The 275555-nt window shown below is 38.2% G+C and overlaps 7 protein-coding genes across 12 annotated transcripts; 3 read left to right on the top strand and 4 right to left on the bottom strand.

Annotated features, from left to right (window-relative positions):
- Positions 1 to 4284: 4284 nt before the first annotated feature.
- Positions 4285 to 5193, bottom strand: LOC149088606 (uncharacterized). Its single transcript, XM_089253053.1, has one exon. The coding sequence runs from the start codon at positions 5044 to 5046 to the stop codon at positions 4285 to 4287; it is 762 nt and encodes a 253-aa protein (XP_089109179.1). The 5' UTR covers positions 5047 to 5193.
- Positions 5194 to 11710: 6517 nt separating this feature from the next.
- Positions 11711 to 16494, bottom strand: Chsy (Chondroitin sulfate synthase). Its single transcript, XM_089248168.1, has 2 exons — positions 15555 to 16494; positions 11711 to 13438 (listed from the first exon to the last, which is right to left on the bottom strand). The coding sequence occupies exons 1-2, from the start codon at positions 16371 to 16373 to the stop codon at positions 11954 to 11956; spliced, it is 2304 nt and encodes a 767-aa protein (XP_089104294.1). The 5' UTR covers positions 16374 to 16494; the 3' UTR covers positions 11711 to 11953.
- A 1793-nt stretch (positions 16495 to 18287) lies between these two features.
- Gmppb (GDP-mannose pyrophosphorylase B) lies at positions 18288 to 31907 on the top strand. Of its 2 annotated transcripts, none has more exons than XM_089248131.1 (8): positions 18288 to 18436; positions 19963 to 20096; positions 20961 to 21041; positions 22298 to 22486; positions 24874 to 25029; positions 27504 to 27710; positions 30539 to 30721; positions 31014 to 31907. In XM_089248131.1, exons 2-8 carry the CDS (start codon positions 19968 to 19970, stop codon positions 31143 to 31145), a joined length of 1077 nt encoding a protein of 358 aa, XP_089104257.1. In that variant the 5' UTR covers positions 18288 to 18436; positions 19963 to 19967; the 3' UTR covers positions 31146 to 31907. The 2 variants fall into 2 exon arrangements, with proteins under 2 accessions (XP_089104257.1, XP_089104263.1); XM_089248137.1 differs by having other exon boundaries at positions 18346 to 18424; positions 31014 to 31287.
- Positions 31908 to 41678: 9771 nt separating this feature from the next.
- On the top strand, positions 41679 to 52944 carry LOC149088603 (uncharacterized). The gene is made up of 5 exons (XM_089248119.1): positions 41679 to 42193; positions 45246 to 45399; positions 48674 to 48976; positions 50305 to 50506; positions 52541 to 52944. Exons 1-5 carry the CDS (start codon positions 41988 to 41990, stop codon positions 52645 to 52647), a joined length of 972 nt encoding a protein of 323 aa, XP_089104245.1. The 5' UTR covers positions 41679 to 41987; the 3' UTR covers positions 52648 to 52944.
- Positions 52945 to 62164: 9220 nt separating this feature from the next.
- Positions 62165 to 68314, bottom strand: LOC149088602 (uncharacterized). The gene is made up of 2 exons (XM_089252125.1): positions 67978 to 68314; positions 62165 to 62778 (listed from the first exon to the last, which is right to left on the bottom strand). The coding sequence occupies exons 1-2, from the start codon at positions 68312 to 68314 to the stop codon at positions 62165 to 62167; spliced, it is 951 nt and encodes a 316-aa protein (XP_089108251.1).
- A 7268-nt stretch (positions 68315 to 75582) lies between these two features.
- Positions 75583 to 157832, top strand: LOC149088601 (cGMP-dependent protein kinase, isozyme 2 forms cD4/T1/T3A/T3B-like). 4 transcript variants are annotated; one of them, XM_089248108.1, is made up of 18 exons: positions 75583 to 76355; positions 133302 to 133468; positions 138680 to 138793; positions 138926 to 139031; positions 139180 to 139243; positions 139779 to 139856; positions 141361 to 141452; positions 143001 to 143072; positions 143203 to 143280; positions 144695 to 144782; positions 145162 to 145301; positions 145473 to 145562; positions 146581 to 146722; positions 147044 to 147207; positions 148455 to 148577; positions 149490 to 149552; positions 153750 to 153816; positions 155535 to 157832. In XM_089248108.1, exons 1-18 carry the CDS (start codon positions 76063 to 76065, stop codon positions 155631 to 155633), a joined length of 2040 nt encoding a protein of 679 aa, XP_089104234.1. In that variant the 5' UTR covers positions 75583 to 76062; the 3' UTR covers positions 155634 to 157832. The 4 variants fall into 4 exon arrangements, with proteins under 4 accessions (XP_089104234.1, XP_089104232.1, XP_089104229.1 ...); XM_089248106.1 differs by having other exon boundaries at positions 75602 to 76355; positions 141361 to 141455; XM_089248103.1 differs by lacking the exon at positions 75583 to 76355 and adding an exon at positions 131877 to 132484.
- A 4270-nt stretch (positions 157833 to 162102) lies between these two features.
- On the bottom strand, positions 162103 to 274379 carry LOC149088600 (NACHT domain- and WD repeat-containing protein 1-like). 2 transcript variants are annotated; one of them, XM_089248085.1, is made up of 26 exons: positions 274002 to 274379; positions 232930 to 233172; positions 220534 to 220736; positions 214181 to 214374; positions 212239 to 212405; positions 205093 to 205176; positions 189467 to 189617; positions 184125 to 184296; positions 183814 to 184017; positions 179384 to 180054; positions 178418 to 178587; positions 176544 to 176716; positions 176315 to 176408; positions 175077 to 175192; positions 174710 to 174827; positions 174352 to 174612; positions 174132 to 174255; positions 173560 to 173747; positions 173114 to 173457; positions 172832 to 173012; positions 172490 to 172680; positions 172173 to 172366; positions 169384 to 169546; positions 169088 to 169286; positions 168738 to 168974; positions 162103 to 167306 (listed from the first exon to the last, which is right to left on the bottom strand). In XM_089248085.1, the coding sequence occupies exons 2-26, from the start codon at positions 233048 to 233050 to the stop codon at positions 166777 to 166779; spliced, it is 5250 nt and encodes a 1749-aa protein (XP_089104211.1). In that variant the 5' UTR covers positions 233051 to 233172; positions 274002 to 274379; the 3' UTR covers positions 162103 to 166776. The 2 variants fall into 2 exon arrangements, with proteins under 2 accessions (XP_089104211.1, XP_089104212.1); XM_089248086.1 differs by lacking the exon at positions 274002 to 274379 and adding an exon at positions 271530 to 271550.
- Between the last annotated feature and the right edge of the window lie 1176 nt (positions 274380 to 275555).

The following is a 275555-nucleotide window of genomic DNA, read 5'->3' as shown; positions in this document are numbered from 1 at the left end:
CTGTTTTTTTCCCCTCTCTCCTCATCCTCGCGAAGATTTATTGAGGTTGGGTGAGGCTGAAAAGAGAAATCTAACTTCGTGCCTTATACATTCTTATCAACGTATCTATTGTACTGTTTTACTCTTTCGTTTTAATTTTCCCTTCCTTTCTCTTCTACTCTTTTTTTTTCCTTTTTCTTTCTTCTGCGGTTAGGTTAGTACAAGGTTACCTTTTTTTTTTTTTGCCGATTCGTCAAATGAAGAGCGTCTCAATTTCTTGTCAATCGATTGTAATCGAAGAGGTTGCGGCATTATTTCTGCATTTCCTATGAGAAATATTTTTTTTCTTGCATCCCATAATCTATTGAAGGACTTATACAAAGTCAAGATAAAAAAAAAGGAGGATCTTATTGTTCAGAACATCTTTATATTCGGCCTAGTGCATGGACGGAGATACGGGGGGGGGGGGCATGGGGGGCACTGCAAAAATTCAGAATTTTTGGTGCAGTAGTTTTCTTTAAATCTTACGATGAGCTCAAAAACTGCAATCTGAGAAAATCACGTTCAAAATGTTTTTTCTACTATAAGTTTACACTGTAATCCTGTATTTCTTTCTTTAATTATAAAAGAACAAACTAACCGATTGACACGAAATTTTTAGTGTCTCATTTGCAATCAAATAAAATATTTTTTGAAGTCATTTTTGAAAATTTGACTTTTTCAAGTCCAAAGAGTAATGAGACCCCCCCCCCTTAAATTTTTTTTTGGTTCAATTCAATTTTGTTTACGTACCATATTTAAAACAATCTATAAGCTTAGATTGATACGTATTTTTTGCTCTTCGAGAGCCTTCACGATTTCATATATACTATAGCAAGAGCTACTAATATTTTGGGTGCTATCTTCTCAGTTTGCTCCAGAAATGATGCTTCAAAAAAAAGTGAAATAAAAAATGCTGAACGCATGCTGTAAGTAAAATTACAGCATGCGTTCAGCATTTTTTATTTCACCTTTTTTCTAATTCCTCTGGAGCATTTTCGTCACCTGAGTCGACCATATATTCACCAATAATTTCGGTATCAGTCCAGGTGCTGCAAGTTTGCAGCGAACTTTGTCTATGCAATGATGACGTCACTCTCGGCTACCATACGAAGGTTTTTAACAACTTGCCTGTTGCGAAGATGAATTTATGGTAGTTCGTCGGAGTCGGAAAAGAACTCAAGTCAGCCTTTTTTTTATATATCTACTATAACCTTTTTTTTTAATTTAACATAATATCAGAACAATTACATGTTTTTAGTAGAGCGACGGAAGAGTGTCCTATCAGTACAGTGTGGTCTAGCCAAAAGTGCCAACTCCTCCTGTTGCCAGATTCATCTCTCCTTTTGTCTCTTCCTGGCACTACTGAATCTACTATTTGTTGTTTCTAGGCCGCGCTAGATATACACCACACTACTCCCCCCCAAGTACCAACGGTACGATCTCTGATTACACACACGAGTTGCTGTACTTAGGGTTGAAACGTACGCGCCTACCCGAGCGTGTTGTTGTGGTTTGAGTCGGACTTGGTACCGTCGATGTGTGTAGAGTAGGATCTGCCTTCGTATCTGTTGCTTCGGTTGTCGATGAACAGTTCTCCTCCAATAATGTGAAGGCAGGTTTTAGCCTGTCTACACTGATTGTGGTTTCTCTAGTTCCTCGGTTGATGGTGAAATGCTTCTCGGAACGTCTGAGCACTTTGAACGGTCCATCGATGATCGTTGTGGCATCGAAGCGACTGCTTCAATGATCGGTGGAACCGTTCCACTAGTCCATTGCTGGCAGGATGGTATGGGGTCGTGCGAATTTGTTTAACGCCCAATAATTTCGACAAGCAAGAGAAGAGGGAGGACTGAAACTGGCGTCCTTGGTCGGTAGTGATAGCGGATGGGGTCCCAAATCGAGCAATCCATTGCCCAACAAAAGTTCGAGCGACTGTTTCAGCCGAGATGTCTTCTATCGGAATCGCCTCGGGCCATCTGGTGAAACGGTCCACACAGGTGAGTAAATAAGTGAACCCGTTAGATGGAGGCAACGGACCTACCAAGTCCAGATGAATGTGGTCGAACCTGCTCGAAGGCATTGGGTATTGCTGGAGCGGGCTCCTAGTGTGTCTAGTGATTTTTGATCGCTGGCAGTCCATGCAGGCACGCGTCCATGAAACGACATCTTTGCATATAGACGGCCATATGTATTTCTCACAGAGGAGCTTTTTCGTGGCCCGAATCCCAGGGTGGGACAAGCCGTGCAATGTCTTAAATAGAACAGTTCGGTAGTTCTCGGGAACGAATGGTCGTATTTTTTGTCCGGTACAATCACATACCAATTCCACACCAGGAGAGAGTTCTAGTTTTTGAAGTTGAAGGGAACACGTTGGATCACTGAGCAACTTTTGAAGTTCTTTGTCGCTCTGTTGTGCAGCAGCGATGGCGGTGAAGTCAATGGTCTGGGCATTGATGTTCTGTATGCGTGATAATGTATCCGCGACCACATTGTTAGAGCCGGATACATGTCGAATGTCGGTGCTAAACTGAGCAATGTAGGATAAATGTCTGAGTTGCCTAGGGGAGGCAGAGTCTGAAATTTTTGTGAACGCAAATGTGAGAGGACGGTGATCGGTAAAAATAATAAAATTCTGGCCCTCGAGACTATGGCGGAAGTATTTGATAGCAGCGTAAATTGAGAGGAGCTCCCTATCATAAGTGCTGTACTTGCGCTCCGTGGGACATAGCTTTCTTGAGAAAAATGCTAAAGGCTTAGGACCATCCTTTTCGTGGGTGTGAAGAACTGCTCCTATGGCAATGTCGGAGGCATCGACCATTACAGAGAGTTGTTGCCCAGGGGCCTGGAATGCAAGAGTCGCCGCTTGGGATAAGTCGGCTTTGCATTTCTCAAAGTTAGCGAGGGACTCTGGGGTCCATGGAATAAGGCGTTTATCGTTTTTCTTTGAATCCTTCAGGAATTCATTCAGAGGAGCTTGTGTAGTCGCAGAATTCGGAAGGAAACGTCGATAAAAATTTATCATTGCTAAAAAAAGTCTGAGTTCAGCGATGGTTTTTGGGGTCGGAAAGTCTGTGATGTTTTGTACTTTCTCTGGCAGTGGTTTCACACCTTGTGGGGTAACGAGGCAACCTAAAAACTTGACTGCACTCTTACCAAGAACACACTTGGCTGGATTCAATTTGAGGCCATGTTGTTTCAAACGGTCAAAGACCTGATGGAGATGGTGTGTATGTTCTTCAGCTTTGGTGGAAGCGATAAGAATATCATCGAAGTATGGAACACAGAAGTCCAACCCTGTTAAAACTTGGTGGATGTATCTTTGGAAAGTCTGACCAGAATTGCGGAGGCCAAACGGCATAGTGACGAACTCAAACAATCCAAAAGGAGTTGTAACAGCTGTTTTTGGGATATCATCTGGGTGCACTGGAATTTGGTGGTATGCCCGTGTGAGGTCCAAGGTTGAGAAGATGGTTTTTTCGTGGAACAGTTGAGTGCAGTCCTGGATGTGAGGGACTGGGTAGCGGTCTGGTACCGTGATAGCATTCAATCGACGGAAATCTCCACATGGTCTCCATTCGCCATTGGACTTTCGAACCATATGAAGGGGACTAGCCCAAGGACTTCTAGAGGGTCTAATGATACCTTGTGCCATCATGAATTCAAACTCTTGTCGTGCTACTGACATTAATTCGGCAGATAAGCGTCTCGGCTTAGAAAATACTGGGGGCCCTTTTGTTTCAATATGGTGGAATACTGTGGTATTCTCCGCCTTGTCAGATAAAAGAGAGGGGCTTGTGATTTCTGGATATTTCAGAAGTATTTGGTTGAAGTCGGAAGCTTCAAAAAGAATAGTGACGCTGGAGCTAGATGAGCTGACGTCAGCGGTTTTACCATAGGAAGAGATATTGGTCTCTTTATCGATGAGGCAACTGTTTTTGGCATCGACAAGCAAATTAAAATGCTTGAGGAAATCAATGCCTATGATAGGATGTTCGACATCGGCTACTACAAATGACCAGGTAAATGCACGACGTAAATTTAGGTTGAGAGTAAGCAGTTTAGTGCCATATGTAGAGATTTTGGTGCCATTTGCAGCACGAAGGACTAGACCATCATCAGTTTTTTCTTGTGGGCGGTGGATTTTTGGGAGTACCGAAATGTCGGCGCCCATATCGATGAGAAACTTTACTCTATTCTTACGGTCGGCCAAGATGATTCGGCTGATACGGCAATCGCGGTCATGGCCGTCTAGCGATCGCCCGCTTAGTTTCCCGAGTATGCACAAGGGGATGCACACTTTTTAGCCTTTTCGCCGAAATTAGTGTGGTAGAAACACAAGTTATTTGCGGCGGGTTTGTATTGACGATTGCGGGAACGACTACGCGGCCGCCGATACGAGAAACGTCTATGTGAGCGGGACGCATGGACAGTAGCTGAAAGTTCGCTCACCTGCCTGGTCAGCTGCTCAATTTGCTTTTCTAAGTGCGTCGTGGGGGATTCCACTCTAGCGGCATCGACGTGGGGTGAAAAGGTAAGATCATTGATCTTGTCGGCAACGGCGGCGAGTTGGGTTAGGTCTTCGTTTAAGGCAGCCAGAATGCTTTGCGTGTTTTTTGGGAGTCGGGACAACCATAGCGACTTCAGAAGTGGCTCACCAACGGAACCCCCGGCAAGCGATCGCATCCGAGTGAGAAGTTGTGATGGACGCTGGTCACCAAGCTCGAGGCCTTGAAGGAGGGTTCGTATTTTGGAAGCCTCGCTTTCTGAATGCAGTTCTATGAGACGCTTCTTTAAGGCGTCGTACTTGCCACCTTCAGGAGGGTTGATAATGATGTCGCTTGCCGAATTGAGGACATCGGATTCCATAGCCGATACCACGTGATGAAATTTTGTGGCATCTACGGTGATTTTGGCCAAGGAGAATTGGGCCTCTATCTGCATAAACCATAATGTGGGATTTGTCTTCCAAAATGGGGGAAGCTTAATGGCAATGCGGTTGATTTGCGGCTCGGAATTGTCATCCATGACGTTTTTATGCGTTGCGAAGAATGAAATAATTTAGATGCGAACAATTAAAAATGCGGTAAATACCGGGAAAAATAACATAGGTATATACATGGGTTGAGAGGGAAATTCGCTCAGCGTGACATATCGACATGCACCGATTCTATTTTCAAGCATCGTGGTAGAAATTAAAAAATAATTTCACGGATACATTAAATATATATAATATGCCACATTACCTGTTGTATATCGCTCGCATCTCGTGCAGATGTTCGGATGTTGATGGATCACTCCACGAGGTTGTGTTTTTTTTTTTTTGGATCAGAAGGTTCATATCACGTTTTGGTCACCATTTTATGGGAGTTCGTCGGAGTCGGAAAAGAACTCAAGTCAGCCTTTTTTTTATATATCTACTATAACCTTTTTTTTTAATTTAACATAATATCAGAACAATTACATGTTTTTAGTAGAGCGACGGAAGAGTGTCCTATCAGTACAGTGTGGTCTAGCCAAAAGTGCCAACTCCTCCTGTTGCCAGATTCATCTCTCCTTTTGTCTCTTCCTGGCACTACTGAATCTACTATTTGTTGTTTCTAGGCCGCGCTAGATATACACCACAAATTTTTGGAAAGAAAGAAAATTCAACTGACTTTGCGAGGAATCGAACCCACGTCCTTTCACTTTCCGGGTGAAAGCCTTAGACCACTAGACTACAAAGGCAACGAATCTCTTAATCTTTCCTTGGAGCTTTATGAAAGCTGTTGTCTGAAACGTGATTATAACCCCCTTTAGACCTGGTAGAAGGACTTTTAAGTCTCTTGGGGTCACAAAATGTTTATATTTATGCGTTTTTATGTTTGTGTTTGTACTTAAGTGTATGCTTGTATTTGTATACATGTCTGTGTTTTGTGATTTGTTTATTAAAAAAAAAAGCTCGTGTACACTGAAAGGGACCGTACATGGACGGCCGGAGCTGACTCAGGCCAAGCTCACAACTGCTGACCCTGCCACCAGATGGCGACTTATGCATTGATGGCGTCACTCTCCGCTACCATATGAAGGTTTTTAACAACTGGCTGTTGCGAAGATGAATTTCCTTTGCTGGAAATCGAACCCACGTCCTTTCATTTTCTGGGAGAGATTTCTGGGGCTCCGTCACCTATAGGATGGGAAAAAAACAATTAAATTATTGTTTGTACATAACTATATACTGGATATTTATGGGTGGTCTTCGTTTATTATTCACGATGTTATATCGTGACCAGAGCTGTAACTAGAGTTTTTGTATCATCGTACAGCCCTGGGCAAACATGATTTTGCCACCACCCCTCCTCAATTCGAAATCTGATAATTTTAAAACGGTATTCTCTGCGTGTCAATTTGCCACTCCCTAAATTTAGCTACCCGGGGCAGTTGCCCCCCCCCCTTGATCATCGTGACTTTTTATCTACTCCAGCAAGACAGCTCTATCTGACCTTTCTTTTCTCTCTCACACAACGGTATTCTATGTATTTACCTAAAATTTACCACCCTCTAAATTTAGCTAGCGAGAGAGAGAGATCACCTAGAAACGGTCCCAGATGATTCACCTGTACAGGTACACCTGAATGGTGCGGATGCACTGAACTGTTCAAGTGAACCTACGCGGGCGTGTGTATGGGTCCTTTAGGTAACTCTCCCCCCCCCCCCCATCTCCGACAATGGGAACTAAATCTAACTGGGATCAATATCAACCTGTTGAAGTAACATTTCCAACATTTTAACCCTTCCGTTTTCAGGGCAATCTGTCGAAAAATTCGGTTAGATTTCACCTTTTTCTGACATACTTGAAAACTGTAATACCATTGAGTATAAACCCTGTGCTAAAATTTCTCTCAGGTTTTCCCCACACCGACTTCTTAACTGTTGTTCCCTCTACAAAAAACAACTTCGTTGTAGAGGAAATCCTGCAGTTAAAAATATTTTTGGGAATTTCTTATATAGTGGGAATAATAGACCACTACATCTTATATGCAGCATTTTGCCGAAAGAAACCTACCTTCAAAAAGCATTCGAATTAACAGGATAGATTAAAATATCAGGCATTTTCGTTCTTTTAATTGTTTTGACTGAGTACGCCTCTGATTATAGGCGTAAATTATAAAACACTGTCTCAAAAGTATCCAGGTATGGTAAAAAAATAAATTTGTAAAAACGACATGAAACAAAACTACAAAATACAAGAGTCACGACTCATTTTGAAAAATTTCAAGTATATTTAATATATGTTCTTTCTTTTTATCAATTTTTTTTTCTTCTGTAGTTTAATAATGCATACCATAACAAAAATGGTCATTTCATACTATAAATAAATAATAATTGAATTAAAATAATGTTTCACAGCTCATTTTGTAAGAATAATTTTCATTTCATCAATATTCATTTGTTATAGTAAAGAGACAATGAAACAAATAATTTTTGCATTAGAACATGGAAAATATAACTGATAGGACTAGATGAAGTAAGCAATGATTTATGGCACAAAAAAAAAAAGATACACAGATAGATAAACTAGCACTAAATATGTAAAAAGTAGCTCATTTATTCTTTATTACCAGACAATAGTCAACTTATTTTGAATATAGCATTACTCTTTTGACAACTGCAAATGTCGTAACAATGGTATAGTTCAGAGTATGACATATGTCATACTATAAACTATAGAAAGGGATAGGATCCATAACATATATAATATATAGGTTATGAATCCCATCCAAATTCTGGTGTCTGTGCAAAATGGCCAGCAACTGATTAGTCGCTTTGCAAAGTGGCCAGTGTCTGAAGTCTGAGCAATTTGTGAACTGGCCTCAACTTCACAAAGATGCTACACCTTGGACTTGAAGAGCCTACAGACTACTCTGACATGACATGTGACCATGTTGTAATGCAAGTTTAGGTGACATTTAATTTCTAGAGCAGTGGTTTGCAACCTTTGGAAGCCCACGAACCGGTTGAATTATTTTTCTATGAGTGAAAGGCCTGGTCATACACATAAGTAATTGGAAATAAATGGGGATAAATGAAACCATGAATCACTCAGGGCCTAGTACCAGGCTGTGGCCCAGAGGTTGAGAAACACTGATCTAGAGCCACTGATTAATACATGGAACTAAAAACACAAACAACAAAAAAATTGATTCCTGGAACATTTTGTACAATTTATGGAAAGAATTACACAACAGTCTGTGCTCTCTGCATCTCTTTCTCAATTCTTTGACAGAACATATATTTACAGAGATTGTCCAGGCTGGACCAAGGCATTTTTTGGGGATGTCTACAATAACATGTTTGTTTACTAAGGCACAAAACTCATAATTCTGAAGTGAGATATTTGTAGATTGTTCATGAAAATGTTAAGCTAATGCTTGATGGTTCATTTCAAATCAATTTTGTAAGTTTATTTTTTTCAGCCCAGCGTGGCCTCATCATTTGCATCTGCACAATTCTAGCATGATGCATATACAGGGCCGAAACTAGGGGGGGGGGGGGAGTAGATAGTTCTGGCCAGAGAGAGGAGCAAATTTCACCCTTCTACCTCTCCTTCAACATAACAAGGGGGGCACCAAAATGTGTGCTTGCCACAGCTGACCATGTATCTAGTTGCAACCCTGCACATAAAATCTGTAAAAAAAGATTATTTCATAGCACCATTACTAGCGATCAAAAGATCAATGAGACAACCAACTGCAACTTATTAGAGTTGATTTTTCAGGATAGATGAAGGCATATACTATAAACTATAGCCCCAATCATGTGGCAGAATTAAACAGTCATAAAAAACAAGAATGCACTTGTGTCAGTTGGTAGAAATCAATGTAGGAAATCAAACATGCATCTAAATTCATGAGGAGAAAGCATATACTGTCCCTGCAGAATAGCTTTACTTGGCCTGTACATTCATACTTGGGGAGCTGAAAAATTTGATCAAATATGAATGACCCCATCATGGTTTTGTGGGATGCAATTCAATTACATCATAAATGGCTTTAGTTGGGAATGTTGTGCAGGATGCTTTAGCATAAACAGGGTAAGAGGTTGATATACCGTGCATTAATCCTATAGTCACCAAATGACTTTCATTTGTTCAGACCCTTTAAAAAAACACCACAGGAAGCCCAAACTGAATCAGTTATTCTTAGTGGCTTTATGCAGCTTCCTTAATACGTTATCTTAGTCGACCAGCAAAAATCCTTCTTCGTGAAAAGTATCAGCTTCAAGAAGATGGATGCATGTCTAAGTGTATTCAGTGACTTTCTTTAATGAACACAAGTGCTTTTTGGCTTCCTTATAGATTGCTTTTTCTGAATTCTGCCATACAATAGGATACCTTTTAACCATCTTGATAAAATCCACTTGAACAAGCAACGCTAATATTCAGGCCATTCAAATCTGCAACTGCTGAATTTGGAGAAACTAGATCCACATAGCAATAAAACGATTCAAGGTGATGGAAAAGATATTTGTTAAACCAACCCAAACTCAACATCTCATCTAATAAATCTTAATATATATATCATGCAATTCTTCAATAAAAAAAATCAGATATAGGCCTTAGTAAATTGTAAAGATCTACATAAACGAGAAAATTCATATATGCTTTATTCTTAGTAAGTTTTGGAGATACAAAAATATATATGGGTAATTCTCACAAAATTTGCCTAAATTGTGTCCCTAACAGTTTACATTTAATATATTTGGCGAAATATTACTTTTCGTCACGTCCTATTCATATTCCTGTTTCTGACAAAAGTTGCCACTCTGTTTATAATTCTTTCATCAATAAGTTTTTTTTAATTTGCTTGAACAAATTTTCATTTCTTAGGAAAAAATTTCCTCTCCTTTAAAATTTTAAAACAATAACTAGATCCTGTGGTTATCCTTTCTATCTTAAAATAAAAATCTATTTTTTTTCCAATAATATATACTTTTATGATGGGCATACTTTTTCATATTTGAATTTCATCTTTTCAATTCACAATCAATTCACAATCAATTCACAAATTAGATTCATTCAGGATAGATTCAAGAGGCAAAACGTATTAAAAAACCTAGATTAAACAAAACCTGCCTAACATGGGAATGGGAAAAAAAATTGTACCCTTCAACAGAAAATTTCACACACGCGCTCCAACCATAGGATCATACAAAATGTTAAAATGCTCTACCAAAATTTTTGTGCAATCTCTGCTTGCCAATGCAAGTTCTACATTATCTGCCCATAGATTAGCGAAACCCATTTCCATACTTGATGCTGTGGTTTTTATAAGGTGGCATAGGTAGTGAAGCAGTTGCTTTCTGAAACTAACGAAATTTTTTAAAGCAAGCTTTCCTACAGGAGAAATCAGTGTAAGGGTTGGATTTCCAAATGATACACAAGACTTGCAAAATTGTTTGCAAGCTGCTTCCATGATCACAGTGCTGAGCAGGGCCGGAATTATAGGAAAGAAAAAGGCCCGGGCAGCAAAATTTAGGTGGGAACAAAAACACTATTTCCAATTAATTTATTTTATTTCAATATCATACGAGATTGTTACATAATTTTACACATTACAGTAGAACCTCTTTATCCGAACACATTGAGACAGAAAGATTTTCAGAAAAGTGAAAAGTTTGGAAAATTGATTTCGAAACTAATTCGATAATGCAAAGGAATAAATTGAATCTAAGATGAATTTGTCAGATGAAAAAGAAAGGTGACAGCTAAATCTGCTCCTATTCACATGTTTTTCCGCTTGTCAATAGTTTATAACTACATACACTATACCCAGATCTGCCCTAACTACATATATACCTCACAGGTATGGTATGTACAATTATTTGGAAGTGAATTATTGTACAATAGAACAAAGCTATCAAGTTGGGAGATAAGAGGATTAAAGTTCCAAGAAATTTCCAACTGTTGAGCATCATTGATTATAGAAAACTGAAAGAGTTAAGTTGAAAAGGTGTTCGGTTGACAGAGTTGTTCGGAAAATTGATATTGGGATAAGCTAAAGTTCTACTGTATGTCAATTGAACCTTTATTAAGTGGAAACTTGCGTTCAACGGGAAAAAAATCTTGGTCCCTTGAGATTCTGTTGACGACAGCTTTTACTGTATATAGAACATGTTGGAAGTGTCAAGCATAAATACCAAGTTATGCTGCAATAAAAAAATCTGATGGGAAACTTTGCCCATCTCTTAGCATGGTTAAATTTGAATGCATTTTTTTCACCATTAATTTTGAACAAACTTCGCTGTTGGCTATATTTTACTTATCAGCAGGTAGAGGTGTCCTTAAGATTTGTTTAGATTTTTCGGTTGACATTTATTTTTTTGGCCAATTTTGTGAGAATGACCCTAATAACTTATGTCATGCAGTTTTTCAATAAAAAAAATCAGATCACAAGATATAAGTAAATTATAAAGATTTACGCAAACGAGAAAATTTGTAAACGTTCCATTCTTGATAAGTTTTTGAGATACAAAAATATATATACGTGATACACTATTGCACGTTAAAACAGTTGACTTTCGATCTATCAGGGCCTTAGAAAACCTTAATAAGATGCCTAAAATGACGATCGATGAAAATTATCTTTGTTCCTATAGCAGCATTTCCAACATCGGTTGGGGTAAGCCCCCAATGGCACCTTCTTCATCTCTATGTCAGGCCGCTACACTTTTGATATTACCACGAATAAAGACCGATTTTTGTTTCTATTCGTGCATTCAAAATGATTTCGCACAATTTCAAAATCCTCAATGGAAATAAAACAAAAAAATGAAAACACATTGAAATAGGAACAGAAATGTTTTTTGGCAAACTAAAATAAATGGCCGCGATGAAGAAGAAAAAGGCAAAAAATGATTGAGATCTGCATATGAAAGAAAACATCAAATGTCATTATCATCTTCGCTTATTTAAATATCTCTCTTTGTTGCTCAAAACTATGTCGCCGAGCCGTTTCTGCGAAGCCAAACTGGACAGTTTACTGCCCCAGCACATTTCATACTGGAATGTCTCGAGCTGGGAGCTGCATATTATCGGATGGAACTTGTGTATCATACCAGGATCTGCAGTACGGAATACAGTCAAGTTGCTTCTAACAACTTTAGCGAAGAGATCAACATCTTCCTTACCCCAACCTTTGATTGATGTGTCCAAGCCACCAACATCTCGCAGATCGCTGTGATAAATGCTGACAATGCCATACCCGAACTGCCTCCAGTAGCCTCTCTCTTCACTCAAAGGAGGCGTATCTGGACGTATATCGGCAAAGCTTGGATCATATTCACTGAAAACAACAGGAAAGTATGCTTGTTTCCCTTTGACTGTATTCAATCTGACTCGCTCCATTACGCCAAAACTAAGTATGATATCTACATCGAGAAATAAAAGAAGAGAATCCATTGAAAATGACTTGCTGCCAGTTTCCAATGCCACTGCCCTTGAAAATGCACCACTTTCTTCCAGAAATAATAGATCATAAGAAGGGTATCGATTCTTAAGATCTTCCAAAATGAGTTTAGCTTCATTAAGCATGTCTCTATCATTAGAAGATTCACCAACAAAATAAACTATCGTCAAGCGTATCTTCTCATCATTCTGTAAGCAAACTTCCTCGATATTGCTCAAAAAACGCTTGAAGTTTTCTGTTCTTCCAGACAGCGGCAAAACTATGTTTACATACTCACTACGGGCATCATTTTTAACATCTTGATGGTTTTCACTGAAAACTTGTCGAAACTCCGGCTGTGAAAAAGCCTTCTGGAGGTAGGCGTGGCGTCTCACGGGCACAGTCATCTTTTTGCCTTTGTACTTACGGTACGTAAGCAGTATGTCGAGAATGTACTCAACACCATACAATGGATTCTCTCTAACATAACCATACAAGATCTCTTTGAAATCGATAACTCTTCCTCGTTGCTTTGAATACTTATTTATCATTTCCATCACCTCCATAACTACATCATTCAATGCAATTTGCTGGAAAGACTCCAAACGATGCTTCGGGTTGATAGCGTCTGCTGAAAACACACTCTTGCATATGAAGTCCCATACCAGCACCTCATCTTTGCTGTTAGGATGGAACTTGTTCAGTAGAGGCTTCTTACCAAAAATTGAAGCATTTACATGTAACGTTTGTTCCACATCACTCAACAGTTTTGCATCTCCCAGAAGGTTCTTCATATCAAGTATCTCCCTGTACAGATGTATGTTTCGGTACCTGAGATTTTGAGTCTCCAGACCGTAAAAGTAACTGTGCAATCTGTACATGTAAGGCACATGTTTTATCGGATGAAGGGTAATAGCGCGGTGGACTTCTTTCTTTTTCAATCGGCCAGTGAAAACCTCTTCGCCGCTGAAGCTGTGGTAAAATATACTTTGCATCTACAAAGAGGGAAAAAAGAAAGACATCATCATGTTGCCTCTGAAGTGACGTTTCAGAAATTTTAATAATTAAAACTAATTAATTAAAACCCAAGTGATAATTTTAATAATTAAAATCAATCCAACATTTTAATGAATAATTTTATATTATTAAAGTGCAGACTCAAGAAGAATTGAACTAGGGGAGAGACAGCTAGTGGTATGCCAAAGAGGTGCAGTGAATGGCCACTATCAACAGTGCCATAACTAGGCAGGTGCACCCACACAGAGTCAGAGTCCACTAGGAAGGGAGCCCCAGAATGGGACATTTTGGGCCCAAGAATAAGCCAGAAGGGGCCTAAACTCAAATTCTTGCACAGGAATAGACAGTTATGTTACTGGCCCATCAATATGGACATGATATAAGCCAGGGGTGGCCCGCGAGATGATTTTGCGGAGTCCACGACTCGGTAAAATTACTGAGCATTAAATTGATTTTTTTACAGTAGACCTAATTAACATACTACAGTCGACGCTTGATATAACGACTCCCTTCGTACTTTCGAAAATTGACATTATATTGGGAGGGTCGTTATATCAAAAGTAAAACATATATGATAGTCGTTCTATGAAAACCTTTGGGACTAATTTTATCAGTAGTTTTAATATTAATGGAACGGTCAATATGACGTGGACTCATTATACTGAGCATCGACTGTGTTTGCACTCGTTATTTCTAGTGAAGGTATTGATGTTCTAATCACCTTACCTTTTTGCACACAAGTGTATAGCTTTTAAATGTTCGTAATAAGCGTTTTTAACCACATTTCTTCCCGCCACCATGGTGGGCAAGTTGGCTTTTTTGCCTCTGTATTTGTAGCCGAGGGTGACCACATGGTTCATACTCTTTGAAAGTTTAAAAATTTTAAGGACAATTCAAACACTTTCCCAGACAAAATTTTAAAATTCAAAGACATTCATATCGCGATAGATAAAGATCGTGATTTTTTTTTTAAAAAATGAAATTACTTAATTTTTTTTAATTTATGTTCAACATTTACTCATTTGTAATTTTGGGTTTGAATGTGTGTTAATGTTGTTTGAAGTGTTAATTTATTTTAAAGAGATATAATTTTTTTTTCCTTTGGTAATGAAGTTTTTTTCTTTTTTAACTTCCGCATGGAGAAAATTGTGGGCTGATTGCACTATTGAACGTGACTTCAGAGCTAGCTCATGAACAAGGACTATCATTTCTGAAAAGACTGCCGTTGAGGAAGATTGGGACTGGAGGTGCATGCTCCCGATGTTCAACAACTAGTGAAGGAACATGGTCATATCCACAGACGAACTGATAGATCAACATTGTGCACAATAGCAAAAGCTTATACACTGGATCTCCTCTAAGGAAGACGAAGAGTCCGTCACTTCAAATGAGATTAGGAAATGAGTAGAATGTGGGAATCTGTGCACCCCACTGAAACTTTGTACAAGAGAACTACTCCTAATAGGTAGCAGTATGAGCAATAAATCTGTCCAACGATACTGCAATTTCATATTTTCCAAAAAAAACTAAAAAAGGCAAAAGCAAGTGTCATAGATAAGGTTACTTTTTAAAATCACATAAAAAGAATAAGTTTACAGTGCGTGAGTGAGTATTGTATGTTTTTTTTTATGGCAATATTGTTTTTTAAATATTTTATTGTATTATTCACTATATTATTATTGCATTTTCATGTGAATGAATAATTGTGGAACGAATTATTCGAGTTTCTATTATTTCCTATGAGGAAGTTTGATTTGAATAACGAGCATGTTGGTGGAATGAATTAAGCTCGCTAACTGAAGTTACACATGTATTGGGAATTAACTGATAAATATACAGTCAAACCTCGTTTATGAGTCACTCTTGGGAGAGCAAAAATATGACTTAGTAAACGGAGTGACTCGTTATATGGAGTAAGCCATAGCTGTGCCAATTTCTGGCTGAGGACAATTGGGACTTCCAAAAAGTGACCTGGTAAGCAGAGTGACGTGTTAACCGGATGACGCACTAACAAGGTTTGACTGTATTACACCGCATATTAATAAATCCATAAGCTACATTTATAAACACGCAACAAATCTCTCTCCGGGCTACCTCATAAGACCATGTGCAGGGTATTCCCACAAACTTCCTCACGCATCTCCCAACTTCAACATCCTCGTGAGTCGAATACAAGTTTTTCAAACAGTATCTGATGTGCGGTATCACGAGCCGCAATGTGTCCCGGCTCATTATCATGCCAGGCCCACCCATGCAGAAGTTTTCGTCAGGCTGCAAGCTCAATTGCCCGAACTCATCCTTGTTCCCGACGCCGGCTTGACCAATGAACTGGGGCTTGCTGCTGTTGACGGACCTCAAGAACCTCTCCAATCTTTCGGTGCGGATATACACGTCATCATCGGCTCTCATGAACCATTCGAACTCATGCAGGAAATTGTCGTGCATGTACTTCAGCATCAAGAATGACTTCTTTTGAGGCGGATAGGAATCGTCCACACTCGGTAGAGGCAACAACGGTATGGTCAGGTTCGTCCTCGAGGAAGCGCTACTGAAGAAAACCAGCTTCCCGGGTACATTCTGTCCCCACGTGTTGTGAATAGCCTTGGCCCTGGTGTCCAAATACTTCTGGGCCGTCATCACACCGATGAAGATCAACTTGCGGTCGTCCGTCAAGCCGGATATATTGGCCGCTATCTTCCTCGCAAACGCGGCTCGCTCGGAACTTGCCAAGCTTTCCTCCTCGGACACGACGAACTTGTTACGGATGGAAGACAGCGAGCACTTGATTTGTTGCTGTAGGACCACATATCGCAGCTGCGAGGCGGCTAAAAAGCCGAGGATGATACCCAATAACAGCGAGTACGTGGACCCAAACTTCCTGTTGTATAACACACAGCAAGAGTTGTGGGCCATTTTCCTCTCAGGTTCGTAATTTTCGGGTCCCTATACGACCCTAAATAAGACCATTTCAAAACGGGCCAGCGCCTCACGCCATCAATGTTTACAAGTTTGTCCGTACGGCTTTGATATTCACACAAAGTAAACAATACTAAGTCAAAACTTGCAGCAGAAATATTCTGAATAGAAAGATTGTGTAGGGGATAGTCATAGTAGCCTAAAAGCCCTGTATAATTATTATTGTAGAAAGATTGGATATTATATTTGGATAATTATTGGCCTTGATTCGATTGATCAACTTTGGAAATGGTTTGTGTATTTATCCTCACATGTATGACATTTCTCCTCACATTGTTAAGATCAACTTTTCAGTAGTTTTATTTTTATTACAAACACTCATCAGCATTGTTACTACGAATTTGAAAAACTATTTCGTCATTATTGCATGAGCTGTCTTCAATTCCTAGGTTAGATGGCAGAACCAACAGCTTCGGCCAAATATGTAATGGAAATTTCGAATTTCACTTGTCCAAAAGTCATCCAAACTAAATTCATGTTTATTTAAGCAGCGGTGAAATAACTGAACCCAGTTCAGTTTGTAAGCTACTTATAGGGAACTGAAATGAATGAAAACTTCTGGATTATAGTGACCGCATGAGTGATTCGCATTTTCCCAATAGATGTCAGCACCAGTAGCATGAGTTGGACAACAGAAACTTCCCTTTAAATTGTCTTCTGCTTTATCCAAGGTAATTTGTTTTGAACGATAGTTTATTGCCCGATAAAATTACAGAACTTTCCAACCTGTTCTGGGTGTACGCTTTGCTTACAGGAGAACTGAATATAAATTGCTACTTTTCCGAGATGAACCTCATCATCACTGCATGAGTTGTCTCTTATTTTGAGACTAGATGACAGCACTAACACTACAGATCAAAAAGGGGAAACTCATTATTTACTTCTCGTCTGCTTCTTTGTTTTGGATATCTCCTTAATGCCGAAAAAAGAACTGACCTGCTCATCTAGTTTAGTTCATGGAACTTAGAATATTAGTATTCTTCCTTGCCGCTGTGGTGGTCGCGTGGTCATAGTGACGGACTCGCGTTACGAGGTCCTGGGTTCCCACCCCACCGTCGCCACAGTGATAAACGGCTGAAGTTGGTTTTTTGTGGTTCCCAACTTCAAGGCGCGAATGCGAGCCGATCTCCCCTTTAAAAAGAGAGCAACAGAACTACAAACAGTACAAATGTACTTCAATCATAACACATCACTCACTTCACTTCTGAAATATAGATGGCGGCGCTGAAAAATCAAACACAACACTACATTCGCACTCAGACTGTTAGGTGCACATACAGTTACACTACCAGTGCAACTTACTAGGTAGTAAATCTCCCACATAGATGGTGATAGACCTGAGTTGTGCTCTGTTTGAAAGAATTCAAACTTCTCCATTAATTTAGTACAGTTGAATCCCGTTATAGCGAAAATCTCGTTTTAACGAACACTTTTCTAATCCTATAAATAAGTTTACATAGGAACTATGCTAGGTAACCTGGAATTCCTTTATAACGAAATTTCGTTTTAACGAAGTGATTCCTCCGGTCTCTTGTTCTTTCGTTATAACGGGATTCGACTGTATGTGGTAGAGGAGTTTGAACCTATCTTCTTCCTCCATTAGTTCAATATGTGGTCTTTGCTTGTAGAGGAAAAAGATCGAATGAAAACACTTCTACTGCCTTGAAACAGAAATCCTCATCACTTTATCAGTAGTTCATCTGATTATCGTTAGATGACAGCACCAACACAATTCTGAGATACAAAACTATGGAAATGTCCCGTTTAATGTGGATCTTATGGTCTGTATGTAGTTCATCTGAATCTGGAGGAGAATTTACAAAAATATACGTAAATTTCAGGGAAAAAATCGTAAGTTTGGGTTTGTGTTTAACACGTCACGTCATTGACCGGCTGATGTGTTTTGTTTGTGTTGACGTGTCACAAAACCGGCTATTTTGAATTCAGATGCTATCTTTCTTCCACTTTGCGAAGATTAGCTGTTTAAAGTTCCGTATTGGGTAAAATTAGAAACATTCATTGTTTTACAACTCTCATTTACATATATTAATAAATTACTAATTTAAAATCCGTGTAACATGTATATCTATAAAGATGATAAATTTCCACTCAAATTTCATTCAATATACGTGTTATCATAGTTGTCATATTAATGTGCAAAAGTTTGTTCATAACCTTTTATATTTAGCTCGTGGGTTCTGAACCAAAGTTCCACGAACTCCTCTGGGGCATGGGTGGAGATACGGGGGGGCGTGCCCCCCCCCCCCCCCCAGCGTCACAGGTGGAGTCGACTGATCTAATGTATATATGAGCTGACATCATCGTGCCCCCCCCCCCAGACTTCCAAGTCAATCTTCGCCTATGCTCTGGGGGTCCTTAAAAAATTTCTCAACAGATCTATGAGTTTGGATAACAAAATAGTTCATTTTCATATTATCTCGTGCTGAATGTTAATCAGTAAAGAGTCCCATGAACAAAAAAAAGATCTTTTAATTAGCTAAAGCTGTGTTTCCCTAGGAGTAAAATTTCAGCGCCAGGTACAGAGTGAAAACGCTGATTGGTTAAAAACCTGAAATTCAGGTTTTGATCAATCAGCATTTTCACACTGCACGCACTGTATAAAACTTGCTCCTAGGAAAACCCAGCTTAAGTAAATGAAAGGCGCATTTAAGAACCAGTAACTGTGTTTACGTTGAATGAATACATGATATGTAAAGGATTAGCATTCAATCAGTTGTTCTCAACCCAGGACTTAATGTCCCCCTTGCTGCCCTGGGTCGCAGATGAAAATCAAGTGAAAGGGGAGCTATTACCATTATTGTTTTAATACCTGAGCACAGTCGCTGACTTAAAGAGGGGCCTCATGAAAATGAGATGTGGTTGGCAGGTAAATGTATATTAGGCAAGCATTTTTAGCTGGGTAGGAACCTCCAAAAAATTGCTTTACCCAGGGTTCCATGGTGCACTTTTCTATCATTTATTTATACATATTTCTGTACAGCTCTGAAAAGATGGGAAAAACAATAGTCTCTCTCCCCACAAAATAAAGTGTTCCAGACTCTGCCACGAAGCTGGGCTGGAAGAGATTTCGGCAACGGAATAAGTCCAGTGGCAAAGTTCTGGCATTCATTTATTCAGTCTCTCTCCTCAGTTATCTTTGAACAAAAAGTGACTACGCCCTCTGGCAGTTGATTTGCATGTGGGGGCTGGACATTTTAGCAGGCAATGCTTTGTGCGAAGAGCTAGCTAGGCTCAGGATTGCTGAAATTATAGAATTTTAACTCAATCAACTACTATTACTAAACCACATATGCACCTTGTCCATATTCCTCTTTGGAATTTCTAATGAACTGGTACATGTTGGAATTTTTATGCATTTGCTTTGATTTTTAATGCATTTACAAACTCATAATCTGTGTAATTTTCAGATGACTCTCAATTTGTTGTACACATGTTGCTTGTTAAACATTTTACTTGTTTATTAATTTGAACCCTTATACGTGTATTTTCTTATGCCAACTTCTAGGAGAGATGAAGGCTCTTATTCTCGTAGGTGGCTATGGGACAAGATTGAGGCCGCTAACTCTTAGCAGGCCGAAACCTTTAGTTGAATTCTGTAATAAGCCCATGATGATGCATCAAATAGAAGCCTTGGTTAAAGTATGTAACTCCTCCACACATTACTATTAGTTATAAACCATAAACATTTGTAATAAAATGCCGAAAAGTGTTGCTTGCATATGTGTGTGTGTTTGTGTGTGTGTCTGACTCATTTATGAGTTTCAGAGGTTATGTGTGTTTGAAGGCGCAGCATATGGTATCAATTGGCAACACTCTCCATTATTTTAAATCCTTAAGGCTGAATCTAATTGGGTGAGTTCACTAAAGCTGGCACTAAACTCGCTCTGTGTAACAATGTTGTGTGGCAGACTCGTTGTTCTCTCTGCTAGGGCGAGTAAAGTTGAATGGCACGCTTTTTTCTCAGTACCGTTTTGTCTCACAAGAAAAGAGAAAATTGCTAAAAAAAGTATGGGGCAAGAAATCAGATGCTCACACATCTTGTTAGTGGTTGTACTATCTGTTGAGAATTAAAACTTTCTGGGCTAGATAAAACCAGCTTGCTCGCAAACTACTTTACTCGCCATTGAATAGCTAGTAAACTCAATCAATGTAATTAAACTTTTAGAGAGATAATGATGTATGCCAGCAGATATACCATCATATATACCAATGTGTATCACCAATAGAGAACCCAACTCACTTGCTAAGTCATAGTTGTCTCCTCTCTGTTGCATTCTTTATTTACAAAATCGGCCTGAAGCTTGCCATAGTAGTGAAATCGGCTGTTCTCCCTACAATGCGGTTTTGGAACATCCGAAGCCAATCAGTAATGACAGTCTTTTTATGAGTATTTTTCTCCATATACAGCAACCATTTTTTTTTGGTAATCTTCACTCGCTCACATCGGCAGCAAATTATTGTTGAATGAATAAATATATCATAAATATTATTTCTCTCTTACAGGCAGGAGTAGATCATGTTATTTTGGCTGTGAGTTATCGAGCGGAAATGTTGGAACAAGAGATAAAAAGGGAGGAAGAAACGGTAAATTTTCACCAAAAAAACTGTTACTCATTCATATATCAAAACAACAATTTGGATGGTTTTTGAGCTTTTATGATTTGTCGTATTTTTCTATGCATTAGTGTTATATTTTCTGCATTTTTGAGCTATTGGTCACATTTGAGAAATTTTCTAGCAATAGATGATTTTTTTTTTGGTCATTTATCACAGAAATGTTTAATATTCACAGAGATATATAGTTATGCACTTTCAAGAAATTCCTAGTAGCAGTAGCCCTTTCTTTGTTCTCAAAGGATCCTCTTGCTATGTTTCTGTAGGGAAACTCTGAAGCAGGGCCATCTTAAGAGCATCATGGGGCCCCGGCCAAGTGATTTTTCTGAGGCCCTACCAGGCGAATTCTCGAAAATTTCAACCGGTTTTCATTTTTGTGAGGTGCCCGGGTGGGCCTATGCATTAAAGCGACATTGCTCTGAAGGCATCATGAGAGATTTGTCTTGGGATCGAATCTCATGTGCAGGCCCATGGCCAGAAATTTTTTTCGGAGGGGTAACCACTTTCATTTTGGGGGGAGGGGCGGACTAAAGTGATAGAACAATAAATTTGGCTGTCTTTTTCCCTGTTTTTGGCCATTTTCTCACATTTCAGTCCCCAAGTCCATTCGTCCCTTGCTATGACCCTGCCCACATGTGATGTAATGGGGTTGACCGAAGTTCACTTTCTATCGTTTTCCAGCTTTAGACGCAAATGTGAATCAATCTTCCTGTAAGATTTTAAAATGTAATTTTTTAAAAATAACCTTTGCAAAGTAGTTTCTTCAAATATTTCTCAGCAGAAGCTAAACATTAGCAGTTTTTTTAAACACTTGAAACTGCATCTCATAATATTCGATGTAATTTGAGAACTTAATAGAGAACAACTATTCTTACATGCATGAGGTAGGCATGGTTTTCTTATGGAATTAGTGAGAGAACTTCTTAATGAAATGGATTTAATTGAAAGTTTTTGGTTCATTTTATAACTTAATAAGATAAGAAGCAATAAATGAAAAACAAGTGATAAAATAATGGGAAAATTATGAGGTCATATTTTCATGTTTTTTTAGGTCGAATGCATAAATGAATATAAGGGCTTGGATTTTTATGACAAATATTTCCAATATTTTATGTCTTAAAAATCCAAGCCCCTAGTGGTGAGTTGTTTATGAATGAATTAAAACAAATTAACTATGAATTGTTTAGATCGAAAATCATAATTCCAGTACTTTGTTATCCTCTCAGTTAGGTATAAGAATCAGCATTTCCCAAGAAAGCGAACCTCTGGGCACCGCTGGACCTTTGGCTTTGGCAAAAGACATCCTCCAGGGAGATGAACCGTTCTTCGTGCTGAACAGTGATATAGTTTGTGATTTCCCGTTTCGAGACATGATCGCCTTCCACAATCATCATGGTAAAGAAGGTACCATTGTGGTTAGTATGCAAAATTGTAGTTAGTGTCAAAGCATTTTTTAGCCAGGGACAGTTCTCTTAAATTTGGGGTCCTGGGTAAATGCGATTTTTTTGGCTAAAACTTAGCCATTCTTCACTGAATTGTTACAGAGTATTTTATGTATCAATTACATGTAAATACTTCCAAATTGGTTTTTGAAATATTTTATGTGTGTGTGACATTTTCTTATTTTTCTATTTGCTACTGTATACAATTTTGCAAACATAGGTCAAGACGTAAGAGGTAATAAAATTCAAAACCTGTGGGTTATTTCTGGCACAAGCATAACGCAATGTCTCAATGCCAACCATTGTACAATCATAGCCTAGGATGAGTCGCAACATCTGGCCAATTGGCAGAATGCTGTTCACTCACACTCTCTTGCATTTCTATTTCATTTCAATAGTGATAAGTAGAACACGGATTATATGCTTTATAAAATGCGACGAAAAATGTGGCAAAATATGCACTAAAAATCATCACCAAAAAGTTACAAATAATGAACCATATTAATCCATTAACACTGGTCTAAAGTGGTTGGTAAGAAAATTTGCCATTCTAAATTTTAAGTTTTTTCTTTGCTAATAAATGGTGGAAGTGGTTCCCTCACATTTTTTGTTTTTAAATAAATCAAAGTTGTCATTACTGGGTTGACAGAAAATATGCTGCATTAAATAGCCCGCAAAAAGCAAAATTGATTTTTAAATTCTTATCTACTACTACTTAATGCATTTTCAATTGCAAAAAAAATTCTCATGTAAATTTTTTTTTTGTGTGTGTGGGGGCATTTCTTGTCAGTGGGCCAGTTGCTGCACACAATTACATAAATAACAAACATTTTGCTAGGAATAAAAATGATGTCCATACAGCAGTGACAAAACAAAAATAGTAGCTAAAAGTGGCAAATTTTTTATCCGAGATAAAAATAAATATTTTTATTAGATATTATAAAAATATTTTACGAGAAAAAAGGGACAAACAAATTACCCAGCCTTTAGCTTTAGACCAGTGTTTTCGAAAGTGGGCAATAGCACCCTCTGGGGGAAATGGGAAGGTCCAAGGAGTCGATAGAAGCTTTGGATTTAGTATAGGATCCTATGGGTTAGCTTGAGTTCGGTGGGGTGATGAGAAAGAAATGTTTTTGAAGAAAGGGGGGGTAATTTAACACACACACACACAAAAAGTTTGGGAAACTATGCTTTAGGCCAGTGATTCCCAACGTGGACATTAACACCCCCTTGGGGGCAATGGAAAGTTCCGGGGGGGGGGTGGAAGCTACGGGTATAACATAGGATCCTATGGGTTAGATTGCGTTCGGGGGGCGGTGGGAGAAAAAAATTTCTGAAGAATGGGGTGATGGAACAAAAAAGGTTTTGAAATTATGCTTTAGGCCATCTAAATAGTTTTAACTTGTAATTATATTTTTAATTTTGATGGCATTAGTACTATGCTGGTGCTAAAATTCACTAAAATGGAAGATTTCCTGAGAAATAAGAGTGAGTTGATCACCCTGGTCTATATTGAGTGCACTAAAATATAGACCTATGAAAAATTTTAACTCTAACAAGGAGGAAATAAGACAGTTCTAAATCTGACCTCTAGGCTGCCAGCTTGAGTAACAGATACCAGTAAAGACTGTATTTATATGCAAACATCTTTGGTAATTTGCTTAATACGCCTCTCTCTAAATTTTGCTTATTTATCATTGTTCTTGCTGAAAAAAACAGTGTTATACATATATAAGCATTATTCATTTGAAAAATTATGCACTTATTCTTCCATTTTGTGCCTTTATATACAATAATACTGAAAGAAAACCTAATATGCAAATGCATATGTGTGTATGGATTTGCATGATGTAGGTCACTCGTGTAGAAGAACCATCAAAATATAGTGTAGTAATCTATGATGAAAGAGGTAGGATAGAAAGGTTTGTTGAAAAACCCCAGGAATACGTCTCGAACAAGATAAACTCTGGCTTATATATCCAGGCTATAGTGATACAGTCGATGCTCATTATAACAACCTCCCCTCTATCGTTCTGTCAAAAACAGGCATTATATGAGGTGGTCATTGTATCAAAAGGAAAACATGTATGATAGTCATTATATGAAAATATTTTAGACTTATCCTATCAGTCTTTGCAATGGAATCGTCGCAATAACTTGGGGTGTTGTTATAATGATTGTTCACTGTAATTTTGAAAGAGAGTGAAAATCATTTCTATTTCATGATGAAAGCAAAATGATCAGTTTTGCAAAGGATCAACTGATGGTGAGGAAAAAATATTTTAAAAAAATTAGAGAGATGTATCATCATATGCAAATTTTGCATATTTCACCTCTTTTTTTTTTTATTCATGATGTAGGTCACTCGTGTAGAAGAACCATCAAAATATGGTGTAGTAATCTATGATGAAAGAGGTAGGATAGAGAGGTTTGTTGAAAAACCCCAGGAATACGTCTCGAACAAGATAAACTCTGGCTTATATATTTTCAACCCATCAATATTGGATCGAATACAGGTTGGTGGATATTTTGCTGCATGATATATTTTTTGTAAATTTTTTATGAATTTTATAAAGGGGCCGTTCAAGTATTACGTCGCCATCGATGGGGGGGAGGGGGGTTCCGATTTGCTAACTTTTGATGACAAGTGGGGAGTTTGGATAATGCTTATGCCATCAACCACCCTTTATGAAAATATGAAATATTTTTAATGGCATCTTACTCGGTGCGCCAATGAGAAAAAACCTTTCGATAGTTTGTGGGCACTTGAAGTAACCCCCCCCCCCCCCACCCACCATTGATAAGTGCCCTACAGAGCCACTTTAGTGATCTCTAAATGTTTAGTGGATCCAAGTGCTCTGGAAATGTGTTCCAGCCGCTTAAGTGCTCTGGAAATGTGTTCCAGCCGCTGCTCTGGACACATGTCCAGGCTGCTTAAGTGCTCTGGAACTGTACCACTTAAATAATCTGAGAATGTGCCACGGGTAACTTGAGTGGTGTAGAACTGCACTGGGGCCACTGAAAAACTACCTCACCACTTTGAAAACTATGTCACATGTCACTCAAGGGATCACGGATCGCTTAAGTGTTCTGGAACTGTATCCCGGGTCATTTAAGTGGTCTGAAAATGTGCCACGAGTCACTTAAATGTTCTGGAATTGCACCACGGGACACTTAAGCAATCTGTAAATGTGCCGCTTAGTTCATTTTTACAAAGATAGGTTTGAAGAGGGCAGGCCACATCAGATAACCTCTAGGGCCATATTTGGTCTGCGGGCCAAGGACCTTTATGTGGTTTATCATTATATGGCTTAGAGGGTGGGTCGCAATGAATTTATTAAAGATAAATTTTTTTGAGTTCATAGCCTTCAAATGGTGTTGAAATTAACAGAAATTGATTGCAATATCATATAAACGTATTTTCTTCTGAAATTTAAGTTACAAAAAATTATTTTTTTGCATTAAAAAAATAAATGTTTGATCATGGGAGGGGGGCACGAGCCCCCTTATGCCCCTGCCCCTTGTGTACGTCTCTGATCCCACCAATATGCGTTAGGATTCAGAGGGGCAGAGCTGATGACAAAATTTTACTGACAAGGGGGAGGGGGAGTCAAAAATGGCTAAAAATTTGCTTATGTAATACTTGAATGGCCCCATATACTCTGCCATATCTTTTAACATCATAAATCATTTCTTCGGTGGAATGCATCATTGCCTGCTTGGATTATTTGTGGCATGCACCACTATACTGATTCTGAACTACCATTTATGCATTTGATGCATGGTGATGCAAAGTTAAGGAGCAGTCAGCAGATGATGCACTCACATGTCTGGATTTTCAAAATTTGGTTCAGATGCATGACAAGTTTGTTTTTTCATTTTGCTTCGTTGTACATCTAATACACATCCACTTTGTTGTATGACTTTTCACTAATTTCCGAAAGTTTTTTTCACTTAAATTTTGCACGGAAGAAATGAAAGGAACCGGAACACCTGTCACATATAATTTTTTCATCATCACACTGAATGTTTTCACTGCACGCTAAGCACAAAGATAAATCATTTGTAGAATTCATGTTGAATAGAGTTGAAGTCAGCACCATGTTTAGAATTAAACCAAGTTTTTTAAAACAATAGTAATATTTTAGTTAAAATGGTCATAATGTAGTAAATAGATGAAAATCTGCACTCAAGAGCTAACTCGTGTTGCTGCAACCTCCACCACCGTTGCCACAAAACTTGAACCTGTGTTGATTATTCTTTGATTTTTTTAATAACATGTTTTTTTTTATATGGCTTGAATTTTAGTCAAGTTAACAGTAGATCTTTACTCAAAAACAATCAATTCACTAAACTGCATCTAAATATTCTTATTTTATTTTCTCAGTGGTTGGTTAAATTGGATTATTGAAACAGTCTTATGTAGCTACTTTTTAATAATTCATGGAACAAGTTTTTAAGTTTCAGTTTTGACCATTTCAAGTGGTTGAAATTGGTTAAAACCAATCTTGACCAGGGCAGTTAAAACCTGTTTTAATCACAGTTAAACCCCACCCCCCTTTCTTGGTGAAAACTGATACAAATCTGCTTCAAAGTCTGGCCAAAATCTTCTGAATAACTGCATCTCGGAGACGATTAGAAGAACCAATCTCAATTTTTGTTAATTTTCACACTTGTATATAACAGTAAAATCCCTCTAAAAGGACACCCCTCAGATACAGTCACCCCTCTTTTACGGGCAAATAATAATTTCTCCTTGTATAATAAAAGTATGGCTTTCAAACCTGTTATTAACGGTCACCCCTCTTATACGGATGATTTTTTTGTCCTGCCGGTGTCCACAAAAGGGAGGTTTTACTGTATTATGAATTCTTATCAGAGGGAATGAAGAAATCAGTGAAGAAAGTTTGAGTCTAAAAAAATTAAGTCCCGCTGGTCTCAAGTTCAATGCTTACGTTATGAATTCGTCTGGTTTCTTTTATCTCTGCAGCTGAAACCAACTTCAATAGAGAAGGAGATTTTCCCACAGATGGCTGCTGCTGGACAGCTTTATGCAATGGAACTACAAGGGTTTTGGATGGATGTTGGTCAGCCGAGAGATTTTCTCACAGGAATGGGCATGTACCTGAACTTCTTGAAGCATAAAGAGCCTGGAAGATTATATCAAGGAGAAAATATTGTGGGAAACGTTTTACTTGTGAGTTTGTTTTTTCTAGTTTTTATGAAGAGGTGGAATTTTTTCGGCCTGAAATATACTAAGAAATTGAATTTTCTGGATGTTAATGCCAAATCTGATATTTGGAAAGAAAAGTGATTTGCCTCCTCCAGGAATCGAACCTGGGTCCCCTTGCATACTGGGCAAGTGCACTAACCAATACACCAGAGATACCCTTTTCAATTCCTTTTAACACGTATTAGTAGCATGAAGCACTGAGTGGAGTCATAGCAGCCTTTGACTTGAAATGTGTATCTCTGGTGTATTGGTTAGTGCACTTGAACGGTATGCAAGGGGACCCAGGTTCGATTCCTGGAGGAGGCATATCAGTTTTGGCATTAACATCCTGAAAATTCAATTTCTCAGTAAAGTTGTTTTTAGTTGGATATGCAAACGCTGTAATTAACTATGCATAATCCAGGGTTTGTACATTCCTTGAAAATCTTTGGGAAAAAGTTCTTTTTCAAGTCTTTAAAAATCCCAAAAAATTGTTGCAAAAAAAAGTACCTTGAAAACATTTATAATGATTTTCAAGTGCTTAGAATTTTGTGTGTGTGTATTTCTTCGATCAGCTTTTGTCTCTCTCTTCCCCCACCCCACCACAAACCATGTTCCACTGTGACAAAAACGAAAAGAGCAACAGCGATGATTTATGAGGCAATGTTCAAAACAAGACGTAACGCATACCTGAGTTTATTTCTATACTACCTAAAAGGTGTTGCCTGAAATTTGGCAGCAAAACACTGCACTTAATACATTGCTTCAAAATATTTAAAATTATTAAGTTAATGAATGTCAGGACCATTCTAAAAACCAATGTTCTAATACTTAAAACTGTGGGATGTGTGTGTGTGTGCAGTTTTTTTTTTTGTAATTTTTCTCATCCTAAAGCCCTAGGGTAGTGCAAAGGACGCAAAACAAGTGAAGTCAGTCTCATATGTGACTATCTGCTTTCTGATGTTTTCATCAACCATGAATTTCAATGCTGTTTCAAATATTGATTGATTTATGCATAGATGTCCTTTGTATGCTAAACTACAATGGCTTTTTTTTTTTAAAAGCTAGTGCTTTAGAACTTGATATTGTCTACAATTTTTAAACTATAAATATAACTGTTTTAAAAACTAAATAACTTTATTAAATTATAATTTCAAACTCGTAATTATAAATGATTAAATTTTGAATATACTGTATATTCTTAGGTATAAGCAAAGTTTTTTGTTCAGAAAATCTTTCACACATTGGCAGGGTCGGTTTATCCACTGGCCAGTTTTAAGGAAAAAATTCAGTCAGAGTAATCTTATGTATAATCCCTGTGCAGATTTGGCAATAAATTGTAGGTCCCGGTCTAATTAGCCCTCGTGTGCAGAAAATGACAGTGGTGCAACAAAAATGATCAAATGACCAAAAAGTGTATCAATATTAGAACTTTTGCTGCCATCTAGTGAGCATAATTTAAACCAAAATTGCAGCTACTGTAGAGCATCGATTATCCGAAACTATTGCAGACTGGAGGCATTCAAATAACTGATTTTTCCGATAACTGATCATTCATGGAAAAAATTCCACCAGTGTCATAGGAGCAATATGAATCAATCAGTGATATTAAACACAAAACTGCATGTGTTCTGTATCATGTGCCTTACAAATAACACAGAGAACTGACTACCCTAGCTTGACAAGTTTGAAACGACCATTAAAGTAGGCCTATAGTTTCGGAAAAGGAGCGCTAAGGCTCACAAACATTTTAAAGACAGAAATTGGACAGCATCACATTCTTCTTGTTGTTCTAGCCACTTCATAGCAGTCTCAAGGCAATGAAAAGCAACCTCACCAGATGATCCTTTTTCAGCACAGTCATCGTCACTAGGCTCTTTGGCACACAAATTTTAATGTGCCAACTGGAACGTTTTAAGTTGATCAGTATTCTGATAATTGATATTCTACTGTATTTGTGTCTGTACAGGGTTTTAGTCAAATAGAACAAATTATGTGGCCAGTGAGCAGCAATTCAAAAGACATTATTTGAATAGACTTTTTGCTGAGAAATTTTTATTTGGCTATAAAACGGGGAGCGGGGGTCATTAAGGGGTGTTTTACTGTAAAATCTGTTATAAATTTTCACTTGTTACCCATAATGAGGGCTACTCTCTGGCTGAAGCTCATTTCAGCAATATCATTGAGAAAAATTAGACCAAAAATTCCCATAATTTTCCTTACAGTAGTTTTGTTTGTGAAAAATCACCACTACCTAGTCTACCAGCCAGCATATTAGTGCCACCTGTAGTAAACAGAGACAAGCAACTTCATTATAGACCACACACCTGTGCAGATACATGAGATACTCAAATCTGTTTGTGATTGACCTCATACTGTGATTTCAATCTCGTACCTGGTGTTCAATGGTTTTCGAATTCTGCCAACCCCTATTTTCGATAAGTCAAGCCACAGCTTACCATTTTTGTACTTATTTAAAATCGATATTTTAAGATGTAAAATTTATACTTGATGTGTACGTTAGTACGATAAATTTTTTCTTCTATCCCTTTCTCTTCCCTTTCACACACACTCACACTATCACCACTAACAAAACTATCTCTAGCTTCTTCGCACGGAGCTGCCAAAGCAGGGATGATAAGAAGCTCAAAGCATCTTTACTCCCTGATATATTGTCTTTATTTTTGGTCAGTCATAAAAGTTTTGATGAAAATCTTTGTTTTCAGCAGCAAATTGCACTATCAGTATGAGCCTGTCTAGTTTTGCTGATTATGGAAACATAGGACTGTGATACTTTAATTTCTCTTTATCAGGATCCCTCCGCTAGGATTGGACGAAATTGTCGCATTGGACCGAATGTCACCATTGGACCTAACGTAGTCATAGAAGATGGTGTATGTATTAAGCGATGCACAATCCTCAAAGACGCTCACATCAAATCGCACTGTTGGCTCGATTCCTGTATAATCGGCTGGAAGTCAGTAGTCGGTCAGTGGGTGAGTTATAAGAGTATTTTGACATGGATTTTTGATATTGATGAGAATTTTTATTGTTTTGGTTGCTTTAAATCATCAGAAACGTTCAATAGAAAAAGCAAGTATGTAATAATCTCTGCTCGTCTTTGTACTTTTGTATTTCAAAACGTTCAAGCAATTTGAATGTGATTGAGCATCGTGCGATCTCTTGCAATAAATTTCAATTATGGTTGAAATATTATTCCAGGTTATTAAAATTCACATGAATGTGTCGCCATTGTAAATGCATTCATGTTTGTTCTCTTTCATTCAGGTTCGAATGGAGAATACGTCTGTTCTCGGAGAAGATGTCATAGTGAAAGATGAATTGTACATAAACGGTGGAAAAGTGCTTCCTCACAAAGCCATTTCGGAATCTGTTACAGAGCCGCAGATCATAATGTGAATTTTCTAGTGATTTATTTGTTAACTTTGCACAGGTTTTATCGGTGCCTTGTATATAAATTGACTTTAATAGTACAGTGCTTTATGTAATATGTGTATGAGCGTCGAATGAAATATTTCTCTGCCCTTTCTGTTCTCTCTCTGTGTATTTGTCTTGCCAATATGAAGAATATTTTCACTCTTGTTGAAGAATAGGGTTACCAGATCTAAATATCTCTATGTATCTGCTCAGGTGTGTGGTCTATAATGAAGTTGCTTGTCTCTGTTTACCACAGATGGCACCACTATGCTGGTAAAGACTAGGTGGTGGTGGTTTTTAAAAAACAGAACTGCTGTATGGAAAATTATGGGGTTTCTTGGTCTTTTTTGCATTTATGGCACCTTTGGGGATAAGATTAAACTTCTTCAAACACAAACAACACAAGTGCCATGGCTCGATGATTGAAAATCTTACAGCCCTATTTTTATGCTTAATATAATGTTATCTCTTAAATATCTTGCAGAAATCACTATGGAAACCCTAGTGTGTAAATAACCCTAGTGTGTTGCTAACCACTGATCTATTGCTTTTACCTCTGATGAACGATTCGGCCCCATCAAAATTACATAGTTCCATATTTTGTCGAAATCTGCAGGCAGAAATTATATTATTTCAATGAAAACTGGTCAGTGTGCAAATTTTTGTGAATAGGGAGGACCTTATAGACTAGTAATTTCCGCATCTACAACAGGTTTTCAAGAGGATCTGCAAAATGTGTTTCTGGGAAGAATGAAAATATAGCAAGTGTCTATGATATAAACATGGCAGACACAGCTCCCAATGCCAAATCGGACATGGCATTGAACAGTGGATACTTGTTTCTCCCTCCCCATCAATTTTAGTCGAAGTTTCTTCGTGTAAGTGCTGATTGAAAAACACACAGAAATATGTTTTTCATGTTGCAACTTTTTTTCTCTAAAAAAAAATGTGTCTGGAAACTTGAAAATGCAGACAAAATGGGAAAAAACTTTAGACACTTGAAATGACTTTCCAAAAAAATGCAGTCCACTGGTGACCCTAATATTGAACAACTTCCATTTTTTTATCTTTAAAACTGTATTGGTTTTTCATTTCATATTCAACTTTATGTTGTGTGTCATTAAGATTATTGTACTTAATAGCTATGAATGTAATGTGTCTTATCGTGAACACTCATGGCATTTATCCTTGGCTCCCTACATCCTGGCGCTAGCTCACAGGCTGGTATCTTTGATGGGATCCATACACAAGCAAAGATTTTTACCATGCTTTGAGGAAGGATAACATCAGTGCTCTTGTTACATATTGGCCAGCGACCCTCTCTGCTTGATGTGGGTGCCATGCATTTGTCATGCAATTTACATTAAGTGGTGTGGTCCCCCCACCCCCATTCTGTTTGCCTGGTGTAATTTTCTCTCATTTACAGTTATAAATGTATTTATGGTTCATTTTGCACCAAGTTTTATTTTAGTTGACGTATTTTTGTCGAATTTGCACATTGTGCCATAGAGTTTATGGTACAGAAATGTTAATGTATGTTATTTTGTTACTTTATGTTGCAATTTCATTTCCATCAAGTTTTAATGTAATCATACCAACATACATAACTTCAGAATTGACATTATTTCATATAATATCAACCTTTATTCATTCTTATTGCAAGCTGTGATTAGGCTTTTCTGAGTCAATAGAATTGTTATAATAGGTTATTGCAAAAGGCATTATGGTATGTTATGATATGATTATTGTTAATGACAGTTTACATTACATTAGCAAATACTATGTGAAAACAGTGGTGGGATTCAAATAATTTAACGACTGGTTCTTTATACACATTAGGCATAAACCCCAAAGCAGAATGTTTAGCTCTGTTCTGCGGTGAGCCCTCGGCTGACTGGAAATGTTCTGCGGTAGAAATCCCCATACATGTAATAGTGTTTTTTGCACTTTTTCTTAAAATTCTTCCGAATTGTTCTGCAGTAGCGCTAATTGTTCTGCGACGTACGTCACAGATTTTGGCACATTCTGTTTTGGGGGGGGGGCATGAACCCACCTTTAGAATAACCATGATTATAGTCAGGGGCCTATCCTGAAGGAGATGGGAAGGCACTTGCCCCCTTGAAAATTTTGTCATTTAATTCTTCAAATGGATTTGATACCAACATGATGCCATTAAATTTCTTTTTTTCAAATGAATTTGATAAATTAAAAAAATATATTTTTGAAAGCACTGATTTAAAAAAAATTGTCCCGGTCAATGTTCAGCACCACTTTTCATGTATTCTGCTTTCCATTTTGGACGCTTCCCATTCCGCGAGCCGATATGAGACGCCCAAGTAGTTAGAAACACAAAAGAAGGGAGAAAGGGGATGGTTAGCACAGGTTATTATGCTCATTTCGCTCCGGATGTTGATGCTGTCATCTATCTTTTAAATCTGTTGTATCTTTTTAATTGAATTATATTTGAATACAAAAATATATTATATTTTTATCTTTATCATTAGACTATAATACACCTTTTAAATTAGAATGTAGTATTGAAAGAGAAGAATATGATTTTCACACAGTTTGCAAAAAATCATTGCCAATGGCAACTGCTAAGCATTAATGATAATTTTCAACATTGTTAAGATACCAATTGGCTCACTGCGCAAATTATTTACGTTAACGTTGTGTTGATATAACATTATTATTTTTGCACTGCATACATGTACAGATAATGTAAAAAATAATTTGGTGTGAACAAAAATAAGTCATCAAATGCAGTGCAATACTTTACTAATTGCAATTTCTTGACTACATATTTTCATATACCGATAGATGGCAGCATATTTTTCAAAATCTGTGCCCCATCCCCAGAATATTTGATCAGAGCCGCCACTGATATTACCTATACTCAATGGGTCATTTCTAACAACTGGTTCGCCAAACTTGGAAATTTGATGGCTTACCAAACCAATGAAATCGGCTGAATCCCATGACCGTGTGAAAATGTTTCGTAGTTATCATAAATATTATAATAAAAATAAATTTGACTCCACTATCTTCATTATGAAAAGTAGAATTTAAATTTATTAGATACATTTTTGAATGAATTCTCTGTAATCTTGAATATTGAAATGGTAATACAGTGGAACCTCCCATAAATAACTTTGTTACCCAACAACCTCCTGTTAATGAACACTGTCCTTTGGAATGTGTCTGTAATTTGTTTCATTCCTGATTTTGATGGAAACATTTTTGATCTTGTTAATGTCCTTTATTGGTTCTATTGTATGTTTGAAAGAAAAGAAAACTCATTTTTTTCTGGATTTGGGATAGCCATTATATGAATATATAGAAAAAATTAAGAGAATTATTGGTAAAAAATTAAAGTATCATTGATCAAAATAATTCCAAGTTTGTACAGATTCATCATGTTTGTGTTTTTGCTTTATAGTAGCACTGCATAATAAACACCTCATTGTAGCGAAGCTGTTCATATATAGGGTGTAACTAAACTGATAATCAGAACTGTAAGGGGTGATAAAACCTGTGAAAATGAACAACTTTTAACATTCAATGGGGTCAAAAAGCAAGCAGCGAGCCATCAGAGGGCAGCTACGTGGTGAAAATAAAGAACACGGTAAAGACAAATAATAAAAGTCTTTATTATCAACTTTACAACAAATGCTCAAATGAGTGACCACCAGCTGCAATACTGGCACACATCAACAATGGAATGAATTGCACGCACACACATTGGAAGATTCCTGGCCAAGTTCTGAACGTCTTCAGCTACGATGTTAATTCAGGCGACAAGGTTCCCTGGTGACTCAATGGGTGTCTCATAAATTATGCTTTTTAGATGTCCCCAGAAAAGAAAATATAGGGATGACAAATTGGGAGATCTAGGTGGCCGAACAACAGACACATTGTGTTCAATCCGAAGGCAATGTCCAGGTAGTTCTACACAATCCAAATGTGCTGGTGCTGTATCATACTGGAACCACATAATCGTTTGAAGATTTTTTGTAGTGTGAAAATAGCAGCTGAATGACAAGTTCTGTGAAAGGTGACATTTCATCCACTCCAGAGAAAATGCCCTTTCGTTGCTTGCTTTCCAACCCCACATTGTATTGTGAAAGTTGTTTGTATTGGCAAGTTCTATCACCCTTACAGTTCTTACCATCAGTTTAGTTACACCATGCATATATGGTTTCAATAGGCAGATTAAAATAAATCTTACCACAGCAAGTAACAGACCCCTGCAGCATTCTCAGTGTTTAGAAAAATAATCATTCACCACCAGCAGGAGAGTTGATAGCCAGTGCCGTCTTAACGGATGGGCCTACCCGGGCCATTCAGTGCTGTCTTAATGTATGACCCCACCCGGGCATGGCCCGGGGCCTCAGGAGAAGAGGGGCCTCACAAAAATGAGATCCGTTGAAATTTTTCTAGAATTTACAAGGTAGGGCCTCAGAAAAACCATTTGGCCCGGAGCCCATGAAACTCTTAAGACGGCCCTGTTGATAGCATCTGAACTGATAACAGGCAGGCTAAATTTCGAAAAAAGGGGGGGGGGGTCAACATATTCGCCGTTCAGTTGCCTCCATAGCATTTCAACAAGACTTGTTCAGTCAGTAAACTAAAACTAGAATGGGTGTGAGAAATAAGTTATGGTGTAAAATTTGTGTCCCTTAGTCATGAAGCAGCTCGAAACCAATGTGCTTTTTTGATTAGGGTATACTTTTATTATCATTTGACGGGTTCAAATTCTTGTACTGCGTTACATTTTTCTAATCTATTTTAAGAACGACTATGTTTTATATCTTTTCAATCAATTTCGTAACCCCCAGTGTATAGAATGTCTATATTTATATATATATATATATATATTTTTTTTTTTTTTTTTTTCTGTAGAAATTTCAGTTTTAAACCAGATAGCATCAAATGGAATTTTATTTTTAATAAAGTGTGTGATCTTTTGTACAACCATTTCTGATATTGTTTGTTGGATATTTTTTTATACATATATTATGAAAAGTTGCGTATTCATATTTTATTTAAAATGTGATCGAAATGTGTTTTGTGCATTAATTTCTTTCTCGTGGAACTTCATTGTTTTTTTCTATTTATGTATGCTTCATATTTATGAAACTTCATAAAAATTTTGCTACATAAATATTGATATTTTTATAAAATTTGTTTCTGTGTTAATTTTTTATGCTACGATGAATCTTTCAGAAGCCATTATAGTGAGCAAATCATTTTTTTTTATGGACAACCCTACAGAAAAATTTTGTCTGTGAAAGAAAGCAGTGTCTATAAGGAACTCAAATATACTGTTAGAATATTTTTAATTATCTGTTCATCTATATTCTTTAAAACAATAGGCAGTGGCCTATTTATAGGTTGTCTTAGCAGACTATTGCCTAGGGCAGTAAGTTTGGAAGGGTGGCAAATTTTAGGACTGAACGTCTAATAAAATTAGTACATAATGGAAGAAGGGTGGCAAAATTTTGTGACGATGAATCATCCTCTATCCAGAGAGTGACAGACTAGGTCAGTGAAAAAAAAACCCTAGAGAATTTTCAAACATGTTAGCAAATAAAAGAGTGGCTTAGAGTGTGCACAAGCATGTGAATGACAAAAAGAGTGAAATAACTAATGTAAAGCATGTAAATGACTTAAAAAAAAGACACAAAGTAAGGACATGTGAATGGCCAAAAGAGTGATGACTCATGTGAAGGACTGAAGAAGTGACCTAGAGCATGTGCAAGCATGAGTGTGACCAAAGGAAGTACTTTGAGACAGGAATATTTACAGGTGGGTGGTAAATCCTTCTCTGGTAATAGGGGCTGATACGTGGCGCTTGTATTTTAATTTTGAATAATTATCTTGTTTAAATTGGTGAAAAAAAATTCAAAATATCATTAAATTGAATTTCTAATATTTTTCAGTTAGTCATGGAGCCGCTGTGCGGTCGTGTGGGCATAGTGCTGGACTGTCGTCCAGAGGATCCAGGTTCGAATCCCATTAACGGTACAGTGGTGGTCAGCTGAAGCTGGTTTTCTGCAGTTTCCCAGCTTTAAGGTGCTGATGCAAGCCAGTCCCCCCCATTTGAAAAAGCTTCTTCGCAGAGAGCAGGCAGACCTACAATACGATACTGACATAACATGAAAATTCAAACATTTCCAGTTTTACTTCAGTAAATGGTAGATAGGTGGCAGCATGAACACGAAGCAGCCGCAACTCAACAGCATAAATACGTTAGGGTAGTGTTACCAGATCCGAAGGCCGAAAGGAAGACGTCTGCGCACGCAGCCTTAGTGGCGTCACTTATCCCAATTTTCCCAATAGATAGTGCCACTATTCCGACCAATAAAACCGTCCCCAACAATAGTTTTTCGTCAACTCTACAACAGAACCGCTAAAAAAAAAGCAGAAACAGAAAAAATTCTTGGAATTTCGACGACTATTGGTGAATGCGTGTGGGAAAAAACACTCATATCAATAAAGAAATATATGTTTCAAAGTGCTGTGTAAAAAATTTCCGGAAACCTGAAAAGGAAGCCAAATGCGTATTTTCGGAAACGTAGGAGGAAGTGTGTCATCCTAATTTTAATTTTTCACTTTGGAAGACATACGGCCATGCACTACATTTTTTTTTTTTTTTTTGAGAAATGTGATGCTTTGTTTAGAAATAAACCTAATATTGTAAGTTCTTCAAACTACCGTATATACTCGTGCATAAGCCTCCGCCTAACCAAATTTCAGTTAATGTCGTGTGGAAGAGACGATCATTTGTATACACCCCTTTAAGACAACTGTTGGCTTTCACATATTAAATTTATTCCGATTAACATAGAAATATTAATTTATATATACACACAAACTAGGGAGAGAGCATAATTACGTGCGTTTTTCTTGAGCTCTCTCTCTAGGAACTCTTCATTTCTGTCGGTCTGGTCTTGGCAACCTTCATGTTATTGGCGACCGCCACAATATCATGGCCGACCACTGTCTCAATGAAGAGATTTTAGCAAGTGGTAGAAAAAGACTTGGGCAATACTGGAAAATGTGCATGTATGTGTTGTGTATGATGCTTGTTATGTGTAGGACCGCCATCTCTTTCTAACTTAGTGTAGTGTAATGGTTGAATAATTGTATCGTTGTAGGCTTGTTGCTCCCTGTGGCGCGACTTTTTAATGGGGCGATCAGCCCACATTTGCTCAAAGTTGGGAAACACAGAAAACCAACTTCAGCCGACCACCACTGTGGCAACGGTAGGGTTCGAACCCGGGCCCACGCGATGCGAGTCCCTACATTGGCTTAAGTACCAGTGGATTCACAAAGCGTAAACTTCTTTTTCCACCGAAATTATCAAAACTTTCGAAAAGTTTTGAAATCGGTAGAGCGCGATGGACGGAACTGAAAGCGACATTTTCTTTGAAAGTGGATGATAGCACAGTTGAAAATGGAAACGGGGACACCACATCGTAAAATGGCTTGGCTTTCGATTTAGAACTTGGAGAAGCAGAAGAAGGAATGGATTAAAAGTTTTAATAATTTTTCATTGTAACTTTCGTTGCATGGAAATATATATACGGTACTCCCTTCCCCGAAGACTTCTAGTTTTCGACATCCTAGTAATATCTAGGAGGCTTTTCCCGATTGGTCTTTGCATAAAAACGTCCCAGGAGAGAAAATGTTGAGTAACTTGCCAAAACTTACACAACTTTCCCCAGAAATCAATTTAGTCACTGAGAAAAAGGTCATTTTCTTAAGAAAATGAGCCGAAAGGGGGAGGGGAGAGTTCTGACTTCCTGAAAAACTACTGCTTTGTATGCTAATGCAACCCGTGTTTCTTTTTTATCAAAGATACCCGGGTCAATCCGGCCGAGAAGAGCCGGACCCTGAAAGTTCCCGCCAAATAGTGTGTGACACTCCTAGAATATACGAACACTTTGATAGATCCGACTTTCTTATTGGTCAATAGGGATCATGTAATACTTCTGGAATTGCATCCAAACCTTAAACAATACAGAAGAGAGTGTGTTTATAATTTTCCGGCTGTCGCCAACTGAAAATTTAACACGTTGGTATATATAATAAGAAAAGCAGGGCTCAGAGCCAAATGAGAGCAAAGAAAAAAGAATTGTTCAATTCCATGATTCATTATAAGAAATGTAGGAAAGTGTCTCGCGACTAATGCCGTCTTAACGCATGGGCATACCCGGGCACGACCCGAGGGACTCAAGAGAAGAGGACATTACGAAAATTAGATCTGGTTGAAATTTTCGAGAGTAAGCACATAAACTTGCTTCGTCGGGCTTTGGAAAAATCACTTGGCCCGGGACCCCATGATGCTCTTAAGACGACCCGACTCACTACACAGCAGAGCTTAATTTCCCGCCAATGGCGCTATTTCAGTGATGTTAGCAATAAGAACATTTTTAACAGCTGGTTGATGCGAAGATGAATTTAAGAAACACAGAAAATTCAATTGTCATTGCGGCGAATCGAACCCATGTCTTCTCACTTGCCGGTTAAAAGCCATTGACCACCAGAATACAAAGGCAACGAACATTAGTCTGGCAAGGACAGTTGAATTTTGTTCCTTTCCTAAATTCATCTTCGCATCAACCAGCTGTTAAAAACCTTCGTATGGAACGCGGAGAGTGACACCATCCTTAGATGTCAGTACCTTTGCTCATTTTTAGCATCATTTCTGGCGATGTTCCATATTTGGAATCAACATTTTCCGTATATTCCTCGAGGAAATATGGCCAGTCCATGTATGGCGAGTGAACGTCAAATTACAGTTCGTGTGTTGCTTTTTAGATAGCAGCACAAGTTCAGATATTTCGTATTTGGCACTTATAGCTCACTTACTTTACTAATAGCTCAGTCATGGAGGAAAGAATAACAGGAGGTGACATCAGGAACGAAAATTGAAGCCGTTGTGGCAACCCTATGGGCTGAAGAGTAAGCCCAAACAAACCGCTCTTTTCCCTATACTTAACATGTGTTTTGCCGGATCGAATTCTCTTAAAATATTAATATCTAAATAAATTTAAGCACCATGACCATTTAATGCGTCTTCAGGTAATCTACATGATCTAATAAAGGGGGAAAATAAAATCTTATCCTTATATAAGTGGTTGTTATATTTTTAATTTATTTTTGAAAAAGGGGAAGATCACTTTTCACTCTCGACTCGTCATAAGTTTTTACTTCAGTGCTTCAATTTATTTTAAAAATTTGATGCATCACATTAATGTCTATGGGAATATGATTAATTAAAATAATATGAAGCTGCAATAAAATGCAATTTCATAATTTTTTTCTTTTAACTGTTTATGTTGCCTTTTTGTTTCGTTCATCATTATGATAGATCCGGGACATTAAGAAAGTGTTTCAGGCCCGTGGGCGCTCGTCTTAAGCTTTACATAAGGAATTTTGATTTCTGAATCAGTTCTGAGGTGCTCGAGCACCTTCTGACAGGGCCGTAGCTAGGATTTTTGCCACCCGGGGCAAACATGATTCAGCCGTCCGGGGCATACAGCATTTTGCCGCCCCCGTGCCTCAAAGTACTGGAAGTGCTCGAAAGTCGTCCGCCACAGTGTATTTATGGTTTTTCTGCCTGTAGGCTGTACAAATTTCGCCACCCTTCTTCCGTTCCACTCTCATATTCTTGAATACGTATCACTTTAAATATATGCCGCCCATCCGAACTTTCCGCTATGTAGATGTATTGAGAAAAAAATATTAAAGAACAAAAAACTTTTTTTACGAACCGCGATAAGTCATCTCTATCTGGCTTATAGTATTTAGAAAAATAATCTGGGCTTTTTTTTTTCTTCATTTTGTACCAATTACTTTGCTTTTAAAGTGGTATGTGTACGAAAATTTGACAAAAAAGTTTCGAATTGAATTTGAAATCTAAAATTGTGTCTGTGTTCGAGTTTTTGCCTGGAATGGAGAAATATTTCTACAATATTTTAATATAAACAGTTATATATGCTAATTTTGCATATATATAATGTTTCTCGCAAAAAAGTCAGATTTTTTCAAACACCGCTTGTTCAAGTGTCTTTAAACATTGTATTTCTCTCAGCACTGAGGTGTTACATACTTTGGCATAATTCTTTTTAAATTAAAATGCCGAGAAGAAATTTTGTGGCACAAGATATGGGTAAATTTTTTTTTTTTTGCAAAAGGTTCCATGTTGTTGAAGTTAATATTCGAAAGCAAATAACAACTAAAATTGTAAAAGCTCTCGTTCAATTGTATAAATATATCCACAGAATTTAAGGAAAAAAATCGAGTTCCTAAAGTGAATAGTAAATTTTTAAATGATTTTTAAAAACGGGGATGTTTCTCATAGGAAAGCATGGGAAGCCACGGTTTGTTTGGACTTACTTGGTCCCTTTAATAGAGCCATCACTGGCTTCATCTGGCAACCCAGATTCCCGTGCTTTCTCAACGGAGGCGGTGGTCGCATCACCTCCTGTTATTCTTTCCTCCATGTAGCTCAGTGGTGTTTGGCTAAATCTGAATGATTTTAGCAGGAAATGTTTCTGGGATCTGGCATCTCTGTAAGTGCGTAGAATATCAGCATTGGCGGAGTATTTGGCGAAGTTCAAGACGGGGAATTGTTTGTTTACAAAATATATGATTTTTTTTTCCTTTTATTGTTTACCCTCGTGGACGTAGTTGCTAGAATTTTATTTCGCAGTTTTATACTATCTTAAAGTTCATCTTTAAACTCGCGCCGATTTGTGAGATTCAGGGCCGAATATAATTTCTGTTCCAGAACAAAATTTCCTCCTTCATTTAATGCGGCCGTCGCCGTTCTTCCACATGATGCTTCCGTCGTCTTTCATCAACAAAATCATCGAGAGGAACGACAACAGCTTCGTAATTAGAAGCAACATCAAAAACATCGACGACTGCAACAGATGGGCCAAAGATTTCGGTCGAATAAACAACACGAAATGGAACACGAGGTCGTCCAAGCCGTCTGGTCAGAGGATAGTCTGTTCGTAAGCATGTTTTAGAGCAATTTGCATTGTTGTGTATTCGTGGATAAAATCACACGGTTTTCATTGTTGTGAATTAAATAAAAATTGCACGATTTCCTTATTTTTTCATTTCACAAATACAAACATATGGGAGATAGGCATACATGCCAGTGCCCGAGTAGCGTGGTGGTAAGATGCTGGTCTACCACAGTAAAGGTTGCTGGGCATGGGTGGAGGCCCCCCCCCCCCAAAAGTGGAGTGGGCAGATCTAATGTATGTGTGTGTATATAAGTTATCATTGTGCCCCCTCCCCTAGACTTCCAAGTCTATATCTTCCTATGTTGCTGGGTTCAAACCCGATGGAGGATATAGATCAGGGTTTAAGCTACGGTCGCATTTTTCGTAAAATGTGAAAGAAAATCGTAGAATGCGAAAGGAGTAGTAGTAGTAGCCACTTTCGCAAAAATGTGTACAGGAGTTTCGGTTCGAAACGAATAGACAGACATCCAACCATCAATCATTAGCATTGCAGCATTTTGCTAAAGCTTTTCCCCCCATTTTCACTTTTTTGCTAAAGGAATTTTTTCTCTAGCTTAAACCCTGATATAGATAAGATACTTTCCCTTACGAACTTGAGGTGACCACTGATATAGTCCTCCTACCACGAGATGAGATTTGGCTACAGCATGTCATGTCACGTCAAACGATTCTATTTTATCCTAGGAGGACATGCCAATTGTGAAAGGTCAGTCACTGATGAACTTTTCTCGATGTGCAATCGTTTTACCAAAAAAAATTAAATAAAATCATCCGACGTGACGTGACATGACGCAGCGAAAATTCATCTCGTGGTCGGCGGACTATGGAGGCGCCTTCATGTCCAACCTATCTCATTAATGTCAGTAAATTGTAATATAGTGGTATGGCCAGTTGGTGTTTGGTGAAGAAGGTTCAAATCCAGAGGAGGGTAGGCCTATAGGTAAGATATTTTCCCTTAGGAGCTTGAGGCGACCACCAATAGATGTCGCCTTCATTCCCAACCAAACTCGTTAATGGCAGTAAATTGCAATAAAGTGATAGGACCAGAGTTGATGTTTGGTGAAGTAGGCATACGTGCCAAACTTAGACTAAAGCCTCTCCTCTCCTGATGGAGGGCAGGTATCAGATCTAGAGTGACGTGTTGAGTGGGCTGTTTTATCGTTTAGGTTCATTGAATCATCCCATATTTTACGCATGTGCAGGACAGATAAATTTCTCCATTTTTGTCTCTTAAGAGGGGCAATTGCCTCTATGAGTTCCCTTCCGGATCTGTGCATGAACCGAGGCAGATATCTTAAGCTGCAAATAAAGCCTAGGCAGATATTTTCAGTTATGAATGGAGCCAAGGCAGAGACCATCAGCGGCAAATAAAGCTAAAGCAATATCTCCAGCTACAAATTGGGGAAAGGCAGACATTTAGCCTACAGTGGCAAATAAAGCTGAGGCAAACAGTCACAGCTACAAATAAAGCCAAGGTAGATGCTATCAGCATCAAATAGAGGGAGGCAGACGCAATTAGGTTCGTTGCACCACGTCATATTTTATGAGGCAGATAAATTTTCCCTAATTTCTTGGCTCTTGGGAGGGGCGATTATTCCCCCACCCAGATACACTCATGGTGGAGGGTGGGACTTCATCCCCGAAAAAGAATCAAATTGTTTTATTTTTTTAAATTATAGTTTATTATTAATTTGTTTAAAAGGGAGCAGTTCCTCCCACCAAAAAAATCATTTTCCCCCATGACTTTTTTTTAAAATGTAAATCAATTTCGTTCAACTTTTAGGAAAAAATGGTGAGAATCTGGCATTCTATATCAAACCAGCAGTAATACCCGACACTGTCCAGGTTTTCTTCATATAATGGGAGCATTAAAAAAGTGACAAACCGTTGTTTGAGGACCTAAGTACTTACATTCTAACAATCATTGTTGCGGGCCAGTTTTTTTTTTGGACCCTATCTGGCCATTTGTCTCAACTGTGACAAATTTTTAAAGTTGCCTATCTGTTAAGTTGGGGGCCTGTTTGGTACAAATACAGTGTGTGAAGTGTGTCTCGCAAACTGTTCATGATGCAGAAGGAGGTTCAAATAATATTATTAAACTTCTTCCTACATCTTTTGCACCGACAAGTACCTAAGTGTGAAGGTCTCCAATAGCTGGCTGATGTGAGCATGAATTTAGCAGAGAAAGAAAAAATTCAATTGTTCTTGCAGGGAAAGGAAACCCACACCCTCTCACTTGCTAGGTGAGCGCCCTAGACTACAGAGGCAACGAATACCTCAGTCTTTTCTTGGAGCTCATGTGCGCTGAATGGGACTGTACATGGACTAGTATTACTACTAAACCAGACATGCTCCTCGTCCATATTCCTCTGCAGAACTTCTAACGAATTGGTACATGTTGGAATGTGTGTGTATGTATAGTGAACCTTCCGTGAAGTTTGTTTCTGTGTAATGCTTGTTATGTGTAGTGCTGCCATCTGCAATCAGTTTTTTAACTATGAGTTTTTTCTCAACTCGTAGTGAGTGAAGTGTAATGAATGAATAATCGTAACATTGTAGGCCTGTTGCTCCCTGTGGCGAGATTTTGTAACGAGAAGATTGGCTCGCATTCATGCTTCGAAGTTGGGAACCGCAGAAAACCAACTTCAGCCGATCACCACTGTGGCAATGGTGGGCATTGTCACCAGATGGGGTTCAGTGCACACAAGCTCTAAGGAACGATTGATAGGCCCATTCATTACTTTTATAGTCTAGTGGTATAGGGCACTGACCCTGCAAGTGAGTGAATGTGTGTTCAGTTTTCTACAAGGACAGTTGTTAATCTTAAATCCATCTTCACATCAGCTAGCTATTGAAAACCTTCATATTTTGGTATGGATAGCGAAGAGTGACATCATCCTTGGATAAGTGTCAAAATCTTCGTAGATATAGTGGTTTTTGTAACTTCTAGTAACCCAATTGAAATTTATACTAGTCATTCTGCAGTTTAGTGATTATTGCCATGCAATATATATATGTTTTTTGTCATTTCCAGGAAAAAGTTCGTTTGCCAACATAGTTCCTTCATGAAGGTGCCAGTTGAAAACAACACGAGAAGCGTTTCAAAAAACTGCAGCTGTCCAGCAACAATCAGTATGACTATCAAATTAGACACCAAGCGTCTCAGGCGTTTTGACAGTTTTGTGAAGGTTATTTTAAATAATTTATTCCGGTATCTTTAACTCTGAAAGAAATCCATCGATGTAATTTCTATTCATTTAATTCTACATGTATGCTCTCATTCAACACTTTTATACAAGATCTCTGATATTGTTAACATGTCTTGCACTCGTGCTGATTCAAGTCTATTGCCATCAAATTAAATCAGTGAGACAACTAATGTGTTCATCTTATTTTTATTAGTCATTTGTTTTGGTGCATTTTGACCTTATTGATCCTTGTGCAAATAAACCCAAAATCCCATCCAACAACCAATGCGACTACTCAGCTTCTCTTGTCAAATTACATTCTCCCCGATGTAAAGATGCCTCTCGTGATATCAATTCTAGAACAAGAAATATCTCACCATAGGCAAATACGGAAGTAGGGGGCGGCGACGATTGCTCTCTCATTCTGAAAAAAAATTGTATTGTTAGCATAAGCTTAAAAATGAGAATGTTTCTCAGTGTGACTGGAAATGTTCTGCGCTAAAAATTCCCACAATAATGTTTTCGCATTTTCTCTTAAATTCTTTCTGAGATTATTCTGCAACATGTGTTACAGTATTTAGCATTTTCTGTTTAGAGGGACATAGGCAAGAAGGCCAAGGCAGACACTATCACTTTTCCCTACCCCAAAAACCCTTGGTGAAACCTCCCTTTACTCCCATTTAATGACCCTGTATCCACTTGTGCTCTTGATAAGCTGGAAAAAAAATCATAACTACACGCTGAAATCATTGGTCTGTCAGTTGTTTCAAAGTCTGATTTCTGCCTAAAAACAAATCTTCAAATTTAGTATTCAGTTTTGCATTTTAGACAACTGATAATGCTAAGCGCTGGTGTTGATGGGCAAATGTTACGAAAAATGAACTTGTACCATCGACTGTCTGTTGCTCCAAATATTTCTCCCATTAACAACAGCGATACAAGTAATGTCTTGGGATATCACCATCACATTTGTGTTTTATCAAAGTGAGCCAGCTGCTTATTTTTAACAATTTTTTATTTATAGTTCCACCTCCTGTGAAGTGAGAATAAAATGTAAAAGAACTTTTATTGTACACAAAATGTAGAAATAATCCTGTGCCACTTTTCTAGGCACAGTAGAGTTTCGAAAATCCAAGCCCTCCGAAAGTTCACGTTTCCGGATAATCTGAGGCATTGAAAGTTTTTGAATTTCCTCTTCGTGAGACCCTCTTTCTCTCTCTCTCTTCATTTTCCTCCAAGAACTCACCATATTTATTTTTTATTCAGGAATACTGCATATTGTACAGTAATTTTTCAATTTGAAAGGGACTGAGCATCCTCCAGCCCTATAATAAGTATGAGATGAATGTCGCTCTCCACTTGTTAATACAAGATATACAGAAGACTGGATGTTGTGAAGATATTTATTATTTGAGATGTTAATTTTTTAAGGAAGGAAAAAACTCATCTCTGCCTCTACCGGGAGTCGAACCCGGGTCCCTCGATTGCCTCGTATACACTCTAGCGAAGGAAAATCTCTATCTCCTCTGTAGCTTAGTGGTCAGAGCACTCGTCCGGCAATCGAGGGACCCGGGTTCGACTCCCGGTAGAGGCAGAGATGAGTTTTTTCCTTCCTTAAAAAATTAACATCTCAAATAATAAATATCTTCACAACATCCAGTCTTCTGTATATCTTGTACTATAGTAAGTAAATGGTTTTTATAAAACATTAGAGACTCCCTTTAACCCTTTCCTGCACACTACCCTTTAAAGTTGGGATTTCAAAAAAAAAATTGTTGTAGGCTGTCTACTTAGGCCTAAAGGAGTACGCAGGTATAATTTTGTAAAGATTGCCCTTACCGTTTTGATTCTGTGGGTGTTCCATAAGCTAGAACACTGTTCCACTAGAGCTCTGAAAAGTGTCTAAGTGAGCATTGCAGTGAAGCACACAAATGAGTAGAAGCTTTTGCATATGAATGGAAAAACACTGTATTATACCTGTGTAGCAGATTTAACATGCCCCAGGGTGCACCACAGGGAGGCCTGCTACTTTACACCCCATCCCCCCCCCAAAGAAATTCTTGGATGTATGATTTTTATGAAATGAGATAAATATTTACAGCTCCTATATAGATACAAGTCCTATGTGCAAAAATATTTACAATCAGTCTATTTTTTGGCTTCATGAAATTTTTCGAAGCACATTAGACCCTTGTGAAAGCACAAACTATTCGCTACCCAAAGGCAGTCCCTCAAGCAATTTCAGTGCTTCTGGAAGACTTAGCAGACCTCTCCGCGTGTCATTTACAGAATGATTAATAATTAATAAAAAAAATTAACTACAATTATATTTACAATAAAGAAAAAATAAGCCATGTGTATATATATACAAAAAATAATATACACGATTATATAAAATTTACAACAGCGAGAGCAAAATAATTCATGCAGCTCTAAGTAAAGATAGCTCGAGCTGCTGATAAAATCATCCCTGTCTGAAACCTCCCCACGAAATTCCAGAGAATCATATCTCCTACAAATGGAATATATATTTCTTGACAACCAAACCTCCCTCACACCTCACAGCATCTGACACACACACAGCTTGACTTCATTCCCCCCAAACAGAGAAAAACAGAAAACCTAAACACAGATATTTCCTCTCGTCGCCCTGTTCGGTTGTGTAATATGATACAAGCGATAAGGCAGTGTTCCATTATTTTATTCAACGATCCTTCGTATATTTCGTGCATAAAAAATTAAAAATAATATAAGATAAATAGTTTAGAGTACATCCAATGATGTAACGTAGAAATTTTTTTCAAGCAATCTTTTGGTATCACAAAAAAATATACAAAATTTCTTGTAAATACAATAATTTTAAATAATGCATCACAGCCGAAGATCATGGTTTGCCTTGTGTAGTGGTGCAATCTATGATTGAAAAGGAAAGTTCAAAGTACATGGTAAACCTATTTTTATTGATTTATAATTGAATTTAACGGTTTGAGAAGCTAGTCAAGTTGGGTGTTCCATGCATGCAGTGGAACACTGAACAAGAAAAGGTTAATAGACATAGACCATTTTAAGTTTCTGGGGAGTTTGCTGAGAAGACAAGCAAGTTTGACCATTTTCTTCATAATGTGAAGAATGACATTTGTCCCCTAAGTGCTAACATAAAATAATTGGAAAGGCAGTTGAAAGCTATCAGTTTTTATCAAAAAAAGTTATTGAGCAATGCTATGTATTCTATTATGAAATACAGTAATGAGTTATTTTTTTATTTGATTATCAGGAAGGATTGTATGGTGTCATCAAACTGAATAATGATCACAGTCACAAGGTGTGCGGGACTGCAGAAGCTCAGAGTTTTCCAGCTGCTGACTGCAAAAATAAATTTATGGAGTACTTTAATGATGGAATGGACGTAGCAGAAGCTTTCAGATATCACGAAGAACTCAAGAAACTAAATGAAAATTTTGATGATATAGACTTGGATAACAGCCTTAGAAATCCAACTGAGTGTACTGTTCAGTATTGGTTCACTGAATGGAAAAATATCAACCTTGATACCAGAACTGGCATCAGAATAAAAGAAGTAAGTTGAACGAATAAGAAAACTTTGAAATGGTAGCATAAGACAGAGAAAAAGGTACTGGCCGGTTATCAGGACAGTCCCCAATCGGCTGTGAGAAAACCAGTCAAACTTAGTGTGGGAGTATTTTGGTATTTAAAACAAGTTGCTGCTTAAACTTTGAGCATGAATGCCTTTTATCTTACTAGAATTTGAAAGAAGTGTGCTGATTGGGCTTGTTGCAGAACAATGCAAAGCATTCTGCTTTGGGAACTGGGGGAAGGGGGTGTATATTGGGGGTGATAGTCTAACTTTCCCTCCCCACTCTGGAATTTGACTATCCCCCTTCCTGTAAATATGCTTCTATCTGGGTTCCTTATGACTACCAGGTGTACAAGTATGAAATGTGGATTTTTTTTCAAAAACAACACGTTAAATTCGGAAGAATGATAAAAAGTGCTTTATTCAAAGTATGCCCCATTGCTTATACATTTCCCCCATCTTTCCTGAAATTTGTGAATACCACGGCTGTAAAAATCTTCCCCTTTTGCTGCGAACCATTCATCGAGCTATTTTTTCACATCTTCGTATGAACCAAAGCGTTGCTCAGAAAGTGCGTGACCCATCAATGCAAACAAGTGGTAATCGGAAGGAGCCAAGTCTGGTGAGTAAGCAGCATAGGGTAGAACTTCCAGCTGAGTGCTTCCAACGTGCCGCGAACCGCTTTTGTTGTATGTGATGGAGCATTGCACATTGACCATTGTCAAGGAGCATTTCACGTTGTCATGGGGCATTGTGATTGAAAACAGCTTGTTGACTAACGCCCAATTGCTCTGCGAGTTGTTTTTGTGTCTGTGTAGTATCATCTTCGTCCTACAATGCTTCCAATTCCACATCATCTTTATTTTTTGGTGGTTTTCCATGTTCCTTGTCTGCAACATCGAAGTCGCCACTTTTGAAACACCGAAACCATGATTCACACGTAACTTGCGATGGAGCATGTTCACCATAAGCTTCTCAAAGTAATCGGTATGATTCAGCAGCAGTTTTCTTCAAATGAAAACAAAAAAATTAATGCTGTCTGTGAATGCTCTTTGTTCAGTATAACTTTCGACATATTGAACACAACAATACAACACTACGCACACACTTTTCCAATTTATCACTTGTTGATGACACAACAAAATGACACAGTGTCAAATCTTTATAGCACAAACTGCATTGGTGCACCATCTGTTTTCTCAAATCTGCATTTCATAATTGTACACCTGGTATATATAGATTCAAATATTCATAGTTTTTTTGTTGACCTGCATTAATTAATTTGTTTTGTACTGATTGTAATTCTCAAGGAACCTGTCGAAGAGTACTCCATAGACTTGCAATATTTTCATGATGAAATCGAAAATAGTGTTTCAATGGAAAATACTGAAATATTACTACCAATAGACATGGACGACATCACCATCAAACAGGAGGTGAGAGAGGATGTTCGTGGTGAGCTAATACAGAAATTTGGAGAAATCTTAAATGCATTTGATCCTTCAGTGCCAGGTAATTTGTTCATTTGAGTAAATTTAATTTTGAGTAATTTTAATTTAATAAATTAGAGATAATGGAATGGTGGGATCTTTTGTTCTTTATTTCTTAAACAAAAAAATCAGTTATGAAATGCCCTGTGTGTTCAGAATTTTCAGAATTATTCCATATTTCAATGGAACATTCTAATGTTCTGATTTTTTAATTTTTGTTTGCAATGTTCGTTTGTCCTACATTTTAGTTTTAAGAGAAAGAAGAAATTTATAATCATCATTAACAACTTAAAAGTTTTGAAACCTTTTGTGTAATTAAACAACACCACCTGTGGGACAAAATTTTATCTGCTAATAGAGTGTGAAATACAGTAGACTTTCGATAATCCAGCATTTTATCACCAGTTCGTTTGCAGGAACTTTTTTACAGGAAAAACCTATGCGTATAAACTTGTTCCCTACAAATACGCAGATAAGATAAAAACACAAAGACAAACAAAGAGGAAGATTTTTTTAAAAACATACGCTGTGCATGTGTGTGCTCAAGTACAACGTATACTGTTGCATTCCCAGGTTAAGTTTTGGATATCCAAAAATTTGAGCACACAACAAAATGAATTGAGAAAGATTCTTTTCACAATGAACCATTTATTCAAAGTTATACAATTTCAACAATTAACATTTTGCAGTTATCAATTTCCATTTGATTTTCCATCAAATCCAAAGAAGTTCCAACCTGAACTATTAACAGTTGATTTTGTAGGGATATCGTTACAAAATTAAAAGCTCAGATCTCACCAAACTTCAGCATTGTTGATTAACTTTACATCTCAAATGATTTCCTGACCACTTCAAGAAATACTTCTTGACTACTGGAATCAGGTACTAGAAATTTCTCATGAGTCATTGAAATCAAACATTTCAGTCCAGGAAGCATTCAAGACAAATGCGTCAACACTTCTTCATTTCCACGAGGTGCTCACACAGATTTTTAGGCAGGAAATCCACTTGAAGGTCAACTAGAACATTTCATATATAATCTTGATGAGAGAACACCTGCTCAGCCTTGGTGAGATTAAACTCCTAATATCCAGGATTTATATGATTCCTCGTCGCAAACAGTTTTGCAACAAAATTATTTTGAAATGATGACAAGAATATTAGTGTTTTCATAATGTAACATTATGAAAACACTGTCAACAACTGTATGAATGTCGGGCGGAGGTCTGCGGCCAACCACTCAGAGTACAAGGGAACATAATTATTTAATTCAATAATTATTACAAAACAATGAACAAAATGAGATGACAGCCCAACCTCTGGCCCCCATCTTGCCCATCAACTGGAAGACCCACCCTCAAACTACTGGACTTACTGAATTTAACTGGCCCAAGCCAGAATGCCAGGAAGTACCTCGGATGTGAACGTATCCATCACGAAAAGTTCACTGTCCTGAAATTTTTATTCCACTGGGAAAAAAAGAGAAATAGTCTGCATTCTGGGAAGAGTGGTGAAAGTTTAGGTTTGTTTTTCTTGTTGCTCCATCTGTTGAAATCGGAGACAAGCAAATTTTATCAAATTTTCTGACTACTGCAAGTCACATGCTTGGTGCTACCATCTGTATTTAAAATTAACACCTCTTAGAGGAATGTATGTCTCGCATTTCAGTTTGCAAAATCTGGAATCCTCGTAAATAATAGCTAAAAATACTTTCCAAATTAAATAATTTAGTTTTAGTTTTTGGACAATATTTTTTCAGCATTGTAAGTGCAATAAAAACCCCTCAGATACAATCACCCCTCTTTTACAGCCAAATAATTTCCCTTGTAATTAAAAGTAGGCATTTCAAACCCCTGTTTAATGGTCAACCATCAGCTCTTTTACAGACAAATTTTTTTGTCCCCTCCAGTGTCGTCAAAAGAAGTGTTTTACTGTATTTACCACACACACAATGAAAGACTTGTTGCTGTTTTTAATTTTTGTACAATGCAATATTGTTTGCTTGTGTATTTAATGAAATATGAAGTTTCTCATCTGTATATTTTTTGTTCAATAGCTATGGAAAAAGCACTTGCCTATTTGAATGAAGTAACGTCAGCGGAAAAGTGTGAAACCATGCTGCATACTTTGGGAAGAAACATTCCACTGAGCAATAATGGTTGATCTGCCATCACATTCTCACCAATTTCAAAAATAACTGTGACAGCAACTGTAAGTTGATAGTATGTGGCTTCTGGTCATCTAAAAATGCGCTAGTCAGCGAACAGTAAAAAAAGAGGCTATACTTCAGCAATAAGTATTGAGCTAAATAAGCCAAATCATTGAAAAAAAGCACTAAGAAAGTATCAGAATTCCTTAGAGTGGAAAGAAGAAGCAGAGGAAAGTAGACAGCTTGCGTATTACCTGAAGCTTTTTTCCTCCCGAGAGGTTGAAATAAAGATAAATATTTTAAAAAATTAATTGGTGAAGGATGGTTTTTTGAAGCTATATGGAAAAGAAGAGATGGTAGATGCCGATAGAGAAAAATTGGCATTTTTTGTGTGAAAAAAATGCGGGCAACAATTCCTTTCATTCATCAATATTCCATTATTGGGAAAGGCTGTGATGTACAGTGAAACGTCGGTATAATGATACTCTGCAGACCAAAAAAAAAAAAATATCATAGAGGGATCATTGTTATATCAAGAGGAAGCAGTCTAACATTAGACTGCAGGCATTTCCAAACAAGACTTAAAAATATTATTTTAGAGGGATTTATTGTTAAATTGAGTATCATTGGAGTGAGGTTCACTGTAATATGCAATTTGTTTGCATTCAATTATTGTTCCTTTATTAATCTTTAGGTTAATGCAGAACAGAGTTACTACATACCTGATGAAAAGTTCAACACATGCAAATTTTGCAGTATTCCACAAACTTTTTCCTCATCTGAGGGTTTTAATGTAGTAAATTTGGACAACATCCTTATCTGCACCTAGGACTTTTACGACCTAAAAACGGACAGAATAGCTCCATAAAAAATTCTTTTATGTCCTAAAAAAACTAAAAATGTGTCTTTATAAATGGGTTGATCATGTTTCCCCCAAAAAAATACAGAAAATCACCAATCATTGGAAAAAGTGATGCCAAAGATAATTAAAAGGATCTATTATTATTTATTTCACTGAAAAATCGTCAAAAGCTAGGGAAAAGAAAGCATAAGGGGAAGATCCCGCTTCATCGCTCTGCTGAAATATGCAAAATAATGCTCTAATACAGTGGTTCTCAACCGGGGGCCATATGGCCCAGGGGGGCCCTAGGATATTCCAGGGGGGCCACGGATGAAAATCTTGCAAAAGGGGAGCCACGGCTACTGATACGGGGGGCCACGAAGAAATTTGTGACATTACATTTTTTTAGTCACTCTGACTAAAAAAATTTAATTTCAAACAAAATGCATAGAATATATTTTTCGTAATTTTTCCCCATTCAAGTAACATTAACATGAGGAAGAAGGATATAAAAAAAAGTGGTTCATGTAATCTTGGTGGTTTTACGACTTTGGGGTGATAGTAGGCCCTGACACAAACTATAGAAGAGGTTTAAGCAAAATGGAATAACTGTAAAGACAGAAAATTGTGTGTGTTCAGACTTTTCATTCAAAGAGGGCTGCCATAAAGAAAACAAACAAAGATTTGTTGACCATTCATTGACATTCTTTTGAGTGCTGGTAGTAAATGTAATCCAAGAAGCAGATGGGTAAAAAATAAAAGCTTGAAAAAAACCCATCGTTTTCATGCAATTACAGACGGATAACCAGCACTGAGTGGTCTGATGGGGAATATATTTATAAAAATCGAATTGAGAATGATTGCTCTGTGGTATTTTTTTTATGAATTTTGAAAGGGGGTGCCAATCCATTGCCTCTGCTGAAAAGAAATAAAGTCGAATTCAGTTATAACGAACTCCAAGAGACCAAATCATACATGGAGAAAAATACCCGCGAAATTTAAAATTTTTTAAAACTGCATTGCTGTGATAATGTATTGGGACAGGGACGGCTTAAGCGAGAGTGCAAGGGGTGCGGCACACCCGGGTGGCAGCGTAGACTTTACTTAAGACAACAAAATTTAACACAGTAAAAATTCCCGACATCACGCTTTTGATTCCTACTATACCTCGACAACGGAAACGTTGAGAAAATAGACAAGGCCTCTGATCGTAATACCAGAAACAAGAATGTAAGCTATCTGGGCAGCTCCAGACAAAATCTGTACCCGTGTGGGACTTATTTTTGCACCTCCTACCTATTACTCCCTCCATAGCCCCTACCTCCTGCGTCAGGGAATCTTTCGTAGGGCCCATGCCCGATTTTCCACGGGGCCCCTTCTACAGTTAATTTATAGAGGGAAAAACGAAAAGTTATAGGGATTTAGTCCCGGGCCTCAAGCTGGAGCCCTGTCAGCCCTACCCTTAGAAGGTCATGCCCCTCCCTCACAATTTATCCAAACAATTCCTAAAAAACCATTTTTTCGGCCCTTCATTTCCGATTTTGCGCCCCTCCAGAGCCGACAGTTTGGTTTTTTTTGGCAAATTGAATTTTTTTACCCATTTACCTCGGATTTAGCAAGCGGTGCCCCGTGTGTGGCCGCAATGGGTCGCGTGGCCAAGGTGCCACCCTTGTATTCTATAACAAGGGCCATTTTGGTTCCCTCACCCATGGCCCCCCACAACAGCGCAGGATAATTCTCATAATTTTGTGGCTTTTTCAGGCTATAAATTAACTATAGAAGGGGCCGTGAGAAATCTGACTGGAGGGGGGGGGGGGGGCTGCGAAAGATCCCAGCCTGGAGGCCCATACCCTCACTCAGAATTTGATCTACAATAGTCAAATGAAGGCAAAGGAAAATTTTTGTTTTTCACTTTTCCGTCCCCTGGAATACCAGAAACACCTTTGAAAAAATTTTCTTAATAAAAATTCCCCTGTTAAATATCATCTTCACAGGATAAGTGATGATAGCTCACAAAAATAAGTGCTCTTTCAAGGATTAAGTTATCTGGCGTTTATTAAGAATGGTAAAATAATTCTAGAACACAAAAAATTTTCTACTTCGAAAGCGGGATGTATGGTCACGCACATTTTGCACGGTAATCAATTATGTGCGGCTTTCTTCTGAAAAAAAGTCAGGTTTATCTCCAGGTGCCATTCACCGAATCCCTATCAGCCTCCTGGCAAATAATTGAAATTGTGCTTCGTATAAATGAAATATTTTAATATTGAAAGCTATATATATAGAGATTAATCTCGTGCCCATAGTCATACGTCTCATAAATGTGAAATTTTGTCATAAAACTGAGAGTGAGGCACGAATCCCCTTGCGCACAAGTGGAATTTCGAGGCATTTACGCACAACCGAGCCCGTCTTGGCCATTTTTATTTTTCTTCCCACCCTTTCTTCCTTTTGTTTCCTTCCTAAATTTATAAAAGCAAAAAGGACATGATCATTATAAAAAGGACTGTTTTCAGATCAAATTGCCGAAGTTCAATTACTTTACTGCAAAAATGTCAGATTTTTTTTGGGGAAAATACAGTCAAACCCAAAGCGTATTAAAGACCCTTTACAAATACGCTTTGGTCAAACCCCATTATGATGAACTCCAAGATACCGGAGAAATCACTTCGTAATAACGAAATTTCGTTACTAAAGAATTCCAAATTTTTATATTGTTCCCATGTAAACTTACCGTTTACTTAAAGTTTTCGTTAAAACGATATTTTTTCCCGTTATAACGGTATTCGTTAAAACGAGAGTCGACTTTATTTCATCCCAAACTATTTTTTTACGTGTATATGCAGGCTGCATGGGTGACACGGCGTATGACACTTTACTGGCGGCTGGTTAGTCTTAGAGACATACCCAAGTAGAAAAAGTATCCAAATCACGTGTCCAACTCAGATATGTCATTCATTTTGTAAGGGGTTGTATAGCTATAAAATAAAAAAACAACTTTTTATACCGTCCCCGTGTGCCAAAGAACCCAATTAAGAAGTTGTTGCTCTGTCTTTTCCGATGGCAACTAAAATAATTTCACGTTTCTAAGTGCAATATTCACCGAGATATGCAAATTCGAAAAATTGAGGAAATTTGGGAAAAATCAGCAACGGATAAAATGATTTCCCCGTACTTAATGCTGTTTTTTTTTCCAACTTTCTTCGAATACCTCAGTGAATATTGCACTTGGAAACGTTGAATTTTTTTGTTGGAGACCGGGAAACAACTTTCACATAGGGTTTTGGGGCACAGGATGTCCGCATAAAGAGTTAACATTTTTATTTTAATAACTATGTAACCCCTGGCAACATGAATCAAATATCTGAGTACTACACATTATTTGGGTACTTTTTCCAACTGGAAGTATGCCTCTAGGACAAATGGTTCGCCAGTAAAATGTCATATGCCCCGTTACCTATGCGCCCTGTATATTAAACATAGTACAGACTGTTATGTAAAATATTGTGTTGTGTTTAAGCCAACTCGCACGTTGCTTCATTCGCCTGTGAGAGAGCGGTCACATTATGAACCAAAAAGCCACTTGAAGGTAGCTTGTCACACATTCAATGAAATATCAGATTTTCACCGTATCGAAAATGAAGTCAACAAACTGATAATTTTCGTATTTGAAAATCTGATTATTTACATTTTCCGATGGGCTTGAAATCCTGATAATGAATCATTATTATGTTCACACGAACAGTTTTGTCACTGCGTACATGATTTCTCTGGAATGAATGGTTCAAACAAACATTTAAAAAACTTTTCACACGCATTTTAGTTTTTTTTTAAATTCATAGTAGGGCTACAACATGAACCTATATCTTTGATACATGTATTATTGTTGAAAACGATGTGGAAGGTTGAACTTTTCAATTGTGATTCATTTGTGTGGCTACTCCCTCATTACTACTTTTATCGAAGAGAATAAAATTAACAAAACTGCTTTCTACCACTTTTTGCGATTTTTATCATTATACGAATGCATATTTTAGAAGCTACAACTGACATTTCTCAATGAAACCATAACCATTTACACACAAAAAAAAACTAATTTGGAAATAATAAAAATTTCATCCAGTACAGTAACTTGATGACATTGTGCCGTCTTCAAGCGTTTACATTGATTATAAAAAAATATATATATTTTTTAATTGGACTGACGCAACACATAAAACATACAAATCAAACTGAGAAAAACACAAAACACAATAAACTTCACAAAAAGTAACATTACGATGATACAGACCCTTTGTGACTCCCAAGGAATTTATTCTATTTTTACTGTATTCTGTTATGTTTATTTTGCTTTTTCGTTATTTTCATAAATTAAAAATTAATCAAATTAAATTCAAAAATATTTATACTTCAGACAATTTTTGAATAAATATCTTCTAATGAGAAAACGGGGGGGGGGGGAGGAGAGAGAAAGGAAGGGGGGAGTAGAAAATTATTCAAGTTCGCAAGGGGGCCACAGGAATGAGAAATGGTTGAAAGGGGGCCACGAACAAAAAAAGGTTGAGAACCACTGCTCTAATATATAAAAATGTTTCTTGAAATTACTGAAAATAATGAAAAATTCCCTAAAATTACTGACAACCATGAAAAATGCTCTATCATGTATAAATAGTAAAATATTTGAAATCATAGAAGTCCTAGCCCTACTAATTACCTAACTCCTGACACTTGAAGAATGCGGATATACCACTCATGAATTTTTACAGGGCTGTCACTCAAATTGGCAGGTATAATTTGTGTATTAGTGATCTTCCATCAATCTCTTTGCTTAGCCAGGGCTGCAACTATGATTTTTGTGGGCAAGGAACATGATTTTGCTATGCCACAACCACTGCTACTGCTTAACCGTACATGCACTTCATTAAAATGTCAAATGCAGCCTATGCTGTGTCAAAGCTTAAACGTGTCTGCTGTATATGATGATTGCACAACTGAGAAAAAGTTGTGATGTTGAAGAAATGAAAAATCTTCTAATGACTTAAATAAAATGGGAGTGAACTAATAGCTTTCTATATCACAAGATAAAGTATTCTGTTCAGTTTGCAGCAGTTGGTAGTCAGGGCGGGACAAATCAGAGGCACCAGGTCGCCATGGTGACTAAAAAATTGGTATTGGCGCCGATGAAATTGTTCTGACCCCTAGTTTTTTTGTGATTTGTCCAGCCCTGTCGATAATACGTGGTAAATAGTGTTGAACTGCTTTAACATGCTGAAAATATATTTTTTTTGTCAAGATTCAAGAGGTTCAGCATCTCTCATAACTTATTTTGAATTACTTTCCCAAACACTTTACTTTTCTTGGAGGTGGGTCATGTGTCATCTGCCCTTATAAAGAACTGATCATGTCAGTAATTGCAAAAGGGCAATCAAGTGTAAGATTCGTCAAAAAGAATTTTTGTTTTGTACAGGGGCCAATATTTCTGTATGGCCATGGGAGAAATAGGAAATAAGGAACTGAGGAATACAACATTCAAAGATGTTTACTAGCCAGTAGATGCACATTTGAATTTTGTGTTCCAAAGATTATGGGGCACTGGGCAAATGCTCCACTTTTTTATTCACATGTCTGGTCCCCTAGGCTGTACTGTTTCCTGCAAGGGCACCCCCTCATCCTAGATATTAATTTTTCAACATGTAAATGACTAACTTATTCCCCTGGGGGACGGGGGGTAAGCCAGTCAATTGGTTAACAGGCTTGGAATGAATTAATTTAAGATATTTTATTCATAAATACAGTTAACTTTTTAAAATTTTTGCTGAAAAAAAATTCCTGAAAATCACAACCATTTAAGCAGCATTGACGAGATATCTCGTCTTCATCAAAGATCCTTATTTTATCAGACAAGCCCAGATATTTTATAAAGGACAAGCACGCTACTGTGTACACCACTAAAAAAAGAGACGACTCTGCCTTCCTTATTTCAAGCACTGTGACGTGAGGCGCTTAAAGGCATTAGTAGCCTCTAGTAGGAAGAGTTTTGTTGTCCTGGGTGTGTATTTCCCAATCATTGCAAAAACGAAGTCCAGAATGCAACTGTAGAGTGTATTGGAAAAGAGATTTTGTTGAATTTGAGACGACCTTACGTTTCAAGCTTAGTTTATATACAGTTATCTTCTGTTGTTGTCGTAAATGAATTGTATGTCTGCGGTCACAATATAGTTCGTTAGTTCTTGTTGGTTGCGTCTCTTATTCCTGTATACATACCCACGTACGGTTTGAACACCCTATACCACACCTTACCCTTTGTTGCTTTCCGTCTTGTTTTAGAAAATCTGAATTAACTGAGTAGTCTGAGCTGCTCCATTGGAAAACGGATTTATATTTGGGCTGAACTACGATTCCCTTGCTATAATTTCGGCTTGGTCGATCGATATCAACGCTCAGGGCCGTTTTGAGAACATAAGTTTTCCCCAGGCAAAATTTTTTAATCTCCTATCTGGCTTGAAATTCATGCTTACCGGTTTGCATGATTTACTCTCGAAAATTTTAATCGAAATTTCATTTTGACTCACTCTGTACTTATGGTGCTCAAGTGGGCCCTCTGAGCATTAAAACGGCACTGTCGATTCTTCTAGCGCATACATAGTAGATAATTCATTCTGTGTAGGGCAGAGATGAGGGTATAGGCCTACACATGTCCAGAATATTGACCGACATTTCGCCACCGAGATATCGAGTGGGTGAGCGAGCGAATGACTGAGCAAGTCATCCACTTTGTCGTTCGTTCAATTGCTCACTCATTCTACCTTTTGCATGTTCGCTCAGTTTCGCACTTTTCCGACTGATTTGGTCACTCATCCTTTCACACTTAGCCAATATGGTCACTCAGTCGATCTTTCAGTGGTGAGCAGTTTTCGGGGAATTTGCCATGAATCACGCATGTCCGGGGTATTCAGGGCCGAACTTGAGCAGGTGCGAAGAGTGCGGCAGCACCGGGCTGCTAAAACGGGACAAAAAAAAAAACTTGTTACATTTTGATATATTTTTTTTAATTCGAAATTACACGTGGGGGGGGGGGGGGGAGGATAATGCATAGTTCCTCGGCTGAAAGAGTATCTAGTTGGCCCTTGGTAAAAGCCCCCAAACCTTGTGCCCGGGGCTAACAATTTTTTCAAGAGGCGACAGACATCGTCCAAATTTATTGCCGAATGGTCATTCTCGGATGTCAACTTTTACCTGATTGTACACCAGGATGTTCATGGACACTGGGGCAGTAGCGTATGCCATATTTTCGGGGAGGGTCGCATTTTTTCCTTTTCCCAGGATAGGGTTACTTTTTACTGCAAAAAACGCCATAATCTCGGGGGGGGGGGGAAATGCAGTGCCGTCTTAAAGCATGGGTCCACCCGCGCACAGCCCGGGTGCTTCAATGGGGCCATAGAAAAAGGAAGGCCTCTCTCTCTCACAAAAATGGGAACCGGTTGAAATTTTCCAGCTATTTTTTTTTTTGCAACACTCAGAAATCGTCGTTCATGTGTTTACAAAATTTGAGTTGTGCATGTTTAGGATGGCTCGCTAATGACATTACTGTCATCACTAGAGCCGTGGCAGCTCCCAAGAGAGAAACAGCCACCTCGGATTGGATTACCCTTTGGCCACAATGTGCGCTAAAGGACACAACCATTTCTGCAGAGTCAACTGAAGAGACTAAAGACATCGTCACGTTAGCGAAACGGGGGTTCAATGGTATGAATATAGCAAGAGAAGTCGGTCAGCTAATTAATAGCAATTCAGAGGTATTGACCGACGAGGAATTAATGCAGTTGACTATTAATTCAGACCAGTCGTGACCCAGGCTCTGTCCCAAGAGGGATATAAGCCTTTTACCCCGAGGAGTTGGACCACACAGTCGACTGCTCCTGAAACGGTACCAGCATGGCCCCCACATCCTGTAGTGGGGGCCCTTCTGCAGTTAATTTATAGCGTGAAAAAGCAAAAAAATGATAGCCGTCCCGGGCTAGAGCCCTGTCAGCCCCCTATGTGGGGGCCATGGGTACCAGATGAAGAAGATCAAGATAAAGAAGTAGAAGACAAGTTTCCCCCCCCCCCCCATGAGTAACATAGCGGAAGGGCTTCGCACGTTCAAATCAGCCGTACCCTACATGTGAAGAGCGTACCCTCTATGGTACGCTCTTCACATGTAGAAAAATCGGTAGAGGAAGCCTTGTCATCATACTTTATGATAGAACAGAAATCACAATGTTTTTTCAGAAAACATTGCCAATAATTGCTGCACCCTCTTTTACATTCCCTTATACCTCTGCGTTACCCTGCTCTTCTCATGCTGTTCAATAAATGAGATGTACAAGAAAAAAACTATGGTTTCGGTTATTCGCGGATTTCCCGTATTCGCGGTCACCACCGGAACGTAACCCCCGCGAATACGGGGGGGGGGGGGCGTCTGTATAGCCTCAAGAAAAATCGCTTGGCCTGGGGGGGGGGGCATAATGCTCTTAAGACGGCCCTAGGGCGGCGGGCTTCATTCCCATTACCCCCGTATGAAATGCACTGGGGGATTGGGAACCCCGATTTTGAGCCCCTCGAGTATTTTTAGATCGCATCAACACTAGGTGGAAATCAACACATTTATTTACAAACATTTATTTCTGGCATGGTAGTAGAATAGAACTTTATGTTGACCAGTCACTCGAAGACATTATAGATAATGCCGCAGCTGTAGACGTAGATGGTCTATTTAGTATATTTATTTCCATCTCTGAGACTATCTGAAATATTTTAGCTTTAGCTATCGCTCTGTCCTTCAATGGAAACGATCGTACGGTAGTAGCAATACCCGCAAGGAATTGTCCGATGTCGTCTGATGCATTCTTATTTTCTAAAATATATTTCATTAATATTGCAGAAGTAGTTTCTTCGCAACATTGCTTGTCATGTATGATCCTCTTTTGGCATATTTGACGGGATGCTGATGAAGGTGGTGTTGCTGAACCTGTTGGGGATATGGGTGGCTTGTGATCGATGGAAAGCAGACAGTCTACATTTAATTGATCCATTGACATTTCATTTTCTGACTTGACTATCTCGTCGTCTGTGGCAAGACTTGCTACAGCAGCAACTGTACATAGTGTGGGTTTTTCTTTCATGTGCGGTATAAGAAAAGACATCTCTTCTTCATACTTCCACCTTTTTCTGGGAACACTTGCCGGTTCACTTTCTCTCCTCTTCTTTACAGCGCGCCGGAAACCATCTCGCAATAGACACCATGCTTTTTTACACTCATTTCCTGTACAAAAAGAAAGAAAGATAATAAATATGCTTTGTTTTGTTCACGGGTTTTTGGCTCCAAGAGATTTTTTCGTTTTCTCTCTCTCTCATGTAGTGTCTCAATTATTATGAGATACTGCATGTACTTAGTCTTAGTGCCTAGTCTATTCCAAATAGACTAGGCACTAAGACTAAGTACTGTACACACCATTGTAACAAAATGTCTGCAATTGTAATAGAAGAAATTATGCTTGTCCCTACGAAAGGCTTGGAACAACAGACAAATTTTGGAACTTTCGGAATAATATAAGAGCTATCGATGGTAGAGACACAAATAAAACAATAATTGGTTTTTTTTTTCATTTTAAATTTGACATTTAAGTAAAGAAAGAAAGAAAAATTGTTACAAAAAACAATAACATGATGCTTACGTGCAATGTTTGAAGCTGATTGATGCAAATTAGGCCGTCAATAATATTTCTTTTTTCCTTTCAAACTGAGCACAACTCAGGTTTATCGCCTTTGATAATTCAGTACCTAGTGCAGTGGTTCTCAAAACTTTTTCCACCCAAGGCGACCCTCTAACCAATGCTTTTCCCAGAGCATTTTAACAAAGAAGCTTTTCAAAAATCCTTGTCGGGCCGTCACTCCGCGGAGCCCCTGACACAGGTTGGCGGCCCGCAGTTTGAGAACCCCTGACATAGTGAGCTGTGCCGGAAGTGTAAGTGCGTATCTAGTGTTGTGTCTGATTTTTCAGTGCTGCCATCTATATTTAAGAAGTGAAGTGTAATGATTGAATATTTGTACCACTTGTAGGCCCGTTGCTTTCTCTTCTGTGGCGAGACTTTTTAACGGGGAGATCTGCTCGTTTAAAAATGATTATTTATTTTTAAGCGTCTTTTTTAGTTACTAACGACCTCTAAAGGTGACGTCACCTTCAAACGATATCCAACTTCAAAAAAGGAAATGGTAGTCCAGAAGTCGAAGGAATCATAATAATTAGATCCCGGATTACATGCACTAAAAAAAAAATGACGTAATACGCCCAGGGCCACCCTTACCAGACGCGGGGTCCAGTGCGGAAATAATAGCGGAGCAAGAGGCGTCTTGACAATTTCAGGGCCCCTTAGCCCCGAATGTTATACCCTATGGGCAATCGAAAATTCGGAATGAATGCAAGAAATAATCCCCCCCCCCCCCCAGCGTCCATAAAAATTCAGAATAAATGCAAGAAATGCTTTTAGAATTTCAGAAAATTCCGAAAAATCGAAAGAAATAATTGCAGAAATTTGTGAAACTTCAGAATTATTTCTTTCTAGATGAAAAAATGCAGAATTTATGAAAGGAACTATTATTACTGTAAGTGCGGGGCCTCCCAAACGCTGGGACCGGTGCGACCGCACCTGTAGCACACCCATAAAGGCGGCTCTGAATACGTCCAGGGAATATTTAATATGTACTTAAAAATCTCCAGAAAGTCATTAAAAATTCTAAAATATGTGCTTACTTATACACTTAATAAGAAAAAAAATTTTGCTCTAAGAGAAATGAAGATCCATGCACACAACACACACACATAAACAGAAATAACTAATAGCATCGGAGCCGGGGGTGCTCGAGTACAAGCACCCAAAGAATTGATTCAAAAATCAAAATTTCTTACACGATGCTCAAGATGAGTCCCCGCAGGTTCGAAACCAGGGCCGGGTTAAGACGGTTGAAGGCCCTGAGCACTTTAGTAATTTTGGTGCGCGCACCCCCCCCCCCCCCCCCCATCATTTCATGCCATTGTGCAGCGATTTTTTTTACGTTTAAAGGCTATAACTTTTACATTCAGACTTCCATATTTAGCACTTTTTTGTTTTAGCGAGAATTGACAATATCGGAGATATCAACGATTCTACTCAAGGTGGCCGTACGCTCCGTATTTAACATCTATCTATCCATTGAATGAATTGATTGTGGGGGGGGGGGGGGGTGGAAGAGAACATAAGAAACGTTAAGAATGGAATTTTGTATTTCAGAAGTAGACAAAATATGATGCGATTATGTGTCATTCGAAAGGTCTCCCGCTTTTTCCAGTTTAGCAGTCTTTGACATCTTCAAAACCAACGCTAATGCTTAATGAGCCTCTCTATTGGTTTGATGACGAAGAGATGAAGCCTCTGTATCGGTCTGAAAATTTTTGTTTCAGTGCTGGACATAATACATTTTATTCAGAACCAGAATCAGAAGTTTAACGTTCGTGACTGGCTCTATTTCGAGCCTTAAGGTACGGGGTCCCTTGGGGTTCCCCTATGATTGAAACTTTTTATCGTCATTTTTAAGGAAATTATCTCGAAAGTACAAATTACAGTTAACAATTACCAAAAATTGTGGAAACAGTTTCGTAATTGATGATAAAATTTTAATAATTGATAATTACTATCCTATGGGAATATCGATGCTCTTAAGTGGCAATTTGCAGTCATTTTACGAATCCTTGGATAGATTGATTGGATAAGCAAAAAGCATGATGCGCCCCGATCCTGAGCTTATGCTGAAGATTGATTGGAATAATTCGAACTTTTTTTTAGTGACTTTGGACTTCGATTAAACCCTTACAGCGGAAATCCCGAGGTATCTCGGGTGCTTAAAACCACCGCCAGACGGCAATTCCAAAATATATCGCCTATATATTGTCCGAATGTATCCAATGCATCGCAGTTTTCAGAGAATTTTTAAGAATCCGATATTTGTGTATGTTATGCTCACAGCAAGGGGCCGTAGCGAGGTGGTAGGACTCGGGGATCTGTTTCTCCCGAAATGTGAGAAAACAACCGCGTGAAAAAAAGGGGAAAAGATAGCCAAATCTATTGATCTATTACTTTGGTTCTTCTCCCCCCCCCGAACGAAATTTCTGGTTACGGGCCTCGCTCACAGCGTAAATAACAAAAACGATAATTCCTCCCCTCCCGTGTTTATTATTATTACTATTATTTTCGTTTATTTTTTTGGGGGGGAGGGGTGGGAAACATTATTTTATCATTGCGGGAGATCGGGGAAAAAATATATTCTAGAGAACGAGGAGCCAAGTCAATCAGCGACCGAAAGAGTGATCGCGTGCAAGCATGCGAGCAATGAAGAAAGTGCAAGCACGTAGATGACCAAGAGACTAAGGAACCGATCTCAGTAAGCTACCAAAAGTGTGAAATAGAAAGTGTGTAAGCATAGGTGTGACCAAAAGAGTGTGCGAGCATAGAAGTGACCAAAAAGAACGACGTAGAGAGTGAGGGATGAAGTCAGTGAACGACCAGAAAAGCGACCAAGAAAGTGTGCACACATGTGAGTGACCGAAACACTGTGACGCGTGTGTGACTGAAACTGTGCGGGCAATCAAAAGAATCTTAGAGCATGGGAGTGACCCACAGCATTAACAGAGAAGGACTTGAAAGTCTGGGGGGGGGGGGGTGTGCACGATGATGATGATGATATCAATTTATATGCGTCAATTTATGTATACGCATATACATTAGATTGGTCGTCTTCATCTTCGACACTGTGGACAGGACGTCGTCTATATTCCTCTGCGGAACTTCTAACGAATTGGTACATGTTGTGAACCTAACGTGAAGCTTTTTTTGTGCAATGCATGTTACAGTGCTGCCATCTACCACGCATTTTTCAAAATATGAGTGAAGTATAATGTTTGAAGATTTTACCGTTGTAGGCCTGTTGCTCTATGCGGCGAGACTTTTTAATGGGGAGATCGGCCATTTCTCAAGAAATTCAACTACTCATTTCTTTTTTATGAGGTCTCTCTTCTCTTGAGGCCTCTGGGCCGTGCCCAGGTGGGCCCATGCGTTAAGACGGCACTGACTGGGGAAATTGCCCCTCAGTATCTCCGCGCGTGACCCGGAGGCAAAGGCGTATTTACACGAGCAGTGGCTGAACTGGCAAATTTAGCCTAGTACGGCTAATTTGAAGAATGAATGGTCAAGAAAATTGAACTAGAATAGGAGAAGGGAGGCAAAGTTTGTGTAGCCCACAGGAAAAAGCGGATTCAAGTCGGTTGAGGACCTCGGACGCACAAGAAAATACTGAGGCTCCCTTAAATTAGAAAAAAGTGTAAAGATTGTATTTTGCGGTGGCCCTTCCGAGTCGGAGCCCCCGGGAGTAGATACGGGGGGGGGGGGCACAGCGTCGATGGTGGAGCCGAATGATGTAATTTATATGTATATATATACCGTATATACTCGTGTATAAGCCGACCCCCCCCCCTACTTCAGGACCACCAAAATCGCAGTAAATTGAAAACCCGTGTATAAGCCGACCCCAAAAAATCCATACATTTCAGAGAAAAAAAAATTCTTATATTTTCATGAAAAATTAATAGTTTACGGAAATTTACAATAAAAAATTATTAAAACCTTTTAATCCGTTTCTTCTGAGTCTCCAAGCTCATCGTAATCCATCAGATCATCATTGGGGGTCCGTCATCTTCGTTTTTATCTTCATCTGGGCTGTCATCGCCATTGTCATTTTCAAAGAGGATATCATCTGCAGTTCCGTCCATCGCATTGCTGTTGCAACACGTTTTGAACGATCGGATGATAATTTCGGTGGAAACAGAATTTCACGCCTCATGCGCCCATTGGCACACTAGGCCAATGTCAGGTTTCTTCAAGGCAACCACTTTTTTTTGTAGTTTCTTTATCATCGGAACTCATCCATTCGATCCACAAATTCCTCAAATAATCTTTGAAAGACTTGTCGATGCGCACATAAGGCTTTCCAGTCGACATTAGCCCACCTGGTATCCAAGCCAATGATGTTTTCGATTTCTTTGCCTCGGCTTTGACATCGGTTCCGTGGGGTTTGAACATATCCCCTACCAATAATGCCGGTTTCTCGAACACTGGTATAAAAATGACTACTGATTGTGGGGTCAAAATTTTCTCATCAAAAACTGACTTGAGTATAAGCCGACCCCCCCCCCCCCCCCACTTAAGGAACGAATTTTTCTACAAAAAAACTCGGCTTATACACGAGTATATATATATGAAATGACATCATAATCGTAATGCGCCCCCCCCCCTTAAGGCTTTCGCGTCTATCCTCCGCCTATGTTCTGGGCGCGTGCGCTTCCACCGTTAAATCCGCCTCTGGCCATCGCCACGGACCCGGACCAAAGGCTGAGAAACGCTTTTCTACACAAAACTGAATATAAAACACATACCATTCATTTTGAGTTTGTTTCCAATTTCGTTCCATGCTTTGTCCTTCTTCTGGTTGTCACTGTACTTCTTGTCGTTCAAATCATAAAGAAATTTATAATCCCTCACTAGCTCAATTAATCTATCATTATCCATGGTTCGTACGGAATCGAATTGTCTAAAAGTGCGTGATTCAGAACAAAACAAAGACCTCTCTCGTGAACACGAAACACGCACAGACATGCCCAGCGCTAACAGACAGAATATTCTCCTTCCCCGAGATGTCGTTCTGACACGGTACGTGTCTTTCAGCGCCTGCGCGTTGCGATAATGATATGAATGCTTCTTTTTCGTCAACATGTCTGCCGTGGTGAATGTCTGTGGCGGCGATCGTAATTGAAATGATGGGAAATTTTCATATATTCGGGAAATATTCGGCAAAAGAATTCATGCCGAAAAAATTTCAAGAGAGTTTTTTGGAAAATTTTGAAAGTTTTATCTAGTAAAATAATTATTTAAAAAAACATTATGAATGAGACCAAATGTTTTTCAAGATAACAGTATTTTTAAAAAATATATTTGAGTATATATGTTTTACAAACAGATGGCAGCACATTCGATTCAAATAGGGTGAAATTTGCTCCAGCGAAATTTTTGAATCCACTTTATATGGTATAAACGTCACGGCGGCTGTTGTTTTGATATGAAGGAGATAAAATGGAAGGATGTGGGTTTTTTTTTTTAACTACATGAGAAGCGTTAAAAACAAAAATGATTTCTCCAAACGCCACTTATCGTTGTTTTTTTTTCGATGCAGTTCGTAGAATTAGAGAATTACCAAGAAATACAATAAAATTTCCTAGATTGGGAGATGCATTTTGTCTGATCGAATAGAGTCATTATACTGATAACTGATTGCTAGAGGCACACTTTGTCAGGGTTTTTCCGCCTGTAGGCTACACGGATTTCACCGCTCTTTTCCCCCCATTCTAGTTTTCTTGATTACTCTTTCCTCCAATTCGCCACCCATGTGCTTAGGGCCGTCTTAAGAGCATCATGGAGCCTAGCGGGCCAAGCAGTGCCGTCTTAAGGTTAAGGCAAAGGGCCCACCCGGGCACGGCCCGAGGGACTCACAAAAATGAGATCTGGTTGAAATTTTCAAGAATTTGCCTGGTAGGGTCTCAGAAAAATTACTTGGCCCGGGGGCCCATGATGCTCTTAAGACGGCCCTGGAGCCAAGTGATTTGTCTGAGACCCTAACTGTCCAATTCTCGAAAAATTCAATTACTTCTAGTTTTTCCGAGGCCCCCGGGCCGTGCTCGGGTGGGCCCATGCGTTAAGACGGCACAGGCTGTGCTATAACCCTCCCTCCACTCCTGCAAGTTCACCTGTGTTTCTAAGGGCCGTATTCACCGACGTGGTATAAAACTAGTCACAAGTTTTAGATAAGAGATCAACATAGATTGGTTGAAAACCTGAATTTAACCAATCCGCGTGGATCTCTTATCAAAATATTGCGACTATACAGTTGAGTCCCGTTTTAACGAATACCGTTATAGCAAAAATCTCGTTTTAACGAATACCGTTATAGCAAAAATCTCGTTTTAACGAACACTTTTCTAACCCCCCAGATTTTTCGACAAATTTCGAGATTTTAACGAAATTTCGTTATAACGAAGTGAGATTTCTCCGGTTTCTTGGAGTTCGTTATAACGGGATTCGACTGTAGTTTAAACCATGTCGGTGAGTACCACCCTTAGTCACTCCCATGCTCACACACTCTCCAAGACACTCTTTTGTCATTCACGTGCTTGCACACTGTTTTGGACGCTCATATCCTCGCACACTGTTTTGTCACTCGGATGCTTGCGCACTGCTCTGGCCACTGATATGCTCGCACACTGTTTTGGTCACTCACATGCTTGCACACTGTTTTGGTCACTCACATGCTTGCACACTGTTTTGGTCACTCACATGCTTGCACACTGTTTTGGTCACTCACATGCTTGCACACTGTTTTGGTCACTCACATACTTGCACACGCTCTAGAGGTCACTTTCTTCGCTCAATGACATGGTTGCTTGCTTTATAGCTCTCTCTTTTGGCCATTCACTTGCTTGCAACGCTTTAGGTCACTCACTCATCTGGTCCCTCGGTCTGTAGGTCACTCTTTTGTTCATTAACATGCTTGCTTAGGCTCCAAGTAACTCTTTTGGCCACTCACTGACCTGGTTCCCTACTGTCTCGGCAGCAGGGCCGTTCCAAGAGCAGTAGGGGGCCCTTGGGCAAAGTGATACTTTGACAGGCCCTGTAACTAGGCTGGATAACCGGGGCACTCGCCCAGGGCCCCGAGACAAATGACTCCCCACAAAAAATTTACACTTATTTTGCATAAAAACAACCTTGGGGGGCTCCAAGAAAAAGTGTCCCCCGGAGCATCGAGAAGGCATGCTACGAACCTGTATTTTGATGCCCTACCCGGCTAGAAATGATAATAGTCCATACCAATTTACAGGCTTACTCTCGAAAAATGAGTCCCCCCACCCCGGGCCGTGCCCGGGTAAACTCGTGTTAAAACGGCACTGCTCGGCAGAGGCGGATTTATTTAGGATAAACAAATTTTGCCGCGCTTCTCACCTTCTAATAATTTTCTCGGCCACTCATTCCACAAATTTTCCATCCCTCTGAACTTGCTGCCCTGTGCTATAGCACGTTAAAAGCCTCCCCCCTCCCGTAAATACGCCACTCTGTGTAGACATGCTCATTTAAATTCCTCATTAAAAGATTGACTTCAGGGCCATCTCCTTCTGGGATGTTTACGTGGTCCGCTGATTTGAGTTTAAACTCATGTCAGAGTAGCCATAATGATGCTGTTCCTCTGATGACAAGTCCCGATAGTATTCACCAATCAAAATAGGTTGATGACGCTTATGGCAGTAAAAACTTCATGGACAATGCATGGATATGATCGTGGTCTGTCAGCAATGGGGGCTAGGAGAGGGAGGTGCTTGGAATTTCAATCGATAATGAACGGCTAATCACCCAACACAAAATAGCGTCAGACCTTAGAAATAGTCTAAAAATGGCGCTATTTATCGCCCATTCAAGGATATTTTTAGACAGGCAATAACTATCATATTTGACGACTTTATCGGGACCTATAATCACAACGTGTAAATATATTGAAGCCTATTATTATCTTCAAACTGATAATCAAAGGAATTTAAAACATGTAAACATGCTTTCGGAAGCTTTCCACTGAATAATGATAATTTGTTACAAATTGATAGTTTATGAAAAAATTTTTTGTTACATTTTAATTTTTAATTGTTATTTATGATTATTTTTCGATCAAAATTTGAATCCAATTAAATTACCGATGAGATTGAAAAAACATGCATGTCAAAAATTACATATTTAAATAATCATATTTTTCCTTTCTGCAGTGATAAAAAGGTGAATCTGAAATGAATGGATCTTCAAAATATTGGAATTATATTAGCGGAAGGAATGGAATTTCTGAAATAGAAGGAATAGAATTTTAAAAGTAGAAGAAATAGAAGATAGAATTTTAGGAAGAACGTTTCAAAGTTAGAAGGAATGTAATTTTAAAAGGGGAAGGAATATAATTTTAGAAAAAAAATACAATTTTAAAAAATGAAATTGATATTTTAAAGGGAAAAAAAGAATATAAGTATAGACGTGGAAGGAATGGAATTTTATAGCGAATAAAATCGTAAAATAGAATGGAATTTCAGAAAGTATAGAATTCTGAATTGGATAGAATAAGTTCAAAACCAGAACGGTTAGAATTTTAAAAGTGGAAAGAATAGGATTTTAAAAGTGAAAAGAATAGAAGTTTAGGAATGGAGGAATGGAATTTCAAAAATATTACATATTAAAAGCGGGAAGAAGTGGAAAATTGAAAGTGGAAGTAACGGAATTTTATAAATCGAGAGAACGCAATTCTAGAGGTAGAAGAAATGGAACCATAGAAAGAACAGGAGTAAAGAAAGTAGTTCTAAAGTAATGAAATAGAATTTCAAAAGTGGGGGGGAAAGAATGGAATTTTAGACAAAAAATTGAACTTTAGAAATTGAGAGGACTGTTTTGTAAAAGGGCAAAGAATTCCGAAGTGGAATGATTTTAATTTTAGAAAGAATAAAATTGTGAAAGTGGAGAGAATAGAAAACTAGAAGTCGAAAAAATGGAATTTAAGAAAGAATCGGATTTTAAATTGGAAAGAATAGTAGTTTAAAGTGGAAACAACAGAAGATTAAAAGTAGAAAGTTAGAATTTCAAGCATGATAAGAATATAATTTTATAATCGGAAAGAATAGAAGTTTAGAAACCGAAGGAATGGAGTTTCACAAACAGTAAAATTTTAAATTGAAAAAAAAGAGAGTAGTTTAGAAGGGGAATAAATGGAATTTACGAAATTGGAGAAAAGTTAGAAAGAGTACAAGTTTAAAAGATGAAAGAATAGAGTTTCAGACTGCATTTTTTTGAAGTGGAAAGAATATAATTTCGGAACTGGAGGGAATAAATTTTATAATTTATAAATGACTAGCCATAATACACAGCAATGCTCGAGTTTTCTTCAATTACTGGGAAGATTGAAAAAGTGACAAACCAATGTAAAGGCATGTGCATGTCTGAAACACATTGTTAGAGAGCCACGGTAACCAAAGTAAACATTCCGAAAATGACTGTTGGGGCCCCAGAAAGCATTTTTTCCCAACGGTTTTTCGACCATTTCGGGCACTTGCCCAGCTCTGATGAGCTTTTAAAGTAGCTTATCGTTCAAGTCGGGTCCCATTTGGTATATATGCAAAATTTGGCGACGATCGGTCTAAAATTGCGGATTTGTATAAAGAACAGACATACATACAAACGTACTTTCACATTTATGTATAAGACTAGCTGATACCCGGCGACGTTGCCCGCCCGTAAAAAATTAATATATGTATAGCTTATTAATTACTTCTTAATCAAAAAAATTTCTGCATCAAGTAAGAGAAAATTACTTTTATATTTAAATATTTTAATTAAAATCTTCAGGCAATCGCTTGTGAATACACAATATTTTTTCTTTTTCCATCTGGTGTGTAGATGTACAAATTTTTGATATTACCAACACGCGAACAGGTGACGAAAAGGTGTGAAAAACAGGGCTCAAGTAAGTTGATACCTGCCACTGCTAACGATTGGCCTTGCGCTTTGTTGATTGTCATGGCAAAAGCTAAACGAATCGGGAACTGTAATCGCTTGAAAGTGAATGGCATTTCTTCAGTGATAATTGGGATGCGTGGAATGAAGACGCCTTCTCCTTTGGCACATAATTTCTTGAAAGTATTATAGGTGCTCCGACTTTGAGGGTCAAGTTGTGAGGTGGCACACCCGGAATATCCTTCAAGAGTTCAGAAATTCTGTAGGATACAGAACTGTCATGTGACAGTGTCAACCGATTTGTAAGATGTGGAGTCTCCCGGAATAATTTTTAGGATTTTTCCGTTGATCTTGTTCACACTCATTTTTCGGTGCCAGAATCGCACTCTCACAAAGCCACTCATGGTTTCGGTGATTTTGTTGAATGTTTGGGAAGACTTTGTCTGCAAGTTCTTGAACTGAGTTTATATATATAATAACTGGCAAAATCTATTAGGGAACGTAATCAGTCCAGTGCTTGGGTCTACGGGAATTCTTCCATTGCCAAGTTTGATCAACTGATGTGAAAATGATAGCAGTGCGAGTCATTTTGCAGTTGAACTCGCATGTTGGTGGATAATGATAACTTTTTAGCTTCGTGCCAGAGTGTTGATGTCCTAACAAACTCGAGGCGACCACCGATAGACAGAACCTTCACTTCCAACCCATCTCACTAATGGCAGTAAATTGCAATGTAGCGATATGGCCAGAGTTGGTGTTTGGTGAAGTAGAGTGCTGATGATTTGAGGCAAGCATTGAGTTCATCAGCTGGCGTAGAACATTTTTATTCCCTGTTTTATCGTCGTAGTTGTTGTTCTCTGTTGTTAGTGACGTCAGATGTCCAGCTTCTGCAGCGAATATTATTCAAACTCCTTTTAAGCACTTTTTAAATTGAAACTATACCTCAACGATGGGTGGTTGATGAGATAAAGGCCACATTAGCATTTACAGGACACCCTGTATACATGCAAGCAAAAATATCTGGCGCTTCCAGGGTTTTCTTCAATTACTGGGAGTATTGGAAAAGAGCCAAACCATTATAAAGGAATAAACTGTAATGATGGCAGCGTTAAAGATGTGACAAACCATTGTAAAGATATATACACGTCTGAAATACATTGTTGGGAACCACGGTAACCAAAGTAAACGTTCCGAAAGTAATTGTTGAGGCCCCAAAACCATTGTTTCCCGGCAGTTTTTCGCCCATTTCGGGCATTTGCCCAGCTCTGACGAACTTTTAAAGTAGCCTACGGCTCAATCCCGGTCCTGTTTGGTATATATGCAAAATCTGGCGACGATCGGTCTAAAACTGTAGATTTGTATAAAGAGCATACATACATACATACATACATACTTTCACATTTATATATAAGATTATACTTATTTTAAATGAATTTTAGAATGGTGAAAAATTATCATGACATTTTCCAAAAAAGAAATGATAAAATAATATCAAACATTCACAAAAAAATTCTACAAGTGGAAATGGAGTTTTTTAAAAGAATTACTTAAAATTTTTTTGCCTGGGAAAATTGTAACAAAACATATTTAGAAGAGTAGAACAAAGTAAAACACGACTTGGAAGAAAAGAATGAAATTCTCTGGGAGGTTATAAATTTTAGAATTTTATATCAAAAGTTTCCGGAAACTCTATCGGAGAAGTCACGCAGAGGCTATTATTATGACTAGAACTGGAATTATATGCAAATGCATTTGCATATTTTGGCTTTCTTTTAGCATCGATAGATATAAATGAATAAAATCAAAGAACTTTTATAACACGTGCCTATTTTTGAATGTTCATTTAAGCTCAATCACTTCTTTTTTTAAATTTAAAATTTAAAGTATTTTTTTAAAATATAATTTTTTTTGTTACTGAGCAGTTACAACATACCACAAATTCAAAATGCCCAAATGAAAAATATGTAGAAGTTATTTGCATACGCACATATGTGTATATATACTTATACATATGTGGGGGATATTTTTTTTTGTCAAGGAATATGCATAAAAGAAACAGCAAATATGCATTTTAAAAACATTTTTTTTTTGAATGGTGATTTTTCAATGCTGGTTTTTTTTTCTCGTCTTTGGTAGCCTACATATTTCGGAACTTTAAAAATTTTCAGTGTATAATTTGAGTTTTTAGTGCATATTTTGAGTTTTCTTAATGCGTATTTCCGATTTCTTTAATGCATATTTTGGTATTTTTAAGTGCATATTTACATATTTTGGGAGCATATTTCACAACTTTTTTAGTGCGTATGATCTGGGCTATAATTATGACGTCACACAAACGCCAAGTTACGGCGAATAAATTCTCGAAGAAGATAAACAGCCAAAAACCAGACCACCTTTGGCGCAAAATGTAAAAGCCTCGCCAAGATCATTACTGATACGGGTTGCAGTAGCGAAGAAAGAAAAACGCGTCGACTTCTCAATGTAAACACAGAAGTCAGTTCCGATCGGTCGCGTGTCTGTCGCTGAGCAGACATATTTTTTTTCCCCCCTATATTTAATTTTAGCTCATTCCTGAGCTTAGAAGTTTTCTTATCTCCACCTGATTCAACGCAGTCAAGTTGGTGTGGATATCACAAGGATCCATGGTTCTCCGAACCCCTCTCCAGGGACCATCATCAATGTGAATCCTCAATGAAAAACAGTGTCACGTGCATAGCCTCCAACCAACCCCACGGGTCTCGATTTGCATAACTCCAGAGGTTCTTTAGGTTGTGGTTCTTGAACTCCCATCTGCCATAAATAAATGCCTCATCATATTCAAGGTGCGAACACTTGCTAGATGACACCCGATGCCTTCCACCATCTGACTCCTTACCGAGGCAGCGAGATACGTCCTGAGAACTGTATTGCTGCTGTGGATATCTTTCTACCGAACAGTTATGCCCATGTCGCCCATTCAAATGGATACTGAGGAGGACGTTAACGACCTGATATTCAGGCAACAGAGGAAGATCGAGAAGCTCAAGGAACAGTTGCAGGAGAAGGAGGACGAGATTGTGCGGTTGAGATGTTTGTTGGACAAGTACCAGTCCGTGTTCTTTCCCAATCAGAATTCCTCTGCGCGGTCCAGGCGGAAACAGAGGGGCCTCGGGATATCCGCCGAGCCCCTGTCCCTGAAGACTATACAGGAATTGATACAGACTAAGTTCCCGGAATACCCTAAATCAGAGAAGTAAGTCAGTTTTGTTACCAATTATCAGATATTTGAATCTCTAGGACGCATATTGCCCCACCCCCCCGTAATGTTAAAGTAAAATGGGGTGAAATTTGCGCCCCCCTCTGGTCCGGGACCCCAGACCCGCCTGCTCCGCCCTACTTGCGGCGCTGGTTGCAGACTACACGGTTTGATTATTTTTTAGTATATTTTAAGCAGATGCAAAATTGGTCCAGACCTGCATCAAACACACGGGCGTCGGAAATGTTTCGAACCTGTGGGTGCTCGTCTTGAGCGTTATATTGAAAATTACGATTTCTCAATCAATTCTGGGGGTGCTCAGACCCGTGCCACAAATTACCGTGGGTGCTCGAGAACCCACAGCACCCCCGGCTCCGACGCCACTGATCAAACAGCTGGAACTCGAACCCGAGTGCTAAGAAAAATATTTTCTTAAAAATTGAGAGGGTTGCGCGTTTCTGAATTAAACCTGGAGTTGCTCAGTCCCGTGCTCCAATATACTGCACCAATATAGTGCACCCTTGACGTCACTGTATCGCGTGTTCTTTCGAATGAGCCGGAACTAAGCATTGTAACACCGTCTGCGGCTCGCGGTGGGTGTTACAGTATTAATGATTTCCGATATGATTATTTACAAATTCTGTTTGGGTGTGGGTGGTTCCAGGGTTGCAACTGGGGGCTTTAACCTCTTGTTAAAAACTACGGAGGGGGGGGGGGAACACGTGCTTGCCCCGTGCAAACAAACATTTAGTTGTGGCCCTGGGTAGTTCTATTAAATTACAAGTTGTTGAATTTTCCCAGTTTTGCCGATAATGACAGTTAAAAAAAAAAGTGTGTTCGCCCCTTCCACGTGTTGCTCGCGAGCACCGTGGTGCTCACTGAAAAATCCGTGTGCTCTGTTTTTCACTCTCAAGGACATTAATTCTTGACACATCAATCAAGTAGCATTCAAGGATTAGCATGCTAATGAGTGTTTGAGCGCACATGTGTTAAATTTGCTAAGTGAGTTGTTTCTTCTGATGATAATCATAGACGGTATTCACTTCACCAAGACTCCTTGTGTGATTGAGCCTTATTGCAACAAAAAGAATCATTAGTGGGCCTTGGTAAACTGGGAGAGGAAAAATGAAACACTAGGTACTAGCCAAATTCCTTAACACGCCAAGCATATTCTCCCCCACACCCCGATAAAAACGGTGTAATTTTTTTTTCTTTACTTTTCCGAGACTTAGCCACTCTATATTGGTAGTAAACACAGTGAAATGAATTCCGAAACTCTCCTGTTTTCCTCAGACTCCAATTTCGTATTAACACAGAAAACTTCAGGAACCAATACAAATTTATTTGTCGTCATTGGTGACATGGCGCCAGAGATTTCTCAAGTCCCGGTCTATGGCAACAAGAAATTGATATAAGTACTGAATCCCCCCTCCAGCCTAGGGGGCTAATGCCAATTGGTTTGACATAGCCAATTACCACCAAAAGTATTGTCGAACGCAAATGCAATTAAAGTTGCCAATTACAGCTAAAAAAATTGTCAAAGGCAAGTAAAGTTAATTGTATGTATATTTAAATACATAGTTGATAATGACTTCTTAAAAGATATTTTCTATGCATGGGTTTGCTCAAATAAAATTACGAAATATGTGTCTGGGGAGGAGCATATTGTGAAAACATAACGCAATTTAGACAATCGTTACAATAAATTAAGAAAATTAATAAATGCTCCAATAGATAAAAAAAAAAAAATATGGTGCCACATATTGGCACTGAGGCAGTACTAACTGCATGTACACAGGATTTTTAAATTCATCATTAGAAATGAAAAATGGTTAGTAAAAAATATGAAATAGAACCTCGAATAGGAATAGAAATATTTATCGAGTGCCTAAAAGTAATAAAACACTATTTCAAAAAACATTTTTGTTTTACATCGCTCCAAAAATAATGAACTTCATCTACACTAATAATCACATAAATATAGTAATAGAAATACAGAATATCATACCTTTAATATGATCAAAAACACATATAAATGCAGTGACTTGAAATCAGTTATTGCCCAATGCATGTTAAAAATACAGGGTGATTATAAAAAAACTATCCCGACATATAGGCCCCTAACTATCATACCATTCACAGAAACTGAATGAGATTTTGGCATAAGGTATTTTGAGGTATGCGCTCAAGAATGATATGGGAAACAACAGTGTCACTCTAACAGTTACGGTTACAGTGAGAAAATTTCGAAAATATCAAATGGCGACACCAAGTTTTTTGTATTGGAATGTGATCTCCATTGTGAAAAACCCTAAATAGCGTTCGAACGGCAACTGTAGCACGACCTTGTGGAGGACTAATCAGGCTGGGATCTCAGCCGAAGAAACGGTGTGACGAATGAAACGAACATTAATGCTCTGGTGCACGGCAAAGTCCTTTTTACTTTTTCCTTGCCTAGCTCCGGGGATTTTCGTGCTACAGGTGCCATTCCAACGCTATTTAGTGTTTTTCAGTATGGAGATCGCATTCCAATACAAAAAACTTGGTGTTGCCATTTGATATTTTCGAAATTTTCTCACTGTAACCGTAACTTTTAGAGTGACACTGTTGTTTTCCATATCATTCTTGAGCGCATACCTCAAAATACCTTATGCCAAAATTTCATTCAGTTTCTGTGAATGGTATGATAGTTAGGGGCCTATATGTCGGGATAGTTTTTTTATAATCACCCCGTATATAAATATGTATAGTAAAATACATCTGATACATGACAAAAGCTGTTGCTGAAGGGGGAAAAAATCAATAATAAAAATAATATAGGCCTGCTGGAAGGAATTTAGCGTCCCTTGGAGCTACATAGTGCATGTAATATATGTGTGTGTGTAGCTTGTGTCGTTGTCTTTGTGTAATTTATGTTTGTATTTGTATACTGAATGAATGAACGCCAGAACTTTGCCACTAGACGACTTATCCCGTTGCCGAGATCTCTTCCAGCCCAGCTTCGTGGAAGAGTATGGGAACACTTTATTTTGTGTCAAAAAAAAAAAGAAAACAAAATAACAAACAAAATTTTTTACAGCATATTTTCCCCGGACAATTGGGTACTGTCGCCATTAACAAATTTTGTGGTGATTACAGACGAGATGGGGTTGGGAGTTTGAGAAAAGTTTCGGGGTTAGACGGAGAATGTACGCATATTAGGATTGGGGGGGGGGGGGTCCCATGCCATCTCATATGTTATCTTACACTTGCCATATTATATACACAGGATACCAGAAAAAAAAGAGAGAGAATCTTAGTGTGAAATATAAAATATCCATTGGAGCGAGTCATCTTCTATTTGTATACTGTATTAAATTTTGTATTTGTATCTTGTAAAAAGTTATAACTATCGTTAAAATTGTTGAAAATCCCCCGACAAAAAAAATGACGAGAATTATAGGGCTACGCAATGGGTAAAAATATAAATACCCCCCCCCCCCCGAAAAAAACGTATTAGATGTATAATGATGCAAATACTGTATGTGAGATGAATATTCTTATATGGCTAATTAATCATAACTAGAACCCGGATTATATGAACTAAAAAAGTGGCAAAATATGCAAATATGCACTTAGAAGTGCATAAATAAGCACTTGAAATGCAAAATGTCTTGAAATACCAAAGTGTGCATTTAAAAGGCCAAAATATGCACTGAAAATCTCTAAATATGCATTAAACACCGCCACAATATGCATTAGAAATCTCGAAAAAGTCGAAAATTCCGAAGTATGTATAAAAATGAGAAAATATGCATTAAAGAATCCCTATGCAAGAAAAGCAGATGTGTTTTTAAAATGCATCTTTTCTATTTCTTAGTGCATATGAATTTATTTACATCCCTCATATGTACAAAAAACCTCTCATATATATATATATATATATATATATATATATATATATATGAGAGGTTTTTTGTATTTTTTTTATATTGTTTTATATTGTTTATATATATACCGCATATGCAAATATCTTCTACATATTTTTTCATTGAGGCATTTTGTAATTTTCAGTTTGTTGTAGCTGCTGAATAACGAAAATACCAGTAACAAAAAAATTTCAACGTTATTTTCCAAAAATTATTTAATAACTTTGACATATCTCTAGAAATAGCTTTACAATAAGACGGATAATATTCGTAAAATACTTTATAAATATGTATTTAATTCACTAAATTTCACCTGCGGGGGAAAAGAAAACCCATGTTATGAAAATATTATGAACAATATGTGTTTGAAAAATTATAAAAAGAAATTGAGTGATCGTAAATAAACCTTTAAAAATGTACACTTATACTGGAAATTCTTTGATTTTATGCATTTATATGCATTAATGCTAAAAAAGGCCAAAATATGCAAAGGCATATGCACATATGCATTTGCATATATCCAGGCATCCGGGCTCTAATCATGACAGAGTTATGTAATCATCGTAATATAATTTCTAAGTCATGAAAATACTTTTAATTCCTGATTTCATAAATGAGTAGGCTAGGCTACAGCATGAAAATATGGCTATAGCAAAAAAAGTGAGGGACCAGACCAGTGAGCGACCAAAAGCATGACTTGGAGAGTGTATAAGCATTCGAATGATCTGGAGAGCGAGGAAAACGACAAAAAGAGTGACCAACAAAGTATGCGAGTACAGTAAAACCCCCCTCTCTTAACGGACACTCCCCTCCCATATGCGGTAACCCCTCTTTTACGGTCATATAATAATTTCGTGCATAACAAAAGTATGAATGTTTTTCAAACCCCCGATTAATGGTCACCGCTGTTTTACGGACGGATTTTTTTTTTATCCCACCGTGTTCGCAAAAGCGAGGCTTTACTCTTATGTGATCGACGAAAAGAGTGATCTAGAGCGTGTGCAAGCATGTGCGAGACCAAAACTGTGCAAACGTGCCAGCAACCCAAAAAGTGTGCGTGTATGTGAATAATAAAAAGTCACTTGGAATACGACCATATCGGTGAGCAACCAAAAGTATGATCTAGACTAGAGAGAGTGTGAGTGTGGGGAGAGACTAAAAGAGTGACCCAGAGGGTGTGTAAGCATCGAAGTGACCGAAAGAGTGAGGAACCAGGTCAGTAAACTACCGAAAGTGACCAAAAATAACCAGGAAAGTGTTCAAACATGGGAGTATGCAAAAGCGTTGACTGAGACAGAGAGAGAGGCATAATTCCAAGAAAACGGGGTGGGCGCATGGGTAACGGAACAGCTCGCTGTTGGGAGGTGTGATTTTACAAATTGATTCAAATAATAATAATAATAATAAATAATATATATTATAAGTCAAATATGGTGACCACACATCCCCCAATTTGTCCCGTTTTTATTTTTTTCTCCGTCCCGACTTATTTCTTAAAAAGAAATGCCCCACTTTTCCCGTTTTTCAGTCGAAGTTTTCTTGATTTAATCAAAATCGTTGATACAGGTAATTGTTTACAGATCGAGTGAATGTGATATCATATAGAAGTTTCGAAAATCTCATGATTATCGCATTTCGCTTGACATAGATCCGCGCTTAGGTGGGGAGGGGAACTTAACAGGCTATAGCCTAGAGCAGCGGTTCTCAACCGGTGCTCCGCGGGGCCCTCGGGGCTCCTTGTGTGCTCCTCAGGGGCTCCGCGGCCGCTCGAGGAAAAAATAAAATAAAAAACAGTCATTTGAAAAAAAATAATTATAATTACTTTAGAATAACAAAAATAAATCAGTAATTTTGCTGAGTAAGTAAAAAATAGGTGTACGGGGCTCCGCCATATAGAAATTATATGCCCAAATGGGCTCCGAGAGGCAAAAAAAGTTGAGGTCAAACGAGAGGCAATGGTTGAGGTCAAAAACGAGAGGCAATGGGTGGTCGAGAAAACTAGGCTTGAGAAGGGCGGCAAAATTTGTGTAGCTCTCCACAGTATGCACACAAAACCCGTAAATCCACCTCTGGCTGTAGCATTATCAACTATTCAAGACCTATAAAATCCATTTTTTTTTCTTAAAAACAACTTTATTGATAACACGAGAGATCGAAGTTCTCCAAAACTTCTTCACCCAAGAACATAAGAAAAAAAAACAATAATTCTCTAAATTTAGCTATTGACATTAGGAACAGTATATGCAGAGATAGTGAGTGAGGGCAATGTGACGTCACATATAGTTGAATATGCGCGTTGTTCGGAATCTCACAGAAATCGCGTACAATGTTAAAAAAAAGAAGTGAGATATAATATATAGAAGAGAACTAATGATCCGTCAATCTTATCTCTTTACATTATAAAGCTCAAAGTTCACATTTCTATATATAGATGCTTTCTTTTTTTATACTCTCTTTTACCGGAAAAGAAAAGATGTCATTTTTTTTTTCCTGTTTTTCTCATTTTTGAAACAAAAAAAAATTTTGATTTTTTTACATGTACATTATTTTCTATATAAACGTATTTATTATTATCATCATCATCATCATTCGAAACGTCCTCGAAAAGGGAAAAAAGAAATGCATAATAATAATAATTATTATTATTAGTAACTTTGAAATGACTTCCCTCTTCATTGAAAAATGGGTATTTTGTTCCGTGTTATTTTTTTTGTCGATGATATCGAATTTTGAACTTTGATATTTGATTAGCTGCCGATGCTGCCTCCTCCTTTGCAAAAAAAAAAGCTTTTCACTTTTTTTCCCCCTATATGAAGAGATATGTTATTATTATTTCTGTCTCGCTCTTTGATATGACCGAGGTCAAATATTTGACTTTTTCCAGATATATATATATATATATATATAATTTTTCCCCCTATATTTCTTCCATGTACTTTGGAATATGTGTAGTTTTCACATTTTCGCGGTGATTGAGATTATTCAGTTTTTTTTTCCTGAGTGATTATATGGATCTGGTTGGTGGCTTTTGATGTTTGATCTGCCTTTGGGTTGAGTTAATATCAGACAGACTAACGTTTTTCAACCCCTATGGTCCGAGACGACGGTAATTCGCATTCAGACTTGATGAAATTATTCACTCGTTCAAGTATTGCATCATCATCGATGGAGGGGGGGGGGGAAAGGGGGTTTACGATTTGCTGACTTTTGATGACAGGGGGGGGATGGGGGGGATTTGGATAATGCTTACGTCATCAACCACCCTTTATGAAAATATGAGTGAGGATTCAGAAGGGGCACAGTTGATGACGAAATTTTGCTGACGGGGGTGGGGGGTGGGTCAGCGTTTTGCTGACTTTTGCTGACAAGGGAGGGGAGGGGTCAAAAATGGCTAAAAAATTTGCTTACGTAATACCTGAACGGTCCCAACCCCCCCACAGATGAGGGCGCCCCCCTCTTTTACGGCCGAATAATAATTTACCCGTGCATAGTAAAATGCTTTTCAAACCCACTGATTAACTCTCATCCCTCTTTTACGGACGGATTTTTTTTTGTTCCCACCGGTGTCCGCAAAAGAGAAGACCCAAATCTATATGAGTTCAAATAAAAAATTATAGGCCTACCTTCATATTCAGGTTCACCTTACATCATCGAGGGGAATGCAAGAAAATTTAGAACCTCAAAAGAGTGACAAGCAGGACATTTCTAAGAAAATAAAAAGACAGCCGAACAATATTTTGCCGAAACGGGCAGGTTGCTCATGTCCCGTAAAAACGAGATGTTGGGTCTGTTAAAATTCGTAGAGTAGTACGCGCATCGAAAATAATCTTGATTGTGGCACGGCTTGGAAAGAGGTTGGCTACCCCTGCTCTGTTTATTCAATACGGAAACCATCAACTTAGATTTGGAGTAGGAGCCCGGCCGGAACTGGGGTCGGAATGGGGGGCAATTGCCCAGAGCCAAAATACTGAACGGTAAATTTTTGCAGAAACATAAAAACATCTTTTGAAATCATCGACTGTTTTTATCGTGGATGCTAAGATAGCCGTGGAGAAATTACTTTTGGAGGGTTTAGGGCTGTGGTTCTCAAACTTTTGTCGAATGCGGCTCCCCTGCCACCCCTCCGACTTGCCCAATTCATGGTTCATCTGTGGTTCCCCAGAATAGATTGATTGATATTTTCCCATATAAAAGAAGAACCATATTGAACCATAAATAGGCACACAAATCAATAACTCCAGCTCACCGCAACGCACACTTTGAGAAACAATGGTTTAGGGGCTAAAGCATAGTCTCCAAACCTTTTTGTTCCATCGCCCCATTTCTTTAGAAAATTTTTATTCCCATCGACCCAACTCAAGTCAGCTCATAGGATCCTATACTGAACCTATAGCTTCGATCGCTCTCCTTGGACCATTCCATCGCCCATTAGGGGGTGATATTGTCCACTTTGGGAACCACTGGGCGAAAGTAGGAGACCCATGGGGATATGAATCCCATGGAATTGGAGCAGTGGGTGAAAGAGGTTCATGGGTAGGAACCACATTTGAATGCTCGATAGAGTAAAAGAGCCGTGAGTAAATGATTCATTGAGCGAAAGAGCTGGGGGGGGGGGGGTAAATAATAAATAATTTGGGACGAGGGTGACAACGGTGGATAATTTCTGGGGCAGAGGTGCTACGGGTAAATGGTTTCTACGGCAAAGGAAATGTGGGTAAATTTCTGAGCCGGAGAGCTGCGATTCTGAGATTGCCCCTCTGCAAATTATCTCTGGGCCGGATAAATAATTTCTGTGGGAATGAAGGTGCGGACGAATCATTTCTGGGGCAAGGGAGCTGCGCTTTGAATAACTTCGGGGCAAGAGACCGGTTGGTTAATGATTTCTGTGGGCATAATAAGGATATATCATAATGATTTCTGCGGAAATAATAAGGATACATCTTAATGAGTTCTGTGGGAATAACAAGGATATATCATAATGATTTCTGTGGGAATAATAAGGATATATCATAATGATTTCTGTGGGAATAACACGGATATATCATAATGATTTCTGCGAATAATAAGGATGGTCATTTCTGTAGGAATGAAGGTGCGGGCGAATCATTTCTGGGGCAAGGGAGCTGCGCTTTGAATAACTTCGGGGCAAGAGACCCGTTGGTTAATGATTTAGGGGGAAGGCAAGGGAGCAGGGGTGGGGGATCATTTTTTGGGGCAAGAGATCTGCGGAGTAAACAATTTCTGTGGCGAGGGAGCCGCAGGTAAATCATTTTTTAGGGGAGAGATTTCACTGGTAAATAGTTTCTGGAGCAAGAGAGCCATGGTTATGCTTCATTTGCCCAGTAAAAAAACACTCGCACATATAAGACAGTTTTATTCTACTCAAGAGATTCATGTCACAAACTCAGATAAATGGGGTGTACACGTAGCCCTATTTATATTCCCTATGCAATTTTGAAAGATTTCCATTTCATCTGTGCCAGTTTTTTTATATGCACTTGTACTGTAGTTCTTTTATTGTTGGAAACGGATTTAGCAAGTCACTAACAATAATAATAGTTGAGAAGAAAAATATACACGTTTCCTCTCTTCTCTCGCTGCTGTTTCCGTTCTTAGAAAATACCGTCGAATTTAGTGTTTTGCCCTGGAAAGAAGTAGGCGCTTCTTTATTTAGCCCGTTGCACAGGACAGACGGTTTTCGTTGGTCGAGAAACGGGAATAGTAACGTGTATAATAATAGTTTATAGCAATAATATAAGCATGGGTGTAGTCTCAGACAAAAAAAATAAAACAAACACTGATATGAAAAATAATTTGTAGTATAGTCAGGGCCGTTTTAAGGGCGTCATGGGCTCCCGGGCAAAGTGATTTTTCTTAGACCCTACCTGGCAAATTCTCGAAAAATGTAATTACTGTACAGGTTGCACTACACGTACACGCACATTCCCACATGTACCGATTCGTTGGGGGGTTCCGCGGGGGGGGGGGGGGTGCATGTGTAGCAGTAGTAGGTAGGGCCTCCAAAAAATGGCTCGGGGATCCATGATGTTCTTAAGTCAGCCACCTCGTTGGGCAATTTGCCTGTTGTGGCGTCGTATTTGTATTTGTATTATTTGTATTCTCATTGTCCTCTGTCTTGTCCCCTCTTGTCTTGATTCCCCCGGGCCGTGCCCGGGTGGGCCCATGCGTTGCGACGGCATTGAGTACAGTCGGCCCCGCTTAATCGGATACCAACAATTGCAGCACACAATATCCGATAGTGTTTTTCGATTATGCGGGGGAACATTTCAATTTTTATTTTACAATGTTCAACTGATAAATGATCAATATTAATAAAGTTTCTCGAATAAATCAGACATAAAAAATGGAATGAAAATTATATTCAATTACAATCAGGTCCGTAACTATGATTTTTGCCGTCCCCCCCACAACTTTAAGATTCTATAATTTTATAATGTTGTTCTTAGTTCCCACCTAAAACTGACGCCCCTTAAAATTTTTCAATCCGGGGCAGTCCCCCCCCCCCAGCCCACCTCTAGTCCCGGCCCTGATTAAAATTATCACAATACCTAAGATTGTTCATTCGGAAACTCAGCTCCCTCTATTGGCTTAACATAGAACAAAAATAAAATAATTAAATGTATGTATTGGGTTAGTTAAGGATAATCACAACAGTACTGACGGGGAATTACCCACCTCTGACTTGGATGGCTTCTCGATTGACAACAAACCACCGGGCAAATTAAAATGTGTGTTAATAAATGCCAGGAGCTTGGGTAATAAGAAAGATTTTTTAGAAGCTATGATAGTTGTGGAGGACTTGGATCTTATAGCCATTACAGAATCTTGGGCAAACGATGGGGATGAATCTTTCTTACACATCTCCGGATACGATACTTTTTTGAGAAATAGATCTGATAGGAAAGGGGGTGGAGTGTTGATATACGTGAAATCATGTTTGAAGGCTAGAGAGTGTAACGTGCAGAGAAGTGATATTGAAACCATATGGGTTGAACTTGAGAACAAAAGACGTCATAAGCTTATTGTTGGGGTTTGTTACAATCCACCGAATAGGGATCAAAACTATATCGCCAAAATGCATGATGAAATTTCCTACATGTGTAAGCGAAAGAGGGTTCTCATACTAGGGGATTTCAATTACCCGGGTATTGATTGGGAGAACCTTTCATCTGGAAATCAGTATGAAAGAGACTTTCTTAAGTTGGTGCTCGAAAATTTTTTGTATCAGCATGTATCAGAAGCCACTAGGGGTACTGCTATTTTGGATTTAGTTCTTACTAGTTCTGAGGATCTAGTTGAACATGTTTCGGTGGGGGAAGAGTTTTCTTCCAGTGATCATCGTATCGTCAGATTTCACTGTAACTTTTCCTCGGGTAAGGTTGATAACAAAAGACTGGTTCCTTGTTTTCGGAGAACTAACTTTGATGTTTTGCGAAGAAGGTTAGCGGAAGTTTTCAAAGACCGGTTGGAATCAGTAGGGGTGGTAAGTCAATGGGAAGAATTTAGTACGAAGCTGTCCTCTGTTTTGCACGACGTCATACCCTTTGTTCGGAAAAAGCGTGTTTGTACATCACACCCTCTATGGTTCACGGATAGCGTGCGGAACCTTTATCTTGAAAAGAAAAGAGCATTCAGAGAGTATAAAAGTGGACGAGGTGACCTATCAGTGTTTACTGATAAAAGAAGACTGTTGAAGAAAGCGATAAGGGATAGTAAAAAGCAAGTTGAATCTAGGTTGGCAGATAACATTGGCTCTGACCCAAAATCATTTTTTCGATACGTCAATAATGGATGGAAGGGGACAGTTGGCCCCCTCTCGATAGGAGGCTCAAAAGTAGAGAGCAATGTAGGCATGTGTAGTGCTTTCAATGACTTTTTCGCGTCGGTTTTTAATGGAGATAATGATATTCGATATACGGGTGTTGCATGGGGTAATAAAACGCTCAACGATATTCAAGTTGAAGACGTGGAGGTCCTAAATCTTCTAAGAAATGTATGTGCAAGCAAAGCACCAGGACCAGATGATATCTATCCCAGGGTTCTCAGGGAAGGTGCTAATGAATTGTTGGGGCCAGTCGCACAGATATACAGGAGTAGTGTTGCTGAGGGTATCGTCCCGAGAGATTGGAAACTGGCTAACGTTGTTCCGATATTTAAGAAGGGTAGTAGAGAAGTGGTGTCTAATTATCGTCCAGTGAGTTTGACGAGCTCCCTCTCGAAAATTTTGGAAATTATCATCAAAAGGCAGTTTGTGAAGTGGATAGACGAGAATAATGTATTGTCGGATAATCAGCATGGGTTCAGGAAGGGGAAGTCATGTGTAACTAACCTCCTTTGCTTCTATGATTACGTGACTAAGGCTTTGGGTAAGAGCAAAAATGTCGACGTTGTTTACCTTGATTTCCAGAAGGCATTCGATCGGGTCCAACATGGCAAACTCTTGAAGCGTTTACACGAGATTGGAATAGGGGGCAACTTGCTGAATTGGATAGAATCGTGGTTAAGAGATAGGTCGCAACGAGTTATGGTGAACGGGGAATTCTCTGGTTGGACAGATGTCACAAGTGGAGTTCCTCAGGGAAGTGTCCTTGGCCCCATACTTTTTTCACTTTTTATCGACAAACTCGATCAGGGTATCGATGGAATTACTAGCAAATTCGCAGATGATGTGAAGCTAATGGGGGTAATCGGAAATGAAAGCGATAGGGAGTTGCTCCAGACCAACTTAAACAAGATTGCAGCATGGGCAAATGAATGGAGCATGACGTTTAGCGTAGATAAGTGCATGGTCGCTCATTTTGGTTCGAACAACCCACGGTTCTCTTACGAGTTGAATGGTGTCACTATCCCGGATGCAACTAGAGTCACCGATTTGGGAATTCTCATTGACGAGCGACTTAAGTTTTCTGAACATTGTTCAGCGGTTGTCAAAAAATCGAATAGAATGCTTGGTCTCATTTTCAAAAAGGTCTCTTCGCGTTCTCCTAAAGTCATTCTTCCGCTTTTTCGAGGCTTAGTTCGTCCTGGACTGGAGTATGCTGTAAGGTTTTGGAGACCATACCTACAGAGGGACATAGACTTGGTTGAAGGGGTGCAGAGAAGAGCTACACGTGTCCTTATTGGCACACGGGGCTTGAGGTATGAAGAGAGACTTCATTTTTTGAATATGTTTACACTGGATGAACGCAGGTGTCGAGGAGATATGATCGAAGTGTTCAAAATTTTCAATGGGATGGATAGGATGGACCATGAACTTTTAGTACACCGCCAATCGACTGCTTTTACAAGGGGACACCAGTATCGTTTGGTGAGGGACAATGCAAGGTTATGGTGTCGCAGGGAATTTTTCTCCAATAGGGTTGTTAATAAATGGAATAGCTTACCCCCGGAGGTAGTAAATTGTAACACAATTGACACGTTTAAAAAGAAATACGATAAACATGTTGGGGTAAATCGAGAAGCTATCCATTCTTAGAATAAGACAACCATAAGTATTCTTTATGGGCATTGTATAATATTTTATCATGTGTATATATTGTTTGTAATTTGTGTTAATTGCATTTTTAATTGGGTTGCTGTATTTTTGAAACATATGACAACCATATTTTTATGGGCATCTTTTTATCAGCCACCTCGTTGGGCATTTTGCCTGTTGTGGCGTTGCATTTGTATTTGTATTTGTATTTGTATTGAAAGCAAGAGAGGCTACTAGTACCTACTCTCAGATGTATTTATCTTAACCCCTACTGATGTATTTTCCATTAATTCCAACTTTTATTCAATAAAAATATTATGTGTATAGTGGTTGATGTGTATTAACAGTTGACATGTGAAGCGTGATATTCGATTTTAATCGGGGAAAAAGTCGTTGAAATTATCATATTATATTAAGCGGGGGGAAACTTTAACATCGTCTACATGGGAGAAATTTTGGTGCCGTAGGATTTTATCCGATTAAGCGGGGCCGACTATATTTGTATGATATCGGCACGTTCTGTGGAACAACACAAGCGTGTTAATTAACATGCACGAAGTAAATGATGATTTGTATAGATTGCGTATTTTATAAATAACTTCAATATATCATAGAATGCTATTTTGTGTGTGTGGCCTTGTGATCTTAATGCCACGTCACACCAATGTCATTACGCAATTATTTTCCACCAAACTGTGATGCACGAGTGTAAGTCATTTCGCAAATATTTATTACGGCTACTTCCATGTTAATCAAGAAAGCTAAAAAAATTGAGGACGTCACACAATAAATAAACATCTCGTTACGCATAACGAAAATAATTAATAATGCTTGTCCCCTGTTTTTTTTTCGTTATTTAGTGACCATACATCACAGATTCGACTTACGGACAGAAATTATGGCTCGTTATAAACTGTCGCCTCGATGTTACTAATAAAAGGACGTCGTTCATTAACACGTACGACGATAGGTATAATTCAGGGACTGACAAATCTCAGGCGACTAGAAAATTAGCATTGGCGCCTAAAATTGTTGGGTGCTTAATTGGAGTCTATGGATGACACGGAATTTTCTTATTTCATAGCAGTGTGTCTCCTAACACAGGACGGTGATATAAAGTCCCGGGAAAAATCTACCAGTCAATTTAAGATTCGTTGTTCCTGAAAACAAAATTATATGCAGGGCTCCTATTTTTTTTTTTTTTTCGATTTTCTTGTCGAGCACTGATATAATTATTTGATTCGAACTCCAAAACCGTCTGACAGCATTGGTGAGCGCACCCTTCGTGGGTGCGGATCCTGTAATATTCTATTTGAATATGTTTTGGTTTCAGTCTGTGAGGCCGGTTTTGCCACTTCAAAATACTTTCATAAAACTCAGTGGTGGCTCGTGAAATAGGCGTGACGGCGCGTACCCCCGTTGAAAATTTTGCCATTAATTAAATAATTCAAATGGATTTGGTACCAACTTAATGCCTTTGAAAAATTAGAAAAGAAACATTTACAAAAGGCAGTGATAAAAAAAAAGAGTGTCCCGTAAAGTACGGGTCATATGGTCAAGGTTCGGCGGAGCTTTCCATGGACAGATACATGTTCTTCTTTCCTCTTTAGGCGCTTTCCGTCCTGCGGCCAAGAGATGCCTTTATTACTGAGAAACGCGGGAGAAAGGAGATAGTTAACCCAAGTTACTGCGCTTGTATTACTCCTTGAAACACTGATTCGAATTACCACTAACAAAGAAAAGAAGTGATTAATGAGTGAAATTTAAGTGATTAATGAGTGAAATTTGAGTGATTAATGAGTGAAATTTGAGTGATTAATGAGTGAAATTTGAGTGATTAATGAGTGAAATTTGAGTGATTAATGAGTGAAATTTGAGTGATTAATGAGTGAAATTTGAGTGATTAATGAGTGAAATTTGAGTGATTAATGAGTGAAATTTAAATGATTAATGAGATCATTAATAAGAAAACGCGATCAATAAAATCTGCAATGATTTTTTTTTTGGGGGGGGGGGCCCATTTTGTAACGAAGAGAGGCCCTATGACCACCCATTCAGCTACAGTTATCAGCAGTGTTAAATGTTAAATCTTTCAGCTGGATGTGCTGCTATTAGTTATATTCATGTAGTTTTACATCTCTTACACAAAGCTGTATATTTCTTCATATCGGGCCTTCCACTTCGGGCCGCAGTCCCCAAAAGTTGAGCACACTGTATTACTGAACACTATTTTGGACTCGCTCGGTACTGTTCTCGACTGTATTTAATCTCGCCTCCCTTGCCCATGGCTTTTATGCCCCGAAATAATTTACTCTTGGCTCCCTCTCCCCAGGAATGATTCATTCTATGCTTTTTCCTCCAGAAATGATGCACCTGCGGCTCCCTTGCCCCTGAAATGATTTACTTGCATATCTCTTTTGCCCAGAAATGATTTACCTAAGGGTGAATGTAATTCAATTTGTTATTAATGATTTATTTATTATTAACGTTAAAGGATTTACCTAGAGGGTGTATGTAATATTACATTCTAGAAATCATTTACCCATGGCACCCTCGCCCCAAAAATTATTTACCCCTCTCACAGTTCTCTCATTTAGGTGACAGCTCCCTTACTCTATCGATCATTTGAGGTGGTTTCCCACCTCCTGGACCCTCATTAACCGACGCTTCCAAGTTTCTGATTACAATGTACCCACAGGTCTCTACTTAGGCTCTTCTCGAGTAGCCATCCAGTCTTCTTCCGGTACAACGGCAACTCTTGTTTCAGTGGTATCATATCTTTATCTAACCCATTTATCTCCCAAAATATCAGTATGTGGAGATTCCACGATATTGTTAAATGATTTGCTAATCTATATGAAGTGCGAATGATTCCGATATCCCAATTAGAATCTGTAATGGGACGCTAGCATTAATGCTCATTTAGATGATTCCTGCTCATAAACTTGTCTGCATCCAGCACGGAATTCAGTCTATCGATGATTTTCTCGAATCCGATTTCACAAGTCCAGCTTATCGAATCCCAAGGTGAAAAGGGTTTCCTCCTTTCTCTTCTTCTTCTATTTTATTATTATTATTTATTTATTTATAGCTTCGCCACGTCAAGTGCCCGACTCTCTGATACGAAGGCTCTTTATCACGTAACACACGAACTCCGCAATTTAGCCGATTACATGTGTCCTCGGTGGTGAAGACGACGACTTATGACGCAAAAACCGAGTACTTTGGACTCTACAAAATAACACTGTGAATCGTTTCTTTCCCCGCACTCTCATCAGGATAAGGGTCACTTTTTTTTTATTTTAATATTTGGTTGTTTGGGGAAAAAACTGTGAGAATTTTTTCTTTTGTATCCTGTGTAATTAACTTTGGACAAACAACAAGCCAATGACGTCATGAGAATGTGGTATGGATCAACGTTCATGTGTGTCTGTCTGTCTGTGGCTGGTATTTTTTAATACGAATTGATCCTCAGGATTACTTGCGTTGATTTCTATACTGAAGTAGCTTTTTGCGCTGTCAGGTTTCCCTGAAACATAAAAGGGGGAGGGGAACCGCTGGAGAGAAAACCTTAGAGCAGCAATTCTCAATTTTTTTTAACGTTCGCGGCACCCTTATCCGATCCTGAAACATTTCAGCGGCACCCCTGAAGTGTCGTGACACATTGTTCTGGAGTCAAAACCTCATTTTTTAAGAACAAATGCTCGGGAACATGTGAGGGTCCAGGTGTTTAAAAAAAGCATTGTTGAAGTCTAGCTATTAGAGCATTGTTAGTCTACCGTTTAAAAAAGCGTTGTGAAAGTGTAAAGCGTTTAAAAAGTGTTGTCAGTGTGTACTGTTTAAAAAGTGTTGTCATTGTGTACTGTTTAAAAATCGTTGTCAGGGTCTACCGTTTAAAAAGCATTATTGCACTCCACGTGTGTGGAAAAAGCATTATTGCAATCTACGTGTTTGAAAAGCCTTATTGCAATCTACGTGTTTGAAAAAGCATTATTGCAATCTACGTGTTTGAAAAAGCATTATTGCAATCTACGTGTTTGAAAAAGCATTATTGTAGTCCACGTGTGTGGAAAAAAGCATTATTGCAATCTACGTGTTTGGAAAAGCATTATTGCAGTCTACGTGCAGAAATGCCGCTGTACTGTAATTTACCTGGCTCCCGGGACCCAAGTAATTTACAAAATCCGGGTCCTTTTCGAGTAAAAGTGAGTCTCCTCTCGAAAAAACTTAAAGTATGTCCCCCTCCTCATTTACCAGTGAATCAAATAAATAATTCATTTCCAAAAACATGTTCAATCCAAAAGTTCAATAAAAAAAAAGTTAATTTACTAGCTTATAACTAAGTTTTTTACTACTATTAGAGAAAGCTTGCGAGAAAACCAGTAACATTGAGAATTTAATACCTGTAATAAATCTAAATAGATATTTGCGAAAGTACCGTAATTTCTGGCATGTAACCCACTGGTGGGGGGGGGGGGGGGGAACTCAGAAATTGGAACATTCGGTATTTGGCCCCGTCATTCAGGAACGCAACTAGATATCTCTCGTCATCTTCTTCTTCAACAAGTCATCTTATCGTCCTCTCGTCATCTTATTCTTCTGCAGGTTTTTTCAGCACAATTCAGTTTAGTGAAATACTTCATTTGTACTTCCAAGTAGTAAACGGTAGATGCGGAAAAAACGCATCAAATTTCCGCACCCACCAAATTTCTATGCATCCTTTTCCAAAATCCCGGGTATTTGACGCACAAGAGTGCGTCAGCAGCACCTCTGTACGTGTTTGTAAAAAACATTCCGATTTACGCGTTCGAAAAAAAAAAAATTGCAGTTTGCACGCACGCACACACACACAGTTGAAAAAAACATTACTGAAGTCTACGCTTTTGAAACAACATTATTGCAGTGTTACGTGTTTGAAAAAAACCATTGTTAGAGTCTACGGGCTTTAAAAAAAACATTATTACAGCCTACGCTTTCAAAAAAGCATTATTGGATTCTACGCCGTTTAAAGAGTCATTGCATTGTTAGTGTCTACGCGTTGTTAGTATTGTTGGTGTCTACGCGTTGTCAGTATTGTTGGTGTCTACGCGTTGTCAGTATTGTTGGTGTCTACGCGTTGTCAGTATTGTTGGTGTCTACGCGTTGTCAGTATTGTTGGTGTCTACGCGTTGTCAGTATTGTTGGTGTCTACGCGTTGTCAGTATTGTTGGTGTCTTCGAAAACATTGTCTTACACCACCCATTCAAAAAAAAATTTTCCAACCTACGAAACCTATGAGTTCAAAAACAGATTGTTTTGACGGAACTATGAAAAATACTGTTTACAATTTCACCTTCAAAAAAAAAATAAATGAATAAATAAAAAAATAATACAAATTCTAAAGCAGCAACATACAAATTGTCCCATAATGCAACTAAAAAAAAAAAGTGAGTTAAACAATAGAAAACAGATTAAACAATAAAAAAGAGAAAAATTAAAAGATAATTATATTATTTAAGACTGCGCCCAAAAGAAATCATCGTTCAACGCAACACAATACACACATTGTTTAAGACATCATTGAAGAAAAAAACAGACATTGTTTAAAACTAAATGTACAAATAGATTTTTTTATTAAAGACAGTGTTTCGAAATACTGTACCATTACCGAATACAGCACGTTTTTTAGACAAAAAAGTCATTTTAAGACTACAATCAGAGACCATAATTCAAGACAATGCGTTTAAAAAAACAACAACATCATTGTTTAAACTGCATGGGGGGAAAAAAAATCAAGGTGGTACTTAGATAGGTATATACTTAGATACAAGGTGATAGGCTTATGTACTTAGCTGCACGAGAGTGAATCTGAATATGACAACAATATGCCCAGGGCCGGATTAACTCGTATGAAGGCCCTAAGCACTCAAGTGACTTTGGCGCGCCCACCCTCTCCCCGTCTCCTTTACTTTTAACTTTAACGCATGGCTCGCGGCCTAGATCTGTTTACGATTTTCGAGAGTAAGTATGTGAATTGGTAAGCAGGTATTTTTAGGAGTGGTGCGGGTTTCAGAGAAAAATCATTTTGTTCGGGGCCTAGGAAGCCACGGCTCGGGAGCCTCAAGTGCCGTTGAGGCCTTATGTGACAATTTTATGTGGTTAAAATTTTAGAGAGTAAGCATGTGCGGGGGGGGGGGGGAGCTCATAAAACTTTGTTTTTGCCTGTGGGGGGGGGACCTATGAGTTCAGCCTACCTTTGGGCTTACTTTATGGAAATTCAGTGAAATCTCAATACATGAGCATTAACACGAGTTTTTGTTCGTAATTAACTTAGTTGGTTTGCCTTTGTATCACCCTCAAGGCCTTAACTGGAAACGAAAATTTATTCTGTCCCTTGGGGATCTATATCCATTTTTGCGCCGCCCTCCCCGTAATTTTTAACGCAAAAAGAGTAAACTCAGCGCCCTTGCAGGGGGAGAGGTCCACCCTCCCTTAGTTGCAGCCCTGGTCAAGCTTTCGATAAAAATCTTCAACTGTTCAACTAAGTGTTCTCAAATTCTAGGATTTCTCACCGGATGGTTGATGATAGAAAAAAAATGTACCACAGTCGAATCCCGTTGTAACGAACTTCAAGAGACCGGAGAAAAATCATTTCGATAAAACGAAATTTCGTTGTAAAGGAACTCCAGGTTTTTGCATTGTTTCTATGTAAACTTATCTGAGGGGGGATTAGAAAAGTGTTCGTTAAAACGAGATTTTCGCTCTAAAGGTATTCGACTGTATTTGATAATTTTTTCTGTCGCCCATTTTATGCTGATGCCCTAAGCACGTGCTTATTTTGCTTGATGGCTGATCCGGCCCTGAATGTATCAATCCCGAATCATCAATATTCCATCTGGAGCCGCGATTATTTTTAACGCATCTTCTAACAGATAACAAATATAGGCTATATGTTATTTTTTTTGTCATAACCTGCACGTAAGCCGATTTCTCTCAAGCCATTTTTACTCCTCTACGCAGCACGCGGGCTTCTTGTTTTTCCCATCATGGAAATTGATATGTGGCTCGAATTTTCGATTTTGTCCTTGAGAGCAGCCGCAAACCCCAACACATTTCCCTATTTCTTCTCTTTTCAATTCCATATTATTATGCTTTATGCATTGCGTAGCTTGACACGACGAACCATCCCAATTAGCGGGTCTCCGACGGTATTTATTCGGATAAACAGATGTGAAATATTTGAGGGGGGGGGGGGAGAACGACAGCACGCGCATCATCTTCCGGTTCCAAAGGATTCGGGTTCGAGTCGCGGCTGGTGTACCGGAGGCTTACAATCCCTACTTTCTTAGTAACACAGGAAGCATTTAGCACGCCGGTGATTGGTTACTGCGAGCAAAAAAAAGCTAGCAAGACCTCACGCGACGCGACCTCACGAGAGTTTTGGGCGAAACTGAATGTGAAAGTTCATTAACGAAAAATGAAAGCATTTTTTTATTGAATCAGTAAATGATTGCTGGGCCCAGCTTCGTTATTATTGTCTTCTCGATGCACGTGAATCGCATTTGATTAAATCAGAAAAAAAAATGGAAACATTTTTTAGTAAATCAGTAAATGACAGCAGAGATGGGAAAAAAATTTGGATGGGTTTCAGACCGAATCGAACGCAAAACCTTCGGTACGTGAGACTCATACCTCAACCATCACTCCAACGGTGAATACCGGATATATGCACAATTAAATGTATCTATCGTTAAACGTCGCACAGCAAAAATTTCAAATGTGTTACGAGTGACGTAATTGTTCATCACTCATTTCGGCCAATCACGATGCGCTAAATTTTTACAATGTAGCTAGAAATGTAGAGATTGTTTATAAGCGTACGGAGAGTCTATGTTCACCACTTTATTCTGGTCTTGGAATCGATTTTAAAATAACTGACTAAAATTTCTAGATGGCTTGAAAGATTTCTCTACTTCCTTGCAGGCTTCTGATTTTGGCCGATCAGAACCAGGGCTTGACAAATCTCAGGCGCCAGCTCGCCATGACAACTAGAAAATTGAGATTGGCGCCTAAAATTTTCCATATGTGATTGCCAAAAGAGTCTAAAGAAAAACACACAAACGTTCTCATTTAATTACAGCATATTTTTTGAACATGGGAAGAAGTTATCAAGTCCCAGAGAAATCCGAAAACATTATTTGAGCACAATTTCTTTTGGAAAGGACTATGCTTGGCTCTTAGCAAATCTGGCTGTCACCTAAATATTCTTTTTTGATTTGTCAAGCTCTAGGCGAACCCAATTGTGAACCTAGCAAAAAAAAAAATAGCTTCAACTGGCCAAAGGTGGTCAAAACTATTGAAATAGTCTCTCTAATACATAATAATAGTTGTAAATGTTGGGAAAGGACAGCATAAATGAGGGAAAGGAGCGTGTTGGCCGTTAGTCTTTGCCATTCTTTCATAACGTTTTTACGCGATTTTTGAATTCAAAAATATCTTAGCAAATATTGCACTTGGAAACATGGAATTTTTTTTTCTGTTGGCCAAAAAATTAAGAATTTTCTATTTTGTCACACAGTGTATTTTCACTCTCGAAACTGGTAAAGGGTTTCGAACACATTTTGAAAATTTTTTAAATTGGGAATCGTACCTCTCTACGACGAACGGTTGATGAGATATACTTGGTTGGGCAGACTAGAGTTTGAAAAAGTTTTCAACTGACAGACAGGAACCAGAATGTGCATTTTTTTTTTTGTTTTGCTTTAAATTTCAGCGACACAGATGTGTGTGCGTATGAAAATGGGAACACTACTAACCAATCAGTATGAAGTGGTATTAATAATGCACTTGGCGGATATTCTATAAATAGCAAGGCACTCCGCTTAAGGCGGAAATGCGATGTGGAAGAGAGGGCGAGAGAAAAAAGAAATGGCGGAATTCTCTCACTGTCAGATTAATTTCTCTGGATGTGTTTAGAAGGCGTTGGAATATAGTAGTTTGCTTTAAAACAATAAAAAGAAAGAAAGCGATGTGTGAAAAAGAGTTCATGTGGAGGACCTCGTTGTGGTTTTTAGTTAGCGTACATTTGATTTTGAATGGGTATTCCCCTCCTCCCTTTGATGTGTGTACTAACAGGTTGATGTAAAGCTTTGACTCACGTCACTTTCCCCTGTAACTGACACACACGCGGGTATCCCTCACTGTCAGGACCTTTTGAATTTGACAGTTGAGAATTGATTCCGTAATGGTGGATGAAGCGACACCCACACACTAGAGATAGTCGCAGTATCTCTAGTACGGTGTTGCATGAAGGCTTAGTGTTACCTTAGGTGTTACATACCTTACATACCTTAGGTGTAATTTCTACCGAAGTTTGTTCAACCACAGGCAGAGGCACATTTATGGTTTTGCCGCCTGCGGACTACGCGAATTTTGCCGCCCTTCTTCCCTTTTAGTCTGACTTTCTTGACTACTCTTTCCTTGGATTCGTCACCCCTTACTATTACCCACTTCCCCCCCCCTCCCGGCAAGTGCACGTGTCTCTAAAGTCACTCTTTTAGTCGTTCGCATGCATGCACACTGTTTCGGTCACTCACAGGCTTGCACTCTGTTTTGGTTACTCACAGGCTTGCTTACTGTTTTGGTCACTCACGGGTTTGCGCAGTTTTGGTCATTATACAAATTTCCCCCACCCTTCTCCCATTCTACTAATTTTCTTGGCAACTCATTCCTCCGAAAAATGAAATGAAAATAATATTTATAATTACAATGAGATTACAATACCTAAGACTTTTACTTTTCATTGGGAAAGTTAGCCCCCTCTATTGGCTCAACAGAGAACAAAAATAATTAAATGTACTTATTGAAGACAACTCGAATACTTGGAGGCGGGAGGCCAGTACCTACTGTCAAATGTATTTATCTTAACTTAGTGATATATTTTCCATTAATTCCGAATTTTCATTCAATAAAAACATTATGTGTGCATAGTGGTTGACGATTTAGCGGGGGGGGGGGGGAGTAGTCGAAATTACCATATAAGCGGGGAACTTTAACGTTGTCTGTATGGGAGAAATTTTGGTTACGGAGGATTTTAAGAGGGGTATCCTGTTACCTGACTAATCTGGGCCGACTATTTCTATGGTAATGAAGTAATCATCAATTTGGCTGATACGTGTTGAAAAGAAATCATGAAACACCAAAACGCCTAGAAAACCCTGTTTATTCCAAAGGTCATCAAGGTAGAAAATAAAGGCGTTGGTTGATAGCTGAATAAAAATTTTGAACGACCGCCAAAAAAATGCAAGAAATATATGCTTCTCTACTACGCATATTCGAAGAAATTTCAAGTGACTCATGAAGAATCATGATCATTTCGTATTTGTGTATCAAATAGGCGTTAACAACTCTCATTTATCCGTACAAGTGATTCACGCACCGCGAATCCGAGAGAGAAAGTCTGGCCAAATGATTTTCATGAACCATCCAAGCGCGGTGATCTTGGATTTGGCACGAACCTACCGGTGCGGTAAATCGGTACCACGAAAGTCCTCCGGGAAATTTTTGTACGGTTTCCTCGGACGCAGAACCGAAAAATCGTTCAACCAATCAGCTGTATACATGTATAGAATATATCTTTCATAATATGGTAATTTATTAGGTCAGTGGAGGAACATATTCCCCGTAATAGCGTATTACGGATAAATTATGTCCATAACGCAAATTTTTCTAAAATTTTTGTTTCGTGTAGTCTTTTCTTGCGTTATTATCGGCATTGCCTAATTAAACAGCATGTGCTGCGCGTTTCGATAAACGCAAAATAAACATCCATCGCAAATTGGCTTCCCGCTGATTGATGCTTTTCGTATCTTCTCGTTAGGTCAGCATGTCACACGTGCTCATCTCACCACGTCCTCTGGAATTTGGTTCTTACGCTCCGTCGCAGAGAGAGGATGGAAAAACGGTTCCAAATCTAAATTTCGAGCTCCTTTAACCAAAAATTCATAATGAGATCCAAACCAAGGTCATGGGTACATAAAATTCTTCTCAAAATTTTTCAGCCCATGGCCCTCTTTGGAAAATATTTTTTTCTTGTGGCTCCCCGTCTCATCTATTGGCAGTTTGTGACACACACACAAATCGGGAAAAAAAAATTTAGACACCAGGTCTGCGTAAAATACGTGGTGATCCAACGAACCTACATAATAAATCGAAACTCCCGATATGTCACTCTGGTTCCGCGCCTACCCTTGGTTAGAGTTTAGTGCTCTTCCTTCATGTCAGGGTTTTATGCATTTTATGCATGACCGTCTCAACCTCGTGGGTCCTCAGGCAAAGTGATGTTCTCAGACCCAATAATACTTAGCTGGATGTAAACAGGTTACATATTTACATACCTTTTGAAAATCATACTACTAGATCTCATTGTGCCGGCCCCTTACGGATAGGTGGCCCCGGGTCATACCCATATGGACCCATGGTTATGGCCCTGGTTCTATAGACAGCTCTGCTGGTTTCTGAAAGAAGTCATATCTTCCCTACCATATTTCACTTGAAAGCTTAATTTCTTCACAGCTCTCTGTGGGTCCACTTGTCGTGCCCACCTCCCTCCCCCAGAATAGCTCAGGACCACAAATAGCCCCAGGTTGAGAACCTATATAGGGGACTATAGTGATTAGTGACGTCGGAAAAGATGCCACCAAGTTACAATTCATCTCGCTTGTAGAATCGTAGCCGATTCAAAAGATACGGTTCTACGATAGGAGGGCTAGATCACAAAAACGGGACATAACGCAAATTCATTGATAAAATCCGGGACATCCTGGAAAAGAAAATTCAGATCATTTGATCATTTTTGCCGTAACACGGTCATTTTCTGCACATGAGGGCTAATTAGACCAGAACCTACAATTTATTGCCGATTCTGAACGGCAGCCTTTTTTTGTACTCACCGAGATGTTGGTGCAAACCCCTCGACGTGGAACTCCCTGTAGTAGCAATCTTTGTCTGCGGTCATGTCGCCGTTTCTGTTGTACCCCTGTGTCAAGAAGGTTTCTGACAAGGACGAACCGGGTATCGAACTCGCGACACCTCTGAACATCCTTCGAAAAAAAGAAAAAATTCAGAAGGTATTACAGCGTCGAATTGTAAGGCAAAATTCATAAAATTACCTATTTGCATTGAAAGCCTGGACCTTATTCGATTTAGTACATAGTTCTTCAACTTTTTCTACTTGCGGACCGGTGAAATTAAAGGAACACCTTCAGTAACTGTCATAAATAGGAGACATAATTTACGAACCGGTGAAAAAATTTTAGGAGGAAAATTTTTCCTAACCTTCTGACTTATTACATTTCACATTAGCTATTATAAATACGGAAAACAACGTTAAGCTAGGAATTCTGCTGCCACCTATTGAATAAAAACAAAACTATCTGTTATAATTCTTTAAATAAAATGATCATTGACTTCAAATCGAACTTTAGAATAAAAGTAAACAGCACATGTTCTAAAATTATAGTTTTTAATTTTTATACTGCATGTTGTAAATTTTACGCCCCAAAATATCGGTTAATACGATTTTGAATTAATTTGAAGTGAACTTTAAAAACATAGTATCATCAGTCAGATATCAACAATCCTTTTATTTTAAGAATTATAACAGATAATTTTGCTTTTATTTGATAGATGGCAGCAAAAAAAATTTGATTTTTTTTTTCTATATACCAGCGTCGGGCATGTGCTCGAAAAAAACAAAATACGTACCCGGGCAATAGATTTGTCTAGCCTTGTTCCGAAGCTTAAATTTGGATTTTATAGTCAGTCGCTCATATATATCTCTCCTCTGACTGGAAGTTTGAATATTCATGGTAATAGTCAGATCTTTCATTACATTGCCGCCTAGACCATACGTGAGGTCTAAATTGGTTATTTTATAGTCTCTGTTAGGTCTTTATTAAAGCACCTAATAGATATATGAATGGTTCTTAACCCATATTCTTCGCATTTTTCGGATTTCTTTCCCGGTGTGGTGCTGTCAAGCATTTCCTTGCGAGTGTGTGTGGTCCAATTCATCTCGTTGTTGTTGTTACTACTACACTATTTTGGCACGGCAGTCACCTTCCTGTTCGGAATTTTACTGTGATCCCTTGAGAAGGTGGGTATTTTTAACCCGTTAAGAATTTGTTTTTCGTTTCAAAATATACAAAAAATATGTATATTTTTGATGATTAAAAAACATTACGCTATAATCCAATTATATTGCCACGCAGTACATAATAACTTTCATTTATTCGTTTTCCCCCCTTTGAAAACATTACACCTGCTTTTTTCACGTGATCAGTTTATGGCGGCAAAATACAAAAAAAATATATATACAAAAACACTTGTGATGTTATTCTTTTATTATCCGCGTAGGGCCTCCATAACTAGATACACTTATAAGCGAGAACGTCGGACGAGAGAGAGAGTCCCGAAAATATACACAGCAAGGACGAGCCTTACAGCTGTTAAAATATTATTCAGAGTTGCTTCCTTTATATGTGTGTGTATTACGTATAAATATATTTCTCTCTTTTTCCTCATCAGATTTTGTGGAGATATACGCGAATTTATAGCGAAATAATACACGACCAAGTGTTTTTATTTATGCAAATTGAGGTGTTGATTCGGTACGAGGATACACGGCATTGTAGTCTAATAGTCCATGGGAATATAAATTCTCTGGAATGAAGCTCTCTTTCCCAGGTGGAGCTTTATTACTTATAGACTTTGATGAGTTTTTTCATATATCGTCCGTCTGAATATTTCGTATAAGTATCTACCATGAAATTTTCGTTATATAAGGAATCATGAAGCTGTCCTTTTATGGAATTGTTCGGGTGGAGAACAATAACGTTAGATACGCCGCCGAAGTCGTTTAATCGACTTATACGGAAAAGCGAATGCACGACAGGCGCGTCTGTTTGCCGCCGTTACATCACGGTTTGTTGTAAATTTTCATCTTTGTTGTCTAGAGAAAGTCTATAATTGCTTTTTTTTTGGGGGGGGGGGGAGGAAGGAGGAGGTTGGTGCACTATCTTGGCTTTCCATCCATGTTTCCTATGGGAAAAATCTCCTTCCTTTAAGGAACATTAAAAATTTTTATATTTATACTTTAGGCACTCAATTTCTTTTTCTCAAATAGTACTACGGATATTTTTGTGCAATTTGACAAGAGCATTTAGGGTTTTAATTGTTGGTTATTTTTTCTCGAATTTTAACTTCACAACCTCGCAACTTTTTTTTTCAAAAGTCACCAAAAGTTACCCACATTTTTTGCCATAAAAATTTTCTTAATAATTTTGATAAAACATTTAAATTTTAAATTATAATGTAACACCATAGTGTTCAGACACACACAGTTTAGAGACATTTGAATGAGTGGTGTTCGAAACGAAATGTTTCCTTATCTAACAAAAAACTTTAGCATATATAATGCCTATGCCAACAGTTTATATTAAAATATTAAAAAAAAATATTTCTAGTACAAGGTAGAACAAAAACTTGAACACAGTTACGTGCAGAAAACTTCATAGTATTTGAAAATTGAAAACTTCGAAAATGTGTTTTTTTGGGAAAATTTGCGTGCACCAAACCCCTTAAGATGGTCAAGGGCTAGGGTAGAAAACAATGGAATGGACGCGGATTTGGTCATTTTCTGCACGCGAGGGCTAATTAGACCGGGACCTACAACGGATTCCGAACGGCAGCCTGTTTTATTTTTTATGCTCATCGAGAGGTTGGTGCGCTAACCCCACTATGTGGGACTCCCTGCGGTAGCATTTCTCCTATGGTCATGTAACCGTTTCTGTTGTACCGCTGTGCCAGGGAAGCTTCTGACAAGGACGAACCGGCTGTCGAACACCAACACTGGCCATATCGCTATACTGCAATCAACTGCCATTAACGAGTTGGGTTGGAAGTGAAGGCTTCCATCTATCGGTGGTCACCTCAAGCTTGTTAGGAAAAAAAAAAAATTGTTGCATATATTCGCGGTTCGAACCTGGGACCTGACAGCAACCTTCACAGTGGTAAGTAAGTACCTTGCCACCCGGGTGTTTCTTTCTTCTTTTTTTTTTTTACGAAAGGACTGGATTTGTGATTACACGTAACTTAAATCTTTAAAGAGCGGTGTGCCAGACTCACCTGATCCACCCAGTTGTGGAATTACTAGGAACCTTGTTGTTGCTCGGAAGGATCCCCCTAGTTTTTGGGTCGCTGGATTCGGAACTTGGATAATAAATGTAGGATCTGCTTGAGTTTCTGCTGTTCGTTGAGGTGCTAGACCTGGGATTCTTAACCTTTGAGTTGCGGAGGCTTTCGAGATGGTCGTTCGAATCCACCAACAGCTAGGGGATCTATGGGTCCCAATCCTAACATGATTTGCGGAGGGGGGATTTCCAGGGAAAAAAAAGGGGTCGGACGAATTTCTTCACCAGGACCGACTAGATACTTTGTCAGTGAGGGCAAGCACAAATTTTTGGCTGCTCTGTGTAATTTACAGGAGGACCCAGTTATATAGAGCGAGTTCAGCGTTCCCTGTGTCCAGTGCCCGGGGACCCGCCTGCTCTGTCCCTCGCTTCTTGCCTTGCTTCTCATAGCCAAGGTTTTTCTTTGAGAGATATGGGTCACGACGTAAACTTCATTCACAGAGGGCTTCCGAGAAGGGTTGTTCGAATCCACTTACAGCTTGTGAGCCCGACCCAAATTTTACTCACACAGGCTTCCAGGATGCGTCGTACGCGCGAGTTCACTAATAGCATAGTTGCCCCAAACTTTTTGTTCCATCGCTCCAATCTTCAGAATTTTTTTCTCTCATCGCCCCCTAACTCAAGTGAACCCATAGGTTCATATGTTATACTCGTACATTCTATCCCCCCGGAACTTTCCATCGCCCACTTTGGGAAACATTGTTTATAGCGAGGGATTGTTGAGATTTCTTTCTTTCAAACCGAACACAACTCTGGTCAATTGCCATAAGAAATTTATTGCGAATGGGTTGTGTCGGAAGTGTGTGTGTGCCTAACAGTCGCTCCAATCTTCAGAATTTTTTTCTCTCATCGCCCCCTAACTCAAGTGAACCCATAGGTTCATATGTTATACTCGTACATTCTATCCCCCCGGAACTTTCCATCGCCCACTTTGGGAAACATTGTTTATAGCGAGGGATTGTTGAGATTTCTTTCTTTCAAACCGAACACAACTCTGGTCAATTGCCATAAGAAATTTATTGCGAATGGGTTGTGTCGGAAGTGTGTGTGTGCCTAACAGTCTGAGCGCGCATATAGTGTTGTGTGTGTGTGTAAATTTTTAGTGAATTTTTCCCATCTATGTTTCGAATAGTGAATGAATATTAGTGCTGTTGCAAGCCTGTTGTTCTCTGTGGCGAGACTTTTTTTAACGGGGGAAGATCGGCTCACATTTGTGCTTCGAAGTTGGGAACCACAGAAAACAAACTTAAGCCGACCACCACCACCAGGGTTCGGACCCGGCTCGCGCTGCGAGTCCGTCACTATGGCCACTCGACCACCGCAGCGGCAGGATTCTTGAGCTGCACGGGGGTCACGACCTCAGCTTGATTCACAGGGACTTCCGAGATGGGTCGCAAAAATCCACTTATACAGCCAGGGATTCTTGCACTACACTGTTTTTTACTGTTCATACGATATCGACGTATGTCCTGTATTTGTGCCAACCATTCGCACGGGTTTGGCCCCATAAGCGAAATAAATTATTGATTGATTGATTCTTGCGCTACTGATCATGACCCAAACTGTATTTGCATCGCAGGTGCTTCCCATATGAGTCGTACAAATCCACTTACAGTCCTGTTACAAATCCACTTACAGTACTGTTACAAATGCACTTATTGCGTCACTGATTTCTTAAAAAAAAACAAAGTTCCATGGATCACTGAGCTGATCTTGCTGTTGATTTTGGGTCGCGGCCCCCCTGTAATAGATTAGGAAAATGAAGTGGTTCGCAAAATCGAAGGCTCGAATTCCTCCAAGTCTCATACGAAAGCCTGAAACGTTTTAATCCTTTTCTCAACTGAGGAAACACAGAGAGAACTAAGAGGAAGAGAAAACATAAAAACATGGCATATCATTAATATTATTATTATTATCACATGCAAGGTTTTTTTTGTTGTTTTTCCACTTCTCCTCTCATTACCCCATGTTGACTTTTTTTTTCTCTCTCTCTCTCTTGTGTTTCCAACCAAGGCAATTTGCGTCTAAAAATAGAATTCGCTATAAGAGAGGAAGAAATAATAAAGAAAAATAAATAAATCAGAAACACCTTTAGAGACGACCTTGGTTCGAAACCGGAATTCGTATATAACGATAAAGGTGAGCTTTTACAACGTGTTCAGTATGTGGCAGCGTTACACGGATAAAAAAGAAACAAAAACAAAAACGAAATTACTTTTACTTGGTCCGTTTGCCTGTAGGTGGCGGTAATACTCGTTTTTTTCATCAATGCGTGCATATTATGATGACACGTATTACAGACATATACGTATTTTAATAATAGGAATGCATTTTTGTCATTTGGAGGGAAGGCGGGGGGGGGGATGTTTTCTAGCTTTTATAATGAATCACGCAAAATAGCCGGAATAGACAGCCGTGAAAAATTATGGTAATCAATATTTGATGAGTGCTAAAAATAGAAATAATTATGCATGTCTGGCTCGAACCCTAAATGGTAGTTGGGAAAGTTTCGCCGCTGTTGGTAGTCGAATGGTCATGGCGGTTCGAACCCCGCCGCTGCCACAGTGGTGGTCTTCGGCTGAAGTTGGTTTCCTGAGGAGCGGAAGTCAGCTGATCTCCCCGTTAGAAATGTCTCGCCACAGAGAGCGCAACAGGCCTACAATAGTGCGAATATTCATTCATCACATTCACTCATTTCACTTCTGAAATGAAGATGGCAGCACTGAAAAAAATCAGACAATACTAGGTGCGCATCCATAGCAGAAGGCCTCCACGCGAAGATCGTGACGTCTTTGAAGAAGGCCATCTTACCTATAGCCATTGGATGTAGCAGGCCGACGCATGCGCCATCTTCATCCTTTTTTGTACCATATCCTATGGCTATAAGTGAGATTACCTTCTTTAGTGATGTCACGAGCTTCGCGTGGATATCTGTTATAGATTGTGTTGTTCAGACTGCTAGGTACACACACACTCACACTTCTGGCACAATTCAGTTGGTAGTAACTTGCTGTGGCGGTAGACCGGAGTTTTACCAGCACCTCCTAGAGATAGAAGGCCTCCGCACCCTGCTTGTGACGTCAGGAAGTAGTCCATTTTCCGTCAGAATATTCAGGGGGAAAAAAATCCCTGCTCGTGCCAGTATCATCGTTGTGAGGAAAATAAATGATCGGACTCAGAATTGGCGATTTCTATACACTGCGCATCCAATCATTATGCGGTAGTTGTGAGCCAATCAGGAAGATTCTACGCCAAAATAAGAAGAAACGAAACAGGATGCTGTGTTTCAAAATGTAGCAAACTTGCTATGTAGTCTGAATGACGTTTATGACAACCCGTGCAGAGGCTTTCTGCCTTTTAAGAGGTGCTGGTTGTACTCAGTTTGAAAAAAGAAAAAAAGTTGGGAAAGTTAGTGTGTGAAGTTCAAATCCCACAACCGTCGCACCACCTGTGGTGGGAAAGCAACAGGCCTACAACAGTACAAATATTCAAACATCACACTTCACTCAGAATTTGTAATCCACTAAAAATCCACACTCGACACTATATGTGTACTCGAACTTAGGTACACATACTCACACTTCCAGCACAACTCAATCGGTCACAAATTGCCCATGGCGGTACACCTAAGTTGTTTTCGGTTTGAAAGGAAGTTGGAAACTTAAGACCTGTAGTGAGTGGTATATACGTAATCCTATCTGGGTCCACGGGGGCCTATATACTATTGTGGTGTTATTTGGAATGACTGGGAGCGATACTAATTTCAGACGAATGAAACTCCATGGAATGGTCGTAGAAATAGGTTGAAGTTTGCCCTAAGAAGCGTTGGTTTCGTTCAGGACACGTATACGAAATGGATAAGCCCTAACGAGCAGGGTCGGACTCGGACACAAGTCGAAGAATTGTTATTAGTGACCGTGAAAAAGGATTGAAACGTATTACACATGTTTTACGTAACAGTTGCTAGTTAAGTAATTGATTGAAAGAAATCTCAATGTTGAGATATTAGCCTACCATGCCCCCAACAAGTGGAGCATGATAGAACCCCGTTGATCGACCACATTGCTTGTTTTCATTTTTTATTTTGTTAAACATTATAAATTTGCTAATACAGTCGACATACGATAATATATACGATATAACGATACGGCGCTAATACAGCCGACGTCCATACGGGTTCTTACGAACCCGTATGGACGTGAAAAATACTCCGTAAAATCGAAAGTTCGTAAATTGAGAAAGCCGTTTAAAGGAATAGTAGGCTATATTATAATAGAATCCATCCTTTTTTTTCGGGCTGCCGTATTCGAATCTTTATACAAGCAGACGTTTCGTACTCAGGTGGCGGTGACCAAGGAGACGAAAAGGCCTCCTTGGTGGACCGTTATCTACAGACGCTTTGGCTGAGATTCGCAGAGATTGATTCTTCCGCGTCGAATTTTTGATGGTGAAAGCATCTCACAATTCTAAAATACCGCAGCGTAACTGTCAGTGAACCCTCCTAACCAGATCATGGCCGCCGCTCTGTCTTGATGGAGAGACAGATATAAGCAGGTGGTCGAAGAAGATCCTGGGCCACGCTAGAAGCTGTGCGTGTATGCGAACCTAACGTAAACTCTGTTTCTGGGTAATGCTTGCTGTAGCGCTGCCATCTGCTATCCATACTTCGACCGCTGTGCGGTCGTGTGGGCATCGTGATGGACTCTCGTCCTGAGGACCCGGGTTCGAACCCCGTTCACTGCACATTGGTGGTCGGCTGAAGTTTTCTGCGGCTTTCCAGCTTCAAGGCGCGAATGAGAGCCGGTCTCCCATTTGAAAATGTCTGTTCGCAGAGAGCAGGCAGACCTAAAACACGATACTGACATAACATGAAAATTCAAGCATTTCCATCTTTACTTCAGAAAATGAAAGACAGATGGCAGCATGAACATGAAACAAGCAAAACTCTGCAACATAGATACGTTAGGGCCACACATTCACTCAGAACACACATTCCAACATGTGCCGATTCTATACTTCGAAATATTAGTGAGGTGTAATTACAGAAATATTTGTACCGTTGTAAGGCCTGTTGCTCTCTGTGACGAGACTTTTTTAAAAAGGGGAGATCAGCTCACTCTTGTGCCTCGATCTCAGTGACCTCTTGCGGGCTTGAGCAAATCATTCATTTATTTTTAATCGTCTTTCAATGCTTTAAAAGCCAATGTTTTTCAACCTTTTATTACTTGTGGACCAGTGAAATTGAAAGGGGATTCAAGTCGCAGTTTGTGCGCTGCAATTATTTTCAACCATTCCGACTTAAATCCAAAAATTTCCTATTATTCTGCATTATAATATTTCATATTTTTTCATTACTACATATTTGAGTAACAACTTTTTTTACTGGGACTCCTGCTGCCACCTAACAAACAAAATAAAAAAAAAATTATCTGTATAAATCTTCAAGTGAAATAGCTTGTTGGTCTTAAATCGGTATACCGAATGAAAATGACCATATGCGGTATGATATTATAGATAACTTATTTTTATTGCCGCATACTGGTGTTAATCTCATCCGCCATTGTACCGATTACAATGCTTTTCAGCTTAAGTGATCACAAAAATGATTTTCAGCAAACTTAAAAACGTATTAACCGGTATTATGGTACATGAAACTTCACAGCAAAAACACCCATTATGATACCACCATAAAAGTTTATTTATATGCAGCACACCGGTTTTTAAAATCAACAGTAATTTACTTGAAGAATGATAAAAAATATTATTGGTTTTATCCTACAGGTGGCAGCAGTTCGTATTTCGGGAAATATTCATTCGCGTCTCTTCTAATACAAAAATATCGTAGCAGTGCAGTTGAAAAGAATTCGAATTCATTCGTCTCATTGATCAAGGGGACATAATCTATCCTTCTGAGACAATATTTGGGAGTTGTCGTTGACAAATGTCTTTTATCGCTACTCTGAAGTTTTCAAGCAAGCCTGCGCTGGGGGGGGGGGGGGGAATCTTTGCAAAATATGCCGACGGAACGCGGTTGAGTCGATCAACAACAAACTAATTCTTTACAAAAATGATCATCCGATCTGCCCTCCAAATGAAACTCGGCACATAATTTTGTGTGATCCTTCTGTTATCACTGACTTTTGAATCACCTAATAAACTACGGGAAACGTGGTCGAATCAAAACGGCTGAAAAAAACGCATCGCTAGGGCTAGAATTTTTAGAACGCTAAAAGCCGTCAGAATAATGCTTCATAGAAAATGCATTGATGCCCTAAAAAAACAAACTATGCCGTAAAAACCTAAAAAAATATGCTTTTATAAATAGGCTAACCATATTTCCTCGAGAAAACTGCGAGAAATTAAGGAAATCGCCAACCAATGTCAGAAAATGATGCCAAAGGTATACGAATGTTGCTGATATCGCTGAAAAAAAAAAAAAAAACCTCCGATCATTGCCAAAAAGTTATTCCAAAGGTAAGTAAAATTGCCAATTGCGGGAAATGAAGCTACGGAAGAGGGAGCGCTTTTTTTGGGAGGAAGAAAAAAAAATCCCCTCTTCATATTGTTATGCAGAAAAATATGCAAAATAACGCTCCAATATATGAAAATATTCCTTGAAATTCTGAAAATGATGAAAAATGCCCTAAAATTACTGAAAATTATGAAAAAGCCCTAAAATTACTGAAAATTATGAAAAAGCCCTAAAATTACTGAAAATTATGAAAAAGCCCTAAAATTACTGAAAATTATGAAAAAAAATTCTTAAAATTACTGACATTCATGAAAATGCCTTATCGCTAAAAAATTGAGAAATAGGAAATATGCCATATGCAATGCCATAGAAGTCCTAGCCCTACTCATCACCATTTCAAAATGAACCCTAAAAGGAAGAGAGGGGGAGGGGGTTTAACGAGTTTCCCAAGAAATCAATGTAGCAACTTTTAATGAATGCTCGCGTCCGTAATTAATTAAAACGAGTTTATTACCCAGTCCTGTCACAAGCCATTACTACACACACACACACACACACAGTCGATATATTTCTAGTCTGTCCCAAGCCGTAATTATCGTGACTTCCGCATAAATATAGTCTGGTGGTATATTTAGGACAGTCATGTCCTTGGGAGTTATAACGCAGCTGCGACTTGAGTCCATGTAATAAAAAGCGAAAACAGGAGAGGAAAAAAAAAGACATGTTTGCCTATAAAATGGGATGTTCCGATGTTGGAACCGATTTCTTGGAAGAGAGAGAGAGAGAGAGAGAGAGACGAATATAGACAATTATATTCACGAAATAATTGGATGCAATAATGTTTCGGTGTATTTATTTTTATCTCGCAGATCATTATCAGTGCCTGGAATCTAAGAATAATTCTCAATTCTCTTGCGTTGATCGAGGATTACCCGTTTTTTCAGTATTAATGATTTCTAATATCGATTAATTTAATTGATTTAAATACGTTTTTTTTTCTCTCCCCTCGTAAATATTGACCAATAAGGTTGGGGATTGTCCGACCAGCCAGAAAAGGGATTACAGTGTATTCACTCCCCCCCCCCCTCAATTTGATCACATCGGTACTCGGGGTTTCTGATAATAATGACAGATTGATAACTATATCCCAAAAATTAAAAAAATCTAATGTGATGACCATGCGTCCCGTTTGATTGAACAACTTGGACAACTTGGTTTTTTTTCTCCACACAAATGTTTGCAAAATGTCCAATCGTGCCATTTTCTTTTTTCTTATTGTTAAAACAATACCGCTTACATTACCGTAAACGATTACATTACCGCTACTACTTAACCGTACATGCACCTGGTACACATTCCTCTACGGAATTTCTACTACTACTAAACCAGACATGCACCTCGTCCATATTCCTCTGCGGAACTTCGAATTGGTACATGTTAGAATGTGTGTGTATGTATAGTGAACCTTCCGTGAAGTTTGTTTCTGAGTAATGCTCAACAACTGGCCTTTGCGAAGATGACTTTTTAGAAAGAGAGAAAATTCAACTGTCCCTGCAGGGAATCGAACCAACGCCCTAGACTACTAGACTACAAAGGCAACGAATCTCTCCATCTTCCCTTGGAGCTCGTGTACTCTGAAAGGGACCGTACATGGACGGCCGGATCTGACGCGGGCCAAACTCACAAGTGCTGACGCTGCCACCAGATGGCGACTTATGAAAGGATGACGTGGGTTCGATTCCCCCGCAAAAAAAAAAAAAGGCAGTTGATTTTTCTCTCTTTCCAAAAATTATCTTCGCAACGGCCAGTTGTTAAGACTCTTGTATGGATAGCGGAGAGTGACGTCATCCTTTCATCCCTGTTCTACACTATATACACTCATGTCCATAAATTCAGGATAATGCCAGCTCCGGCAAATAAAGGTTCAGAAACAAAACAAACGTTACTTATTCATAAAGCCCATTTATTAAACAAAAGATAAAGAACAAAAACGATAGTGTATGTATGATACCATTCATAAAAACTACGATTTTTGCTCCCTGGAGCAATTGTAAAAAATATCTCCTTTACAAAAACTTACTATTACATGGTTGGTATGATGGTTAATACATTGTATGTCTCCCATGCGATGAAATACAGTCCGTACAACGCCTAGGCATGCTGAGTATCAAATTATCGATCTGATCTTGGGGAAGATCACTCCACTCGGCAAGCAATGCTCTCCGAAGTTCCGGTACACATGTAGGAGGTGGTTGACGGGCTGCAACTCGTCGGCCAAGCATGTCCCACCTATCGGATTCAAGTCAGGTGAGAATGCTGGCCATTCCATACGGGTTGTATCCTCAGATTCAAGGCATTCGTTTACGATGTTTGCTCGGTGAGGACGGGCGTTGTCATCCATAAACAAAAATTCTGCGCCCATGGCACCCCTAAACAAACGTACACGTTGTTCCAGAATGATGTCCCGATAAATTTGGGCTTTCATGGTTCCGGTTTGAACATGTGGATCTGTTCTGGAATCCAGTATAATTCCACCCCAAACGAGCAATGCTGCACCACCGTCAATGATGTTGTCTTGGTGGTAACGGGTACCTGGCGTGAATCAGACTGCAAGCTAAACCTGGACTCGTCGGAAAACATCACACAAGCCCACTGTGACGATGTCCACATTGCATGTTCTCTACTCCAGGCTAATCGCTGCCGACAGTGAGTTGCCGTGAGCGGAACACATCTGACAGGCCTACGAGCATATAGACCAATATCTCCCAAACGTCTGTACACGGTTTGCCTTGAAACTGTGGTACCCGTGGCTGCAGATAGCTGACGAGACAGGTCGGATGCTGTGCTCCGTCTGCTTCTTTTGGCCGTTACTGCCAAATACCGGTCTTCATTCAGCGTTGTAACTCGGGGGCGACCTGTACTGTAACGTCTACTGACATTTCCGTTATCTTGGAATAGTTGCCAAAGCCTAGAGATGACACTTTGCGCAATTCCAAGTTTCTCGGATACTTCCATCTGAGTACGCCCACATTCCAGGCGGCCGATAATTCTACCACGTAAAAAATCATCCACATGCTTCCTCTGTGTCATAACTATTCGCTTATGGCACTGAGCGCCTTACAGAACTCTTGTGAACAATTTTACTTCTTTGCCACCATTCCTTATATATCCCCTCTTACACTCTCGTCATTGTGACGTACTATCGGCATCATCTGGTGGCTTCCTGAAATTTGCATATCATTCTTACAGATGTGTGTGATAACTCTACAGGTGAAATTTTTACTTTCGATTTCGATTTCCGTGTGATTCTGAATTATCCTTAATTTATGGACATAAGTGTAATTCAATTTTGGCAATTTTAGAAGAAGGTGACTCACCTACATAAACTTCAGCCAAATCTGTGTATGTAATGGAATGAGTTTTTTTCTGCAAAAAATTCAATCATTTAATCGAAAAAAAGAATGTATATCTTATCGAAATCCAAAATACGTTAGGAATGACAATTTTGTAATCAATTCTGGAACAAACAGAATCACGTTCTTATCGCATCAAAGACCATATTCGTGCGTTAACTATCGACGGAAATAGTAATATGGCTGCGGTTTTTCTTTTCTTTTCGTTTCTTACTACGATGATTAGTATATTAAAGGATTTCCCATAACAAGACCAGACAATTGATGATAATAATTGCAACATCAGTCAAGAGACAGTTTATAGCCTTCTTTGGAATAGTAATAAGACTGGGAGCGAAAGAAAAATAACGATAATAAGCGGGAGAGAGAGAGAGAAAAGAAGGGCAAGTGTATATTTTTAAGGAATCGGTGCGATTTGTCACGTCTTTGAAATTTTTAGTTTTTTAGGTCAAGAACAACCGGTGAAGGAAGGAAGGAAGACATCGCAAGGATTGATGAGCGAAAGAAAAAGCAGTTGAAACGGGGTTTCCTTCTTCTTTTTAAACGTCTTTTGCTGTATATATGTGTGGGGACCACCTATACTTATTTACTTTCTTTTTCTGAACGTGAAGATTACAGTCTGTACTTTCAGTTGCATGGGCCGCCTTTACACGCGGGTCCCAAGTGCGTACGTAGGGCAGTGGCACTCAAAATGGGCGTCACCTAACTTTGTCAAGAGTGTCGCCCTGAGCCGAGGATATAGGTGTATGCCACGTGATGATTAACAGGGATCAGAGAATTTAGCCGATCATTCGCACAACTTTCGCGAGAGCGTCGAGAGTATATATTAAGGTTTTAGGTGGAAGCGAGTCGTTCGTGAACGTTCTCAAGAATGATGGAGCTTCAGATAAATGACCACTGGAACGAGGGAGCCGCAGGTAAATGTTCAATAGACAGAGATGTCACTGACGCGCTATAGTGCGTCGAATGCCCACAATTTCGGAAAAGGACGCATAAAAATTTAGTTCTCTCTCTCTCTCTCTTAAAAACAGGCTTACCGTTGAACGACGCCTGAGTTAGACCACTGGTAAACGATGGCTGAGTACAGCAGCTGGCACACGATGGCTGAGTACAGCAGCTAGCACACGATGGCTGAGTACAGCAGCTGGCAAACGATGGCATGATTTCTGAGTAACTAACTGGTGAACAGTGGCATTATGGCTGATCAACTGGTAAACGGTGGCATGGTGGCTGAGTAACTGGTAAACGATGGCTGAGTACGGCAGCTGGCAAACGATGGCTGAGTACAGCAGCTGGCAAACGATGGCTGAGTACAGCAGCTGGCAAACGATGGCATGATTTCTGAGTAACTAACTGGTGAACAGGCTCATGATGGCTGAGTAACTGGTAAACGATGACTGAGTACGGCAGCTGGAAAACGATGACATGATGATCGAGTAACTGGTAAACAATGGCATGATGATCGAGTAACTGGTAAACAATGGCATCATGGTTGAGTAACTGGTAAATGACGGTTTTGTAAGACAGCTGGTAAACGGCTGCTGAACGATGGCGGAGTGAGGGGCACTGATTATGATGGCTAAGTAAAGAAGCTGCAGCTTGAGAATCAGAAGCCTCTGAGATGGGTCGTACACTTATAAGCCTACTTGCAATCCTGTTATGGATACACTTATGGCGTCACTACTACTACTACTTCACCATATACACACACCTCGTAAATATTCCTATGGAAAGGGTCGTGTGTGCGTATATGTATGAAAGGGACAAATGCATGATTTTTCGTGCTTACGTACATAAAATTTGTGAGCCAATGGGTTCGGCCTGGTAAGTAGAGCCGGCACCCAATTTACAGAAGTACTAAGATGTTTTTTGAGTTCCCCCCCCCCCCCCCATGTGGATCGCGCAGTTCAATGATATCAATTCATGTTTTATAGTTGCGACGAAAGTCCATTGTAAAGCATTATCAATTCATGTTTCATAATGGCACTAGGCACTAGGGGATTGCACTTGACATGAATGCGTTTGTTGCTCCCTCTATCAGTGACTGATTTACTACTTTTACACATCGTGCGTTGCACTTTTTATGACCTACAATATCGATGACTGCTAGCATATAATGTCGATGCCTGCCATTATTGCCTCAGTGCGAGCTCTCTTTCTGTCCGAGGAAATAAACTGTATTTTCACCGAGGCGTTCAGGAAACACTCACTTATATTTTCCTCTCTTCCTTCCCTCGAGTTACGAAAAACTGTTTTTCGGCTATTCCAATGTTTTTCCAGCTTGCGTTTGATTCCGGTCGCATTTGCTTAACGTTATAACTTGGTTGGTCGGTATATTTAGAACGCTTGGCGGTCACGTTTTCGGCTACGCTTCGTTTCCATCTTGATTTTTATGCATCATAAGCACTTTTTCAGAGTTTAAAAAAATTCTGTTTACCGTTTTTTTTTTCTCCGTCGTGTAATGATCATACTCTGTATGCGCATGATTTCGGAGGTGCTCTCCGAGCACTACATTCGCGTCATAAAAATTGCGCATCTTATTACTTTCTCTTTTTTTTTTAATGTGCGAGCCGCTAACCGCTTGAGAAATAAATTGATTTGGGATAATTGATTGAATGGCGTTTCCTCCACATATGTGTGATATAGGCTATCACAAACTCTGAGGCACACCCTCCTGGGAAAGCGTCAAAGTTTCTTCGATTGAGGCTTGGATATTTATAAAACGTAGCACTTTTCGAATCAAGGGTGCTCAAACTTTAGGAGAGTACGGGCCGCTTCAGTGTTTTGAAAACGTGTCTCTCGGGCCACTTAAGCAATCTGTAAATGTGCCGCGGATCACAAGAGTTACCTGGAAAAGTTTCGCGGTGCTCTGAAACTGTGCCGCGGGTCACTCAAGCATGCCATGTCACTTAAGTGATCTGAAAATGTGCTGTGGGCCACCTGAGTGATCTAGAACTGTGCCACGAGTAACTTGAGTGATGTGGAACTGCACCGCGGACCGCTTAAGTGTGCCACACGTTGGCACAGTGATCTGTAAATATGCCGCGTGTCACTTGAGTGATCCATAAATGTGCCAAGGGTTACGTAAGTCATCTGTCCTCGTGCTGTGGGTCACTAGAGTGACGTGGAACTGCATCAGAGGCCACGTAAGTGATCTGTAAATGTGCTGAGGATCACTTAAGCCAGTGGTTCCCAAACGGGGTTGCTCTCCCCTTGCGGGGTGCGGGAGAGCATTTTTGGGAGTGCGAGACGTGGAAAAAAAAATTACGCATGTTCACTGATTATTCAGGAAAATTGAATGATGAAAATTGAATTCTTCGATTCTTAAAAAAAATATGAATTAAACCAATATCTTGACGTCTCATCTTCTGACTTCGGCTGGCAAAAATGTGTCATACGAATTTTGAGTTGTAAAAGTATGCAATTGTGAAGAAATAGGTAGAGTGTTCAATTATGAATATTTAGGAATAGTTATACAAGATAACCTAAAATGGAACATACATAGTGAAAAAATGATAAAAAAAACTCAGAATGTATTCAGGAGTCATTTATAAACGTATATCAGGAGTCATTTATAAAATATATAGTTGATAATAACTTCTTGAAAGATATCTTCTATGCGTGGGTTTATACAAATATAAATTACGGAATATGTGTCTGGGGAGGAGCATATTATGAAACAAACGCAATCTAGACAATCTTTACAATAAATTAAGAGAATTAATAAATGTTCCAATAGTTCCAATACAGTGCCACATATTGACACTGAGACAGAACTACATGTACAGAATTTATAAATTTATCATCAAAAACGAAGAATGGTTAGTAAAAAATGAAAATAGAACCTCGAATAGGTATAGAAATATCTATCAAGTGCCTAAAAGTAACAAAACATCATTTCAAAAAAGTTTTTGTTACACAGCACCGAAAATAATGAACTTCATTTACTCTAGTAATTACACAAATAGTAATAAAAATACAGATTACAATGTCTTTATTATGATCAAAAACACAGCTATTAATGCAGTACTTTGAAATAAATTATTGCACCAAAGCATATTAATTATATACTTAAATACATCTAATGAAGGAAAGAGCTGTTGCTGAGGGAGAAAATCATGTAATAAGAATCACATAGGCCTGCTGGAAGGACTTCATAGTCCCTTGGGACTACATAGTGTATGTATTATATGTGTGTGTGCTTTTTGTGTCGTGTAACATACGTTTGTATTTGTATATTAAAAAAAAAAAGGTGTCTTTTCCGATTAGCGATCTACCTGTTTTCCGTTTCGGTTGAGAAAAAATATTCCACAAAATTAATGACCTTTTCTCCCGCAAACATGAAAGTTTCCACAAAAAAAGGACAACAGGACCCTACAACAACAACAACAACAAAAAAGTCTGGACAGACCCCCCCCCCCCCGACTAATGTGGACCATTAAAATGCTATCTGTCCGTTATTAATGTAATTATTTCGACAATTAATTTTTCGTTATAAAAAAATTTCCCCGGCTTTCTGCGAAAAAGAAGAAAAACCTGCATGCAACACATGTGGCACAAATAATGCAGTTCTTGGCTTCATTTTTCCAGGTTTTTGTCTTTAGTATGTTATATCCGAATTATTTTCTAGGGTGTCAGAGTGGTTTTAATATGTTATATCCACTGTATGTATTAGCTTTAAAAGCGGGGTTAAAATAACAGAGGGGCAAAAATATATGGCTGAAAATCGGAGGTTACAAAACCGCTTGTTATATCTACAGTGCATAGTCCGTAGATGTGCACATGTGGTGCATGTTATTATGTTCGCAGATGTGCACATGTGGTGCATGTTATTATGTCCAGGGTATGCTATAAAATATGTATAATACATGTACAGGGTGATTGTAATTAAAGTAATTCACGTACTCTGAGTAGTTTGCCCCTCAAAAATTGCTTATCTTAATACAGCGAAATTCTTAGGATGTCTTAATGAGACCATTAGAGAGAGATTTATGAAAAAAAAAGTTCAATTTTCGATCATCAGGTGAAAAAAGTGGGGCTTTTCATTGAATTTTTCTTCGATAGATCATATAGTGTATATATATGGTCTATCGAAAAAAAGGAAAATGTTTTGGGGGCCGCAAAATGGGGGAGGGAAAGCAACGGGGTCTGGTGCCAAAGACGCTGCACCAGACGGGGCGCAATTTTAACCCTTCAACCTCTTCTTCAACATTACAAGGGGGGTGCCAAAATGCGTGCTTGCCCCACGCTGACAAAGTAAGTATCTAGTTGCGGTCCTGTATATACTGACACTGCTCAGACCGATGTGTGTAGTCGAATCTCGTTTTAACGAACACCTTTCATAGTTCACTATACTTCACTTCAAATAGTGAGTGAAGTGTAATGATTGAACATTTGTAACGTTGCAGGCCTGTTGCTCTCTGTGGCGAGACTTTTTAACGGGGAGATCGGCTCGCATTCGTGCTTTGAAGTTGGAACCCACAGAAAACCAACTTCAGCCGATCACCACTCCAGCCCCAGTGGGGTTCGAACCCTGATCCTCGTGATGCGAATCCTATAAGTACCGTGCGCTAACCAATTGCGCCACTGGGGACACGGTGTGATGCGAGTCCGTCACTATGACCACTCGACCACCACAGCGGCCGATTATTAATACAGTCGAATCCCGTTATAATGAAGTCCAAGAGACCGGAGAAATAACTTTGTTATAAAGGAATTCCAGGTTTTTGCATTGTTCTTATGTAAACTTATCTGAGAGATTAGAAAAAGTGTTCGTTAAAACGGGATTTTTTTTCGCGATGACGGTGTTCGTTATAACGTTCAATTGTATTGCGTTTTTTAAATCAGAAAAAAAGGACATAATCCGCGACAATAAACCCAAGGCCAGTATTACACTATAAAAGTTTGATAAAATCCCTTTTATAAAACTTAAAAAATCCAACCAATAAAGCTCATAGGTTACATTCGAGCAAATGCAACCGATAATCTTAATCGGTTGAATTTTTTAAGTTTTATAAAAGGATTTTTAGAAAACTTTTATAGTGCAAGGCCTGGATTGCACTATAAAAGTTTGATAAAAGTTCTTTTATAAAACTTGAAAATCCAACCAATAGGGTTATTTGTTACATTCCAGGAAATGCAACCGGTGACCTTACTAGCTGCCGTTTTCAAGTTTTATGAAAGGACTTTTACCAAACTTTCATAGTATAATCCCAGCCTAATTCATCATTTGGAGCAAAAATTTATAAAAGACCGGTGTCTTATTTTTCGACGGAACGCGGCATCGCTCACAGTTTAGTAACATACCACATCCGGACTTGTTATGGACATATTAGGTGGACATTTTGCCTGTTGTGGCCTTGTATTTTTGTATTTGTATAATGAAATATAGGCTTGAAAATCCCCCCAAAACGGACACAGAAACGGGAGGAATAAAAAAGAATCTAGGTCGAAACCTTGAAAACCTATAGAAATTTCACATAGGTGTTAATTCCATAAGCAAGGTTGGAGATAACCAAGGAAAAAAAAAAAAAAAAAATTGCTCAATGTGATGATCATAATCGCGATCGATCGGAGCAACGACTGATTCCCAAGGTGAAGTTCCTCCTCCACAAAAAAAAATATCCCACGGAACCCGAATGATTACGGCCGATACCGAAAATGGGTTATTTTTCTCCTCCTTGTGGAAAAACGTTTCTCGTGTATATAAATCAAGTGTGTTAATGGTTAAGAGTGTTTATAGGCAGCTGAAGGCGAACTTTCACAAAAAACCACTTGTGCATACTCTATCTTTTATACACATTAAAAAAAAAAAGAAGAAAAGAATGGCTTTTGTGTGTTGTAATGTGCGCGTGTGTTGTATGTGAGAGTGTGTGTTTTCACCTCCTCATATTGCCTATATGCGTAGTAGTTAGAGGAAAAAGAGGAGGAGGAGAAGGTTTTGTGCAAAGAACTGGAATTGAATAACACACACACACACTAGTGAAAATATCAGGAAAGAAACCAAAAAAAAAAAATAGAAAGACCTTTAACGAATAAAATAGAAAAAGAAAATGGCTGTATATTCTAAAAATAACACTGCCGGGGCACTTTGCAATATCCCTTCAGGGTTGTTTTAATCGGTTCAAAGGTCTTGTTTGGCTGGATATGATCCCTTGGCTGGTAGGATGATCTTTGGTTATTTCACTTGGCGGTGTCTGGCGGCTTTGCTGAAGGTTTGGTGATTTTTGTTAACTTAACTGAAAGAAGTAACTCGTAACTCGTGGAAATTTCCCACATTCGTGGGAAAATTTGGCCAAAATTGGTCCGGCATGGGAAATTTCTTGGCGTTTGTGGGAAATTTTGAGAGTTCATCAAACAAAAAAATTTTTTGTTAAAAAAAAAAAAAGTAAATGCAAAACAATGCTTTTCTAGAGTGAAAAATACCTGAGTGCATGTTTCACCGATAGATGGCAGCACAATTTTTTGAAATATATGGGAAAAATTTAGTGAAAAGGGAAATTTTCGAGGGAAATTTCGTTTGACGAGGTTACCATCACTGAGTGAAGTCGAATTAAAGAATGAAGAGTCAGAATTTATGGAAGTTGGGGGAAATTTGAATAAATTTTTTATTATTTGAATTTACTTTATTAATTTGAAGTTGATTTTTTTTAAATAATTAATAAGCTTTTGCTCGTGAGATATAGTCGGCCCCGCTTAATCGGATATCAACGATTCCACCATACAATATCCGATTAAGCGGGGTATCCGATTATGAGGGAAAAATTCAATTCCCCTTTTACAACTTTAGTATAGTTTTTATATTTGAAAACTGATGGGGGATTAATATTGATAATAAATATCGAACAAATCAGACATCGAAAGTGAAATGATAATTATATTTTAAATTAAAATATCTGAGATTTTTACGGACGTTAGCGTCATCTATTGGCTCAATAGACAACAAAAATAAAATAATGCACATATTGAAGACAACTTTAATACTTGGAGGCGGGAGAAACTAGTATCTACTCTCAAATGTATCTTAACCTAGTAATGTATTCTCTATTAATTTTTAATAAAAACATTATGTGTATAGTGGTTGATATGTATTAACAGTCAAAGTGTATTAACAGTTGAAGTGTGTAAAATTAAAGCCGATTTGTTCAAGCCCCTTGACAAACTTCGTTCGCATTGTAGACAAGTCGTGTGATGTGATGTGAGCCGCGGATCTTCATAAGGTATTGTTCTTCACGTTTTCGCAGCTCAAGGACTGGTGTGGTTGACTTTTACTTCACTTCAGCCTCGTCGTCGGAAAATATTCGTTGCTGTGAGGGGTGAGTCTTCTGATTATGCCGATTTCATTTTTGTTGGGCAGTCAGTGCGCTTGAAAATGGGAAGTAAGAGTATGTCGAAACTGTGTTTTTTGCATGGGATTTCTTTTGCCAGCCATCGTGCGGCATGGGACAAGGTATCTAATGCTTATATTTCATTACTTGAATATGATATGAACGCACGTAGTGACGACGACGAGGCCCCTAACGAAACTAATGTTAGACACGACCTAATAGTCGCCATACTAAAAACTCTCGACATGCATTCGTCCCGTACGAGACATGCAGAGATTAAATCGTCTTCAAGAGGCGCGTGCAGTGGTAACAATTCTTTCTGTGAACTTATTGAACTGGGCTTTAGGCTCGTAAACTGTGAAGTTGATTATGACAAGTACGAAATTGAGGATGCTATGATATGGAAACTCGGTGAAGTGCTCGATGCCGAGGCATCATCTTGTGGTATATTTCGCAAAAACAGCCCTTCTCCCCGTCAATCATCTGATGACGATGCAAATAGCGTCAATGGAAAGGGAGGTCAGAAGAAAAAGAGAAATAAGAAGAAAAAGAAGAGAGATAATGGCCCGAAGGACATTATTTGTGAGCCCATTATTGTAGAAAGGTGTGAGGTGCCCCAGGGTACCCTGTGTAATAATGGCTCAAAAGAATCCCCACTTGTTAGTGCCTACGCTGTGGCCAGCGCATCAAAGGTCGATTTGGCCAATGCTGTAACAGCAAGTAATGACGTAGTCGCTCCAGCCAATGGGCAAACAGCTACTTGTGACGTCATTGCTACAGTCAATCAGGACTCAACCAGCAATAAGACGCGCAGGAGCGATGTCACTAAAGCTATACCATCAACAAGTACCGTAGGAAATGCGGGAAATACAGGACAAAATATCGGAAACTCTGGAAATAATTCAAAAAATGAAGAAATTGATGATCCAGACCCTGATAATCCTAATCAATGGAGAGAAGTCTCTCATAAGAAAGTTCGCATTCCCCCATTGACTCTTACCAAGTATGGGAACTGGATGGAATTGCTGCAAAAAATTAAAAGCACCTGCCAAGAGACTTTTTCGGCAAAAACAGCCGGTAAAAATATGATGTTGTTTTTGAACTGTGAAAATGACCACCGTGCGATTACAAAAATGTTCGATGCGAATAACATAAAGTATAGCACATACATGCTCCATTCAGATAAGACAATAAAAGTGGTTATCAAGGACTTAGAAAGAAATACCCCCTGTGAAGTGATCAAAGAGTCGCTGGAAGCCGAGGGCTTCGAAATCATAAATGTTGCTCAGTTAAAAAGCCATAGAGGACAGGGCCCTGACAGAATAGTAATACCAATTCCGATTTGGCTAGTGGAAATGCCCCGAAAAAATCGGAGTAAGGAAATTTATAAGTTGACTTCTTTGAACTATATCAGAATTCGAGTTGAGATGTATAGGAAACGCCAGGGTGTGGTCCAGTGTTTCAATTGTCAGGCCTGGCGACATACATCGAAGTCATGTCATAATGATCCACGCTGTGTCAAGTGTCCAGGGGAACATCACTCCTCTGAATGCAGTCTGAAGCGGGGTGAGCAAGACCCGATATGCACCAACTGTGGAGGAAAACACAGTGCAAATTACAGAGGCTGTTTATCGTGCCCCACTAGCAAAGGCAGAATGGCCAGAAATGAAAACACGACAAGACGTCCAGATATACCAAGAAACAGACCAAATATTGGTATGCATAATCGTGAAAATGATAGACAATCCGACAAGTTGAGACCAAGTCACAAATCTCAATATAAATCTCAAGATGACCATGATGATGACTGCTCAAGCGTCAGTTCAGCTAGAGGCTGGCCCAAAGGAAGGAAGGGAAGGTTCAACGAACCTAAAAGGACTTCTTCTGTACCAACGGCCGAGGCAGTGCCAACTCATGATGACGAGAGTGTCGTGGTCCAGCGGGGTACCAACGAGATGGTGCCTTTTGCCAAAATACTGAGGTCCCCTCCTCGACGAAGTGAATCACCGGCAACAGCTGTTAGAGACGTGCGGGTCTCCAAAGCAGCTTCCAATAGCAGTAAAGTAAACTGCAATGTGGTGAAACCAACAGCTTCGAATCAACGATCTGACATGTGTGGTGGCAACCGTGTGGAAAAAGAACCCACGAAAATAGCAAATAACGATATCAATATGAACTCTAATAGCATAATTTTCCCGATTCAACAACTAATATCTATTACGAAGGACTGTTTTCTGAAAATCCTCAGAGCTACTTCAAACGAGGAGAAAATAGAAATCTTCTTCAACTGTTTTCTAACTGCAGCTGAACACTTATTTGCTTCAACACTCACAAATGTCTAGTACACCAAATGTTGTGTTGCATAACATGAAGATCATGGCTTGGAATGCCCAAAGCTTGGTCTCTAGCATGACTGAGTTCAGGGACATCCTTGACACTGAGGGTGTTCACTTGGCACTGGTGGGGGAAACTTGGCTTCGTCCTTATCACACTGCCAAAGTAGCAAATTATGACTGTATCAGACAGGATAGAAGCTTTGGTCCAGGAGGAGGAGTAGCTATATATGTAAAGCGACACATTAATTATGATATTATTCAGCTACCTCCCTCGACACAATGTGAGGTAATAGCAATAGAGATCTACGTAAACAATCAAAAAATTAGGATAGGAGTGTGCTATAAACCTCCGAGAAATACTATAGACATTCCACTTTTTAACGAATTTTTCAATTGTCAGTACCCAGTGATAATGTGTGGCGACATGAATGCTAAATCCTTTCTGTGGAACTCGTACTCTACAAACACCCAAGGCAGGGTGCTCGAAAATTTTTGTATCAGAAAGAGCATTCAACCTTATGCACCATACACTCCAACTCATTTTCCTGACCAGGCTGGCCAGTCACCAGATATTCTTGACATAGCGCTTGCTAAGAACCTTACATTTACTATGTCGGTTCACGTTCAACCTGTCACGGATTCTGATCACAACCCTATATTTCTGGTAGCGGATTTCAATATTCCTTTTATATGTAAACCAAAGAAAATAGTGATATGGCCATTATTTAAGCGAAAGCTGGCCAGAATCACCTTGCCTTCCTTCACGGGTGGCAATATTGATCAAATTGAATCTGACTTATTGTTTCTCACAGAAACCATCACTAACACTGCTAAGGAATCCACCCGAGATGCTCCCACTAATAATCCACTGGGTATTCCCCGCTGGATTAAGGAACGCATCAAATTAAAAAACAAATTTAGGAGGAAATGGCAAAGAACGTTAAATCCGTATTACCAAGATAGATACAGATCTATAAAAAGAGAAGTATCCAGAGAAATCAAAGAATTTATGAGTGAGCGTTACTTCAGCTTTTTACGTGAGGCAAATTGTGCTGATGGCACGTTATACAAAGTGTATAAAACATGTAAGCCCACTTATTCGAGGATTCCTCCGATTGTCGGCACAAGCGGAACAGTATATAGTGACAGTGATAAAGCGGAAATATTTGCTGACACATATGAGAGACAGTTCTCTCCATGTGATAACACTCCTCCTCAGCTTATTGCTAGTGTTGACAGAGAAGTTCAAGTATTCTTTAGGGATATTCCCCCAGAACAACCCTCTGCTTTATTTCCTACGAACACTGAAGAAGTAACAAACATTATCAAAAACCTCAAAAAGAAAAAAGCACCTGGTCAGGACACCATCACCAACAACACTATCAAGAATCTCCCCGAAAATATGGTTCGCCAGCTGGTCAACATATTCAACGAATTACTTCGTACAAACCACTTTCCGGCAGAATGGAAACTCGCTAAAGTTAAGGTCATCCCCAAAGCTGGACATGACCTACACTACCCACAGAATTGGCGCCCAATCTCACTTCTCAGTTCATTAGGGAAACTTTTTGAGAGAGTGGTAGCCATCAGACTACACAAATTTGTAGAGGACAATAACATCATCGGTCCAGAGCAGCACGGTTTCCGCAGCAAGCACTCGACCACCACTCAATTATTGCGGTTCGTAGAACGAATTCAAGAAGCCAAAATTTATAAAGACACTGCAGCAGTAGCCTTTTTCGATTTAAAGAAATCTTTTGATAAAGTTTGGCACAATGGGCTGCTGTTTAAGATGATTCGCATGGGAATGCCGTATAACATCATAAAATTTGTGAGCAATTATCTCGACTCGCGCTCCTTCCGAGTACAGATAAATGACTCAATATCTAATTCTAGACAGATTCGTTCATCAATAGCTCAGGGAAGTGTGTTAGGTCCTATCCTACACAATTTTCATATGAATGACTTCCCAGTTGCCCCTAAGGGTTTCACCGCTCTTTATGCCGACGATAGTGCCCTTTGTTGCACAGATAGGGACCCTGGCAAGGCCCTTTCAAACTTGCAAGAAATGGTAAGATTGGTCGAGCGCTGGTGTGTGCGAACCCGTGTTGAACTGAATGCAGATAAAACCAAATTCATGTGGTTCACTAACAAGTCCTCATTACCACAACAAGCACACATAGAGGTACAAGGAGTTATAATCAACCCAGTCATTCACAATAAATATTTGGGGGTGATAATGGACAAGAGATTCAGTTTCTCCCGGCAGTGTGTTGATACCATCCGTAGGGCGACCGTGGCCTCGGTCATGCTCAACAGACTAAGCCACAGGCACTCAAGTCTTTCAATTCGAAATAAAATTATTCTGTATAAGATGGCAATTAGACCGATTCTTCTGTATGCTGCGCCTGTCTGGTTGTTCTCGAAGAAAATGAATATCATCGCTCTGGAGAGATTTCAGAACAAGACTCTGAGGAGATACACCGGACTACCTTGGTACGTTAGAAACGTTAATATCAGACGTGATTCCGGAGTGGCTGATGTAACGTCATATGCAAAGAAACTGGCAAAGAACTTATTTGATAAATTGAACGATTCTGAATTTCCACACCTTGCGGAGATTTCATCATACGACAGTAGACACAAAGCACGATTAAAAAGACCAAAAAATTTTCTACACATGCCTCGACCTGTGTTGCCAGGTCTATGAACATTTGAAAACTTTTGAAAGAAAAAAAAAACCCCCCTTGGGTCTCAGGTGAACCTACGTCTTCACCCACCTTATTAGAATCTAACTATCATTGCAAAGCGCACTACTGCACAGGAATTGGCAGAGTCATGATGAAGGGGGTTTGATGGATTATAACTATCCATTGGAACCCCGTTTCACCAATTACGGTTTTCGGTTTCGGTTAAAGCCGATTTTTTTAAAAAAGACTTCAAAAATGCTCCATTTAAACTCAAACCAGGGTTTAAGCTATATAAAATATTTCGTCAGCAAAAAATTGAAAAAGGGGGAAAAATGCTTCAGTAAAATGTTAATGATTGATAAATGGATGGATGTCTATTACTCATTTCGAACCTCCTGTACGCGTTTTTTTTTTTGCGAAAGTGTCTACTACTTCTTTCGCATTCTAAGATTTTCTTCCGCATTTTGCGAAAAATGCGACCCTAGCTTTAACCCTGACGCAAACCAAATGCAAGAAACTTCGTCCCGATACCCAGAAGTTTTTCTTCTGAAATTCAAAAGAAGAAAAATAAAATTTAGTGTGAATGTATAGAAGAAAAAGAAAAAATACTTTGAGAGGCGATTTTCTCAGATTGCGGTTTTATTTTATAACGATATTATAAAGTGAACCTCAAACCTAACTTTGAAATGAATTGAATTGAATGAATATGAATTTTCAGAGTTTGAATAAAATATATAAATTTCAAAAATCTGAATTTAACTTTTTCTTTTTTAAAATATTTCCCATTGATCGATTACTAAATTCGGAGGTTCATTTTACTAAGGCCGGGATTATACTATCAAAGCTTGAATTCAACCTAAGAAAGAATTCAACCTAATGAGCGCATCAGTTACATTGGAGCAAATGCAGCCGGTGATCTTATTGGTGGAATTTTTCAAGTTTTATCAAAGAGCTTTTACAAAACTTTTATAGTGTAATACCGGCCTAAGGCCAGGATTACACTATAAAAGTTTCATAAAATTTAATTTATAAAACTTGAAAAATTCAAACACTAAGGCTATGCGGTTGCATTTTCTCGAAGGTAACCGATAACCTTATTGGTTAAATTATTCGAGTTTTATAAATGAACTTTTATGAAACTTTTATAGTGTAATCCCGGCTTTGCACATGTCGAATAAATATTTCTGCCAAATTTCCAAAATTTTAGTTATATTTATAGATTTTGTGCATGGAAAAAATTGCGAGAAAAATATAGAGAGCTAAACCTATACAAAAATAACTGCAGTCATTGGCTTACACAAGGAGGGGGGGGGGGCTTGGGTTCTAACCCCTCCCCTTTCAAGCCGAGATTATAGTGTTATTTTGCAGGAAAAATCTAAACCACCCCTCCTGAGAAGAAAAACAAATCGAATCCCACCCCCGTGAGAAAATTCTGCTTACGTCTATAACTGCAGTAGCCTATTGCAATCAACTAACAGTATTTGCAATACGTTACACAATGGCGCACTTCGGTTCCTCTGATGAAAAAACTGAAATTTAATTTTTGTACAAAGCCGTGAATTCCATGCAAATTATAATAGATGTTGTAACAACATTAAATACCGTTGGACTTGAAATTTCAATACGAAAAGTGAGAAAAGGCTTAAGTTTGCTCGTTTTTTATATGTGAAAGAATAGAAAATGTATAAGTTATCAAGCAACATCATATTTCTTGCATCGATTGTGCAGGACATAATCTCTCTCTCTCTCTTTCTTCCCAATAGAATAAGATTTAAATCAGATTTTTTCTTTTACTTAAATAAACAAAGACTGCTTGTTAATTTAAAATAATCTTGTCAGTCATTAAGAATGAATGTTTTTCACCTAATCTCTGAAATTTAATTCAGCACTAATGTATAAACTAACAAACGAACTGCAATTGAAAAATATGAACACCAAAAATCAGCGTTCATATGACATGAAAGGTTGCTGAGCCCGAACCAACTTCATGGACTTTTCTCGTGTAACGCTTATATATTCATAAGGGACCCCCCCCCCCGCCCTTAAAGTAAATCCCAGGTGGCGGCTCAGTATCATATTTTATGCAGGGTGCATAGATAATAGGGCGCACGGTATTTTACTGGCGAACCGTTGACCCTAGAAGCATACTTCCAATTAGAAAAAGTATCCAAATAATGCGTAGCTTTCAGATATGTCAGTCATGTTTCAATGGGTTGCATAGTTGATGAAATAAAAAAAAAAATTGACTTATAAAGCCCCCGTGTGCCCCAAAACCCGATTAGAAAGTTGGCTAATTAGTTACCCTGTCTCTCCTGATGTCAACTAAAAAATTTCACGTATCCAAGTGCAATATTGGCTGAGATATTTGAATCAAAAAAACGGAGGAAAGGAGGGAAAAACCAGCGTTAAATGTTTTACCCGCATTTAGATCTGTTCCCCCCCCCCTCAACTTTCCTCCATTTTTCGAATTCGAATGTATCAGTGAATATTGCACTTAGAAACTTGAAATTTTTTGTTGGCAACAGAGCAGAGTCAGTGCAACAACTTTTTAATTGAGCTCTTGAGCACAGGGTGTCCGCATAAAAAGTTAACGTTTTTTGTAACTATGCAATCCCTTGAAATGTGAATTGACATATCGGAGGTCTATACGTTATTTGGATACTTTTTCTAATTGGAAGTATGCCTCTAGGGTCAACGGTTCTCCAGTAAAATACCGTACGCCCTATTACCTATGCACCCTGTATAAAATGTGATACTGAGTCATTTTCGAAAAATCGAATTATTTAAGCCTCAAAGGTCGTGACATCCCTCAATAAAATGGTCAGCCATCGCGACATTATTGTTTCCAGTCCAGAACACGGATGTGCCAATAATGTTCACATTTTTCTCAACGAAATTCTGGAACAATGCTCACCTTCGAAAGTATAACGGCACTCAACCTTTTGCGGTCCGATGTCGAGGTAGACTCGACATGGAACCGCATCGGGAAAAAACGATACTTCATTGTTAAAACGGCCCCCGTGAATTAGGCTTCTCAGCAGGACGTATAAGCTATTCAAAAAACGCGAGATTCATTATACAGGGATTCACATACAGATTAAATTATTATTCCTTATAGCGGGAGAGGTACTTAGTATCAGTGGCGACAGACATAAAGGCCTGTGAATGGAAAGAGGGGGAAAAATTGTTATCCATGGCAAAATTTTGATTTTTATAATGTTAGGATTCAGAAAATATTTCTCAGAATAAAAAAGATCACGTTACATCTGATTATCGGGTTGTTGATTCCTTTCTTCCACATATGAGGTGACTTTTCTTCTCATATTTTATGGTACATAAGGAGAAAGAGAGAGAGATAGAGATATAAAATAACCGATAAGAACAGATGGAGCGAGATACTGTAAGTTCTGAGTTGGTGTACATTTTTTCGAGGATTTTTTTTTAAAATTTATTTATTACTGTGTTGTTTTAAAGTTGATTCTGCATGCCATGTTCAATAACGCACGGGGAAGAGGAGAAAAAAAAAACTATCAGAAAAATCAGTGTTATTTTTTTGTTTTGCTAATTTTTATCTCAGATCATATCATTTCCCACGCCATAGCAACAAAAATATCACATGCCCTAATCTCTTGGAAGCCAATGTCTGTCAGAATCGCTGATCTCGCCCGAGGGATTCCAGCAATTATTAACCTTGAAAGTCTTTCCCCCTCTTCTTTCTCTTCGAAACCTCTCTTTGATGATACATTAGTTGATGCATAACCAGTTGTGGCCGTGTCCAGCGCGGCAATCGTATCGAATGCATGCACCGACCATTGACCGATGATTTTTTCATTTTGCCACTATGGAGAGTAATACGTCTTGCTGGTTCCTACCGTCGTTTCTGGCTCCGGCCACAGCGTCGTTCAAGATGATGGTGGACTCGTCCTGCAGGCAATTCGTTTTCAGTTCGAAGAGGATGATAATCCGTGTGTCCATGAGCTACCTGTATAGGTCGAGGATCCATTCCGTGGTCAGAGAGGTCCATGACTTCTTTGTTATGAAGTACCGGGACAGACATAAGTCGGAGGTGGATACCGTGGAGTTATTAGCTGGGCTTTGCCTTACGAGAGACAATATCCTGGTGACTGTGAAATCTCTGTGTTCTGAATACTTCAGAGTGTATTTATTGAAGTATGTCGTGAGAATTCTGTGTATTTTAGCTGGGTGGCTTCATGCTCTGCTTAAGAGTTACTGTCTATTTTGCAAGAATGAAAGGTATGGGCCACTTTTTGTCTTTAAGCTTTTTTATTGTATGGTATTTAACATACAAATTTTATTGGCCTATGCAGTCCGGGTCATTACGAGAATCTCATTGCCACGAGTGATTTGAGATGTGCAATCAGGGAGTTGTTGAAGATACTGTGTTTTTAACGAGAATTCCGCGTTGTAACGAAAATTTTTACGGACTTTAACTATTTGTTCAACTAATAGATTGTTTGTAGAGGCATGGTCCCCAAAAGAATATTTCAAACGTTTCGTCTACATCTACGATGGCGATCATCAGTGACGTAGCTGTCTGGAGTCAACACAGTTTTGTCCAACAATTCAAAGAGTCGGGTCGTTGTGTTCCAGTTGTTCGATCATCTCTGGAGTGCTGAGGAAATTAATTCGTTACTGCTGAAGATGCCTACAATAGGCATGGACGAAACGTTTGGAATGTTTTCCTGGGCAGTACCGTCTTGACGCATGGGCTCACTCGGGCAAGGCCCGGGGACCACGCGATAATAAGATCTGGGTAAGATTTCTGAGATTAAGCATGCAAATTTGTAAACAGGCATTTCTAGTCAGACGGGGGGGGGGGGGGGGGGTTCCGAAAAATCACTTTGGCCGAGGGGGGGGGGGCATGATGCTCTTAATACTTCCTTGGAAAACCACTCTATAGCCCTTGAAACTTTGAAGCTTCTGCTGATTATATCGGTCGTGGAAGCCTATAGTTTTTTTTTCTGCATTATTTCATAGTCTCACTAGGTATCAAGAATTATTGCATATCCAGAAATTATTCACTAATTATGTTTTTTTGTTGTTGTTGCAGGTCAAAAGAGCTTATACAAAGGGCAATCTTAGACAATGAGTTTATGAGGCACTTGGAAAATCTTCAAATACGAGAAATTACGGACTGCATGTATCCCGTCGAATATGAAAGGAATAGCGTCATCATTAGAGAAGGTGACGTCGGAAGCGTCGTCTATGTCATGGAAGGTAAAAATAGTAATAACGATAATGATGAAAGAAAATCTTCATTTATGATGCCATTTGTATTAACTAACTGATTCATCGTAAATTATCCATTACCATTTTCTATACAGTACTCGGCTTTTTATCACCATTGCATAAATATATTCTGAAGAATGACCTTCCCCATAAACAGTCTCTACAGAAAGTTTAAGGACCAAATTTTTTTGTGGTTCTGTTTCTCGCACTATGTACTAAATATCGATGGCACTAGGTAGGTACTGTGGAATACCGTCGAATACCTCTAATATTTACATTTATTGTTTGCGTCCCACGGTTAAGCTTTTGCCGTTTATTTCTTCGTGGGATTTTTTTCCGTATTTGTGAGCAGAGATGGAGAATACTGTCATCAAATTTTGTTTTAATATGGAGATTTTTCGAATTTGAAACGTGTGAGTTACTGAAGGTATTTATATTGAAACTGTCACTTACTACGCCCGTCTTTCCCAAAGTGTGTGATTGGGGTGCTGGAATGGTCTGGTGATAGTGATAGTGATAGGAACCGAGAGGTCTGGTGGTTCGGGAAAGCTACTTTTATGATATAGGATCCTATTTGCTGGCCCAAGAGATAGATGGAGAAGAGAATTGACAAAATTTTTTTTTCCAACAAAAGTGGGAGTAAGGCAGTGCGAAACGCTGGGTCCCGTTACACTAGTCGTTTTTTTTTTTTTTTAATTATTACTATAAATTGTGTGATTCTCACGTATCTTCAAGAGATCCCTAAGATCTGTTCAGGGAATTTCCAGTTTTGAAACAAATTTTCTCTGCTCTTGACATAGAATAGACATAGCAAAAATTTCAAAGGGAATGGATTGTAATTTCTCACCAAGCTATGAAAAAAAAAATATATATATTCAGGGCCTGGGTGAAATTTTACAGTATCTAGTACCACTTCCATAGAGGAGTATGGACGAGGTGCACGTATGGCAGTAGCAGTAGTATCTAGTACCATTATTGCTAAATAGATGACGCAACAAATACGAACCCTAAAAATTGAATATAGTTTTCTTTTTTGTATAGATGACGTGAAATATCGTCGATCAATATGGACAATACCCTATTTCCGTCATTTCCACGTAGGCTTATTTCATTTTGTTTGGTAAAAATGAATATTAAAAATGTAGTTTATCAGAATTCAAAAGCAGACAGATTCTAGTGACTATTGCATAAATTAATGAATTTGAACGGTGTGATTCATAGTTCCGTTAGTGACAATCTCTACTTTCTTATCTTACATCGTTTTCCACCCAACAACGACAACGTCATCGGAAAATAATGATAATCGCATTGCAGAATTATCAGATTTCATTTCGGAAACGGTATCATAAGCTAAAATTACATTTTGGTATGACCTGAATCATCTCTGATTGATTCTTAAACGTCATTCACAAGATATGGTTTGTCCTTCACGGCTAAAAATAAATTTACCCTTTGTTCCCCCTTATGATGATCTGTATAATTATTTATTCTCTAGGAGAAGTCTCTACGAGAGAGAATATCATTACTCATAACTCAATTGATTCGATAGAGTGAAAATAAGCTTTTAATCAACAATAACAGATAGATTATACTGATTACTAATAGTGACCAGTAGCGCTCGGATATTTATGACGTGTCATATTTTTTATGGCAAGTCATGTTTTGTTCATTTTCGAGCTATTGGTCATATTTTAAGCATTTTTGCGCGATTGATCATATTTTCGGATTTTTTTTACTGAGATAATTTTTTTTGGCACTTATCGCCGAAAATTTGGCCTTGTTTGAATTTGAGTGCTCAGGAGTAAAATGTTACGGAATTTTTTCCACGACTTTGGAGAGAATATTTTCCAATGGTAGACGCTGTGCAGTCATGAGGGTATCCTTAGGGATTCGCATCACCAGGACCTGGGTTCAAGTCCAACCTGTGGTGCAGTTGTGGTTGTCTGAAGTTGGTTTTCTGTCGTTTTTTTCATAGCATCAGGTGCGAGCGTGAGTAGCATCAGGTGCGATCTCCCCGTTAAAACGTTTTACTACAGATACAACAACTGATGTCGCAACCAAAAACAGAAATTGACGCTGTCACCCAGAGCAAGTACCTATATTTTGGCGGAACTCCGCCCTAATTGCTACCCCCTACCTACAACCAGGGGCGTGTGCAGGATCGACCTTTGGATAGGTTTTGCCTACAACTGTACAAATATGCAAACATTCTACTTCAGTCACGATTCGAAATGCAGATGACAGCACTAACTTTGTGTACAACACTAGATACGCTAACATTTAGGTAGCCTATATTAGGCATCGGTTAGTATAGGTATATATATATATATATATTTTTTTTTTGTATCAGTTAGAGAAAATTTTAACTAAAAAGGCTAATTAATGAATTTTTTGTTAATTTTTTAGCATTAAAGCTTTAACTGGAAAAAGAAGTGATGAAACAATGGGAAAATTATAGTCAATTTTTCGAAATTTTAAGGCCATATTTGTATGGTTTTTTTAGGTCTTAAATGTTTGCATATTTTTAAGATTTTTAGGCCATAGAAAAATCCGAGCCCTAGTGATCAGTAAGAATTGGATTCACCTGACTATATTTGTTACCATCATGACAGCATCGCGGGTATATGATCATTTGAGTAAGGGACCCGTCGCTATATTATCATTAGGGCGCATGAACGCCTGATTAGCGCCACCGCCACCTTATCTTGTCGCTGAGATCTCTGCCAGTTTGGGTTTTTCGGTGATGTCTTAAGAAAAAAAATGTAACTCTCACAATCACCCTTTCCCTGAGGGAATTCTTTTGAAATGTGGATAGAGGGAAACGTGCGGATGCAATGGGAACTAAGGCACTCGAAGAATTCTAAGAATGTTCGGTGGGTTCCCCCTTCCCACAAGAACAAGCTCAAAGTTTGTAATACTAGCTACCGAAAACTGCCGTCCTGTGCGAAAAAGATCTAATGAACTAAAATTCAGGGGATATTGCGAGTTTACTATTCAGTATGGACCACACAGTAGAGCCAGAAGCGGAGATTAAGGTCGGTTGAGGCACCGGGAGCAGAAGAAAATATTTGACTTTCCCCACACTCCTCAAATTCGAAAATAGTGTTTACACTATTTTTTATATTTTACAAAGAGTTGGAGGCCCTTCAAAAGTCGGGTCTCAGGGAGCGGACAGAGTGCGCCCGCAGTTAAATACATCTAAGGTTTAATCCGCCTCTGAGCAGTGCTCTGTGCAGGGATCTTTGATGGGCTCACGGGACAGACTTTTCATGTCCCCCCCCCCGCCCCTCATAGGGAATATATGTATCGACGCGAATTTGAACCGATCTTCCCGTTAAAAAGTCCTGCCACACAGGCCCACAACGGTAAAAATCTTCAATTTTTACTTCACTCATAGTTCGAAAAATAAGGGGCAGGTGACAGCACTATTACAAGCATTGCACAGAAACAAACTTCACGTTAGGTTCACAACACGGACACGCACTTCCAACATTGTTCCAATTCGTTAGAGGTTCGGCAGAGGAATATGGACGAGTGTGGGTTTAGTATTAGTAGTAATAGTAGTAGTGAATATGTAGTGTGGAAAAATATATTCTTTTCTGGCCCCCAGACAAGGTGGCCGTGAATGAATAAGGGGGTAATGTAAGGGGAACCGTGGGCAGTCGGAGCCGGGAGTGCTATAGCACCCACGGAAGTTTGTAGAACGGGTCCGAGCACCCACAGAATTGATTAAAAAACCGAAATTTCCTATATGAATCTCAAGATGGGCACTCACAAGTTCGAAAAACTTCCGACGCCCTGCCCCCTCCAATATTTTTTTCATGTCGGCGCCTCTGACCGTGGGTAAATGATCATTAGAATTTGAGTGCCGTTGGGGGGGGGGGGAACCTAAAAATGTTGGGAAAACAACGTATCCCTAACAAATAATAAGGAGACTTTCATAAAGGAGTTTATTCAGCCAAAGGTGAACGGAGAAGACTGGTTAAAGGACCAGTAGGCAAATAATTGTAAAGGTGAAGGGAGCCTACTTACTATGAATGAGGGTTAGGTAAAATAAAAAGGTAAATGATGTAAATGATCTTTAAGGGAACAAGGGAGCCGCTAGTAAATGGTTTCTAGGACAAAGTAGCTGGAGGGGGCGGGGCGGCGGATATTGTGAACAGAGGTCAAATATTAGAAGGTACCCTATTGGTACTTGCTAACAGGCTAGTAACTAGGCTGGGGCAAACAAAAAAATATATACCCTTATTTTGCATATTTCTTAGAAATTTTGACAGTATCTTGTTTAAGGTTTCATGCAAAATGAAAAGAGGAGGAGGTGAGGCACTCCTATGTCTGAGTGTAACTCTTTCATGGGTTATGCTGTGGACCTGCATGATAATACCTGAAAATAACTGGTTCCTACATTTTTTTGTTTGGGGATCTCAAATTTTTTCAGGAGCACCCGAGATTGATGTGGATTCTCTCTCTCTCTCCCCTATTATTACTTTCAATGTAATTTCCCTCCTCAAAATATCTCACTGCACATGTGACAGATCCGGTGGCAGTCTAGGATGCCATGCAGTGCAGTCTTAAGGCATGGGCCGCCCAGGGTATCACAAAATTTGGATGATGATGATGATGAGATCAGGTTGAAATATTTGAGAGTAAGCATGTATATTTATTTGCCAAGTAGGGCCTCAGAAAATCACTTAAGATGACTGATGCTGTGGCACACAGTTCAAAAATTACTGTTGTTGATTATTATACAGTCGATGTTTGTTGTAAGGACCCCACGTTAGAATGGCCATTCCATTACAACAACCAGTAGGATAAGTTCCAGATATTTTCATTGACGGGACAAAGGTCATTATATCGAGCGTCAACTGTAGGTATATTGCATAGGCAGAGATAGACTTGGAAGTCTGGGGGGGGGGCGGCACGATGATGATGGGCGTGGGGGCAATACCCCCCCCCCCCCAGCCCCCCATATCTTCGCCCATGGTATATTGGTCTCCATATTAGCCAAGATTTAACACATTCATTTGGAGCATTTCTCAGCAAAATTATAGGTATTTCCGTTGTTACTTTCTGGATAGATGGAACAGTGACTGTTTAAGAAAATGCTGTTCCTTAATAGAAAATTCAAAATGAGACAAACCAGAAACATCAGTTGAATATTAGTAATAATTACATGCTTACACCTTTTTTGTATTGCAGAGGGAAAAGTTGAAGTATCCAAAGGAGGTCGTTTACTATGTACCCTTGGACCAGGCAAAGTCTTTGGGGAACTTGCGATACTATACAATTGTACCAGGACCGCCTCAGTTTCAGGTACTATAACATGATGTTTTATAACTATAATGTTTTGTAACAAACTCCATAATTACATCTTTACTACTTTGCTATAAACAAACAAAGGGTGTGTTTTGTTATTTAAACCATGAGTTTTTTTTGGGTTTCCAGCCATCAGTGACTGCCGTCTTTGGGCAATTGAGAGGCAGTGTTTCCAGACTATTATGATGAGGACAGCTCTCGTAAGGCAAGCAGAATATACAAACTTTCTTAAAAGGTAATGGAATCTATAAATTCATTAAACATTAGTATTCATTGCTAATTAAAATGTTTCTCCTGGTATTTATTTATTGGAGTTTTTCTTATTTCAAATACATTTATTGCACATATATTTCATTTGAAATTCTTAAATTTTGTTTTTCCAGTGTGCCAACATTTAGGAGGTTGAAAGAAGAGACATTGGTCAGAATCGCAGATGTTCTAGAAGAGGTATAGTTTCTTGTTATAAACTATTCCTCTAAATTAGTGGTTTCTAACCTGTGGTGTGCATACCTTTAGTCCAGGGATATGTCGTAAGCCATTTACAGCTGGATAAAAGAACAGAAAATGTTGAACACATTAGCTATAGTATAATAGTATAGTCATGGTCCTCCACATCTTGGAGCAAGGCTCCTAGGCTATGACCTTTGGCGGGCCCCAGGCCAGACTTTTTCACGATGACCTCTCTGTACTATGATGTATATCATGAAAAAAAAAAAAGTGAGTTTCGTCCCAGGGCCAGTCCTGGAATTTTTTTCAAGTGAAAGTAGATGATATTTTAATGATAAAAAATCGCTCCCTTCAGTTGGCGCCTTGGGCGGTCACATAGTTCACAGGATTCAAGATCTGGCGCTGAATTTAAAAATAAGAATCATCTGTTCTTTATTTTTCACTGGTTATACTTCTTTGTTATTTGCTGCATGCAATGATGAAAATAGTAAAAAAATATTCAATAATAACCAAATTTTATTTTTATGTTTTTTAGTCAGTGTACGGTTTTGGGGAATACATCATCAGACAAGGTGCAAGAGGGGACACATTCTATATTATCGGGAGGGGAAAAGTAAGTTTTCTTTATTTGAATAATCATATTACGTCGTAAAAAATAAATCACTTTATACATAAATTCTATCTGTTCAGTAACACTCATTTTGAGACTTTTTGATAGTTAGCAAATTTGTTGAGTTTTCATGATTTTCTTCTAACGCTTTCCTTTTCTTGCAGCTGGAAAAGTATGAAATATAAAAGCTGAAATATTTTTTTTTGCAATATGCTATATCTTATTCTCGGCGATGCTTTACAAGAATCAGGGCTCCCACTTGTCCTACTTTTTGGTAAAATGTCATACTTTTGTCCTACTTTTCCTGCCAAATCCTATCTAAAAAATTTGTGTAATTGGTTTTAATTGAGCAAGGAATCATAGATGTATTACCAAATAGTGCAAATGTTGTAGATTACAATTAATGATTCTGCCAAAGAAGAAATTGTATCATTTTCAAGGTTATTTAGGGGTTGTATGTGGACCATATATTTGGTTTATTAATGTTTCTTTTGCTTAATTTGAGGGTTCAACAAGTAAAGTAGTCATCAAGAACTTCTGTCCGGATGGGAAAAATAATTTTGTATTTACTACTTCATGATCTTGGATACTAACACACACGCACGCGCGCGCGCGCACACACACACACACACACACACACACACACACACACACACACACTGAAAATTAAATTCCACATTTTGTGTACAGGTGAAACAACAGTTTGCATTACAAAGCAGTTGTATATACAGCCCTATTCTAGGTTTGGTGATTCTGATGCTACCCAATATTAGGCATGCAGAGGCATAAAAAATACTCAGCAGAGCTAGAAATAAAAGTGCTTCATTTTTCAAAAACGATTACACTGGTATTGAACAGTAAAATGTAAACAAATCCCTTTAAAAAAAAGGGATGGCAATGCAGTGAAACCATCGGGGGTTCACCTAGACCTCCGATGTTAATATACATTGGAGTTTTTAATTTACACATTTTGCACTGTGCTTTTAAAAGTGGTCTCGAAGGAGCATCGTGCTTAAAAATCTTACATGCCCTCATAATTTGCTGTGCATTTTCGAAGAGAGTTGAGACAGATTGGATTGTGGAAGACTAAAAAAAAAATGTCATTTATATTGTGAGGAGAACATTATCTGTGGTTGCTAGTGCACTGTTTTGGCCAAAAATTGTTTATGTAACCAAGTCATTTCTATCATTTCACACACACACACACGCACGCACACACTTTGACTTGAGTCAATCTTATAGGATACTCAAATAGCGCTATGAAAAAAAAATAATAATGGGAAAATGTTTTTTAGGAATTTGTTTTCTTATGCAATGATGATATTATTTAAGGGGGTTACCCTCCCCCATCCTACTTTTTATAGTTCTACTTTTTCCTACTTTTTCAAATTTTTTGAGTGGGCGCCCTGCAGAATTCTTTACTCTGATTTGTATCTTAATTAAAAATGTAATTATTCGTACATATGATGTACCTTAATGATGATATATCAAAATTGTTTTCTTTCAGGTTAAAGTTACCATCAGAGACGAGATGAATGAGGAGAAATATGTAAGGACATTATATCGAGGTGACTTCTTTGGAGAAAGAGCACTTCAGAGGTGGTAATTGAATACCTCTTAAAAATTGTCATTAAACAAATTTAGAAAAAAAAAATGATCACATAAATAGTTGAATGAATCAAAATGCTCTCAAACTTGATTATTATAGCATTCAAGTGGCTATGAAATTGTGTTGTTATATAATCTAGGTGTTATTAAAATTTCTGTTGGAATTGTTTAGATACTGGTATATATGATTGTTTGTTTGAATATGTATGTCATTATTTTCTACCTATAATTCATGTTGGCATATTATCTGCACATGCAGAAAGAAGGGGTTGCCGGCCACAATTTTTCAAATAAAATTTTAATTCTGCTGCTCACAAAGTTTCTTTTAAATATTGCATATGTGTTTATTCGAATCTTGCTCAAAAAAGCTACAGATAATATAGGCAACAGTCTCCGCTAAAAAAAATAATTTTGAAAACATATCTATAGATTATATGTAGGAAATTATATCCAATATAGGTATCAGATGCTATCATGGAGTGGTTATTTTTCCCTAATACAAGGGTAATAGCCACATATTCTTAGATTTCAAGAGGTCTGTGGGGTTGAAAAAAAACGACTCAATGAAAAATTATGTCACATACTGAATATTATTCTGTAAAGGGGCCCAAGATTTTATTGGCAAAGGGGAGAGTCTATGGCCTTCATCATATTGGCACAAAGGGTGCACGGTGAACAAAAGGTTAAGAATCCCTATTCTAATATTAATTATGAAGAAATAAGCAAAGATTGCACCATTCACAGTTGATGGTTTTTGTACGCATTCATGTGCACATTATTTTGTATCACCCTACGCCTTTGAAAATTTTTTAATGCCAGAAATTTCTCTCCTCTCTTTCAAACAAAAAAAAATCTTAGATAAAGATAAGGAATACCCCTAACATAACACTTCCCAGCAGGGGCGTAGCCAGAAATTTCGTTCGGGGGGAGGGGGACCAAAGTGACAGAACAATGGATTTGGCCATCTTTTTCCCCTTTTTCGGTCATTTTCTCACATTTCGGGGGGGGGGGGGACCAGACCCCCAAGTCCCTCCCCCTCGCTACGCCCTTGCTTCCCAGCATACACCAAGCATTAAAAATTCCTCAGAGAAATGTCTTCAGTAGTTTATGAGTATCAAATTGTTTATCTACCATCGAGAGAGCCTTTCTTTGAGATCATAGACAGGCGAGTTAACCTACGTAGGCATCGCTTCCAAATAAGAGTACCAATGGCTAGAAGGGATTGTTTTTTCCACGGATATAGATGCCGTGTGGCAAGAATATGGAACAGTCTTCCATCAGAACTTGTATGTGCCTCCTACGCAAGATTTGCTTCCAATATTGGGTATTTCGACCTGGCTCCGTATGCGAAGTGCTTCCCGTACTGACTATTATTATTATTTTTTTTTTCTTTTCTTCCAGTATAAGTGCATTTCATGCCTTCTGGGTTATTGCAAATTGTAAATAATCTTTAATTAATAAGCTTATTATTGTGTGTCAAGTATTACCACATTTCTTATTGCATACATATTCATTTATATTTTCACTTGTACTTTATAGTGAAGATCTCCGCACTGCTAACATAGTTTCCGATGATCCTGAAGGAGTCACTTGCTTAGTAATTGATAGAGAGTAAGTTGATGTTTGTGAGGACTAATTTTGTTATGAGTTTATTTTAACATGCGGAAGTTTTAAGAATATGTTTATATGAGAACATATGTTGATTTGTTTTTGATTTTCATGATCAACTTCTTGTTTATAGGTCTTTCAATCAACTCATTAGCCATATAGATGAAATAAAATGCAAGAGATACGATGAAGATGTTGCAGTAAGAAGAAAGTATGTATATATTTATTGTACATGCACATATATTTTGTGCATATACTAATTGAACAATGTTCCTGTTGTTGGACTACTAAATTGCAAAATTTTTTGTTATAAATGACATAGGAAAAGCAATAGTTCTTGTTCAGTAGGAGCTTTTAAGCCAGTGGTTCCCAATTTTTTTTGTCCATACCCCACCTGATCCCCCCAGATCCGTAACTAGAACTTTTGTCAGGAAGAGGCATCTCTTTTCCTCAGTAAAACTTCATAGTTCCATAACAGTTTTTTTTGTTATGTGAAAATAATTCTTTTTTTGCTTTGCATTTTTAAATTTTGCCACCCAGGAGTTTTGCAACTTCACCCTAGTTTTATCTCCTTCCCCTATTACTTACAATTCTTGTTATTCTGAAAGTAAACTCCTATTCACCAGGCCAAAAAGTTCATTTGCTCAGTAAAAGCAGTAGTTTCAACAAAAAATCCTGGGCGAGACTCCGGAGGAAGTGGGGGGGGGGGGTCTGTCAGCAAAAGGATAAGAAAACAATCAACTTATCATTTTGACATTGCTATTTACAGAATATTATTTTGTAAAAAGGCCTGTGTGACCATTTTTTCTCCCTTCATTTTATTGCCAAAGGGGTTTCGTTGACTTCATATTACTGACACTAAGTTCGGAGAAGACACAACGTTAAGAATCCCTTGTGGAACTGGAAGCGAAAAATAAAAAAAAGGAGTCATTAAAAAAATTTTTAACACTAGAATTACCATGTGGTCATTCTAACAGCTTTTCAAATTTAGATCATCAAACATAGGACAAAATTTTGTCACCTTCCAAAATTTTGATGAAGAACGAGACACCAGAATGCGAACAACTCAATTTTTTGTGGAAAAGTGACTTGCAACATTTTCCCATCTGACCACAGAGATGTAGATGAAATGCTTGAAATAAATCATCTTGACCACAGCTCTATTCTCAGGAAGCTTCTGCTGATGATACAGGCTCTACAAATCTGAATTCTTCCTTTGTAGAATCTTGTTGTTTATAGATCTTTCAAATCAAAGTTGAATAGGCTATGTTGTGTGTGCTAAATTTTTAAATTGGTAAATTGTCAAAGATTTTTTATCGTGAATCGAACATATTTTCATTAAAAATTATCTCAACTTTTCATTGAGTTCATTGAGCTTGAATTACTGAACATTTATGGTGGTGTTAATATTCTAATTTAATTTTTGTGGATGTATTTCTATCCATTGCTTGCAAAGTGATAAACAAGGTAAGCTTCCTATGCATATAATTTGGTGTTAATAATTCTGTATGTTTCTCATTGATTCTAAAAAGTTAACCTTGTTTTTTTTTTTGGGGGGGGGGGGGTTTGATACTTTAAATTAGAGAATTCGCTTATTAATTAACACTTATGTATGTATGTTACAGGGCCAATGAAGAATTTGCCAATATGAAGCTGACAGATTTGAGAGTCATCACAACTTTAGGCGTTGGAGGATTCGGCCGAGTTGAACTGGTGAGAAATTGTTTAATTATAATCATTCATGCCTATTTTGATCACATTTTAGTTATGCCACAATACTGAAGACAGATAGCACGTCTCAAACACAGAAAAAAGATGAACTCTTACCTTATAAATAACTCAGAACCATACATAATTCATATACAAAACTTTCAGGCTTGCACAGATTCATTAGAAATTCCTCCAGAGGAATGCTTATGGGGGCGGGGGTGCATTTACAGTGAAGCAGTTGTAGTAGCAATAAGCTATGAGAATAATCTATGGTTTTTACTTGTCGCCCTGTTACTTGTGACCATCTATTCATGAAATGTTTTTTATTGTTTTGTGAAAATGAAATCATGACTTCTCAATCATGTTTTATCCAAAATTTCAGGTTCAGTTGAAAGACGATAGCAACCGTTCTTTTGCTCTGAAAGTGATGAAAAAGACTCAGATAGTTGAAACGAGGCAGCAGCAACACATACTCTCAGAAAAAATTATCATGGAAGAATCCAATTCAGATTTTGTTGTCAAGTAAGGAATGCTTTCTTTTATGTGATGTATAATAGCCCCTTGTTATACTGTCCCTCATTATTACATGCATTCGGATATTTTGTATCTTTAAACTTAATTTTTTCTAATTGCTAATGGTACATATCTTAAATTTATTGATTTATGATCATCTTATAATTAATATTTTTTTAGACTGTATAAAACATTCAAGGACAGAAAATATCTGTACATGTTGATGGAAGCATGTCTTGGTGGTGAGCTGTGGACTATATTGCGTGACAAGTAAGTACATGTCAATATAATTGTATGTGATTCGGCAGTGTGTGCATGTACAGTGATACCTTGGCTAATTGAAGATTTTTTCCCAAAGTTTTTCTGTCTTGGCTTACGGATATAAATTTAGCTAACATATATTTTGGTGGATACATATGCATTCGCCAACACAAAACAGTTGTGTCGCGAGCCAAATTTTTGTGCTAATCAAAATGAGTCTTATGAGTAACTGCTACTTAAGCAAGAGATCAATTCATTTTTCCACCTCAGAATCACTTTCCAGGTATAATTTTCTTCTCTTTTAGAAAGATTTTGGACGATTTCATGCAAAATGAATGATTAAGCTGAGAGAAGGTATTAAAAGAAATCCTTAGATTTGAATGATTTAGAGTGGATATCAAAAGATTATTTTAACATCAAACTGAAATAGTCTGGACATTCTAGGAACTTTTCCATTTTACTATTCTATCTCCTTACTTACTTTTACTTATCTTTTCCATGTACATGTGTGTGTGTGTGCACAGATATACTTAGATAGAAGCAAGGGCGTAGCGAGGGGGGGGGACTTGGGGGTTCGGTTCCCCCCCCGAAATGTGAGAAAATGACCAAAAAAAGGGAAAAAGATGGCCAAATCCATTGTTCTGTCACTTTGGTCCTCCCCCCCGAACGAAATTTCTGGCTACTCCCTTGGATAAAAGTATTTATTCCTGAATGGATTATGGACTGGGGGGGGGGGGGTTGGGCTTGTGCCGAAACCCCAGAACAAAATAATGCTGCACCCCTTGATTATTATGCCAATTTAGGAGAGATGACAAACAGCATATATTTGAGTACCTGTGATGATGATACTTCTTCTCTATGTAATAAGAGATAATACCTCTATAATAATATTTTTCTTGATTCACAGAGTATCATTATATCCAGATTTCACTTTTTAATCACTTTATGCTCAATCAAGATTGTATGGTCCAAGAACTGAAATAAATGAAATTTATTGTAAATTTTATGATCTTATTTGTATTTGCAGGGGTAACTTTGACGATTCCACCACAAGATTTTATACTGCCTGCGTTGTAGAAGCCTTTGATTACCTTCATGACAGAAATATAATTTATAGAGATCTGAAACCCGAAAACATGCTGCTAGATTCAAAGGGCTACGTAAAATTAGTGAGTGAAAATAGCTAAGGTTTTTTTGGTTTCTTATGCAACTAATTATGAACCGAACATACAAAGAGAAAAAAATTGTCATTGTAATAACTTCATTAGAACTCATGAAAAATTAGTGAATGTAATTTACTCAATTGTAAGTTTGAATCACATGACACAACTGTGATTAGACGTTTAAGAGGAATTTGTTGAATTTCTAGCATTGATATCAAATGTCTAGTTACAAATATTTTAAAAGTTTCCCGTAATGATATCAGGCGAATGCAAGTTTGAGAACATCAATTTCGATATATTTTTTTTCTTTTAATTTTGTTTCTTCAGGTTGACTTTGGTTTCTCGAAAAAGCTTCCAAATGGCCGCAAGACCTGGACATTTTGTGGGACTCCAGAATATGTTGCTCCTGAAGTAATACTAAATAGAGGACATGATATCTCAGCAGATTATTGGTCTTTGGGTGTTCTGATGTTCGAACTGTTGACTGGAACGTAAGTGTCTGTTGTTATTAGATTTCATATCTTAATTTTAGAGATTTTATTATTTGGCTATAACATACCCCCCAGGTGTTGCAAGAAGTGTATGTTATAGTAGCCATTATGTATGTTATAAGCGAGGTATTGAAATTAGCTTAAGTGACAATAGCATATATGCATAAAATGTATTATTGAGATTGTTGCAGACGAAATAAGATTTTTTTAAAATAATGTGATCATCACGTATTCCCAAGAAGTCTTTACGATTTGTCCAGGGAATTTTATAGTGTGTTAGTAGGCATCCATGCCCGAACCGGGATTTGAACCCAGACCTGCACAGTCAGAAGCTAGCTAACTAACCACTACTGCCAGGCGGCAGCACATAATCCAAATGCAATATAGCGTGAATATTGTTTTTGATTGATATCTGAAAACAACATATACAACAACATACAGGCATTGTTGGAAATGTTAATGTTTTTTTTTGATTTATGCCAACAGTTTTCTTTTGAAGTTGACAGTATTGTAAAATTTATTCAGAAAAAAAAAAAAAAAACAAACTCACTGATGTTTACAAATTTTATACGCACTTCGTCATCAATCAATTATCATAGCTTTCAACAGTGGGTGATAGGATTTCAAAAATCTTTCTTTTATCGCCGCCATCCATAAAGCGATCGATCACAAAGTAACACAAAACAAGCAAAAATTCAATTATTCAAAGAGCATAGATGATGCAGTTTGCTCAGAAAGACATGATATTGTTAAATGTCAAAAATTTTATTGTCAAAATAGTTACATTTATTACCAAGAGGTAGTACTGGAGTTGAACATTTTTTTCAAGTGCCATCTGTTGATGAGAAATGTAGCTATTTTGGCAATGTAATTTCTGGTTTATTGGAAAAAATTTATGTATTTTTGTGGGGAAAATGTAAAGATATAACCCGCATACAATGAATGTTGTACAAAAGAAGTCTGTTTCTGACTGTATTTTTTTATAGGTACTTTTTGCACAGTATGTTATAATAAATTATTTCTTGCTTAAATCTATTCTTCTTAGTATGTTATATCCACACTGCATGTTTTAAGCAGGCTATGCTATAACAGAGGTAAAAATATATAGACATGAATAGACAAATTTCAAGGGTTACACAACTGCATGCTATATCTGGAGTATAAGTGTACTTTCTCTCTCTTGACTGTATGCTATTTAAGTATGTAAAATTTTTGTATTTATAGAGTTTTCAATCTATTAATTTCAGTCCTCCTTTCAATGGGCCGGATCCCATGAAAATCTATAACATAATTCTCAAAGGAATCGATGTAGTTGAGTTTCCTCGGACTATATCTCGGAATGCTGCAAACTTGATCAAAAGGCTTTGCAGGTAAGAATATATGGCCATGATGCTATGTCTGTTCATAGCATATTATTTCTACATTAACCCTGTTATCAGAAATCATGTAAAGGAAGCTCAAAGGGTTTCGGTTCAACAGTGGTGTGAGGAAAAAAAATGTGTGAATTATATTAGATATTTTACTGATATTAAACGACACTTTTCGAATCTAACATGCGAGCACCTAACTTTGCAGTTGAAAAAATGTATTTATATTTTAAATATTACCATCTATTCTTTTAACATGCCCCCTTTGTTCATTCATGGCTTCACAGGTAATTGCATTAATAAAAACCAAGATTGAATTCAATCTAACATGCACTCAGATAAACAGGTTCCATTTTGGAGAAAATTGCATTTATTGAAGTTAAAGAATTGTGTAAATTTTTGTGATTCATGTTACAATTCGAGGCTGTTTTGTTTCTTTCAAAAATATATCCATTTGGATTAAGTATTATTTCTCAAGTACCGTATTTCCCTGCGTATAATCTGCAATGTTTGAAACAGTCTACCCTTCTGTTTTTAATTTCCATATTCTGTTAATGTTTCAAGAATTTGTGGCATCTCAAATAAGTGATGCTGTTGCATATAGAACACAAATACTGAACAGTTGTGACGTCATTGGTGGCAAGTTTGCATATTTTGACAACCCATCGGGAAAATTCTTTATAGTGTCTAAACTTTTGCAAATAAGAATTTCACCATATTCTGCAAAAAACTTATTTCTGTTACAAATTACAGCATTGATTTGATATTCAAATGTTTGAATAATATTTTTGGAGAAGGAAAGAATTATCTGATAATCTGTGTTATTCAATAATTCATTTTTTTTTTAAATTTAAGAGCAACTTTCATAAGTGTGTAAACATTTTGCGGTACACTATATACTGTATATTGTTCCAGGGACAACCCAGCTGAGAGAATTGGTTACCAGAAGGGAGGAATAAAAGACATTCAAAAGCACAAGTAAGTTTATATTTTTGTTGAAATGTCCATGTTAACATGTAGAAATAATATGGAATATACAGATTATGACAGGGCTTTCTTGACAAATCACAAAAAAAAGTAGACTCTTTCCCGAAATTTTTTAGGTGTTAAGCATAATTTTTTTTTCGAGCAAATGGCCTAAATTAATATTTCTTTAAACTTTTCACTTACAAGGAAAAGTTCCAACGGTGTCATCCTCAAAAAGCTTCGAAAAATGATTCTACTTATTAAAATATGCACAAAGATATAAAAAATATCCTATGAAATTATTATGGGTCATTGAAAAAAAAAGCAAATATTAATATTTAGAATGGCAATAGAGGCCAAGAATGAAATTAAATATACTACAACCCTAAAGTCTTAGAACGATGTCATTCAAACAACACAAGATTAGGTGCAGCACAGACAGAAAAAGAGAGAGAAAAATAGACACAACTAAAGTTTCTGGGGAAGAAAAAAAGCCGCAGGAAAAAGGGAAAAGAAGTTTTTATAGATATCACAGAGAAGCGACAGAGATTATGAGTAGCCAACTGTTGCCATTTTTAATAATTTTTTGTAGCTTTAATAATCACATTCCGCCGCTAATTTTTTGGGGTTAAATTGCTGGGTTAGATGGATATACTTAAATTTTTTCATAATTTTTTGTGGATAACACCTTTTGATCCTTCCCTTGTTAGTGACTTCTTTCTATGTTTGTTGACATGCTAACATAAATGTCAATTTTTTTTTTGCTGTCCTCACACTTCAATTCAGTTATACCCACATGGGAAATCTCAGTTGCTATGGTGACTTGGTATGTGGATTTTGTAAGCCCCGGACACCACAACAATTGAGATCTTTGACGTACATTATATGCAATGATTTCCTTTGAAATCAATTTCATCCAACTGTTGAAAAAGTCTATTGAAGAATTAAATCCCTTTCCATTCTTTAGCGGTAATAAAAATTTCATGTGAAATCTACGGCATCTTTCAGACACATTTACAATGTTTGTTCCTTAGAAAAATGAAGATTTAAAATATATAATCACTAGAGCCCGGAAGTTTAGGCACTAAAAATGGTCAAAATAGGCAGGCAAAGAGGCACTAAAAATGCCTAAAATAGGCACTAAAAAGGCATTTGTAATTCATGGAGCACAGAAAAAATAACTAAAAACACAGATATTAAGAGTCCAAAAACTAGCTGAAAACTTGGTTGCACTTAATATGTTTATTGTTTTTAATATAGTTTATAATAACTGCATTATTACACAAGTTAAATTGATTTCACGCCCAAAATGAAATGTTAGTACAACTGCTCAGGGTTAGGCCAATCCATGGCCAGGCTCTGTGGGGGCTCCCTCGAGTTGCGAATAATTCTCGTTTATTTGTTGTATTATTTGTAATAATCATTTCTGTAGTTGAAACATGGCTAACTTGTTTAGTTTTTGTAAAAATAATAATAATTTTTTTAAAATATATTACTACTTATGCGGGACTCCTTCAAGCGCAGGGGCTCTGTGTGGTTGCATCTGTCACACACCTGTGAGGGCGACTCTAGTCAATTTAATCAAATACTAAATATGTATGTTAGTTTAGTTATCTTGGATATGTTTATATGTAAGTATAGTTATTTAGGGTTAATAAATAGTCAGAGTTTTTTGCAGTGCATTTTTATGGTGCAGAAAATGAAATCAAAACGACATGATCCCAAAGCTGTTCCGCTTCTACCCCACCTTGTGTGAGCCATAACGTCAATTCATGATGTCTTGAGACAATCATCGGTCCACTATAAACATACAATGCAGTCCAATGCCTCAGCAACACATTATGTGAAGCATATGGAGAAGCAAAAATTTCTAACTTTCCTGTTTTTCTAACATGGGCTGCATTCATCTGAAACAAAAATCATTCACGTCTAACACCATCCGGCCAAAACAAAGTTAATGCATGCCAACACCAACCTCTCAGATCACTTATTTGTGTTTAAATATTGGGCTGGAGCGGGGAGGGAGGCTTTTAGATGACAATTAATTCAGAGAGTTGGGAAATTTTATTTTGGAACTTCGGGAACCACACTGCACACAAAATGAATATTCCGAAAGTGATGGTTTATAACAGTGTTTTCCCCCAAAGTGGGAAATATCCCCCGGGGGTGATGGAATGGTCCAAGGGGCGGTAGAAGCTTTGGGTTTAGTATTGGATCCTATGGATTGGCTTTAGTTGAGGAGCGATAAGAAGAAAAATTTTTACGAAGGGGGTGATTGAACAAAAAGTTTGGGAAGCCATATTTTATAGTAAGATATCGTTGTTGTATCGGACAGTTTATCAATGATTAGTTAAGCTTTTTTTAAGTATATTGCAAGAAATTAAAATATATTTTTGCAAAAAAAATTATATGTATGCCTATATATATTTATTTATATATATAACTGTATTATATATTATATAAAGTGTCTGAAAGGGATAAAAATTCTGCAATTGATTCTAAAATTGTATAAATTAGTTTGAAAGTTCTCAATGCTCAAAATATCCACGTTTTACAGAGTATGGCCTGTAAAATTCAGCTTACTAATAAACTTAAGGCTATGTTAAAACAGGCATTTATGACACAAAAATTTCAAAAAAAACATTTTTAACAAAATAGTTCGAAAATAGGCAAAAAAGGCATTTATGGCACTTTGCCTGAACTTCCAGGCTCAGATCATCCCTAACATAGTTTTTGTTCAAAAAATGTGAGTTATAAAGAAATATGGATTAATGTAACTGTGTGTGGTTATGTTGAAATGCACAATTGTAAATGACATGTAATAATGATAGGCAGAGATAGACATGAAAGGCTGGGGGGGGGGGGGAATGGTGATAGTGATGCCAATTCGTATACAGTCAAACCTCTCTTTCTTGAGAAACTCTATTTCTCAAAAAACTCTATGTCTCGAAATATGAAAAATTCCTTGCATTTTCCATACTATAAATCAACACATTTTCACCTCTCTGTCTTGTAGTAATTTTCAAAAACTCCAAGGCCAAGTCCAATGATAGTAAAAAAAAACCACTGAAATTTCTTTTCTTTTATGCAAATCTTGCTTTTCTCTGGAGGTAAAAGAAACTGATAACAAAGGATTATTTGTATTATAGCGCATTGTGTTCATGAATCTTGTCAATCATAGGCGGATACTATAATTGACATGGGGTGGATGCCATATGGATGGCTTGTTCAACATGGCAAAAAGTCAGCCAACAGACAATTTAAAATTGCTTCAAAAAAGCTGCGGACTATCAGTGATGAGGGAATCAGATCTGGTGATTAACTCGAATTTAGTGATTCTGACAACAGTGTTGAAAATGAAATTTGAAAATATTGGGGCATTACTAAAAAACACTTGAAGCTAGAAATTTCATTTTCTGATTTTGTGGAAATGGACAAGTTCACTACAAACTTGAAGCACCTTGACTGATACTGAAATTACCGCTGAACGTATGGCTGACTCAGGTAACGAAAATACATCAGAAGATGCTTCAAAAGAATTAGAAAAAAATTACAGCGAAAAATGCTTTAAACACATGTTGTGAAAATGCTGCAACATTTTTTTCTGGAGCAAACTGAGAAGATAGGGCCCAAAATATTTGCAGCTCTTTGCTAGTATAGCTGAAATTGTAAAGGCTCAAACAATAAAGATATGCATCAATTTATAAATACAAATACAACACCGTAACAGGCAAAATGCCCAATGAGGTGGCTGAGAAAAAGATGTCCATAACAAATATGGGCATATAAGCTTACCAGACCATTTTAAAATAAGGTATGTAAATAAAATTGATTGAACAAAAATTTTTTAAACGTATTTTAATATATTTGCATACAATGTGATTGAACATTGATTGTGTAACTTAACCAATAATTTCGTTAGTATGTAGTTAAATATAGTGTGGTATTTTCACTTTTTATCAATTGTATTTTTCACCATTTTTGGCATGTTCTAGTCAGTTTCGAGATAGAAAGGTTTGACTGTATATGCATATACAAACTCCATCAATGACAGAGTCGGGGCAGGGTGGGGAGTATTATGCTTCCAATGTCCCCTGCCTGTGTCTCCGCCCATGATAATAATTAACATTGATTTAACAAGTTTTAAAACTGATGTATGACAAATATATGATGAACGTATTCAAAAGCATAGATATAATTTATTTCAAGGTGGTTTGATGGATTCAACTGGGAAGGTCTCAAGAACAGAACACTCACTCCACCACACCAGCCAGTGGTAAGTTTCTACATGAATAATATTGTTTCTTTGATAGAATTTGGTATGACTGAATAAATATCCCAGATGCTCTTTAATAAGTATTCATACAATGTGCAGTGTATTCAAATCACTGACTCTATAGCTAAAAGCTCGTGCAGTAGAAACTCCCACATCTGAAACCACACACATAGTATTTCTGTATATTCTGAAATAATAGATGTGCTGATTTGCCTCCCCTGCAAAATGTTTAAAATCATAGCAATAGGGGTTCTAAATATTTCTGAGGCCTAAAATTGTGGAGACACTCCTGGCTCCTTGTATTATTTTGGGGGGCACTGGGCCCCACATTTTGTAAGGGCGGCTGTGCCTTGTATATTAGTTGCCTCAGCACAAAGTTTTTCGACCATTAGCCTCATGTGACGAACATTTAGAGACCAACTTTGATCTGTGCATATCAAATTGTCTTAGGGTCTTAGGACAGCTTTTGATTTCATGATTTACGAGTGGAACCTACTGACTGACACTAGTAGATGATTACCACTCTGAATTGTCCTGCAAAACCCAAACTTTACATTTGTCTCTAATTTAAGGGAGAACCCAATAGTTTCTTAACTCAGGGTTAATTTTTCTCAACTCAAGGTTAATTTTTCTTAACTCAAGTTTTTTCTTTAACTTGGGTCCTCGCAATGTAAGTTCGTCACTATGACCACTTTACCACCACAGCAGCCTACAGAAGTGTACTTCAAGAGCTCCTTGTTTAAAACTTCTTCAGCGTTAGTTCCATCTGTAGATGTAGTCCGGCACCTCAACCGATCTTAATTCTCCTTTGCCATTAACAAAGGTGTACTTCCTTTCTTTCAAAGACACAACTCCAGTCTATCACCATGAGCAATTTACTACCGACTGAGTTCTGCCAGAAGTGTGAGTGTGTCTACCTAACAGTCTGCGTGCGTATATAGTGTTGTGTGTGAATTTTTAGTGGTGCATCTATATTAAAAATTCAGAGTGAATGTTTGAATATTTGTGCTGCTGCAGGCCTGTTGCTCTCTGTGGCAAAGTGTTTTAACTGGGAGATCAGCTCACATTCACATCTCAAAGTTGGGAACCACAGAAAACCAACTTCAGCCGATCATCACTGTGGCGGTGGTGGGGTTTGAACTTGGGTCCTCGCAATGTAAGTTCGTCACTATGACCACTTGACCACCACAGCAGCCTACTTCAAGAGTTCCTTGTTTAAATCTTCTTCAGCATTAGTTCCATCTGTAGATGTAACTGCTTCAGCCCCCGTTGCTCAATGTTAATTCAGCCCTGTGGCTATCTAGGTAGAAATAAAGGTTCAATTTACTGCTCTACGATTATAGTCGTTCATGTAGGAAATTTCTTATCTGAAATCGGTTCAGGATAAAAGAAGTTTTTATGTATAATGAATTGAGAAATAGAAATATTATTGGCGCTTTCTTGTATAAGTCGTATCATCAAATCTGTGTAAAAAAAATGTTTTTAGGTTCCTGAAATGTGATGTGAATATATCGTTTTACATGGAAATCCAGAACAATCTATATGCCAGAAGTGTGCAAGATTTATTTATATTTTTGTGTATGGCAGCATCAATGATTTCTATTTCTTGTGAAACCTGACGAGTAGGGTTAATGAGAGCTATTGAATTTCATAGCGAAATTTAATTATATGACATGGTTGACTGATTCATTGAAAACGATTTGTATATTTACTTGCAGGTGATAAGCTGTGTGGATTCAAGTAATTTTGATCGATATCCACCAGACACTGGCGGTCCTCCCATGGACGATATCACAGGTTGGGATTCTGAATTCTGAAGAGACTGGCATATACATTATTATTTAGTCACATCAAGAGTAATTGTGAAAGTGCAAATATGCCTAAATGCATCAGATCAAAACCCCACCTTCCTTGGTGGATGTAGCCAATGATGTGGCAGATGCAATGCAAAAAAAAAAAAAGCAATAGATTATGTGTTTGTATAATAATAATAATAATAATGATAACAATGTACATTTATTTTAATTCTGTGCGATGAAGGAGCGTTTTTTTGTTCACACCTGTGTTATTCAGTGCTTATAGCTGTAGGACTTTTCGGCTTTTTCTTATGTGATAATGCAAGAATCATTTGGATATACTGCTCAAGACTCGAGAATGAACATTCGAGAAATAGAGAGTGTATGCTGATGTTTTGAAACTGGATCATCGAAAGCGGTTCCATTTATAATGAATTTTATATAAATCCATGGAGATTTCGTTCTGTGCGAACTGAGAACAGTTGCTCATGTGCATGTATTCATGTGTGTGTGTGTGTGTATATATATATATATAAGTTATACTGCAGTGAACTCTACACTGGAATTCTGTGATGCGGGGGGCATTAATTTTGAGCCATTTTTTTCTTGGACTATATTATTGGCTCTTTCTTGTATAAGTGTATCATCAAACCTGTGTAAAAAAATAAAAATGTTTTTAGGTTCCTGAAATGTGATGTAAATATATCGTTTTACATGGCAATCCAGAGCATTCTATGTGCCAGAAGTGTGCAAGATTTATTTATATTTGTATATGTGGCAGCATCAATGATTTCTATTATCTTCTAATTGGCTCTATACTCTTGTCAACTGATACTATCAATTGCCAAACAATGTTTTGAAAATCATCTAGTCAGCTTTTTTGGGAGAAAAAAAAAGGTTCCATTTCTCAAAATACTCAAATTTTCACCGAAAATATGTTGCATTGTGTGGTTTGGCTGGTTTCAGATCAGAGTTTTTCAAAGTGGAGGATGTTACCCATTGTGGGGGGAGGGGGTTCTGGTTACAGGGGGTTTGGTGGCGGTAGAAGCTAGAGATACAATATGGGACTCTATGGGTTAGATTGGCAATAGGTGGTGGGGGAATCTGAGAAGATTTTTTTGCTTTTTGAGCTGGAAAGCAGGTGATGATATAAGTTTGGATTACTCTGTTCTAGGCGGATGGATGTTTATGGGTGTGAAGTTAATAATTTGCAAGAATTTGCAATTTTGTTTTATATATTGAAGACACTGATAAACACATGCCTACTAAATTCAATCCGTGGAAGCCTCTGGTTGTCTGCAAAGATGCTTCAACTAGTTCCAGAATTCAAACAAAAGCTAGGATTTGAAACTTACTATCAATAAAGGCTTGATTGTGATTGGCAGTGCTTGTATTCATTATTTCACATTTTAAATAATTTTCCCATTAATAGTTTTCAATTTATACATGATAATTTAATTTTTTTAGTAATTCCTAAATTGGGGCTATAGATCATTTGTATGAACTGTATAGAACTTCTAGACTATTGGGCCATCGTCTCGGAAATTCAGTCTTTGATGTTTCATTCACATCTCCATGTGGAAACATAATAAAGCATACATCTCTCGAACAGGCTTGAAGAACTTCATGAGAACAATATTATGCTCATGTTAGTCTTTAGAGATGCCTGCTACAGATGTGGTTGTCAGGAGTCGAATTTTGTAAGATCATGGCCTCTATGTCCTGGAAGTTGTGTACAATTTATAAATGGTCGGCAATGAAAGACCAAGTCAATCATTTGTATTTTCATGTAATTATCTTTCGATATATATATGTTTATAAAAATTCATACATTCAGTACTCACGTCATGACCTAAGCGGATATTTAATCATCAGCAATTCATACTTCACCATGTTTTATAAATGATAATATTATTATGGACCTTCTCTCTCCAGAAGTCTCACCATTCATATTTGTGCAAGTGTTTTCTCATGTCACTTGTTATATCATGATTATATTTTACGTGCAAATATGTTTGGTTAATTTCTATATGCGTTGATTCAAGAATTGGGTGATAAATGTATAGTTCATGTATATAAAATTAGTTTGTTGGTAATGTTAGTCCCTGTAATATGGTAATGTAAAAAATTAACCTTACTTATTCAAACTTTTACCTGCTGAGAGAGAGAAAAAGAAAAAAAAATGTTGCAGATGCGTACGAAATAAATTTTTTTATTTTATTATCAGCTTTGTGTTTTTATTTAATCATCACAAAACATTTTCAGGCAACTGCTGAATGTAGACCTAGTATAAATTTTCCATTTTCATCCATCTGGTATCAATGAATTACATTATTCTCCCACTGAGCAATGAGCTGTGACAAAAAATTAATAACATGATAAATTTCGCAACCCATAGGTCTATAACAAAATTTTTTTAAAAATCAAATATCACTTAATTACAAGAACCCTGCTTTTCTAAATTAACGAAGTCAGTTGCATAGAGTGGATTTTTAAGAGGATCTCAAATCACTTTGTAAATCTCGTCTAAGTCTCTGTGACCAAAGTTTGGGTCGCTACCCACAGGTTAACAGCTCCTGACATTGGTGACATTCGTTCACATTCCTCTACGGAATTTCTAACGAATCAGCACGTGCCGGAATGTATGTTCTGCGTGTATGTGTGACCCTAACAAAAGCCGCTTGAAAGACTCTTAATGCAGCTTTGGGCCCTAACGTATTCTGTTGTGGAGTTGGTGTCAAACTACTGCTGCCATCTACAAGAACTGAAAAATATGCCTAGCAAAATATCCCGTTGTTTGTTGATTCGTCTACATTTGTTATTTGATATGCATGTATAAAAAGGTATAAAATATTTTTTATTTAATAATATATTAAATAATGCAGGGTGTCCCGTAAGTCATAATGTGTGGCTTTTATCTCATCAACCCTTCGTTCTAGAGGTACGGTTCCGGTTTGAAAAAATGCTCAAAATGCGTTCAAAAATCACCCTGTACCGATTTTGAGAGTGAAAATACAGTGTGTGCCATAAAAGAAAAATCCGAATTTTTATATGGACATCCTGTCCTGAAAATCCCAATTGGGGAAAGTTGTTTGTTGTTTTGTCTCTTCTAAAACACAAAAACTCCATGTTACTAAGCGCAATATAAGATATTGGCATGCAAAAATCTAAAAAAAAGTTGGGGGAGAACGGCATATTAATAAGGAAAAGAAGCGTAATCCGTTAGTTGATGCTTTTTTTTTTCAAACCGAGCACAACTCAGGTCTATTGCCATAGGCAATTTACTACCTAGTGAGTTGTGCCGGAAGTGTAAGTGCGGGCACCTAACAGTCTGAGTGCGTATCTAGTGTTGTGTATGATTTTTCAGTGCTGCCGTCTATATCTTAGAAGTGAAGTGAGTGATGTGTAGTGACTGAATATTTGTACTGTTTGTAGGACTGTTGCTCTCTGTGGCGAGACTTTTTAACGGGGAGATCGGCTCGCATTTGCGCCTCAAAGTTGGGAACCACAGAAAACCAACTTCAGCCGACCACCACTGTGGTGACGGTGGGGCTCCGAGTCCGTCACTATGACCACTCGACCACCACAGCGGCCGTTAGTTGATGCTGTTCTTTACCAACTTTTCCAGGATTTTTGAATTCGAATATCTCACAGTTAATATTGCAGTTGGAAACATGGAATGTTTTTTGTTGGCCCCAGAAGAGACAATGCAACAACTTTCCAAGTGGGTTTTTTAGGACAGGGTGTCCATTTACAAATTCAGAATTTTTATTTTGCGACACACTGTATTTTCACTTTCGAAACTGGTACAGGGTGATTTTTGAACACATTTTGGGTTTTTTTTAAAATTGGAACCATACGTCTAGGACGGACAGTTGACAAGATGAAGGCCGCATTAGGATTATTATTATTATACAGGACAGCCTGTATAATAATAAAATAATAACACAAGTTTTGCGGCAAACATGAAAACATATCAACCGGTATTATGGCACATAAAATTTTTCTGTACACATGAAAACGAACAGCATATGGCATCGCACAGTGTTATGTTTATTTCATTTTGACACTGTATTAAACGAACAACTAGTTTTTTCTGTCAAGATTTATAACAAATAGTTTCGTTCTTATTCGACAGGCAGCAGCACAGGCCCAAGCTCAATTCGGCTTCATAATAATATAATATAAATGTGAAGCATAAGTCAGAAGATTACAAAATTTTACTCCTATTACACTGCTCAACACTGATCTAGTTCCTAAAGATATTTCAGTGGTTTTGGGGGGGGGGGGGCCGATTCCGAGTCTGGCATTAGTTTTGTCACATTGGCTCTAGTTTTTTGTGAGATCAAGTGAAAATTAAGTTTCGATAGCAATACACAAAGCAGCATACAAATCACATTCGAAGTGCGTATGAAATGTAAATCTTTAATAAACTTGAAATAAATACATAGGGGCTACTGATTTCTGATAATGATATGAATGCGATATTGTGGTGAATAAAATAGGAAAAAATAAATAAAAAATTTTAATTAAAAATTCGACGCGAAAATTGGTGGCTGCAGACTTTATATTGGAAAGTTTAGAGATGCATCATCTCAAAAATTAGAGCCAATTCGGCATAAACAACACCAGTTTTGAAATCAGCAGCCCCAATGCAGTAGAACCTCTCGATAACGGACACCTGTGGGGTCAAAAACTTTGCCCGCTAACGGGGAATGTCAAAAAAAATAAGTGTGCCTGATTTTACTGTCCGCTAATGGGGAGTGAAATACATTTAAGCCCCCATATTCCACTGGACCGGGGATTAGAAAAGTGACCGTTATAACCAGGGTTGTATAAAAAACCCAGCCGGGTTTTTCTGAATTAAGCCCGGTCGGGTTTTTTCTAATAAACCCATTGTTTTTTGGGCAAAATTGAATCCCCCCCCCCTACCTCAAAATATCTAATTTAAACATGTATGTACATCCTTTATGTGTACATCTTACATTATGTCTAAATATGCATTTTTGGTGCATGTTAAGCTAAGAAATGAATTTGGATAACGATATTGGGAGAAATTGAGATAAATGAGAAATCAGGATATGGTGCCTGAATTTTTTTTTCCTCCAATTTTTTGAAACCCTGCAGAAAATGTATTCAAAAGTGTCCTGATCCGTCAAAAATAGAAACCTTTAGCTATGCAACCAGAACCATAAAGTTTTTTTTTTTTTAAAATCGAACCCAAATTTTCAGGAGCAGAAGTCACGTCGGTCGGTCCTCACTGCTGAAGAATGTCCCAGCTTCATTAAATTAAATTCTGAAATATTTTTAAAGATCAGTAATAATTGAAAAATTATCTGGTTAAGAGGAGGAGATAGAGCAGTCATTTTTTGAGGATTCAGTACTCCGGAGGTGTTTTCCACTTGCCCAAATTGGCCATTTTCGGGCACTTGAAACTACAGAATACCTTGAATTATCATTAAATACAAATGCCAATAACATTATTGTATATTAATATCGCTTCAATCTGTCATGTATAGCAACAGAAATGCCTTCATCTGGCTGACGATTTAAACAAGCCAATTTTCTGGGTCGGGCCTATATTATGAGCATCTTATATTGAGCATCTTAAGCTTGAAGGTGTTCGTTAGCAATGTTCAATTCAAGAATCCCTCAAAGTTATTTTCTTTTTTCGCTATGAGATAATGTTATTTTTGTCTCTGGATATTTCGATTATGAAAGTCTCATGTACCTGTATAAAACTTATTAAAATGTAATGCAAACATGTAAATATTTTTTGAATGAAAATTCAGATTACATTCTTCATTTTAATTAATTTAATTCAGTTTACTTCTTCACAGAGGCTTCAATTTATTCATGCAAGGATTTGTGTATGTGTGTGAAAAATTATTGTGCATTATAGTAAGCAATAATTTCTTTGGAATATGTTTATCAAGTATTACATAAATGTATATTAGGCATAATACATATATATTACATATCTAAGTTTTCATGGTTACATTTTCTGTTTGCGGTTTATTGTAACATTATATGTGAATCTCGCACCTAAATGCTTACATAAAAAAGGTAGAGGAATTAATAAAAAAGTCTGTTTTTGATTCCAAGAAATTACTTATCACATTTTTTTGCTCCCAAAAAAAAAAATCTTTTAAAAATACTTCAAAATATACATATTCTAAACACTGCACTATGCAGAAACTTTTGGAATACATAAACTAACCTGAGAGCAATAAACAATTTCCCCCCAAAAAAACCCATTTTCCTAAAAAAAAACCCGGGTTTTTAGGCTAAAGAAACCCCAGCCCGAGGGGAAAATGGGTATCTACCCGGGGGAGCAAATATTACAACCCTGCTTATGACGGGAGGATTCTAGTCAGTTCCGTCGGATTAGAATCACGATTCCCCGCAATTTTCTTGAGGATATATGGTCAGCATATGAAGATCTTACAGATTTGTGATCTACGAGGAGAAAAATAAATAAGAATCCATGTTCTCATTTTTGAAAGAATGTAAATATATTTATTCATGTTTGCTGTACAAACTTTCTACAATGCATAATAATAATTATTTGTCAATTATTATCATGGTAATACTTTCTGTGGCTATAGAAAATCACATCACAAAGCGGTGCAAATTGGAATATGGTCCGTAATTATTAGTACTCTTGTTGTAACGTGAGCAGGATTTGAACACAAAGGAATATATTCAGTGTATATAATATATGTATAAATTCAACAATTCAGTTGTGGTGGCAACTAACTATATATATGTGTATATATATATGGTGTATATATATATGGTGTATATATAATTTGAATCAATTCACACAAAAAAAAAAGCAAATACCGTGGTGTATCCAACGAGTTAATCATTCATGTTACATCCGAAACGTGGAAGAAATTGAACGAGTATATTCGTGACTTTGCATAGTGGGTTACAATAAGCTCTGGGTTGATAGACAGAAAGGAAGTTACTCTTCTGGTTAACATGTGAGTGATCCACACAGCCTATATACATGTATTTTTTTTAAATAATTGTGTATCATTGATTATCCAGTCAGAAAAACCATCTGGGATCCAGCTGCTCCGATTCGTTTGAGACTTATGCCTGTAAGCAGTGCCGTCTTGAACGCATGGGGCCCACGGAGGGGACCTCATGAAAGTGGGATCCGCTTAATGTTTTCGAGAATAAGCATTCAAACTGGGGTGGGAAGGCATTTATAGCTGGGTCAATTACATCTGAAAAATAATTTGGCCCGGGCACCCATGATGATCTTTAGACGGCCCTGCATGTAAGGGCATTGAATTCAGGGTTTTAATATAATTATACTTAAATAAGGAAATTATTTGATGGCATTGTCAGTTGAGGTCTGATTCGCATGGCAGTATTACGTGGTTGACAAGTTGTGCGAGAGATTTTTCTAGTTAAATGATTGTGACACACACACACACACAGCTGCTGATGATAACAGAATTATTTGGAGTCACCCAGTAACTCAGGCAAATCTTGATGGCATTGTAGAGCCTCGACATTCGTATATTTCCTCACATTAGCTCATGCTAAGCACAGTCTGATTCCTGGTTCCAAGCACTCTCTATGAGCTAATGTGGGGGAAATATAGTAATATTCAAGCCAGAGTTCTTAATCTTTTGTAGCCTATGGACCCTTTGAGGAAACAATACTAAGGTCAGGGACCCTCCTTTGCCAGTGAGATAAAGGCCATGCCTGGCCTCTTTGTAGAATAATGTTCATCATATAATAATGTAGGAACGATAAGGTTATTGTTTTACCATTCGAGTTTACTTACCTCATGAAACCTCTCTAATGACCCCTTGTTAATGATGATAGGGCAAATAAATTGCCATTGGCATCAAATCTTGTTAATACATTTGGTAAAAAAAAGAAAAGCGGGACACAAAAAGCGTAAGGCAGTACTTTGAAATACGGGGCAAATCAGCGTGGGGCATGTGGGACATTTATGTGAAATTGTGGGTCATTTCTCTTTGAAATATGGTACAAATAAGCGTGAGCGGTTCGTTAAAATACGGGTCAAAATAAGTATGGGCCATTTTTAAAAAAAAAAATACAATGCCATCGCTAGCAGCCATCAGCTATTATTACACAGGGTGGATACTATCGATCACCCACAATAATTACACAGGTTATTCCTTGTGAAAAACTAATGTGGAAAAGTGTTTTCCGTTTGAGGATCGGACGAATATTGGGGGAATTGTAACGTTTTGAATTTTTGTGACGTGTCATTTTTGTAATGGTCTCTGTTACACCCCAAATACCCAACGAACAAAATAAATTTTCCCCATGCAGCGGGTTGCCACTAATTGAAAATGCACTGAAATATCCAAACCCGTTATAGAAGTCAAGTTTTTTCCCTCTTCGTGTAGAGCAGCGTTACCCAAAGTGGGAAATATTGCCCCGGGGGGGGGGGAATGTAATTGCCCAAGGGGGGCAGTAGAAGCTATGGGTTTAGTACAGGATCCTATGGATTGGAATGAGTTCGGGCGGCGATGAGAAGAAAAAAGAATTGAAGGGGGCGATGGAACAAAATGTTTGGGAAACTATAGTGTAGACCGATGCCAACCGTGTTATTACATGTTACCTTCTCTCGACTATATTGGCAAATTTATCGCCATATTTGTAAACCGTTGGTCAAACGAGATCTATTGAATTTCCCCCCCCCCCCCCAAAATCAACAAATTTTTGGGACAAAATGTGGTAATTTTCTTTCCTTTGCTGTTGTCAAATTTTTTGAGAGAGAAAGGCAATGGGGGAAAAACCTGGTTTGCACAGCTTTAGGTTTCTTGATTACACCCAGGATTATATTATTGCTACCACAGCTTAAAAATGCCAAGTTATGTAGGAGTATTAGTGATAAATTTGTTTTCTAATCGGTAGATGACACGCAGGAAAATATATTATTATGAAGATGAAGAGATTTGGTTTGGCAACAGTGAAGTTTGCCGGGAGAAGTTGGCGGGAAAGGTCACGTTTTTTGTCATGTCTGTCTGTGATCATCTTGCATTTTTTTGTGCGCGTAATAAATGTTTAGAAAATGGATGCTGTGTGTTTTTCTCTGTGAACAGCCCACAGTTATATGTTTGGTGTACGTTCGCTGAATTTGACAAGATTCTCGAAAGTGACGTCATCAATCAAAAAAAAAACTGAAGACACTTTTCCATGTTAGTTTTCAGAAAGAATCACGTGCGCAGTTATTGGGCAGTCGACAGTATCCACCCTGTAATAATAAATACTTCAACGTGAATTTGGTGCTTAATTTTTTCTTCATTTTGTTGGTACGTATTATATATAATATAGGTGAAACATTCACGATACACGTATTCAATTACATCAAACAAAATTGTAAAAGGTGAAGCTTCGTGCATAGTGTTCAAGAAAACGATATAACGAATATAACAACTATTACGCACTTAAATATACGCGAAACGGTAACGCAAATTTCACAATACACATTGATTTTGGCACGTACGAGATGTATACATTAGTATATTGGTGCAGTGAGGTATCGTCAGCATTTACACGGCACAACGGATACTTTATGACAGTGATTACAAACTCCTTTTGGATCACAGAAAACTAATGCTTACCTAACCTGAACACACTAAAGATCCACTCACTTTTCCGTGGGTCAAAGTTCGGGAACCACTGGTTTTATAACAATGATTGTAACGGCTTAAATTACAGCAGCTTATTGAATCGTCTTGACGTGTAATTCCATCAGAATGCGGCAAGTTGAATTGTAAAAAGGATTTCTGGCATTTATACACACACACACACGGGTAGGGGGGGGGGGGGTTCTCATAATTTTCTTAAGTGCTCAAGGATAATTGTTGTCAAATCAAGAAGAAAATAATTTGAGGGCAGGCCAAAAAATAAATACGAGAAATAATTTGAGGGCAGGCAAAAAATAAAAAATTTATATTGCTGAAAAAATTATATTGCTTTATTTTTTGCCTGCCCTCAAATTATTTCTCGTATACATTTTTGTTTTTGTCTATCCTCAAATTATTTAACAAATTTATTTATTTTTTGCCTGTCCTCAAGTTATTCTAATTTTTAAATTTTTATCTGGTCTGCAAATTATATTTTGCATTCATATGTTTGAGGCCTGTCTGCAAATGATTTCTTCCGGAAATTTATTTTTCACCGGTCTGCACATTATTTCTCTCATTTAAACCAGTCCGAAAAATGGTTTAACTATTTCCACCACCATACGCAAGTGTAAAAAGGTTGAAGAACACTGCCCTGCATGACAAGGTCCATAATGTGACTCATCAAGAGTCTTCTCGAAGACGGGTGATATTTACTCTTTGTCCTTGTAGATATGGTTTTATATAGTGTAACCACGGAAAGATGGCCTCTGACCATGCATGACCTTCATGACAGCGCCGTCTTAACGCATGGGCCAACTCAGGAACGGCCCGAGGGGGGGAGGGCCTTCAGAAAAACAAGAAGTCGTTGAATTTTTTTTGAGAATTTTCCCGGTATGGGCTCAGAAAAATCCCTTGACTCGGGGGGACCCATGATGCTATTAAGACGGCCCTGTTTCATAACGAAAAGAGAGGGTTCATTCTTCAGTAGGGATAAAAAATTAGGGGAGACTAAGAAAATAAACATCCTCCAAGGTTGCTGCTGGAATCACACGCCAACTCGGAAAAGGTGATTCTGCTCTGGGTGAGACAACAATGGTTTGTGCGAAGCTGGTGACCCCCTATCCGTAAAACAAGTTCATAAACATGACGTCTGCCATGGAGTATTGTTGACGTCAGGAACGATACTGTTCCCGATGGAACTATGGGGGGGGGGGGAGAACTTCTCTACTAACAATACAAGTGTTCTTTTTTGTACAAGTGTTATACTGGTCGTGGGGGGGGGGTGAACCATTTTTTGTGCAACATTATCCAAAAGCTGAATCAGATTCAGTTTTACGTGGTGTTTATATCATGGTTTGTTTTATAGTTTCATGGCATTTGAACAATTGGGTTAAAGTACCGAGAGACACAAGTCCATCTTGACATTCGGAACCTTAACCCTGTTCATAGAAGACATGGTTATACAGTTGGCTTAATCGCCCGGATTGTGACTTCGATCCAGTCCAATGAAGTCCATTCGATTCACATTCCGACAGCTAAGTGATAGCGCAAACGGCAGATATAACGGTTTCCGTCGTTCCGTTATCTCTACTGTTTTTGGCAGAGTCTTCAGCAGCAGTTCTCAATAGTTCCAGTTGTTTGTTGGCTGACTGAAGCTTCGCCAAGAAATCAGCTTTCCTCGATTCGAGATCCCTGGCATTCGGACTTGCTGCCCCTGGTGGCTGCTGTTGGTTGTGGACCGGAAAAAACGCGAACATGCTCTGCTGTTTCTTCAGGAGTTTCTGTTTGGCGAGCTTGGCTTTAGGTTGCGTGGTACTCGGATCCAATGGTCTTATGGGCGATCGGACTTTCGTGCCGTCCCAGACACCAGGACCACTGCCGCCTAGGCCCGTGGTGAAAGGGAACGCCGATGTTTTCCTCATGTCGTCGTAGCTGGTCAAGATGTCGTGGTGTTTCGTCGTCCCCGCTTTTAATTCCCAATATAGGGAGTCGAAGGACTGCTCCCGTTTAAGGTTGCCTCTTTGAAGGATCCTCTTAGGCAGCATGCCACCTTTACTAGTCAATCCTGAAAATATGAAAAAAAGAGACTTGTTACACTAAATTTTTTTTAAATTGTATTTAATTATTACTACGTAACCGTACATGCACCTCGTACACATTCCTCTGCGGAATTTCTAACGAATTGGTACAAGACCAGCACAATGCCCACACGACGGCTATAGAATTTAACTTTAAATCGAAATACCAGACAGATACCCACGTTAATGTTCCTTACGGAACCTCTAACGTAAAGGGCATATGTTGGAAAAGTAGCAACGCCCTCTCATGGCCAATCAATCTATCTACCGCACCTGGTAAAACATGAGAAGAACACTTTTCTCGAAGCATGAGATATGGTGGCATTTTACCACTATTTTTTTTATGGTGGTTTTCTCCCACAGAGAAAATGATCCAACATGTTGGAACCAGACAAAGGACATTCGAAAACATTGAATTTCTACTGAAATTCTGGTTTGAATGACCTGAAATTTTAAATTTAAATTCTTCAAATAATTTCATGTCGAATAATATAGTTTATGATCGGGGGGGGGGGGGAAGACAAAGTCGAGGGTTCGAAAAGACAATTTAATGTTAGAACGTGGTCGAACAATACGGCGCTAATCAATGATTGTGAATAATGTTCTTAGGTGTGAGATTACATACATTTGATGGGTAAAATTAAAATGAACATGTGGATCTGTTATAATGGCGATAATAATGACATATTTCATCACTATCATGGAATATAATAATAATACTAATTAATGAGTATGTGGTAGTGTTTTTTAATGTGGGATTTACATGCATTTGATGGGGGAAAATTATGTGTGTGTGAATTTGTCAGTCATAAAATAATAACAACAATAATGGCATATTTCACAAAATTCCGTGGAATATTTAACACAAACAAATAACAATTAATGAGTACGTGTTGTGTTTTTAGCGTGTAGGGCACACATTCAAATAGGAAGCTTTCATGTGTGTATGTATGATTAAGCAAAATTATGATAGGAACATTTTCTTTCAGTCCCCCCCCCCCCCCCCCCCACGGTAAATAATAATATAGTCGAATCCCATTAGAACGAACACCAAGAGACCGGAGAAATCACTTCGTTATAAAGGAATTCCACGTTTTTGCATTATTCTTATGTAAACTTATCTGAAGGATTAGAAAAGCTTTCGTTAAAACGTGAATTTCGTTATAACGGTATTTGTCAAAACGGGATTCGACTGTAATAATAATAATAATAACCCTTCCTCACCTACGTATATATGTGAGATAATAGTAATATAATCGCACTTTTCTACTTTTCTACACTTCATATATACATACATGTGAGCGTCATTGCAACGTTTATTCATGGTTCATAATTTAGTTAATTCTTCCAATTCCCGTTTGCAATTGCTATAGAATTTAACTGCAAATTAATAGACACTGAAAACAAGTATAACTTACCGAGTGGTTTGGTGTCGTCCTGGATGCCGAATCCCGGCAGCATATCGACGGTGATGCTCTTGGCGGGATTGTTATGCAATCTCAAGATCGGGAGGAAAGAGCTATTCGTGAGTTGAACAGCGATTTGGCTCACGTTCAGGGACGTGTTCATGATCTTCAGAGGAGCGTGCATGTCTATCATGCTCACCCTCTCACCTGTCTGGGTGTTCCAAGTTTGGATTGTGTTGTCCGAAGATCCTGCGTGTATTTAAGAGAGAAGAAAAAAAACTACATTAGAATAACGAAAATAATAATTCTATCGAAGGCCACTAAAAATGTCTCAAATCGTCACAGGATTTCAATGGTTATACCCGAAATGGCGATGGATCCGTCTGGAGTCAGAGTCACGCATTTGACAGTGTCTTTGTGGCCCCTCAGCGTGAAATTATCGCTACCTGTCAGCATATCCCATATGATTAAGGTGCAGTCGGATGATCCTGACACGACTAGAGATGGACTAAGAGGGGTCACGGCAACGCACGTCACAGAGCCTTCGTGCCCAGCAAGAACCTGAAATAAGTAATCGATTTCAATCTCAGTTGGAATTAAATACAGAGTTTCTAAAATCCCAAATCGCGCGACTTCAGTCATTTGATCGCGAACATACCTGAGTAAGTTTCCCTGTCGGAACCTCCCAGACTTTCAGTGACATGTCTTGAGAACCAGTTACCACCATCTGGCAGTCATAGGTGATTGTATAGCATAAAATAGCGTCACTGTGACTGACGAGCTTCTCGTTTTCTACGTCCATGACGGACCAGAACTTGAGACTGTTCCGAGTAAGAAAAAAGATGTATGAAAACATGTGATGTCACATGAACGGTACACAGTATGCTTTTGGTCAAAATAGCTGAAAATAAATTGGAAAATTCATTTACTTTTTTATATTTTTGGAATTGTACTGTTTCAATTATTCAAAAACAAAAACAAAAGAAAAGAAAAGTGCTTTTCTATTATTGAAAGATCATTTTCTTCATTTTCTACTGTTGAAAAATCATTTTCTTCATTTTCTACTGTTGAAAAATCATTTTCTTCATTTTCTACTGTTGAAAGATCATTTTCTACTGTTGAAAGATCATTTTCAATTGTTGAAAGATCATTTTCTTCATTTTCTACTGTTGAAAAATCATTTTCTTCATGTTCTACTGTTGAAAGATCATTTTCAATTGTTGAAAGATCATTTTCAATTGTTGAAAGATCATTTTCAATTGTTGAAAGATCATTTTCAATTGTTGAAAGATCATTTTCTTAATTTTCTACTGTTGAAAGATAATTTTCTACTGTTGAAAGATCATTTTCTACTGTTGAAAGATCATTTTCTTCATTTTCTACTGTTGAAAGATCATTTTCAATTGTTGGAAGATCATTTTCTTCATTTTCTACTGTTGAAAGATCATTTTCTACTGCTGAAAGATCATTTTCTACTGTTGAAAGATCATTTTCTTCATTTTCAATTGTTGAAAGATCATTTTCAATTGTGGAAAGATCATTTTCTTCATTTTCTACTGTTGAAAAATCATTTTCTACTGTTGAAAGATCATTTTCTACTGTTGAAAGATCATTTTCTACTGTTGAAAGATCATTTTCAATTGTTGAAAGATAATTTTCAATTGTTGAAAGATCATTTTCTTCATTTTCTACTGTTGAAAAATCATTTTCTTCATGTTCTACTGTTGAAAGATCATTTTCTACTGTTGAAAGATCATTTTCTTCATGTTCTACTGTTGAAAGATCATTTTCTACTGTTGAAAGATCATTTTCTTCATTTTCAACTGTTGAAAGATCATTTTCTTCATTTTCTACTGTTGAAAGATCATTTTCTTCATTTTCTACTGTTGAAAGATCATTTTCTTCATTTTCTACTGTTGAAAGATCATTTTCAACTGTTGAAAGATCATTTTCAACTGTTGAAAGATCATTTTCTTCATTTTCTACTGTTGCAAGATCATTTTCCACTGTTGAAAGATCATTTTCTTCATTTTCTACTGTTGAAAGATCATTTTCTACTGTTGAAAGATCATTTTCTACTGTTGAAAGATCATTTTCAACTGTTGAAAGATCATTTTCTTCATTTTCTACTGTTGAAAGATCATTTTATATTGGTGAATGATTATTTTCTATTGTTGAAAAATATTTTTGAATGATATTCAACTTATTTTTGAACAATGTTATATAAAAAAAACAGGTTTGTTGAACACCTCATTGTTAACCTGCAAAACAATAGTCAGATTAAGGTGTTTTTTTTCCCTACAACTGTGCATATCTTTATTGCTTAAGCTGTTTTTTTTTCATCTGCCTATTTTTCAAAACTTTACTCATTTTCTAATAGTGATCTGTGTACGTGGAGTGTCGTTTTAGTCTTCCTGCAATTTTGTGAATGTAAGCTCAACTTAATAATTATGTGTGACATGATGTCGCTCTCCACTTGTTGAAGCAAGATTTACAGAAAACTGGATGTTGTGAAGATATTAATTTCTTGTGGTGTTAATTTTTTAAGAAAGGAAAAAAACTCATTTCGTCGGGCAAACGAGGGACCCGGGTTCGACTCCCGGTAGAGGCAGAGATGAGTTTTTCCTTCCTTAAAAAAATCAACATCTCAAAAAATATATAATTATGAGTAAACGCGTAAGTTTGTGGAGCTGACCACATAGAAAATAAAAATAGATGTTATTGATTGGTTGCAAGTTTCCAGAGTTGCAGCGAAATTGCCGACTTGGGGGGGGGGGCATTCAAGTAATACGTCAGCAGATTCTTAGCCATTTTTGACCCCCTCCCCCCATGTCAGCAAAACACTGACCCTCCTCTCCCCCTTGTCAGCAAAATTTCGTCAGCAGCTTAGAATATTTCATATCTTCAAAAAGGGTGATTGATGACGTAAGCAACCTTCAAACTCCCCTCCCCCCTTGTCATCAAAAGTCAGCAAATCCGAAACCCCCCCCCCCCCGATGCTGACATAATACTTGAATGACCCCTTGTCTATCTTTGTATGGGTATTGTTCTTCCCCCATCATTGTTGGTAAATACATGCACTTTATCTGTCTTTGAATCATGTTTCATCTTCATCGATGGAGACCATTTAATCTAAAATTTGTTGAGAAATACTTTAGTTATCGTTTTATAACTCTTTCTCCTCTTCATTGTTGGAGAATTTCTTTTATATTCTTGAACAATGTTCTATCCATCGTTGGACGCTATTTTATCTTGTTTATTTCGATTAAAATTTTTATTGTCCGTTGGAATGACTTACCCCCCATTGTTGGAGAGAATGTCAGATCTCACCGAAAAAACATTTACTTTTCCTCATTGCATAACTATGATACAGTTTATTGTTAGAGAAGGATTTCACTATATGAAATTAATGCAATTTACACCTATAAGAATGAATATGAGATGTACCTGTTATCGTTTTTCCCAGTAACTGCAAACACAGTGTTCCCATGAAGAGAGGAAAGAAAGGTCGGTTTGTTACAAACGTATATCTGAGACCCAGTGTCTGCAATCCAAAGTCGATGGTTGTTCTGGACGTCCATCGATAAGACTCTGCGATTGTCCGATGCGAAACTGACTCCTACGATTTTACTTTGGTGCTCCTGAATAAAAAAAAAATCATTAAAAAAAACAGTAACAAGTTACCTGTATAATTTTCTGGACTTTCTAACTTATGGAAGTTCATCGAATCTCAATACACTGAATAGGTTCTTCAATATTCCTACCTTGAAAGTGGTTTCAACCTGTTTCAATGTAAGGCCCCAAACTTTGGCAACTGTGTCCTCGGATCCGGATATAATATAGAGTCCATTGTGGGAGAAAGCGACGCAAGTGATTGGACCGTTGTGGCCTTCCAGAGTCTCGCTGACTTCTCCCGATGCCATGTTCCATATCTTCAAATAATTGTCTCTGGAACCTGATAATGTCAAAAGGGGGAGTTAAAATGAAAAGTAATCCAGACCACACCTCTAGATAGGGTAACATATTTATGAAACGATAGTTTCCTGAAAATGACTTTATCAGCGCGTTTCTTAAGATTTCGTAATTTATCCAAGTATGAAACAAACCTGTCACTGCATAGTTGCCGTCCCTCGAAACTGCAGCGCACACGATTGGTTCACGGTGACTATCCGTCCTCTTTAATTTCTGCTTCATGTGGTTCCGGTTCTCTCTTTTAGGAGTAGAGAAATTCCACACTATTATCTTGTTACCACCGGATGTCACCAGGAAAGAATCTTTCGGCTGCACCTGAAAAATATGGGAGGAATCAATGCAAACAAGAACACCATCATACTCACAGTCTGCGAATCAAACCGAGCTAGTGGTATACGTCAGAAAATACGTCTTACTTGAATACTGGAAATCTCCTCCGCATGTCCGGTAAGGGTGTTGATGAGAGACGCCGAATGAATGTCGAAGATGTGACATTTCCCGTCTCTACAACCTACTACGCACCGGCAGTTGTCATTGGCAAACCTGACAGCAGTCACGTCGGCACCGACACCCTGCAGACAGTGGACTTCGGAACCGGTGGTCAGGGAGCGAACGTGGAGGGACGTGTCGTCACAAGCGATCACGATGAACGTACTGTCACGAGATATGTCCATCCTATAGATTTGTGCGGATAGATTGATACAGTTCAGGAGCGAGAAGTCTTCTATGTTCCAGACACATACGGATTTGTCACTGGATCCTGCAGCAAAAGGAAAAGAAAAACGAAAAATCATGCAGTTATAAAAGATGTCAAAATTCTTGGCACAGAGGTTAGAATTGAGGCTGTATTTCGAGGTCTCACCTGTCACAAAAATGTCATCATCACTGTTGACACATATACAGTTGATGACACCTCGATGTTTATCTAACCTTTGTATGATTTCACCAGTTTGAAGGTCCGCAACTACGACGACGCCAATTTCTGAACCGCTGAGAACAAGTTTCTCGGAGTTCGTGGTGGCGACACAGAGGACTCCTGCGATGTGGTGACTGTGGAAAATGCAGTGTTGCCAACAGTCAAAAAATTTTTCAACTAGATCATTCATCAAAGACAACTAGAAACCGGCCTTAAACAACCAGAATTAATTTTAGTCATTATTTGGATGACCATACTGATCCCGGGACATTTCCGTATTTCCACTTAATTTAATAACAGACTAATAAGAATTGCGCAGGAAGCTTTTGTTTTGAAATAGACTAGAAAAACAACTAGATGGGTATTTTTTCAACTAAATGGGCGAAAAAAGACTAGATCTAGTTGGAAAATAATTAAGTTGGCAACACTGGTGAAACATGTAAGTTATGGTAAAAACATTTACAGTAGTCCAAAGTTCAGTATGGTGAACGCATATAAAGATATTCAAAGAAAAGAACCTCATTTTTTGCTTCATCTGTCCCGTGTCGATTTGCCAAACTAGAACATCAGTATCTTCCGAGCCACTGATGAGATACTGGCCCGATGACGTGACGTGTAGACACGTGATCACCGCCTTATGACCTAAATACCAAGGAATGCGATCACTGATAGTTCAAACGGAATCCGAACGATGAACCCCCCCCCCACCCCCCAAACCAGTAAAAAAAAATTTCTTACTTTTGAATGTCTTCTCGAGTTTCTTCGACGGCAAGTGGTACATGCTGATCTCCTTGGAATCAGATGCGCAGAAAGCGTATTGGCTGTCTGGTGTAGTCACCATGTGAAGCACCGGTCCCGGACATGTCATCTGACAGACCTGAGGTGGAAGGTTCAGCGTCAACCAGGAGTTCGTCGGGACTAAGAGCGGTTTGGTGCAACGATTGCTGTGGCGTAGGGCATTCGTCACGAGGTTGGTCAAGAATTTACAACCGGAACCATCTTTGAAGACGGAAAACACAGACGAAAAATTATTATATATCGTGAAGTAATTTCATTACAGTTGGAATTATCCGTAACGAATTATCCATAATCATACCTGAGAAACACTTAAGCCAATTGAGAAGTTCCGTTGCCAGTTGCGTTGGGTCTTGGCTCAAGATGTCGACAGCTTGTTTCGTCACTGCCAATAGTAATTCGACTTCCCAGTCCAGAGCCTTCAAGATAATAAAATCAAATATGAATCACTAAATTCTCATATAGTTTTAAATAGCCACGGATCAAGGGTGATGATGTGTAAGGACAGAGGCGGGGTTAACGGAATGTGTTTTGACAGCCACTACTGTCCCGTATTTTACCAGACCCCTAGCACCCAGCTATTGAGAACGTGATCAACCCCCTTCTCCTTTCTCCGGGTCCAAGCCTGGTTCCGACGCACGGAAGAAACATCGAAAAAACACACATACCTGACACTTGACTAGTTCCAGAATGCTTCTTATATAACTAATGGAAGCCCCGTTGATCGCAGACTGGAGGAAGTCAAAGTTACAGACAGCGTCTTGTCTCAACTTTTCCCGGTCAGCTTTGGAATTGAAAGAAATAAAAAATTATATTACGATAATTATGACTATCAATTATCATAATTAATTATAGTCATTTCGATGCAGTTTATTCATCTCATATATCTGCCAAACGAATTTTTTTTACGTAAATTACATGTTAAACCACTGATATTAGCAGTAGTGCTTCATTTCCCGCCATTGTGGATTTTTCAGGGATAAATGGCTAGTTTACCTTAGACAACGTTTTTGGCGATGATTGGCGATGTCCGTATGAATCCCGATTCCCTTTTATTGAGGAAATGTCGTCAGCCAAGGTATATACAGGGTGTCCCGTAAGTGCTGATGCGGCCTTTACCGCATCAACCATCCATCGTAGAGGTGTATTTTCCATTCAAAAAATGCTCAAAAGGCGTTGAAAAATTACCCTGTACTAGTTTTGAGAATGAAAATACAATGCGTAACAAAATAAAAAAAAATTAAATTTGTAAACGGTCCCCCGTTTTAAACTTTTTTTTTATTTTGCCACACACTGTATTTTTACTCTCAAAACTGGTACAGTGTATTTTTTGAACTTCTTTAAAGCATTTTTTAAGTTGGAATCGTACCTCCATGACGGACTAAGATAAAGGCTGCATTAGCACTTACAGGACATCCTGCATATTGTTGTATGCATTGATTTTTTTTTCTACCGGGACACACACCTATCACGGGGCAGATGGGAACCACCCATAGAGGGCTGCAACGTGCATCCAGAAATTCTAAAAAGGGACCCTAGAAATTATATTAATACTTTGTAGACAGTATCACTAGTGTTACCAATATCATTCACATTTCTACACTCTATATGTGCACCTCATGAACATTCCTTGGAGGAATATTATTTGCACTGCTAGTATTACAGTGAAAACTCGATACAACGATAAGTCGATTTCAAGTCTTGCTTAGAAATGTCTATACTCTTATGTCAAACTGCTGCTTCTCGATATAGCGATAATCCGTCTACAGCCTCATTTTTCTCTTTGTCCACAAAGTATCGTTGTATCAGGGTTACACCGTATTTCTCTTGGAACCCTCTAGCGATTCATCGTGATATCCCGGTTGGGGAAACATTGTATTAATCAATCTCTATGCAATAAAATTACCACTCTGTAGAAGATGGAACCAGAGCTCATCAATTTCTCTTAATATGTCACACCAGTCATTTTTCCTCTTGTCCTTGGTAGCATTCGTATCATCCTAGAAAAAAAAAAACAAGTAAATTACACATTCTAATAATAGATCTTGGTAACAATACGTATATTCAAAAAATGGTCTCCAACAATTTGAAGACCCCCTTTCGAGATTTTATTCAGAAGGAAAGCTTTGTTGAACCTTTTCTTTTTCCATAAGGAACCCCAAGTGGAAGGCACTTGCTAGCTCCGCGTAGCAGGCTTGTAGATCCCTGGAAGTTCTGAGGTACCTGTTACGGATGTACTCGGAGATTGTCTTGTGGCTCCAGTGAAGATAAGGCCTTCGATCAACGTAATACTCCTTCAATAACGATTCTGGCAAAAAGATAAAACCAACATCGAATCATGTAAACGAGGAGAAAAAAGGAAAATTCGATATTTCATGCATGTACACTCATCGGACAAAAAAATTAGATACTGTAAAATGCCAACTTCATAAACTTTTAGGACCCCCGAGCATTTATTTTTTTGTGATTTTCGAAATGGTTTTGGATTTTTGATAGCGTAGTCCAGGTGGGAAGATGCTCGTCTTCAAATGTGAAGGGTTCAAATCCGGGGAAGAACATCAGAAACAAGTTCTTTAACTACCGACCGACCCTGGGGCGACCACCGATAGATGGCGCCTTCATTTCCAACCCAACTCATTTGATTTGGAAATTACCGTATGACGATATACGACCGAAGTTGGTGTGTAGCAAGGCTATTTTATCACGGAAGCACTTTCTCCAGGAAGCATCTTACAAACACCCTGAAAGTTCAACTTTTAGTGCTGCCCTCTGATGAAAAACCGCCAACGTTCATATTCACTTTATTTCTAACTCAAAAAACTTACGCAATACTTTAAGTCAGGGTGTCCCTGAGATCATAAGAAAAAATTCTACAGTGAAAAAAAGCAGCCTCTCTACATCTGTGGCACCAGGGTCTGAAAGGGATGGAGTTCTAAGAGCGAATTACAGACGTGTCATGGATTCCATGAAAATTGGGTAGCAAGTATTTCTGGTCAGGTGGGGGCTCGGAAAAATTACTTTACCCAGGGACCCTCTCTAATGCCGTTAAGGCACCTTCGAGTTTCCACGATTGTTTTGGTGATCAATGCGTTCGACACCACCGTGAGAAATTCCTGAAATTTCACAGCAACTTCATTTACAATGCGCACAAATGCAATCAACCCTTTAATTTTGCCGGTCACTTACATGATTTTTTACGACCTATACATTACAACTGTTGCACTTCCATCTTTAAATGATCTCAACTGTTGGACACATTACAAAAAACAAGAAAGATTTGTTGGATCCAAAATCACTATTTATCAAGTAGGATATAAAACAATAATGGGTGGTACCGAACACGGCTCTAATTTTCTGTCCATTGAACAGAAACCGTGAAACTGATTACAGTGTGGAAACGGTATACAGGGACTTCCAGAACTCTACCTTTAAAATGACGAGGATGATAATACACGTCAAGACAAATAATTTTTGCAATGACACCCTGAGTCACATCCCAATTATTCGGAGAATACAGGTATCAACCCACTTCAGAAGTTGTCAAGTTATGGCAACCTTGCTAACATCAAAGGGAAATTTCATACCCGTTGCGCGGTAAGGGGTATTTTTCTTCCTACCACCCCGGTATCATGCGCATATGGGGGAAATATTTTTCCCTTTCATTCTCAGGGTTAACACAGGACCTTTCTCCCTTATTCCCCCCCCCCCCCACGCTGCTTAGCATGCGATAAATAAAAAAGTCATTTGCGACCCTAGGTTCTGTTATGAAAACTGTATTGTCACCCCGTTCTCTCATTTTAGCTGTAGAGTTCTGAAACACCCTTTATAGCACCATGCAAATAACGCCAAAAATATCAATATACGTCCAAATTTCCTTTTTTTTTTCGATGGATTTTTCATAGATGGAGTGTGATTGAATGGTATGCTGGGATTTAGGTAAGGTGGGGGTCACTCGGTCCTGTACGTTGTACACAACATGACATTCCGTGACATCGAGTGCAGTACCTACTCATTTCCTTTACCGTGGTGAACCATGTCGTTGGCCGGAAAGAATGTTTCTGGGAATCCTCCACAGACTCCATCGTAGACGAAAGAAGCTCGATCAGTTCATTTTCCCTCAGGCCGTACGTTGTGCAAGCTAGAAACGTAGCTACTTTCCTGATTGTCCTGTAACCGTACCTGAGAAAATAGAAAACAGCATATGTCAACAAATGGAATCTTCTCATGCTATATACCAGTGGTTCTAAACCGGGGACCATATGCTCCCCCCCACCTTGAGGTACGGGAATGTTCTGGGAGAGGGCGGTTGAAAATCGAGTGGAAAAGGAACCATGAAAGGTGTCGCGGGGGGTAGACAGATTTTTCAAAAAAAGTCAGATGTGAAGAAATGACTACTTTAAGAGAAATATAGTGGGGGTGGGGGAAATCTGTAACTACTTTAAGAATCCACCCGAATTCCACAATCTTATCGCATGGGCCAGGAGGGCCTCATGTACATAGGAGGTCTACATGATGCGATCTGGTACTATTGAGCTAAAGTATGCAAATATATAAGCTGTTCCTTCCAGCTGAGTATGAGCCCCCCCCCCCCACACCAGAAAACCTTTTTGCCTGGAGACCAACGATTTTGCAACGGGACAGCATGACGACCTTCCCCTCACTCCATCACAGGAGGGAAGTTCACCGAAATCTTACTCAGGGGCTCGTGGATAGACTTTATAAAATGTTTGTTCACTATAAATTTACTGAAGAAGTCTATTCAATAAGTAGAAAGGTTCTCGTTTCTGGATGATGGGGGCAGGGGGGGGGCGGAGCTGTAAAAAGTCGTGGGGAGAGAGAGCGGCATGGGAAAAAGAACGTGGTTGAAAGGGGCCCGTGGGAGAAAAAGGCTAAGAAACACTGGTATATACTACTCGGATGATTTCCAAGGAACGAGCGTAATTAATTATGCTTAAAATAATTATCATTATTTTACTTTTCTTTGAGGTCAGAGAGAACCAGATCCACTACTTCTTCCAGTGTCGACGGGACCAAGAGCTTAGACGTTTCTTTCCAGGATGGCCACTTTTCCGCGACTCTTGACAACAGCTTGATGTATAACGGAGACGGACAGCGGTCTGACAACCTGTTCCGGATCGACTCCATCTGCCTCGCGGAGAGTGTGTGTTTCCTGTCCTTCAGATTCGATTGCAGCATGTTGACAGCCGACGCACATGTCAGCGCCGGGATCTGTATGAAGTTGTCACCGCTCGGCATCCTCGATCTAAGTAACCCGAGTATCGTCTCGGCATCTTGGTTGATCGAACACACTATGTGCACGTTGGGAGGTAGGTTCCACGGCAGCCATCCCAATATGGCTGCTTGGTTGCTCGGTGGACACCTCAACTCATGGAGGTCGTCGAGGACTATGATCAGATCCGTGGAAGTCTCTTCGACCATCTTGAGTAAGTCTTGGAACCAGATGCTGAGTTTACCCAGCTCGAAGCTCTGATGTTTCGGACTCACTTCGAAGTCGAAGACGAGACTTATATGCAGACAGAGGTAACGCAGCAGCTCTGACGTATACGTCGAACAAGGACTCTGGCCTACGTGCCTGACGATCCTTATGACGTCGCCACCTAGCCACTCTGGACAGTACATGACTACCTGAAAGGAGAGCCACAAGTTTATTCTTTGGATCGATCAAATCAAAAGGAACCTGTTCGAGTGGAAAAGTATTTCTGAGAAGTGAATCACAACGAAACAAAGCATTCCATGAGAAAGCCAGAAAATGCACTTGAGCTTTTTAGAAGATGATGAGAAATGCTTGTTCTCCTTCATGTGTCTCTTCATAGCAAGTTCTCAGCAAGGGTTCCGTGGACCTCTTGTTGGTCCTTGGAAAGATTTAAGACGCTCCGTGAGCTCTTTTATGAGAAAACAATTCATTATTTAGCTATAGTTACGTATATGTTCCGATTGAATATCATTCTGTTAAAGGGGCTCATGACAATCAACTTTACGGTACTACATCCAACGCCATCATCTTATTGTCTCAGGCCTTCTTATTCACGGCCTTCATCTCATTGGCACGATGCCCACGGCTTTCACTTTAGTGGTACGGTTTCTCACGCCCTTCACTTTGATTGCACAATGTCCACGGTTTATCTTCTTTGGTATAGTATGCACGGCCTCATCTTATTTGTATTTGAGCACAGTATTCAAAGCCTCTTTTCATCTAATTAATTTAATGTCTACAGCTATCATCTGATTGATGAAGTGTCCCCGGTCTTCATCTTATTAACACAAAAAGTCCGTGGAATAATAGAGGTTGAGTACCTCTGCCTACAGCTATTTTTGAAGATCAGAACAAAAGACAGTCACGAACGTGACAACAGAAGCGTATTTATAGGGGCTCAGCGGGCTGTAGTCTAGGGCGGCAAGTTCAGGGAAGGGGCAGCGAATTTGAGGAATGAGAAGTCAAGAAAATTAGTTGAATGGGGGGGAATGGAGGCAAAAGTTATTTTGTCCACAGACGTGAAACAATAAATTCACCTATGTCTAGAGGGCGAGGGACTAGGTCAGTGAGTGACTTAGAATCTTTAGGCTAAGGATAAGAATACAGGTGGGTGAGCGACCAAGATAGTGACAGAGTTTTTACAAGCATGTGAGGGACCAAAAGAGTATGCAAGCATATGAATAACCAAAATAATCACCTAGGGAGCAAGGGTACAGGTCAGTGAGTGACAAAAGAGTGAACTGAACAGTTTACAAGCATGCGAGCAACCAAAAGAGTGACACAGACGTAAGCGCGGAGAGTGAAGGATCAGATCAGAGTGACCGAGAAAGTGTGCAAGCATGAGTGACTTGAAGACGGTGGCGTATTTACAGAAGTGGAGGGGGGGGGACGGTAATATAGGATGGTTTGTGCAGAGCCTTCAGAGATAATGGTTATGCTGCTGTTCACATGACATCATTTACCGTGTACCAAGATCACACTACGAGAAGACCTGCCTGATTACTCTATTCTCGATGGCTTGTATAGCTTGTTCTTTTGGCTTTGTATAGCTTGGACCAACCAAGTCCTTATCCTCGGAAACAGTCTCCTCTCAAGAAGATGGGGGCCTGTTTGATGGGTCCTTCTAACGAACACAAGTGCAGTTTTGCTTTGTTATAGATTGCTCTGTTTAATTCTGCTACATCATCAGATATACTCTTTTGTCCATAACTCCACTCGAACAGGTTCATTTGAGCGATCCTTATATATTATGTTGAAATAATTTGAAAAATTTCATGACTCGTAAAAAAAATGCGTTGTAAAAATTACCCATTGCTCAGCGACTACAATCTATCATCTTCTTATACACCAAGTCACGATCACGAACCACTGTTAGAAAAGACACGCTATTCCTGTTTCCACGCTCATGTGATTGTCCGACACGATTCTTAACGGAAACGCTCATTTATATGAAAAACCACGTTGTTTCCTCTGAGCGTGTAGTTATATTCCAACCGCAATTTATGTATAAAAAACTTTATATTAATATTCGGGGCTATTCAAACACGTTTTTCGACGGAAACTGTCTTCTCCTAAAATAATTCCATTGCACGAAATTGTGCAAATACATAAGGGCGGGGGGGGGGGGAGTATTTTCAATCTCAAAACTGGTACACCGTAATTTTTGAACGCCTTTTGAGAATTTTGGAAATTGGAATCATATCTCTACGACGGACGGTTATTGAGATAAAGGCCGCATCAGAACTTACACGACACCCTGTATAGATAGATAGATAGAACCATTCACAACCCAGGACTGATGCAAAGCAACTTACTTCCGTTTTCTCAAAGGAGGCAGAATTGTGCCGGAAAAATTAGCAATTAGTAATATAGTAGTGGCCCCCTCTTGCCCTGTGGTCGCAAGTATCAAATCACTGGCGTCGTTCTCCCCATGAAGACAGCTATCAAGTCGATGTAACGCACAAGCCATTTGACTAAAAATTGATAGCTGAATCCAATGACTAGGGAGAAAAATTGCACGCGCGCCCAGTGGCACATAAGGGCCGGAGACCGCAGCTTGGGATTTCAAAAGAAGTGATGAGAAGGCTTGTGGGGAAAGTAAGAAGATGAAGTTGGTACGTTGAGGTGGAAGATTCGAATGATCTAAATACACAATATATACAAAATATATAGAACGCCTCCACTGTTACGGGAGACGTGAAAACAAAGCCTCCGTCCACAGTTCTGAGAAGTTTTGCTTCCCTTTCTTTTTACAGAATATGCGATATACACACACACACACAGATGAAAACACGCAGAGCCTCTACTACTACGGGGATAATCAAACAGAGCCTCGGTTCACAGTGCTAAGACTTCACATTTGAATTACTCACATACAGTCGAATCCCGTTTCAACGAATACCGTTATAGTGAAAATCTCGTTTAACGAACACTTTTATGATCCCTCAGATAAGCAAAGTGTTCGTTAAAACGAGATTTTCACTATAACGGTATTCATTAAAACGGGATTCGACTGTATGTAAGTAATTCAAATGTGAATGCCTAGCACTGTGAACCGAGGCTCTGTTTGATTATCCCCGTCGCAGTGGAGGCTCTGCGTGTGTGTATATTGCATATTCTGTAAAAAGAAAGGGAAGCAAAACTGCTCAGCACTGTGGACGGTTGCTTTGTTTCCACGTTTCCCGTAACAGTGGAGGCGTTGTATATATTTTGTATATATATTGTGTATTTAGATCATTCGAATCGTCCACCTCAACATACCAACTTCATCTTCTTACTTGCCCCACAAGTCTTCCCCTCAGATAAGTTTACATAGGAACAATGCGAAAAAACCAGGAGTTCTTTATAACGAAATTTCGATGCAACGAAGTGATTTCTCCGGTCTCTTGGAGTTCGTTATAAGGGGATTCGACTGTATATTATTTACATAGCATAAGTTTCCCCCTTTTTTACATAATTGGGAATCGATACCCTGTATATAAAGAATGATATATAATACATCTTTATATCGACACCCTGTATATGAAGATGCATTATACGTGGGAAAAAAGATTATTAAAGAGAAGTGTAGAAAGATAAGGAAAATAAAACCTTGCGTGTGTGCGCTCTCTCTCTTTCTCTCACGCACGCACGCGCGCGCACGCACACACACACACACACCAGGATGAATTTCTTCCACTGGCGTTTGGACGAGATATTTCACCCGTAAAGTGTTAAAAAACGACATTCACCGGATTCCGAAACACTAGGATATATCCTCCTTCTCTCTCATCATTCACATTTGACCAACCCTAACACTATTCTAGAGTTGTTAATATTGATTTGTCCCGTTTACATAAACGCTCAAAATTATTGACAATTGTTATTTCCGGATTGACACGATAACAGATTTCGAATCGAAATGGTGGTACCTGTGACAGCAGCGTAGACTTCCCGCACCCGTCACTTCCGCATACGATGATGGGCGCGTGCCGTATCTTGTCGTCGTTTTCCATCATGAGCTGCTGGATCTGCAAGAGCTGCCCGCAATCGCTGCCCAACGACTGGGACACTCCGAGCTCGAGCACGTACCTGCGACTGTTCAATAGCTGGCTCTGGGATTCCCTCATCACTTCCTGGATCAACGGGAAGGAAATTGATGGCATTGAGTCAGTGGTTATATCATGAATGGTAATGCATTATATAGAGAGTTATATGTGTGTGTTTAGTTAGCAATACTTACCTGGACAGACTTCTTGTACGTCGAAGGAAAGATGTCCCATTTCGCAGACCATTCATTGGCCGACGTCGTGACGACTTCGTTCAGTTTATTGGTGATGAATTCGGTGAATTTGTTCAGGTACGTTCCGTGATCGGGAATCGTCGAGTCTACGCCGGAAGAGCTCCAGGGTATACTTTATTAAAGTGGAAAAGAAGTAAAACATGTAATTTCTGAATATATAGGGTGTGCCGAAATCATTCATTAAAAAAACGGTATGCGATAAAAATGCAGTTTCCCCCAGTGCTTGGGGAAAACAGTAAATTTTTAAGGAAACATTTCATTTTCCTGGATATTATGCTGAGTTGAACTCGGAAAGAAAAGTCATCTTGTCTCGCCGGGACTCGAACCCAGGCCCTCTTGCATACCGGGCAAGCATGTTACCATCTAGACCACTGGAGACACGACCCTGCCTTCCTTATTTCACGCACGGCGGCGTGAGGCACTTAAGTAGAGACACATTAGTAGCCTCTCTTAATTTCAGGAATTGGCCACCCGGTGGGGCGGTTTAGCGAGATAGATGTTCACCTCAGCATAATATCCAGAAAATAAAATGTTTCCTTGATATCCTGGACTGATTAAAAAACAATCTCAGTAAATTTTTAGTTAGGCAGAATTACATAATTAGTTACAAATTTCTGTACCAGATAACGCTGCATTCTCGAAAAAACTATATTCCGCAGAGGAACGTGTACGAGATACGTCTATACCATAGTCTTCCAAACTTTTTGTTCCATCGCCCCCTTCATCAGAATTTTTTTTCCTCACATCGGCCCCCAACTCAAGTAAACCCATAGGATCCTATTTTAAATCAGTAGGTTCTATCGCCCCCTTGGACCATTCCATCGCCCACCAGGGGGCGATATTGCCCACTTTGGGAAACACTGGTCTATACGGTTAAGTAGTATTCTGGAAAAACCAAAATACAACTATTTTCAAAATATCGACATTTGCAGTGACAACATTGTCCAATTCACAGAAACCCATTCAAAAGTCTTAACCGTATTGACCCGAAGTTAAGGAAATTTGCAAATTAGTTGCAAATTTCCTTAACCGACGACGCTGAAGGCTGTAAAACTGAAAGACAGTGGGCTCCCTCTTAATCGGATATCAACGATTCCAGCACACAATATCCGATTAAGTGGGGTATCAGATTATGCGGGGGAACAATTTAATTGTCATTTTGCAACGTTAGTATAGTTTGTATATTTGAAAACTGATCAATGTTAATAAAGCTTCTCGAATAAATAAAACATCAAAAATGAAATGGAAGTTGCATTTAATTACAATGATCACAATACCTGAGACTTTTACTTTTTATTAAAGAAGTTGGTGAAATCTATTGGCTCAACAAACAACCAAAATAAAATAATCAAATGTACGCATCGAAGACAACATTAATTCTAATCTCAGGGCGGGATTACACTATAAAGTTTTATAAAAGTTCTTTTATAAATCTTGAAAAAATGCAACCGACAACTGTATCGGTTACATTCGAGCAGATGTAACCAATAGGCTTATTGAAAGAATATGTTCTTGAAAGAGTATTTTTAGATCATAAAATAACAATTTTAGTGGGACTACGGAAAACGCATTGCCATGAAATGTCCCTTTATGGGGGGGACACCCTGTATAAAGAACCATTCCCTGCAAAAAAAATCAACAGCTATTTTACTACTTGCTACTCGTAAAACTAAAGATTCAACGTCGAAATCTCAAAAGACGGACAAAATAACGCAAACACTTCCAATTAAAGAAACGAGGATAAAACACATCGGAAATCACACAAAAGTTCCCGAAAACTCTGCAACGAAACGGAATTTCTCAAACAGAATCCAATCAGAACTACTCAAGCGGATGGAACAACGGTAATTGATTCCAACTCGTTCCACGGAACACACTATTCATTTCGCGGAGAAGCTCCCTTAAAAAAAATATATTTCCAATTCAAAAAACATCCTCCCTCCCTCCTTCCATACACGACATTTTACTAAGCTGTAGAAATCGCAGATAAGACACGGAATTTATTCAAGAGAAATACCGTCCCGGAATCAATTAAAGATCCATACAAATCCTAGGATAGGGTGATGACAAAAAAGATAGAGTGAGATATACCTTTATTTTCATACGGATTGAACTCGTATCTTATTAAAGACGCCGCGCTGCACTGACTTTGTATTTGTGTTTGTTTCTTTGACGTCTCGGCGGAAATTCGTTGCTGTGATCCGACTTGTTTGATCGGGAACTCGTGCGAATCGGGAAATTGAAATTTTCAATCTTAATGAGGAGCAGGGATCACTCCTGGGAGGAACCTGGACACACACTCTGTAAAGATAATGATCCGATCTCGTCCCCGTTTTTCCCAGAAAACGATGAATGAGTCCAATCATTGGATTATTCCATCGGGATCTTTTGAGCTTTTACACGTATAAGGACCTTGGTTCGAAGTATAAGAGACTTGGCTTTTAAAATTAGGACTTTTCAACCTGTCTTCGCACCAGTGGATCGTCAATGATTTAATGAGGTGGAAGTTCCGTATTTCCCCGTATTTTCCCATGTCTGCATCATCTGGAAGCCTATGAGCAATGAAATTCGTGTGAATGTGGAGAGGCGCGGGAACTAGTTAATTATACGCACGGTGCGTGAAAGATCTGAAACGCACTTGTGATTTCTGGTTGAGAAGTTTATTTATTTAGAAATTTGAATATCGCGGGATGGCGTTGGAGAAGCTTTTTCCCCTCGTGTCTCTTGCGTCTTTGATACGACAGGGTGGCCCATAAATTTGTAAATAGTTTAAAAATACATAGAAATTGGAAGGAGTTGGTTTATTCGAATGCCGTTTATACTAAAAAGTTATTCTCACGATGGGGGGGGGGGGGTTACGAACAGAAACAGAATTTCAAATTTTTGCAGATCGAAGGTTACGAGGAAAGCCAAACCAGGAGGAATGATTCGACCCGGATCTCTCTTTAATCACTTCTACGTAAGAAACGCTCGTAAAGCTTTAGCCGGAGATTCGTGGATTAGGCACAAACAACTTCACCAACAAATCCACCAATGCATGCCAACACCACAATGAAAACCTTATGTATGAGCGCCAGTAACAGGAACATTCAGAGCTGAGCTGTTAGTCGTACACCCTACATATTATAGAACTTTGATTTTCATATTTAAAGTGATTTGCTTTGGGCCGTTCAAGTATTACGTCAGCAGATTTTCAGCCATTTTTGACGTCAGCAAAAGTCAGCAAATCTCTCCCCCCCCTCCCCCTTTGTCAGTAAAATTTCGTCAGCTCTGTCCCCTACCCTCTAACGCAAATTGGGATCAGAGACGTACGCAGTGTGGGGGGGGGGGGGCTGTACCTTCCCCAGATGATCAGATTTATCCTTTTGATAAGCAAAAAGTATTTAAAAAATTAAAATTTCGAAAGAAAATACCGTTATATGTCATTATAATCAATTTCTGTTAATTTTAATGCTATTTGGAGGCTAAGAACTCGATATTTATTTTTAAGGAATTCATTGTGACCCACCCTCTAAGCCATAGTTTCCAAACCTTTTTTGTCCCAACGCCTCCTTCTTCAGAAATTTTTTCTCCCATCGCCCCCAACGCAATCTAACCCATACGGTCCTATGGAACATTCCATCGTCCCCAAGGGGGCGTTAACGCCCACATTGGGAATCACTGCTCTAAGCCATATATGCTCACCCCATGTCCCGCGGAACTAAATGTGGTCCTCTGGGTTATCTGATGTTGCCTGTCACCTCAAACATAATTTTGTTAAAATGAACTAAGCGGCTCATTTACAGTTCGCTTAAGTGACCCGTGGCACATTTTCAGATCGCTCAAGTAGGTCCGTGGCACATTTTCAGATCGCTCAAGTAGGTCCGTGGCACATTCACAGATCACTCAAGTGATACGCGACGCAGTTCCAGAACACTTAAGCGGTCCGTGGCACATTTATAGATCCCTTGAGGGACATGTGGTACAGTTTCAGAGCACTTAAGCGGTCCGGACACATTTCCAGATCACTTGAAGGAGCCGCGGAACATTTAGAAATCATTGAAGGGGATCTGTAGAGAACTTATCAATAGGAAGAATGTCAGTTCATGTGGCCATAAATCAGCGAAAGGTTTTTCTCGTTTTTTCGGTACCCCGAGTAAGATGTAATTAAGAGTATTTCATATTTTTTATAAAGGGTGGTTGATGACATAAGCATCATTCAACCCTCCCCCCCCCCCATCAATGCCAGTGTTATACTGCACTTGAATGACCCCTTCCGTGCCGTGCCATCTATCGACAAAAATCTGAATTAATCTTTTTTTCTATGCCAAAGGAAATGACCCCTTCGTGAGAATAATCTTTTCGCAAACCGCACTGTATGTATATCTTGCTGAAAATAGCCATTCGCGTCTACGTGCTATAACGTGCCAAACCAGCACCTCCTAACGATAGAACATAGTGTCCCAAATTTTTTGTTCCATCAACCCCTTCTTCAGAAATTTTGGTTTCCTCTCATCACCCCCAACTCCAGCGGACCCATAGGATCCTATGTTGTACTCGTAGCTTCTATCGTCCCCTCAATGATAGTGCTCAGTTTAGGAAACACTGAGATAGAGGGCTTCCGCGGGGGTTGCCAAGTTCATCTGTAACGTAATTAAGACTATACCTAGCAAGTTTTCCACATTTTGAACCACAGCATCCTATTTAGTTTCTTCTTATTTTGCCGTAGAATCTTCCTGGTTGGCTCACAAATACCGCATGGTGACGGGATGTGGGGGTATAGAAATCGCCAATTCTACAAGCCCCCTGGGGGGGGGGGGAGACGGTTGTTCTGGTGGTGGTGATATTGTGCAGGAATTCGTGGCAAAGCAGTGGTTTTAAAACTTTTAAGTTGTCTCGAAAACCTTTATATTTTGCGGGCAAACATTATATAGGCCATTTATTCCATAGGCATACAGGGTGTGTTGTAAGAGCCAATGCGGCCTTCATCTCATCAACCGTTCGTCGTAGATGTAGGGTTTCAATTTAAAAAATGCTCAAAATAAGTTGAAACATTGGTTTTGAGAATAGAAATATAATGTAAAAAAAAAATCAGAATTTTTATACGATGCCCCTGTGCTCTAACTTCCAATTAAAAAGTTGTTGCCCTATCTCTTCTGAGCCAAAAAAAAAAAGTTCTCACGTTTTTAGCTGTAATATTCACTGAGGTATTTGTGTCGTACCTCTACGACGAACGGTTCATGAGATTAAGGCCGCATTAGAACTTACGGGACACCCTGTATAGGTGAGAATATGCATGATACCTGAAAAAAGCGACGTTCTTCTTGTTAACGCCGAATATGACGTCTTCCATCAAGAGCTGAAGACCAGCCGCGCTCTCTTCATCTACGGAGCTGCTGTCTTGCGGGGAAATGTCGATGAATGTCGGCGCGGCTGCATCCTGGAGATCAATACCTGCAAAGATAACAACGTCAATCTCATTCACAAACCGGATCCTTGAATATCATATACAGTATATATATATATATATATATAAATCGTCATAATCCAGGGACTGTTCACTTTATATCAAGCTGTCAATGTCAACAATCGTATCCAATTTATTGATATCAAAGTCTTTTCTGACATTTTGAAAGGACGTAATAACCGATTGACATTGTGCAAAAAAAGGGGAAAAAATGGCATTGGCACCATATCATATTTCAGACCTCAAATTCAGCGATCAATGACAATCACAGCCAATTCGCTGAAAAGTTGAACAAGAAAGTAAAACAAAATACCGTTACTGTTGGTAGTGAAAATGAATTGGCGATCATATGAATGCGATGTCTACTTCAGACAAGATACTAATATGCAGACCATGCGTTCCGTTTTTAAGGGACACGAGAATTCTCTCCTTTCCTGCGAAATATTGTTTGGCAGCTCTCTTTTTTTCGTAAATGTGTTTAGCTTGTCATTCTAAATTGCTTTTTTTTTAATATTATTGAGCCATAAATTCATAAATTCGGTTACCGCAATCGCTAAATGGCCTAGTGGTCATAGAGGTCCACTAGGCTATCGCAATGGTTATAAGCAGGTCTGTTATCGCAATGCAGATTGTGTGCGTGTACGTATATGGATAGAAGGTATACCAAGTGCCCAGCATCCAGCATACCAACAGCATGCTAGCTAGCATAGACATCGGAAAATGAGGACTAAAGCTTGGTTTTTGTAGGAGCAGGTTTTATACGGCGCGTGCAGCGTGAAAACGCTGATTGGTCAAAAAACCTGAATTTCAGGTTTTAGCCAACCTAAATCAAAAAACCAGCATTTCAGGTTTTTAGCCAATCACCGTTTTCACGCTGTACACGGCGTAGACATTCTACTCCTAGGAAAACCCTTCTTTAAAGCACCTCCCCTCTAATAATCCCCTCACGCCTAAGAATTCATGGACAAAAATGTAAATGTATGTCCCCCATGCGGATGATCTGAAGCCTATACAAATGGAACGTTCAGCGCAACTACGCCCAATGATGAAACGCTTTGAATAGAGATTCATCTCTCACATAATTATTATTTTAAGAGTGCCTATACTTTTGGCTTGGCAGCCCACAGGACTTACACCCAATTCATAAGAAAAGGATTGTTCAAAAGTTGGAGAGAATTTTTTTGATTGAAAAATGGAATAAATATAGAATTTCTTTAAATCTTGGAAAGCGTTGACGTGGCACTCCTGATACCATGGGTTGATGATCCCGCGGGTCGGCCGCCCCCTGGTGTACTTGAACAAATTGATGGTTTTTAGAAAACCACATCAGATAAACGCTGGCGGGTGTTAAAAAAATGGCGAATGATTTGTAAGGCAGTGAGTGTCCGCGCAGTGTATTTTGAAAGGCATAATTTTATTGTTGGTGCAGAATCTTAGGCCGGGATTACACTGTAAAAGTTTTATAAAAGTTCTTTGGTATTACTTGAAAGATTCAACCAAAAAAGATTATCGGTTGCATTTAATCGAATGTAGTCGACAAGCTCACTGGTTGTATTTTTTGTCAAATTTTATGAAAAAACTTTTTGAATACTTTTAAGGTAATACCGGGCTTATACCAACAGATAGCGCTGGAGGGTGGATGGCCGTCTTTTTAGACGAATAACTGAGGATACCTGGTTTACATGAGATGGCGATAGGTCTCATCTGACTGCTGGTTTTCGATTTCCTGAAGGGACCTTTTGAATCATAGCTCCAAGGCCGGGATTACACTATAAAAGTTCTATACAAATTCTTTTATAAAATTTGACAAATGGCGCCAATGAGCAAATCCGTTATATTCGAGCAACCGATAAGCTTATTGGTTGTATTTTTCAAGTTTTATAAGGAACTTTTATCAAACTTTTATAGTTTTATAGTGTAATTCCGACGTTAGCCAGTTCACAACTTTGTATGATTCACATAACATTAGAATTTCCTTGTGGAAATGATTTGGTGGGTTTGTGTGTATCTCTAGAAATACGTAGAAGTCATACACACCCCACATGAAATGAATAGAGGGATTCCGTACAACTAAAAATGCTTATATGACTTTTATATAAATGCACAGGAGGCATTTATACCCCTCATAAATGCGTAGACCCGCACACCCCATAGAATGAACAAGCATGATGCTTTTCTTAGATGTGCGTGCAGCAAAGGTGTTATTAAACCTTAATTCTTGGAAGTGGCGTGCAGACTAAGGAAATGCTTAAAAGACTGGCATACACCTGGAAATGCGCAGACGGCATATGGACCAGCTGGAAGGCGTAGAAGGTTTGAGTAACCCGATAAATGTGCAATGCACTGAGAATACATTTCTGATCTGATTTCATGTAGCCATCAACGACCCTTGTTTTCAATGGATTCAGGAAAGATCGAACCCGCGGGATATTTTCATTAGTGGCAAATACCCGAAAGATTCTTCGGTGGATAAGAAAAATCTTCAACCGCACGAAAAATCATTTCTCAGTCCTTCGTAGAAATTGTCGGCCAATTTACGACGTGACGGAGCTTTCGGTAGACATTTCATTGAACAAATGCATGTGAGACTAATATCACAATAATCTCGAAACATCCATGTGCCATCCTTCGATAAGGTTTCAAACTAACAATAGGACGGCTTCATAAACAAATTCTGCCTCCTGTCCCCACATAGCTGCTACCGGAGCCACTTATCGAACAAGAAGCGTTTCGCCCATTATTGCTTTTCAAAAGCCTCCAGTCCATTCCAGGATACCAAAATAGATACTCGGTAGCACAGCAAAGGATTTTTGTGCAGCAGCAGTACACAGAAGCATCTTTTATCTGTCTTTTCTCATTAGTATCCGCTCATAATATCCTTACAAGAAGAAATTCCCTTTTGGTAGATTTTCTGCCTGAAAGCACAAAATAATCTCAGCTTATCGTTTATAATGGATTTCTGTCCGCTCCTCCATTGATCATCCTGGATGGCAATCCTCTACCGAGGGGAGAAAACAGCACTCGAATATATTCCGTGGATCTCTTCGACTGTGAAATGCACTGTGTTGCAGATCTCTTCTCGGTCGATACCAATGCTGCTTCTCATAATTAGCTTTTCGACCAGGACAGAAATGAACATCTGTAATGAGATCTGTTTTCCCCTCTATGTTATATACCATTTCGGTTTGAAAGACCGGTCAAAGCTGATTTTTGAGTTGCCCTGGTAGAACATAAGAAAAATAGGGTCTACTACCGGTTGAAGAAGAGAACCGCACATTTCGAAATGTTTCCATTCTCTAACGAATAGGTGCATGTCGGAATGTGAGTGTATGTGTTGTTCGTTTCTGTAGAATGCTTGTCAACTGCTGCCACCTGTCTTCCGGATTCGGAAGCAGACAAATTGGTTGGTTGTTTTTGGAATTGTGCCGTGGGTATAATTATTTGAATGTTGTAGGCCTAATTGCTCTCTGTAGAGAGATTAAATGGGAGATCGTCTCGCATGGACTTACTCGAGCACGGTGTCAGGTGCTTAGGAGAAGGACATCCGTAATAATGAGAGATCTGGTTGTCTACGATGATTTCTTGAAGTAAATATGCAAATCGGTTGGTTGGTACTTCCAGTTCGGGAAGGAATCTCTCCATTGAGCTCACTCGTTCATTTTCACTCGGTCACTCTCTCGTTCAATAGCTGACTCTTCAACTCGCACATTATTTCTTTTGCTCAATTTCTCTCTCAGTAATTCACTGCCTAACTAATTTGGTCAGTCATTCGCTTCTCTACACATCCTTGCTCACTCTTTATCAGTCACTCGCTTCTTTACCTTCTTGCTCACTCTATTTCTCAGTTACTCGCTCTCTCAGTCAATCACTCGCATACTCCCTTGCTCACTCTATTCATTGTTCGCTTCATCGCTCAGTCACTCACTTTCTGAGTCATTCACTCACACTATTTGTTGCTGTATTGCCCAGTCTCATTCACTCTCTAACTTCATTCAGTCATTCATTCTATAACTCGCCTGTTCATTCTCTTGCTAAAACTCCCGCTCATTAATTGTAGTTCACTCTGTCAGTCACTCACTTACCCACTGTCTTGCTCACTCAGTTTCACTCAGCCTGTCAGTCATCTCTCTCCCTCAACAGTTACTTGTTTACTTTCTTGCTCACTCTCTCGCCCCAGTCACTTGCTCTCTCAGTCACTCACTCGCACACTCCTTTGCTCACTCTCTCACTTACTCTATTGCTCGCTTTATCGCTCAGTCACTCACTCTTTGAGTCGCTCGTTCATTCTATTGCTTAATCACTCTCAGTAGTTCACTAACTTACTCGGTGAGTCACTTGCTCTCTGTCACCCCCTCACACTATTTGTTTCTGTATTTCCCAGTCTCATTCACTCTCTAACTCATTCCCTCAGTCACTCACCCTCAGTCATCCCTCACTCATTCTATAACTTGCCTGTTCATTCTCTTGCTCAAACTCCCGCTCAGTAATTCGCTTGGTCATTCACCCACTTTCTTGCTCGTTCTCTACCTCAGTCTCACTCAGCCAGCTCTCTCCCTCAACAATTACTTATTTATCTTCTTGCTCACTCTCTCTCCTGGTCACTTGTTGTCTCAGTCACTCACTCACTCACTTATTCTCTTACTTACTCTCTCGGACACCCACTCCAGTATACACGCGAACACGAACTTTTCCCGGTTAATTTTCTTGTCGATTAACTCTTATTTCGATTAATTCTATGTCGATGAATTGCTTTGTCGGAGAATTTCACCTACGACGAATTTTCCCAATGGTAAATTATGTGTTGGTGAACTTCGAACGCGTGAGCATGGAAAAAAGGATCCCGGCCGCTGCGATGGTCTCAGTATAACATCGAAAAATTTAAAAGTCACCATCGAAATATATTCAATCACCCACGAAATATGCGTACTCAACATATAACTCCAATTACAAAATTTACATGACGAGGGAAAAACCCTCTGTGGAATGAATTAGAACGCGTTTCCTTACGTAGAAGAGAAGCTGGTCACGAATTTAAATAATTTCGAGTGATTAGCAAACACATCACCGGAATTAAGGCCGTTAATATTGCGGCTCATGAATATTAAGCTCGAGTCTCAACGACGGACCATCACGTCCCATCAAGACATTTTAATAATGGCTGGATCGTGACTATGAAGCTGAAATTGCGTTTCACCCGGCCACAAGAACACAGCCGGACCCTTTTTTCTTTACCAAGAGAGAAAAAACAATTATTTTAGTAAATTCCAGAGGAAAAATTTACATGAAAATTGATCATTTGTCGCATTTATTATGCGTTGTGTTTTAAGCATGGTATGGCCGTTATAGGAATTTTATTTATTCATGTCATATATTACTTGAATAAATTTATATTATTTCGAACTGGTTTGCGTCAGTATGTTCCAGTCGATGTTATGTAATGTGAATGGATCACATATTCAACATTTGGGAGACTGATAAAACGCATGTACATTAATGTATATTTATTAAAGCAATAATGACGTCTTAATGTAATAACCTCGGGAGCATCAAATTCCTGCTCGCGTGATGTTAATGGTGCTGCTCGAGGTGTAATGTAAGCTGTAATAGTAGTTGTAATCTTTTGTTCTGTTATTATAATTGTAATGCGATGTAAATTGTTGTATAAGGTGGATTGTTGACCTCGGGGGCCAATGGTGCTCCCTCCGTATATATATTTATACATGTTTTTCTTTTTTAAATTGAGAAAATAAATGTTCCTTCCAGGAAACCCCCGTATGGTATCCTGGGCAAGTAACTCATGCGTTGTGTATCCTTTTTGAGGTTTATTGCAAACAGAGATTTTTGTATTTATTATATGGTTTCATGTTAAAAATATATGTATAGGGTGATTATTAGGGCTAGGATTTTTATGCTCTAAAAACTACTAAAAAATGTTCTATAAAAAATGTATTTATACTCCCGAAAAACTAAATATGCCCTATAAAACGAAAAATATGTCCTAAATTTTTTTCCCATTCCTATCTCAAATAACATTAGTATATGATAATGAAAAGTGTTGATGCAGTCTAAACTATTTTGAACCATTACTTATTGTATGAACAAAAATTAGTCGTTTTAAATAATAACTAATCTCATCGAGCCACACAATTTCCATCAAATATTTCCCTTTTGAACAAGTTTTTGCCCACAAATTCAGAGTTAATTGTTGCTGCCATCTATAACCTAGACAAGTAGGCCTGCTGTATTTAGCTTTAGAAAAGTATTGCACAAAATTAAAAATAAAAAGGTTTATATAATTCTTTTTATTTCATAAAAACTTTCAAAATTTCCCCACAAACGCTAAAAACTCCCCATTTACCAATTTTAGCTAATTTTTCCCACGAGTTACCATCATAAGATGATTAATCTATGTATTTACAGTCACCAGTGTCGTTGAAGAGACAGTACTTTTATGCTCTAAAATTCCAATGTCATTGCTGATTGGTTGAAGAACCTGAATTTCAGGATTTTTTGCCAATCAGCTACGACGTACGATTTTCAGTGCATAAAAATCCTAGTCCTAAGAGCTCTCGCCAGAGGCGTGAACCGAAAAAAACCAGTCTGAAGCGGGATTGTATACCGGGGGGAAAGTTACTTTTTATCGAAAATTATGAAATATATGCAAAACTTTCATTATGAAATACATGAAATATATACGCTTTAAAATATGCTCTATCACGTAAAAATAGCGAAATATGCAGAAAAATAAAGAAATATGCAAAGACCTAGAAATCCGAGCGCTAGTGATTATAGTTGAAGTTCCTGTGCTCTGAGTAGTTTTTCTCTCAAAAACTAAAAACCGAAAATCCGAATACAGCCAAATTTTTAGGATATCTTAATAAAGCCATGGGAGAGAGATTTATGAAAAAATTGCAATTTCCGATCACCAGGTGAAAAAGTGACGCTTCTGTAATCGAATTTTTCTTTTTCCCCAGGGACCACACACGTATAGCGTATATACCAAGTTTCAATGGAATACGTCCACCAGAAAGGACACTACACGGGTCGGAGTAGTTAGTGTGAGTATACTGACGGGTGCTACATTGGTTTTTGTCAATCAGGACTGTTTGTCATTCGAAATTAGGGTAAAAAGTGACGCATTAAGTGCATTTTTAACACAAATAAATCAAAAAAAACCCTGGGCTGTAAGTAGATTCGTACGACCCTTTACGGAGACCCTGCGAATCAGGTTTGGTTTGAGGCCCCATAGCTGAAGAGCCCTGGCTATCATTGAATTTGAACGACCCATCTCGGAAGCTTCTTTGACCAAAGTTTGGGTCGCGACCCCCTTAGGCTAAAAACTCCCATAGGCTATATAGGTGCCACTTTTTCACCTGGTGGATGAAAATTGAACTATTTTTTCTTTTATTTCATAAATCTCTCTCTCATGGTATTAAGGTATGCTGAAAATTTGACTGTATTCGGATAAGCAGTTTTTGAGAAAAACTACTCAGAGTACGGGAACTACCCTGTATGTATATTTATGTGCAAACAATGTCTATTTTGTGTTATGGGTGTTAATTTTTGTGATGGTTTAATTAATAAAGTGAAACCAGTTGAGATTATGTAGTAAAATGTTGTTGGAGATTCACGATTAGAAGCCAAAAATCAACCAGTGTAAGTCAAATTTGATCTACACGATTGGTTGTACTTCGTTTTATCAACCATGTCCAACAGTGAGCTGTAGTACTGATCTTGAATTTATATAAGTTTAATGTATTTCATGTATTCAGTTGCTGTCATCAGTCTTCTGTGTGATGAAAACTTTTTTTTTTTTGCTTAATGAATTATGAATGTTGAATCGTTTGTCGTGGTTGATTCACTTGCATCACGACTGTATATACGTTAGTACCCACTTAATAAATCCGAAGCCCTCAACTTACAGCTGGTCCGTATCGATAACGAAACTGGTTTTTATGTACCAGTACTATACCTACTTTGGCTGCATTTGGCGATGAAAAAGGAGAAACTAGAGCCTCTTTAAGCCTTTTCGAATTAGTTGAACTCGGTTGAAATAAAATTTAATTTTTCTCACACACACACAACCACTAAATATTTTTCTTTACAACCAGAAACAATAGCAGATAGTTTTACATTTGGCGCAAGCCGACTAGAGGCGACCAGAGCGGAATATTCCACTGCCTCAGTTACAAAGAAAAATCACACCGATTTTTTTGAGCTAAATTCACCAATTCGCTACTTGATGATAAGTGGCAATGAAAAGTGGAGGATTGTTTTATTCTTGGTAATAAAGGCGAATAAAAGTTCTCGGAATATTCCATGTGTGTCCTGGCAAATGGGTAAAAATGGGTGAGCCTAAATGCTGTCTGCAAATCAGGTGCAACCGGGGCAGGGGTAACTTTGATGGAGCGAAGGCTATTTCGAAGGCTCACAATATGGAGATCCCCCATGTTGATTGTGGGGATATGAATTTATTTTCTTTCCGGAATTTACCTTAATGGAGGATCACGTTAAGAGAAGGTTCTAGATCGATTCCAAGCAAAATAATTGCAATATAATGTTAACAAATGCCATACAAAATAGTAACTTTCTGATATCTCAATACATAATAACATGGATTCATGATGACACGTGTCAGATTCCCACCCGTAATTAGATGTCACCGAGAGAGATATTGGCCATCGGATACTATCTTGAGTTTTTTTGCCCTTTACATCTACAGAAATAATTGAAGGTTTTTTGAAAGGAAACCATAACAAGCAAGAAATACGAGCATTGAATCTGATCCTATAATTAAAGGTAGAAACAAAACTGAAGAAAGTTGGGTCGAGCTCTTGGGAACAATAGGAAGAAAACTTCTTGGCGAGTTCCTTCATCTATACATTGATTTTGCGTCAATCAATGATTACTTGGCCAATATGAAATATCCTACAAAGAACACATCTTGTTTCCCCTAAATATACGTCTGTATTAGAATTTTCCAGCAGCGCTAATTGTCTTCCTTTTATTGTTATTATTTTTAATTACGAGGTTTGTTCAAAATGTATCTGCCCATGGTTTTTCGTGTGTGAACCAATGAAGACTGGGAGGCGTGGTTTGGTTGCAATCCTAATGCGCCGCATGCTTGCATATTTTTCTCTGCCTGTAGAAGCTGCAAGTCGCTGAGAGACCGTGCCCTAGTAGCGTGGTGGTAAGATGCTAGTCTACCACAATGAAGGTTGCTGTCACGGTCCTGGGTTCGAACCCGAGTGAGAATATAGATAAGATATTTTCCCTAACGAACTTGAGGTGAACCACCAATAAATAGCGCCTTCATTTCCAACCCATCTCAATTACGGCAGTAAATTGAAATATAGCGATATGGCCAGAGTTGGTGAAGCAGTAGTTGCTGGCAGAGTAAATTTATAGCATGACAAACAAAACTTTAAGGTTATTGTCCCCAGGGCTGGAGCCCTGTCAATCACTCTTTTGGGAGCCATGGGAAGAGGGGAAGGGTGGGGTGTTATACTTGTTGCAGTCAGAAATAAAGAAAATAGGATGCAAAAACAACACTTAATGCTGATTCTTTGGCAAAAGAAGAAAAAAAAAAAGCAACACTCCCGAAAGAAAAAAAAACTTCTGAGAGGTAAAGCTTAATGTGTGAAAGCTTTCAGAAATGTCTATAAATAACAAAAGACAAGGTTGTTGACCTCTCGACATGCTCCAGGAAAAACAATAAAATTCATCAGAAGATAGGAACAATTCATTCGAAGGGAATGAAGACCAATCGGTATTTGTTTCTTGTTTTGCCTGCTTTAGCGGTTCTGTTTTAGTCGGGGGAAAATTATTTTTTTTTTGTCAGTTTAGTGACGCTATCTGTTGTAAAAATAACGAAAAGTGATGTCACCAAGAGTGCACGCGCAGGCGTCTTCATTTCGCAGTTTTCGAATCTCATAACCCTATTTAATTAACCAGTGATTTTAATAACAGCATTTACTGTATTAAGGTAAAATGTAAAAATTCTAAAAATCTATCGATCATTTTTGTCAAAAGTTAAATAAATTATATATTAAATTTCTTAGCAAAAGATTAGACTATTTGATTTGATTCTGTTCTGTTCAGATTAGACTATTTAACTTATGAAGAAATATTCATGTGTTCAAGGGTAAGACATTGATCAAGACCATTGTTAAATAAAATTTTTTTGAGAGCATCGTTGAAGAGAGAAACGTTGAAAATGTATAGACAACATCGTCGAAGTGGTATTGTTAGAAAAACATTGTTTAGAGAGAGAGAATCGCTGCGAAAACATCGCTCAGAGTATTGTTACAAAAAATCGTTTTAACATTATATTGTTGAAGACATATCAATCTCTCCCTCCATCCATGTCAAAGCATCGATCGAGAAATATTTCTTTGAGCATTTTTTGGAAAAGCATTTTCAAGAGAATTTTTGTGGAAACAGTTTAAACACACAGCACGTATTTTCGAAGAAAATTCTTAAAAGAACTGTTGGAGAAAAACATTTTCCCATCTTTTGTGTTGACGAAGCGTTTTTGAAAACATTCTTATACTTCTGAATGAATTGTTGAGGAAACATTTTTATATAAACGAGTTTTTAAAGAAACTTTTATTAAAGAAGTTTTCAATATTAATTTCTTAACTTGAACAGTATTTTCGGAGAAACATATTAGAGAGCATCGTTGATAAAATAACTTTAAAAGCATTGCATAATTATAAAGATATTGCAGCATTTTGTTTTAAAGTCTTCGACAGAGAAACACGGCTCAAAAAACATTGTTGTGGAAGCAAAGTTCAAAGATAATTGCGGAAAAACATTTTCAAGATCATAGCTAAGGAAACATTTTTCAAGAGCATTGTCAGGGGGAAACAACGTTTTGAAGGCATTTTTCATGAAATATTATTTGGGAGCATATTTCAACAGCATTGTTGAGTAAACATCGATCTAAAGCAGCCATCTTCAACCTGTCGCTCGCGAGCACCATGGTGCTCTTCGAAGCACCAAGAGTACTCAGTACTCGTGCCCGTTTTCGTGATGACAAGCACTTGATCAACGCTTCAATTAAACACCCTGTAAATGGGCGCGGTAGCCCAGGTCGTTAAGATACTCGCCTAAAGTACCAAAGGATGTTTGGAGGTGTCGCGAGTTTGATATCCGGTTCATCATTATCAGAAAACTTTCCTGACACGGGGGTACAACAGAAACGGCGACATGACCGCAGAAAAAATTGCTACCGCAGGGAGTTCCCCATCAAGGGGTCAACGCATCAATCTCTCGATGAGTATAAAATAAGCCTGCCGTTCGGAATCGGCAATAAATTGTAAGTCCCGGTCTAAAAACTTAGCCTCGTGCGTGCAGAAAATGACAGTGGTGCGACAAAAATGATCAAATGAACACCCTGTAAAAATTTCATTCAAATAAATATTTACAAAGTGAAAAATTTCATGAAACATTTTCAAAAGAATTTTTCAGGAAGTAAAATTTAAAAAGTATGTTTGGAGAAATATATTAGAGATCGTTGGCGAAACAGGTTTTTTAAAAGTATTGTTGCAGAAACATCAATATAAAGACATAGTTGCAGGAGCATTATTTTAAAGTATTTAACAGAAAAACAATGCTCAACGAGCATAGTTGCGTAAGCAAAGTTCGAAGGTCCCAAATATTTTCAAGAGCATTGCCGGAAAAATATTTTCAAGAGCATCGCCCGAAAAATATTTTCAAGAGTATTGTTTGGGAAACATTTTCAAGAGCAATTGTTTGGGAAACATTTTCAAGAGCAATTGTTTGGGGAAACATTTTCAAGAGCGTTGTTGGGTAAATGACGTTTTGAAAACATTTTTGATGAAATACTGTTTAGAGAGTATTGCGAAGAAATATATTTCAGGAGCATTGTTGGGGAAACAACGTTTTTAAGGCATTTTCGATAAAATATTGTTTTCAGCAGCGTTGTTGAGGAAACGTCGTTCTGGAGGCATTCCTGGAGAAACATTTTTCACTGATTACACACATTTTGTGGAGAAAAAATTTATTAAGAGCGTTATTTATAGTGGAGATATACATTTTTGATTATATAGTTGAAAACAAACTTTCCTTTTTAATAGTATTGTTAGGGACACATTCTTAATGAAATTCCTATACTTCTTCCTGAAGTTTCCCCTCTCAAAAGAATTTCTCAAGAAAATCTCCAGAATTATCTAATCAATACCTTAAAAAAAACCCCACACATTATAAAAACTATGGAGTGGAAAAACGGAAAATATCCAGGTCTTCCGTTATTAACATGTTATTATTATTATATTTTTTTGCACATCCTGAAGAAAAATACATCTTTTGTTTCACATATCAGAAAAATTTCAGAAATTTTTTTTTTTTTTGTCAGAACAGGATGAACAAAAAAAGAACCAGGAAAGGCATCCAACGGAGCGTAATGGAAGGACAAGAAAGACGGGAGGAAAAAAAAACTGGAAAATCGAAGAAATTTATATAAGAAGGTTTCTTGACAAAGAGAGATTGGAGACTTTACCTTTTATCGTCGCTCATTTATGCTCCGGTAGAGACTCCGATTGCTGGTGGTTTTTTTTCCCCTACGACCAATCCTTTTACGTCATTTCTGCTTCCATGCCTTGAAAAGTTGCCATTTTTTTTGGATCCGGAACTGGGAATTCAATAACAGGATCCAATAATATAAATGGATATTTCTTCATGAAAGTCTGATTGGAGACGTGGATGCTGTATATCATCGCAACGCTACTAAAGTATCTACAACTTTTTTTTTTCTGGGACAGAGGGAGTAATTCTTCAAAATTTTCCAAAATTACATTGTTTAAAAAAATAATCAATACAATAAATAATTCCAGAAACCTGTAATTTTTTTCATTTGAAAAACCGTTCTTGCAAAAGGAACTGGCAATAATATGGCAGTGAGCCGATAGATGGCAGTATCATTGGGAAAACTACTAAAGTGTCTAGGATTTTACCGGGAGAAGGAATATTTTTGTGAAGTTTTATGAAATTATATAGTTTAAAAAAAAAGAATTAAGTGTGGAATATTGCAAAAACCTATAATTTTTGTCATAAAAACAGAGTTTTTGAAACGAAACTGGAAATACGATAGCATGCCAATAGATGGCAGCACTAAAGACGTAGAAAATTTTGTTTTTTTAGAGAAAAGTGATAGGGTGTGGTTAATAAATGTGGATTTATTTGGTTTGGGTGGCCAGATTTGGACATTTCGAAACCTTGAAAACTGACCAATGCCCACCAAATAGCACCATTTTTCGCTAAACACAACCAATTTCGAAAAACATCACTGATTTTTTTCGCAGACATCTCAAAATACCGAAAATCTTCACAGTATTTTCCGTGTACAGGTTATCCAGAAAATAACTACACATTTTTCAAGGAGAATGGGGATAGACACGTGTACTGTTTATTAGAGTTTTAAAGAAGAATCATTACATTTCGAAAGGTTAAAATTTACTGGCTCCCCAACAAAAATGCATCACGTTGCTTTCGCACCGCTAAACTGTTTCTTTTGTCTTGCCATTTATACTTTAAAATTTGAGCAGTTAATTAGTCTGTGCGACCAGTAGTCAAAACTCGGTGGGGACACCCGGGCAGGACGTTCAAATCGGGGCGTCTGGTGTTTCTAAGTAATTGTTGGTCATGATGTTCTGGTTTTTGATGTTTTGGGACCTTCTGATTGAAGTGGCAACAGTTTCTCAAATAGATGGTATAGAGCTCAATCCCAGCGTAGCATCACGTTACCATTTTTCAGTGATTTTAATATTTGTAATATACAGGGTGCATAGCAAACGGGGGGGGGGGTATGGCATTTTATTGGCGAACCGTTGATCCTAGAGGCATACTTCCGGTTAGAAAAAGTTTCCAAATAACATGTAGTACTCAGATATGTCATTCATGTTGCAAGAAGTTGCATAGTTATTAAAATAAAATAAAAACTTTTTATACATTCCCCGTGTGCCCCAAAACCCCAATTAGAAAGGTTGTTGCCCTGTCTCTCCTGATGCCCAAAAAAAAAACAACATGTTTCTAAGTGCAATATTCGCTGAGATATTCGGAAAACGGAGGAAAATGAGAGAAATACAAACAGCGTTAAATGTGCTTGTGGAGCGATTTTTTCCAACTTTTCTCCGTTTTCGAATATCTTGTGAAAAATTGCACTTAGAAACGGGTATTTTTTTCCTTTGGCATCATGAGAGACAGAGCAACAACTTTCTTACTGGGTTTTGGGACACACGGGGAATGTATAAAAATAGTTTTTATATTTTAATAACTATGCAACTTCTTGCAACATGAATGACATATCTGAGCACTACACGTTATTTGGAAACTTTTTCTAACTGGAAGTATACCTCTAGGATCAATGATTTGCCAGCAAAATGCCGCATCCCCCTCCCCCCCGTGTACTATGAACCCTATATATTTATAATTAGAGCCTAGAATGATTTTGTTTCAGATGAACGCAGCCCATGTAAGAAAAGTAGATGAAAATTAGAAATTTTCGTTTCTCCACATTCTTTACGTAATATGTCTCGCTCAGGCATTGGACTGCATTGTATGTTTACAGCGCACCGATGATTGTCCCAAGAGGTTGGGTTGTCCCACCGATGATTGTCCCAATTGACGTCATGGCTCACACACAAGGCAGCGTAGGAGTAGACAGGGCTCTATGGGGGCCATGTTGTTTTGATTTTATTTTTTGCACCATTCGATCAAACTCTCTAGAGTAGTCCTCAGGACGTGTGACTGATGCGGCCACACAGGGCCCCGTGCTTGAGTCCTGCATACGTGGCAGTATTAAAAAAATTTCCCAAAAATACAACAAGATAGCCATGTTTTTAACTATAGAAATGATGATTATTCCAAATAATGCAACAAATAAACGAGAACTATTCGCAACTCGAGGGAGCTCCACAGATTATTTTCTCTACCGGCTCCGCGTCTGGTAATGGTGGCCTTGCAATTGTTCTATTGCTGAGAGTCTATTAACATTTTATTTTGGGCTTGAAATCAATCTGACTTTGATAATAATGCTGTTATGCAGTTATTATAAAACCATAATTAAAACAATAGATGGATTAAGTGCAACAATTTTTCAGCTAGTTTTTGGACCTTTAATACATTGTTTTTAGTTATTCTTTCTTCCTTCCAAAAATATAAATGTTTTTAGTGCCTATTTTAGGCATTTTTAGTGCCTTTTTGCCTGCCTATTTCAATCATTTTTAGTGCCTTTTTGCCTGCCTATTTCAATCATTTTTAGTGCCTTTTTGCCTGCCTATTTCAATCATTTTTAGTGCCTAAACTTCCGGCCTCTATTTATAACAATAGTTTTTCAAATTGATCCTATTATACACAAAAAATTAGTATAGACCCATATATTTTTCCTTCATCCATCACACAGAAACATTTTAGAATCATACAAGACTATTATACCATTACCTTCGAATTGCCTAACAACACAGAGGATTCGATCACTTTCGCCTTTACAGATCTTCAACGCATGTCTCAGGTGAGCATGGACACCTACGAAGAGAGTAATTGAAGGTAAAAAAACAATAAAGTAATGAATAATTGGATGTGCGTAAATCAACAAAGATGATGGTTAATGAGACTTCAACACACTAGCAAAAATCTCTCCAAGGAAAACCGGAATTAAATTCTTCTTGATAACATTGAAAACACTCAGTAATTAATGAACACGAGAGAGAGTTTGAAGCCATTAGGATTTAAATGGCGGACTATCAAGTAACAACATCCGTAATCTTCGAGGGGAAAAGCAGTTTTAGCGCCAGTTTCCCACTAAACAACTTCCTTTGTATGCTATCCTCCTAAGCTTACAATTCCTTGTTACAGTCCTAAAGTTACTTACTAATCAATTTCTGCAGCTTAAAGGACTTTAATTAACGTCGTCTTCCGCTTACCTTAATAAGGAATTGACGAAGGGTTCCTCAAGGGAGTGGGGGGCTCGCTCCTTCGTTGTTCTCTGATATCCGCTAAGTCACTACTGAAGGATGAAACTTGAACGAATTAATAATTAAAAAATATTGAAATTTATACGGGTTTGAGGATTACTAGCTCAAAAAATATCGACTATCGATGTTTTATAAGGAAAATTATGTTTTTGTGCGAGAGCATTTTTGAAATTCCCTATTATTTCTTTTTCAATTGCTTAGCATGCATTGTTATTTAACACTGAAATTTACTGTTTCGTAGAAGTATGCGTTAGCCTCAGTTTGATAAGGCCCTTCTCACACGGGAATTCTGATATTTCTTGGATACCAGGTGACCCAACAGGTGTACTTCTATGGCGTCATTCAGACCGACGTGGTGACAAGAATACCTACGCTTCCGGTTGATTGGCAACTTCAAAATGCGTCTCCTCGCTACTCATGTATTGCGACGACTTCGAAATATTTCCTTATATTCGTAGTATGTTCTTCGATATACAGTGGGACTTCAGTTAACGAGCGATCCCATTAACGAGTGATTTGGTAACGAGCAAAAATTTTGGACAAATTTTGATTCGATATACGAGCGGGGATTCGCATTTAGAGCAAAAATTTTGCGCTTTGTTTATTTAGTTTTACTTTATCACAACTGAGCCGATGAGTTTTCGTTTTCACTCACACACGTACTGTGGAATTGGGGGAATTATTCTTCCGTACAGTCTTCTGTAATTTCCGACCGGCAATTATTATTATTTTTTAATACCTATATGTAATTTCGAACTTCAAAAAGCTTTGTATCAAAGCACTATTTCAGCGATTCTTTGAGATATGACGGAAGTAACAAACCTTACCTTAGGAGAGTTTTGAAGAAAAAATATCAAACATCGTGCACTGACTGCATCAAGATAATCATTATAGAATGGGATGGTGTAACCAAGAGAAACCTTATCTCTGCTTGGACAAAACTGTGGGATGATTGCATTATTGAACTCGAATTTGAGAGGGGAGGGGGGGAGCCACCAGTTGTCAAAGAGATTGTGCCTTTGGAAAAGACCATGGAACTGGAGGTGAATGAGAACGGCATTCAAGAATTATTCGAAGAATATTAGCGGGAATTGACCACAAACGAACCGATGGATCTCCATGCGCGCAACAGCAAGAGCTTATACAAACACAATTACAAAACTGGAAAACACAACACGCAAATTTAACAACAAGGTGGCTGGAAAAAAAAGCAAAAGAAATTAAAATAAATAGAAATAACTAGTATATTAGAAGAAAAACCCATAAATTTATGGTTGTCGTAGTCTAAATACAGCTACCCAAATATAATGAGCCAGAAAAGTAACTAAACAACTAAAATAGCTGTCCACATAAATAATGTAAATACAGATAGCTTCTCGATTACTCCCACTCATCTTATCATATTTCCTATTGAAGGAATGTCTATCGTGAGGGAATTCACGACATCCGAAAGCAAGCTATTCCATTCTGTTGGAGGAAAAACTATACAATAACCTAGAATTAACCCCTAACTAATCGAAACTGGTGTCCTCGAGTCGAAGCATTTGAAAGACGGCGTGATTTTTCATGATCCATCATATCGATCACCTTGAAAATATTAAATACTCCACAACGCCTACGTCGTTCCAAAAAAAAAAAAACATTCGATGAATCAAGTCTTTCGTCATACCTCAATATAAACGGGATCTCGTCTGAGGAGAAGGAAGAAAGAAATGAATCCCTCACTTCAAATAAGATTAGAGAGACCTGTGGAATGTGTGAAAATCTGTGCAAAAGTTTGTAGGAAAAAACATCCAAATAAATCTTTAGGGGCCGTTCAAGTATTACGCAAACAAATTTTTAACCATTTTTGACCGACTCCCCCGTTGTCAGCAAATGTCAGCAAGACTCTGACCCCCCCCCCCCTTGTCAGCAAAATGTCGTCATCAGCTCTGCCCCTCTGAATCCCTAACGCATATTGGTGGGATCAGAGACGTACACGGTGGGACCCCCCCCCCCCCCGACGACCGAAAATTTATTTTTTTAATGCCAAAAATTTTTTTTTAAATTGAAATTTCAGAAGAAAATACCTTTATATGTTTTTATAATCAATTTCTGTTAATTCAAATGTTATTTAAAGGCTATGAACTCAAAAAATTTATCTTTAATAAATTCATTGCGACCCACCCGCTAAGCCATATAATCGTGAATTGCATAAAGGCCCTTAGCCCGCGGACCAAATATGGCCCTGGAGGTTATCTGATGCTGCCTGCCCTCCTCAAACTTAATTTTGTGAAAATGAACTAAGCAGCACATTTACAGATCGCTTAAGTATCCCGTGGTACATGAGCATTTAAGAGGCCCGTGGCACATTTTCAGATCACTTGAATCCGCTAAACATTTAGAGATCACTAAAGTGACTCTGTAGGACACTTATCAATAGGGGGGAATATTATTTCAAGTGCCCACAAACTATCGAAAGGTTTTTCTAGTTTTTGGGGCACCGAGTAAGATGCCATCAAGAATATTTTATATTTTCATAAAGGGTGGTTGATGACGTAAACAGTATTCTAACCTCCCCCCCCCCCCCCGCTTGAATCCCGTCCTTATAAGTTACTTTTATGTGAATGAATAATTGTGGAACGAATCATTTGACTTTCGATATGGGGAAGTTAGATTCGATATATACGAGTGATTCGGATTACGAACACGTGCACGAAACGAATTATGCTCGTTAACTGAAGTTCCACTGTATAGATAACGAACACTTTCACGCGCCCAATGTGTGTTCGCAGCTGTTCATTTTTAGTTCACTTCTTTTGGTATTACGATGTCTCTCGTGTTTATGTATACAAACTGAAAGTAGATCCTGTACATAATGGGTGACTCTGTAATTCCCCTTTGCTGCATTTTACTGGCGAACCGTTGATCCTAGGAGCATACATACTACGGATTAGAAAAAAAAGTATCGAAATTACGTGTGAAACTAAGGTACGCCATTCATGCTGCACAAAGGGTTGTATAGTTATTAAAAATATAAAAATTAATTTTTCATACGATGTCCTCAAAAACCCAATGAGAAAGTTGTTGCCCTGTCTCTCTTGAGGTCAGGAAAAAAAAATCCACGTTTATAAATACAATATTCGCCGAGATATTTGAATTTAAAATTGGAGAAAAGTTGGGAAAGAACAGCATAAATAAGAGAAAAAGCTTTATCCCGTTATTTTAGGCTGTTTTTCCCCATTTTTGAAATCAAACATCTCAACGAATACTGCACTTAAAAATGTGGAATTTATTATGTTGGTCTCAGGAAAGACAGGGCAACAACTTCGCGGTTGGATTTTTGAGGCCGTGGTGTCCGAATAAGAAGCGAATGTTATTATTTTAATAACTATACAACCCCTTGTAATATGATAACATATGTGAGGTCCACATGTTATTTTGATACGTTTTCTAATTGAGGGTATGCTTGTAGGATCAATGGCTCCACAGTAAATTGCGGTGCCAGCTGTTAGCCATGCACCCTGTATATTTTCTTTGTTAGCGTTTTGAAGAACATCTGTTTGCAAGTACAATATAATGCATAGGAAAAAACAAATCATTGTTTTAACACAAATAAGAATCTAAACCAATACCTCTAGATTAGTGTTTCTCAACCACCGGGCCGCGGCCCTGTATCGGGCCCCTGGCATGAGCCAAACCGGGCCGTGTGAGTGATTCATCGTTTAATTTTCCTCATTTATTTCCCATTAATCATGCTTATGACCGGGCCTTCCACTCGAAAAAAAAAAATACTCAACCGGGCCGCGAGCTTCCAAAGGTTGAGAACCACTGCTCTAGGTGAAAAATTATTTCATTTTTAGAATTTTTCTTTCAATTCATTTATTAACTGTAAACTGAAAAATGTTTTACATAAGTGTTTCTAGTGTGGTCACCGTATATGAATAATTGAACATTTTGTAGGAATTTCTCATTAGAATTTCTTCTAAAGGTAAATTACTCAATCGCCCATAATATTAAAAAAAAAAAAAACTGTTCCAAAACAAAATTAACAACCAATTTCGAAATATGAATATTATGGATGAATAAAACTAATTAGCGCTAATTAAAAACCCATTTTGACCATAATAAATTCATAATAGCGCTTGAAAGTTATTTATAAATAAGTAAACAGGGATTTCTTATCATTGCACGGAAGGAAAACAATTTATTACTAAATGAAATCACTCACTAATATATTTCACCAATTTTATACTCACTCTAGACTAATTTTTAAATAACATAATTAAAAAAAGAGTTATTAAATTGAATTACAAATTCGACACTCAATACAACGGATAATTCCTAAAGAGAATATATTTTATTCAATGAAAAGAAATCGATCGATGGAATCAATAAATAATTTAAATTTCTTTCCAGCCAAGATGAATTCCATTAATTTATTAAAAAGATTCAAATCAAATTCTTTCATAAAACATTTTCCCCCCACAAAACCTTTGAAATCAAATCCGTATTGAAACGAAAAATAAAATTTATTAGCTCGGAAAAATGAATATTTCAAGTACTTTCTTCAAAGGAAAACCTAATTTAAAATTTAACCCGAGATTCTTTTCATAACCTCGAAGGAAATTGAGAAATTTACGAGGAGTTAGATCCGAATTCTTCTCATTTGTTTATGATTTTTTTTAAATTTAATTTTTGAATCTTTAATTTTTCGAAGTTCAGTCGAAAAATTTATTTTGAATAAAAGAGTGATTCCAGACAGGAATATTTTTGTAAAAATTGATTGGAAATATTATATCAAAAATATATCTATTTTAATGCCTTAAATAATTATTCAATAGTTTTATTTATGTGATATTATTTGAATTTTTTTCAATATACTTTGGAATTTAAAATTACTTTAATGGATTTACATATAGGCCTACTTTTGTGTGTTATATTATTATCTTCTTATTAAAAGATTAACAAGGTGGATAATAATATAAAAACGTTATTATCAAATTTTTTTAAAATTAAATGAAGGACTAATAGTCAAAATATATGAATAAATTTGAATATGGAATTTGTTTAAAATTTCATAAATACTGTTTTACTCACATAGGAGAAAAAAACAACAACTTTTATTTAAAATTTTTGCGATGCCAAATTCTAACTAAATGGAATTAATATGGAATTTTGGATTTAATAAGATAATTTAACGATAACTTAATTGTATATTTTCATTAAGACAAAAATTCTAATTTGATGAGAAATATTTCTTGCAGAATTAATCATTTAGGGAAAAAAAATTGTTCTCTAAATTATTGTATAAATGAGAATATAATTACATATTCAACAAAAATTGGATTAGACATGCCACGTGTCATCGGACGATTCCAATTTCTTTGTACAGGTAAAGCTATCTTAAAAAATAGTTAACAAATGGGTATGTGTCAGATATCTTTGATTTGGCGAGTTTAGCGCTGTTTTGACATTCCTTTTAAAGCAGAAAGGAAGCTCTAGACACAAAGAGGGTGATTTTCGATTTGGCGACAAAATATTTATTTTCGCCAAGACCAAGTACTGGCGAATCCCTCTGGAGAATTCTCCTCTTACCCGCAACAGACTCTCTTTTGAACGACGTTCTAGCTATTTGAGAATAAAATGGCGATTCCATAATTCCCCTTGCCGCATTTTACTGGTGAACCGTGCATCCTAGAGGCATACTTCAAAATAAAAAAAATCGTTATTCATGTTACAAGGGTTGAATAGTTGTTAAAAAAAAAAAAAATAACTTTTTATACGGACACCCTGTGCCCAAAATCCCAATTAGAAAGCTGTTGCCCTGTCTCTCTCTCTCTTGGGGCCGAAAAAAAAATTTTCCACGTTTCTAAATGCAGTATTCTCTGAGTTAATTCAAGAATTCAATTCAAATTTTATTCATAAATACAGAAAATACAGATCAATAGGCCTATATAAGCGGAATAAAAATTACTAAAAAGCCGAGACATGGCTCTTACTAGCAATCACAATTTTTTGGGTTTTAGATATTAGTTGTAAAGATTTGATTCAGAATTAGATAAGATAATAATGAATGAGAGAAGACAAAAAAAAAGCACTGCAACCGTGGTTTCCAGAAAACTGAGAAAGAAAACCTCTAATACCATGGGCTGACTATTATGATTTTCAAACATATACAGGGTGTCCTGTAAGTGCTAATGCGGCCTTTATCTCATCAACCGTCCATCGTAGAGGCTTGATTCCAATTTCAAAAATACTCAAAAGGCGTTCGAAAATTGCTTTGTACTAGTTTTGAGAGTGGAAATACAGTGTGTAAGAGAAAGAAAACAAAATTAAATTTTCCTACGCCCCCCCCAGGGTTCAGGATACCCTGTCTTTAAAACCCAGCAGGGGAGTAAAAAGTTAACTTTTTTGATTTCAATAACTATACAACCGCGTCAATGTGAATGGAGTATCTGAGTTCTACACGTTATTTGGATAATTTTCTTAATTGGAAGTAAGCTTTTAGGATCAACGGTTCGCCAGTAAAATGCGACAAGGGGAATTATGTTGCCACCCTGTATACTCTCATCAGTTATAATTTGCTCTGAAGTTCGTAAATTGATGTATTTTTAGGAATGCATTGTGTTACCTGACATGAGATACGACACAGTCTTGTCGTTAGTCTGCGGCTTGATTAGTCCTTCTTCGGCAGCAATTCGTGCTCCGTATTGTATGATACGTACGAGTTTCTCCTCTTCTTCAGCCCATCCACCTTCCATGGAATCGTCTTGTATCTTCGTTTGGCAGTCCGTCTTCCTGTATTGCAAATTAGGAATTCAATCTGCAATTAGCTCATTGGATTCAGGTTATAACAATAACCATGGAACTTTGCGTAATTGCTGAAAGACTAATTAAGTTTGTTTTTAAAATAAATTAAACATCACGTCTGTAGTATAAAGGGTGTCCCGTAAGTGCTAATGCGGCCTTGATCTTATCAACCGTCCGTTGTAGAGGTACGATTCCAATTTAAAAAATGCCCAAAAGGCGTTCAAAAATTACCCTGCACCAGTTCTGAGGGTGAAAATACAGTGCGTCACAAAATAAAAAAAAATCTAAATTGTCCTCTAACTTTCAACTAAAAAGTCGTTACTCTGTATCTTCTGAGGCTAACAGAAAAAATTACATGTTTCCAAGTGCAATATTCGCTGAGATATTTGAATTCAAATATCGAAGATAAAATTTCTAATTAGAAATTAGAGAACGGAAATTTCGTTACACACTGTATTTTCACTCTCAAAACAGATAAAAGGTAATTTTTAAACACATTTCAAGCATTTTTTTTAAATTGAAACTATACCTTTATTAGAGATGGTTGATGAGATAAAGGCCGGATTAGGACTTACAGGACACCCTGTATAGTAGCAGGAGTAGTTATAGCAACGGCCGATCGAATTTCAAGTTCTTTTTTTCTTGATGATATCAGATTGTAGAATCATTGATGTTGCAATAACGGGAAACCGTAGCAATGAAGCTAATCATAGTCAATATTTCGAACTTTTTCTCAAGTTTCTTCACTTTCAGAAACATATTACGTACAGTCTCTTAGAAACACTTCCACACACACATACAGAAGCACTAGAAAAGCTTTTAGGAGGGTTTTTAAAACGTATATTTAACACGTACAATTTATTGTATTTTGTTCCAATACGAGAATAAGCACTGCAACCGTGATTTCCAGAAAACTGGGAAAGAAAACCGCTAATACCATGGGCTGACTATTATGATTTTCAAACATATACAGGGTGTCCCGTAAGTGCTAATGCGGCCTTTATCTCATCAACCGTCCGTCGTAGAGGTTTGATTCCAATTTCAAAAATACTCAAAAGGCGTTCAAAAATTGCTTTGTACCAGTTTTGAGAGTGGAAATACAGTGTGTAAGAGAAATAAAAAAAAAAAATTAAATTTTTTTACGGTGTCCCCCCCCCGTTCTATAAATTCTTATCAGAAATTTGTTGCCTTGTGTCTTCTAAGGTCAACAGAGAAGATTTCATGTTTCAAAGTGCAATACTCAATGACATATTAGAATTCGGAAAACGGAAGAAATTTGGGAAAGAACCACGTTAAATGCGGAAAAACCGTTTTAACCTCATTTATAACGCTGTTCTTTCACAAATTTCCTTCTTTTTCCGAATTCGAATATCTCGGTGAACTTTGCAGTTACAAACGTAAGCTCTCTTTTGTTGGACTCAAAAAAGACAGGGCACCAACTTTTTAATTGTTAGGTAGCACAAGAAGACGGTATAAAGGTTAGATTTTTCAGTTTGTTACACACTGTATTTTCACACTCGAAACTGGTACAGGGTCATTTCTGAACGCCTGTTGAGCAATTTTTAAATGGGAATCATACCTCTACGACAGATGGTTGATGAAATAAAGGCCATGCTATACCCTGCATCAATTCCCGAAAGAACGAATCTTGAATCTATCACTATCAAAATATATATTTCGCTAAATAAATACAGGGCATAATAAAAGAAAACAGAATTAGTAACATGATTCAAAAAGGTCCAGAAAATTAGCAAACAAGTCACCTGTTGTCAGTGACGCAAGATGTCTGCTGTAGAACGTAGCGAGGGGGTATGAGGTTCGTATCCAACAAGTACCGATTGTCCAGCAAAGATACCTCCAGACCAGCCTCGTTCGCAGCGTTGTACAAGTGCTTGAACTCGACTTCATCGATGGCGGCTGGAAGAGGATATGGGCGGTACTTGTTGCCAATGAAAGACTGAAGAAAAACACATTTAACAAAATTATCCACAAAATATTAGACTTAGAATAGCACACAATAATTTTTTTCATCAGATAAACTAGGAGCTATATTCTGTATGAATACAATGGATATTTTCAAGTCAAAATATACCCTCGAACGAAAGAAATATCGTCTTGAGCTGGAAAATACCAACAGTGTAAGTCTTTAAAGGAAACAATAGGTCCAAGCGGGCCATAATCCACCGGAATTTATTGGTGCCATAAAACGCTTTAGTTTTATGAGACTTAAATGACAATTATCGGTGGGGGAGGGGTCTAGATTTACTGATAATGTCTTCCCCTTACCTGGTCTGGAATTGGGAATTCTAAGAGGCGGTTGAAGTTACGGAGAGGTGATCACAGTATCACTTTTCGCTATGAAACCGATTCTCTCAGAAACCCACGAGCTGCTAACAAGCTCCTGGTTCATTTTCTCTTCGAGATCGTTAAGATGCTCTCTATTCATTCATTACAACGCTCCTATTTCATTATTAGTGCGGGTTATCCTGGCTGCATACATATATATATATATAGGCCGACTTATTATAATATCACTAATCACCACAGTTTCAGGTAGCAGCACTAGTTGTTTGATATTGCATTCATATAAAATATTAAAGACACATTTTATTTCTTAGGAAAATTTCAAAATCCCTTGAAATATTTCTTCGCCATCGACAATCTTTTGCGTAGGGATTGAATGTAAAAATCAGGCTGTTATCAATCGATAAGGGTAAAATCTTATTCCGGACGTTTGTTACATTGGAATTTGTTTTTTGAAGATGGTTTCTCGATCTGTATTGCTTTACGTGTAAAAATACTATTCACATTTTTTAAACATTTATACTGTATTGTAATTTACAACATGGAGCATTGTTGGAAAAAAAGTTCGAATATGAAACAATGTGTAGGGCTGGAAAAATGTAAAAAAAAAATTCATGTCCATTCAAGTATTACGTCAGCAACTACGTAAGTATTACATAAAAAGTTAATTTTTATTTATTTATTTGTGAATTATAATGATATATAAAATGTTGAAGTATAAAAGTTTTAAACGTTCAATTGTGTGTGTGTGAAATCATTTTAAGTTAGCTGTAAAAAATTCACCAAATATGCGGAAAATCGCCGCGAGTTGCTGGTTCGCCCGAGCAAAAAGTGCAAAGGGTTAATATACTATAGATAATTCGTGGTTTTGCTGACCTTTGCAGTCGACAAAAACCACTGGGCAGTCGGCAAATAAACATCAAAATAGTGACGGTACCTTATTTATTAATTATAAATTTAAATGGTGTCTTAAAAGTTGGGTGAATTATCTCACGGGTCGTGTGAAATTCCCCGTGTATCCATTCCCCCATGGTGGTTGAAGCACACTGATCTACAGCCGCGTTTCTGAATCCGAGGACCATTAAAATGTCTGAAACAATTCGACGAATTAAGGGGGTTGGTGCGCGATCTTTTGGCATCCCATGGGAAAAATCTCCTTCCTTTAAGGAACATTTAAAAATTTTCTATCCACTTCACAGGCACTCAATTTTTTTTTTCTCAAATACTATGAACTGTTTGTAAAATTTAACACGATTATTTAAGGATTTTAATTGTTTGTCATATTTTTTTCTGAAATTTTAACTTCAACAACATGCAACTTTTTCAAAAATCATCAAAATTTACCCATATTTTCTGTCATAATTTTTTTCAATTTTAATAAAAACTCCACGTGTTAAAGTACCGGGTGGGCAAAAAGTCCGTAGAAACTTTAAAAATTCATAAAATTTGGAAAAATAACCGAAATAAAAAACAGTTTGCAGGGTTAGTATCGGTAGGTCACGGGAATTTTTTTAACAGGAAACAACCCCCTCCCCCTCGAAACAGCTGATAGGTGGCGCTGACGTACACAAGTCAAAGAAAAGATACGCAAATAACGAACAGAATGCCTCCAAATCATTTATTACAGCAGCATGTTCGACATGATCACCATTGCAGACGAGTCACAAATCCAGCAACAGCAGAGTGCAGCAGGTCCACATGCACGGTTTACAATGGTGAACTGGTTGTGGATTAGGAGCGCAAGCTCTTGTAACCGTCTCATTTCCACATTTCCACCGAAGTCACTCGTACTAGTGCCACCTATCGGCTGTTTCTGAGTTTTTTTCCCCTTCTTGAAAAAATTCCCGTGACCCTGCAAACCGTTTTTTATTTCGGTTATTTTTCCGAATTTTATGAATTTTTAAAGTTTCTACGGACTTTTTTCCCACCCTGTATATAACATCATAGTGTTGGGGGACACAAAGTTTCAAGACATTGGGATGAGTGATGTTCGAAAAAAATGTTCCTTATCTAATAAAAAACATATAATGCCTGTTCCAGAAGTTTAAATATTTTTTTTAAGTATTTTAAAAAATTTCATAGTATTTGAAAATTGAAAAATTCGAAAATGCGTTTTTTGGGAAAATTTGCGCACCCCCCCCCCCCACAAGAGTACGTGGACCAAATTTTTTATTTTACAGAATCTTTGTGAATGTTACTACCTTCTTCTGTTTACGGCATTTGGAAAATAGCGAAACCACCAAGCATTCCTAGACCATTGTTAAAAAAAAACATATATTGTTACTGTTAATTGAAAGAGACAGACAGCATTTAGAGTATATATGACATGAATGTCGCTCTCCACCCGTTAATACAAGATATACAGAAGACTGGATGTTGTGAAGATATTTATTATTTGAGATGTTAATTTTTTAAGGAAGGAAAAAACTCATCTCTGCCTCTACCGGGAGTCGAACCCGGGTCCCTCGATCCGGACGAGTGCTCTGACCACTAAGCTACAGAGGAGATAGAGATTTTCCTTCGCTAGAGCGTATATCTTGTATTAACGGGTGGAGAGCGACATTCATGTCATATATATAGCCCTCTGGTGGCTCGTCGTCCATGAGCTATTAGCTGATCGGTTTCATCGTCCATCGCACGGTTCCGTTCGGCATATATACGCTCTAGCGAAGGAAGATTTTTATCTTCTCTGTAGCTTAGTGGTCAGAGCACTCGTCCGGCAATCGAGGGACCCGGGTTCGACTCCCGGTAGAGGCAGAGATGAGTTTTTTCCTTCCTTAAAAAATTAACATCTCAAATAATAAATATCTTCACAACATCCAGTCTTCTGTATATCTTGCATTTAGAGTATAGCTGGATACGATTGCAGAGGGAAACACAGTGATAAAATAATTTTTACTATCAGAATTATCTTGAAATAAATTTTACTGGAACTCATCTCTGAAAATATTGGAATTTTTCAGAAAAAACTTTAATCGAATTCCAAGAAAGACTTCGTAAATTAATTTTAATTTAACATTTTTCATAAAATTTCCAAAAAGAAAAAGATTAAATCTTTACATTCGAAATCCTTAAATTGCAAAAAAAATGAAGTTGAATCATTCCAATCATAAGTAATTAGCGCATGATGAATTTTTAATGGACTAATTCGCAATATTTTTTCGAAAAACTTAACAAAAACAACAACAATAAATAGAGAAAACTAAGCTTTTTATTTCGAATTTAATCCCTAAGAGTCACGTGATTTCTTCCCACGAATTGGATTTGTGAATTTCTTTTCCCTCGGAAGCAACAGGATAAATCAATTTCGAGCTCAGAATAGACGGTATATACTGGCAATTTTAAATTCAGAGAAAAGTTCTCGAATTCCGTACTTCATAAATAAATAAAAATCCTGGAAAAAATTGTGGACAAAATAGAAAAAAAAAATCAAAAGGCCAAAATTGTACATTGCACTTTGATACGTTGTATTTCCTGTCGAATCAAAAGCGATAAATTAGTTTTAAATTGCTTTCCCGTAGAAGAAATTCCGGAGAGAAGTGGATCCTCCGAAAAATGGAATCTTCAATCATTTTTATGCCTCAAGAAATCCATTTTTTTTTGGAGAATCCTTTTCCATAATTTTTTTTTTCTGGTAAGGAAGAATGTTTTGTCAAAAGGGCATTTCTTTTTTTTGTTTCCAAATATCCCAGCTGAAAACTTGGGAAAACATTTCTCCACTTCTGCTTACGATCCACCATTTTTATTCTTCTCCCACCGCCGTATTTTGTTTCCATCGGACATCAATGACTTCTGGAGAAGCTCCCGAATTTTCGAGAAACTTCGAGGAGGATTTGATATCCATTAGAAATGGTTATTTTTCTTTAAGAAAATCCTTCTCCGAAATCACATTGAATTTTACTTTGTAGATTTGTAGATACTGGAGAAATGTCCAGACCATATGATACACGCGCGTCATATCTCCTAAATCTTCACAATGATATGCAATTTTTGTTTTCTACTATTGATGGATTAGTATTTGGTGATCAGGGGTGGATCTAGAGCTCGCTGTTGGGAGGGACAATTTTTTAAAAAGTAATTGTTACGTTGTGTGACCATACGTCCTGCATTTTTTTTGGGACAGTTTCAATTTTTTTCTTCATCCCGATTTTTCCCGTTTGTTAGTCGAGTTTTGTTGAATTTGTCATTTAATCAAAAACGTTGATACAGAGGTAATTTTCAACGGATTGATTGAATGAAATATTATCGTATAGAAGTTGCACAGCGGGATGGCGACGTCTGATTTACGAAAGTTCCTGAATACCCTTAGGGGTGGGACAGGGGTGCATACCAAAGCTTATCATATAGAAATTAAGAAAATTTCATGAGTTATCGCATTGAGGGCAATATTGCATATTTTCTTGTCCACGCCTATTGGTGATGATGGCTGTGACTTACAACATCAAAGAATGCGTTTAATTTTCTTGGAGAAAAATCATTGGAGAAATTTGATGATAGTGATGAGGCTATTTCCGAAGAAATCATTTTTGAATTGGGTTCAGGATGTAAGGATCAACCTCAGGAAAGACCTTTGCTTTACGTTACACTAAAGCCCTTTTCACATGGAAATACTGATGCTGCTAATTATTGGAAGACTCGGCATCCAGGCGACCCGACACATGTGGTTTCTCTAGTGCCAATCTGACGGGAGTATTGGCCATTGTATAACAAAAATGACATATTGACAGATGACTCGGCGGGCTAGTCTCAACGGTTGGGCCAACAAGGGCTCGAGTGAAGGAGGGCCCAAAGAGTTATTGAACGCAAATTGATTCTTAACTTTTTTTACTTCACCAACGCTGAATAGTCTATTCAAATAGTTTGAAATTATCGCTTTTAGTTACTTTTAAATTATTGCTTTTAATTACTTCGAAATTATTACCTTCAATAATGCTGAAATCAATATTATAATTATTTTCAATATTATTGAAGTTATTTCTCGTACTAACACTGATGGTGAATAAATTTTCCCTAGTTTAGAATTTTCATAAAATTCATTATGTATTCCTCACTTATGTCGACTTCTCTCTCCAATGTTGTTATTAGAAAAGTTTTCGGGGGGGGGGGGGCAAAATATGCGCTCCCCAAAAACCCCCCATTAAAATACCTGTTCTTGTGATCATGTATACGTGACTAACTAAAAACTGTCCTTTTTACTCTGTCTCCGGGGTTTTGAAACTTTCTGGGAAGTGCCGTGTATGAGGAAAGACGGGCAACTCGAGTCATCCAATTTTCTAGTCGCCGATCGACTTCAGTATTTTCCATGGAAAGAGGGTTTGAGTTAATTAAGCAGCTCGAGAATACGATGGAACCAGTTTGGATCCTGTTCAAGCCAATGACGAATGCAGCTGCTCAAGTTTAAAACTGACCAGAGTGTTCAGAACCAATCCACTATATTCAGGAGCGTACACCGGGGGGATCGAGGTACCCCCAACCACCAAGCTGACTAAAAAATTAAAAGGAAAATATTACATTTCCGTGCAAGAAATTTAACAAGCGAAAGAAAATTCAAATACAAATACAACGCCAGAACAGGCAAATTGCCCAATGAGGTGGCTGACTTAAGAACATCATGGATCCCCGAGCCATTTTTTGGAGGCCCTACCTACTACTACTACACCACAAATGCACCCCACCTTTGTTCCCCTCCAAAGGTCGATCTTGCATACGCCCCTATGTTCAAGATTAATCCGTTCTAGACACTAGTTTGATCCCACTGTTCATTTTTGCACCGTCTGCGTTACGTGAAACATAAAAAGTAATCACTACTTACCAGGAAGAAGCATCCTAAAGACGTCTTGCAGCAGTTCTCGATGTCCTCCAGTTGTTGCGCTACGGCACCCGGTACGAGAATCGCATCTTCGTCAGTTCCTGCCTGGATGTCCACCAGCTGAATGTCGACACCTAACGAAGCCCATTCCCTCTGCAAGTTCGGCACAACGACCTCGTGTAGTTGCCGCCTTTCTTGTTCCATGTCTGCGTAAGAAAGAGGATCAACATCATTAACACAAACCATTAAATATATCGATGGTGATAAATAGATCCCGGACGTTTAGGCACTAAAAATGGTCGAAAAAGGCAGGCAAAAAGGCACAAAAAATTGCTAAAATAGGCACTAAAGAAAAGTCATTTATAATTTTTTAAAGGAAGAAAAATAACTAAAATCAAAGGTATTAATGGTGCACAAAAATAGCTGAAAAATTGGTTGCACTTAATCCGTCTACAGTTTTAATTATACTTTATAATAACTGCATTATTATCCAAGTTAAATTGATTTCAAGCCCAAAATAAAATGTTAATAAACCCTGAGATTAAGCCAATTCCAAGGCCACCGTTAATAGGTAACGGTGAAACGGTTACCAGTTACGGTAACACCGTTACCGTAGAGAAAATTATTTGTGGGGCTCCTTCGAGTTGCGAATAATTCTCGTTTATTTGTTGTATTACTTAGAAAAATCATTATCATTTCTATTGATAAAACTAGCTTGTTCTACTTTTGTATAAAAAAGTTTAACCTTTTTTATATTACCAAATATGCGGGACTCCTTCAAGCATGGGGTCCTGTGTGTCAGCATCTGTCGCACACCCCTAAGGGCTCTGGTCAGTTTAATTGAATACTACTACTACTACTTAACCAAACACCAACTCTGGCCATATTGCTACATATATTGCAATTTACTGCCATTAGTGAGATGGGCTGGAAGCAAAAGCGCTGTCTATCGGTGGTCGCCTCGAGATTTTTTAATTGAATACTGGATATATATGTTTAATAAATAGCTAAGGTTGTTTGTACTGCATTTATGGTGTAAAAAATAAAATCAAAACAACATGGGCCCAAGAGCACTGCCCACTCTTTCTCCACCTTGTGTGAGCCATGACGTCAATTGATGATCTCTTGAGACAGTCCTCGGTCAGCTATACATATACAATGCAGTTCAATGCCTGAGCGAGACATATTATGTAAAGAATGTGGAGAAACGAAAATTTCTAATTTCCATCTACTTTTCTTACATGGGCTGCGTTCATCTGAAACAAAATCATTCACGTCTAACGCCATCCGGTCAAAGCAAGATGGATGCATGACAACACCTATCACTTTTCTGCGTTTAAATGGGGCTGGGGTTGTTAAAGCAGGCATTTGTGAGAGGAAAATTTCGCAAATTCAAAAATGTTTGAAAATAGCCCAAAAAACAGGCATTTGACATTTTGCCTGAACTTTCGGATTCTAGTGATCAATCTGACCATACTTGTAAGAAAAAAAAATATACGGGATGGTTATAAATAAACTGTCACCACTCAGACGCATGTAGTGCCTATTCTGATGAAACTTGGTATATAGGATATATGGACCATGGGGGGAATAAAGATTCAATAAAAAATTATTGAATGTTTTTTTACCATCAGGTGAAAAAGTGTCACTTTTTTACCGCAATTATGTTTTTTCTCATTGTCCAAATAACGTATATACCGAGTTTCAATTAAATACGTCCACCACAATGTGCACATAAGTAACAGGTGCACCCGCACTGGGCTCACTTGGAAGTTGGCCCAGAATGGGCCTAAATAGGTCAGAAGCGGCCTAAAGCAAATTCTCTTTCAAAGGACACAAGAATGACTAGTTACGGCACTGGGTGTCAGTATTATTTATACTATTATATAATCTCCGTTAATATAAGTATACATGTATATACACTCGATCCCGGTAATAACGTTCCCACTTATAACGTTTCCCCGCTAAGCGCGACTTATTTTTTCGGGATCTCAACTCTAAGTAACTCTCATTTCGATTTTCTGTTTAAAGCGTTCTCCCGCTTACAAAGTTTGAAAAACGTTATCGGGGATCCACTTTATACAGTAAAACTTCTCTTTTGCGGACACCAGTGGGACAAAAGAATTTGTCCATAAAAGGGGGTTAACCGTTAGTACGGAAGCAAGAGCGTCAATAAGTGTATTTATATCCAAGGTCGTAGCGTTTTCATCGACGTTATCGGCAAGGCACAGTCTATGATAATCAGCAGCGACCACCAGTTATTGACATTGTAGCCAAGGTGTCGTTATAAACGAGTTTGATGGTATTTAATTCCCTCACGCGTGAACATGAATGTCTGACATTTGCGAGTTGTGTGTGGTTTATAAAAGCACGGGATAACATTACCATGGAGTTCCCCCCGCGCATGCACGCAAGGGTCCTCCCGGTCGTTGCCCCATGCACTAAGACAGCCCTGGGTTCCTTCTTCCATTCAGAAATAGATAAAATGGATGAAAAAAACAAACACAAACAGCATAAGTATTTGAGTGACGTTTTTTCCGAGGGTTCTCGCACATGCATCCTCATCATATTCTTCAATCTGGTAACCCTAAGAAAACGGCGCAGGAACGGAAAGCGACAGCGTCAATGCAAGGATGATACGAAGGTTTTTAACAACTGGCTGTTGCGAAGATATATTTTGGAAAGAGAGAAAATTCAACTGCCCCTAATCACGACCACCTAGATGGTTATATAGGAGGTGGTGCCCTAATACGAAGGTTGTAGTGGATGGTGACGTCATCCTTGCATAAGTCGCCATCTGGTGGCAGCGTCAGCAGTTGTGAGCTTGACCTGAGTCTGGTCCGACCGTCCATGTACGATCCCTTTTAGTGTACCCGAGCTCCAAGGAAAGATTGAGAGATTCGGTGCCCCTGTAGTCTAGTGCGTTCACCCGGAAAGTGAAAGGACGTGGGTTCGGTTCCCCGCAGGGGCAGTTGAATTTTCTCTCTTTCCAAAATATATCTTCGCAACAGCCAGTTCTTAAAAACCTTCGAACAGCGTCAATTCCTGCCATCTCCCTTCGATATTGGAAACGTATGAATTTCTTTGTTTGTAATAGAGATACGCAAATGTATAAAAATGCATTTAATACCACCATACTTATTTAAAATATTATGTAAATGAAGGTTCTTGAATGTCAAGAACAATCCCCCACCGCATCCACGATCATCATCATCATCAACTCCGATTGACAATCACCGATCCCGAAATCCATTCGAGTTCTATCACGCATGAAAACATGGCTCTCCATCTAATTAAATTCAATTTAGTCAGAGAACTCCTGGAAAATCTCTCAATGCAGTAAAAAAGGACAGCTCTCACGCGTTGTTCATAACGGCGTGAAATTTCAATTATGATCATTCAATGAATATATTATAATGGATACACATACAGAGAGCGGAAAACTCGAAACACGTGTCAAATTGAAATTTAGCTGAGTGTAAAAAAAAAAAGAAGGTTTCATATCGTATCAAATATTGTTGGATGAGCATCCGGTTAATTATTTCACCGCCATGTTTTTGTGAAGCCTTTTCCGGGACAAAAAGATACATTTTTACATGTGGAAGTTCCGTTCTCAAGGCAAAACCGGGATTTTGATGAGGAGCACTTGGTAATTAAAATGTCTGTGATCTTGTTTAAGTAACCGGAAAAAGTTTCCGCAACGGAAGATTTCTCCGGGACAAAAGAAAATCTTTTTCCTATTCCTTATTTTATTTTTTTTTCTCCTGCGAGAAAGAGAGAGAGATAAAGGACACATATTATATTAGTTTTCCCAAGATAGGCGTAATTAACGAGACAACCATCTTGATTAGGAATTAGACGGCAGGAAAACTCTTGTATGTCTCTTTTTTTTTCTATCTCCAGGTTTTCCGGGACCCTGGTTTGCTAATTAATTTCGTGTTTATTTCTCCATTTTCCTGAATGCGTACGAAGTGAGTTGAAAATCAAATACTCGTGAAACAGATTTTTGTTAATATGGTTTTAAAATTATTATTTTTGCTTAAAAAAAATTATTTTTAGATCTATACAGGCTGATTATATAATTCATGTTCGAGTGCTATGAATTTTCCTCAAAAACTACTCATCAGAATACAGCCGAATTTTCAGGATATCTTAATGAGACCATGGGAGAGAGATTTATGCAATAAAAAATGGTTCGATTTTTTATCACCAGGTTAAAAAGTGGCGTTTTTTTAGTACATTTTCTTTGTTCCCCATGGCACATATAGCGCTTTATACTGCTGAGTAGTTACAGTATATTGCCACTGCTCAGATCCGTCTGAGTAGACAGTTATTATGTCCAACAACTATTATGTCATGATTATTGGACGAACGCCATTGGAGACAAAACACTGAAATTGCTATATTGTTTACCGATATCCACAAAGCATTCGATGAAATAGACCGTTTTTTCTCCTGATCAGAAAGCTTTTTGACTTGGGTGCGCCAAAAAAGTTTGTCGTGTACTGCAGTCATACACACCTCAAGAACTTTTCAGGTTCGTGTCGAAGATTGCCTTGCTTGGAAAAAAATGCTTGTCTAGCGGGGTGGTTCAGGACTCGGTGTTGGATCCACCACTATTCACGCATGATACTTTTTACATTCACCGAATTCCATTCGTACAATTTGGTGGTGTTAAACTGTTATTTCCCATGTCTGAATACACAGAACTAAATCGCGCATGCCAATGTCTCTAACTGGACTGCAGTCAATAGTCTCTTACAATATCAGTTAATAAAAGTGGTTTCATGCACATAAGGGAATACCGAATGAGTTCAAGCTACACGATGGGTGGTGAAGAGCTCCAGAAGCTCACTTCCCACACAGACTTGGAGGAATCGCCATTTGCAACAATGGAAATTTTGAATTACATTATTCACGCATAGTGTGTACAGTGAGACGCGCTTCTTATGTTCTATGAAAGGCCTATCAGAAAAATGTGGCGCTAGTACACTCATGCACGCATTTACAGTTTTTATACGACCTATCCCGGAACATTGTTCGCAAATATGGTGTCTATACAAAGTGAAAGACGTAAAATTAATCGAAAATGTCCAGAAATCATTCACCAAGCAGCTCTATGGTCTGCGTCACAGTCCATACGAAGAAAGACTGAGAAGTTTGGGGCAAACACATTGGCTTTTGAGGCCGACTTGAAGCTGTGCTTCAAACTTGTACACATCTCGGTCTATACGGGTCGGTCATCTCCATTACTTGAAACCATTGCCAGACCATCACAGAGAAGACATCCATTGCAAATTAAAATTTCAACTGCCAGGAGTAATGGTAAATTTTATAGTTTCCGATGCAGAGTTGGAAAAGTATGGAGCAGATTGTGCCGCCAGTTTTCGTATGTTCATCCGCATATCACAGATTTTGGGTAATTATGTCATTCCTTGCCGATCTCATCCCAAATCCGATCCCCTTGACGATCTTCCCCTTGCCGATCTTCCCCTTGCCGATCTCTTCCCCTTCGTATATGCCGATCTCTTCCCAAAAATACTTTACAGGAACTCATGGTCGAAAGGAGCGCAAAATGTCTGGGTCTGAGCCCAAGCCTCCGAAACCTTTGAGACGTTTCTGAAACCAGTGGTACAACAAGTAGATTTATAACCGGACTGGAAGTTGTATCGTACTACCAATCTGTAACCCAAGATTGAGTCGCAACCCATAGGTTAAGCTCCTCCCGATCCACAAATATTCAAAAAAGTTCTGGAGGTAAGCAAGCCTTCTACTCATTTATCAGGAGTAAACAAGCCTCTATATACTTTAAGGTGTACACAAGCCTCCTATCCATCACCAGCATGAACGGGTGGGAAAAACTGATTTAAATTATCTAATGATTCAAAAAGTATCAGGGAAACGAAATCTATTTTCTAAATATTTTTTTACGTATTTACGTTTCCAGTTTGAACTTTGAGACACCTTATTGATCTTTATTGCCTGTTTTTGAAGGAAAATTTCTATCTGAGGAGAAAAGAAATTGTGAAATGTTAGCGATGAACACACATACACACACACATATATATATTATGGACAGAAAGATGAAGAAATACTAAATGAAAACAGTTTTCGGTCCATGAAAGCCTGTCACTTTCCATTGGAATAACACGAAATCTTTTGAAGACTCTCAAAAACTCCAAGGAAAGTACTTTTAAGACTCTTTTTATTTATTTTATTTTTTTGTTCTTTATTTTACACCCTTCAAAAGTTTCCGGTTTTTCACAGCAAAATAGAGAAAGAATAAAATAAAAATAAAACTTACTATTTCTAGAGTTTTCTAAGGAAAACATGAAAAGCTTTCGCGCTGTATTGACATTAGAGAGGAAGGGGGAATAAGGTAAGGAAAAAAAAAATAATGTAACTTCTTCTTCTTCTTCGAAGAAAATTCATAATAACGCCCCAAAACTTAAGAAATTCGTGACATAGCGAGTGTCAAAAGTAGGATTAAGTGATCCGTTTTATACTTTTTTTTTTCTTTTCTTTGGGGCGGAATGAGGGAAAGATCGCCTCATTTACTTGTTCGACGGATCGATGTACAAGAAAGATTTCTTAAATTTTCGTTATATCAGGTGAATGTTTTTTCCTATAATCCTGTAAAGAATTGATAATGGATTCAAGCAGTCGATTCTGAACTGACAATTTCTACAAGAAACGTTAATTCTCCCAAGTATTTTATAAAATTTGGATTCTTCTGAAAGAATTTTCAAGGTATCCGACTATGTTTAAAAGGTGATTTTGGAAAGAAATGTATTTTGATTCTTCATGAAAATAGTATTATTTGTAATTACAAAACAGGCCTTGTTTTGTTTATATGACATTTAGAACCGAAGTTACATACGCTTTAGTGTTGCGTCTTTACATATAAGAAATCAGTGAATGGAAATTTTTTAACGCGTTTTACGAAGAATGCAATTTTTGACATTTTATTTGAGTTGAAACATGATTTCTAAAAATCTAATGATTGCATCACTACAAAATTTTAATGTGATGTTTTACCCTATATATCATTCAGGTTACTGAATTAAAATCTAAGATCTACAATGTACACTTGTCTAATTACAGTGTTTCGTGCATGATATGTAGAATGAAATTTCATAAAATTCATATGTACATCACATCAGATTTGGGTGTAACTTATGACCAGACCGTACAATCCTTTAAAATTTGTTTCATAACCTGCATTATCACTAGCTGAATGCACTGGGAAAGAACAAAAAAATTCATTCATAGAATTTGTTCCAATCGTATTTCGAATATTACATGAATTTTGAAATCAATGAATATTTCATGGATTCGGGATGGGTGACTAATTTCGGAGCTTCACACTGGTTGTGTAATACCGGCACTTGATTTCCGGCACGCGTTTTCTTCAATTCCGTTTCATAAGAGCTACATTTTTGTGGCTGGCAGGATGGAAAGTTTTGCACTTTTACACAAACCGGGCGATCGGTTCCTTTAACATTCTCGCGCGGCCACCCTATATATGAATTTACGCACTTGATACATCTTTTCGGAAACACGCTCTCATTGACTCTTGTGGGGGCCCATCGAAGGCATCTTAGTGACACTTTTTGGATGGCCCTGTTTTATCAAAAAAAATAAAAAAATTGATGATTACGTGATGGTTAAGACTCATTAATTCAGACTTGTCACATTGTCGACTCCTCGGAATGCCTTTTAGACATTTTGAAATATGCTTCCGTATCTACATTTCTTGACTGCATTGTCATTGTCTTACAGTAGGATGTAGGGAATGTAGACAATCATCTGGGATGTTCGCGAAATATTCTTGAACATGGCTCGTCCGCTCTGCCGGTGTCCGACTTTTCTTGTAGTTCCCAGTTAGCTTGTACTAGTCAAAGTTGCTATGAACTGTATGTATAAAGTGGAATCGAAAAACTTCTTAGTATCATAATGTCAATGAGTGTTGTGTGCTTAACCTTATCGAAGGCATTCTGTATGTCTGAATCAAAACATGCTACCTAATTCATGTGGATGAAAGCATCTTGTATGTATTCTACATTACGGACCAGTTGTGTTACACAAGAGTGTCCACTGCGAAAGGCATGTTGCTAATCTCGGATGAAGCTATTATCCTCGAAATACACAGATAATCTCATCTTAAAGACTCGTTTAAAAATCTTTGAAACTCCCGGGAGCAAACTGATCGGACGAAAATCATTCAAATTCTGCAGATTTCTCCCAGTTTTTAAAGGGATTTTAATAATGGCATGTCTCCAGATATAATGGGAAATAAAAAGTTTTTAACATACCATTAAATAAGCTTACCAATGTGGTGATGATATTAGATGGAAGAACCTTCAAACTTGCGTTTGTAGTATTATCATACCCTGGGGCATTTTTAGTTATCTCATCACTATCAGTGGGAGCAGCGGTCAAGATATTATATGGTTGACTGTTTTGTAGATAGCTGTTGATCACTTGTTCGAAGTGTGTTTCTGCTACAGGCGGTTGGTTACTGTTTGGGGGAAACTGGTCTTCATGTGTGTTAGTGAATGACTCGCTATCTTTTCAATGATTGTGAGAATTTATTTTCTATATTTTTGTGCATCAAAAGTTTTCTGAAGCTTTAAAAATTGATCGAAAAGTAATAAATCACAATGAAAAAAATTATGATTTGCACGAAAAAGACCTAAAATTGTTTAAAAAGAAATAATGATCGTTTTAAGAAGTTGTTAGTAGAGATGACGCTGACGTGAAATATATGAAGCAAATTATGCAAACTAGACTAAGGCATCGAATGTTGAATACACCTGCATCTAAGCTTAGATTACCAGGGCTATAGAGTGACGAATGATGACTTTTTATAGTATGATGGTTTTGGTCGGGATTTTAGGGGATTCCAGGGGAGCTCTACTATCCATATAATTTATTAATTTGCATAAATTTCTTACGCATATCGTATCACAGCTTCATCTTTCGGTGACTTAAGAAGATATTTTTTAGAAAATAAAAAAATAGGATCTCTCTTTGGTTCTATTCGTGCAAATCACAACTTCTTACCACTGTGTATTTCTTCCTAATTAATTTTTATGGTTCTAACGAACTTGTGACGCACCTGATTGCAACCCAAATTATTTCTGAACATGTGTTGAAGAAGCAATCGAAGGAATTTGTTGTTTGTTATACTCTATTTCTTCTTGCTTACATATTAAACGATAAATTGGAATAGCGTGGTTGCGTTTTCAATTTTCGTTAAAATCTTACAATACAGATGCAGCTCTTGAAATGTTTCAGGAAAACGGAAGTTTGTGAGTCACATGCTCATTGTAATCGAGGCCAATAAAAGTTTTGCGTGTCATTGGAAGAGAAGAGTTCCTGGAAACGCGTGCAATCGGAGGAGAACAATTGAAAACCTTGTCAAATAGTCAAATGCTTCTAGCAAACTATGAAAAATAAACCAAATGTTCATAAGATTTCCCACGGGTTCAAGCAAAGCTGGTTGAAAGTATGCAGCACTCTTAATGCAGTAGGTTCAAGTGAGACGAAAACATGTGTTAAAAAAGAGCTGGTTGCTCAATCGTGAAAATAAAACCCTACGCACTTAAAAGTTCTTTGCGAGAAAATATGACGAGCTCATTTCCAAAAAAGGAACATTTCCACTTACGTTTTGCTTTACAAAAGTAGAATGTACCCTCCACAAGTAGCATGTAGGAATGATAGAAGAATATGTAAATACTTGTTTCTTGACAAACATTCAAGCGAGTCATCTACAATTGAAATTTTGGAAATGTTCCGTATTGAAAGAAAATTAGCGCAAATATTACCTTTTGATTAAAATTTGAACCAGGTCAACTCTGAAAAATTAGAAATTTCTACGTCACCTATTGATTTCAGAAGGTTTAACTAGCCCAGGAAGGTACCCTTACACTGCCCTCTCGTCATTAACATAAGAAACACGATCATTCTACAGTGGATTCTCCCATTACGGAAGATACCGTAAGCGGACACCTCCACTGACGAACCCAATCTTACATTGAGTCCCGTCGATGTAACTTATCTCACTATTCATTAACGGGCACTCCTCATTAGCGGACAAAATTTTCAGTCCCACGGGTGCCCGTTATCGAGAGATGAAAAATACGGAAGTGCACGAAAAAAGGAGGATATATGCTGCTACCTATTAATAGAAACGACTAACTTTACATTGCAATTTCTAACAAAAACATTGCCGTTTGAATAATACCGGTTGCTTAATCTTGACAGAGTGAGAAAAAAAAATCATAAACCCTTAAAAATGGCATTTCGGAAACAAAGTTTATCAGTCCGGGAATGATGTTGATAGCGCTTTTCGTACAATACTACCATGTTCTGTTTTTAAACAGCCATCATCCAATCGTAGCCAAATAAATTAATTGGTTTAATTAAGAACAAAAAACATAAATAAAATTTTGAAATTATTTAAAAATTAGAGACGTTGACGTTTTTATGGTCGTATAAATAGTGTAAAAATAATGAAGAATGATTCAAGAAGCCATATTTTCTCGGAAAATAATGACGCGAAATTTGAATATTGTTTTCATTCCTGGAGGCTGTTGTCATTACACACGGTGTTTTTCTTTTTAACAAAGGAACATGAAAAGCAATGAGGAAAAAATTTAATTACATTCGTTTCTCCGGGAGGAAAAGGAATTCCACGGAACTTGTCCCGTTGGGAGAAAGAAGAGCTCCTGAAATGCAATTAAAATCCGAGACGGAGAATTACCGTCGCCGCCGCCGCCATGTTATTCCAGGCACAAAAGTGGAAAATCTCGTAATCCTAAATAAACGTTTCGATTTCCCCGTTTTCGACTCCCGGCTAGAAATGCGTCATTTTCAGGCACATCTTGGATATTCCCTGGATGAGCATCCCTGGATATTCATCATCGGTCATTTCTAGCTTGGAAGAGCTATATTAAGCTGACATTCTAATTTGTATGTTATTGTGTGGGGAAGCTTGGCTTGTGCCATGTGTTATGTATTATCGTATTTTTTCAACGTACATCGCACCCGGAGCGGTAAGAATATTTATCCACCTTACTAGCGTAGATTCCGAGTCAGTACGTTTGAGCAGTATTTCGGAAAATGGTAAATAATAGCATATTTGCTTTGTTTACTCACTCAACTTCATCAGTGCCTCGTTACTCCATGCCATTCTCACTGTTTTTTTTAACCACTTTACGATTAAAGGACGTAATATTACGCCCAAACGCCAGTGGAATTAATTCAAATGCAAGTTCACTGTTTTCTTTCCTCTCTCGTGATCATCCCGAAGATTTGTTGCAACCTTACAATTTGTTTTTCCTTTTGGTGTTTTTGTATACCCTGATAGTGATTTTTTCCCCTCACGTATGATGTATCTTTCTTATAAGATTGAAGGAACAGGTAGGGTGAGGGTGAAAAGAAATCTAACTTTGTACCTACATTCTTATCAATCTTTTATACTGTCTTACTCTTCTATATATGTGTTTCTTTTTCTTCCCTTTTCCTAACGAGCGGTTAGGTTAGGACAAGGTTACTACATTTATTGCCGATTCGTCAAACAGAGAACATCCGAATTTCTTGCCACCTCGCTTGTAAGCGAAGGGGATAATTCATTTATAAATGATGGAAACATTAAAGACAACATTATGCAATCGACACTCGATATAACGATTCCCTTCATCCCGTCAAAAACGGACGTTATATTGGGAGGCCGTTATATAGAAAGCGAAACATATGTGGTAGATGTTCTATGAAAAAATTTGGGACTTATCCTACCGGTCTCTCGTTGTAATGTAACGGTCGCCATAACATGGAGTCGTAATAACGAGCGTCGATCGTATTAAGGCTGGTAATACAGGTTGGGGTTGGTAACCTGCATTATGTCGTGGCATAGAGTGTGGTATGTGAAAAAAAAGAAAATGTAAACTGTTCTCAAAAAATACGAGTTATAAGAAAAAGTTAAATTTGACCTAAATTATATATTTTTCAACTTAATTAAAATTTGTAAAGAGAAAACTAAAATTTTCCGGAGATTTTTTCCAATAATCGCAATTTTCGACCCTAAATCAGCTCAACGAAAAAAAAAAAAATGTGTGACACGCGTAAAACTTTTTATGCTGGAAAGTATCACACGTAAAATTTGTGGTCACGATAGTGAAAAAAACTATGAAAATATATTGGACAGCGTTGGGCTAAGAAATCACGAATACGTCACTAGGTGCTAATAGGAAACGTATAAATGCTTCTGCGGAATCTCATTGAACTGATGAAATGTGATTTACTTCATTTGGAACTTGAGTATTTTTTCTGCAAATCATAACTTTATTTTGAATGTATTCTAATAAGATAAGAGCAGCTTGTGCTTAAACTTACCAGTCTTCGTAGAACTAACGAATATATTGACGAGACGAGACGGTGGATTGGGCACCGATGTGATGTTCCCGTAGAAAATAGCTTGAAGAGTATCATCTTGGAAGATAAGGTCGTGTGCCATGATTTGTGCCTCTTATGTATGTCTATTTACAATATCGTAGATGGATCAGTTCCAAAAAAAGGATGTATATTTCATTCCTTCAACTGCTTGCCAACTCTATGAAACACTTTTGTACACAAATCCTGGAAAAGAAATGACATCATTATTATAGTGTGCGTTTTGACTGGAAAAGTGACACTATTCAAACATGCAAATCAGTCTGCCGTATACGGAATTACTACAGTATCTGATTACTATACAATTACTAACTATCTGTTCAATATCTAATTTAGATTTATTCGAGGTATGTAAATTGCTTCGAAGAATAGACATCAAGAATGAATTCCACATTAGTTTCTAAATGAGATGTATTTAATTTCTTAGTCGAGTCCACGTTTGTCAATAAATGCCATTATAGGGTCTGTAGGCCTAATCTTTCCCTGATTGTTGTATCACGCTTCACAAGTCTTACGAAGGTTTTTAACAGCTTGCTGATGCGAAGATGAACTTAGAAAATAGAGAAAATTCAACTGCCCCTGTGTGGGATCGAACCCACGTCCTTTTGCTTGCCCAGTGACCGCCCTAGACCACAAGACTACAAAGGCAACGAATATCTCAATCTTTTCTTATGTGCACTGGATGGGACCGTACATGGACTGTCGGTCCTAATTCAGGCCACAGTTCAAAATTTATTACACTGCCACCTGACCTTCGTATGGATAGCGGAGAGTGACATCATCCTCGGATAAGTCAGCACCTAGTGGCAGTGTCAAAGATGGTTGGCGAACCCCTGGACGATTGTACAAGTCCCATTACTTTGCAGTAGGCCTGGGAATCGGTTAAAATTTTCAACCAGTAAATCAAAACTTTTTAATCGATTAATTTGTAACATTTGTAACATTAATTGATGCTATAATAATTTATTTCATTTATTTCACGCACCTATTCACCAGATGTGAACAAATACAGGAATAAATCAAGAAATTAAGGCTGCCCCGTTCGAAGCAAAATATTTGATATGAACCATATTGTGCAAAAAACTGGAATTTATTTACTTAAATCTTGTCGTTTTAAAAAAAAATCGGTTATTTTAGGTTAGTCACTGATCTCAAAAATAATTGCGATCATATTGTGTGTGTTTGGCTTGTTTTCCTAAAAGTTCCTCCCGAATGATACTTGAAAAAAGGAGCTGATGCGTCCAAAAAATACGAAAAAGTACTGTTCATAGTGGATGTAATAAATTTTTGTTGTCTTCTAAAACTTATCAAACTCATCTCTCATCAAATCCAATTCGAGATTGAAAACATCAGGGGTCATTCAAGTATTAAGTGAGCATCGAAGGGGGATAGTGTTCGGGTTTGCTGACTTTTGATCACAAGTGGGAGGGGGGGGGAGATGTGTGAATGATGCTTACGTCATCAACCACCCTATATAAAAATATGAAATATTCTGAATGGCACCTGAACTCCTAAATAATTCTCCCCGTCCTCTATAGCAGTGGTGCGCAAACTTTTGAAGCACGATCCCACTTTGACCAAAAAAACATTTATCGACGAACCCTACATAAGCTGACCATATGTCCCGGTTTTTTCGGGATATTCCGATTTTTTGCCAGTAGACGTGTTGCCCCGAAAGCCCTTTTCAGAACAGTTGCTCCGATTTTAATTAGGTGATATTAACTAAGGTATTCAGTTTTGTTTAATATCATATTAAATATGACATGAATGTCGCTCTCCACTTGTTAATACAAGATATACAGAAGACTGGATGTTGTGAAGATATTTATTATTTTAGATGTTAAGTTTTTTCCTTCCTTAAAAAATTAACATCTCAAATAATAAATATCTTCACAACATCCAGTCTTCTGTATATCTTGTATCATATTAAATGCTTAATTTGTTTTTTTTATGTATTTTGTGTCCCTTATGCAAAATGGAAGTGTAGTGAGGTGTATGGCCCTTGATTTTCGTATTCGGTGATTAAGAATCATCCGATTCCAAAATGATTCTACACTTGAAATCGACCATTAACAAATATTTTTTATAACATTTAGACGGATTTTCCCCCGCATATTCACATATTAGTTATCATTATATTCTGTATTTTTAATTTTTAAGAAATACACAGTTTTGAAATCCGGTGATTCACCCTCTAAAAGTACTAACTCCATATCGTCCGTCGCATGCCAGAAGCACGAATGTAAGAATTTTCCCCTTTTTTTTATCACCTATTTGGATGCATTTTGTTTTTCTATCTAAGTTGTGTCTGAAACGCGAATGTGTATCCCTATTGAAACACACGTTACAAAACATTTTATGAAAATAACTTCCGTAGAGGGGGAGGGGGAATAAATAACACGGTTAGGGTAAACATTCAAAAGTCATTTCCCAAGTTCTTTTTTTTTTGACATTGCACATTCGTGATTCTGGCATGACAGAGACGATATATTGATTATTGTGAAGTAGAATTTGATAAAATTACATTGTATGATACATGGTAATTCGCTCAGCTAAGACTAAGCTTAGCTTCGCCCCTAACGGGGGGGGGGGGAAGGAGGCAAAAAATTGCTAAAAATCTGCTGAAGTAACACTTTAACGGCCCCTCATTAGTATTTGTTGAATCGATTTGTATTTCCCCACATACTGAAAAATCTCATCAAAATATTTTTAAATATAGTCACTTATCGAAAATTTTATGCACAGGTACATAATTTAAGTAAACTAATTACTTGCGTTAAAAGATCAAGTTTTTTTTTTTTAATTTCACAAATACAAACATGTAATACACAAATTCAAATATGTGCTACACAAATACAAACATGTGTTACACGAATACAAATATACAACACACAAAAAAAAACAAAAAAAAACGAAAAATGGATGCACACATATTACAAACAAACAGTTTGTAGCCTCAAGGGACTGAAAAGTCCAAAAGTTTTTAACTGTGACTAACAATTGATCGATTAATCGGACCAGCCGTACTTTTTAAGATTTCACAACTGATGAAATCATACCACATTTTACGGGATATTTTCCTTTTTGTGATACGACATTCATCTGTCTTTCATACCACACTGAATCGAAAGCTTCAATGTCATCGAACTCTTTTCATCCAAAACACAACTCACGCATATCATACATTTCCGTTAGTTAAGGTTATCGGTGACGAGACTACGAAAAACTACGATACATGGAGAAATTTCTATACAAGCCCGTAGCACACTATTCTACAACAAAAGCTATCTATCGCATGTACTGAGGTTGGTTCGATCTTCAGGAGGATGAATAGACGTGGGCGGCGAATATATCACTTCCTGAAAATATCCTGCGACTTGGAAATGAATGCAATATTTATTACCGTATTAGGAGCAGCCGCTCTTTTCTTGTGGATGGCCATTAATCAAAGTATTGCTCGATGTCGTATTTCCACAGACAGCATTGTGAACACAGACACATATTTGATGGAGTCTGTCCCACGTCTGAATACGAAGCATTGGGGGCTTACTACGAAGATATATGCTGTTCGTGTCATTTTTATGGACGCGATATGGATCGAGGTGCACATAGGACTCGTAGGCATGCTTTTATAAGCGATACATCCTGCACACAGGCAAGAAAAACTCATCATGCACTTAAAGAGTGTCATGATCGCAATTCCTCCTTTAACGTGTATTCATTCAAAAAAACTTCACACATATATAAATTCGAAAATAACAATCATACTCTGGGTTCTTTCCCGCGCTTAGGAATCTTACAACGCACTCATTTTACTGTAACAGATACGTACAATTTGCTACGACGCAGTTACGTCAATCATCACTTTCTCTGACAATAGATATCACACGCCACGCCACACGTGCCTGTTTGAACCAATGAGGAACACTGTTGGCCGTGAGGCGATTGTACTCAACCAATGAGAGGGGTTTTTCGTCGAACTAGATATAGCTCTCCCGTGTTTTTCAGATAGAAAATGGTCATATAGGAGTAGCTGATGTTTTTTTGGTTAGCTCTTTCTCTCAGCCCAGGAAGATGGTTGAAGTTCAGAGTGCGAGGGAACTAAAATAAAGTAAAAATCTATATAAAATCATATATAGATTACCCAGCGGCATCGGTAGTGAGTGATAAATTTTTCTATTACTTTCTATTATGTGGGGGGCGAGAGCCGGTCAGCAAAATGTTTAAGTTCCATATCATAACGATGTCTGACAAATTTGCATGATGAAAGTGTCTAAATAATTGAATGAGTTTGGTTTAAATGCGGAACAACTGAGTATTTAATTTCTTTCACGATGCAATGCCTTATTTTTCTTTCATCTTATATGTCGTGAACCGGCCTCGTAACAAGAGCGTCGGCTTCGATGTTTGAACCATTTCAACGATTAAAATTTCTATTTCGTCCTTGGTATAATGAATATGCAAATAATTCAGGACTAGATTATCGTTAAGGACGAGATGCTTGTATAGGTCTTCCAACGGCTAGTTTGGACTGCGGAACACTCGTTGGAAGAGGGCCTATTTTTATTGTGGGGGGGGGGGACAAGTGTTCATACGTCAATGCACCACAAACGTTTTTGTCTGAGTTTTTCACCTATTTGGCTGTAAATAATTTCTGTTTGATTCTAAATTTCTACAATTACTGAAAAGCCAGTGGGAATCATGTGTTTGAACATGATACAGAATCTGCTTATAGCTACAGTGCGTACAAAAACTGTAAACACACCGGTAAAATTAAGTGAACAATTTCGTCGTCCGGCATGAATGGAAGGAATAATTTGTGAAATGGAGGGTGAGAAATAGAGTTAAGATATACCACTGCTGCCACCTATCAAATAAAAACGAAACTGCCTTTATAATTTTTGAAGTAAAAACTGTTTGTTGGTGTAAAACCGGTGTGCAACATAAAAATGAAAAATACGTGGCACCAGTAAAGATTTTATGTGCCACAATACTGGTTGCGTTTTTGTGTTTGCCTCAGGATTTTAGCGATGATATTTTGGTGTGCTGAATATGAATATAGCTAAGTGAAACTGCGTGTGTGTGTGTGATCGGTAACAGGATAATTTGCGGCAAACCAGCCACTGCGAATGAATTTTTTTTTCTTTGTAGATGGCAACGGGAGTTCTGGAATAGCTGTAATATGCTATACCGTTATACCATACATGAAAGAAAAAAAACCGTTCCACTGGAGCCCCTACGACCATCTATCAAATAAAAATATAGCTATTTGTTGTATTATTTGAAGTAAAATTGATTTTTAACCAGCGTGCAGCGCACGAAAATGAACAATATATATGCTGTAATACCATACATTCTTTGTTTTCATGCTGCGCGCCGTTGTGAATTTTATGTGCTATAATACCGGTTAACATGTTTTATTTTTGCCGTAGGTTTAAGCAATTACATTTTGGTTTTGCGGAATATAAAAAAAAAGAATGCGAAACTAAAAAAATGGGCGAAAGGATTTTTTGAGATTTATATTTCCTCTTAATTTCTTGTTGATGGCAGTAGTTCTTGCAGTGTAACAATAAATTTTATATTTCCATTTGTAGAGGAAATGGGGCGGTTGAAGACAAACACTTCCTTCTACAAGGAGATGGGTACTGTGGCGACAGCGTCCACCACTGTATTTCGCTGTCCGCGTAATAGGGAAAAGAATGCGCCTGCACGATGGAGGAACTTGACTTGCGTTTTGCCGCTCAAACGAGATAGTCACGCGGTCCACTCGTTCTTGTAGGTTCTGTTAATTTAATTGTATAATAAATGTTAATTACTATATCTTTGAATTGTAGAAGGAAGTGTTTGTCCTCAACCCCGCCACATTCCCTCTACAACACATTCTATATTGTTGCGTCGCCGCCGGATGTTGTCGAACCTCTGTCACCAGATTCGCCTGGTCGCGCAGATCTCTCCCAGGTTCTTCACCGGGGACTTGAAGATGGGCACAAACTCACAGAAACGAGGATTTGAGAACATATAAACACCTTTATTTACATAAACTAGCAGTACTGCTAAAACTACAGCAGCCTTCCAAACGTACGTTTTTCACACCTCGAAGTCCCTGGAATCTCGTTCTTCTATTCTAACAATCGCATGCCACGCGAACCTTCCATGTGTTCCCCAAGCCTTTTCAAATGTCTACACTTCGTAACAATATAATATGCATGAGCAGAACCCTGCTGCCACCTATCAAGTAAACACAAAACTACGAGTTGTAATTTTGAAAGTAAAATTGATTGTCGGTTTTAAACCAGTGTGTAGTATGGAAAATGAATGTATGGGATGAAATCATATATTATTTATTGTCATTCTGCAATCAGTGTAGGTTTTATGCACCATGATACCGATTACTATATTTCCATCAGAACTTCGCAGAACTTCGAATATTAGTTTCTGCTCTATGTCTATGGAGGTTACAAGTTGGAAAGCTCGCCTTTCACGATTCATGATAGAGAACTGTCCGAATCCCATAACTCAATGGTTGTTAGCTTTTTCAGCCGCGATCCAAAACCAACAAGTCCAGCTTCGCGAACAATGTGACTGTTTGCTCTTCAAAATCAGTGAAATCGATGAAGCAATAAGTGCCAGGACTGTAAGTAGATCTGCACGATTCATCTAGGAGGTTCCTACGAATCAGAGGTTTGGGTCATCATCCTTAGCTCAACAATCCTTGGCTCGATTTGTATGACCTATCTCCCCATGCGATTGCACTATATGTAATCTTTCACGTATCAATAAATTTTGGTTTTACCGGAGATGTCCTGGTCCCCCCCCCCCCCGGGGGCGAAGTGCTTACGTTGCTTCTTGCGACAGAACATGGGTGTCTCGCGGTTTCTCCAGTTTCTCCAGTGGATTTGTACGAGCCATCTCTAAAGCCCCTGCGAATAAGATGTTTGGGTCGTGACCCATAGCTCAAGAAACACTCCCGGCACAAGTACATTTTACGACCCATCTCGCAAGCTCCTGCGAAGCATATGCTTGGGCCGTGACCTGTAGGTCAATAATTCCCGGTTGTTACTGGATCTGAACGACCCATCTCGGAAGCCCCTGCGACCCAAGTTTTGGTCACGACCCATACGTTAAGAATTTCCCCGCCATAATTCTTCTCAACGTGAATAACGTAATTCCTAATATATTTGAATGAATCCCCAGAAATTCGTTGTTTTCGTGAAATTATTTATTGAACATACATGTAGACGGAATCAATCAACTGTCTGTGCGAAACTAGGTTAAACCTGAAACACATTGGAAATAAAACCCTAAAAAAAAAAAAAATAATAATAAAAAGGAAAAACTGTCAAAAGTTTTTCCTGGAAAGCGGCCAAATATCCAGGTAAAAGTTAGCTGAGGGGAGGAAAAATAAGAAAGGACAAGGCCTCTCCCTCTTTCTCATAGGGAAGGAAAATACCAGTATATATATATACAGTAATGACTAAAAGCACTTGGAAATGGCTACCAAAACATCCATGAAAGTTGACATTTAGAGTACAGGTATCTATCTATCTATCTATCCGCGTCATTTCTTCTCCTTTTTGTAAGAAACTTCAAAAAGAAGATGAAACATTCTTCCATTCCAATGATGACGGAGACATTGAATAACGTATAAGGTAACGTAAAGGGGTGGTGGTGGAAAAAAATGGCGGCGACACATTACAAGGAAATCGAATTTACTTCCTTGTATCTTTGAAATAAAAAGACCATTTTCTTTCGTCTTACCTTTTATAAGGATGAATTTGCCGAAGGAACAAAGTTTCTACCTCAAGAAATAAATAAAATATGGATAAATTGATAAGAGGAACGGTACTCGGTTATCATGAATGGAAAAGTTTGTTTGTAAGTTATTTTCGTTAAGACATTGGTTCTTGAATATTCTTTTGAAATTTTGATCAAAGTGTTTTATGGTTGGCAACTCGCTTTTGTTTCTTCATCTTGCTAGATTGAAAGTGGTACGAACCAAGTCTGGCTAGATGTTGCTGCCGCTGCGGTGGTCGAGCAGTCATGGTGACGGACTCGCATCGCGAGGACCCGGGTCGGCTGACGTGGTTCCCAACTTCGAGGCGGGAATGCGAGCAGATCTCCCAAATGGAAAGTCTCGCCGCAGAGAGAACAGGCCTAAAACTAGATTGAAAGTGCCACGAACCAAGTCTGACTAGATGTCGCTACTGCTGCGGTGGTCGAGCGGTCATGATGACGGACTCGCATCTCGAGGACCCGGGTCGGTTGGCGTGGTTCCCTACTTCGAGGCGAGAGTGCGAGCCGATCTCCCCTTTAAAAAGTCTCGCCACAGAGAGCAACAGACCTATAAATGTAATTCAATCATAATGCATCACTCACTTCACTTCTGAAATATAGATGGCAGCACTGAAAAATCAAACAACACTACATGCGCACTCGGGCTGTTAGGTACACACACGGTTACACTTTCGGCTCAACTCACTAGGTAGTAAATCACCCATAGATGGTGATAGACCTGAGTTGTGCCCGGTTTGAAAGAAAGAAAGTCTCGCCGCAGAGAGCAACAGGCCTACAATTAGACTGAAAGTGTCACGAACCAAGTCTGGCTACATGTCGCTACTGCTGCGATGGTCGAGCGGTCATGGTGACGCACTCGCATCGCGAGGACCCGGGTCGGCTGACGTGGTTCCCAACTTCGAGGCGAGAATGCGAGCCGATCTCCCAGTAGGAAAGTCTCGCCAATACAATTATTCGATCATTACACTTAACTCATAGTTTGAAAAATTGGAGGCAGGTGGCAGAACTAAACACAGCAAGCATCACTCAGAAACTGTCTTCTCGTTAAGTTCACAATACATACATACACAGCTTCCGGCATGGCCCAGATCTTCTTCGACCATCTGCTAAAATCTCTTCATTGAGACAAAGCGGTGGTCCATGATCTGGTTAGGAGGAGGCTACATGTTGCATTATCTGTGCCCTGTGTGAGTCTCATGGTAATACATCCTCCTCCTAACCAGATTACATAGCCTACCACTATATCTCAATGAAGAGATTTCAGCAGATGGTCGAAGAAGATCTGGGCCATGCTGGAAGCTGTGCGTGTATGTGTTGTGTACCTAACATGGAGTCTCTTCCTGTGTAATGCTTGTTATAGTGCTGTCATCTGTTATCAATTTTCCTCGCGGACAAGTGGCGCAATGATAAGCTGCGTGTCTTCCACTATGAAGGTTACTGTCAAGGTCCACGCCTTCGAATCCAGGCAAAAACATCAGAAACAAGTTCTTCTCCTACCGAGTCTGCGGCAACCACCGATGGATGGCACCTTGATTACCCACTCAACTCCAGTGGTTGGAAATTGCCGTGTGTGGCGATATATGACCGGAGTTGGTTGGTGGTAAAGTAGTCATCAATTTTGAGTGAAGTGTAATGATTTCAAGATGGGAACCACAAAAAAACTAATTTCCGCGGACTCCTTATTGTGGTGACTGTTTGGTTCGAACCCGGGTCCCCGTGATGCGAGTCCGTCACTATGACCACTCGACCACCACAGTGGCACCCACATCTTTGCCAGGGCTGAGATATTTGCCAGGCCTCATTCCTTCTGAAATTATTTCATTCATTAATTATCAATTTCCATTAGTTATAAGATAATTTCTTCCAGCAATTCTGTAAGGATTTCTGATTAATTGCTTTCTTTTATTATTCTAATTTACTTCAAATGATTCTATTATTATTTTTAATCCCGTAAACTCTGAAATTATTTCATCATTTGCACAAAAAAATTTCTTTCAAGAACTCTGGAACTAAATTTTTTTTATCAATTACGAAATAATTCCTATCGGTAACGCTGAAATGATTTCTTCCACTAATTCTGCGTGAAAATATTTGTTTCAAAAATTACTTCTTTCAGTAATTCTGAAATTATTCTTCCATTAATCAGAATTTTTTTTTTATCAAATACGAAATAATTGCAATAAAATTCCAAAATTATTTCTTTTAAAAAGTTCCGAAAATATCTTTTCGTTAAAGATTGTATTTGTCAGCATTTTTCTATGGATTCTCTGTTATCAGGTTTGCCTTTTCGAATGCTGATTTTTCTGTCTAGAATGAATGAAATCGGGGTACCTCAAAAAAGAAAAAAACTATTTGCACCTCGTTCTCCGATACTGACCAGCCTGCGGGCAAAATAACATTATCATATTTTTTTTCAGTCGTCTTTCGATGTCTTTAACCCTTTTTTAAAGTTCGCGGACCTCAGTAAAAAAACTCCGAGGGCCAAAAGTGGTCAGCGGGCCATGCATTGAAGACCCCTGCTTTAATGTGTTGGTTTCTACTGGGGATTTGAAGTCTTATGCGAACTAAATTTTATCTTATCGAAGAATTTGCTGTAGCTAACGGCATGCAAGAACTTTTCAAAATTGAATATACGTATACAGCGTTAGAATTGAAAAATAAAAGTCACTTGTCCCACGGACCAGTGAAGACGAGAACCTACTGGTACGTAGACATCATTAGTGGTCCGCTAAACGTAAAATCGATTCTGAATAATAATTCCTAAATATATTGTCATTTAGAGAAGAGTGATATACTTACTACCAAGCGATGCAAACAGCCATAGAAAACAATTAGAACTGTAGTCAAATCTCACTGTTGATTGTGTGGCTTTATCGATAAACAAGCGTGGAGGTTCGGAGAGACGATCCTTTTTAAATTACATTTTCAGAAAACGTTTTGCTGAGATGTAAACAGCAACAAATTGATTACGAAATAAATAAATACCTTTACATTAATGGACGGGTTTTTTTTAGCATATTCAGCAAAAAATAAGATATTTTCAGGTGTCAAACTGACTAGCGACGTTTTTCGCTACTGCGCCCACGGACCACCACAATTTTTTTCTCGGTGGTCTGATTGTTTAGTCACTGGACTCGGACCAGCGGACCACCAATGATTTCGAACGCTGCATATATGTGTAGGACAGTAGCTATAGAATAGAGCTTTGTTGTGACACCCGACGTACAGTCGTTGCAAATCTTCAAAAATTTGTTATATTAAGATAAGTAGATATAGAGCAGCGTAAGAATAATTAGTTTCCCCCCCCCCCCACAATCATTTTTCCAAGAACGGCTATAATCTTTAAAAAAGATTATTGATAATAGACGGCTTTTTTTCCATATATCAAAGAAACAGACATTATGCTGAGGTGAACTCGAAAAGAAAAGTCATCTAGTCTCCACAGGAACTTTTGAACCCAGGCCCCTCTTACAAACCAGGCAAACAGAAAGAGGCATGACCTCCCATATCTTCGAGCAGGGCTCTCAGGCTGGGACCTTTGCCGAGCCCCCTAGAGCTGGAGACCTGTTAGCCTCACCCTTGTGGTGTCATGGGGAGAGAGAGGTTACTCATGCCTATACTTCAGCGCCTCACACCACGGTGCTTTAAATAAGGAAAGCGGGTCCGTGTCTCCAGTAGTGTAGATGGTAGCATGCTCTCCCGGTTTGCAAAAGGCCCTGGGTTCCAGTCCTGGCGGAGACCAGACGACTTTGCTTTCGAGTTTACCTCCGCATAATATCCATAAAACATCTGTTTTCTTGATTATTGACGATATCTGTGAAATGACACTGCTATGGCACCAGCAACACTTGCTATGGAACGTCTTGTTAAACGTTCCCAATAATTTATGCAATGTGAGAATATAACTGAAGGGGCATCTGAGTGAAGCTTTACCATGGCACTTGTGCCACCCAACAACAATCCGTTGTCGCGCGCGTGTGTAAAAACAATGAGGCTTTTGCTGTGATCACGTGTGGCACACTCAATCACGTTCCATTGCAAAATTCTTACATTTCCATATTCGGAGAAATTGATGGCAGCATCTGTGGAATAGGGCTTCGCTATGCCTGCCACCCAATACAACGAACAACATTTCGTTCAACTTCTCCATCGTTTCTCCTCCCAATAATATAAAAAAATACTAGATGGTGGCACTACTGAAATGAGGCTCCGCTTCGGCTTCTCAAGATTCCGTTACTATTTTTTCCACCAACCTCTTTAAATTCGAATCGAATTGATGACAGCACCTGCGCAACGAGTCTTTATTCTTCCATCCAACAACATGCCGTGTGTTACGCGCTTCCAACAATCTCACGCAATTCGAAAATAAAATGGCCGACATCACGAAATTGATCCAAGCAAGAAACGTCAATGATAAAAATAAAATTATTTTACTAAATGCAATATTCATGTCTCCTCGATATTCTCAGTTTTATTTTTGGGTGGAAATAACTTGGACTTTTTCCATATTGCAATTTGCTAAAAGGCAGCTGGCGTTAACATAGCCCATGTTATAAATAAATGTTACTTTATTATCCGGCGGAAAATTAATTCCAGACGAATTGGTGGATATTGATCTTCATTGCGGTGGAAGCTTATTCACATAATTACTGGTGCCCAATTCAATAAAGGAATGATTGGCACTCTGCTTGGTCTGTTGCCAAATAAAGCCTTCCTTACATACATACACTGCAGGGATTGTTACACATTCCCAAGTTTACCTGAGAAGAGAATTGTGGCCCCAGTTCTGTCTAATAATTTGTTGATTGGAGGAAGGTGTGGAAACCTTGCCGTCAAAGAAAGTGTCTGAATACTTTTCGTAGCCTGTCTGTAATTTCTTGTTAGAAACTGCTTGGTACACTCCAGATACTCTCTTAAAGTACGAGAGAGTGATTCGACAATCTGCAGACTACGTCATCAACTTACCGTCTGTATAACGCTAAGCAGTTGTACCAGGATCAGCTCGAAGGGGCGCGGTAGCGCGGTCGATGCCCGCCTAAAGTACCAATGGATGTTTAGAGGTGTCGCGAGTTCGATACCCGGTTCGTCCTTGTCAGAAAACTTTCCTTGACCGCAGAAAAAAATTGCTACCGCAGGGAGTCCCCCACCGAGGGGTTAGCGCGCCAATCTCTCGATGAGTATGAAAAACAAGCCTGCCGTTCGGAATCGGCAATAAATTGTAAGTCCCGGTCTAACTAGCCCTCGTGTGCAGAAAATGACCGTGGTGCGACAAAAATGATCAAATATTCGAACACGTCGGAGGATCAGCTCGAGTCATTCGATGGAGAGTTTCAAAGCCGTGGCCGAACAAGGCTACCTGGAGCTATCAGCGAATTACAATCTGCTGTGTGATGAACCTCGATCCTGTTATCACAATGACAATCACCGATTCGATGAAGTCGAATTCAAGTTGATTCCACTGGCGCCTAGTTACACAGCTCGATTCGACATTGGAGTGGGACGTAGCTGGCCGCCACGGAGCAGAATTTTTCTTGGGGGTTCCGTGAAAGACTTATGATTGTGCAAAATAAGTAAATTATTTTATGGAGGCCTCTATATTCGGTTCGGGGCCTGTGGCAGCACCCCAGTTGCCCCAGCCTATCTACGGACCTGAGTGAACACTGCCGCCTGGCAGTCGAGTGGCTAGGGAGCTAGCCTCTCACTGTGCAGGTCTGGGTTCGAATCCCGGTTCGGGCATGGATGTGTACTAACACTAACAAATTCCTTGGACTGATCAGGCTGATCCCTTGGGAATACGTGAGGATCACGTTGTTTATATAAAAAAAATATTAGTGTCTTCATCAGCAATAGCCAATCACCTTTGATGCGAACAAAGCCAGCCTCATATGAACTGAGGGCAGGAGGAATTTTACAGAAGGCCGGGATTACACTATAAAAGTTTGATAAAATTCCTCTTATTAAACTTAAAAAATCTAACCAATAAAGCTCATAGGTTACATTCGAGCAAGTACAACCGATAAGCTTACTGGTTGAATTTTTCATGTTTTATAAAAGGATTTTTATAAAACTTTTATAGTGTAATCCCGGCCTAAGACGTATTATCGGTTGGCAAATGTAAAGTCGGGTGTGATGTCAGAGTGACTGGAAATTACTCTTTTGAATTGGTGGTGGTCATTGAAAGCCTGTGTTGTGTTAGGGAGGGTACCATTATAACTGTCTCAAAGGCACGTTCCAAGAGACTCCGGGACATTTTATTTTTTCTTCGTTCATTTCGAAATGTGTGAATGTTCCCCCATCGTCGTCTGTATCGTATCACACCAGGGCTGGACAAATCGTTTGCCCGACATGCTGCTACGTGTGAAAATTTCGAAAGGGTTTGCGAATTTTTTTCGACCACATGCTCCCCGTAGGTATGTGGAAAAAAAAAACAGCAAAAAAATTTAATACTTCCGTTTTTTCTAAATTTTTTTCACCGACGATGAAACGTGCTCCTACACACATTTGCGCAGGGAAATGCTTTCTTTGGCAACCATGATGCCAAATGTGTAGTCAACGTATGGTGATAAAATTTTCACATTTCTGATATTTACCAGCTTACAGTGGCGTCACGGGCCTTCATATACTACCTCATACATTCCAATTGTAGTCACTTTTATGCTCACTTCCAGTGAAATAAATGCTATTCATGGAAGAAGAAGAAATACTTAATACAGTCGACGCTCGTTGTAATGTTATAGCGGCCATTTCATTACAATGGCCGATAGAATAAGTCCTAAACGTTTTCATATAACGACGATTATGTTTTCGTTTCGATATAATGACCCTCCCATTTCGACGGGACGAAAGGGGTCGTTATATCTACCGTCGACTGCAGTTTGCAGACATCCTCCCCCTCCCCAAAAAAATCTATATGGTCCTATTTTTCACTGAAAAGGATAACAATTCATTCTGAAATTATAGAAAATATTTATGCGTATTTCTCTTCTATGCAAAAATATCAAATACAAAGGTCACAACAGGAAAATTTCCCAACTAGGTGGCTGGAAAAAATACGCCCATAAAAATAGGGATGTCAAATATAACCAAAATACAACAACCCAATATAAAAGCATATACGTTTAGAATTTATTCTACCGGTTATTATAATAGAATGATTGCTATAACGAGCGTTGACTGTATCATAAAAAAATAATTATACAGGGTGGGCAAAAAATTCGTAGAAACCTTAAGAGTTCATAAAAACCGGAAAAACAACCGAAATATAATCGGTTTGCAGGGTTGGCATCACTAAGGCAAAGAGAATTTTTTCGAGACAGGAATAAATAATGATAAAAAAAACAGCCGATAGGTGGCGCTGGTACGAGTAACTTAGGTGGAAATATGCAAATGAGACGGTTATAAGAACTTGCACTCCTAATCCACAACCACTTAACCGTTGCAAACTATGTAAGTGGAACTGCTGCACTCTGCCTTTGCTGGATTTGTGACTCGCCTGCAATGTGTTATTCCCTGTGGTGGTGGTCATGTGGAACACGTACTGCTATAATAAACGATTTGGGGACGTTCTGTTCGTTATTTGCGTATCTTTTCTGTGACTTGTGTACGTCAGCGTCACCTATCGGCTGTTTTGAAGGGTTTTTTGTTTCCTGCCAAAAAAATTCCCGTGACCCAGCGATGCTAACCCTGCAAACCGTTTTTTATTTCGGTTATTTTTCCGAATTTTATGAATTTTTAAAGTCTCTACGGACTTTTTACCCACCCGGTACTTTAACACGAAGATTTTTTATTAAAATTATTTAAATAAAAATATTAATTTTATGGCAGAAAATATGGCTACGTCAGAGCCACCTATAGGCTGTTTTTCAGTTTTTTTCCCCCTATCTTAAAAAAAATTCCTCATGACCTAGCGATGCTAACCCTGCAAACCGTTTTTTATTTCGGTTGTTTTTCCGGTTTTTATGAATTCTTAAAGTTTCTACGGATTTTTTGCCCACCCTGTATATAAAACACTGCCCATAAAAAAGATTACGGTTGTTTTATCTAAGTATGGATAGCTTCTACATTTATCTCACTATGTTTATCGGGCTTGTATTAAGAGATGGTATTTTTTCGTCCCGAGATATACTGAGAAATTGAATTTTCTACATTCAGGATTTTCGGGTACGATTCCCGGAGGAGACAAAATCACTTTTCCTTCTAAATATTAGTTTCGGCATAACATCCACAAAATTCAATTTCTCAGTTTATCGTGCTTCTTTTTGTTTGTCAACAGTATGTTAGAATTCACGACTATCGGAGGTACATTATTGCATTTATCAACGACCTCATTAGAGGAAAAACTCACTGCGGCACCAGCTATAAATGCGGAAAAGCCGTTTTAACCGCATTTGACGCTTTATTATTCCCAAATTTTCTTCGTTTTTCGAAACCGAATGGTAAATCTGGCACTTAGAAAGGCGGAATTTTTTTTTGTGGGCATCAGGGAAAACAGGATCAACTTTTCAATTGGGTTGCGGGCCACACGGAGACTGTATAAAAAGTTAATTTTTTTATTTTGATAACTATACAACCCCTTGAAACATGAATGACATGTCAAAGTACTACACGTTATTTGGAATTTTTTTTCTAATTACATAAATATATATAAAATTCCGATCCTCCTTGAGATGGGAAGCCGGGTGTGTCCGGTGCTTCGATGTTGAGTGGTCTGCAATGAGAAAATGGTTGAAGAACACTGAACTAAACCGCACAAGAGACATCCTTTTACTGCCATAGTAAGAAATTGCACTCTGAAAATATTTTCAAGATATCCCGGTTTGTATCAGGCTTCTCAGTTGCATAATTTAACCACCCTATCCTAGGCCAGCACCTGACCGAGTCCGGTCCCGTACTGTAAATCGGCTATGATTCTATAAGCGAGACGAATTGAAGTTTGGCGACTTCTCTTCCGACGCCAACAGTGCGGAAAATTAGAATTTACGGTTTGGCTAATTTTACATTTGCAGTTGGTGTGACCAGATTCTTTTTAAATTTGGCATTTCTTTCAAAACTCAAATTTAAATATATATATATATATATGTCCATCAGTTTCGATAATTTTTTTGCAAATAAATCAATTCATTTTTAAAAATTTCTCAAGTAAGTAAATCCATAACATAATATTTTTCGGGACTGTAATATTTTGATTCGGGCATCTACCATAATTAAGTCCATGCCCGACCGGGCATGTAAATTTTTGGAGATTTGTCCAGTTCTGTACCACACCCATCTTATCTCATTTGACGAGTTGCTTCAAATCCATCTTTATCTTTTCCCCAGGGAAGACGGGACCTTTACCAGAAATCCATCAGTTCTCTAATTGGCCCTTCAGCGGGCAGCACAACGTTAGAACGCCGATAGGTACCTCCATGAGGAGCCTGTCGCATCATTCTATGTAGGCCAATATCCGGCGGACCCCTTGGAGAGGTTTTTGTGAGTCCGTTACATAGGCGGAGATGGACTTGGAAGTCTGGGGGGGGGCAAGGTCACTATTGCTGGGGAGGACACGGTGATGAGGATGTCAATTCATACATACATATACATACATTAGATCAGTCGACTCCACCTTTGACGTTGGAGGGGGGAAAGGCAATATCCTCCCCCCTTCCCTCCCGTATCTTCGTCCATGGTCCGTGAGCTTCGATACGGAAACTGTTGATTGATTGATTTTACATTATTTTGTCTCGAATATTTGAAAATAAAGGTTCATGTGACCTTTATCTTATCGCAGGGTCCATGAAAGACAGAGGTAAGAACCGCTGATCTAGACCTAAGCTCTGTTTTAGACAAATTAAATGACAGTGGACGTGGAACTTTCTTTACAGGCACTTTCTTTAGCAATACGAAACATTGATATCCATCGAATCTAGAGAGAGGAGAGAGACACAAAATTGGACATCAAACGAAAGCTCTTTCCTGCCACCAAGACGAAGCCAATCTGAGAAATCTCATCAACACCACTTAGCAATACCCCAGCAACACATTGGAACGTTCATCCAATCAAGGCCACGCAAGGTGTATAACACTTCATAGTGGTGGGAATATTGAAATCCTGTTTAAACATGTAAATGCTTCAAAATAAAGGTCAAATGTCAAGAACAGGAAATTGTATTCTACGTTACATGCATTCACACTCGGTTATAACGCGACGTAGACGATTCCGCGAATTTTTATCGTTACAACCGAGGTTGAAGCTTTCAAGGCCTTTTTCAGGAAAAATATAATCGGAGGCAATCAAATACCTTTTGAATGAAGTTTTTATTTCTTAATGAATAGTGGGACCAATTTAATCGAGAAAAATACGAGAAACTGGGATAATTAACACTTGAGGCATCGAAAATTCTCGCAAAGCATGTTTCCAAACGTCTACAAAATTACCAAACGTTGTTTATAAATAACCATTGGTGAGGGGAAAAATATACTGCAACAAATCTGCTGAAATGTACTTCATCGAAACAAAAAGAACTCACCAAATATATGTGAAGTGCATATTTATAGTCATATTCATTATAACACAATTTATAAATTATTCAAATTACCTTCATTCCTGATTACAGTATAGATTGGAGCCGCTGTGGTGGTCGAGTGGTCATAGTGACGGACTGGCATCGCGGGGACCCGGGTCCGAGCCCTACCGTCACCACAGTGGTGGTCGGCTGAAGTTGGTTTTCTGGGGTTCCCAACTTCGAGGCGCAAATGCGAGCCGATCTCCCCGTTAAAAAGTCTCACCACAGAGAGCAACAGTCCTACAAACACTACAAATATTCAGTCACTACACATCACTCACTTCACTTCTGAGATATAGATGGCAGCACTGAAAAATCATACGCAACACTAGATACGCACTCAGACTGTTAGGTACACGCACTTACACTTCCGGCAAAACTCAGTAGGTAGTAAATTGCCTATGGCAATAGACCTGAGTTGTGCTCGGTTTGAAAGAAAAAAAAAAGAAGTGTAGATTGGAGATTGAAGCAAGCTTCACTGAAAAAAAAACCGGGAAATGTTTATAAAAAATAGTCGGGAATAAGGCAGAATACAGGAATGATTCGTAAAGTGCTCATATAAATGAAGTAGTCGGAATGACAAGTATGCAACAAATATTTTTTCAACGTTAAGTAAGTATGTATAGATAAAACCAGGACCGCGTAAGTAGGATTTTTGCCGCCCCCACAACTTTAAAATTCAATAATTTAGAATGATCTTTCTTCTCATTTAAAACTGACACCCCCTAAATTTTGCAGTCCGGGCAGTTGTCCTCCTGCCCTCTCTACTTCCTGCCCTGGGAAGAACAACAGACGAACGTTCCCTGGATGCGATCAGCTGTAACGTTAAGAATTTCTTGGGAAGATGTCATTGAAACAGAAACGAGTGTCGAAAAATTTGTCGTTATATCCGACGTGTTTTCTTTTCACGGACGTTACAAGTAAGGTTCATTAACAATATTCTCTATTAAAATCAGTCTGGACCGTCAATTTCTGATGTTATAGCCGAAGGGAATTCAGTGCCGGAACTAGAAGGGAGTGGGGAGCAACTGCCCCGGGTGGCGAAATTTAGGGGGAGGCAGTTTTATCAGACCACTGATATATGAAATTACCGAATTTTGAAGTTGTGGGGACGAAAAAATAATGTTTGTTCCCCTGGGCGGATAAAATCCTAGTTACGGCCCTGGGTGGCATTACAACCGAGATCGTTAAAGTCGATTTTGACTGTATATCACTGGTAGTCCTGAATTCTTCTCAAGGGGTGTGTTGTAATTTTTTTACCCTTCAGTGTCATAATACATTAGTGATGGAATCCTGGTAGAGCTCCTCCAGGGATCTGTTTCTTCACCACTTCCCATTTATTGATCCATATCTTTTCGGTTTACTGTGCCTGACATATCCCTGGAAATCGAATCATTGCTCAATCCTTGAAAGCAAAGCGCATGAGTGAGATAAATACACTGAACACATTCAATTTTCGAGATATGACACGTCCTGTATAAAGTGGAGACTTGAAGCCGAGTGCATTTTTACGTAAATCCGAAACGTCGGATGTCGGATTCCCGGATGAGGGATGTTCCAGAACAATCCCATACTACTTATTTATCTGAGAGAAATGTAAATTCAAAGCAAAGAAAACTTTCTATCGCGTTTTCCATTTGGAGGATTTACTTTTAAGATTCTTCCCGAATAAAATATGCCGCAGCAATTTATCTGGATATTCAGGGTGGCCAGAAAATAACTTTGTCGATGTACGAGTCCCCTAGCAGCCGCAAAAAACCAACGAATGCGAATGAAATTCAAGGTATACAGCGCGCCGCAAAAGTTTAGACACTAGTTGAGATCACGTTATATGAAACTACTAATTGCAAAATCACAAATTAATTACTACTCATTAGAGTGAACATGCAATTTTTTTAAAGTAATAAAATTGGACTATTCAATTTGCAGACAACATAATAACAAAAATAGACAAAAGTTTAGACAAAGTTAGATTTTCAGTAAAATAGAAATTATTAAAAATCTGGTCGTATAGCCCTTTTCCTAAATGAGCAAGTTATCCATCGAAGAAATTAACTCTTGCATTACCTGCGGCTTGAAATTATACCAATAACTCTCAATGGACGCTCTCCAAGGGTCTTTACAGATGAATACTATCGATTATTTTCAAAAACCTCGCAATAAAATTCTCCAAAGATTCTAAATAATTTTGAGATCGGGGACCCACATGTTGCCTAGTCTACAACTTCGATGCTTTGCACATTAAGGTTTATTAAACTAGACTTTGCACGACGTACTGCATGCAGCATAGGCGTCGGAAGTGTTCCAGGCCTGTGGGTGTTGAGATTGATCTTTATGTAGGAAAATCATTTGTGATTCAATTCTAGGGGTGCTCCAACCTGTTCTACAAATTCTGTGGGAGCGTGAACACCCACAGCACCCGAGGTTCCGACGGTAATGGAGAGTGCACGATGTGCCTGCATTACCTTACTGAAACTCACACTGAAGACCAGCTGAATCTTCATCATATAGTAGTAGTAGATCATTACTCTCTAGTGTCTGTATCTAATGCCTGAGCATTTTGGCGATCTCTGAGAGAGGCTATTGGTACATACCCATAGAAGCAGAATGCAGCCGGAACCGTCGGTGAAACACCACCTTGTCTATGACTACAATTAGTCCGTGGTTCCTCGTGTGCAAATTATGCAAATATCACCCTCATCTATTTGGTCCCATCTAGGTTCCACTTCTCATCGCTGCAAATAACTGATGTCATTTGGGCTCATATGACAAACACTTGCGAGCCCGCTATATATATACTTTAAAATTACTGAGGAACATGGAAAATGCCCCCGAATTACTGTAAATCATGTCAAATACCTAAAAATTACTGTAAATCATGTCAAATACCTAAAAATTACTGTAAATCATGTCAAATACCTAAAAATTACTGTAAATCATGTCAAATACCTTAAAATTGCTGAAAATCATGAAAAATATCTTAAAATTACTGAAAATCACGGAAAAAAATACTTTAAATCATGGAAAGTATCTAAAATTATTGAGAATGATAGAAAATGCCCTCGCATTGCTAAAAGAGCAATTCGAGTCGAATTCCTTAAAATTATCGAAAATTATGGAAAATGACTAAATTACTGAAAATCATGAAAAATATCTTAAACTTGTCGAGAATCATGGAAAAATGCCCTGGAATTACTGAAAATCATGGGAAAAGAATGCCTTTAAGCATTGGGAAAGCAAATGGGGAAAATTTTGATGGGGGAAAATATTTACATGGAAATATCGCATAAAAATAGCGAAATATGCAAAGGTCACAAAAACTATGCAAGAAATCTCATCTTACAGTGTATTGCGATAGTTGGCGGTCTCTTCGAGATCGGAGATGAAGGTTGCCGCGCGCGGTGTAAGAGTGAGCAAAAAAGTCCGAAGAAACTTTAAAAATGAATAAAAACCGGAAAAAAAACCGAAATAAAAACGGTTTGCAGGGTTAGCATCGCTAGGCCACGGGAATTTTTTTACGGCAGGAAAAAAAAAAAACAACTTAAAAAACAGTCGATGGGTGGCGCTTGTACGAGCGACTTCAATGGAAATATGCAAATGAGACGTTTATAAGAACTTGCGCTCCTAATCCACAAACAGTTCACCGTTGTAAACCGTGTATGCGAACAAAGATGCTGAGTGCGAAGGATGAAGCTTTGTTGAAGTTTTTTTACGCGTGTGTGTGTGTGTGAACCTGTGGTGGTGATGGTCATGTTCAACACATACTGCTGTAATAAACGTCTTGGAGGCATTCCGTTCGTTATATGCGTATCTTTTCTTTGACTTGTGTTCGTCAGCGCCACATATCGGCTGTTTTTTAGGTATTTTTCCTGTCTTAATAACCTTGCAAACCGTTTTTTATTTCGGTTATACTTCCGGTTTTTATGAATCTTTAAATTTTCTACGGATGTTTTTTGCCCACCCTGTATAATCAATATTTCAATCTCATTCAAAGGGGAGCCTCGGACGTGAAATTTAACTATGTAAAGAAATCCCTGGAGCGAGAAACTTATACACAGTCCTTACTTTGAGATTAATTTAAATAATGCACAGAACAATTGGAGTTTCCCCCAATTTATAAATTTTTTGGGCGACACGTGACACGACGTCCATCTTCGTCGGATTCGTGTGTCTAGGACCAGATGCTGCTGTCTAGAGATTAAGTCTAGATTCGAGATTGCGACTCTGGTTATAATGTGTCTGCGTGAAAGCCATCTAAATGTGTGTGTCTGGATTTTATATTATGTATTATTATGTCAAAGATTAGCAACAAGGATGGTCCCAAAACCTCCAATTAGACTTTATAATGGACGATCCTCTTTCTGAATGACTTCCATTATAATCCGGTCTGGATATCTAAATCGAATTATCTACGAAAGTTGGAAAACATTCTATTCAGACATAAACATATCACGTGCTGGCTTTATGGGAAGACTGATTTGTATTGAAAAACGCCAGTCCACTTCTTCGTTGTATGTGTCTTCTAGGAAAGTGGTTCTCAACCTGGGGGAGGGCATATGACCCCCTCTAAGGTCCTGGGATATTCTAAGTAGGCCACGGGGAAAATCAGATGAAGGGGAGCTGTGGAAATCGATATGGGGCCCATCGAGAAGGATCTTGCTCTTGGATGTGCGTAGGGGGGTTGTGATAGGCCTGGCCCCCCACATAAGCAGGGCTCTAGCATGGGGCCTGAGACAATTCTTACCTTTTTTATTTGGCTCTTTTTCACTCTATACTATATATTCACTTTAGAGGGGCCCGTGAAATCTCTGGTCTAGGGCTCCACTAAAAATGTATCCCTAGGAGCTCTGCTGAATGGTATGGAGGCTCATGAAGACAGGGGAGCCACGAAGAAAAAAAATATGGTTCGAAGGGAGCCATTGGCTGAAAAAGGATGAGAAATGTTAAAAGTTCTAGGAGACTATCTCATTTGATGGGATCATCACCAGCAGCTTTCTTGGGCTTTGGAATTATTTCACCACTGCGCTGTACTTTGTTTTGCCTAATGGTGGTTTACATGATCAGCGCTCCCTTGGTTTCGTGATAAATTATCTGCGTATTCCTTGACCTTTTTCGTTCATTCGCCTGTATTTAGTGATCATTAGCCTAAGACTTCCTTTTGGCCTTGCGATAGTTTTTCTGCAGCTTCCTTGCCCTGTGATCAATTGACGTCAGCACTGTTCGCCTAGTGATTACTTAACTGTGTACGGACGGCTCGTCAGCTTAGTGATCATTTACCTGAGGAATTATTGACCTAGTAATCATTTATCTGAGGCATTATTGGCCAGTGATCATTCACCAGAAGCATTACTGTCTATGTTCTCCATACAAATGCGCAATTTTAGATCTATCGTCGCAAAATTTTGCGTAGGCCTATATACGAAACGGGACCCGACTTGAACGATAGGCTGTCTTAAACGGTTGTCGGAGATAGGCAAAAATTGTCGGGCAACAATGGTTCTTGGGCCTCAACAATCGCTTTCCGAATGCTTACTTTGGTTACCGTGGTTCTCAAACGGTGCGTTGCTGACATGTATATGCCTTTATAATGGTTTTTCACTTTCCCAATCCTCCCAGTAATTGAAGAAAACCCGGGCCGCGCCGGGTATTGTATCTAGTACAATATATTACCGGATCGGGAAAAAGAACTAGAGGGGTTGAGGTAAAACAACTTCACCAATAGTTTTTTATCCACCAATGCGAACATCACGATGAAAACCCTATATAAACTCCTGCAACAGAAAAATTCAGAAATCAGCTATTAATCGTGCACCCCTGCATTATACAGAACTCTGATTTGCTTATTTCCAGCGATTTCATTTCGAGCGACTTCCTCTATTGACAAAATTTGAACTAATTTTTTTTTTATACCAAAAAAATTACCCCTTCGTGAGAAAACTCGGTCGGCAGAACGTCGGTTAAGCGCAAATATCGGATAATAGGGAGGTGTTAAGAAAAAAGCCTATTGCACGTCAAACCACGATATAATTGTTATTACACATTATGAACCTAATAATCATATTTTACAACAAAACTACAGAAAAAATTAGCTGATTACAAAAAAATTAAGTTACAGAATATTCTAAAGTTAAATACAGTATTCTTAAAAAATTCAGTCCTGTGATGCAAAATTTTTGATCGCAGTCTGATTTCCTGGAAATTGCCGTTTCTTTGTTGCCAAGTCTCGCCATCTTCGCAGCATTATTATGTCGATTCCTGAAGCGTCTTGTTGTTCAATGTATTTAATTGCAGTTTCCAGAGCATTAACTCCGTCGTAGCGTGAAATTCGGAGAAGCTCAACAGTTGGTGCTTGATCTTCAATTTCGCCGTCGTAACAATTGACGATAGCGACAATTTCTTCATAAGTTATTTCATACTGACCATCATAGTCATAGTGTAGACCAGTGTTTCCCAAAGTGGGCAATGGGATGGTCCAAGGGGGCGATAGAACCTACTAATTTAACATTGGATCCTATGGGTTTACTTGAGTTCGGGGGCGATGAGAAAAAAAAATTTCTGATAAAGGGGGCGATGTAACAAAAAGTTTGGGAGACCATGGTGTAGACAGACGCGTACACTGTACAGTCGGGGTAATTATTTAGCTGCGGTGGAGTCGGGGGCAACAAAAAAATAGACTACACTCGCAACTTGCGTTTTGCCAATTGATGCGGGTTTTTTTTTGGTGGGACGTCGGATAAGCGATGTTCGGATAAACGAGACTACACTGTACATTTCTTATCAGTCATTTCGATAACCGCAGAATTTTTACAACTTGGAATTTCATTTACGTTTCGTAATTTGTGCACCACATTCGATCATCGGCGATAAATGCTGAAAAAAAAACCCCGCAAAATCAAATATTTCCATTAATATTGCATTTAAAAATAATGAGGGCGGGGCATGATGCCGTTATAGATCGCCCCCCAGATAACTCCATCCATGGGGGGAAAAGTTATCGAATTATCATTATATGATCTCAAAAACGTTGAATTAATCCAATTAATTAATTTTCCCCTCCATTATTTACCGGTAAATACAAAATAGCGCCACCATCAGGAAAAATAAGAGAGAGAGCTTTTAAATTTTTAATAAAATAATTTTCTCAACGTTAAAGTCAAACATAATAAAATAAAAAAACCGCCAAAAATTCACCAAAAATATTTTCTTCCCGTTTATAAGGATTTTCGAATATTATCGCCATTTTTCTATTTTTTTTTCCTTTTTTCCGGTAAAAGATGGACGCGCTTCAGGAAAAAGTTTTTAAAAATTCTTCCAAGAAATAAATTTAATTTATTATTTCATTTTTCCGCGCGGATTCATTAGGGGATCCATTTTAGAAAGTTCCGGGGAGAAATTACCGGAGTTTTTAATGTCTTTTAAGTTTCTTTCTTTTTTTTCCCGGAGGAAAAATGTGTTTAAGTATTTTGCGGCCGGGAAAAAAAAAATCGTAAATAATAGCGGAAATATTTTGGAATGTGGAATTTTAAAGTTTTCCGGGTCAAAAAAACGATGATTCGCGTCGGTCTCGTTGATGGAATTTTATCGGGTGTGTCGATTTTACTGCGGTCAACGCCACCAGTGCATTTATGGTTTTGCCGCTCTTCTCCCGTTATAGTGTAATTTTCTTGACCCATTCGGATTCGCCTCCAGTGCTATCTATAACCCGTTTGGCTGCCCCCCCCCCACAGTCCTGCAAGTACACCCGTGTCCCTGAGTAACTTTTTTGGTCACTCCCATGCTCACACACTCTCTGAATCAGTCGTTTAGTCATTCACATACTTGCACACTGTTTTCGTCCCTTAAATTTCCGAATACACCCATCCCCCGGGAAAGCTTCGATGTCTCTCTGAGATGGAAAGCGGGGTGTGTCCGGTCCTTCAATGTTCAATGTTTTCGTCCCTCACATGCTTGTTGCATACATTTTTTGTCGCTCACACTCTTTCCTTGTTTTATGTCACTCTTTTGATCATTTGCACCCTTTTGATCATCTTTTACACATGCTCTAGGTTATTCTTTAATCATTCACATGCTTGCATGTACTCTAGGTCTCTCTCTTTTGGTGATTCATGTGCTTTCACACTCTCTAGGTCACTCTTTTTGTCATTAATGTGTTTTCCCACTCTCTAGGTCACTCTTTCGGTCATTCACATGCTTGCACACTTCTAGGCCACTATTTTGGTCATTGATGTGCTTTCCCACTCTTTTGATCATTCATGTGCTTTCGCACTCACTAGGTCACTCTTTTGGTTCATTCACGTGCTTTCGCACTCTCCATGTCACTCTTTTGGTCATTCATGTGCTTTCGCACTCTCTGGGTCACTCTTTTGGTCATTCACATGCTTGCACAAGCTGCAGATCACTGGCATACCCGGTCCCGCTACATTCTCTACTCTGTAGAGCATTATTTTGGTCATTGAATCACATGCTTGCTCACGCACCAAGTCAAACTTTTGATAACTCACTGACCTTGCATGTCCAGGCAGAAGTGGATTTATAGAGGTTTATATAAATTTTACCGTCTTTCTCGCATTCTACTAACTTTTTTCCACCGCTCATTCCCCTGCCTGTCCATTTGAGTCTGATGCTCGTTATGAGGAGATGTTTATCTAAACGTGCTGGCTTTCTCCTATTTCAAAATTTCTCTTCAAATTCGTCAGTCTGGGCTATAACCCGCTTAGCGCCCCCCCCCCAAATTGCAAGTACACCTGTGTTGAAGCACTACCTTCTACTATATATAGGAGGTGGTTAAAGTCACTCTTTTAGTGATTCAAATATGTTTGCACACTGTTTTCGTCACACATACTTTCACACGCTCTAGGCCCCTCACTGGCCTGGTTCCTCACACTGTAGGTCACTCGTCCGGTCATTCACATGATTGCTCAAGCTCTAAGTCACTCTTTTTTTCACTCACGTGCTTGCAAACTCTCTGAGTCATACATGCTAAATCCATGATCCGTTGGCCAATTGTGGCCCTCGGAGTCATCTTATGTGGCACGCGACCTCAAACCTGATTTTGTAAAAATGAACTAAGCAGCACATTACCAGATCACTTAAGCGACCTGTGATACATTTACAGATCGTTTACGGGGTGCTGTACGAGATCTTTTATGTGGCCCGCGACACAGTTAAAGAGGATTTGTCAGTTTTAGATCCTGGCCCCCCCCCCCCCCCCGTTCTAGATGGCTAACCGGCCAATAGACTGCTAAGGTTGTACCAATCTTTCTGAGAACCTGAAGTTCTCTTCATCTTGAAATGCCTGTGTGGCTCCACATCAAGAAAAAAGAGAACAAGTATTTTAGTGTTGCGCTAAACATCTTCGTCTAGCACAGTGTTTCCCAAAGTGGGCAATATAGCCCCCTGGTGGGCGATGGAATGGTCAAAGGAAGCGATAGAACCTACTTATTCAACATAGGATCCCATGGGCTTACTAAAGTTGGGGAGCGATGAGAGGAAAACATTTCTGAAGAAGGGGGCGAGATGGAACAAAAAGTTTGGGGGACCATGGTCTAGCAGTTCAACCATTACGATATTCATTTGATGACTCACTACAAGGTGTTAACGTTTGAAAATTTACTGCTGGCTATGATCATTGATGACAGAGAACACATTCAAGAGAGCTTGGATATAGACGCAATTTTGAAAGCAAGATAATCCGTCTCCAAAAGAAAACCTATTAGATTATTTACTGGAATACTGGCCTGTTGTACACCCCAACAATGCTACGGGGGAGTATGCGATGATGATATTATCATTCATCAATTTCGACACTAACTACACCACAAGTTTCCCTGTCACACTCAGACAGTAGAGATATGTGTCAAACTTTGTTATCGAGTCCTCAACTAAAGTATGCAGACATGAAGCTTTAAGATGGCTGCGTCAGATCTACGCTATTATCAAGATCAGCTGTGCCTGATTTCTCCTGAAAGTCCGATTTTGAACGTGTCAATTTTGGTAACTAGTTTTTAAATGTAATGTAAATTACACACACACTCGAGCTTGCTTTAAATGGCTGTTTGGATAGGGTGTGGGTGAAACTCGACGTGCTGCCACGTCCTTGTGGGCCGTTTTATTTTCTGACAAAAGGGGCGAAGACCTGCACAATGAAACTTGCAAAAATTTCTGTATTGCAAAATTCCTATTTTTCGAACGCGCGACCGATAAACATTGAAATATTGATGATGTTTCAATTTATTTTACTTGATTGAACCATAAAATAAGCGTAGCACGCTTTGCGTGTAGATCGTAGAATTTCAAGTAATACTAAAAAATTTACGAAAAATGTCCAATATCGTCAATTTCCATAAACTTCGATGCGCGAACGGAAGATGTCAACCGATTTTAAAATTTTTTACGTCGTTTTTTCTTGTTACTATTATTAAAGGAGGCAGCAGACTTATAGCAAAATTTAAAAATAAAATTTTTTTTCAGACCCACCCTAATATCTGCAGCCGATGTATGCAAATCAAGCCATCAGTAAAATGATCGGATGCACGTGGATTCGTCATTCGATGCCCTGGCAGTCTCATTTGCATAATTTGTTTCATACATTGCATGTCAGTGCTATTGGCAACTTAGGTAGATAATTCTTACAAAAAAAAAAAGATTACTCAAATTTTTCTTTTTATCTCATTCTTAGAAACTATAACAGTGTATCACCATTTCTTCCTTTTTAATCAAATTTTAAAGTTTTAACGAACTTTTGACGCATCCGGTATATAAGATAGATAGATAGAATCGCTCACAACACCGGACTGATGCACCTGACTTCCGTTAATTCAAAAAACTCAGAGTTGTATCGGAAAACGCCAGCAAATATTTATAGCGGTAGACTCCCCTCCTTGCAAATATCGAATCACTCGCGTCGTTCTCCCCACGAAGACAGAGAGCCATCAACGTACAAGCCATTTGACTAAAATGAGTACCTGAGCCCAATGACAAGGGAGAAAAATTGCACGTGATCCCAGTGACACATAAGGGCCGGAGACAGCAGCCTGGGATTTCAAAAGAAGTGTGCGTAGTTGAGAAGCATGCATCTCAACTACGCATTCACGACGGTAATTGCTTACCTTTCTGATTGTATCTCGAGCAGGGGCTCCTAACCAGGGACCCCACGAACCCCCCCCCCCCCCACCGCTTGGGAGTATTTTGGGAAGACTTCAGAAGGTTTGTCGGGATGAGAAAAAACAAATTCATTTTTTAATACTATACTGAATGTTATTATAAAAAGAGGTCCAAAGCCTTCATTTATTGGTAAAAGGGGTCTGTGGGGCTCTTTACTTTATTACCACGAGTCCCTCGCCTTTTTTTTTGTGGATACGAGGGGTCCGTGGAACACGAGGTTAAGAATCTCTATTATAGGGTTAAGCAAGAGGTATCGAGGGCAGGGCCGTCTTAAGAGCATCATCGGCCCCTGGGCCAAATGATTTTTCTGAGGCACTACCAGGCAAATATTCGAAAATCTCAACCAGATCCCATTTTTGTGAGGCCCCCGGGCCGTGCCCAGGTGGGCCCATGTCTTAAGACGGCACTGATCGAGGGTGGTATCGGTGATTGAAATTCTCGATTTTCGCGTCTTTTTTTCCAGAATTAGTTGTTGTAGCAGATAAAACCGCAGAAATGAAGGATTTTAATACTGCCACTTCGTTTTGGGTATTACCCTGATGTGATTGTGACCTGCTACCACTAAACCCTACGTGCACCTCGTCCATATTCCTCTAATGTCTTGTACGTTGCATCGAGTTGGCTGTCTTCATGGGGAGAACGACGCGAGTAATTCGAAACTTGCGAGCACGGGGCAAGGGGAGCCACCACTATAAATCTTTGCTAACTTTTCCGACACAACTCTGCCTCTTTTGAGGTAACGGAAGTAAGGTGCTTTGCATCAGTCCGGGGCTGTGAGCGGTTCTATCTATCTATCCATATTCCTCTGTGGAACTTCTAAAACAGTGTTTCTCAGCCGCGGCCCGGTACTGGGCGATGACATCATTCAGACCGGGCCGAGACTGATTTGCCGTTTCCTTTTTCCCCATTCATGTTCGGTTAATCATGTGTTTGACCGGGCCCTTTACTTACAAAAATGAATGAAGCCGGCTTCCAAAAGGTTGAGAACCACTGTTCTAAAAAATTGGTACATGCTGGAATGTGTGCACGTATTGCGAACCGGAATGAAGGTTGTTCCAGAGGAACACGTGATACGAGTACAAAGCTACCATCTGCCACCAGAGAGTTTAACCAGATGGATTCTTACGATGTTTAAAAGGATAAATAATCATCACTAATTGAAATATTGTTTAATATATATAAAACACTATCCCAAATTAATTTCAATTTTTTCTGTTTGCTCATTATTATATATACAATATATTAAATTAATTCAAAATTTAATGGTACTTGTGGCTCAAATGTCGAAAAAAAATATATATATACAGCTTATATTGTAGTTTGATAAAATTGAAACTAGATGTCGCGATAATGAAAGAAAGGTAAACAAATTTATTACTAATTGTCTTTTTTTTTTTGTATGTTGTGTGGGCCGTGTTTTCTCCCTTGATAATCATTACATGGATGCTATTGTCAGATCTGAATTACATTTTTTTGGCAATCATTTTTCATATATTACTTTAATTTTAGAAACAACCGTGCAATTTTTATTTCTTTCGTGAAACAAGACAAAAATATTTCTCACGTTATATACAACATATGACTGAAACATTCAACTTTTGGTTGGTTTTGTTTCCTAAAACGCAATCTCCAAGAAACTGACTTTGAATAATATCGTATAATATTCAAATAATTAAATTGATTAATATTTAACTGTTCAGAAATAATTACGAGAATTTTGAATGCATTCTCCAACAAATACTTATTTAAGAAACATGAAAATAGTAATACACATGGGCATTAAATTTCATCCTGTCTGATACGTCGATGGGCTTGCGCGTTTAAGCCCATGTATATACTTTATATTCTAATCGATTTTCTTTCTCAGTCTGCGTCAGATTATTCCAAGAAATATGATATAAATATAATAATCTTTTATAAAATTGGAAATAATTATATTTAATTCCTCAAAATATTTCCTTACGAAAGTAAATAAGATCTGGCAAGTATGCAGGTTTCAGGAAAATGCTAACTGTAATATTTCAACTGCTTATACAGGGTGATTCTAAATTCGTGCGACATGCTTTAAGAGGTGATATGAGACACCTAAACAAGCATGTTTGATCATAGAATGCGCGATCGAATCGCAATAGCAAAGGCGGTAGAGGGTGTTTTTAGAGAGTGAACAACAACACTTCTCACCAAGAGCAAATGTCAAAAAAATGTCAAAATAATGTCTAAAATGTCAAAATAAATTTAGAACCGCCCTATATAGTCAAGCGTCATAGTTCCCTTGCGGTTAATGCTGAAATTACTTCAGTATTTCTGAATTTTAATTACAACCAAATTTTCATTCATTCTGAAATTATTTTTTTCGTGGATTTTGAATTTTTATTCCTGAATTTTCTTAAATTTTGAAATGATTTCTTTCAGTGTTTTTTAATTTTTGTTATTTCTAAATTGTTGGAACATTCCTTTTATACGGAGGGGGACAAGGAACCTTAAGAGGTTCAGTGTTTCTGAAACATCGATTAATTAATGTTTTTTGGTGGTTGTTTGTAAAATTATATCAACCTTTGCTATAATTAATTAGAATAAGCTGTTTTGTAGTACATTACGTTTATTTCTCATTGAAGATGCTTGGAGTTTTCACGAAGAACTGTATTTGTGATTGTGCCGAGAGCTCAACTGGGAGTCCGCAACACAGAAAGTCCATTTGGCAGGTACCTGGGCCGGTCGGCAACTCCGAAATAAGGCGGTAAAAGCTTAACCGAGTGAGTGCCGAGGGCTCAATTGGGAGCCCGCAACACAAAGTCCCCCCTGGCCAGAACCTGAGCCGGTCGGCAACTCCGAAATAAGTCCGCAAAAGCTCAACCGCGTGCTGAGGGGCTCAACTGGAAGCCCGCAAGTTTCTTTGTCCGGCAACATCGAGAGACATGGTTGAAAAGCAAATAACCACGCCGAATGAGGCCGCTGTCCATTTAAACTGGAATGATTCCAGTTTAAGAATCAAAAAAATTGAAAGTCATAAAGGTATAATTCCAGTGGAACAGACGGTTGATGACATGAAGGCCGCAATAGCACTTACAGGACACCCTGTATAATCCGCACTAAAAATTTCCCGATGCTTTTTAACGCGTGTGATGTTCCATATTTATAAGATGGAAAATACGGTAAACGCAAATATTTTTCCCGCATACGATGGAATATTTTCAGCTCTCTTCATTTATCTATAAATAGAAAGAGACAACATTTACATGAAATGAAATTAACATATTTATAATCCAGAAGATTTAAGGAAAAGTCGCTCGAAAGAACATCATCTTGATACTGAATTAAGAACGAGAGAGAAAAGTTTACAACGTACTCTTTAAGGAACTACAAAAAGGGGACAGGAGTGAGAAAATGGACGACGATAAAATGGGCCACAAACTGAGCTCCGGCTCATGAAGATAAAATGGCGTTGCCTTATATATATACTATTACTATCTTCGTTTTTTTCCTTTTTCGGTAGGAGATAAGGAAGAGATCATATACTGCAATCTTCAGTTTTGTGTGAGTTCCAGGATAAAGAGAGGAAACACCGGGGTTCGTCGAGTGCTCTTTTGTGTACTGGCGAATGCACATCTCTAGAGACTAATTTCCGAATATAATGGATGTTTTTCGGAAATTTGGGGCTAGAATTAAGCATCAAGCCCACGTGAAGCGGGTTTTTCCAAATTTTATCACGATTTTGGAACTTATATACTGGGTATGCAGTCACGTATTAACGGATATGCCGATTGCGGCCTGGACACAGGGATCGAGTCAAGAATAAATTTATTGGAGACCCATTAATTCTGAATTTTCAACTATTCTGAAATTATTTTTTTCATCGATTCTGAAATGTTTTTTTTCATCGATTCTGAAATGTTTTTTTCATCGATTCTGAAATGTTTTCTTCCATTGATTTCAAATTTTGATTGTTTCCAAATTTTTGTAAATTCTGAAATTACTTTTTTCAGTAATCTGAGTTTTCATTGATTGTGAAGTTATTTTTTTCAGTAATTTCAATTCTCATTGACTTCGAAATTACTTCAATCATTGATTTTAAAATTTGATTACAGTATTTCTAAATTCCCATTGATTCTGAAATTAATTCAAAATTCCCATTGATTCTGAAATTAATTCAAAATTCCCATTGATTCTGAAATTCAAAAAATTTCAATTTACATTGATTTTGAATTTATTTCATATTTTTTTTTATAATTTTGAAATTATAAAAAATTTCAGCAATTTGAATTTTTGTCAATTCTGGGTCCACTTCTTTCACCGATTTTAAATCTTTATTGAATTTGAAATTATTTTTTCCTTTGATTATAAATTTTCATTATTTCCTTCATTGTTTTTTTAATTTTCATTATTTCTTAATTTTCATTATTTCTTAATTTTCATTATTTCTTTCATTGTTTTTTGATATTCATTATTTCAGAATTTTCAAAAATTATGAAAGTTATTTCTTCCATTAATCTGGATTTTAATTTTTTTTTCTGAATTTTTTCATTGAATCTGAAGTCATTTCTGTCATTAATCCCGACTTTTCTTCGATATTATTTTTTCTCAGCATTTTGTACATTCTACAATTGCCTTTTTAGAGGCTGACGCTGACCTCCCTTTCATTTAAATTGGGGGCTTATGTAATAGGTACTCAGAAAAATGTTTGTGCCCCAGGCCCCGGAACTTTTTGAGACGCCCCCAGCCTCTGGGTGTCCATTGTTAATTCCTAGACCTTTAGTCTCACAGGCAACTTCGTTTAATTAGTTACGAAAAATGTTTCGATAGTTGTTGCACATAGTACAGGAAATTACCGTCAAACCTCGTTAGTGCGTCACCCGGTTAACACGTCACTCCGCTTACCGGATCACTTTTTTGGAAGTCCCAATTGTCCTCAGGCAGGAATTGGCAAGCTAGGGCTTACTCCGTTTAACGAGTCACTCCGCTTACTAAGTAATATTTTTGCTCCCTCAAGAGTGACTCATTAACGAGGTTTGACTGTGTTTCTATTGAACAATCAAATTTTCAGGAAAAAAAATTTAAACTAAATTATATCTTATCGAAGTTTGCTGTATTAAGTACGTGTAAAAATATAAAAATATAGGTATAAATACATATTTGCAAGGTCATAGTTCTTGCTTTTCACTTTTAGGTTAGAATTTTTATGCGCTAATGCTATATTCTTACTAAAATAACCATTTAAATAATATTTGAAATGAAACTTCATATTCGTTTATTGTAGAAAAGTAATTTTTCGCTATTTTAGGATCAATACTACCTATAATACCCGGGGCTTTCCCGGGTTTTCTTCAATTACTGAGAGGATTGAAGAAGTTACAAACGATTATAAAGGCGTAAACTATTATACATAATATTGGCAGCGTTAAAGAAGTGACATACCATTGTAAAGGCATGTCTGAAACGCATTGTTTGAGAACCACGGTAATCAAAGTAAACATTCCGAAAGTGATTGTTGACGATCAGGAACCATTGTTGCCCAACAGTTTTTCGTCTATTTTGGGCATTTCCCCTGCGCTGACGAACTTTTAAAGTAGCCTATCGTTCAATCCGGGCCGTGTTTGGTACATATGCAAAATTTGGGGACGATCGATCTAAAATTGTGGATTTGTACAGAGCACGCACGTAAGCGCACACACACACACAAGTCAATTTTATATATGTAGATATTGCAATGAGAAATTCTGATGATGAAGTACAAAAAAGTTTGATTTACGAACACTTTCGCGGACTGACTGAGGTAGATGCATTTCCTCAGGGCGTACCGAATCTATAGACTCCCATAAGCCGTTTTATCCTTTTTCGTACGAGATGGATGAAGATTAGAAATCGTTTGTATGCGATATAGTTCGGTGTGTGAGTGTCAAGCTGGGTGTCAATAAAATATATTTAAATATACAGCCCGAGCTATATATATCAAATCGATTGAGAAAATATGAATTCGATAAGTGTGTTGTAGCTTACTTGTCGTCGAAAAAATTGGAAGTTAGGGAGCTAGACTAGGCCCGAAGGAGGTCGAGAAATCTCTATACGTGCTATAATCTACAGGAAAACCCCCGACGGTGTTACTGCCCGCGTAGAAACCAGGGAACCCGATGTTTTTGGGTTCTTCGGGATAAAACCTATTAGACTGATGGTAATGTCTAAGGTAAAACCTGGTATGTGGGTATCAACTTCAAGGACACTGAGTAAACTCACTGCATTTTTATTGGATAGGCCAATGATTTTCATATTTAAATTACAAAATCTAACTGTCAATTATCTGAGCTAATAATTGGAAAATATGTGCGGAACCCTCCACCTGATGCTCACAACAGAGTATATTTCAATGAAATGAGAGTTATTTTACATTTTGTGTGTAAAATAATTAGTATGTCATTTGCGAGTTACATTCAGATTGTGGTAATTTGCGTACAAATTAATTCATCTTTTCACTTTATATACAGGGTGGATGAAAAATCAACTCGACACATTTTAAAAATTAACAAATTTAACCAACTGACATAAAAAAAAAATTCGGTTCACACTAAAATATTAATGTTAGCCTAGTTTTTTTTGATAAATAAAAAAAAAAATTGTATTTCACTCACAGGTGGCGCTGTGAGACAAAAAAACTCTAGGCCACGATAAGTATTTCAAACGCAACCACTTTTTTTATGATGTCAATGTTCATTATGTGTCCAGGACTTCTCGTCTAACCGCTGTATATTGTTCATTTCACTTTGAATAGCTATAACTCATTTCCGATGTTTCCATTCGTGAATCGTTTTCTTTGATTGATAAAGAAAATATTAATCACAAAACTATCATAGTATGTCTTAGTATATTTGGGTTATTTGTTGTGAAGAAATTTAAATGTTACCTAGCTTTTGAATATGTGATAGGTAAGGGATCATGACCAGAGCTAAGATTTTCATGTCACATTACATGCCATATTTTTTTAATGACAATTCCCATTTTCGACATTTTCGAGCTATTATCATATTTTAGGCATTTTTCAGCAATCAGAATTTTCCAAAGCGGTCCTGCTTACAACTGTAGAAACATTCAAGCATCAGGGTGTGAACATAGCGCGTCCGTATTTCCTATTCTGGAAACCCGCGTCTTCTCCGATTGGTTATAAACCTGAATTCCAAGCTAGAAAGAAGTTGAAATTTGGGTTTTTAACCATTCGGTGACGACGCGGGGTTTCCGGAAGCGAAAATGAGGACGCACTATGTTCACACCCTTACACTTCACTCACAATTCGAAATAAAGAAGACGACACTAAAACTTCGCGCACAACACTGAATTCGCACGCGTCAGGTATACACAGTTCACACACGCACACTTTCAGCACAATTCGCTGAAAAGCTAGGTGGTAAAACGGTAGTAAATTTCCCAATAGCGGTAACCCGGAATTGTGCTCAGATTAAAAGAAGAAAGGCCGATGGTGCCACTGCTGTATCATATTTTTTTAAATGCAGTAAAACCCCTCCTAAGGAAGACCCCCCTCCCCCCAGATTTTGGCCGTGTGAGAGAGATGAGGTCATCCCTCTTTATACGGCCAAATAATAATTTTTTTCCCCTGCAAAATAAAAGTATGCATTTCAAACCCCCTGATTAACGGTCAGGGGGGGTTAACGGTAACCCCCCTCTTTTACGGAAGAATTTTTTTGTCCCACTGGTGTCCGCAAAACAGAGGTTTTACTGTACTTTATGTTAAAAAGTTCCAGCAAAAAACCGATTTGATGTGCAGCACCATTACGATTAAGTTTGAGAAACAATAAGCGATATTCCAGAAACTAGAATCCGACTTACAAGCCTTCTTCAAATATTGCTCCATTTAGTAATTTTTATCAAAGTTTTTAAAACGAACCTTTGCCATGTATAGTAATTCTTCAAATATTTCTTGGAATAAACTAAAAAAAGTAGAATTTTTTTAAAATATTTCTAAACTGCATCTCATAAAATTCTTTGAGAATCTAGAAAGTATTTAAGATATTGATTTTGCGTTAGGTAGGCGTGGCTTTCATTTGAATCTGGTGAGAGAATTATAGTTAAAAAAAGTAAAATCATTGATGTTTTTGTTTATTTTCTTCAACTGAATGAAATGAGAAACAATAACATAAAAAGTAGAAGAGATGAAATCATGGCAAAATTTTAAGGTAATATTTTTGAATTTTAAGGTCATATTTTTGAATTTTAAGGTCATATTTTTAAATTTTAAGGTAATATTTTTAAGGTTTTTAGGCCGTGAAAATCCGAGCCCTAATAATGACCGATCCAGCCACATGATTCAAATTAATTTGCTTAAATCGATATAAAAAAAACTAAACATCTGTTTTTACGACCAAAACACTATATACCTATGCAAAAAGAATAATTAAATTGAATTCTCATTCGCATTATTATTTTTATAATTAATTTATACTATTTTAGTAATATTTTCGAATTAGTTTCGTTTTTGAAACAGTTCCATCGAAATCGTTTCAACATTGATTAGCGCCAATTTGAATCAGGAACATTTAAGTTTCGATGACATCCCAACATCAAAATCGGTCTACAGTGGTTCAGCATATAGATGAGCGAAGATAGCAAGCAACCGCATTAGAATTGAATCAGAGATAGTGGAGTACCAATGGCTCCGTATCAGAGAATCAGAGCAAAGAAATTCAAGTATCATAATCAGCTACTTGGCATCTGAATTGCAGTCCAGCATCTGAATGAGCTCAGATTTCATTCAAGTATAAGAGCTGGTTCAGAGTAATTATTGATAGTTGGGGCCAGAGACGAAACTTCTGTCAATGAGACAAAATATTAATATAGATGTTTTTGTGTAAAATGTGATGAATCGGTGATTATCAATGATTGGCGGTTACTATGTATAATCACATAATCATCTCAATCGTCGTGTTAAGTTTGATCAAATTTTCTTACATTTATCCTTTACCGGTGATTATGCATAATTCCCGAAGGAAGTTGGTAAGTACGATAAATATGAAATATATCATGCGGAAATATATCACTTACCAGTTTCTTCCGTACGTGACGGGTGAAATACACATATTCTGCCATAATAAGTAAACCAAAATAAGTGTTATAAGGATAAAAAAAACGTTTTTAAATTATCAGTTTTGTAAATACAGGGTGTCCCTGAATTCATGGGCCAAACTTTAAGAGAAGGTAAAATACACATAGAGAAGAATTTTTTTGTATAGCAATGTGGGGTCGTAAATGAAAAGTGTTGGCGGAAAAACACGAAATGCTGAGGAAATGAAAAAAACAGCAACTGTTCGTGAAACACCTGACATCTTCGAAAGGGTACGCCAATCGCTTGCTGGACGCTGCCAGACCGGTATCGATGTTGGTGTTGGCACATTTTAGCACTTACTGTGATTATTAATGTAATAGGAAAGCATTTTCGACCCCACATTACTATACAAAATAAAAAAATGCTTCTTTATACCCCCGTTCACATGTGCAAATATTGCGGTAGCATTGGGAGTTCTAGCAGCCGTTTGGCGACTTTTTTCCCTTGGTAAGGAAATAAATGGAGAGCAGCCATTGGTGATAATTCTTGAAGCGGGTTTTAAACCCGCTTTTTCTATTTCCCATGTGAACGGGGGGGGGGGGGGGGGGCTTATGTGTATTTTACCTCTTCCCTTAAAGTTTGGCCCACGAGTTTAGGGACACCCTGTATAGCTTTAATGATAGCATTTATCGACATTTTTAAACATAATCAATATCACGATTGGATCAATAAATCTTAGACTGAATTGTAAGACGTCTGGTAAATTTAAGGAATTCATTGACGATTCATCATATTCACTAACACGAGCTGGAGATTGTACCGGTAAATGTGATAAATATTCTCAAAATTTATCAAACTTGCCAGAATGGTCTGTAATTATGTATAATCACCGGATATTCATCACTTTTACCGTATCACACACACACGTATGTGTTTGTGTGTTAGGGCAATCAAATGCTTCGAGACGAAGAAATATATATATATAGTATGTATACGGTATATGTATATAGAATCAGTTCGGAACATTCAAGTATTATATAGTCAGCTCAGAGAATTCAAATACCATAATCAGTTCATCACAATTAGCTCAGAAAGAAAAAACCAATCAGTTCATCAGAATCAGCTCGGAGCATCCGAGTATCGTAATCAGCTTATAAGACTCAGCTCAGATCGTTCGGGGTATCAGAATCATCCTATAATAATCAGCTCAGAGCATTCGAGAATCAGAATATTTTCGTATCCGAATTAGCTCGGAGCATTCGAGAATCAGAAAATCGGCATTCAATATCATAACAGCCCCGGAGCAGTTCGGCATCTGAAGTAGTTCAGATAAGTCAAGCATCAAAATACGCTCTCGGATCATTCGAGTGTATAAATTCTCTGAAATATTGATATTCCGTAAATTGCATAATAGTGATAATACAATCCATACACACACAACAAAACACGATTTTCTGTTAGTGTAATGTTATTTTCTTTGCACCAACTTGAGGTGGATTTTAGAAATAAAAAATTCACAATAGGTATAACAGCTACTCAACTTTTTCAAGCAATATTTTATCTGTTCATAAAGAAGAGTAAACAGTTATTTTAATAAACCATTTTAGAAAAAAAATGAAAAGAATCCACAACTAATTATTTGAATTGTTGTGTTGGTGCATTGCTCAATTAAAAATATGCTAAAAACACCAATTTACATCCGTTTTTTGCAAAAAAAAAAAATTGTTTTCATACGTTTTTATGGTGAACCATATAAGGCTAATTTATTATTATCGTATTCAAATTTTTATGATGAAACTAATCTATAAAATTGAAAATAAATACCGTATTTATACAAACGTGTATGAGGAAGCATCCGATTTTTTCAGGCTTAAAATTTAGAGGAAAAAGGTTCATCAAATGCATTTTTTATTTTAATCCTTTAAGCGGCAATGACGAGATAATTCGCCTCCACAAAAGCCTCTTATTTTATCATTGACAAAAATCCGAGATAGTTTTTAAAGTTGATTTCTCAACGAAAAACCTTTCCCTATACCCCTTAATTGGCACCTGCTGAAAATCGGAAGAAAGATATTAAAACTGATTTTGGCATTTTGAGAGGGAATTTACTGACTTCTCTAATCTCCGCTTAAAGGGTTCACATATATTTAAAAAAATAATATGCACATGCATTATAGAAACCATTGAAGTCGTAATCACTCTCGTCTGATACATCACAATCAGATACATCAACAAGTTCATTATCATCACCAGAGTCACTCTCATCGTAAACAGCAAGGGATTTGAGTAATTTGTTCATATCTACAATGCTATCCATGTGTAAGAAACCACGACTTCCGACAATAAAGGGCTCCTTATATAAACGTTAAAATGCAATAATACTAAAAATATATATATAAATACCAAAAAATGCAAAAAAAAATCCGAAATCAAAGTAAGAACGAGAGTGGGGAAGAAAATGAATTTCTTACCTCTCTAGGAAAACATCTATATTATAACAGCAATAACAAATAAAAGGTCCTCCTCATCGACCAACGATACACACACACGCGATACTACTCATGTGAATGTGCATTTAGTTACATACACAACATGTATGTAGGCGTGCGGGATTTCCACACAAGGTTTTTTCCAGCCGACCGAGATATATATATATATGTACACTAACTCACACACGCACACACACACACACACAACAGCAAACTCAGAAAATTTTCCTGGATAAAAAGAGGAGAATTTTTCCGGTGCTCCGCACGTTGGCGTCGGTTCGTTTTATTGACTAGGAAGGTTTTGGGTCGATCGCTGCTGCTGCTGCCTTGGATGTAGCTGCCAGCTAGCAAGCAAGCGGCTATGCAGCAAGGCTCTGCTCTCTCTCTCTCGGCACCACACAAGCGCCACGGGCCTGCCACTCTCTCTCTATTTCTATATCCTTCGCCAAAGCTTTTGCTCGAGCACTATCCATATACATAGAGAGAGAGAGAGAGAGAGCGTGTACCCTCTCTCTCTTACCTCAGTATTTTCAGCTCTTCATAGTCCTCATCCAAGATAGAACCTGCACAGGTGACGGGATTCCTACGAACATTCTCGGTGCGCGTTTGTGTCTGCAGCTCTCTGACTCCTCTGTTTTAGATATTTGTTGCTTACGCACATGTAGATTTGTTTCTTCTAGGTATCGGCTGTTACGATGTTGTCTAGATATTTTTTAAGGGAGAGAAGAGAGACTTGATTGGCACTTTTAATTGCAATTTTTACAGCTGGATACAGTGAAACCCCTCTTAACGGACACCCCCCCCCCCCAGATGCGGTTACCTTTTGCGGCCAAATAATTATTCCCCTTTGCATAATAAAAATATTCATTTCAAACTCCTGATTAACAGTCACCTCTCTTGTAAGGACGAACTTTTTTGTACCACCGGTGTCCGTAAAGGAGAGGTTTTACTGTATTTTAGATCGTGAATAAATGCGTGGATTTAATTTATAAAAAAAAATTTTCTCGCTACATTTATCGAAATTGTTTGTTTGATTTTTCATCTATTTAAATTTAGAATCAAGTAATAAAAAAGGTCTATGTGCCCTTGGACACCCCGGATCTTGTTCAGACAGCCCAGCCCAGGTTTCCACTGTTAATACAGTCGAATCCCGTTATAACAAACTCCAAGAGACCGGAGAAATTACTTCGTTATAAAGGAATTCCAGGTTGACGCATTGTTCCTATGTAAATTTATCTGGTGATTAGAAAAGTGTTCGTTAACTCAGAGAGAGAGAGAGATTATATATATATATATATATATATATATATTGAGCTAATGTGTGTGGGCCACACACACGGTCCAAACTTGATTCTCAAGGGGCTTTCTAGATGGGTCGTAAAAATTCTTTAGCAGCCCGGGATTCTTGAACGATCCAAACTTGATTCGCAGGGGCTTCCTGGAAGAGTCGTAAAACTCCATTCACGGTCCAGTTATAAATTCACTTATTGGGTCACTGGTTTCACTAATTACGGATAACAAATAGTCCCATGGGTC

The sequence above is a fragment of the Pholcus phalangioides genome, unplaced genomic scaffold (genome assembly GCF_987345545.1).
Source record: "Pholcus phalangioides strain wild (caught in Gottingen) unplaced genomic scaffold, Ppha-v1.0 ptg000003l_1, whole genome shotgun sequence".
In the NCBI taxonomy this organism is placed as follows: domain Eukaryota; kingdom Metazoa; phylum Arthropoda; class Arachnida; order Araneae; family Pholcidae; genus Pholcus; species Pholcus phalangioides.
Note: the sequence above shows the minus strand (reverse complement) of the source record. Positions and strands in the feature narration are given on the sequence as shown.

What these genes read in the sequence shown, in the direction of transcription:
- LOC149088603 (XM_089248119.1), top strand. Translation starts at nt 41,988, where the DNA reads ATGCGGCCGTCGCCGTTCTTCCACATGATGCTTCCGTCGTCTTTCATC. An exon ending in CTGGCATCAGAATAAAAGAA is followed by an intron (nt 48,977 to 50,304) that starts GTAAGTTGAACG and finishes GTAATTCTCAAG; the next exon opens with GAACCTGTCGAAGAGTACTC. An exon ending in ATTTGATCCTTCAGTGCCAG is followed by an intron (nt 50,507 to 52,540) that starts GTAATTTGTTCA and finishes TTTGTTCAATAG; the next exon opens with CTATGGAAAAAGCACTTGCC.
- LOC149088601 (XM_089248098.1), top strand. Translation starts at nt 132,072, where the DNA reads ATGGAGAGTAATACGTCTTGCTGGTTCCTACCGTCGTTTCTGGCTCCG. An exon ending in ATATTATCGGGAGGGGAAAA is followed by an intron (nt 139,857 to 141,360) that starts GTAAGTTTTCTT and finishes GTTTTCTTTCAG; the next exon opens with GTTAAAGTTACCATCAGAGA. An exon ending in AAAGACATTCAAAAGCACAA is followed by an intron (nt 149,553 to 153,749) that starts GTAAGTTTATAT and finishes ATTTATTTCAAG; the next exon opens with GTGGTTTGATGGATTCAACT.
- Chsy (XM_089248168.1), bottom strand. Translation starts at nt 16,373, where the DNA reads ATGGCCCACAACTCTTGCTGTGTGTTATACAACAGGAAGTTTGGGTCC. An exon ending in CCTGCACATGGTCTTATGAG is followed by an intron (nt 13,439 to 15,554) that starts GTAGCCCGGAGA and finishes CCCTCTTTGTAG; the next exon opens with ATGCAAAGTATATTTTACCA.
- LOC149088602 (XM_089252125.1), bottom strand. Translation starts at nt 68,314, where the DNA reads ATGTTGACGAAAAAGAAGCATTCATATCATTATCGCAACGCGCAGGCG. An exon ending in AAACAAACTCAAAATGAATG is followed by an intron (nt 62,779 to 67,977) that starts GTATGTGTTTTA and finishes CTTTTTGTACAG; the next exon opens with GAAATGAGTGTAAAAAAGCA.
- LOC149088606 (XM_089253053.1), bottom strand. Translation starts at nt 5,046, where the DNA reads ATGGATGACAATTCCGAGCCGCAAATCAACCGCATTGCCATTAAGCTT.
- LOC149088600 (XM_089248085.1), bottom strand. Translation starts at nt 233,050, where the DNA reads ATGGCACACGACCTTATCTTCCAAGATGATACTCTTCAAGCTATTTTC. An exon ending in TCTTGCGTCACTGACAACAG is followed by an intron (nt 212,406 to 214,180) that starts GTGACTTGTTTG and finishes TTTGCAATACAG; the next exon opens with GAAGACGGACTGCCAAACGA. An exon ending in CAGATGAAGCAAAAAATGAG is followed by an intron (nt 173,748 to 174,131) that starts GTTCTTTTCTTT and finishes CATTTTCCACAG; the next exon opens with TCACCACATCGCAGGAGTCC.
- Gmppb (XM_089248131.1), top strand. Translation starts at nt 19,968, where the DNA reads ATGAAGGCTCTTATTCTCGTAGGTGGCTATGGGACAAGATTGAGGCCG. An exon ending in GTAAAGAAGGTACCATTGTG is followed by an intron (nt 22,487 to 24,873) that starts GTTAGTATGCAA and finishes TTCATGATGTAG; the next exon opens with GTCACTCGTGTAGAAGAACC. An exon ending in CAATATTGGATCGAATACAG is followed by an intron (nt 25,030 to 27,503) that starts GTTGGTGGATAT and finishes TTATCTCTGCAG; the next exon opens with CTGAAACCAACTTCAATAGA.